The sequence below is a fragment of the Hemitrygon akajei genome, chromosome 32 (assembly GCF_048418815.1).
Source record: "Hemitrygon akajei chromosome 32, sHemAka1.3, whole genome shotgun sequence".
Classification (NCBI taxonomy): domain Eukaryota; kingdom Metazoa; phylum Chordata; class Chondrichthyes; order Myliobatiformes; family Dasyatidae; genus Hemitrygon; species Hemitrygon akajei.
In genome coordinates this window covers 9,210,151-9,498,508 of record NC_133155.1, presented here as the reverse complement: position 1 = coordinate 9,498,508, position 288,358 = coordinate 9,210,151, and the positions used below count along the sequence as shown (strand labels likewise).

The 288,358-nt window shown below is 41.0% G+C and overlaps 5 protein-coding genes across 10 annotated transcripts; 1 reads left to right on the top strand and 4 right to left on the bottom strand.

Moving 5' to 3' along the window:
* Positions 1 to 19,545: 19,545 nt before the first annotated feature.
* On the bottom strand, positions 19,546 to 45,325 carry LOC140719660 (uncharacterized). Its single transcript, XM_073034444.1, has 2 exons — positions 43,854 to 45,325; positions 19,546 to 19,665 (listed from the first exon to the last, which is right to left on the bottom strand). Exons 1-2 carry the CDS (start codon positions 45,231 to 45,233, stop codon positions 19,639 to 19,641), a joined length of 1,407 nt encoding a protein of 468 aa, XP_072890545.1. The 5' UTR covers positions 45,234 to 45,325; the 3' UTR covers positions 19,546 to 19,638.
* A 41,321-nt stretch (positions 45,326 to 86,646) lies between these two features.
* On the bottom strand, positions 86,647 to 142,196 carry yars1 (tyrosyl-tRNA synthetase 1). 2 transcript variants are annotated; one of them, XM_073034443.1, is made up of 14 exons: positions 142,065 to 142,196; positions 132,654 to 132,735; positions 131,852 to 131,998; positions 128,228 to 128,403; positions 127,424 to 127,553; positions 118,472 to 118,552; positions 114,104 to 114,196; positions 113,067 to 113,202; positions 107,751 to 107,836; positions 106,598 to 106,736; positions 101,582 to 101,673; positions 99,807 to 100,000; positions 90,472 to 90,613; positions 86,647 to 86,948 (listed from the first exon to the last, which is right to left on the bottom strand). In XM_073034443.1, the coding sequence occupies exons 2-14, from the start codon at positions 132,708 to 132,710 to the stop codon at positions 86,838 to 86,840; spliced, it is 1,584 nt and encodes a 527-aa protein (XP_072890544.1). In that variant the 5' UTR covers positions 132,711 to 132,735; positions 142,065 to 142,196; the 3' UTR covers positions 86,647 to 86,837. The 2 variants fall into 2 exon arrangements, with proteins under 2 accessions (XP_072890544.1, XP_072890542.1); XM_073034441.1 differs by lacking the exon at positions 142,065 to 142,196 and adding an exon at positions 140,723 to 140,876.
* Positions 142,197 to 151,499: 9,303 nt separating this feature from the next.
* On the bottom strand, positions 151,500 to 160,790 carry LOC140719657 (uncharacterized). The gene is made up of 2 exons (XM_073034437.1): positions 160,537 to 160,790; positions 151,500 to 156,845 (listed from the first exon to the last, which is right to left on the bottom strand). The coding sequence occupies exons 1-2, from the start codon at positions 160,556 to 160,558 to the stop codon at positions 154,924 to 154,926; spliced, it is 1,944 nt and encodes a 647-aa protein (XP_072890538.1). The 5' UTR covers positions 160,559 to 160,790; the 3' UTR covers positions 151,500 to 154,923.
* Positions 156,794 to 274,703, bottom strand: LOC140719661 (tyrosine--tRNA ligase, cytoplasmic-like). 5 transcript variants are annotated; one of them, XR_012096974.1, is made up of 14 exons: positions 274,551 to 274,703; positions 266,513 to 266,594; positions 265,630 to 265,776; positions 262,006 to 262,181; positions 261,203 to 261,332; positions 252,245 to 252,325; positions 247,877 to 247,969; positions 246,840 to 246,975; positions 241,525 to 241,610; positions 240,372 to 240,510; positions 238,397 to 238,491; positions 236,621 to 236,814; positions 232,832 to 232,921; positions 220,340 to 226,992 (listed from the first exon to the last, which is right to left on the bottom strand). XR_012096974.1 is itself a non-coding variant. In XM_073034446.1 (13 exons), exons 2-13 carry the CDS (start codon positions 266,567 to 266,569, stop codon positions 156,809 to 156,811), a joined length of 1,371 nt encoding a protein of 456 aa, XP_072890547.1. In that variant the 5' UTR covers positions 266,570 to 266,594; positions 274,551 to 274,703; the 3' UTR covers positions 156,794 to 156,808. The 5 variants fall into 5 exon arrangements, 4 of the variants coding, with proteins under 4 accessions (XP_072890547.1, XP_072890548.1, XP_072890546.1 ...); XM_073034446.1 differs by lacking the exons at positions 220,340 to 226,992; positions 232,832 to 232,921 and adding an exon at positions 156,794 to 156,845; XM_073034447.1 differs by lacking the exon at positions 232,832 to 232,921.
* On the top strand, positions 164,931 to 225,008 carry LOC140719587 (KICSTOR complex protein SZT2-like). Its single transcript, XM_073034290.1, has 19 exons — positions 164,931 to 164,976; positions 178,795 to 178,908; positions 180,943 to 181,143; positions 181,672 to 181,778; positions 187,445 to 187,580; positions 188,605 to 188,961; positions 189,507 to 189,732; positions 192,547 to 192,674; positions 193,996 to 194,257; positions 195,211 to 195,385; positions 206,491 to 206,583; positions 207,737 to 207,818; positions 208,596 to 208,892; positions 213,821 to 213,956; positions 215,671 to 215,787; positions 216,841 to 216,919; positions 219,820 to 220,005; positions 221,404 to 221,703; positions 224,523 to 225,008. The coding sequence occupies exons 1-19, from the start codon at positions 164,931 to 164,933 to the stop codon at positions 225,006 to 225,008; spliced, it is 3,528 nt and encodes a 1,175-aa protein (XP_072890391.1).
* Positions 274,704 to 288,358: the final 13,655 nt, after the last annotated feature.

Genomic DNA, 288,358 nt, shown 5'->3' with positions numbered 1-288,358 from the left:
TGTAGTAATTTTTGTCTTGCACTGTCACAAAACAACAAATTCCATGGTATATATCAGTTATAATAACCCTCAACCTGAGTTCAACAAAGGTGGACATCAGTGACTAAATTCAGCTGACTAAGGCACAAGATCTCAAAACTGGCCCCAATTCATGGTCACCAAGCACAAATGGTATCTCCCTTCTAAAAATGCTTCGGAGACACAAGTATCTTACCGTAGACACCTCCAAGAACGGAAGAAGCAGCAATAAAGTTGGAACAGGTGAACCGCTGTCACATCTTCTCCCAGTCCAATATCCATGGCATTGAAGATCTGATAACATTCAGACAGTTCGGGAAGGGAAGCCACTTTATGTACATGCCTGACTTCTCATGCAGAGTCTATTCTGAGTTACATTCTAAAATTCTTTCCAAGAGGACAGAGAAGATACTTCAGGCTGGAATCAGTCCCAGGTTGGGATCTGGCCCCTCCCATTGTGCTGCCCTCTGGTGTTCATTTAGTGCTGCCCTCTAGTGTTTCCTTGATGCTGCTCTCCAGTGCTTGCTCGGTGCTGCCCTCTGGTGTTCGCTTGATACTGGTCTCCAGTGTTCACTTAGTGATGCCCTCGAGTGTTTACTCAGTGGAAGAACAAGCTAGACCAGGAATACAGTTATGCCACTCTGGAACTTGGGCTAAATATATATATTTTTTGTGACGGTATGTTTTTCTAAATTTGTAATCATATGTGCTATTTGTGCTACATGCTATGTGCTGTTGGTAATGTATGTTGCACCTTGGTCCCGAAGGAACACTGTTTCATTTGGCAACATTCATGTATGGTTGAATGATAATCAAACTTGAACTTGATTAAACTTGAAAGTTTTTTCATAGCCTTCACAGCAGCTTGTCTGGGAAATTGAGCAAAAACACGTAGATAGTATCCTTTTCGATGCATGTAAGTCCTTGGTTTGTGACTGCCCAAAATGGAGTTGCAGCATCAAGAAAAGTACTGAGAGCTTTGAGTCTCTACGGTGGAGGCCAAAGGCAAAACACAGAAAGAGTGCAAAACTTCCCCTGTGCCCATGAAGCGACCTTTGCCCCACCATCTCTGCCCCAGCAAAGATGGCATGTCAGATCTTCAGCTGTCTGAGAACTCACAGCACTGGAATAAAAGTAAGTCACTCTCAAGTCCTAATGCACTGCCGTGGAAAAAAATATCTTAAAAATGTTTGTTAAAAAAATCAAAAAATCTTTGTTCATAGAATTAAATTCTATTGCAAATGATAACACTGACAATACGATTTTGCTTCCTGACTATTTTTGGGTGTACCTTATGGATTCTGGGCTGCTGATTTTGAAAGTCACCATGAAATTTCCCTATCACACACCATTTTCTGAAATTGCCTATATTTGTTATTTCAATTCATAATTCAAATCAATTAGAATTTTTCCCACAATGTATGCAGAGAAGTTTTCTATCTTGTCCAAACATACCTGGGCATGTTTAGACAGGGCAGATGCTGCATGCAGGCAGGTTTTAGAAAGGCTATAAATTTCCGTGAAGGATTTTGATATTTGAGACAGATGTTTCTCAGAATAACTGATGCCAAAATTAAGGAAAGCATTTTTGTTGGTCCACAAATCAAACAGGTCATCAATGGCAGACAAATCAAAGAAATTCTAGAGGGACTGGAGAAAATCACGTGGATGGCATTCAAGGAAGTCATTCAAAATTTTCTTGGCAATGCAGAGCGCCAAACTATATGCAGCTGGTTGACCACATGCTTCAAGCATGCTTCTACATTGCCATTTAGAGTTCTTCTCTGCAAACCTTGACACTGTCAGTGATGAGCACGGTGAAAGGTTTCGCCAGGACATTGCAATCAATGTCATCAGGCAACTGGAATCCATCAATGCTGGCTGATTATTGTTGGGCACTCAGATACCAAATGCAAATGAAAATCACCAACAGAACATTTTTAGCTTAGTTGAACTATCACAAAGCGTCAGCACCATTGTGCAATCACACACATTATATTCAATAAAAGTTATTTTCTCGTTTCTCCAAATTCCTACATGACACAAGTAGTCTGAAATAAAATGCTGGGGGAACTCAGCAGGCCAGGCAGCATCTATGGAAAGGAGTACAGTCAACGTTTTGGGCTAAGTCCTGCTGAAGGGCCTCTGGCTGAAACATTGATTGTTTACTCCTTTCCATAGAAGCTGCCTGGCCTGCGGAGTTCCTCCAGCATTTTGTGGGTGTTGCTTGGATTTCCAGCATCTGCAGATTTTCTCGTTTGTCCAACTTCATTACTGCTTTACTGTTTAATTATTAATGTTTATTGCAGGCACTTGACTGACAAAAAAATACAGAATTGATGAAAGATCTGAAACATTGATTCTGCTTCTTTACGAGTGCTTCCTGGTCTACTGAATATTTATAGTGAGATCCCCACACTAACCGGCTTGTTGGTTTAGCCTTTACTTCCTGTGGTACAATTGGGCTGGGAAGGTGAACAAATTGCAGACCCTAACCAATGCATGCAAAAATACTACTTGTAAGAATTATTTCTTTTCCTTTTCTCGGCATATTGGACTGCAACTTGTTGTTAATCATTGCTCATCTCAAATATATCCACTATTTAAAACCAAGGTTTGTGACTTTCATTTATGTGTAATCAGAGACAGAAGTTGCAAACTTACTCAGTATTAACAAGTGCCATATTTGTCGAGACACTGTGTGCTGTTGGACTCCCAAATGCCCATGTGTACCATTAAACTGCTGCTTGTTCATCAAACCTGTGAAACCCCCAGATACTTCACTACACTCAAATTACACCAACTATTGCCACGTTTGCTAATTTCAGGATTCATATTATCTTAATCAGAAAGTCCCCATGACTGAATGCTGCTCAGAATTGTAACACCATTGAGGATTAAAGTAATTCTGGTACTAATTTACTAATGTTGCTTGAAATGGTGGAATAAAAATCACATATTGCAAAAATATAAACATCCAGCAAGCTGCACATATGATTTATCGGTTTGGCTCAGCAAGTAAGGTGGCAACATTTAATCTCACAGTGGAAATACTGCTAGTAATGCCATCAAGACCAAAGAACCAGCTGGCAAGACAAGAGTGGGAAAACTCTCTTTAGCAATGGATCACAATAAAGTAATCTCTATTGTAGTGGAAATAAAGGAATCCAAAATCAAAACAATACAATTGCCGCTAGCCTGTGACTGCCATGGGATGTTATACTTGCGGATATCTGTGATAACATATCCTTCTCGCTGATGATCAACACTGGCGCACCTCAAGGGTGTGTGCTTAGCCCACTGCTCTTCTCTCTATATACACATGACTGTGTGGCTAGGCATAGCTCAAATACCATCTATAAATTTGCTGACGATACAACCATTGTTGGTAGAATCTCAGGTGGTGATGAGAGGGTGTACGGGAGTGAGATATGCCAACTAGTGGAGTGGTGTTGCAGCAACAACCTGGCACTCAACGTCAGTAAGACGAAAGAGCTGATTGTGGACTTCAGGAAGGGTAAGATGAAGGAACACGTACCAATCCTCACAGAGGGATCAGATGTGGAGAGAGCGAGCAGCTTCAAGTTCCTGGGTGTCAAGATCTCTGAGGATCTAACCTGGTCCCAACTTATCGATGTAGTTATAAGGAAGGCAGGAAGGGAAGCAGCTATACTTTATGAGGAGTTTGAAGAGATTTGGCATGTCAACAGATACATTCAAAAACTTCTATAGTTGTACCATGGAGAGCATTCTGACAGGCTGCATCACTGTCTGGTATGGAGGGGCTACTGCACAGGACCGAAAGAAGCTGCAGAAGGTTGTAAATCTAGTCAGCTCCATCTTGGGCACTAGCCTACAAAGTACCCAAGACATCTTTAGGGACCGGTGTCTCAGAAAGGCAGCATCCATTATTAAGGATGTCCAGCACCCAGGACATGCCCTTTTCTCATTGTTACCATCAGGTAGGAGGTACAAAAGCCTGAAGGCACACACTCAGTGATTCAGGAACAGCCTCTTCCCCTCTGCCATCTGATTCCTAAATGGACATTGAATCTTTAGATACTACCTCACTTTTTTTAATATACAGTATTTCTGCTTTTGTACATCTTTTTAAAATCTATTCAATGTACATAATTGATTTACTTGTTTATATATTATTATTTTTTAATTTATTATTATTATTTTCTCTGCTAGATTATGTATTGCATTGAACTGCTGCTGCTAAGTTAATAAATTTCACGTCACATGCTAGTGATAATCAAGCTGTCTGATTCTGACTTGCATGATGCACCCTCAGCTCTACTTAAACGATTGTTCCAAAGAGTAAAATTCCTTATTCCAACCCTGTATTAGCAATTAGCAAACATTCAACCTTGAAGTGATGTTAAGTGGTCAGCAAAGATATGACCTCCACCAGTCGCAAGCTACAAACTTCCACAAAATAAGCAAGAATACGAAACTTTTCCTTTCACCACACCCCCACTAGTGACCAGTTACCATAATACACATAGTAAATATACATGACTCCGACACCTATCAATCATGCACATCAAGCAAGCTGAGATTCAGTAACATCATGTGTCGTCACCATCTTTAGCACCTCCACCTTCAATATAGGAGATTTAAATCAGTGATTTTCAGTGTTAATAGTGCCTTAGATTCATCTACTAGTTCGTTTGTTATGTGCCATGTTGTATGACCTGCACCGTCTGATAGATCGCACACCACCTTCTTCCCTGCGTGGCTGAAGACAGGTGCAAAACAAAGCCCACTAGGACCACTCCACTGCTATCGAGCAACTCGCTAGTGGGGTAGACCTGCCATACTCCATGATGCTGATACCCAGCAGTGTCTTGTGATTGTGAAAAAGATGTAAAAGATGACAATATTGGACCCAGAGAGGCTGCTGCATCAGAGCGTGCCGCCATGCTACTGGAGATCCGTTCATCTGCGTCATATGAGAAACTGCTGCGGGTTTGTTCTTGTAGAAACGTGGGTCTGGGACAACATCCAAGCACCATCTATCTACAGGCCATGACATTTTTTTTGTAACTATTTTTCTGCTGTCAAAATTATATGTGGTGTTTGTGCAGTACACTGTGTGTGACTGTTTTGCACCTTTGGTCTCAAACAAATAGTTTTGCTTGCCTGTATTCATGCATATGGTTGAATGACAATAAATTTTGACTTTAAACTTGAACAAAGACATGAGGGCCGTTGTTTTGCGCAGTGTCATATTATGTGGACAATCATGATCTTGGCAAATTTTTCTACAGAAGTGGTTTGCCATTGCCTTCTTCTGGGCAATGTCTTTGCAAGATGGGTGACCCCATCCATTATCAATACTATTCAGTGATTTCCTGCTTGGCCTCAGTTGTCACATAACCAGGACTTGTGATATGCACCAGCTGCTCATACGACCATCCACCACCTGCTCCCATGGATTCATGTGACCCTGATCAGGGGCTAAGCAGGTGCTACACTTTGCCCAAGGGTGACCTGCAGGCTAGCAGAGGGAAGGAGCACCTTACACCTCCTTCACTCCAGCACCCCTTTACATCTAATAAATGCACCAAACAACCAACACAAAATGCTGGAGGAATCCAGCAGGCCAGCCAGCATCCATGGAAAAGAGTGAACAGTTGATGTTTCGGGCTGAGACCCTTCAGCAGGACTGGAGAAAGAAAGATGAGGAGTAGATGTAAAAGGTGGAGGGAGGAAGAGAGAGAGAAACACAAGGTTATCAGCCTTCTGTCCTCTCCTATTAGATTCCCCCTTCTCCAGCCCTGTATCTCTTTCACCAATCTACTTCCCAGCTCTTTACTTCACCCCTCCCCTTCCCAGTTTCACCTATCACCTTGCAAGTCCAACAGCTGAAGACCTAGGTCTACCAGACTGAGAGCCCGCTAGGGAAGTCAGAGGCCTGTTGTTGGCCAGTCCTTGAATCTACCGCAGGCTGCAGGCCCTGTGGTGGGAAGACCATCTGTGCGTGTGAGTACGTGTGTGTGTGGGTTGAGAGTAGGAAAGGTGCTTGATTTATTGTTGTTTAGTTGCTCATTGTGCTCTGTTTTGTTGTGTTCTGTGTGATTCTGCCGACCATTTTGGGCCTGCTATGTTGCCCCCAACACATCCTTTGGCTATATTGTTCGCTAACGCAAATGACTTTATATGTTTAGATGTACTTCTGATAAATAAATGAATCTGAAATGTATGTGTTGGAGCAGTCCTTCAGTAAAAAAGCGTGTTTTATTTTAATTTCTGGCTGTCTTCTTTCCTTTTGTCAGGCAATACGTACCAATCATGCATCTCTGAAACATCTCCCCTTGCCAGGTAATTGAATACCCATCATGCATCTCTGTCACTTTGCTCTCGATATTGCTCTAACAGTTGATTGAAATTCATAATTAATTTCAACCTGACGTTTTCATTACGACAAAAAAAAACAAGACCAGAATGATAGATGACACTTTAATCTCAGAATTAATAATCTCATTACTGCTGCCATGTTTTGTTTAGAAAAAAATTGGAAATAACTGAAAATTAAATTTGACAACTATTTGTAGCTAAGGTTTGTTCTTTCCTGAACCAAATTTTAAGATAAAATTTTATCTGACATGGAAGAAACCTATATTGAAAAAAAACATACTGAGTCAGCAAATTTACATTGTGCTATTTTTAGACCATAAGACTATAAGACATAGAAGTAGGGTGAGGCCATTTGGCCCATCAGGTCTGCTCTCCCATTCCATCATGGCTGATTTATTATCCCTCTCAACCCCATTTTCCTGCCTTCTCCCTGTAACCTTTGATGCTCTTACTAATTAAGAACCTATCAACCTCTACTTTAAATAAACCCAGTGACTTGGCTTCCACAGCCTTCTGTGACATACCATCCTCTGGCTAAAGAAATTTCTTATCACCTCTGTTCTAAAGGGTCATCCCTCTATTCTGACACTTTCATTCCCAGGATTATTCTTATGAACCTTCTCCGTGATTGTAATCATTTCTTAAATTAATCTTCAACTACAACTGTATGGTCAATAATTTTTAAAAAATGCATGCTATTAGTCCTTCCCCATAATTACAAATAGACCACGGGTGATTATAAGTGGACTATTTTGAAATTCATATTTAGTGGTGATGTAGGTGACATATCAGTTCTTGTTCTCTTAGATTTGAGCACAGCATGTGATACCGTAGATCACAGCGGTCTCATAAACTGCCTCAGCCAGTGGGTAGATCTTTCTGGTACTGCCTGAAACTGGTTTCAATCTTATATAGCAGGAAGAAAATTCTTTGTTAGCTGCAGTGATTGTGCATCCAAAATCCATGATATTGTGTTTGGTGTACCACAAGGATCAATTCTTGGCCCATTGTTGTTCTCCCATTAGGTCAGATTATTTCAAAACACAAGGTTAATTACCACAGCTAAGCAGACAACACACAATTGTATTTGTCTACTATGCCTGATGACCCTGAGGTTTTAAACACTCTGGTCTGGTGCCTTTCCAGTACTACAGAATGGACGAGTTTGAACGTCTTTAAACTAAATAAGGGAAAAACAGAAATTTTGGTTATTGGTAGCAATAAAAAAAGTTTGAATTTTAGAAATCAACTTGATCATCTGGCCTTACAAATCAAGCCAGAAATAAAGGATTTAGATGTTATTATTGACTCTGAGCTAAATTTCAAATCACGTATTAACTATGTTATTAAAACTGCATATTTTTGTTTAAGACACATTGCAAGAGATCAACTTCTTATAACAAAGGTAATTGGCTGCATGGCCTCTTTCCAGGCTGGATCATTCTATGAGGCTGTAACAATCTGGAGAATAGCTCCATGTTCCAAAGTTTTGAAAATTGAATGAGTCAGGAAGCAGTGCTTTGGGCTTACCATGCTAGGGTTACAAAAAGATCGTCCATTATCAGAGGAAGAATGAAAGGGTTAAAAGCTCCAATCGGGCGACAGTTTAAACAAAGATTGGACAGGGTCATGTTAACATATTAATGATCTCCTTTCCTCTATCCCCACAAGTTTGTCTTCTTTGATTGAGACTGCCAATTTTTAAAAATCTGAATTGGTTGCATTATTATGCTATGAATTTATCTCCCTATCCTAGGGGTGAAATGTCACTGTGCTAGAGTCCCCCTCCTGAACTTCTTATAATATGATCAGCAAGATAGAACAGCCGTCTCCGAGCACTTCCTGAGTCAGTAATAGCCACAAAACCAACACAAACCTTAGCTTTTAAGCTCGTTTTCTGTCCAACAGACCCAACGTTTCAGCTTACAGAACTGTGATCTTGTGCACTTTGAACTACCATAATCGGTTAGCGTAACACTATTACAGCGCCAGCAAGCTGGGTTCATTTCCGCTGCTGTTTATAAGGAGCTTGTGCGTTCTCTCTGTGACTACATGGGTTTCCTCTGGGTGCTCCAGTTTCCTTTCACATTCCAAAGGCGTACAGGTTAGTTGGTTAATTGGTCACAGGGGTGTAATTGGGCAGCGGGGGCTTGTTAAGGTGGAAGGGCCTGTTACCTTGCTGTATCTCTAAATAAACAAACAAATAACTGCTAGTTTTTCCCTGTGGGAGTATGCTTGGTGCAAACTGACCGTCAGCTGGTGACAGCACTTTAAAAAGCCTCTATATGAAGCTACTTGAGGCATCTTGTAGAGTGAAGTGTACTGTAGAAACAAGTGTCATTTTCTTTTAATTTAAAAATAATAAAAGTAGCTGAGCACTCCCTTGGCATTCCACGAAACTAGGTTTACTGATTATAGTTCCTGGCCGCATTTCAAAATCCTGCAGCAACTGGTTTGACTTCATTCAGTTTGAATAAAATGTTTTACTTCTAACAAATCTAAGTTGTGTGCTGAGAAACTGGAGTACATACCATAAAAAAAATTCAAGTGTTTTCACCCGAATCATGTAGTCATAGAAAAGTACAGGACAGATGCAGGCCCTTCAGCCCATCTAGTCCGTGCTGAACCATATGTTAAACCTTTACGCAAGGACTTCTAGTTGGTGGCTGTCACACTATTTCTGCTGGAAAACAAGGGAAAGTGGCAAAAGCCTGAAATAATCTTACATATTACAGTCGAGAAGGAGATCACCCTACCCATCAATTCCATGCTAGCCCCCCAAGTCACATCATTTCTATGCCCTCTCTTATTTTTTTCTTATATGTCCATCAGGTCCACTTTAACTTTTCTGCCACTTGATTGCATGGGGGGTGGGGTGGGTTGGGGATTTGATGTTATCGTCGCTGTTTTTTGTGGTGGGGGGTTGGGGGTGATGTTATCATCTCTGTTTTTGTGAGGGAGGGGGTTGGGGGATTGATGTTATCGTCGCTGATTTTTTGTGAAGGAGGGGGTTGGGGGGTGATGTTATCACGGTTTTTTGAGAGGGAGGGGGTTGGAGGGTTGACGTTACCATTTCTGATTTTTTTTGTGAAGGAGGGGTTTGAGGTTTGATGTTATCATCGCTGTTTTTTATGAGAGAGGGGGTTGGGGGATTGATATTATCATTGCTGATTTTTTGTGAGGGGGTTGAGGTTTGGTGTTATCATCGCTGTTTTTTGTGAGGGAGGGGGTTGGGGGTTTGATGTTACCGTTTCTGATTTTTTTTGTGAGGGAGGGGTTTGGTGTTATCGCCACTGTTTTTTTGCAAGGAAGGGGGTTGGGGGTTTGGGGTTTTTGATGTCCAGCTGCCGTTTTTCACGTGGGCAATCTGTTAGTTTTATGTGTGAGGGAGGGAGAGGGGGGTTTTGAGGTTTGCGAATTTTATTTCTTTTTCGTGCCAGAAGGGCATTGGAATTGATGTCTTTACTTTCAACAACCCCTGTGGTTTTTCTGTATTTCATGGCTATCTGGAGAAGATGAATATCAAGGGTTTCACTGTAAATGCAGAGTTGTATTGTAAATTGTACATTTTGACAATAAAATGAATCGGTGAAGGGATATTTGACACGTTATTTAACAAACCACAATATCTTTAGGATGTGTGAGGAAAACTGAGTATCTGGGAAAAGTTCCTGTGGTTTCAAACAATTGCTTAACTATATAGTTACACAACTCTTTAGTTGGTTTTCACAAATTCCAAACTACACTCTTATCACCCATTTTTGCTTAACCTGGCAGGGTTCGAGCTTGGCCAGTTCTCCTCCGAGTCTCTAGCTCAGAGTAATCATCTTCAAAGTTCTAAACTTCTAAGTAACTTGATTATCAAAGTACATATATGTCACCATATACAACCGTGAGACTCATTTTCCTGCAGGCATACTCAATAAATCTATAGAATAATAACCCTAACAGAATCAATGAAAGACCACCCAACTTGGGTGTTCAACCAGAGTAGAAATGACAAACTGTATATATACACAAAAATAAGTAATAATAATAATAATAATCATAAATAATGGAGAACATGAAGAGAACTTGAAAGTAAATCATTAATTGTAAAAACATTTCAATGAATGGGCTTCAATGGCTGGAGACACTGCAGTCAGTTACATTTTACATTTCTTTACACACCTTATAGACCTTGCTTAGTTCCTTTATTGCCACTGAATGGGTACAAGTCCCTTCCTTATTCATATGAATATGTGTTTCTTTAAATCCTTCAAATTCCTGCTGGTGCTGTTCCATAATTATCTCACTCGTAGGTTCTTTAATTATCAGAATGTCTGCTTGTGCTTTTGCATTTCAACAGCCTGTCCTTTTCACAAGATGTCAGTTCCTAGAACATCTCCGTGTGCTGGTTTGGTTCTCCAGCTGTCTCACAGCGGGATGCAGAGCTGTTTCAGCTATCTTCTCATGCTGATACTGGCCAGGTGTTGATCATACGACCTTCCTTCACTGTACTTCTATGTTCTTGGATCCCAGCATCTCCTCCTTCCAGCAGAATGTCCTACCGGAGCCAGACAGAATACCTGGCATCTCTCTCTCTGGCTGATACTGTCTCACATCAGTGGTCTCTAGTTACGGTCTTCTCTGCAAGTCATAGAATCATAATCATAGTGCACTACAGCACAGAATTAGTCTCTTCAGACCATCTAGTCCCATTAACCTGCACCTGGACCTTAGGCCCTCCATACCCCTCCCATCCATGTTCGTTTGTTCACTATGTACTGTGCTGTATGACGTGGGCTGTCATGTTCTTTCCGTGACCGTGAATGTTCTTGGCAAATTTTTCCACAGAAATAGTTTGCCGTTGCCTTCTTCTGAGCAGTGTCTTTACAAGAATGGAGACCCCAGCCATTATCAATACCCTTCAGAGATTGTCTGCCTAGTGTCAGAGGTCACATAACCAGAACTTGTAATGTACACCAGCTGCTCATACAACCATCCACCACCTGCTTCCATGGCTTCATGTGACCCTGATCAGACTCGCAGGTGAAGTGTCATCTCACCTGAATGGTAATGAGGGAGGAGCTATAGGGGCAGGTGTAGCGCTTATTCCGCTTGCAAAGATAAGTGCCAGTAGGGAGATCTCCCAGTGGCCAACCATCTTAATTCCACTTCCCATTCCCATTCATGGCCTCCTCCACTGTTGTGATGAGGCCACACCTAGGATGGAGGAACAACACCTTATATTCCGTTTGGATAACCTCCAACCTAATGGCAGGAACATCGATTTCGCAAACTTCCGGTAATGCCCCCTCCTTTACCATTTCCCATCCCCCTTTCCCTCTCCTACCTTATCTCCTTGCCCACCCATTGCCTCCTCCTGGTTCTCCTCCCCTTTCTCATTCTTCCATGGCCTTCTGTCTCATTCACCAATCAACTTGCCAGCTCTTTACTCCATCCCATCTATCACCTTGTGTTTCTCTCTCCCCGCCCCCCTACCTTTTAAATCTACTGCTCGTTTTTTTTTCTCTCCAGTCCTGATGAAGAGTCTTGGCCCAAAACATCAACTGTAACTCTTTTCCATAGATGCTGCCTGGCCTGCTGATTTCCTCCAGCATTTTGTGTGTGTTGCTCGGATTACCAGCATCTGCAGATTTTCTCTTTGGTTTTTTTACCAGGTACAGGTGTATCTGTGCATAAGGTGACTCTGACCAGAATTGATAAAGCAGTAGTGGTGGGGCAGGTTAGTGGATGGAGGTGTTGATCAGCCTTACTGCTTGGGGAAAGAAACTGTTTTTGAGTCTGCTGGTCCTGTCTCGGATACTACCTAGCCTCCTCCCTGATAGGAGTGAGACAAATGGATCATGATCAGGGTGGGCGAGATCCTTCATGATGTTGTTGGCCTTTTTCCCAGCACCTTTCTGTATCTAGGTCCTTGATTGCAGGTAGGCTGGTGCAGGTAATGCACTGGGCAGTTTTAAATACCTGTTGCAGAGCCTTCCTGTTTTCATACCATGCAGCGTTGCAGCTTGTTAGGATGCTATCTACTGTCCATCTATAGAAGGTTGTGAGTAGTGAAGTACAGAAATGCAACAAATATTTGTAGTTATACGTTAAGCTTCCTTGACGATTATTTACCCATTCTGCAAGTTGGACCACATGGGAATTAATGGATTTAGACACACCAAAACTATGGACTGCAAGGATTTAAGGACAAAGCACAGCGCTAAAAGGGAATGAACAATAATGTGTCAGTGTCACCAGTGATGTCTGCACCACTTAAAATGAATGTTTATAGGCCTCCGTTAGTCTCGATAAACCATGGATTTGCACCTTGGAAAGTTTCCAGGGCGCAAGCCTGGGCAAGGTTTTTTTTTTAAATGGAAGACCGGCAGTTGCCCAAGCTGTAAGTCTCCCCTCTCCACGCCACCGATGTTGTCCAAGGGAAGGGCACTAGGACCCATACAGCTTGGCACCGGTGTCATTGCAGAGTAATGTGTGGTTAAGTGCCTTGCTCAAGGACACACACGCAGCTTCAGCCAAGGCTCGAACTAGTGACTTTCATATAACTAGACGAATGCCTTAACCACTTGGCCACACGCCAACACTAAAATAAATGTAGAAAAGTTTACGAATAACTCCATTGGGCTTAATCAGTCACATATCATTCTCTTTACTACTTTTTAAACTATTCATTTAATTCCAACTTTTGTTTTAGTCATCTTACAAGGAAATATATTTTACAAGTAAAATGTAAAGATTATATTAAAAATTAACCATTTCCTTAATCTGCTTGTTCATGCCCTTTGCTCAAACAACCACCCAGTTCCTCTTTGTTCTTTAGTGTACCTTCCTATCAATTTCCCCAAAACACTTAGTGACTCAAATTTTCAAATTCAAGTTCAAAGTTAACTATCATTCAACTATATATTAATATAGCCAAACAAAATAGCATTTGTCTGGAGCCAAGGTGCAAAACACATTACCAGCAACACACAGTACATAGCACAAATAGCGCATACGGCTACGATGTCAGAAAAACATACAGTCACGAGAAACAAAAAAATATATAGCCCAAGTCCCTGAGTGCCATGACTGTAGAAATGATGTTAAGTCCTCCTGGTCCAGTTTGTTCTTCCATCAAGCAAATACTGAAGGACAGCACTGAGTGAACACCAGAGGGCAGCACCAAGCGTGCACATCAGAAGGGGGCAGCCTCCAACCCAAGTACAGACTCCAGCATCCTCACAGGGGGTTTCTGGTTCGGTATCTGCTCTCTTGGTTGGCCCCCTGGCCTCGGCCTAGTCCTCACCACACTGAGGCAACACAGCTTCTGCGCCATCAGTCTCACCAATGAACCAGTTCACCAGACTTAAGAGTATGCAAGTTCTTGGATGACATTGACAGTGGTGAAGCACGTAGTACTGCAGACTCACAGCTCCAGCAGCCTGGGTTCAACCATTACCTCTGCAGCTGACCGTGTGGAGTTTGCACACATCCCCAGTGACCACATGGATTTTCCTCGGAATGCTAGTTTCTGTTGTGTATTTCATATTTCCTTAACATTTGAGTAATTTTAGATTAAGCATTCTTGTTCATTTCAATAATTCATTACAGGTTACACACATAACTATGTGAATTGTATACGTCATCATGCTACCACGTGAAACACATGTGCCTTGCTTACAAGTAAAACACGAAGTTAGACCTGCATTTCAGACTCCTGTGTCTTCCTTTGAATTAGTTCCGTGTTTTGAAGTTGCAAAACACAAGAGTTTCCGCCCCTCCCCCCCCCCCCCCACAACATTGTGAAGCCATTCTGGAGGGATAATTGGTACTAAAATTAAATTCTAGAGTAGATAGATGTTAGGAAAGGCAATGTGAAGCTGATAGGTAGGTGAGAAAGAACAGGTTTTGGGGAAACAGGGAGGGGAAGAGGATTGCTCTGCAGTTGGCATCCATCTTTTTATATATTCTAGTTACAACATTGTACATCAATCGCACATATTTGTTCTCCCATTTTACTAAACTTACTCTCTTTATGGTTTGCATCCCACTTAGAACATAGAATACAGAAGAGTATAGCACAGGAACAAGCCCTTCAGTCTTGGTCTTCAACTGTGCTAGAATTTTTCAATGTTGAAGTATACAATGCTGGGACAAAAATTTTCCAAGACGCTGTATAACACTGCAGAGAACCCTCCCCCTCCCCATGAAGAAAGTCTACATTATGCTGGAGAAGGGGCTCCCAACCTTTTTTATGCCATGAATCAATACCATTAAGCAAGGGGTCCATGGACACCAGGTTTGGAACCCCCATTAGATACTTCTTGGCCTTCTCTTTGCACTATCTATATCTAATGATAGATGACCCTTAATGAATGTTGATTTCAATGCCCTGCACAAAAACCTAATTTTTTAAAATCTACTATCTGCATTTTAGGGGTCACTTTTATTGTTTGTAACTGGAGGCATAGTCAGTTTCTTTCTCAAGTTCTTCATTAACGGATAATCCTATTGTTAAAATTCTTTGTTATTTCTACTCTCCACGGGAAGCTCACTATAAATAGCTCAAGAGAAACATCATCTCAGATAAAGGGTAGCCTTTAAGTTTTAAAGGCCCGTGAGGAAGAGTAAAAGGCCAGTTAAAATAATAGTTCCCAGTGTCATTTGTTGTTGAAGCTCACAGTATGGATTCTGAGATTTAATTATAATTTCCTGAAAAACAGAACATAAAGAACACTGGCCAATCAGGCCACTCCAACAAAGAATCCTTATCCTCAAAGGAGGCATATCCCATGAAGGCCACATAAAGGAAAATCATTGTACTGAGAACAAAGTGGTAGAAATTTATGTCCATAGTACATAGAATAGTACAGCACAGGAGCAGGTCCTTCCGCGCACAATGTTGTGCCAAATCAATTAAATCAGTAGTCAAATGGCCAACTAAATGAATCCCTTCTGCCTACACAATGTCCATATCCTATCTCTCTCATATTCATGTGTCTATCTAAACATCACCGAGGATCTCACATGGTCTCTGCATACCGGAGGTGAGGTGAAAAAGGCACAACAGCGCCTCTTTCACCTCAGACAGTTGAAGAAGTCTGGTGTGGGCCCCCAAATCCTAAGAACTTTCAATAGGGGCACACAATTGAGAGCATCCTGACTGGCTGTGTCACTGCCTGGTATGGGAGCTGTACTTCCCTCGATCGCAGGACTCTGCAGAGAGTGATGGTGAGAACAGCCCAGCGCCTCTGTACATGTGAACTTCCCACTATTCAGGACATTTACAGGGATAGGTATGTAAAAAGGGCTTGAAGGATCATTGGGGATCTGAGTCACCCCAACCACAATCTGTTCCAGCTGCTACCAGCCAGGAAACAGTGCCACAGCATTAAAACCAGAACCAACAGGCTGCGGGACAGCTTCTTCCACCAGACCACCAGACTGCCTAATTCATGCTGATACAACTGTATTTCTATGTTATATTGACCGTCCTGTTATACATACTATTTATTATAAATTACTATAAATTGCACATTGCACATTTAGACAGAGACGTACTTCTCATGTATATGTAAGTAATAAAGTCAATTCACTTCAATTCTCTTAAAAGTCCCTAATGTACAGTATCTGCCTCTACAAGCTAAGAAGTTAGCTTCACAATATCTGTTATTTTTTTCTCACTGAACTTGGTGCTTGTGTCTTTTTAATCAGCAAAGGAAATACTCTGAAAGTAAGAAATTCAAGGTGAAGTGTTGATAAATCACCTGATTTCCTGGACAAGATTTAGCTGTTACCCACACAGTGGGCGGATAGTGTCATTTGATTCAATATCTTTCCCCAATGTGTCTTCCTTCTCTGTCTATAATTGCATGTCAGATTTTATCTTTTGATTGATTTGATTCTTGGCATAATTTTATTTAGTTGTGCAAATGTTCCCATTGTTCTGAAAATATTAATTAGATCCAAATAGGCAATTTACTAACTTTCTAATTAATTCTGGATAAAAATATGAGGTAATTTAGAAAAGAACATATTCTTTCTACAGTGAAGCAACACTGGGTATGTGGAGTAATGAAAGACTTTGTTCAGCTGCTACATAAAATGAATTCATTATCAGCCACGTTTCACTGCAGTATCTGTGACATAGGTGCACACAACCAATTTAGGAAAACAACCTTGAGGTAATGGAGAGATTTTGTTTAAAGCCCTGACTTTCTGTGGTCAGTCATGTGGAATGAATGGGACGTGAAGCAACATGAATTGTTTAATTATAGTCGAATTAAATTCCCAAGGAAGTACTTAACATACACCTCACTCCCCCTCTGTTCTTCTCCCTTCTGGGCTCAGTGCTAGATACCTGTAGCAAGATTACAATTACAATTGTAATTACAATTACAGTACTGTGCAAAAGTCTTAGGCATATACATACAGCTAGGGTGTCTAAGACTTTTGCACGGTACCGTAGTAATTTTACATATTACAAGGAATCAAAAGGTTTTCCACCAGAAAGTAGCCATTAAATATATTACCGAAGTCACATTGTCACCTGTCAACATTATATAGGAAGGCGAACCAAGCCAAGCTGTTAATTTGAGTGTACTCAGCTCATGTGAAATCCATTAAGGTATTAATTATATTAATTAAACTTAACCTGCCTGCTCCCTGTATGATGACTGCATATTGAAATCTAATTATCAAGAAAAGCTGACAAGCCCCAGGTTAGTGTGCATCAGTAGCGATGTGCTGTTGTTGTATCTGCACCGATTCTAGTTGAGTTCACAATATCACAGCTTTAGTATTTTAGCTTTCACAAGCCATAGAGTATCACTGTTATCTTCAACATGAAAATTTATTCCTGCATCAGACTGGTTCCCTAAAATACCAATATGGATAATCTCAACACTGAAATGATTCCACTAACTATGGACTCTCTTTTAATGACAAATACAGATTTATTCATTTATATAATTACAATTACAGTACTGTGCAAAAGTCTTAGGCATATACATACAGCTAGGGTGTCTAAGACTTTTGCACGGTGCCGTAGTAATTTTACATATTATACTGTACAGCTGCACTAAAAAAAAAAGCAAATTTCATGACATATGTGAATGAAGATAAACCTGATTCTGATAAACCGGACCAAGAGTGGGAAGGGAGCAGGGAGAGGGGAATCATGGTTGGGAGAAGGGGAAGGGAGAGGGGTAAGAAGGGGAAGGGAGAGGGGTAAGAAGGGGAAGGGAGAGGGGTAAGAACGGGAAGTACCAGAGAGACATTCTGAAATGATCAATAAACCAATTGTTTATAATCAAATACATTAGCCTGGTGTCTTATTGACTCAAAATGTTAAGACAATCTCTCTCAAAACTCTTGTTGCCTCACCTGCAAAGAATATTCACCATTTTCTGTTCTTATTCCAGAGTTCTGGTAAAGGCAGTTTCTTTGCTTTTTGATTAGCTTAGCAGCAATTTGAGATAGACAATAAACTACATCTCATGAACTAAAAGATATATTGCTGATATTGGCACTCGTATTCCACATCTTGTGAGGAAAGGAAGGAGTCAAGGGATGGGTTGGCAAGTGGTATATTGCGTAGGTTACTGGACTAGTAATCTAGAGGTTTTCTTCTTCTTGGGCCTTTAGCTCCCAGAAGAGCATAGGCCATTGATGGCCTCCTGTCTCCATCGTCCAAAGTTGATGGCATGGTTGGAGTTCATCAATGTTTCTGTAATCCACAGTATCCATTGTACAGGGGATTGGCCTGTACAGCTTCACCAGAGCCCTGTTGGCCAGATTTACCTGTTTCCACCTCTCATGACAGCGACCCCTGAAGCCAGGCAGACAATCTCTGAAGGCTATTGATAATGGCTGGGGTCACCAGTCTTGTAAGGACACTGCCCAGAAGAAGGCAATGCCAAACCACTTCTGTAGAAAAAATTGCCAAGAACAATCATGGTCATGGAAAGAGAATGATTGCCCACGCCATATGACATGGCACAAACAAACAAATAGCAATAACATCACTGGTAAATTAATATCCTTTAAGAGAGCGTATCTGTTGTCTTTATTCTCAACAGGAATTCGACTCTGAATGGCCTTGACAATTCCTCAGTCCAAGGGCAAGTTTAAATGCACACTAACTATTAACCCACCAAGGATCCAGTGAATATATAAATATAATTTAATTTAAATTTTTCCTGGATGAGCAATTGGCTTCAATGTTAACAAAACTGTAATTTGGATCCAAATGTAATTATCATTATTAGAGAAACGCCACACTCAAATAATCCTAACTTACGTTGTTTTACATGAACGTACAAAATTTTAATTATTTCACAATCTCCTAGATACTTCCATAGCCAAAATGGTGAAGCCAAGTTCTGACAGGTTGTAACAATAATATACTAAAATGTATTCTTTATTTTGTTTGATTCACCCCGAGGTATCTGCAAATAATGGAGGCAGAGTGCCTGTGTTAAAAGAGATAAATTACTTTATTAAGAGTTATAAAATGTCACTTGTAATAATGATCAGAGAGGCACAGAGAGAATCTGTATTTACTGACAAGTACCTTTACTGTCTCAATGGAAGAACACGTGAACTTATGCAACCGATACCTGTGTGCACACCAACTAAGTCTTCCTGACCTTCCATAAACAAAGAACAGAAAATATAATACCAGTTAAAAAGGAGTTTCTGCTACCGACCACATGTTCCTCACAGTTCCGTTTTGAATCTCCACGTGTCCATGGGACACCGCACATCCGCAATACTTGGTCTCCTACGGAGTTACCACCACCAGCACACTTGAAGCGTCTGCTTTAATATTCATTTCTTACCGATCCAAATATTTCATTCCAGTGTCATTGACTGTAGGTCATGTGTCTGACCTTTAACACCTTCTTATTGGCTCTGCTTCAGGCCAGCATCCATTTTTGCCCTCTTCCCAGCAAGTGACAATTGGTAATTTATGGTTCTTTGTTCTCAATCAGCAACCAGGTTGAATCATGCAGAGCAGATACAAACTGCAACAGTCAAAAACCTGCATGATATATCCAATCAAAGAACATCTCACTAATAGCTTATTTGGAAATTATCTCTAGTCCAGCAAATTACCTGAAGTCATCATTGTGTCTCCTTTAAAACACTGATCAAGCTAAACAGAATGTCTTCATAAAATGGCAGCCTCCAACTCCAAGGACACATCAAGAGCAAAGACAATTGGTCTACCTGCTTCCATCGTTCTTGATTCATTCAAATTCACTGATTTGTAGACTGTAGCTCTTTCTGACCAACAGAAAGAAAGAAAAATGATTAACAGGGTGACACAGTAGTGTAGTGGTTAGCACAATGCTTCCTGCCACTGCCTGTAGGAGTTTGTACATTCTCCCTGTGACCACATGGGTTTCCTCCAACATTCCAAAGACATATGGGTTGGTAGGTTAACACAAAGTACACTGCAGATGCTGTGGTCAAAGCAACATGTACAACAAGCTGGAGGAACTCAGCAGGTCAGGCAGCATCCGTGGAAATGAACAGTCAACGTTTCGGGCCGAGACCCGTCCTGACGAAAGGTCTCGGCCCGAAACGTTGACTGCTCGTTTCCACGGATGCTGCCCAACCTGCTGAGTTCCTCCAGTGTGTTGAACGTGTTGGGTTGGTAGGTTAATTGGTCATTGTAAATCTTCCCATGAAGAGGCTAGGAATGAATTGGGGGTTGCTGGATGGTGCAGCTGAAAGGACTGAAAGGGCCTGTTCAACACTGTATCTCAATAAAATAAAATAAATTAAAAAGCAGTAAAAGAGAGAAAGTAATAGTTATTAACCCAGCACTTGTCCAGAGAAATCTTTTTTTCACCACTATCTACTTTCAAGGCTGTCAGCTGGGACTCACACTAAGATCTCAAAACATCACTGTGGAATGTAATGTTTTGGAAAAACATTCTCACATCCCAGACTGGCTTTATTTTGTCATGCAGATTTCTATTTTATGTTAAACATTTTAGCATATACGAAGGAGGAATTAAATTTAACTTTTTCCTTACACTAATGAATGTCCAGAACTTTTCTTAAACATATAAAGGAAGCAAAAATAATGGGAAAAATTGCAGGGAAAAAAAGAGTCAATATAGCTCAGACTGTTTAGTCAAAGTCCAAACTGTACCTCGGTCTCACATAACAGGAGAAAGTATCTCAATGAGAATATATAAAGGAATCACACCATTGTAATGCATGGCACAAAGTTGCAGCCTGCGTCAGCCATTGCTAATAGAACAACAATAATAAGCTTATAGCTATGGTAATCACTTCTGATAGGGTGGCGGGGTGGAGATACATTTCTACCAAAGGAGGTGTAAGGTGCTTCTTCCCTCCACTAGCCTGCAGGTCCCCCTTGGGCAAAGTGTAGCACCTGCTCGGCTCCCTTTCCCACCCTGATCAGGGTCATGTGAAGCTGAGGGAGCAGGTGATAGATGGTTGTATGAGCATCTGGAGCACATCACAAATCCTGGTTATGCGACCACTGACACCAGGCAGACAATCTCCGAAGAGCATTGATAGCGGCTGGGGGGGTGGGTCACCCATCTTGTAAAGACACTGTCCAGAAGAGGGCAATGGCAAACCACTTCTGTAGAAAGCTTTGCCAAGAACAATCATGGTCATGGAAAGACCATGATCACCCATGTCATGTGACACGGCACATAATGATGATGATGAAACACTTAGAACAGCAGGGAAGAAATTGAACAATCTTGGCATAATACATAAATTGTATATCAATTGTTGTGTTCTGTCCACAGATGCAGGCTGACCTAAGCATTTTAAATATTTTGCTCTTTTTTCCATTTTCCCTTTATTCACATAATTGTTTTTGTATTACCAAAGACAAATGTCCTACAGAATTTATCAGGATATTTAGAACTACCCAGGTTTTATTACACAGCACGAAAATCTCCAAATTTAGAGAACGTACATCTATCTCAAATTTCCAGTCAGTCACTTCCTGTGTCAGTTTCTAGGTCATAATCTTCTACTAGAAGAAATTGGGGCACTGCTTTATTGAGCACCTCCGCTCCATCTGCAAAAGTAGAAATTCCTGGTGGAAAACTGTTTTAATTGCTATTGCCACTCCCATTCTGACATGTCCATCCATGGCCTCCTCTTCTGCAGCAATGAGGCCACCCCAGGGTGGAGGCGTAACACCTCGTATTCCACGTAAGTAGCCTCCTACTTAACGGCTTGAACATCAACTTTTCTTTCCGGCAATTAGTTTTTCTTCTTTTTCCCCTTCCCTCTTCTTCTATTCCTCACACTGACCTCTTAATTCTTTTTCTCACCTGCCTACCACCTCCCCCGGGTGCCCCCTCTTCCCTTTCTCCCTATCATCTTCTAGTTTGTCCCTTCCCCTCTCCCCACCTTTTTATTCTGGCATCTTCCCCCTTCCTTTCCATCCTGATGAAGGGCTGTGGCCCAAAACATCGACTGTTTATTCACAAGAGTACATACAAAATGCTGGAGGAACTCAGCAGGTCTGGCAGCATCTATAGAAATGAATAAACAGTCGATATTTCAGGTCCAGACCTTTCATAGATGCTGCCAGTTCTGCTGAATTCCTCCAGTGTTCTGTGTGTGTTATAAGAGAAAGAGTTTGGAGTACACCGATTGTTCTGGTCTATCAGTAGAATAACATTCATTCCACTCATGATGACTTGAAGTTACCCAAAATCAAAATTGACTTTAGAATCAAATTAACCTTTATTTTGCTTTGTTGCTTGATTTAAATTTCTGAATAATTCATTTAGTGCAAAGAAAGCTTTACAATTAAAATTAAAGGTCAAAGATCAAAGTAAATTTATTATAAAGTATGTATGTCACCATATAAAATCTTTGTGGGCATACTCAATAAATGCACAAAATAATAACCATAACAGAATCAATGAACGACCACCCAACATGGGGACTCAACCAAGTGCAAACATAAAGAGAAAGAAATAATAATAATAATAAATAATTAAGCAATAAATATCAAGAAAATGAGATGAAGAGTCCTTGAAACTGAATCCAGTTGGGGGAGCAGTTCAGTGATGGGGCAAGTGAAGTTGAGTGAAGTTAACCCTTTTGGTTCAAGAGCCCCATGGTTGAGGGGTAAAATAACTGTTCCTGAACCTGATAGTGAAAGTCCTGAGGGTCCCACATCTTCTTCCTGATGGCAGCAACGAGAAGAGAGCATGTCCTGGGTAGAGGGGGTCCCCGATGATGGATGCTGCTTTCCTGCAACAGCATTTCATGTCGCTGTCCTCAATGGTTGGGAAACTTTACCCTTGACAGACTGGGCCATAGTATCACATACAACAAACAGAATAGCAAAGGAAATAATGTTTTTAATATGTTCATGCCAACTAGTTCAATCCAATACAAAGCAACTAAACATCTACAATTATGTGATATTATTCCTAAGTTTTAATTTTATATAATCATAAAGGATATAACTCAAGAGATCCAATCATAAAATAGATGCCTCAAGATAAAACAATAAATTACTAAAAAGGAAATTCAGAAAGCAAGCTGGCTTAAATATAATGCACAATTACATTTTAAACAGATTATTAAACAATGGTATTCATTAAAATATAGTAGAACAGATTTCAAAGTTCATTATTTACATATATTAAAGTTTAACATTTTGCATATTATTTATTTGTTCTTTTCTAGATACCTTACTTCCAGTTCATCTATGTAAACTGATATGCTAGTAAACACGACTTGGAGTGTATCTGTTTATTTGGAGCAAGCTTATATTAAGCAGCAATAAATCTTAGATAAGACAACAATTTTTTTTTAATCAGCAAAAGATGAAAGAAAAAAAAATGCTAGAAAAACCAACATCAATGTAGAACTAGCCGATTCAGATACAAACTGGAAAGATTGGTTATCCAAAATTGTTGAATTAAATTGCAAAGATTAAGGCAAACGTCACTTCAGAAGATGAGAATTTTCACTCGTGTGCAGAATTTAGAAGTTCTAAAACCCAGTGTGTGAAGAGAAGTGGAAACCATGATGGTTTTTGAAATAAGAATACTTCAGGTTGATATTACTTACTATCTTCATCAATATACTCTGTCATTATCATCCAATTCATCCTCACAAAATCGCAGAAGTTATTTTCCAAATGTGTTGCTACAGATTATATACTGATGGCAATTCTTGCTGCTGCCATCAGGAAGAAGCTATAGGAGCCTCAGGTAACACACCACCAGGTTCAGGAACAGTAATTACCCCTCAGCCATCAGGCTCTTGAACCAGCAGGGTTAACTTCACTCACCCTAACACCGAACTGTTCCCACAACCTTTAGACTCACTTTCAAGGACTCTTTATCTCATATTCTTGATATTTATTGCTTATTTATTATTATTTACTTTTGGATTTGCACAGTTTGTCTTTTACACACTGATCATCCAATTCTATTATGGTTACTGTATTTACTGTGATTGCCCTCAAGAAAACAAATCTTAGAGACGTATATGGCGACATATTTGATAAGAAATTACTTTGAACTGGCTACATCAATCCTATGTCAACATCTGCCACAAAACCTGGCAAATCGAATAACTTCGATCTGGTTTAAATCCAAAGAGATCTGGAAATATAAATAGAAGTGCAGACATATTAATAAACTTCAAGAAGAAAGATGGAAGGATGGCAAAGTAGATAACTCCTAGCAAGAAGACCATATAAAAGTGGGAGAGCAGCTGCAGAATGGTCAAATGTGAGAAAATATATTATCTAATCAAATTTAAAGCTTGTCGATTGGTAACAAGAGAGATGAATAGAAAATGGCTATCCTAGAGTTTGAAGCTTGTGTGTGGGAAGGTGTGAAAGGAGTTTGTTTTGCCCTCATCTTGTTTTGTTCTGTCGATGTTGCTGCCGCTCGTGTTGTAAGTTGTGTTGAACATTGTTTGTGCCAGAATGTGTGGCAACACTCACAGGGTGTCCCCAACACATCCCAGGCTGTGTTGGTTGTTAACGTACAGTGACACATTTCACTGTATGCTTCGATGTACATGTGATAAATAAATGTGAATCTGAAAATCTGTGGTTCAGACTAACGGAAAGGTACCACCTTCATTATACTCGGGAAAGATTCTGAATATATTAAATACAACAGAGTCCAATACTGAAACAGAATGCTGGAAATACCTTGTAAACCAATAGTAGATAAGGAAAAAAAATTTCTCGTATTAAAATCATTTGTTGCCTTCCCCTTTTCCAGATTCAGCCCAGCTTGGAATGCTTCAGTTTGTGTTTAACTCTGATCTGCAGCACTTAAAATTGTTTATCTAATTTTCACAATGGTATCCGGTGTCTCACTAAGGATTTTAGAACAATAATTTATATAGCATCACAATAAACGAAAGCAACACATACAAAATACTGGGGGGGGGGGAGGGCAGGGGAGTTCAGTAGGTCAGGCAGCAGCTATAGAAATGAATACACAGTCAGAGTCGGCAGTTTGGGCCGAGACCCTTCTTCAGGACTGAAATTGAAGGGGAAAGACACCACAATAAAATGGTAGGGGGAGATGGGTAAAAAGGCTAGTTGGGAGGTGATTGGTGAAGCCAGGTGGGTGGGAAAGGTCAAGGGCTGGAGAAGAAGGACTCTGATAGGAGAGGAAAGTGGACCACAGGAGAAAGGGAAGGAGCAGGGGTCATGGTGGGGGTCAGGTATGACAGGCAGGTGAGAAGAGGTAAATGGCCAGAGTGGGGAATTAAGGAAGAGGGATTTTTTAAAACCAGAAATCAAAGAACTGTTGTTTCAAAATATTTCAGGAAATGATTTATCATTGAAGCCCACTTTACAGTGTTGCAACAACTAGATCTCATTCAGGCAGAATCATTGTGACTAAATCACTTGACACTCGATATCTGTGGCAGGGCTTGCATTGCATAACTTCTTACCAGGCGAGATTGGGAGGCAGAAGTGGCAATGACCTGTTATTCCTAGAGGAGTTCTATGTCTTTTAATCAAGATTCAAGATTGTTGGGACGTCATTTCCAGTACACAAGCATAAAGGAGGATGAAATAATTGTTACTCCAGATCCAATGCAGCACCAAAAAAAAACCACAGTAAGATAAAAAAAATCCACAATAATAATTTTAAAAAAACACAAAGCACGTCAATACATAAGATAGCTTATATACATCGATTGCTTGCATGTCTATGATGATGCTAGTCACAGGAGGTCTGTACATAAGCTGACTGGCAGGAAATGATAAAATAGTGGTGAATGGGGGTGGGTTGGTGGGTGGAAGTGTAGCTCTGCCTTGCTGCTTGGGGAAAGTAACTGTTTGTGAGCCTGGTGGCTGTGGCGTGGATGCTACGTGGCCTGCTCCCTGATGAGAGTGGGACAGTCCATGAGCTGGGTTTGTGGGATCCTTCATAACATTACTGTCCCTTTGCCAGCACATTTCTGTATTACTGTATGCCCTTGATGGTGGTAGGCTGCTGCTGATGATGATAAGCTGGGCAGTTTTGACCACCTGTTGTACAGCCTTCCAGTCTGCCGCAGTGCATTTTTCCCATGGTGCAGCTTGTTAGGATGCTCTCTACTATGCATGTGGAATGACATGAATATAGATGCGCATAGCCAGTTAGTCGTGCACGTTTTGATAAGGAGAACTATGATACTCCTGTGAACCCCACAACTCAGGATGACTAATTTCAATCTCTGAACATTATTCATAAGGGTGAATCACGAAAGTCAACTGATCCAACTGTGCACTTGGCCGAGCACTGTGTGGACCAACTAGCTGAGGCGTTCATGGACACCTCTCACTTCCACGGTCAGAGATTCCACACTTACTTTAAGGGTAGGAAACTCTGGGATGGCCTTCTCAGGGTCCAGCATGGAATTTGTAGGCTGAGTGGCCTCTGTGCTGAATCATGTTACAGACTTCAGTGGTGGACCCAGCATCTTCTCTTCCAGGGTAGCCAATTACTTTCAAAGTTTGCCTTGACTTTGATTTCTATTATAAGATGATAAAACAAAATTGAAAATCTCACACACAAAATGTTGGAGGAACTCAGCAGGTCAGACAACATCTATGGAAATGTTTCAGGCTGAGACCCTTCATCAAGAAAGAGGAAGATACCAGAATAAAAGGTGGGGGAAGGAGAAGGAGGACAGCTGGAAGGTGATAGGTGAAGTCAGGTGGGTGGGAAATGTCAAGGGCTGGAGGTGAAGAAATTTGTTAGGAGAGTGGACCATAGGAGAAAGGGAAGGTGGGGGTGTGGGAGAGAATAGGAGGAAGTGATAGGCAAGTGAGAAGAGGTAAGAGGTCTGAGTGGAGAATAGAGAAAGAGAGGTGGGGTGATGAAGGGAAAGGTAAACTTAGGTAGAGGGATAGGTAGATGGGGGAATGGATTAAGGGGTATGATTAGCTTATGATCAATTGTCTTATAGGTACCTCATATTACTGAGCGGTCAGAAAGAAACTCTACCTGGCAACAGGTGACTCACTAGGCATTGTTCTCTAAAACTGCTAAGCATAACTAAATATGGGTATGGTATGCTTGAAGGGGCATCTCAAGGCATAACTAAGAATGGGTCAGAACATTCGAGAGAAGGGGGAAGTGCCAATATGAGGAAGTTAAGTTGTATCCAGGCTGGCCTTGGCAGAAATAATTATAACTAACCAATAATGATTTTACATTTAATTGTATATTAACATGTGATCAAAACCATTCTAAAATTGTCTTAACTCGCGTAATTGTAAGATTTCCTGCAACTAATATTATAAATTAAGTAGAATTCTAAGTCCGGGTGGAAAAAGCCCAGACTATCTCCTTGATTAGTCTGTGATTTCCCCATAGCATGCTATGAATAAAAAGTGAAGTTTGACAAAGTATTGCTTGTTTTATGGTTTTATTGAATTCGTGGTACCTTGCGTTATTGCATTGGGTCGATCCGTCTTTGACAGAGGAGGGAAAAAATTAAAATATTCTTCTATTGCATGTTAAATAAATTAACTTTTGTTTCATTGTCAGCAGGAATTTGAGGAGCAGATGCATCAAGAAATTGCATGAGAATTGTCAGGTAGTGCTGTTGGAATATTTCAGTTTTCTCTGTTATTGACCCAGGCTACGCAGAGACCAAAGGACCTGGATAAGGAAAAATCTGAGGTGCATTCTAGACAGCTTCGACACAATATATAAAGGAACCTACTTTGGCCTCCTCTAAGCAAATAAGGTCAGCTATGTAACTGAAGTGGTATTGGAAGTGCAGTGAACCTGGGCTGATGAGGTGGAGGCCCTGGTTAGGAAAAAGGAAGCCTCCGTTCCTTTTAGGCAACTAGGTACAAATGAATCCCTTGACAAATATAAAAAAAACTTTAAGAGCGAGGTCAACAGGGAACTCAGAAGGACAAAAAGAGGGTTCAAGAAGGATTTGGCAGGCAGGGTTAAAGATGATCAAGAGGGTCTTCAGTTACATTCACAGTAAAAGGGTGACTAGCGAGAAATTCATCATGAGTATGTGCCACATCATATGACGTGTGCAATCACAGTCCTTGACCTTGATAGCTCTTGGCAAATTGTTCTGCAGAAGTGGTTTTCCACTGTCTTCTTCTGGGCAAGACGGCTGACCCCAGCCATTATCAATATTCTTCAGAGATCGGCTGCCTGGCACCAGTGGGTGTATAACCAGGACTTGTGAAATGCACCAGCTGCTCATAACGACCATCTACCACCTGCTCCCATGGCTTCACATTGACCCTGAACTGGAGGCTAAGCAGGTGCTGTACCTTGTCCAAGGATGACCTGCAGGCTAGCAGAGGGAAGGAGCGCCTTACACTTCCTTTGGTAGGGACGTATCTCCTTCCTACCTCCCTAGCCCATAACATTGACTAATCCCAGTGTATCTTCAAAAGATGTACAATTATCTACCTCCACTAGCTTGGGTGTCTAGGCTGCAGAGTATAGTGTTAAACATTAGAGCTAAGTCTTTTGGGAATAACCTAAGAAACACTTCTGCATCCAAAGGATGGTTACAATTTGACATTCTTTTGCTGTGGGTATGAGTAAATAATGAAATTTAAATCTGGGATTGATTAACAAAATCCTATCCAAAGGGATATGGGTGAAAGGCTGTTAAATGGAGTTGGAAAACAACACAGGATCGCCCTGAGTGACAGAAAGGGCTTTAAGGTTATTAAATTTTGTTTTGTATACAAGTACAGTTTTGGTGGATATATATTTTTTTAAAAAAACATTGAAAACAGAAGCGCCTGACAGAGTTGTATAAACCTGAGACATAGCTAGTGTTTTGGTGAGGGTCACGAGCTGGGAAGCTAGTAGGAGTAGTCTTGGGCTGGAACGTCGTGTTGAACTTGAGCAAACGCTGGGTGTTTCCAAAGCAGGAACTGCACCCGTTCTCCTCATGTCCTCTGGCTAGGGTGGTGTCGTTAGGCAGGTTTTTAGCTCCCAGAAGTCGTTCGTTGCTGGCCAGTCAGGAACCTATCCAAGATAGTTGTGTAATCTGGTATGGTCTTGCTAGGTCAGCAGGGGGCTCCCATGCCTTCAGCTCAGTACCTGGGGCTGCGTAGATCTCCTCTTCTGACTCTGATGTCCCATTGCTCATTGTCAGATCCATCATGCTGGGCTGGAGGAGACATCATCTGAGTGCGCAAACCAGTTCTTTTCTTAAATTCCTTTCATTTTCTTGTAGCTCGCCACCCCACCCCTGTCACATCTGTGGTTTCTGGTGAGGGCCGTGTGCCTTTATGAAGGAGTGAACTTTATGGATCAGTAGCTGCACTAGCCCATTTGGTAGAAAGGTGTTTACTGTGTGTGCTAGAGGTTTAAAAAAATAGAAAGTTCAAAAAATGGTAAAAGAAAAAATACCGATATGTGCCATCAGATCATTAGGATGATAGCTCCAAAACATCACACCCCACTCTCTCTCCCTTCCCCACTTACACTAAAATGAACCTTTAAGTAAGGATCTCCTTGCTCTGGGAGAAAAGGGATAGCCCATTCCTTGAGATGTGGGGGGAGGGGGGGAGTTGTTACCATGAGCCTGAAGAATTGCACAAAACACAACTCAGGAATCCACATCCCTCTTCACAATCACAAACGTCCACAAATGCATGCATCGCATGAAGATCACAATGACGTTGCGCAGCAAAGTCAGTCAACAACTAACCACTTTCCAGGAGCCAGCACTCTTCCCCATGCTCCACAATGATCTCTTACACTGAGCCCACACTAAGCATGTGCTACCACAAGGAGGCTTTTTTTTTTAAAGACACCCCACCCATCAGTCGAGTCCCCTCCCTGAAAGGGGAAACAACAACAAACAGGATCCATCAACGAATGCTGGAGTCCTGGAGTGTACAAGTACCAACAAGAGTGTCCATGCTGCGCATAGCCTTGTGTGTGCACCTGATAAGCATAATGTCAGCACAACCAGACAAGGATAATGAGAATTACAGGGTTATTGCAGGGAGGGGGTGGAGAAGGAAGAAATTACTTGTGGCAGACCTGCTCTGTCACAGCTAGTAAGAAACTTTTGCTCATGGCTACTATCTCTAAAACCAGAGGTTGAAGATGAGGAATAAGTTTTTTTTTGCCCACAAGGTGGAATCTATTAGAGAAGGTGATGGAAGCAGCCACTCTCAATACTTGAGATGTATTGGGATGAGCATCTGTGTTGCCAAGCTGTAGTGGACAATGGGCCAACCGCCCATCTGTGGCAGTAAACCCAAACCAAAACAATGGCTGCTGCCCCCATGGGTTTGTTATACGCGTGAGACACGCCCTCACGCCTGTGATGATAGCTCCAACAATCTATGTAGTTGATCCTTTAATAGCAATTGGCAACATACAATCTTGAAGCGATGAAATTCAGCAAAAATTATGACCAAAGGAGGCCCCCAGCTACTACAAACTGCAATGAATGGAGCACACATACGTGACTTCCTCCCTTTGCTTTTACCACATCCCCTCCCACATGACCGACTACCATAATAAGCACACAATGCAGATGGAGAACAGATGTGTGGCTCCTGCAGCATCTTTCTCAGAAGCTTTCATGTTTCATTTTTGAGAAAATTAGTGCTATCATTAGCTCCTTACATTATGGATGTAATAAGTTATTCAGTTGAGGGTTAGCACAGTTGTAAAGATCTGTCTGATGAGGGTGTGCTAGTAAGATGCAGCACCTTTCTCTGTTTGTAATACTTGAGCAAATATTAATACAGCTTCAAACTGTTGCTTTATCTGTGCATACAAATAATATGCAATATTAACTAGTTTTATGGTGGTGCTATAGTGATATAATTTCACAAATAATACCATGAAAAAGCTTGCCATGGCAAGGTGCTCCTACACAAGGCAGCAGAATTGGGCCATTCAGCCCAATGAGTCTGCTCTGACATTTAATCAAGGCTGATTTATTTTCCCTCTCAACCCCATTCTCTTGCCTTCTCCCTATAACCCTTGATGCCCTTGCTAATCAAGAACCTATCTCTTTAAAAATACCCAATGACTTGGCCTCCTCAGCAATGAATTCCATAGATTCACCATCCTCTGGCTAAAGTTGTTTCTCCTCACAAAAACCTTCTGTTCTGAGGCTGTGCCCTCTGGTCCTAGACTCTTCCACTATTGGAAACATCCTCTCTACATCGACCACCTGGGTTAATGTTTATGTCTGTTACGAGATGGGTTATGATATAGCTGTACTCAATGTTGGTGGTCATGGAATACTGTGTGGCCACATCCCTGCCCCCCAGTTAATGGCAAGCTCTCTTTCATAAAAAAGGTTGGGAACCCCTGGCCTAACCAATGAATAAAGCATGCCAAACACTTCACCCCCATCTACTGATGTCACTACTTTATGGGCTAGGTCTCTGTTCTACAACACTTCCTAGGTCCCCGTCATTCATTATGTTCTGTCCTTGTTTGGATTTCTTATTCACACTTATCCAGTTTAAGTTACATCTGCTATTCCTTTGCCCACTTTCCTGGTTCATCTGATTCCTGTTGTAACCTGGGAGAACCTTTCCCATTTTCTACAGTACCACTCATTTTGGTGGCATCTGCAATCTTACCAAATGACAATATGAAAAGCAGTGGCGGACAGACCCTTGCTGCACCCTTCTAGTCATAGGTCATCAATCTGAAAGAGCGCACTCACTTTTTAACCACCAAGCCAATTTTGTATCCAATTGGCTGGCTCTCGCTTGATTCCATGTGATCTAACCTTCTGGGCCAGCCAACAATGTAAGATGTCAAAAGTCTAGAGATAGTTCATAAGGATGTGTACCACCCTGCCCTCTGCCCACTTCTTCAAAGTCATATTCACGAGTCACTGTCCCATGCACAAAGCCATGCCTCAGCCCGAAATGTTAACTGTACTCTTTTCCATAGTTGTTGCTTAGCCTGCTGAATTCCTCCAGCATTTTGGGTGTGTTGTTTGGATTTCCAGCACCTGCAGATTTTCTCTTGTTTGACTAGCCATAACACTGAACAACAAAGATTTTGCTTCCTGAATACTTCTGGGTGAATTTTATGGATTTTGGGCTGCTGATCATGAAAAACACTATGAAATTTCCCTACTAGGCACCAATTTTTTTAAAATCACCTATATTTGTTGTTTCAATTCATAGTTCATCAGAATAACTGATGCCAAGATTAAGGAAGGCATTTTTGTTGGTCCACACATCAAACAGGTCATCAATGACAGGCAATTCAAATGACTACTAATGGGACCAGTGAAAATCACTTGGAAGGCATTCAAGGATACTGTTGAAAATTTTCTTGGCAACTACAAAGCACCAAACTACATGCAGCTGGTTGTTAACACGCTACAAGCATACAAAACTATGAAGTGCAACATGTCACTAAAGTCATTTTCTGCATTCCCATTTAGACTTCTTTCTGCAAATCTTGGGTGTTGTCAGTGACAAGCATGGTGAAGGGTTTCACCCGGACATTGCAGACATGGAGAAATGGCATCAGGGCAACTGGAATCCATCAATTGTTGGACATTTAAGCAAGAAGCCTCAGACACCGAGTATGAATGAAAATCATCAACAGAACATTTTCAGCTTAGTTGAACTATTGCAAAGCATCCGTACTGTTGTGCAATCACCTGCATTATATTCAATAAAAGTTAATTTGCTATTTCTCTACATTCCTAGGTGATACAAAGAGTCTGAAATTATATTTGTGTTCAGCATCAGGCGGTCAATGATAAACAAAAACAAAATTCTGAGGAAGCAACATTTTAGAAAATATTTGTTGTCTAGTATAATCAGTCCGTGCCTTTCCGAATGCAGTTGGATCCTACCTATTAAAATTCCCTCCAGTAATTTCGGCATCATTGCTCCAAAGTTCAGCAGCCTGTAAGTTGACCTTAAATGAAACCATAACATTTGGCACCCTTAGTTTTCCATTACCTCACCAATGACTGACAAAGACACACAAGTCTCAGGCAGAGCCCAGCAATTCCTATCCTTGCTTTCCTCAATGACACACCCAGGGATTTATTCACTTATATCCACCTTTCTTGTAATGTTGATATCACTGCTCCCTTCTCTGCACACACTGGCTTCCATGAGCTTCTCTACAATAAAAGTGTTAGTTTGAAAACTTGCCCACCTCCCTCAACTGCACATATACAGTGGATTGCAAAATTTTAGGCACTCCTGGTAAAAAATTCTGTTACTGTGAATAGCTAAGCAAGTAAAAGTTGACCTGATTTCCAAAAGTCATAAAGTTAAAGATGACACATTTCTTTAATATGTTAAGCAAGATTACTTGTTTCATTTCCACCTTTTACAGTTTCAAAGTAACAGAAATGGAAAAGGGCCCAAATCAAAGGTTTGGTCACCCTGCATGGTCAGTACTTAGTAACACCCCCTTTGGCAAGTATCACAGCTTGTAAACATTTTCTGTAGCCAGCTAAGAGTCTTTCAATTCTTGTTTGGGGGATTTTCGCCCATTCTTCCTTGCAAAAGGCTTCTAGTTCTCTGAGATTCTTGGGCCATCTTGCATGCACTGCTCTTTTGAGGTCTATCCACAGATTTTCAATGATGTTTAAGTCGGGGAACTGTTAGGGCCATGGTAAACCTTCAACTTACGCCTCTTCAGGTGGTCCATTGTGGATTTTGAGTTATGTTTAGGATCATTATCCTGTTGTAGAAGCCATCCTCTTTTCACCTTCATCTTTTTTCCCCCCCACATGGTGTGAAGTTTGCTTCCAGAATTTGCTGGTATTTAATTGAATTCATTCTTCCCTCTACTAGTGAAATGTTCCCTGTGCCACTGGCTGCAACACAAGCCCAAAGCATGATCGATCCACCCCCATGCTTAATAGTTGGAGAGGTGTTCTTTTCATGAAATTCTGCTCCCCTTTTTCTCCAAACATACCTTTGCTCATTGCAGCCAAAAAGTTCTATTTTATCAGTCCACAGGACTGGTTTCCAAAAAGCATCAGGCTTGTTTAGATGTTCCTTTGCAAACTTCTGACGCTGAATTTTGTGGTGAGGATGCAAGAAAGGTTTTCTTCTGATGACTCTTCCATAAAGGTCATATTTGGGCAGGTGTCGCTGCACAGTAGAACAGTGCACCACCACTCCAGAATCTGTTAAATCTTCCTGAAGGTCTTTTGCAGTCAAACGGGGGTTTTGATTTGGCTTTCTAGCAATCCTACGAGCAGTGCCCTCGGAAAGTTTTCTTGGTCTTCCAGACCTCCACCATTCCTGTTAACTGCCATTTCTTAATTACGTTATGAACTGAGGAAACGGCTACCTGAAAATGCTTTCTTATAGCCTTCTACTGCTTTGTAGGCATAGTTTATTCTAATTTTCTGGAGTGTTAGGCAGCTACTTAGAGGAGCCCATGGCCTTTCTGAACAACGACTGTGAACAAGCCATAGCCCTAGCAAACTAATTAAGGTCTAATACCTTGGTAAAAGTTATCTTAGAGCTCAAATCTCTTGGGGGTGCCCAAACTTTTGCATGGTGCTCCTTTCCTTCTTTTCACTCTAAAATTGTACAAAACAAAAATAATACGCTAATCTTGCTTAAAATGTTGGAAATGTTTCAACTTTAAGTTTATGACTTTTGGAGATCAGTTTATCTTCATATTACCTATTCACAGTAACAGAAATTTTTGACCAGGGGTGCCCAAACTTTGGCATGCCACTAAGATGATTGCACTAATTCTTAAGGGGGCCTGCTCTCTCCCTAGTTGTCCTTTTGCTTAAGAAATGGGATTTTCGTGAATTATTCTTTAACTATGTACCAAAATTATCTTGTGTTCCATAAGATATAGAAGTAGGCCATTCAGCCCATTGAGTCTGCTCTGCCATTCAATCATGGGCTGATCCAATTCTTCCAGTCATCCCCACTCTCCTGCCTTCTCCCCATACCCTTTGATGCCCTGGCTAATCAATAATTACTATTTATTTATTGGGATACAGGGCAAAGGTGGCCCTATCATGCCCCACCAGCCAGCAATTTCCCCAATTTAATCCTTGCCTAATGACAGGACAATTTACAATAACCAACCTACCAACTTGTACATCTTTGGACTGCGGGAAGAAACCAGAGCACCCAGAGGAAACTTATGAAGTCATGGTGAGAACATAGAAATTCCTTACAGGCAGCAACAGGAATTAAAGCCGGGTTGCTGGTACTGTAAAGCATTGTGCTAACCACAATGCTACCACATGGTCCTCCTGATTTCCTCAAAGCATGTTCCTTTTACGCAAGGGTTTGAGTTTAGGAGCCGAGAGGTAATGTTGCAGCTATATAGGATCCTGGTCAGACCCCACTTGAAGTACTGTGCTCAGTTCTGGTCGCCTCACTACAGAAAGGATGTAGAAACTATTGAAAAGGTGCAGAGGAGAGTTACAAGGATGTTGCCTGGATTGGGGAGCCTGCCTTATGAGAATAGGTTGAGTGAACTTGGCCTTTTCTCCTTGGAGCGACAGAGGATGAGAGGTGACCTGATAGAGGTGTACAAGATGATGAGAGGCATTGATTGCATGCATAGTCAGAGGTTTTTTTCCCAGGGCTGAAATGGCTAGCAGAGGGCAGAGTTTTAAGGTGCCTGTAAGTAGGTACAAAGGAGATGTCAGGGTTAAGTTTTTTTACGCAGAGAGTGGTGAGTGCGTGGAATGGGCTGCCAGTGACAGTGGTGGAGGCGGATGTAATAGGGTCTTTTATGAGAGTCCTGGATAGGTACATGGAGCTTAGAAAAATAGAGGGCTATGCGTAACCAAGTAATTTCTAAGGACATGCTCAGCACAGCTTTGTGGGCCAAAGGGCCTGCATTGTGCTGTATGTTTTCTATGTTTCTATGAACTTGCTTGATCCAACTGATTATACCTGATACATGCTCCTTTTTCAAGTCCAGAGCCTTAACAATGCTCAATCAGGTTTGCTGATCCCCAGTTTCCTCTCCAACAGGCTACCTAAACTCTCCTTCAACCCACTTTTACAAGCCTCCCAATTATCAGAAGTCCCTTTAATCAGCAGCCACTCAACCTTTTGTAAGTTGCTGTCTAACACCGTCAAAATTAGCCTTGCCCAAATGTATGATTTTAATAGGTGCATCAGTCCCATTTTTCCCCATAACCATTGTAAAACTGAGAATTATAGTCACCAGTCCCAAAGTGTTCCCCCATCAACATACCTGCGCTTGCCCAACCTCTAAAGCATTACTAATCAATATTAGTGAAGTTTTTTTTAAAAAACACCTACAATAGCACCACTCCAATACCTACCTGTTATCTCCTTATACATTTGCCTCTAATTCCTGCTGACCATTGGGAGACTTATACCCAATAGTGATTCCCATTGTGGGTGGTACCAGTGAAGGGGGCATTAGGGGAAATAGAAGTCATCAGGGGACATTCAAGATTCTTTGGGGAGAGGGGAGGGTAAAGCAGCACCCTAACTTGAGGCACTAGACCTGTCCGACCATTAATAGAGCCGGCACTTCCCAAAAAAAAAAAAGAGGCACTAGGATATAGCTCTGCAGGCGGTAAGCATTTGTTGTCACAACACATCTGAATCTTGGCAGTCTCATCTGACCTTGCCAACCAGACATTATTTGGGATGCATAAATTAGCAGGCAGGGTGACCAACAGTTCCCCTTGACTCACAGCACAGGACAAGTTTATGCAATTTAACAGTTGGTAAGTCAAGTACACCCCTCAACTTTGCAGATCTACAGAAAACTGGTCACGCAACGATACAGCACTGGCCAGAACCAAACGGTGAAAAAGAGACAAATCAGTGAACTTGCCAACCCCAGTGATTCCTCTTGAGGTGTTCAAAGCGACCTCAGCTTCATGTGTGGTCAAGAAGTATATTTGGCGATTGGTCAATCATGTTAACTGGAAAGGTATAAAGGCAGCTTGCCCATCACCAGCTCTAACCCAACTAACATTAAGATTCCAATCTGAATCCTTGTCAATGTAATTTCACTGTTGTGATAGTCTTCATCATCGCCTCACCGTTCCTTTGCATGCTGCTACCATCGTTCCAGCTCTGTCAAATTGCAGCTGTCATCAACATCAGATAAGCATTCCCAGTTTGGGTTAATTTTAAAAATTTTAATTTAGCCCCATACCTACGGCACGATCTCTTTGATGGTGAAGCCTTGAATCCTAATCCTAAGAAACAGAAACTACAGAAAGTGTGTAAATACAATGTTACATACCTGGAGTATGGTTTTATTCCATTCCCGTCAGATCAGCAACACCCCATCAGTCTTATTTGTAATACTGTACTGCCTAATGAAGCCATGAAACCATCAAGACTGCAGGAACACTTCCATAAAAGACACCATGGATAGGCTACTTATGGTATTATTCAGTTCCAGATGAAAGAAACATCTGAAGTGCTGCACACTCAAGTCATTTGCCAAGAAAGCTAAAAATGACCTTGATAGTGGTCTCATTTCTTCTAGAAACCATACAGAATTGAAACTGCATGCCAGTCTTCTCTTAGGACACATGTACACCAGTCACAATTTACCACCCACTGCTTTGACAAAAACAAAATCAATATTGCATGCCAATATTCAATATCCCAGGGAAATTATGAAGTAATCATGCACTACACTTCCCTCCTCCAAGCCCATTGAGCGACTATTCATTGTTTAAGTAACCTTCATCTATTCATAGAGCATATTGTTCAGTTTTGGGCAGTAGCCCCCACTGGCATAGACTTCCTCAATTGTAATCATTACAATGGGCCTTCCCGTTTCTGTAACCTCTGCTCCGAAAGCAACCATCTTATTCTAAACAGGTTGTACCGATAGCTATATTGTTAGTTGCCAATCTCTGGGATATGGTAATTCAAATACTTACTTCATAGAAGATAGGTGCAACTAAGTGGCCATGAAATCTTAGTTTCCAACACTCATGAAATTTTAAATTCACTCATTGTAAATTTTCTTCATCATGGACTCAAGCCCAAATTTTGTCCATAGCTCACTACTTCAATTTCTGAAGACTCTTGTCCTCAATTCAATTACCCAGTTTCCTATCTACATAGTTAAAGAATTGTTAACCACTATTTACTGTTAACTTCAAAACTGTTTCTCTAATCTGAATTTTAAACCTTTTAATTCTGAAATTAACCCATATGTTTGAAAGTGGTAGTGTTATAATTTTTGCTTCATGTTTTAATGTTAAATTTTAAATATGTTTTTCCACTGCTTGATATATACTGTACTGTGGGAGATATCCCAAGACCCTTGCACAGTACTGCACTTGTCAACATGGAGCAGAGAGCGAGTTTGTAAATCTGGCAAGAGCAAACTATGTTGGGAATGGCAAAGGTGAAGTGCTACCCCTTGGGGCAGATGGCAAGGGGTGCCAGGGGCAGGGGTTGGTATAGGTACAGATATTCAGCCCAGAAACACCAGGAAGGGTCACTGATTCATAGATCATTACAGAATATGTCTCTAGTGCTTCCAGCTCCCTCCCCTCTCCCTTCCCCTTTTCCCAACCATGATTTCTCTCCCCTTACCCACTTCTACAAGAGAAACCCATATCAGAATCTTGTTTATCACCACTCACATGATGATTTTTTGCAGCAGTACAGTGTAATAAATAAAATTACCAGACTACTGTGCAAAAGTCAAGGGCACCCTAACTGCACACCAGTGCCCAAGACCTTTGCACACCATTGTATCTTCCTCATTTATAGTCATACTGTTTCAGTTCAAGTTCAATAATTGTTTTTTTGGTTCAGAAAAATGGCAGTAATGTTAGCACCAGCTATGTATTTGCACCACTACATTAGTGCAATTGTGAGTTGTTATAGCAACACAAAAAATGTTTGGGGATCTCAGGTCAGGAACCTCCTATGAAGAGAAATGAACTGTCAACATTTAAGGCCGAAACCCTTCATTGGGACTGGAAGGAAGGAGGCAGAAGTCAGAATAAAAAGGGAAGCTAGCAGGTAATAAGTAAGCCCAGGTTAGAGGGATAGGAAAGGGAATGTGAGAAGATGGGAGGTGGTAAGTGGAAGAGGTAAAGGGCTGAAGGAAGAATCTGACAAAAAAAAAGACCATGGAATACATGGAAGGAGGTGAGGAACCAAAGGGAATTAATGGGCAGGAGATAAAAGGAGATTTGGGAGCCACATGACTGAAAGAAAATAAAAGGGAGTGGTTATCGGAAGGTGGAGAAACTGACATCGATGCTGTCAGATTGCAGACCATCAAGACTGATTACAAAGTGTTGCTCCTCCAACCTGCATCTGGCATTAGTGATAGTAGAGGACGTCCTTGTGGAAAGTGAAATTGGAATTAGTAGCCATTGAGATTGTGGCTGTTATTATGTACAGAGCAAAGGTTTTCGGCAAAGTAGTCCCTCAACTTGCATTGGGTCTTACCAATGTAAGTGCAGACCACAAAACCCATCTATTTCCATTCCCATACCAACATCTGAACACGTCACCAGTGCTGCCATGATGAGGCTGAATGTGGGTTGGATGAGCAAAACCTCTTTCTTGGAGGGCCATGGTGCCAGTGCAGGTTGATGGAAGCAGGCAGTTTAAATGGTTTCAGCATGGACAAGATGGGCCAAAGGACCCGCTTCTGTGCTGTACTTCTCTGACTCTCCAATTTAACGACATCAACATCAATATCTCCAGCTTCATGAAACCATGCTCTTATTTTCCCTCATTCCTGTGGCCCTCTCAACCCTTCTCTTCTCCCGCCTCACTCTCACAACCTACTTATAACCTCCCTTTGGTTCCCACCTCCTTCCCTTTATTCCATGGTCTATTGTCTTCTCCCATCGCATTTCTTCAGCCCTTTGCCTCTTCCACTAGCATCTTCTAGTTTTTCCACATTTCTTTTCATCCCTTTCACCTGGACTCATTACCTGCTATATTATGCTCCTCCCCCTACCCTGTTATTCTGGCTTCTGCCCCTCTTCCTTTCCAATCCAGACAAAAGCCTGAAAACATCAACTGTTCAGTTCCCTCCCTTTGTAGAAGCTTCCTAACCCTGAGTTTCTCCAGCACTGTGTTCGATGTTTGTAGATTTTCAGCATCTGCAGAATCTCCTGACCCAATTGTCATTGTATAATTTGCCTACAATTAAGCCATTCAAACTTGTGGCAAGAGATCTCTGGATTACATCAAGATCACTCTGAAAAGCATCTGTACCTTTTATTCCACATTTTACTTCAGGTTCCTTATACTTGCCATTCAATATTCTGAAGCCCAAACCTAACTAAGCACATATTTTAACTTTCACTGTTTTACTTACCAATAGTTTTATCAGCAATAAAGTTAGAGGTACTTTGGCAAATTTTCAGTTGATGCTTTTACCGTACCTTGATTCAAATAGTAACACTCCTGATCTTCCTTGGTGTCATTCCTCCAACAATTTCTTGGGCAACTTCAATTTGTCTCTCCATCACATCTATTCCTAGAACTCAAGCCACTTTGACCCAGTTCAGTTTTGCTTTTCAATCATTTATTTGATCGGGGGTTCCCAAGGTGTGGATCCCAGGTGGGGAATCCTTGGATTTAAAGCAACTTTACTTCTCTCTTTGTAGACAAAGTCAATTGATTGCTACGTCCAAAACAATTATAGGTCAAACTCATGAAAATTTGCCCCCCCCAACCCTTCTCTTCCCCTGCCACTAACAATTCCCACTACTACCTGCAAGGAGTTTGTACATTCTCCTCATAACTGGTGTGTTGTCTCCCACAGTAGGTTAATTGGTCATTGTAAATTGTCCCATGATTAGGTTAGGATTAAACTGGGGGATGGCTGACCAGCATTGCTCAAAGGACCAGAGAACCTATTCTGCACTGCATCTCAATAAATAAACTTAATTCTTACAGGGGGTGATGCAAAATTTCAGAAGCAGGAGGCTGTTTAGAATGGATAATAAAATTTTAACACCCATTTGGTGCCAAATATTAGGAATTTTCCAAGCCCTCTAGCATGGAGGGCTTTTGTTCAGACCAGAGATAACTAGTTTTCTGAGTATTAAGTATTAAGGGGGGGGGGGGAATAGTGCAGGAAATGGTGATGAGGCAAAACAGCAAACAATCTCAATGAACTGCTGAAGCAGGCTTGGTTAGTTAGAAGGCCTATGTTAGCTCCATTTATCAATTTAACCAAAATGTATACAGAACCTACTTAACTGTTGACAGGAGTTTTCCAATGTTGTCATTTTCCATTTATTCATATAAAATCATTTTAAACCCCCCCCCCAAGAGCAGAAATATAGGTAGTATCTTATCTGCAATTGGCATATACCAGAATAAGCAATTACCTTCAGAAGCATATTCACCTGCAACCCGAGAATATAATGGGCAGGATTCTATTCCACAAGGAGCCAACCTACCTATCCAGTCTGTGTACGAGATCAAACAAAATATTGAATGTTGCATTTTCATTCGTTGCACACATTCAAGGAACCCAAATGATGGAATAATTGAAGCAGTCGCTCGTGGCTGAGATTCTGCTCAAAGCAAGAATCTTTCATTATTCACATTGCAAAAAGATTTGTGGACTTCAGTGTGGAATTTCTAGTACAAAAGAACTCCAGTAGAGCTATTCGTCTTAAGATCTGGTGCATTGGGTGCTGATTCACGCACTGCTTTTACCTGACAGGTCCCCAATTCCAACCTTATTTCTTGTGCTCCCTGTAAACTTACTGTATTCCCTGAAAGATTTGTTATTCTGTATAACATCTAAAAAAAATCTAGTGTGTTGGAGTATTAACAATAACAAAATCCAGAAGACCAGAAGATCTGCTAGTCTGATACCATGTGCCAGGTGTGTGAGATTAACAGTTTCATTCTACTCTGCCATGTTTCACAACTGCACTCTTTGGCACAGAGACATAGGGCATCTACAAACACATGAAACATAATGTTCTAATTTGAGCTTTGTGTGAAGGTGCATTAAAATATAACAGTATGAAACTAATTATATGAAAGATTAAAAATATAGATGCAGTTAGAGAAAATTATGAAATCTGCCACATTAGGTCTCTTGTGGAAATGAGACTGCCCACAAAATTATTCCCTCTCCACCACACAGGTCAGCTACTTCTGAAATAAAGCCATTTATTTTACCATTTTTAAAAATTCTAAAGTTTACCATTACCAAATTCACAGCATATGACTGAATGCATTTTTCACTACAGATATCCTGCTACCACAAGTTACTATCAGCACAGCAGCATGCCTTAATAGTCTTGCCAGCTCTGAAGATAGTAGCATAGGTCATTTTCATAGAATGTTAAACCCACCTTAGATGCCTTTCAAGTTTATTGTCGTAGATTGGAGACAGAGGTTAAATAATCCCAGTTTAAAATAAAGATATACCAATATTGAGTGAAATCTCACAATTGCCGGATCAGTGTATGTTGCAGATTTTCCCTAATATTAAACGTGCTATCAAGGCATTTTAATCAAGTATCATTGAGACTTGTTTCATGCTTTTTTGGAACCATAAATCCCATGATTTTCAAAAAACAATGTCTTCTGCCCTGACATTCCTGTCCTCAGTAGAGGATAGCACAGGTAGAGAGGAGATGTCAGGGGTAAGCTTTTTATGCCGAGTGGTGAGTGCATGCAATGGGCTGCCAGCGGCGGTGGTGGAGGCAGAAATGATAGGGTCTTTTAAGAGACTCCTGGACAGGTACATGGGGCTTGGAAAAATAGAGGGCTATGGGTAAGCCTAGGTAGCTCTAAGGTAAGGACATGTTTGGCACAGCTTTGTGGGCCGAAGGGCCTGTATTGTGCTGTAGGTTTTCTACGTTTCTACTATAGTAATCAAGCCCCCAAAAAAGTGTTTATTAAGGCATGTAGGTTTCATTTCCAAACTTTTCTAACAAACTTCAACATTCTGATCACATTGTCTTAAAATGTGCAATATCCATGAAAAAAAATCACACTTCATAGAAGTACAAGCAAAATGATTTCACAGAGATTCAAACTACAATTACATTGGGGGGATCCCATTTGATAATCTGACAAAGCAATTTATTTAAATTGAGAAAACCTGCTACATTTCAATACCCAAATCACATAAATTAAACAAAAATGTTCACATTTGTAAAAACAACTTTATAGCTTGTTTTTCACCCTGAATCTCCAGAAACAAGTTTAAACGATGTTCAAAAGCTTAAGTAAATTATCTAAATTTTCTATAACTCATACATATCTATCTTAAATGTATGCTTTAGATTAACTTCCTTCAGCAGCAACATTGTAAACATTTCAAACCATTCTATCTCGCACTTGCAAAACAATAGGCAAACCCCAATTCTGCCCACACTACACGTCAGGTTTTTGTTAGATATTTAAGGCATTCTAAATATTAACAGATGCGCGTGTCAATTTAAATCCTAGTGGACAGCTTGATCACCTCCCATCACCATCTTCACCAATTTGTGATTCTATGACCTAGCTCACCAGACGGAAATGTGTTGATAACACCTCCTTACATCTCCATTCATGCTTCAGTGCCAGTCCCTTGAGCTTGTAATTGATCAATAATGCCTCCATTAAAGTCAGTTATATACAATGGGTCAATAAGGCTGAGAGCAAACAGGTCCACTGATTCCATCAATTCAACGTACAACTGAATTTAAGAATAACAGTGAAGGTTTGTTCTGATGTCAAAATAACCCAAGTCCACCTACCGACCACCTACAATTCAACAGCCCATTTTACCATTTCTCCTCTAAAGTTCTTGACACTTACTTTTGTTTCTAATAGTACTCCAACCTAATTTAAATAGCGAACCATCTGCCAAACTAATGAAGCGATTTCCAACTAGAGGTGACATTTTCTCTAATACTACTTTGCATTCTTTCAGACCTTGTTGTTTCGACTGAACATCCCTGAAATTGTTTCTCTTTTTTTCCATGGACTCTGGAGGATACGTTTCACTGACAGAATCAAAACACTGTACTTTTGCAAAGGCTGAGACACTTGCACCACGGTTACTTGTTGCTAACGACTGTTTCGGGTTCTTCTCGCAGAAGGCGGTACCGTGAAACTCAGAAGGGCGCTTAACTTCGGCTCCCCTTCCTTGCAAGCTTTGCTTTGGGTGTTTGCACGGTGAAGTTGTCTTAGAGGGCAGTCCACCAACACAGCCATTTCGACGACTCTCGTCCAATACTTTGATCTTCCTCAGAATGACCCTGCACTCTTTCAAACCGACCAGTTGCCAATGAACGTCCGCCAGGAGGTCATCCTGTTGTACCACCGTCTCTTTCTGCAGTGTACAGTCCCATTGAACGGGAATCGTGGGTCCTCCATCCGGCCGGGATTGTTGAGGGGGCAAGTCCCGGGGTGGGACGGCCCCATTAGAGAGTTGGCGTCCGGCCACCCTGGGGGTGCGGTGGGCAAAGCCAGGCCGGCTGCGACCAAGGGCTGGGTGGGCGTTTATCCTCCCCCTTTGCTGTCTCCGCCCCCGGCCGACCTTGGCCACCTTCCGGTCCGGCCAGGGTTCCGAACTCCGGGGCAACTCGATATTCCTGAGCAGCACCCAACACTCCCGCAGGCAGCCCAGGAGCAGCGGTGCTGGCCGCTGGGAGGGGTGGCGGGGCCGAGACTCCCCTAGTGCCTTGGTCTCTTGCATTTTCTCTGAGGTAGGCAAGGCGTTGCCAACTGGCACCATCTTGTAGCGGGTCCCTTTGACGGAGATCACGGGTGGGCTGACAGGTGGATCGTAGGTGACCGGGGATAGTGCAGGGACGTAGATAGGTGCTATGCTCTCCCTGCTGTGGCTGCTTTGCGATCTCGGAGAGGTGGCGGGGGGCGGCTCCCTTTGCCACAGGTTATACCTGCGCTCCTCCAGCTGACGACCCAACCAATTATGCGATCCATCAATTTGCGGGTTGCACACAGACGCGTCTCGCCGCCCCAAATTCCTCCTCCGCCCCCTCCCCGAGGCCATCCTGCCCCGAGTCTTCGCACGGGCTTTGGCCGACCGCGCCTTTGTAGCACCGGCTCGAGTTCTCCTCGCTGCTCGGAATCCTTTGCCCCTGAGCCGTCTCCGAAAATTCGTCTTCTTCGCAATAGTCAGCGACCGAGTTTCTGTGGTCTGCATGAACCAATCGCAAACTTTTCCCATGTTCACTCTCCCCCTGAACAACAGCCTAATCGGCGATATTCCAAGTTTCTTCCAAGGGTTCGGGGCCCGATTTCCACCCCGCCAGCGGCTTGGGGCACTTACTTTGTCCGGGAAGTCTAGTTGTGGCTCTGTACTGACAGGAACCCAACCATTGCAAACAAGCTCGAACCTCCTGTCAAGTAGCGCCTGGAGAGCTTTTTTAGGAGTGGCCATATCCCACCACCTGAGGGAAGCACTCGATAGAAAAAGCCTCTCTCGTGACACCGAGAATCTATGATTATATTTAGATGATTTAGCCTTAGAGCTTTCAGATGACATGATGCCAAGTTAGTTCCCAAATTTCCGCTTGGTAGTTTCCAAAGCCTACGTTCCACCGTGTTTTTTTTTGGGGGGGGGGGGGGGGGGGGGGGGGGGGGAACCTGCCGATTGCGGAATACAAGTCTGGTTTTTGCGCTGTTAGGCAACACCAAGAAGAAGACACGGGGGGAGCATTTTTCTCTTTGATGTTTCTAGTCTGGCTCCTTTCTGGCGATATTTCTTCACGGGTGATGATTGCGAAGACCAGGGTTGGTCCACCGGGCTTGATAAGCACATTTCTTCCGATTACCGTGCCTTGAGAGTGAAAATGAACACTATTAATCTGTGTGTACAAGACATAAACCACCTTGTTGGAGAACTCAAGCATATGCTCCCCCCCCCTTTTTTTTTTTTGCTAATTCCCCTGGGAACCAGTTCTATTAGGCTGCGATAAGTTAGGGCCCGATTAGTGTCAACTGGCCACGATGTTTAACCGCACCATTTGATCGTGTACAGAATCATTACAAGCAGAATTCTTCTTTACATCACAGGAAATAAATTTCCTTTGCACTCGATGCTCTTACTTATCACATTTCAATTACAACAGTCTTCAGAACATCTTCAAATCTCTACATTCTGAAAACCCGAACTGGGATGAAACTCCGGGTAAGTACCCTAACTCACACCCATTTTGAGCACTGGGTCCCGTTCAAATCCTCTCAAATCACTGTATGGTACTTTGCCCCCACCCCAATTTCTCTAACCTCCTCCAGCCCTACATTTCCTCAGAGGACTCTCTGTTACTCTAACTTTTGTGTTCCTATATGTGTGTGTGTGAGAGAGAGAGAGAGGGAGAACTGCATTTTAAACTATCGAGTTCTAACCTCCCTCTTCACTTCTGCCTCTTTTGAGATGTACAATGTCAAAATTTGTAAGTTCTGGTAAATTCCTTGGATTTTTGCAAGCATACATTGTTAAAACCTTGCTGACTTCCACAACAAATTCATAAATATTTTCTATATGGATTCCATATCAACTTCCTCTCTAAATGTGCCTCCTGGTTTTTTTTTAATCCCTACTACAATGAACATACAGTAGCATTGTGCAAAAGTCTCAGGCACATGTCAAAAAATCTGTAAAGCTAAGATACTTTTGAAAATAATGAAAAGTTTCTAAATATCAATAATTTACTATAAAAAGCAGTAAGCATGTTTTTTAAAAAACTAAACCGAATCAATATTTGGTGTGACCACCCTTCGCCTTTGAAAAGGCATCAGTTCTCCTGGATGTGTGTTGTATGGGGCTATGCATTTTGTGTGTGTTGATTTTATGTGGTTTGCTAAGAAGATCAGCTGGTAGGTTGTTCCAAGCACCTTGGAAAACTTGCCACAGTTCTTCTGCACACTTTGGCTGTCCAGCTTGCTTCTTTCTCTTCAGCTAATCCCAGACAACCTCAATGATGTTGAGATCAGGGCTCTATGGAGGCCATACCATCTGAAGCCATATAAAAGCTTAGAGTGCCTAAAACTTTCGTATCTTAAAAAAAAAGAATGCAATAAGTGTTAAGATAAACCAATAACACTCTAACTGGTATAACCCATGCAAATATTCTAGTTTTGTCTTCGTACTTAGTGCCCATTTTGCTGCTGGCATTTAGGGCAGCAATGAAGGTCCTCCATCTCCGCCTGTATAGAAGGATTCTTCATTGCTGCTTCCATAACAATTATTTTTTTGACCAGTCATGGTTGTTAGCCCTGAGTTGAACCCCCAAACCTGGAGGACCAATGGACCACCCTTAGTCTGGCCTCTACCTTTTGACATGTTTGGCATGGGTGACTCTACCAGGATCCAAAGCATAAGGTCCTTCCTGACTCCAGCTAACATAGCTCTCCAGGTCATTGGGATACAACAGCCTCCAAACCATACAACAAGGTTGTGGTCCTCTTGGAGGAGTTTTGTCTTCAGTATGCATTATTTCCCTGAGATATCCACAATCATGGAAGCAATCCAAAATGTACTAGTACAATTATTTACAAGTACCATGACACTGAACTACACAAGAAGCAGAAGACAGTTATGGATGCAGCATTTGAACTAAAGATAAAGAACAGTGGCTGAGAACCTGTAACTTGAGACAAGGGAACTGCCAAATAATCTATTCTTAAGAATGTAAAAAGCAATGTATCTACTGGGGGGGAAATTATGGACCTTCTGTTGTAGTTCCTGTGCCACTTGGTGGACAATTTCAGGATTTTAACCAAAAAGTGTTAATTGATATTAGGATAAGTTAGGATGAACTAATGGACTTGAAGATACCAATGCTGTTTTTGTCCTTGTCAGTGTCACTGAAAATGGAGAAAAGTTGTCCATCTGAGCTTGTTGAGTACATTTGTAGCGAGAACCTGCTTTTGTCATTATGTGTTGGCAACATGGGGATTGATGATAACATCAGACTTGGAACATATCTAAAACTAACCTTTCTTAGGGGTGCTAAGTAGTTTTGAGCTCTTTGGTGTTGTAAGTGAGAAGTTAGGATTCCATCAGGATTTTTTATGAATGGTAAGCACAAAAGGGAAGAGGAAGTGAATTTCATACTGTAAGGTATTTCACTTCCACCCATTTCTTTAACTGCTTGTATTTATGTAGCAGATAAATTCAAATCTCTCTTCTATAGATTCAACAAAGCTGTCACCATTAAGAACAGGACTTCCCATGTTAGATTGTTAGTCCTTACCATTGTGTCATTGAAACTGTTTCTACCATTTGGCAGCCCAAGTCTGAGCGTTGTCTAGGTTCTGCTGCAGGCTACCACGGGCTGCTGCATATTTGGAGGGCTTGATTAGAGCACAATCTACAGCCATGAGATGGAAGGTCAGTAATAAAAGATGTGTAAATGATATTTTCCAGAAAGGCAATTCTTGGAAGCTGTTCAAACTAGAAATGATGTACAAATTTTAGATATGATAATAACCCTGCAGGCAACAGTTGTACAGATAACTTTACCATGACACTTTACAGATCTCTTTACTGCCTGTTTATCATAGATGGTTAAACGTATAAGTGCAGGAGGGGCACAGACAGATCAACATGCATAATCTTCTTCAAAGCAGTGAGGAATCAAGAACTGGAAGAATGGGTTTATGGGATTGGAAGGGAGAGATTTATTAGTAACTTGAGAAACTTTTTCACCCATAGAATGGCAAGTATATGGAATGAGTTGCCAGAGGAAGTGGTTGGAGTAGGCAAATTAGCAACATTTTAAAAGCCACTTGGACTTGTGCATGGATAGGAAAGATTTAGGGATATGGAAAAAATAAAAGCAGTAGTTAGTTACAGTTTTTCAAACTTGATCAACCATTTGGAGAGCTAATTCTCAACAATTCCACCCTGTCAGCCAATCCTCAGTCTCTGAAACTCTTTGAAGTAAAAAATGTTGATATTGTCCTTGAATACATGCAGCTGGGTATCCATAGCCCTCCAAAGTAGAAAATGGTCCAAAAAGTCTGATTGTGAAATATCCCTTCCTTGCAAATCACCTGCTCAGTATCTTAATACAAACCCTTCGTCTTGCCTCGGTTCAAAGCTTTCAGTGTGAGAAACCTCAAGTTTCATGCTGTTAAGTCCTCTCATTCGCAACTACTGTGGCTCCATCCCATTAGTATTTCTTCAACCTGTTCATCTTGCAATGGATCTAATGAACCTTTGCTACAACAACTGTAGGGCAAATACTGTATATTCTTAGGAACAGAGATTAAAACAGTACAAAGTACACAATGTGGTATCATCAAATCTTTATACAAATATAATTAGACTTTGCCCATTAATCATTTGTAAACAGTGTATAAAATGAACATTGGAATGATACAACAGATTACTATTACCAACATCACCTTACCCTTCAGCAACAATTCCTTTATATTGCAACCTAACATACCACTTGACTTCCTATGTAACTGTATCTGCTTGTTGGCAGTGTATTAATGAAAGACAAATAACTCAGAAGTAGGCATTCAATAATCTCTTATTAATGTAAGATAAGTAAATATCAAATAATTGACCTCACTTTCCTCAATATTATACTCCATCTCGCGCCACTGGCATTAAGGGCAGCAATGAAGGTCCTCTGGCAGTATTCAAGGTTCCCTTCATTATGCCAGTAGTTTCCTCTCAGTTTTCACTACTGTCGGTCACCCAAGTCCCAGGTGGAGACGCTGGAATACCATCATACACCGATGTAGAAGGATTCTTCATTGCTGTTTCTAGTAACAGTTTTGTTTGACCAGTCAGGGTTGTTGGCCCTGAGCTGAACCTGGAGGACTGGTGGACCACTCCTCATCTGGCCTCTACCCTTTGATCTGTTTGACATGGGTGACCCTACCAAGAGCCAAAGCATAAAGCCCTCACTCCAACCAACGTAGCCAAGCCTCCAAACCTAACAACGAGATTATGGTCCTTTTGGAGGGTACTATATCTGCCACATGTTATCCACTCTCTTACCTGTTTATACTCTATGCACACTACATCCTTTCTGCTCCAGACTTGCCCACGTAGCTTGGTATCTTCAGCATGCATATAGACTATGCACTTCCTTCATGAAAGCCAATAGTATAGATTGTAACCTATTAAGATCCCTCAGCATTGGTACTTCATTAGAATCAGTCTACCAATATGAAAAAGTCCATAATTCCAGTCTAACTCCATCTAGTTTGTAGATGATTCTACCATTAAAGGGTCTTGGCTCAAATAACGTCAGTCAGAACACAGGAAGGAAACAGAGAGCCTAGTGACGTGCTGACATAATAGTAACCAGTCTGCCATATAAAAGAACTGGTCATTGACTTCAGGAGGTGAGCAGTGTGCATGCTTCTATCTGCATCAACTGTGCTGAGGTGGAGAGGGATAAGAGCTTCGAGTTCCTACGAAAGATCATCACCAATATACTCTTCTGATCCAGCCATGTAGATGCCACGGTCAAGAAAGCTCACCAATGCTTCTACTTACTCATGAGGCTAAAGAGATTTGGCACGTCCCCTTTGACCCTTGCCAATTATCAATGCATGATAGAAAGCATTAAGGCTTGGTAGCTCTGCCTGGTTCCGCAAGAAACAATAGGGAGTTGTGGACACGTTTTAGCACATCACGGAATCCAGTCTCCTCTCCATGTAATCTGTCTGCATTTCTTGCTGCCTCAGTAAAGCACTCAGTATATCAGACCCCACCTCTCCCAGACATTCTCACTCTTCCCCTCTCCCATTGGGCAGAAGATAACAAAAGCCTGAAAGCACACCAGGCTCAAGCTCAGATTCTATCCTGCTGTTATAAGACTAAGTATGATTAAAAAAAACCTCACAATTTACCTCATTTATCCTTGCACCTTATTGTCTACCTGCATTGCACACACTTCGTAACCGTTACACTTTATTCTGCATTCTTTTGTTTTACCTTGTACCATTTCAATGGACTGTTGTAATCAAAAATCTGTATGAACAGCATGGAAGACCAGTTTTTATCACTGTACTTTCATACATATGACATAAACCAGACCAAACTAAAATTTCTGACCTTTTAATTAATCCATAGTCAGTATTAAAATAACCAACTTAGTGTGGCAATTTCCTGAATTTTTTTAGAAAGAAGTCAGCCATAGCTCCTCACCATTACAAATACAGATTTTAAAACCCTGCCATGACCATTTTACCTTTTTGGCCATGTAGAGGTTGTGGTAGCATAGTGGTTAGCATAATGCTTTACAGTAAAGGTGAATTGGCTTCAATTCCTGCCACTGCCTGTAAGGAGTTTGTATGTTCTCCCCGTGACCGCATGGGTTTTCTCCAGGTGCTCAGGTTTCCTCCCGCAGTCCCACAGCAAATTTATACATACAATAGAATGAAGGGGTGTTATTGCATACCTTTGCAGCTATCACTAGACAACAAAGATTTTGCTTCCTGAATACTTTAGGGTGTACTTTTTAAAATCACAGTATTTGTTATTTCAATTCATAATTCAAGTCAATTAAAATGTCGCCCACGATGTAGACTGGAAAAGTTTTCTATTTTGTCCAGGTATGCTTAGGCAAGGCGGATGCTGTGTGACAGGACAGGTTTTAGAAAAGCAGTATATGGAGTCTAGAGGAGGCAGACGAAGATGCCAAGAATCTTCAACACTGATACTGATACAGATTTTGAACCCTTTACATCAAGTCAGCCTCATTCGATAACTCAATCTGATTTAAATGACCTAGTCAGAGTGATATTTAGCTTAGTTTGGAATTGATTTTTCTGATTTTAAACAAACATGGAAGCTCAGTTACTTAGGGAGCATGATAATATCTGACAGAAGGGCTGATGTTGAGATTAGAAGGAGAATTGGGATTGCTAAATGTGCATTTGATCAAGATACTAAAGAATAACATAATTTCTATGGGTACGGAACTCTGAGTGTTGTGGTGCTACGTTCATTCCACACTGACCTATGGAAGCAAATGTTGGATAATATCAAAACAAAATGAAGGAAGACTCGAAGCTGCAGAAATGTGGTTTTTGAGAAGAATGATGAAAATATCATGGAAGGACACAGTAACAAATGAAGTATTGCGAAAAGCGGAATAAGAAGACAGCTGGTATCGTCAATCAGGAAATGACAGCTGGAATTTCTGAGACACAGACTGAGGGAAGAGAAGCTCAAACATCTTGCAGTGACAGTAAAAATTGATGGAAGAGGAAGTCACAGTCGACAGCACATGATATTCATGAATTATATCAAGGGACGAACAAGCAAAAGTTTTGAACAGCTTATTAGAACTTCTCAGATTAAAGACAGATGGAAGATCATGATCGCCCACATCAAACAACACAGCACATAATGACAATGATGAATTATGACATACTTAATCATTCTGTAAGCCGGGCTTTAATGATGCAGAGTTAATTTGAGATATAGCCTTTCATCGAAAGGTTACTATGAATTAGCTTGGGAAAAAAGAAAATTGTAGTTACTGAGAATATAAATGAGGAGAAATTTGATTTTTGTCTATATTTTGTGTGATATAGAAGTATGAGATTTGGCATTGAGGGAAGCCTGCCAGCATTTTCTTTCATGTAGGTTATGTCCACAGTGATATATGATGTAAGCTTCTCTGTTTTCTTTTGTCAGGGTAAGAATAAATTATTCCATAGAGCAGAAATTCCCAACTATGGACCTTGGTTAAGGATAAGGATCCATGTCAAGGTTGGAACCCTTGCCGTAGAGTTGTACCTCATGAAAGCAGGTCCCTCAATGTTAACAGGTCAACGTCAACCACAGCACCTCCCTGCTAGTCACAAATTGCCTGCATTTGATCTGTAACCCTCCATGTCCTTAGATCTGTATGCCCCATAATAACAATTTATAAAACACCTGAGGCAGTACACACTACTGCATGGCCGAAAAATCCTTCAAACACCAATATCCTTAAATCAAGAAAAACTCTGCTGGGCTGGCTGGGGTCCTATTAGTCTCAGCAGGGTGGGGGTGGAGGTTACACGTGCTACAGGTGTGAAGGTTATGGGAAAAAAAAGTGCTGTGACCCATGATGCCTTGAAATTATACTGGGGATTTCAAGTTCTCCCTGTATTAGCTTGATGATAAAGCAGCTAATGAGAGTCTCACAGCTGCAGAGAATTAGGTCTTGCTCCCAAGGCTCAGAAACAAACACCTGGGAGTTGATTCACTATGTTGTGGAGTTAACCCCTGCTAAACCAGAGTTAATTCTTGATTTCGATGTTTGCAAAGGAGTTGGTATGAAGGAGCAGACAGACCAGCTAAAGTGGGAAAACTCATGTCTTCATGAGTCCAGAAGGCCAACCCCACTTCAGGAAATCCACTAAGTGATAAATGCAAATGAAAATCTATTCCACCATTTCACCATTAGACATTGGAGCAAATCCTGCCATTCCATCATGGCTGATTTATTATCCCTCTCAATCCCATTTTCATGCCTTTTCCCCTGCAATGTTTGACACAGACTAACTGAGAACCTATCAACCTCTGCTTTAAATATAATGACTTGGCCTCCACAACCGTCCTTGGCAATGAACTCCATAGATTTACCATGTTCTGGCTAAAGAGATTCCTTCTCATGTCTGTTCAAATGGATGTCCCTCAATTCTGAGGCTGTGCACTCTAGTCCTGGACTTACCCTATATAGGACACATCATCTCCACGTCAATTCTCAATAGGCTTTTCAACATTTCTTAGGTTTCAATGAGATTCCCCCTCATTTTTCTAAAGTCCAGTGAGTACAAGCCTAGAGTAATCAAATGCTCCTTTCTTTCATTCCCAGAATAATTTGGGTGAACCTCCTCTCCAATGATAACACATACTTCCTTAGACAAGGGACACAAAGCTGTTCACAAAACTCCAAGTGAGGCTTCACCAATTCCTTATAAGGTCCCAGCATTACATTCTTGTTTTTATATTCTAATCCCCTCGAAATGAACATTAACAATGAATTTGCCTTCCGTACCACCGAATGAATCTGCAAATTAAACTTTAGGGAATCCTGCACAAGGCCTCCCAAGACTCTCTGCACCTCTAATTTTTTTTTAAATTTTCTCCCCATTTAGAAAATAGTCTATACCTTTATTACTTCTAGCAAAGTGCATAACCATACACTTTCCTAAACTATATTCCAACTGCTGCTACTTTGCCCATTCTTCCAATCTGCACAAGTCCTCCCACGGACTCCCTGCTTCCTCAACACTACCTTTAGTATTATCTGCAAACTTGGCCATAAAGCCATCAATTCCATTACCCAAATCATTGATCTATAACTTGAAAAGAAGCAGTCCCAATACCATCACCTGCAGAACACCATGAGTCATCAGAAGCCAACTAGAAAACACCCCTTTTATTTCCACTCTCTGCCTCCTGCTAGTCAGCCAACTCCTGTCCATGCTAGTACATTTCCTATAATATCATGGGCTCTTGCCTTATTAAGCAGTCTCATGTGCGGCACCTTGTCAAATGCCTTCTGAAAATTCAAGTAAACAACATCCACCGAGTCTTCTTTGTCTATCCTGCCAGTTGTTTCCTCAAAGAATTCTAACTGATTTGTCAGGTAAGATTTTCCCTTAAAGAAACCATACTGACTTTGGCCCAGTTTATCATATGCCTCATCTACCTACTTTATCATGTGCCTGAAACTTCATTCTTGATAATGAACTACAATATCTTCCCAACCACTGAAGTTGGGCTAACTGGCCTATAGTTTCCTTTATTCTGCCTCCCTTCCTTAAGAGTGTAGTGACATTTGTCAATTTTCAGTTCTCCAGAACCATTCCAGAATCAAGTACTTCTTCAAAAGTCACTACTAATGCCTCCATAAATCTCTTCAGCTACCTCTTTCAGATTCCTGGGGTATAGTCCATCTGCTCCAGGTGCCTTGATGACCTTCCAGATTCCCAAGCACCTTCTCCTTTGTAATAGCAGCACTCACTTCTGTCCCCTGACACTCTAAGATTTCAGCATACCATAGTCTTCCACAGTGAAAACTGATGTAAGATACTTAAGTTTGCCTACCATATCTTTGTCCTTCATTACTACCTCTTCTAGTGTCACTTTCAAGTGGTCCAATATCCACTCTCACCTCTTTTACTCTTTATATATCTGGGGGGGGAAAGTTTGGTATTGTTATATATCTAAAAAAAACTTCTGGTATCCACTTTGATAGTGTTAGCTAATAAAAATGAATTTTCATTTCATTTTTCTTGGTTACAAACAAATAACAATAACTCAAACTTGGTAGATAACATAACAGTTGAGTAAGCAATTAATATTCACTAATTTTCAATTTTGGGTTTACAAGTTGAACTTTTTGCCTTTGATACCCATCTTTTACTTTGTATCCATCTCTGTTTAAGGAGGAGCCTGAGTGAATGTTACACTTATCAACCTTACTTCTTCTTCTTGGGCCCTTAGCTCAAAGTGGAACATAGGCCACTGACCTCCTGTCTCCATCGTCCAAAGTCAATGGTATGGTTGGAGTTCATCAATGTTTCTGTAATCCATTGTGTCCACTGTACCAGGGATTGTTCTATACAGCTTCACCAGGATTGGTTTGTGTTCCTTCGTCTTGCCCTTCATGAAGTCCACAATCAGCTCTTTCATCTTACTGGCATTGGATGCAAGGTTGTGGCTGCAACACCACTCCACTAGTTGGTATATCTCACTCCTGTATGCCCTCTCATCTCCATTTACCAACAATGGTTGTATCATCAGCAAATTTAAAGAATAGTATTTGAGCTATGCCTAGCCACACTGTCATGGGTATAGAGAGAGTAGAGCAGTGGGCTAAGCACACACCCCTGAGGTGCACCAGTGTTGATAATCAGCGAGGAGGAGATATTATCAACAATCCCCACAGACTGTGGTCTTCCAGTTAAGAAGTTGAGGATCCAATTGCAAAGGGAGGTACAGAGGCCCAAGTTCTGTAACTTGGGAGGTTTCAACCTTGGTATATTAACAGCATCTCAAATCTAGAAGAGAATCCTTGATGTAATGATCATAGTTGTGTGTTGGTTTGATTTACCTCCTCCTGGTTCTCCTGACATATACAAAAAGACTTCAGAATGGCATTCAAAGAGCAGCTGTAAGTTTTATTCTCATTCCCATATGGTGGTCTAAGTTTTCTTGTGAGAAATTAATGATGGAACTGTGCTTTATTAAGCACATTGCAAAACAAGTTAAATATTACAAGTGTTGGGTTATAGACTGCAGGTTTTGGACTCTAGATCAAAGTCTCTTCAGGGGCTTTTGCTATTGCTTATAATAGTGGGGGGTGGGGATGTTGGTATTTTTGCTGGTGCAAGGAAGGGGAGGGTTGATCCTTCTGCTTCCCCTTGTGCATGGAAGGTAGAAGAGGGGGCTTTGGGGTTCAGATGTTTCTGTCATTCATTCTTTGGGGTTTTGTTTTGTGGACATCTGCAAAGAGTAAGACTTGCAGGTTGTATACTATGTAAATTCTATGATATTACATTGAACTACTTGAGTAAATATATTGCTCAAAGGAGCAGATTATTGTGCCACTTAATCATTTTCATTATACCCCTCCTCTAACCGTAAAGGGATTTGTGGAGATCACTGGCTCCCGCTCTTGGATCTGAATGGCAAATTTTCGCTGGTAAGAGTATCAGGAAATGGAGTCGAGCACTACTGAATGAAGTTTGAGATACAGATCACTAGAATGGCACAGCAGTCCTTAGCGGGTAATCTTTCCTGCTGTTCACGTGTTCCGAAAATTTAAAAAATAAAACTAGTTACAAGATCTGACCTGTTAGTTTTTAAACTTCCTTGGTATAGTTTTCTTTTCAGCATTTAGAATGATCCCAAAACTAATTCCAAATTAACTCGCCTGAATAAGGGACAACGGTGTCATCTATTTAACGCCTGCAGCACAGCAGTATGATTGGAGCTAATAGTACCCATTCTTGTGTTGTGGTAGATTGTAACAAACAAAATTCTAGTTTCATACTGGATTTAAAATCTACAGTGCAATGGCAGAGTAGGCCTCAGTAGGTGACTTGGCTGTGATCTGAAAGCACAGATGTAGCTCCTCATTACACCTGGAGGCCAACCTCTACCCTGCAATTCCCAGACTTGGCAAAGCATTCCCCTGTGATCATTAACCTGTTGTGTACACTTCATTAGTATTATCTTCCTGAAGCTGGCAACCTGCCATCATCTTTCTGTTAGTCTCATGAGGCATGTCCAATGCGTTCAATGCAGGCGCAGCCTTTCTACAGACCCTGTTCTCAACTGACTCGACTGTACTTATGCCATTCTGCTATTCTGGAACATGCTAGAACAGTTTTGCCTCAAAATAAAATTTTTAACCTTTCTGATATATATAGGTAAGTAGTTCACTTAGTAAGGAAATTGAAAGCAAGATACAATAACTTTTGTTAATAAAGCTGTTGAGTAAACCAGAAACACCTTCCTCAGCTAAAATGTGCAAAACAAAATCAGAATTTTAAGTTTTGGCATCAAAGTTCCAAGTAAATTTATCATCAAAGTACATATATCGCCATTTACAACCCTGAGATTCATTTTCTTGCAGACATATTCAATAAATTCATAACAGAATCAATTGGGTGTTCAACCAGTGTGCAAAAGACAACAAACTGTGCAAATACAACAAGAAAGAGATAATAATAATAAGCAATAAATATTAAGAATACGCCATGAAGAGTCCTTGAACATGAGTCCATAGGTTGTGGAACATTTCAATGATGGGGCAAGTGAAATTGTCCCTTTGGTTCAAGAGCAAGATGGTTGAAGGGTAATAACTGTTCCTGAAACTGGTGGTGTGAGACCTGAGGCTCCTATACCACCTTCCTAATGGCAGCAGTGAGAAGAGAGCATGACCTGGATGGCGGGGGTCCCTGATGATGGATGCATCTTTCTTGTGACAAAGCTCCATGTACGTTTGTAGATGTGCTCAATGGTGGGAGGGCTTTGCCCTGGATGGACTGGGCCACTTCCACTACTTTTTGTAGGCATTTCCACTCAAGTGCATTGGTGTTTCCATAACAGGCTGTGATACAGCCAATCAATATATTTTCCACTACCCATCTATAGAAGTTTGTCAAAGTTTTGGATGTCATGCCAAACCTCCGCTGACTCCTAAGGAAGTAGAGGCATTGCTGTGCTTTAAATAGGGTAGTAGTTCGATATTAAAATTGCTTAAGTCAGCTGAGTACTGTTGATGAAATTTCCTTTACTTTGCAATAAACTAAATGACCAGTTATTTGTGGCTTATCAATTTCAACATTATTGCACTTTGATTTATTTTTTATGTGCTAAAGGTCAATAATCAAAAGTTATTGTACAAACCCATTTAGTAGCTGGGACCTGATTGGAGAAACAATGGCAAGGTGATGTTGAGAAGCATGCTGTGGTAGCAGAAAGGATTATTCAGAGAGATTGGCTTGGCTTTGGGTAAGCTTAACAGCACAGGTCTTTGTGCTGCTTCTTATAGGGTACCTGAATATCAGTCCATAAGTTTTTATTCATCTTTCCATAACCATGATTGTTGGCAACTTTTTTCTACAGAAGTGGTTTGCCATTGCCTTCTCTTGGGCAATGTCTTTACAAGACGGGTGACCCTAGCCATTACCAATACTCTTTCATAGATTGTCTGCCTGGCATCAGTGGTCGCATAACCAGGACTTGTGACATGCCCCAGCTGCTCATAGGACCATCCACTACCTGCTCCCATGGTTTCATGTGTCCCTGATTGGAGGGGGGTTAGGGGACAAGCAGGTGCTACACCTTGCACAAGCAGACAGAAGGAGCACTTTACATCTCCTTCAGTAGAGACATATCTCCACCCCACCACTCAGCCTTAAGAGTACACTGACTTTTAAGACTTCAGACTATCTCCTGCTGTTATATGAATATACTTTTTAAACAATATTTGGTAGCTCTATCTTAGATAGTGAGAGACCTGAAAGAGATGTACACAGTTGAGGTGTAGGCAAGGCAGGTATAAGAAATCCTACAAGGTGCAAAGACCTTTGGAATAGCTTCCATGCCCAGTCCTAATCAGTACCTCCTTTAAGAAATGGAGCTTAACTTAGTCAGTACATCAAGTAGACGAGCCACCCATGAAAACAGAACAGATGGTGATTCTGTAAGGTGGTAAACAGCAAGATTAGTGCAATCTGCCTCCTGAAATCAATACCCTGCCCCATTTTGAATGGTCATTATTAGGGCGATTTCTGAAGTTAGGGTATATAACAAATAGTAATTTCAATAGACAATAGGTGCAGGAGTAGGCCATTCGGCCCTTCTAGCCAGCACCGCCATTCAATGTGATCATGGCTGATGATCCACAATCAGTACCCCGTTCCTGCCTTCTCCCCATATCCCTTGACTCCACTATCTTTAAGAGCTCTATCTAACTCTTTCTTGAAAGCATCCAGAGAATTGGCCTCCACTGCCTTCTGCGACAGAGCATTTCATAGATCCACAACTCCCTGGGTGAAAAAGTTTTTCCTGAACTCCGTTCTAAATGGTCTACCCCTTATTCTTAAACTTTGGCCTCTGGTTCTGGACTCCATCAACATCGGGAACATGTTTCCTGCCTCTAGCGTGTCCAATCCCTCAATGATCTTCTATGTTTCAATCAGATCCCCGCTCATCCTTCTAAATTCCAGTGTATACAAGCCCAGTCACTCCAATCTTTCAACATATGACAGTCCCGCCATCCTGGGAATCAACCTTGTGAACCTACGTTGCACTCCCTCAATAGCAAGAATGTCCTTCCTCAAATTTGGAGACCAAACCTGAACACAGTACTCCAGGTGTGGTCTCACCATGGGCCCTGTACAACTGCAGAAGGACCTCTTTGCTCCTATACTCAACTCCCCTTGTTATGAAAGCCAACATTCCATTAGCTTTCTTCACTGCCTGCTGTACCTGCATGCTTACTTTCAGTGACTGATGAACAAGGACACCTAGATCTCGTTGTACTTTCCCTTTTCCTAACTTGACACCATTCAGATAGTAATCTGCCTTCCTGTTTCAACAGCAACCAAATAACAGATCCGAATGTGGATTGTAAATTGAATTTAAAACACAGCTTTGAACAATAGTCTTCCTGGAGCTGCAGACTGGAATTGATTGCAAACCAGACAATGTTGATAAACATTCATGTTGGGTGTTTGGAGTCTGAGTGTGAAGGACTTGTTTGAAAATTGTATGTAATTTAAAGGAAGCATTGTAAATGCATTGCAACTCTAGAATTATCCTGCTGTTACCTTTGACCTTTAGCATATAAAAATGTCATGTAATATTGGGTTGGGAGGTCAGTTCCTCCAAGAGTGTCACAAATGCTGAATAAAACACTTCCATATCCACTAGTGTCTGTGTCTCTCCAGTGACTTTGTTCAGTTACAACAGTCACATGTCAAGTACACACTTTGATCCCAGTACACATTTGCCAGCGCTGCCCAGTTTTGACCCCATGACCTAGTTTATGTTATTCCTTAACATAAATTAAAAATTGACCAATAATAAAAAATAAAAAATATCTGGTTATTGACTTCATTTTTTGTTTGTGAAGCTTCTTTACATAAATTAGCATTGTGTATTCTCAATGTTACACTAGTAACTATTGATCCAAATCTCTGATATCAATTGCTATGGGATATCCTAAGGATGCGAGAGGTGCTATAGAAATGAAGTTCTTCCTTTGTATCCCTCTCCTACTTAAAGCTGAGTTGAAACTAACTCTGAAATAAAGTCAATGAATTTCAGATAGAGAATCTAAATATGATTATGCAGGTTTTGGAATGTATTATTCTGTGATTTAAGGTTGGGGCTATTGAGCAGCATGGTAGCATAGTGGTTAGCACAATGCTTTACGGTACAGGTGACCAGGGTTCAATTCCCACCACTGCCTGTAAGGAGTTTGTACAATCTCCCCGTTTCCTCCCACAGTCTGAAGGTGTACCAGTTGGTAGGTTAATTGGTCTTTGTAAAAATTGTCTCATGATTAGGCTACAGTTAAATCGGGGGTTACTGGCCAGCGTGGCTCAAATAGGCCACTAGAAGGGCCTATTCCATGTTATATCTCAATAAATAAATAGAGCTGCCTTTTGGTAATAAATGAAAAAATTATTTCAGGTTAATTTTATCCTTTCTCGTATCTTTGGCAAGTCAGAGCTAAATCATAATTGCCACAGTTGGTATCCTGAAGGAATAATTCTGTCTTTTTCATCAACACAAAGGAATTTTATAGCATTTAAATGAATTAGTGACCTCAGTACCAAGGATAACTCACCAGAAGTAAACTAGGCATCAGTTTAATAGAATGATATGTGGAAACACCTCACGATGAACAGTTCCTCTAAGATGTTCAGAGTTGTGCTTGTGATGCTGGGGAGTGGTGTTTAGAGGTGGGCTGCCTGTTGGAAAACTGGGACTGAGAATAATACATCCTGATAGACTGGTAGTTCTGTAACACTATAATCTCATGGCTGCAACATAAGATTTCTTCAGGCAATGACAGCACCACCAAGGGAAAGCTGTTGAGAAGGTCAAGGCTTAGCTCTTTAAATGAAGTCTGAATTTAAATGATAAAACCGCAGGCGTTGTCAATACTTCAAGTTCAACAAAATGCCTAACATTGTGAACATGGCATATCACCGCATCTACCTGCCATATTCTCTAGATGTAAGCACACAATCAAACCTCTGCTGCAGGCGATCAAATGCAACCTGTGCCAGGAGGCTGATAATGGAATATACTGAACACCCACCCTGCAATCCCATCCCTTGCTCTAGAAAAGACACCCAGACCAGTATAGGAAGGACGAGAAGGAGAAATCAGATTTATTTATGCTAAGGTTGTAAAGGGTTCAAAGGGGGTTCATGAAAATGATTCCGGGATTGAAAGGATTGTCCTATGAAAAATGTTTGATGGCTCCGGGCCTCTACTCATTGGAATTCAGAAGAATGAGGGGTGACCTCATTGAAACTTATCAAATGTTGAAAGGCCTTGATAGAGTGGATGTGGGAGAGGATGTTTCCTATGGTCAGGGAGTCTAAGACCAGAGAACACGGCCTCAGAATAGAGGAATGTCCTTTTAGAACAGAGGTGGAATTTCTTTAGCCAGTGAGTAGTGAATCTGGAATTCATTGCCACAGACAACTATGGAGGCCAAGTCATTGGGTATATTTAAGGCAGAGATTGATAGATTCTTGATTAGTCAGGGCACGAAGGGATACAGGGAGAAGGTAGGAGATTGGGGCTGAAAGGAAATGGATTGGCCATGATGAAATGGCAGAGTGGTTCAATAGAACCATGTTTTATTATCACTGACTTATGATGTGAAACTTGTTGCTTTGCAGCAGCAATACAGTACAAAGATACAAAATTACATAAACACTAAAGGTTCTCAGCCTGAAATGTCGACTGTTTATTCCTGTCCGTTGAGACTGCTGCCTGACATGAGTTCCTCAAGCATTCTGTGCATCTTGCTATAAGATCACAAATTACTAAAAATAACTAGTGCAAAAGAAGAATAATAGAAGAGACAGCATGCAGAGTTTTTCTCAATGTTGTCATACCACCATCCGCCACCTTCTCCCATGGCTTCATGTGACTCTATTCAGGTAGCTAGTTAGGTGCTACACTTTGTCCAAAAGTAACTTGCAGGCTAGCGGAGGGAAGGACCACCTTACACCTCCTTTGGTGAAGACAGATCTCCACCATGTCACAATATAATTTTATATATGGTTAAATAAGCAGTGCAAATAGAGGGGAAGAATAGGTAGTGTTCATGGGTTCAATGTTCATTCAGAAATCTGATGGCAGTGGGGAAGAAGCTATTCCTGAAACATTGAGTGTGTGCCTTCAGGATCCTGTACCTCCTCCCTGATGCTAGTAATGAGAAGAGGGCATGTCCTGGGTGAACGGGGTCCTTAACGTTGGCAGGATGGAGATACATCTCTACCAAAGGTCGGCAAGGTGTGGCACCTTAGCACACCCCCCCCCCCCCCAAGCAAGGTTTCATGAAGTCATGGGAACAGGTGGTGGATGGCAGTATGAGCAGCAAATGCATATCAGAAGTCTCCGGCTTATTTTGATCCTGTGCAGTGATACTCCCCCTCCCCCTCCCCCATACCAGATGGTGAAGCAGCCAGTTAGAATACTCAACACAGAAGATCGGCAGAAATTTGCGAGTGTCTGGTGACACACCAAATCTCCTCAAACGCCTAATGAAATGCAGTCAATGATATGGATCAAACACTGGCAAGTAGGACTAGTTTAGATGAATACCTTGACTGACATGCACCAGTTGGGCCAAATGGCCTGCTTCCTTGCTATATGATGCTCTTGTCATCTCAGTCATTGAAAGATGTAGGATCCATGCATCTATCTTCTGTCCATTGGAGCTATGTATCTATTTTGTCTGTACAGTCAACTCTCTGTATCCGCGGATTCAACCAACCGCGGATCAAAAATATTCAAAAAAAATTCCAGCAAGTTCCAAAAAGCAAAACTTGAATTTACCGCGCACCAAGCACTATGCTAAATCCACGCGAATGAAGTGATGTGTAGGCATACCCTGCTGTAGCCTCCCATCATTTCACAATTCCTCAGACTCTCTCCAGCACTCGTTGTTTGAGCATTGTTCATCTCTCGTCTTGTTCGTTCGCTACTTGCATTGTGGGCGAGAGGAAGGAGCTTAACGCTAGTAAGGGATAGCTGGCTAAAGTGCTACAGCCTCAAGAACTTAAAGATCATGAGAGAATCGGCATCAGCTGATGCCGAGGCAGCATCAGTGTTCCCAGAAGAGCTACAATGGTTGCGTCTGTACTGAACATGTACAGACTTTTTTTTCTTGTCATTATTCCCAATACAGTATAACTATTTACATAGCATTTACATAGTATTAGGTATTATAAGTAATCTAGAGATAATTTAAAGTATACAGGAGGATGTGCGTAGGTTATAAGCAAATACTACGCCCCTTTATATAAGGGACTTGAGCATCCACGGATTTTGGTATCCACCAGGGGTCCTGGAACCAATCCCTGCGGATACCGAGGGACGACTGTATTGTATTTTTGTGGTGTGTTTATTATGGAAATCTGCCATGTGGTTTGGGGTGTGATAGAAGCAAATGAGTTAGCTTAATCTAGTTGAAAGGGGTAAGCCATGGGATGACTTTTTTTTTGTTGACACTCTAACTTATTTCAACCACTTACTATGGTAACGCTTACATTAATTGGAACATTATTGGACCACTTAAATACGCTGGAAATAACTCGGAAAATGTGTAGGTCGGTGGTTGATGGTTGGGTTGAGTTCTCTGATCTTGGCAATCATTTGAAAATGTTTTGTCACCATTGAAAACTAACTCTGAGGTCACTAATTATAACACTTAGTTATGCTGATTTGAACACTAAGATCACTATATCACTGATTTAGTTTTGACAGGTTTTTTTTAAATCACTATAAGATCGTTCGTCTTTGCTGGTTTCATAATAAAGGATTGGATGTGCTTCAACTTTAGAACTTCGTTACTTGGAAGCACATCATAGTGTCGATCTCCTGGCTTGGTCTCTCGGTGGTTCTGGTTTGTTTTAAAGTAACAGCTACAGAAGGATTAGTTCATTACAGACAGTAAATTCATGGAACAAGCATCACTCCCAACCACCAACTCTGCGCTATTCTACAACATTTCAGTTTATGAGGTGTAGATCAAGCAGAAAAGGTTCAGGGTTCATGCCCTAGGTTGGGTCAGCTTGGGTTCCTCATGGGTGTTTCACAGCATTGGCCAATAGTGACCATTGCTTCCCACCAACGAGTCTGTAATTGATGAATAGGTAGGAACTAAGCCAACACATTACCCAGGACTGCTGACACAAATAGAGTCAAGTACAGACATGTTCAAAGTGCTACTCCCCTGGCAGCAAACAGGACACCCAGAAGTTAACCAGCGGCCCAAAAGGGTGAACACAACATAATTGTATGTGTAGGAGCCATGTGTTTATTTTCTGTCTGTACTGTATTTTGTGTTGCGTTTTTTATTACGTATTATGGTGATCTGTCATGTGGGTCGGGGTGTAGTAGAAGCAAATCAGTATAGTCACGGATTCCTGCTTTGTCCTCATTAGTTTGGGGGGAATGAGCCAGGGAATTGATTTTTTTTTGTTGAACGCTAATTTGGTTACACTATCCTCATTTTGCTAATTCTGATATTGCTAAATTTTACCGTTCGTCTTTGGTTTCGTAGTAAAGGATCGAACATACTTTTTTTGACAGAGAACTCAGTTATTTGGAAGCACATCACACAGTGTTAATTCACTCAGCCAGTCAGCCTCTCAGTGTTTCTTTCTGTTCGTTTTTCAAACAGCCGCTTAAGTATGTAATGCAATGACCTCCTCGAATAGCAATGATGAAAGCTCCAGCCTACCTGTTAGCACCAGGTGATGTTCAGCCCAGCCAACCAGACACCAAGACAAACTAGAATCAGAGTCCTAATTTGTAATCCGCCACAATCTACAGCAGCCCCATTGAATATGAAGGAGAGTGGGCATCTAGATCTTGTATCTTATAGAAACCTATAAAATTATGAAAGGCATAGATAAGATAGAGGCAGGAAAGTTGTTTCCACTGGTAAGTGAGACTAGAACTAGGGGACATAGCCTCAAGATTCGGGGGAGTAGATTTAGGACAGGGATGAGGAGGAACTGTTTTTCCCAGGGAGTGGTGAACCTGTGGAATTCTCTGCCTAATGAGCAGTGGAGGCTACTTCAGTAAATCTATTTAAGACAAGGTTCGATAGATTTTTGTATTGTAGGGGAAATAAGGGTTATGGGGAAAAGGCAGGTAGGTGGAGGTGGGTCCACAGCCAGATCAGCCATGATCTTATTAAACAGCAGATCAGGCTTCCTGCTCCTATTTCTTATGTTCTTACAACAGAAGAAGAAAAAAAGTCTTAATACCCCAATGTATTAAACATGGATTCGGCGAAACAAGAGAGCAGTATTTTTATCTAGTTTCTCCTTGCAGTGAACAAATTTCTTCCCCCCCTCTTATTCCCCACCCTGATCTTTTACTTCTCAGCTGCCCCTCCTTATTTTCTTCATTCTAGCCTCCTTCCTCTCCTCACCTGCCTGTCACCTCCCCCGTTCCCCCTCCTCCTCCGCTTTCTCCTATGATCCATACTCCTATCAGATTCCTTCTTCAGCTCTTGACCTTTCCAGCTAGCCTTCCCCCCCACCCCCTCACCCACCACCATCTTTTTATTCTGGCATCTTCCCCCTTTCTTCTCAGTCCTGTAGAAGGGCCTCGGCCTGAAACATCAGCTGTTTATTCATTTCCATTTATGCTTGACCTGCTGAGTTCCTCCAGCATTTTGTGTGTTGCTTTGGATCCCCAGCATGTGCAGACTCTGTCATGTTTACATTTTTATCTAACAATCTTGTTTCCTCACAATGTTAGTAAGCTGAGGGGGATTCATTCCACTGAATTCAACTCACAGCTGGTATGCTAACCAGCTTTAACACTTCACCCAACAATTTTCCTCATTGTCTGAGAATACAATAATCTCCTTTTCACTCCTATCTCTGTATCCAATAAATAATAAAAATCTATCTACCCTTGGAGAACAAAGGACATATTTCAAAAATATGTTGGCATCTGATGTAAAATGCTTATTAACTACTCAGGGTTTTTGAATAATGAGCAGTGTTTATCATAGCACAATTATTTTCCCTACAAAAGCACAGCTGGTGATTGACAGAAAGTACAAACATATTTTGCAATGCACTGAGGGAACTCTCTCTGTAGCGATGGTGCTTAATGATGGGGCACAATTCCGTGTTGAAACAGGTGATCTATTGTTCTGCTGCTCCTGCAGGTACTGACAGTGAGATCTTTAACATCAATTCCCCTCTGGATTCATCTGCAGCACTGTTGGCTCTGGGGATGCCAGCCTCCATTACATCTCTTGTGGTTTGACTGCACTTTGTCAAACGTCCTGACAATATTTTGCACTTCTCTTTGACAATTTGTTTACTTGTTCAATTGTTCTGCAGTCTCATCCCATTGATTGGGAACATTCCATTATCCCACTTTAACCCCTTTATTCATTAAACCAGTGCCTTGTTCCTAATGGTGTTATTTAAAGTGCATATTGGTAAAGCTCTTTCAAACTGCCTGGTCCTATCCCAAGGGGCTGGATGCTAGTTGTCTTTTAAAGACACAATTGCTAAGATTTAAGACTTCTGAAAATGAGAATCCACATCAAATTAATCTGAACAGAAGTATTCAAGATTGTAATTGTAACACCCTGAGAAAGGTTTCACTGCTGATTTAATTTTCTGTAGAAGCAGTGTTTGTTTGGGTTGAGTTTAGATAACGGGTGCTTTGGAATGAGGGCCATCCAATGAGGGGAGTGTGTTTTCGTGCTGTGTGCCTGACACCGAGGTAATCTGGGTCTTGGTGTTCGGCGGAAGATGGAGAGAGAAGATGCCAGAAAGGAGAGGTTGTAGACACCAGAAAGGAGTGGACTTGGGAGTGGGGCCAGGAGTCGATGAAGCCTGGGGAAATCGATGGAGGACCAGCGGAAGGGAAACTGTGAGCTCCAACTTGTGCACGTTAGACTGTTTCATTGAAATGGCCTATTTTCCTTTTGTTTTTCTTTACTAACCCTTTAGCCAAATTAAGGATTATAAAGCTAAATCGTTTAATTGCATGTGGTGTACTGTCTGTTATTTCATGGTACTGATTTGTAACAAGAACAAATCACGCAGCACCCACACAAAGAGGTTTTGCACCTCAAATTTCTCATGTTTGCCGGGGCCAGAGATCGTCTTCCCTAGACTTACGCCGCTGACCGTACCGGAGGGTTATATAATGAACACACAAAATGCTGCAGGAACTCAGCAGGCCAGGCAGCTTCTATGGAGAAAAGTACAGTCAATGTTTCCGACCGAGACCTTACAAATTCCTCCAGCATTTTGTGTGTGTCTGCAGATTTTCTCTTGTTTGGGACAAGATTGTAATGAGCTCAGTCCACTATAGGAACTGTTTAATACATTATCTCACTCAAAACTGCCATGCAGCAATTTAACAGTTTTTACTGTTAAGACTTTTAACCATCCTTACTCTTGCTTCCCAGACCTGATGAAGGGACTCGGGGGGGGGGGGGGGGGGGGGCGGGGTGTGTGTGTGTGTGTGTTGCTTTGGATTTCCAGCATCTACAGATTTTCTTGTGTTTCTAGCATAACAGTTCAGTCTAGTGTAGTTCTAACATAGAATAGAAACATAGAAATCTACAGCACATTACAGGCCCTTCAGCCCACAATGTTGTGCCAACCATGTAACCTGCTCTAGAAGCAACCTAGAATTTCCCTACTGCATAGCCCTCTATTTTTCTAAACTCCATGTACCTATCTAAGAGTCTCTTAAAAGACCCTATTGTATCCACCTCTACTACCTCTGCTGGCAGTGTCACGCACCCACCACTCCGTGTGAAAAACTTGTCTCTGTCATCCCCCTTGTACCTGCTTCCAACCCCCTTCAAATTACGCCCCTTCGCCTTAGCCATTTCAACCCCAGGAAAAAGCCTCTGACTATCCACATGATCAATGCCTCTCATCATCTTATACAGCTCTATCAGGTCACCTCTCATCCTTCATCACTCCAAGAAGAAAAGGCCAAGTTCACTCAACCTATTCTCATAAAGCATGCTCTTCAATCCAGGCAACATCCTTGTAAATCTCCTCTGCACTCTCTCTATAGCATCCACATCTTCCTGTAATGAGGTGACTAAAACTGAACACAGTACTCCAAGTGGAGTCTAAGGTCTTATATAGCTGTAACATTACCTCATGGCTCCTGAACTCAATCCCACGGTCGATGAATGCCAACACCCCATACGCCTTCTTAACAACACTGTCAACCTACACAGCAGCTTTGAGTGTCCTATAGACATGGACCCCAAGATCTTGCTGATCCTCCACACTGCCAAGAGTCTTAACATTAATATTATATTCTGTCTTCAAATTTGACCTACCGAAATGAACCACTTCACACTAACCTGGGTTGAACTCCATCTGCCACTTCTCAGCCCAGTTCTGCATCCTATCGATGTCCCGCTGTAACTTCTGACAATCCTCCAGACTACCCACAACACCCCCGACTTTTGTATCATCAGCAAACTTAATAACCCACCCTTCTACTTCCTCATCCAGGTCATTTATAAAAAATCACAAAGAGGAGAGGTCCCAGAACAGATTCCTGCGGAACACCACCGGTCAGTGTCCTCCATGTAGAATTGGAACCGTTCACAACCACCCTTTGCCTTTTGTGGTCAAGCCTATTCTGTATCCACAAATCAAGGTTCCCTTGGATCCATGCCTCATTACTTTCTGAATGAGCCTTGCATAAGGAACCTTATCAATTGCCTTACTGAAATCCATACACACTATACCCAATGCTCTACCTTCATCAATGTGTTTTGTTATATCCTCAAAGAATCCAATCAGGTTCGTAAGACATCACCTACCCTCAACAAAGCCCTGCTGACTATCCCTAATCAGATTATGTCTCTCCAAATACTCATAAATCCTGCCTCTCAGGATCTTCTCCAACAACTTGCCCATCACTGAAGTAAGACTCATTGGTCTATAACTTCCTGGGTTATCTCTACTCCCTTCTTTGAACGAGGGAACAACGTATGCAACCTTCCAATCCTCTGGTACTTCTCCCGTCCCTATTGATGCAAAGATCATCACCAGAGGCTCAGCAATCTCCTCCCTCACTTCCCACAGTAGTCTGGGGTATATCTCGTCTGGTCCCTGCGACTGATCTAATGTAATACCTTTCAAAAGCTCCAGTGCATCTTCTTAATGTCTACATACTCAAGCATTTCAGTCCACTTTAGGTCATCCCCACAGTTGCCAAGATCCTTTTCACTAGTGAATACTTTACGGAAGCAAAGTATTCATTAAGTACCTCCACTACTTCCTTCAGCTCCATGCATATGTTTCCACTCTTACTCCTGATTGGTTCTATTCTCACATGGCTCACCCTCTTGCCTTTCACATACTTGTAGAATGCCTTGGTATATTCCCTAATCCTGCTCGCCAAGGCCTTTTCATGGCCCCTTCTAAGCTCTCCTGGCACCCTTGTAATTTCCTAGAGCTTTAACAGTACCTACTTTCTTGAACCTTTCACAAGCTTTTCTTTCTTCTTAACTAGATTTTCTACATCCTTTGTACACTGCTTCTATATTATATTTGTAACCCCCGAGGAGAGGTTTCACTGCTAACATAATGGTCTTTCTGTAGAAGTAGTGTTTGGGTTACGGTTAGAGATAATGGGTGCTTTGGAATGTGAGCTGGGTCCTATGTTTGGCAGGAGATAAAGAGGGAAGACACGAGAGAGACCCGGTCACAGGATTTGACCCGGTGGGGAACTGTGATTCAATGGAGCAAGGTGCTGTAGTCAACTGAGGATTTGACTGTTTAATTATAATGAGCACTTTTTGTTTTTTTTTTCTTTCTTTTCTTTATTAACCCTTTAGTTAAGATTCATAAATATAATTCCTTTAATCAAATGCAGTATGCTGTCTGTTATTTCTTGGGACTGAGTTGTAACAGGGTAGCAAATTACACAGCATCCACACAAACCAGGGTCTGGGGTGGGAGAACTGTCTCAATCTTGTGGGTTTGGTGGGACCGGAGTGTGTATTCCCTAGACTTGCGCAGCCAAGGAAACTAGCGGGGTTTCACATTTTTCCACAATCTAAAATAGAATGATTCAAATAGATGAGTTGGCAGATGGAATGTAATCCCAAGAAGCACAAGGTAATGCATTTTAGTGAGTCAAATAGTGGTAGGACATGTATGGTAAATAGTAGGGCACATTGGAAAGCTGATAACCAGAGATCTTGGGGTAGCAACAAGGTAAATGGGGTGGTGAAGAAGGTGTATATCATGAATATAAAAGTTGGATTTTCCATAAAACACTGGTTAACCTGTATTTGTGGAGTATCATGTGCCGTTGTATTCACCACACTGTAAAAATGGTTGTGTCAGAAAGAGTGCAGAGGAGGTTCCTCAGATAGTTGCCTGGAATTCAGTCATGGGTAGAAATTGGATAGGCTGGTTTTGTTTTCCCTACAGTAAAGAAGATCAGGAGTGACTTGACAGAGGTGTATAAAGTTGTGGGATAGACAATCAAATCAAAAGCAAGAGTGCATATATCTAAGATCAACTGTGTCATGGACAGCCTGAAGCTCGACTGCACGAGGCTAGCAACTCCATCCTGTAAAAACCCAGTGCTACAGAAATGCCAACATAAGCACCAAAGTGCTCATCCCTGAGAGAGGAAGGATACACCAAGAAGATGGTCTACACCTGGAGATAATGTGAAAGACTGGCCCAGGACAGAGGACTCTGGCAAGTTGCAGTCGGTGGCCTCTGCTCCAGTATGGGTGATGAGCTGAAGAAGAATATATTGAAGATAAGAGGAGGAGCTTTAAAGAAGATTTGCAAGGAAATTTGCTTCTACGTAGTTACCTTTAACTCTCTGCTACAGGAGATGGTGTCAGGTACAATTACTGCATTTAAACAGGCACTGAAATAGAGAAGACATAGACAGACATAGACCTAGTGTGGACTGTAACAGATGGAATTAGTATAGAATGGGCCCATTTCTGTGTGTATAACTCTAAATTTATATCACTCACTGTCATGGCCTTTGTGTTGTTGTAAAATACACTTAAAATTCTATTCTCACTTTATAAATGCATTTTTGTTCTGGGTGATGATTATTTTGCTGAGTTTAGAAGATATAGCAGAATAGTTCTATGTACGGTACTATGCAAAACTCTTAGGCACATTTGCAGTATATAGCTAAGACTTTTACACAGTACTGTAGTAATTTTATATATTGCACCCTACTGCTGACATATGTGAGTGATGATAAACCTGATTCTGATATGGGTCTCTATTGTAGACTGAGAGTGGGAAGGGAGCAGGGAGAGGGGAAACATGGTTTGGAAAAGGGGAAGGGGGAGAGGGAAGGGAGCAGGAAGAACCAGAGAGGCATTCTGTAATGGTCAATAAACCAATTGTTTGGAATCAAATGACCTTGCCTGGTGTCTCAGGGCTGGGTGTGTCTGCACCTGTGCCATACCCCCCACCCCCCCCTTCGCCTCTGGCTCTCCTTCTCTGCAACCTGTCTCACACCCCTCCTGCAGAACTGCAGCCTCGCCATTCCCAATGTCCTTTGCTCCCACCAGATTTATAAACTCGCTCTCTGGTCCATGTTGGCAAATGCTGTACTGTGCAAAAGTCTTGGGCACCCTAGCTACATATATATAAACCTAAGACTTTTGCATAGTACTGGAACTAGAGAATAGTGTATTTCATTGCCTATGTTTGCTGCTTGAAAATTTTGTACAGCAGCTATTTCTTGAATATTGTTGTTTAAAGCTGACGAAGAGGGCTAATCAACAGCTACAGTCAGGGGAGAAGCAGAGGCAAAGATTCTTCATATTCCTGAAGAAAACAATTCAAATATTACCTTCCTCTAGTCAGTTCTTATGTGATATTTGTTGGAAATTTTACATATGCTTGTGAAATATTACTGTTTTTCTACAGCTAGAGGCACTCTACCCTGTGGATAGCTGCATCTGTAACTACTGGAAACATGAAACAGAATGTTTCCTTTTTTTCAAGTAGGAATTTCCCCAATGAATTTCTGAACACGGCCTTGTCTGTTGCTCTTCTGTTTATAAACAGGGTTTGAAAACCCTATTTCTGAGAAATACTCTGAGGAAAACAGAAAAATCAAGTTTTTATCAATTGTGAATGGGATTTCATACTCTGCTGTTACTTTTGGCAATGTTAAGTAATAAGTGTTTAAGAGAAGTTTCAATAGGTACATGGATGGTAGGGGTATGGTCCTGGTGCAGGTTGATAGGAGTAGGCAGTTTAAATGTTTCAGCACAGACTAGATGGGACAAAGGGCCTGTTTCTTTGCTGTTCTTTTCTATGACTCTATTAAAAGAAAAGAATACTGACGCTTTCCAATATTGGTACAGTGGTGCTGAAGATAAGTTTCAGCACTGATTCTCAATTTGGCATTTAACTCAGGCTGGTAGTTAAGAACTTCTACTAGTGAATATTGAATTGTTCACAAATCCAAAGGACGAAGTGAACTAATATCAGAAATTGATAAGTAATTGCCAAGGACAGATTTAATTAAATCTGTTACAACAGAAGAACAAAACTCTGAAAGTTTTCAAAAAAAGTTAGAGGAAGCACAGATGATAAATCTCTACCATGCTGCAGGCGATTACAAAGACACTTCATGATGCAGTTGACTGCTCTTGACACTGGCAGTTCCAGTTCTGTACCCTTCTGATCCTGAGGCATGTGACACTGTTCTGCACATGACCTTATGTTGTCTCAGATGTAGAAGATTACTTTGTCACCATCAGTCAGGGAAATTAAGTGATGCTTTTAACCAGTTACTAACATCTTGACATATTCAACTAAACAACTTGATTGTTGCCCCAGATTTGCATTCCTTCATGTGACTCCATATAAAGCAGAGTTTAGTATTATTGGGAAGTCTACAAAGACCAGCTGTTGGTTAGAACTTGTATGCCCTTGAATGGAAAATCCTACAAAAAGGAGTGGATACGGCCCAGTTCATCACAGGTAAAGCCCTCCCCACCATTGAGTACATCTAAATGAAATGCAGTTGCATCATCAGGGATCCCCCCCCCCCCCTCCACCCGATCACCCTGGACAAACTCTCTTCTCGCTGCTTCCATCAGGAAGAAGGTACAAGTCCCTCACAGCTCTCACCGCCATGTTCTGGAACAGTTACTACCCCTCAGCCATCAGGCTCTTCAACCAAAGGTTCAACCTCACCATCCCAATCATTGAAATGTTCCCACAGTCAATAGACTCACTTTCAAGGACCCTTCCTCTCATGTTCTTGATATTTATTGCTTATTTATTTATTATTTCTTCTTTTTGTATTTGCACAGTTTGTTGTCTTCTATAGTTTGGTGCTGTTCTTCATGGATTCTGTTATGATTATTATTTTATAGATTTATTGAGTATGCCTGCAAGAAAAAGAATCTCAGGGTTGTGTGTGGTGACTTTGTGTATTGGCTGTTGGCTTGCTATGTCTCTAGAGATGATCAGGTTCTAAGACCCATTACCTGCATGTCCTGGTATTAGTTGGTAAGCATTGCTCTCTGTGTGATTTGACTCACTCCCCACCATCCCTTCCCCCAACCCCTTCCTCACCTCATAGGACCTGATCATCTTCCAGGCATCAAAAACAGGCATTGTTGCTGATGTCAGTAATGATCAGTGGGAAATTAAAATGATCCATGCAGAGATTCAGGAGAGAAAAATAAAGTTACCTCCAAATTGTTGTGTCCAGGGGTTCCTAACCCTGGGGTTAACAGACCCCTCAGTTAATGGTAGGGGTCCATGGCACAAAAAAGGTTGGGAACCCCCCAGCCTAGTCCTTGTCTTCTTTTCTTTCCCTTTATCCCCCACTGCCCTCGGCCCATCAGATATCGTGGGCACATTTCAACCCAACAGATCACGCCCCCACCCCCCTCACATGCAGTGAGGGCTAAGCTGTACAGGAGGGAGCGAGTGAGTAATTGAACTGATGTACAGATTTACATTTATTTGTCACATGTACTTCACATTTATCACATGTATAGGAAGGACATTGCTGAGGCCTAATTTGGGATATTGTGTGCGGTTTTGGTCACCTACCTACAGGAAAGATGTAAATCAGGTTGAAAGAGTACAGAGAAAGTTTACAAGGATGTTGCCGGGTTGGGACGACCTGTGCTATAAGGAGAGATTGAATAGGTTAGGACTTCATTCCTTGAAACATAGAAGATTGAGAGGATATTTGATAGAGGTATACAAAATTAGGGGTACAGATTGGGTAAATACAAGCAAGCCTTTTCTACTGAGGTTGAGTGGGACTAGAGGTAATAAGTTAAGGGTGAAAGATGAGAAGTTTAAGAGGAAGATGAGGGGAAACTTCCACTTAGAGGATAGTGAGATGTGGAATGAGCTGCAAGAACAAGTGGTGCATGCAAGCTGGATTTCAACATTTAAGCAAAATTTGGATAGGTACATGGATGGTAGGGGTATGGAGGGCTATGGTCCCGGTGCAGGTCAATGGGAGTAGGCAGGTTACATAGTTTTGGTATCGACTAGATGGGCTGAAGGGTCTGTCTCTGTGCTATACTTCTCTGATGACTACTTCTGTAACAAAGTTAAATTAAGTATTCAAAACGAGGTATAACCAAAGTCTTTGATCAAGTATCTTGAAATACCACCAATTAACAAGTTTAATCATTTATGCTAACATTAAAGGAACTTATGTTAAATTACTTAATTACGTAAGTCACACTGCACCTGCCAAACTCTAAACAGGATTTAAATTGCAGCTTCAGGAGAAGTAGACATCAATGAGCAAGCTTCACAGAAGGTTGGGTCTCACACAGTGAAAGGTAGGGCACTGAGGAGTGTGGTAGAACAAAGGGATCTGGGAATAGAGGTCCATAATTCATTGAAAGTGGTGTCACAGGTAGTTGGGGTCATAAAGAAAGCTTTTGGCACTTTGGCCTTCACAGTTCAATGTACTGAGTACAGGAGATGTGATGTTATATTGAAGTTGTACAAGACATTGGTGAGGCATAATTTGGAGTATTGTGTGCAGTTTTGGTCACCTCCCAACAGGAAAGATGTAAACAAAGTTGAAAAGAATACAGAAAAAAATTACAAGGATGTTACGGGGGACCTGAGTTATAAGGAAAGACTGAATAGGGTAGGACTGTATTCCTTAGATCATAGAAGACTGAGAGGAGATTTGATTAAGGTGTACAAAATTATGACAGCATAGATAGGGTTAATGCAAGCAGGCTGTTCTCCACTGAGGTTGGACGGGACGACAACTAAAAGTCATGTTTTAAGGGTGAAAGATGAAAAGTTTAAGGGGAACATGAGGGGAAACGTCTTCACTCTGAGAATGTGGAATGAGCTGCCAGCACAAGTGGTGAATGTGAGCTCGATTTCGACGTTCAAGAGAAGTTTGGTTAGGTACATGGATCATAAAGGTAAGGAGGGCAATGGTCAATGGGCGAGGGCAGTTTACATAGGTAGGTACTGACAGGATGGGCCAAGGGGCCTGTTTCTGAGCTGTACTGTTCTATAAGTCTAAATGAGGTACACCAGTCTCCTGATCGTACTTAATAGGAAATTTTATACTTATGAACACCCAGTTCCCAAGTAGCCCAAACCTGAGCTTATTTTGTTTCCCATATTTGTTAAACTAAATGCCAGTTTACCTGCATTGAATCACAGCAATACTGAAAGGCTCGCCCAGATGTTTACGGCTAACGGGCCCGGTTTTCTCTCTTCTGGCCTGCCTCGTTGGAGAGCAAAAGTTTCCCTGCCTGCTGCTGTTTTTTTTTTAAAACATTTATTTGTGCAAGACTCGTTCGCAGGACTTGCTATCACACTTGTATCACAAGGTCAGACATTTGTTATTCGTCCTTGTGTCTGGGCCATACTGCATGCCCCTTGTTAGCACAGTTCTGAGGGGAAAATCGCACCTTGTTTCCCCTGACCCTTCTTCATGGGGGATTTTCACCATCGGCCACTAAAACTTCCACACATTTGAAGCTGCAAGATGACCAACACACCAACTCTTGCAAGTTCCCGCCAGCCGGCCGTATGGATCAGCGCAATGGACGCGAGCAATGAATCCCCTCGGCTTAGCAGCGTGAGGAATCAAGACTATTCGATTAAAAGCACTGGTTTTTCATTTCACTGAAGTCAAGTTTAACACACAGGGGCTTTATGATTTCCCCCCTTCTGTTGTAGCCTAGAAATTCACTGGGATCGAGGGTATTTCTGAACTAAATGTGCACCTAATGGCTCAGTGTGGCCGCCACATTCAAGACAAAAGCCCACTCTCCTTGGATTTTTTTCCTTGGAACTCCTTGGAAGTTTTTGCAGCCCGCAGACCCGAGCCTGCAAGCGGCGGTGCAGGGGAAGGGCTGAGAGGAGTTAAATCGTAGATGGGTGAAATGGTTGGGGGAAGAAACCCACCAGGACCAGGGAGTTCCCTCCCTTCGTCACCCCAGTAAGGCGGATCTGTCTCCATGGAGGCTCGCTTTTTGATTACTAAACGGACTGTTTTAATCTCTTTTTGCGATTCCAAGCTCCGTTACCCCGACGGGGATTGAAGCACGCCAGTAGTTTTCCCACCACGGTACACTGCTTCGTCCCGACTTCATTCCGCATTATGCAACAGAAGGGATTGAATGGCTGGACCGGGATGTTGGCAGGGAGGGGGCATGATTGGTGCAAATGGATGATATTTGGGTGTATTCTGTGGAGAGGAGATGGAGACTGTGTGATGGGGCGGCGGGGGGGGGGGGGGGACAAAAGAATGAAGTGGAAAAAGCAGGCTGCGAATGAGAGGAAAGGAACGCGTGAGGGGAAAACGAAACACGAGGGAGGAAATGACCGAAGGATAGGGCGGGGTGAACGATGAAAGAAAAATGCCTCTTGCCGAGTGAGAATTTCCGAGACAACATCGAGTATAAACACTCACAGTTCGGCTTTCACCGCGCGCTTCTCCTTGTGGGAAAGCGCGCCGGTTCCCGCGAGACGCCGCTCCGCCGTGACAGAGCCCGCCAAGCCGTCTCGCCCATCGTGCTCTCCCCTCCCTTCAGTCCTCATGGGCCCCGAGGCTTGCCAAACGCCCACGAGTCACGAAAACCTTGTGGGCTACCCGCTGGCAGACAAAGGCGGCTTTGTGATATCACTGAGAGCTTCCACGTTGACCTTCCCGTTGAAACTGATGGGGGTTTTTTGTTTGAGGCGATTACTGGTGCAGTCGAGGGCAAACATCGTTATGTCTCCTGCTGAGATACTTAGGTGTTGAAATGGGTGGAGTGCCATGTCTTTTTGTATTTTTTCTCTCTCCCTAGTGAGCAGGGTGCTGCTTAAGTTTTGTCAAGGACCTTCTAGAAATTAGCCTTCTCAACTCCTTTTGTTCTGACCGTTCACTGGGGTATTAAAGACCAAATAACAGCAACCAAACACGAGGAGATCTGCACCCAGATATCTTTTTTCTTCCATTTGCAATTGTCAGAGAATAGCACCTCAATGCCAGGAATATTAAAATATTATAAATTGGAATCACAAACGGACCATGGTTATACAGCTCTTCAGAAGAAGACATATGTGTGATAAACTTGTGTTTTGAAGGAATTTTCAACTGAGATATTAACGTATAATGTACAATTATATTAATTCCTAGTGTTAAAATGAATAATTGTCTTGTACTTTTTGATGGCAAGACTGTTGTCTTCAACTGCACTTACGGATAATGTATTCATCACTTTGGTTCAGCTTGGTGATTATATTTTGTTGGATCAATTGTTTAAATTTAATTGACCTAAACATGCACTTTGAAGCTCTAGGATGAGTTAATTCTAGGCTTGAAGTTTTAGAATGATCGAACTTTCAGTGATTCAAAACATGCTGTTTTATCTCAGTCAAGCTCTCCCTCAAAAGGAGTGAGGTGTTCTTAACTCTATACACTCTGTGATAAACTCCATAAATGGATAATTATTTCAACATTTATCTTCAGGTTTCTGAGGATAGGCCTAAAACAAAAAAAATTCAGAACAAATGGAACAGTAATCCAAAAGCAAAATACTACAGACGGTAGAAATCTGAAATCAAATCAGCAAGTACTTGAGAAATAATTTACAGGAAAAGACAATGTTTTGGGTCAACGATTTGTCAATAACCTAAAATATTATCTCTGATGTGCTCTGTTGAAGATTGACACCGATGACGATCAGGAGGCGTGCCACCCACACCCTAGTAAGATGCAGGCATTCACCTGAATTGTTAACTTTATTTCTTCCTCCACAACTGCTGCCTGTAGAGTTACAGAATACTTTTCTGACACGATGTTCATGCAAATTGTATGAAGAACTTGATAACATCTGTCTTGTTAATCAGCACCATCGGCACAGGTGCATCACTGTATGCTTAGTCCCTTGCTCTGCTTGCTTTATACTTGTGACTGTGGCTAGGCACAGTTCCAATGCTATATTTAAATTTGCTGATGACACCACTATCATTGGCCCAATCAAAGGAGTTGAAGAGGAGTGAGATTGAAAACCTGGCTGAGTGGTGCCACAACAACAATCTGTCTCAATGTCAACAAGACCAAGGAGCTGATTATTGACTTCGGGAGGAGGAAACCAGAGGACCATGAGCCAGTCCTCATCAGGATATCGGAGGTGGAGAGGGTCGAATTAACATTTCACAGGGCTTATTGTAGGTCCAGCATGCAAGTGCCATTGCAAAGAAAGCCTGGCAGCACCTCTACTTCCTTAGAAGTTTGCAAAAGTTCAGCATGTCACCTAAAACTCTGACCAAGTTCTATAGATGTGTGGTGGATGGGTCACATTGTAGCCTTGTATGGAAACACCAATGCCCTAGAACAGAAAAACCTACAAGTAGTGGATATGGCTCAGTCCATCAAAGATTCACCTTTATGGACTCTTCATCTCATGTTCTCAATATTTACTTATTATTATTTACTTTTTTTCTTTTTGTATTTGCACAGTTTGTTGTCTTTTGCACACTGGCTGTCCGCCCCGTTGGTGCAGTCTTTCATTAATTGTATTATGGTTATTGGATTTATTGTGTATGCCTAAAAGAAAATGAATCTTAGGGTTGTATATGATGACATTTATGTTCTTTGATAAATCTACTTTGAACTTTGATCAATTAAAATCAATCTAATTATTCGATAGACAATAGGTGCAGGAGAAGGCCATTCGGCCCTTCTAGCCAGCACCGCCATTCACTGTGATCATGGCTGATCATACACAATCGGTACCCCGTTCTTGCCCTCTCCCCATATCCCTTGACCCCGCTATCTATAAGAGCTCTATCTAACTCTCTCTTGAATGCATCCAGAGACTTGGCCTCCACTGCCTTCTGGGGCAGAGCATTCCACATATCCGCCACTCTCTGGGTGAAAAAGTTTTTCCGCATCTCTGTTCTAAATTGCCTACCCCTTATTCTTAAACTGTGGCCTCTAGTTCTGGACTCACCCATCAGTGGGAACATGCTTCCTGCCTCCAGCGTGTCCAATCCCTTAATAATCTTCACTTTTGATTAACTTCATCCATTGGTCAAAGATAAAAAGTCTCCAGGTAGTAAGACAATGGAAACAGAACATGAAGATAAGTTCAAAAAAGAAAATTCTGGAGTCTGTTTTAATAAAGAAAATGTCAAGCGTGTGTATTTATTTCTTTTAAGTAGTTACTGTGAATGTAAAGGATAGTTGCCATCCTTTGATCTATTTTACCAGCTGATATGTCATATTGGAATATCTACACCCCATCACAAAGTCATGAACTTCAAGTGAAATTTAATACAATGTCTTGATTACCTGATCATTAAACATTTCTTGAGAGCCTCAGTTACGAATTGGATTTGTATGAAACATGGTGTGAGGACTTTATATCTGCTCAGATATAAATCTAGGAGCAACAAATGAATAATTTATTCACCAATTACAATTAAAATCTATCTCTCAGAGGAAGATTGAAATCATCAAGGCAGGTGATTTCAATCCTCCAGCTCACTGCTGCAGGAGGAGGCATCTGTATATGGTGGTCTCTCACTTGCTGCTCCCGGGGAGAAGTCCTTGCATTCAAGTGATCGTTCTTTCCCTCGATGCTGTCAGCAGATGGCCCCAGAACAAGGTTTAATCGGCATGATTTGTAGATTTGGACTCTAATTCAGGTTTATGATGTTCTAGTTTCTAGTTGTAGTCCTGGTTGCTACTTTTTTGTTATTACTTTTGGGCAACTTTTGAATCGGGGTAGCTTCCAGATAGTGAAACACTGGGCCAAACTGTACTGAAATACGTCTTTTGATTTTGTGCTTTATGTTGTTTTCTCCCATATATTTTGTTGCCGTTTGAACAATTTTTTTTTTGCACAGGGTAGTGGGGTGGGTTTGATGTTTGTTTTTAAACAGGTTCAAAGAAACATGGTTCTTCTTTGTTTCATGATTGTGAGGAAGATGAATTTCAGGGCTATGTGCTGCATATATACTTTGATAATGAATGTACTTAGAATCTTAAGTTGGAGGATGTTAGTTTTTCAAAGAGACATTGAGAACATGAGGAAAACAGTTCCTGTATCCTGGAAATCTCATGCTAGATCATGAGTATATGTTCTGTGTGGCCAAACATACAGTATGTGACATGACTGGCCTATCACAGACTTGCCAACCAAGATGCAGCTGCATCCTGCAAATGGATTTGGAGGATTTGTAAACATATAGCACAGAAATGGAGCAGTAAGATGCCCATCCAGGCTAGTCCCATTTGCCTTTGTTTTACAGAAATAGCCCTGAGAATTAATCATGGAGAATGCGGCAGGCAGCTACTGCTGAAAGGAGCACCTTGCAAAATCTCCTCAGTCAAGATTTTGACCTTGATAGGATTGTCCTTAACGTCATCCTACACCACACCATCTGCTACAGTATCACCATTACCCCACCCTGGTAAGAAGTTGATAAGATAACTTGACAAGTGAAAACCATAAGGGGATCGAAGCACACCAAACTCCTGCTGAAGTATAAAAGTACTTCAGGCAGAAATTCATAACCTTATTTCCTCCAGCAAGAGAATGACAAGGCAAGGGGACCTTGCACACGCCATTGTTGTGATCACCTGGAGAATGGAGATTAGAGGAGCCTTACTTCTCTCTGTCACAGGGAACAGTTATTGCCAGGATTACCTCAAATACCTTGTGGCAGTTGTAGAACATCTTCTCTCAAAGGTGAAATGGAGATTCCTTCCCTAAGACTGTATAACAGACATGATCTTCGCTATATGTGGTGTTGGAACAGGGCACCTGGTCTCACTGTGTGTTCCCTTTTCCCAATCTCTCACCACTCAGATAAGAACCAAAATGAAAAATTTCATTTTTATCCATGAGGGTGCAGAAGGCGATCGAGTGGTTAGCGCTGACTGCCAGCTGAAGGTGTCTGTGCATGGTGGTCTCACACTTTTTGCTCCCAAGGGAACATTCTTGCATTTGAGTGACCTCTCTCTCTCCCTCCCTCTCAATGCTGTCAGCAGATGTTGCCAAAGCAAGGTTTAATTGAAGCGGATTGTAGATTTGGACTCTAATTCAGGTTTATATCTAGTTCTGACTAATCAAGAATCTATCAACCTCTGCCTCAAATATACCCAATGACTTGGCCTCTCTCCACAGCCGCCTGTGGCAACAAATTCCACACTCACCACTCTCTGGCTAAAGAATTTTCTCCTCATTTCTGTTCTAAAAGGACACCCCTCTATGCTGAAGCTGGCCTCCTCTGGTCTTAGACTCCCCCACTACAAGGAAACATCCTCTCCAAATCTACTCTATCAAGGCCTTTCAACATTCAAAAGGTTTCAAAGAGCACCCCCCACCCCTTCTGCATTCTAGTGAGTACAGGCCCAGGTCCATCACTCATCTGAAAAGCCATTCAATCCTGGACATTTTCACGAACCTCCTTTGAGCCCTCTCCAACGTCAGCACATCCTTTCTTAGAAAAGGATCCATAACTGCTCATAACACTCCAAGTGAGGCCTCACAGTGCTTTATAAAGCCTCAACAATACATCCCCACTTTTATATTCTAGTCATTAAAATCCAAAACAAGAGATTCTGGAAATCCAGAGTAAAGCACAAAAAATACTGGAGAAACTCAACAGGTCAGGCAGCATCCACAGAGGGGAATAAAGAACCAAGGTTTTGGCCAGAATTAGAACTAAAAAAAAGTCCATTTTAGTGATAAGTAATTATAGTTGCTAAACTATAGTGATCAAGGTTTTGCCAGTTGTTTCAAGAACCAAATAGTTGAAGGGAAGCAGCTGTTCTTGAACCTGTTATTTCTTGCTATTTGTGGGACATTGTTATTGGCACATTTGTCTAAAGTAGCCATGGTATTTCAGAATTATTTGTCTGATGTACTTTTAAGGCCATTTAAAGCGATGAGCTGTAATAAAAATACAAAGACCAATTTTATTTTGTAGTACTTTCTGAATGAAAACCAATGCCTAGAATTTGAAATGAAAATTTCAGTGTTGTAATTTGTGGTCAGATTATAACTAAGGAAATCAAAAAGCAACTTCTGAACATTTAAATGCAGAAATCCAGAAACTCCTGAAGAAGGGTCTCAGCTCAAAAAGCCGACTCTTCATCCCTCCCCATAGCTGCTGCCTGACCTGGAAGCTTCATTTGGCTTACGTCTATCATTACCTGGTTATCTATGGGAGATGTGATAAACTAATGACTTAATAAAACTAAGTTGTACTCCTTCACCCAGGACATGCCCTCTTTCATTGCTATCATCGGAGAAGAGGTACAGAAGCCTGAAGGCGCACATGCAATGATTCAGGAACAGCTTCTTCCTCTCTGCCATGAGATTTCTGAATGAACATTGAACCCATGAACACTACCTCACTATTTTTTGTTTCTTTTGGCACTACTTATTTAAAATATATATAGTTTAGGTTCTTTATTATGTATTGCATAAAGTTTGTCACATAATGACATTTCATGGCACATGCAGATGATATTAAATGTGATTTTGATATATTTAAATTCAGAAACAGACCCTTCCATAAGCAATTTCAATATACAACATGCACACAACTCTAAATTTGAACAAAGCATCATACATATGCTGGCTTTCTGAAAGAACTCTCCAACTAATTACACTCCCCTGGCTTTTCTTGGGACACTGAGTATTGGTCCTATCTAAAGTTTGCCAGAAAGTTTACTTGTAAGTCCGAAAATGGAAAGGTGGTAAATGTATTAAATTCAAATGCCTACTTGAAAGACCAATACCCACAACCAATTAGTTTTCATTAAAATGCAAACTATGTGAGTGAGTGCTCCATCCATGTTTTACACGTATTCACATCTGAATTTGTGCATGCTCTCTGATTTGTGTATAATTCCTGCTGATTTGTTTTAATGTGTGCAACTGGTCTTTGGGTTTTCTATAACCAACACCCTTTGTGTTTTAATTCTAAAGGCAACATGTATAGGTTATGGTTCAATTATTATCAGTTACACTCAACTAACAGGCCATTTGAAGTAAACAATAACATTATCCCTAGTGGGGTGGCTTTCGAGCAAATCTTAAGTAGAAACATAGCATCTGTTGCATGTGTATAAGAACTAGTCATTCAAGTGGGGGTGTGGTAGAAGTGAAGGCTATAAGTTATGCATTTGTGTTTTGTTCTGGGGACCGCCGGATATCACATCTTTTTTGACCACTTAGTTATGCTTAACTGCATCACTTCATGACTGTTTGGTTTGCTAGTTGTAATAAAGGATCTAATATATTTCTTCAACTCTGTGGAACATCACTACTGGAGTGATTGCAGGGCGCATCACACAAGGGTAACAACCCGTGCTAGGCCGCCAGCAGGAGCAATTGGTTTATTAGAATTGGTCTTTGCACCTTACATATGAACAATATTCATCAAAAAGTAAAGAGCGCATAACTAAATGGAGAGCTGTTACAAAGCCAAACCACCTACACATGCATAAAATAGAGCATCATGATTCCCAAGTTACACTTGCAATAGGTCTTGGAGGTCAACTAACTAAATTAATTAAAAAAAATAAAAATTATACTGATTGTTTTTAATTGAAACATATCAATCACCTCCAATTAGTTTCCAACAGAGTTCATAGTTTAAAAAAGAGGCTGATTATTTTGTTCTTTCTCAAAATAATTTAAAAACTCCCTATTTCTTCAATACACAAAACAGAAATTGCAGACATTTAAATATTAAAGAAATTGTTTTCACTTATGATCAGCATATCTAAGTTACAAGTGCATTGATACATTCTGTCCCAACTAGAGCTTGAGGCAACTTAGATTTAGAGAAGTAAAGCAAAGAATTTCTGGGTCCCAATCAATTCTTAGGAAAAACAATTTCCGTTGCTTAATTTTTAAAAGATTATTTTATCATTTATATAACATAAAATTTAAGACGTCTCAAATCATTTAAATGTCAGAATAAACTGAAAGTTTAACATAGGTCTTGGCAGCTGGTGATATCTCTGATGCAATGACAAATTCCTTGCTAGAACATGCAATGTCTTACTGCTGCAAACTCAGACGTGCATTCTATGGATCACAAGTACACAATGAAATCTGGTTATAGTCCATTTTCTTGCACATTACGTCTTATAAGAATTAGCATCTGGCCCTTCAAGTTTGCTCTGCCTTTCAAGTTCATGGCAGCTCTTTTACCTCATTTCAATTTTAATCTCAGCCCTAAATGACTTTCCCCTTTTTCGCTATTCGCTCACTCGCTCTCTCATTTAAAGGAACAATCCACTTTAGAATAATCCTTCCGATTTCGTCAGTCACAACAACAACCTCACACTCAACACGAGCAAAACCAAGGAACCCTGGTTTGAGACACCATAACGAGGGAAAAAAATCTCCTCTGCACTAACTCCTGTGAATTTTTAAAAATCTCAGCGAGATTACCTCTAATTCTTCTCGATGGTAGAGAATTCAAAACTTACCTACTCGATGTCTGTTCATACAGCAAGCCTGCTTTCCCAGGAACCAGCTTGGTGAATCATCATTCTCTGTGACATGTACATCCAATTTGATGGAAGCCAACCCAAAACTGTTCTCAACACAGTGTAGTCCCACCCAATATAATTGTGACATGAATCACAATCAGTAAAGTCACACAGCATGGAAAGACACCCTCCAGCCCCAGAACCTGCCCAGCTGGTAAGCATGCATTTATATTAATACCATGTTATTCTCCCTACATTCCCTTCAACTCCTCCACAGTCCACCACACCTACTGTACACTTGTGGAGCAATTTACAATAGCCAATTAACCATCCCACTTTTTTTTTTGGAATGTGGGAAGAAACTAGAGCACAGTCTCAGGGAGAATGCACAAAAACCCCAGACAGCACCAGAGGTCAAGATTTAAACCGGGTTACTGACACCTCCCCCCCCCCCCCCCCCATTAACAAAAGTCACAGAAGATAAATATCAAAGCAGGCTCTGAGGCTGCATGAACTTAATTACTCATTTACCTTAAGGAATGAAGGCAAGTTACAGACGTTTACAGATAGTCTACGTATATTCAATTTAAGCTAGGGAGTACTACGAGGCCAAAGAAACCAAAAGTCATTCCGATGAAATTTAGAGGTATAGTCAAATTAATACCACTAGTTATGTGGGCTTTAATGAATATAAACATTCTTCCTGAGGAATTCCTCAAGATAAAAGTCAAATTCTGCTCCTGTTTGTGGGTTTACAAGTGGCTAATGATGGCACCATGGGAAGCACAGACTTTTTCCCAGCTACAGGGCAGAAGATGCCTGTTGGTGTGCTAGGAGGAGGTTAGTTTATGAGATGCTGTATTCCTTCTGCTGTTTGGACTTTATCAGGGCTATATACCAACTATGATATTTATAATTAGCAGATAGTGGACTTTTACTATCTAATTACTTGAGTGTCTAGTGAGCCAACTATCAAACATCTCAACTTAGACACAAGGTACATGCCGATGAAATGACTGATGCACTGCAAGGATGTCACCTTAGCAATAAATGCATTCTGACACATTGATAATTGGTATATTAGATACTATTAATGAGAATGTGATTATTCCAAGATTAATAACCTTTATTTAATTCCTTGATATTTCATTATTTCATGATTTCACCACTAGAAGTCAACATAGTATGTGTTTCAGCTGAGAGACTGCAATAATGTCCTCAACTGTACAGGGCTGGAGCTGAAGCCTTAAAGCCAGACAAAAAGCAATCTTTGTACTTTCAAGTAGGATGTATTAATTAACTTATACTTCCTCCTTTTAGCGATTTACATGTAATGGCACCAAGTTTTGTCATGAAGTTCTTCCCCTGCCACTGGGCAATGCAGTCATCCGAAATCCTGAAATCTACCTGTAAAATAAATAAGCATTGATTTTAGAAAATTATCTTTGTGCAACATTTAACAGCAGTAATGGAATGTGCAAAAGAGATAAATGTTTCTTCAAGGATTAGTTTTGGATTGTTCCAACAGAGCGAAGAAATAGCAGAGTCCATATTGTCCTCTTTTGTGCTACACAAAATTCTACGTTAGGAGTTATTAATGTTAATGTCTGGACTATACCAGATTAAATCTACAAGTGATGTATTTGAACTAAAGTTTTCCTCGCAAAGGTTTGGACATTATTCCAAAATTATCTTAATAATTCCAAAATTATGATGCAGAATTGGTGGCATATCTTTTAGGGAATTGTCCTGACATTGTCACCTTGCATGTCAAACTTAGAAAATTCTACCTGAGACTGAATAGGATCATGACCACTAATTTACTGTGTGCAAAGGAACGGCGATTGTCAACTACCTCAGCCTCTAGAGGTTGCTACTAGTCCCACATCTGATCTGACAGAGCTCTCTCAAGGGAACTTACTGTTTCCATGATCAGCAGTGAGGGTCCTTTATCAGTCAAGTAATTCTCACCAATACATTTTGTTTTTTATAAAAGGTAATTATTTTGTTAAAGGAGAGCAAGACTACAAAAAAATCTTTTGCAACTTCAGGGCCAAAGAGGTTTATTAGTTGCACGATCACTAATAATTCCTGTAAAAACTCACTTAACCCCCACCTGCATGATATAGTAATACTCATGAATTTTTATTTATGAAAATTCTTAAGTTTACAACTTGCAGTGAGTTTGTTCTTGTTTTACAAAGGCTACAAAACTATTTATGGAGAAACAAGACAGCATCGAGTCATGGTTCAATACAGCACAAGTACAGGCTCTTCAGCCCAACACTTAACATCCCACTGAACCATGCCTACTATACTTCTACATTCCTATAAAGGTCATCCGTTATGTTTCAAGCAATGGGGACCAAGCCTGTCCATAACTCAGACCTGCTGATCCTGGCCACTTCCTGCACTATTTCCAGATTAACCCCACCTTTCCTCTGACACTGTGACCAAAACCGCAATTTCAGTTGCAGTACAAGGTTCAAAGGAATTTCCTGGCTTCTGATGAACTGTGCATATGCAGATATCAGAAGACACAGTTAGATTCACAGTGAATGCCATAACATTGCCAAGATTAAAGTAGTACAGGTAGGGCCATCCTCTCCTATGAACGTGAATAATTTTATTCCAGGTAGAAAATTAAGGCAGAGCTTTGAAGTAAACTGCACAAATACAAATTATCAGTTAAGGATGCCAGGCTCAGGAAGTGAAGTCAACTGTCACTAACAAATCTGATCAGTTAAAAGGCCAATACTGCCCACTAGAGGTAAAATGGAAAATAAACAACCAACCCATGAACACACATTTAAGTCTTACCATATAACAATTACAGCACGGAAACAGGCCATCTTGGCCCTTCTAGTCCGTGCCAAATGCTTACTCTCACCTAGTCCCACTGACCCACACTCAGCCCATAACCCTCCATTCCTTTCCTGTCCATATACCTATCCAATTTTACTTTAAATGACAATACCAAACCTGCCTCTACCACTTCTACTGGAAGCTCGTTCCACACAGCTACCACTGAGTAAAGAAATTCCCCCTCGTGTTACCCCTAAACTTTTGCCCCCTAACTCTCAACTCATGTCCTCTTGTTTGAATCTCCCCTACTCTCAATGGAAAAAGCCTATCCATGTCAACTCTATCTATCCCCCTCATAATTTTAAATACCTCTATCAAGTCCCCCCTCAACCTTCTACGCTGCAAAGAATAAAGACCTAACTTGTTCAACCTTCCTCTGCAACTTAGCTGCTGAAACCCAGGTAACATTCTAGTAAATCTTGTCTGTACCCTCTCTATTTTGTTGACATCCTTCCTATGATTCAGTGACCAGTGACAATACTCCAAATTCAGCCTTACCAATAACTTGTACAATTTTAACATTACATCCCGACTCCTATACTCAATGCTCTGATTTATAAAGGCCAGCATACCAAAAGCTTTCTTCACCACCCTAACCACATGAGATTCCACCTTCAGGGAACTATGCACCATTATTCCTAGATCACTCTGTTCTACTGCATTACCTTAATGAATTCTACTGAGAACAAAAACAAAACATACATTCATTTAAAAAAAATCAGAAAACAGCAATCAAAATTCTTTGGACACATCATGCGAAGAGAGACGTTGGAACATTTAGTTACAACTGGAAAGCTGGAAGGAAAAAGAAGCACAGGCAGACAGAGAAGGAAATTGATAGACAAGATTAACATCATGGTTAGAAACAGGGGAGGCAACAACTACAATTCGGAGGGTCAGGACAGTGATGAATGGAGAGATATGCCCGCCTACGCCAAACGGCAAGGCACCTGAACCTTAATGAATTTATTACTTGGTAACAACTTCCTCAACCCATACAAATCCTAAAGCTACTCTGTACATCAGGCTAGACAATTACATTTATTTGCTTTCACAATTCCAATTTTTCTATATTTTCACAAATAAATTCAGAACATACACATAACTGGGCTGCCTAAGACTTCTGCACAGTACTGTATTCATCAACATGGAGCAGTGGTGAGGGTGGAGCGCAGCAGGAAGGGTATAGGACAGGTGGTAGAGGAGTGCCAGGGCGGTATGTGGCCCAGGTGCAGACACACCCAGTCTGAGTCACCAGCCAAGGTCATATGATTTCAAACAATCGGTTAACTGACTGTTACAGAATGTCTCCCTCCCTCCCCCTTTTCCCAACCTTAATTCCCCTCTCCCTGCCTTTTTCCCACTCTCCAGTCCACAACAGAGACCCATATCAGAACCAGGTTAATCATCACTCACATGTCATGAAATTTATCTTTGTGGCAGCAGTACAGTGCAATATATAAAATTATTATGGTACAGTGCACAGTACTGTATTTTATTAAAAAGAGAACAGCAATGGTTCAAGACAATGATTCCAGGAATGACAGAGTTAATATATGAGAAGGGTTTGATGGCTCTGGGCCTGTACTTGCTGAAATTTAGAGGAATGAGGGGCATCTCACTGAAAAATTTCTAATGTTAAAAGGTCTAGAGATGATGCGGAGAGGATGCTTTCTATAGCTGGTGAGTCTTAGACCAGAGGGCACAGCCTCAGAATAGAGAGACTTCTATTTAGAACAGGGATGAGAAGGAATTTCTTTCACCAGACGATGGTGAATCTGTGAAATTCATTGCCACTAAGGCCAAGTCATTAAGTGTATTTAAAGCAGAGGTTGACAGGTTCTTGATTACTGAGGGTTTCAAAGGTAAGGGGCAGGAGAACAATAAATCAGCCATAATTTAATGGCGGAGCAGACTCAATGGGCCAAGTGGGCTAATTCTGCTCCAATGTCTCATTGTCTTATATTAAAACTGCTCAATTTCTTAATTCTTGTTATCACAAGACATGCTTATTGCTCACTTCCTGCAAGGGTATATTCTGGAGGCTTTCTGGCACAAATATTACCTGCAACTTCTCAAATACTTTTTTCTTTGGTTTCAGTTCTTCATCTGCTGTACCATTTTCAAATCCCTCCACAAACACCCGCTCTCCTGGTTCAGAGCCTTCTGGAGGATTTAATAGTTCCACTTTACGCTTTTCTCCATCTCTGTAATGACAAGGACAAACTTGCTTTAACAACATTGTCTAAATGAAGATCTTCAGGCAGCAACTAACAAAGTATCTACTTTGAAAGTTGCTCTATTTTTTCATACCTCAGCATCTAGAATCTAGCTTTAAATTTTATTTTATCAACCAGAGAAAATCTTAGCTTGTTAGAATAATGTAATTTTCACTCAATTCTACTGTTTCTAGATATGACATGGCTCTCAAAGCTGAAATGCAACTATTGCATTATGGAGTCAGAGTAATACTCCACAGGCCTTTGGCTCCATGCTGACCACAGTGCGCACCCCAATCTAATCCAAATTTTCTGCATTTGGCTCATATTCCAAGATTGTCAACAAATTGCACATGGAAGTTTATTTTATAAGGTAATAAATTTTAAAAATCTCCATTATAATTTAATGGTTTAAGTAACCTGCAGGGCCCATCATACAGATTTATCAAAAGATAGTAACACTCAGATATAATGCCAAGAGTGTTCTTTCTTTAAGTACAAGCTACCTACACTAACTTCAGTACCCAAGTGGTTAGCTCTTCAGATAAGAACACAGATGGTAGGTATCAACAAACTAATCAGAGATATCATCTGATGCTGGTATCAATGTTTCAGTGGACAGATTTCAGTATTGGGAGCCAATCTAATCTGCTGCCCCTCTCACTTCCAAATAAATAATAAGCCATATTTATCACTAATTATTCATTCAAACAGTTCAGGTTTAGTGGTAGATTTTCCTTTTTCTCTCATTAGTGGAACGCTCCATTTTCAGATGCACATCAAAAGGAAAAGCATGAAATATTCAGAGATTTAAAGTGTATTTATCATCAAAAAATGTATAAATTATACAACCTTGAGATTTGTTTAACAGTTGCAAAACGAGGAACCCGAAAGAAACCAATTAGGGGGAAAAAAAAGACCAACCCTAGTGCCCACAGAGAAAGAGAAAAGAAACAAAACAAATCATACAAACAACAGAAGCAAGAACAGCAGCAGCATTCCAAATCAAATTGAGTCCTTAGATCCAAATCCCCGGAACAGCTTGGAGTAGGCCTAAAGCCTCGGTATGCAGTTCATCATATCAGCGGAACAAGTTGCTGCAAAGTTCGCAGGCATGAAGCACAGCAGCTGGGGCAATCTTACAGCTTTAGCGTCACGGAGACAGAAGCCCCCAGACTATCTGGGTTGGTATTTAAATCCATCCGAACCTCCCACTAGGAACCAGGCCCCGCCATGGGGAATCACTCCAGGCCTAGACTTTGCTGCCAGAGAAGCCATTCTCAACCTCTCCAAATCAGCTTGGCGTTTAGAACTATCCATCCTCGCCAGACTCTTGACACCCTGCCTTTTCTGTCTGTCTGGGCCAGCATTTAGATTATCCAAATAGCGTATTGTACCTCGCACTAGGGCCTGGGCCTCGCTTGGCAAATCCTCCCAAATCGGCTCAGTGCTTAGAGTGACCCACTCTTACACCTGGGTAAGTTGGATTGGCATCAGAACTCCCCCGACCCATCTTCGCCCCTCCAACTCATCCACTCCAGCTTCAAGATGAGCGGGAAACCGGAGGACTGGGAAGCTTTTAAAGAGCAACAGAAGATAACAAAAAAGACAATATGCCAAGAAAAAATGAGGTACGAAGGTAAACTAGCCAAGAATATAAAGGATAGTAAAAGCTTCTTTAGGTATGTGAATAGCAAAAAAATAGTTAAGACCAAAATTGGGCCATTGAAGACAGAAACGGGTGAATTTATTATGGGTAACAAGGAAATGGCAGACGAGTTGAATAGGTACTTTGGATCTGTCTTCACTAGGGAAGACACAAACAATCTACCAGATGTAATAGTGGCCAAAGGAACTAGGGTAAAGGATGAACTGAAGGAAATTTATATTAGGTAAAAAACAGCGTTGGATAGACTGTTGAGTCTGAAGGCTGATAAGTCCCCGGGACCTGATGGTCTGCATCCCAGGGTACTTAAAGAGGTAACTCTAGAAATTGTGGACGCATTGGTAATCATTTTCCAATGTTCTATAGATTCAGGAACAGTTCCTGCTGACTGGAGGGTGGCTAATGTTGTCCCACTTTTCAAGAAAGGAGGGAGAGAGAAAACAGGGAATTATAGACCAGTTAGCCTGACGTCAGTGGTAGGAAAGATGCTGGAGTCAATTATAAAAGAGGAAATTACAACACATTTGGATAGCGGTAGAAGGATCAGTCCGAGTCAGCATGGATTTATGAAGGGAAAATCATGCTTGACTAATCTGCTGGAGTTTTTTGAGGATGTAACTATGAAAATGGACAAGGGAGAGCCAGTGGATGTACTGTACCTGGACTTCCAGAAAGCTTTTGATAAAGTCCCACATAGGAGATTAGTGGGCAAAATTAGGGCACATAGTATTGGGGGCAGAGTACTGACACGGATTGAAAATTGGCTGGCTGACAAGAAACAAAGAGTAGTAATTAACGGGTCCCTTTCGGAATGGCAGGCTGTGACCAGTGGGGTACCGCAAGGTTCGGTGTTGGGACCGCAGCTGTTTACAATATACATTAATGATTTAGATGAAGGGATTAAAAGTAACATTAGCAAATTTGCCGATGACACAAAGCTGGGTGGCAGTGTGAAATGTCAGGAGGATGTTATGAGAATGCAGGGTGACTTGGACAGGTTGGGTGAGAGGGCAAATGTATGGCAGATGCAGTTTAATGTGGATAAATGTGAAGTTATCCACTTTGGTGGCAAGAACAGGAAGGCAGATTACTATCTAAATGAAGTCAAGTTAGGAAAAGGGGAAGTACAACAAGATCTAGGTGTTCTTGTATATCAGTCAATGAAAGCAAGCATGCAGGTACAGCAGGCAGTGAAGAAAGCTAATGGCATGCTGGCCTTTAAAACAAGAGGAATTGAGTATAGGAGTAAAGAGGTCCTTCTGCAGCTGTACAGGGCCCTGGTGAGACCCCACCTGGAGTATTGTGTGCAGTTTTGGTCTCCAAATTTGAGGAAGGACATTCTTGCTATTGAGGGAGTGCAGCGTAGGTTCACAAGGTTAATTCCCGGAATGGCGGGACTGTCATATGTTGAAAGATTGGAGCGACTGGGCTTGTACACACTGGAATTTAGAAGGATGAGAGGGGATCTGATCGAAACATATAAGATTATTAAGGGATTGGATACGCTGGAGGCAGGAAGCATGTTCCCGCTGATGGGTGAGTCCAGAACTAGAGGCCACAGTTTAAGAATAAGGGGTAGGCCATTTAGAACAGAGATACGGAAAAACTTTTTCACCCAGAGAGTGGTGGATATATGGAATGCTCTGCCCCAGAAGGCAGTGGAGGCCAAGTCTCTGGATGCATTCAAGAGAGAGTTGGATAGAGCTCTTATAGACAGTGGGGTCAAGGGATATGGGGAGAGGGCAGGAACGGGGTACTGATTGTGTATGATCAGCCATGATCACAGTGAATGGCGGTGCTGGCTAGAAGGGCCGAATGGCCAACTCCTGCACCTACTGTCTATTGTCTATTCAAGTGCGCCAGTTTTGCAGTGCATCAGCAGGATGCATCTCTCATGTTTGCTTTGCCCTCACTCGCCTCATTGTTTGTGGTGATAGTTTACCATAATTTACTCAAAAAAAGTGTTATTAATAGCATTTTTAATGTAACTCCTTTGCTTTCAAACCACAAGTAAACTGTCATACGTCTTCAGTAGCGCCATCTTAACCAGTTTGCATGAGATCAGATCTCCATGACTTACAGTTCTCAGGGAATCCTTGATTCCCACCATTCGTAAACCCCTTTACCCCTGCAGAAGGCGACCCAGTAGTGTAGTGGGTAGCCCAACACTTTGCAGTGCAGGTGACCCAGGTCCAATTCCTGCTGCTTCATGCGAGGAGTCTGTCTGCCCTTCATGTGATCCCGCGGGTTTCTTCCCACAGTCCAAAGACGAATTGGTTAGTAGAATAATTGGTCATTGTAAATTTTCCTGTGATAAGGGTAGGGTTAAATCCGGGATTGCTAGGCAGCACTGTATCTCAATAAATAAACAGAATTCATTTTTCTAAACCCTGTACAAGCTAGGAGTTTAAGGGAGCTGAACATTTTATATTCTTGTGCATACTGTAATGAGACAGAGGGAGTCTAACTTTGAGCTGCATCCAGCCGAAGCAAGAAAGAATAGATATGCTTAGATCCCGTAAATAGAAGCAGATTAAGAGCAAGCAGACTCCACTTTGGCAGCAGTATATGAACAACTTGCATCAGACCCAGTGAGCTAGGCAAGTAGAGAATAGTGCGATGCAAAGGCCCAAATATTTCCCGCCAATTTTGGATTCACATTTCATAGCCATGGGTAGAGTATGATCTGTGACATTTAATAACTGCGAAGGAGAAAAGGAAGACTGCACAAAATTGAAATAGCTCTTGCATGGAACTCATTGTCTGTAATTTCCTATTAATCCTTATTGACCTGGAGGGTCATGTACTTGGGCTTGCAGACTAAGCTGTTATTCTGGTCTGTTAACTTCCAGATGCAGTAATAAGGTCACTACAATTAACTTCAGTTCTCAGAACTCAAGGGTAAAACATTAGCAGCAATTCATGCTATTTTTTTATTGTAATCAATACACCTTAGAGTATCCTGTCTGGGTTCATCACAGCTTAATATGGCAACTCAGCTCAACACACTCAACAACTCAGGAACAGCCTCTTCCCCTCTGCCATCAGACTTCTGAATGGACAATGAACAGTAATTCATTTTTATTTCTATATTCACGTATGCCGGTGATATTAAACCAGATTCTGATTCTGAACTGCTCCAGCTGTGACTAGAAGAATCTGCAAAGAGTTGTGGACACAGCTCAGCACATTATGGAAACCAGCCTCCCCTCCATGGACTCTGTCTATACTTCTTGCTACCCTGCCCTTTATCTCTTTCCAATCAACTTCCTAGCTCTTTACTTCACCTCACCCACCACCTTGTACTTCTTCCTCCTTTCCCCCACCTTCTTGCTGTGACTGCTCACCTTTTTTCCCCAGTCCTGATGAAGGCTCTCGGCCCACAACGTCAACTGTTTACTCTTTATCACAGAAGCTGCCCAGCTGCTGAGTTCCTTCAGCATTTTGTGTGTGTTACTCACACTGGATGCTCTTTCTCCTTCCCTCTCCCACTGGGCAGAAGATACAACCTGATTCCTATTAGATTCCCTCTTCTCCAGCCCTTGACCTTTCCCACCCCCCGGCTTCACCCATCACCATCCAGCTAGCCTCCTTCCCCTCCTTTTTATTCTGGCATCTTTCTTCTTCCTTCTCAGTCCTGCTGAAGGGCCTCAGCCCAAAACGTCAACTGTTTATTCATTTCCATAGATGCTGCCTAACCTGCTGAGTTCCTCCAGCATTTTGCGTGTGTTGCTTGGATTTCCAGCACCTGCAGACTTCCTTGTGTTTAGAAGATAAGACAGTCTGAAAGCACATGCCACCACGCAAAATAATAGATGCCACCTGTTACAAAACTACTAAATGGTTCCTAGTAAAATAAAATGGACTCTTGACCTATCAGTCTATCTCTTTATGATCTTGCACCGTATTGTCTTATCTGTACTTCTATGTAATGACTTCTATGTAGTCATTACTTTTATTCTGCATTACCTCAACGTAATGATTTAATCTGTATAAACAGTATGCAAGATACGCTTTTCAGTACATGACAATAATAATGCAACTCGAATTCTCGGAATTGTACTGAATATGCATTTACAACTTCTGATAATCAGAATGATGACAGCGCTTCTCCCTATAGATGCTGCCTAGCCTGCTGTGTTCTACCAGCATTTTGTGTGTGAGGTCTGATGATGACAGTTTACCGCAGAAGATCTCAAATGAGGTGGGCAGCTCTATATTTATAAGTGTAGCTGAAGTGCACTTCAGTGGAACAAGCAAGGCCCAGCCCCAAGGGAAAATAAATACTCTAAAAACACGGTAGTATAATGGTTAACACAACACTTTATAGCACAGGCAACCTGGGTTCAATTCCCACTGCTATCCTGTAAGGAGTTAGTACGTTCTCCCCGTGACCACATGGGTTTCCTCCGGGTGCTCCAGTTTCCTCCCACAGTCCAAAGATGTACCAGCTGGTAGGTTAATTGGTCATTGTAGATTGTCCCCTGATTTGACTAGGGTTAAATAGGTGGGTTGCTCAAAGGGCAGGATGGGCCTACTCCACATTGCATCTCAATAAAAATAAAATCTTGAAGATAGAGCAAAATATTTGTATAGTTGAGTTTCAAGACGCTGTTTTTACAGATTCAAGGTGGTCAATTTGGGAAAGAATTAAACTCGAGAGGGCCATTGTATTCTGTTTAACTCATCATACAGGATTGCTCAGATCTGTCTTTGTCTGTGTTTCCATTTGTTGGAGTAGATTTTCTACTTTATGAAGATACTGTCATCAAGAAGTTCAATGATAAGACACTCTCTACAAACAAAAAGTTGATGCAGGCTAGAAGATGCATGACAGTGCATTCTGCCAGTAAGATACTGATTGGATTTTCAACTCTATATACAGTAATGCATCAAAGCTACAAGAACATGAAATATGCTTCACCTTCAAAGTACAGCATATTCCAAAAATCAATTTCCAGTGAAATTGCTTGGCAAAATTTCACTTTGGAACGGACATTCTTCAAAACAGCATTAGAACATTGTTAAACTGACAAAAATTGCAAAATATATTGTTAAATATAAAGCAGCGCCAACTGAATCAGATGGTTCTAGAAGTAAAGAGGAAAATAAGAAATTAGCCAAAACTATTGAAGGTGCACCCTGTATTTGTGAATGTCAGTACACACACCTTCATTTCCAGGAACTATTTCAGGTTTTCTGTACACAGTGAGATCACAAACTGTCAAATAAGGAAACTAAAGTTCTCTCCTCCAATTTCAAATTAACAATTATATTGCTACTGATAATCAAGTAAAAAAAAGAGAAAATATGAAGTCCTTTTATGTACTGGTCTTGACAAATAATTTGTGATGAGCTCTTTAGAGGAAAAGGCTAAACATGTACTAGTTTGTTGGTCTTCAAGAGATGAAATTGGTGCAAAATACTGATCCTGAAGCAGACTCCCTCCTAATAATGCAAAGGCAGCCCGAGTCCAGTAAACACAAGACCTGGACATCTTGGTAAAACAAGAACGACAAATTTAGAAAGTAACTGTGAGGAAGGAAACCTAGACAGACAGACATACTTTATTGATCCCGAGGGAAATTGAGTTTTGTTACAGCCGCACCATCCAAGAATAGTGAAGAAATATAGCAATATAAAACCATAAATAATTAATTAATAAGTTAATCATGCCAAGTGGAAATAAGTCCAGGACCAGCCTATTGGCTCAGGGTGTCTGACACTCCAAGGGAGGAGTTGTAAAGTTTGATGGCCACAGGCAGGAATGACTTCCTATGACGCTCAGTGTTACATCTCGGTGGAATGAGTCTCTGGCTGAATGTACTCCTGTGCCTAACCAGTACATTATGGAGTGGATGGGAGTCATTGTCCAAGATGGCATGCCACTTGGACAGCATCTTCTTTTCAGACACCACCGTCAGAGAGTCCAGTTCCACCCCCACAACATCACTGGCCTTACGAATGAGTCTGTTGATTCTGTTGGTGTCTGCTACCCTCAGCCTGCTGCCCCAGCACACAACAGCAAACATGATAGCACTAGTCACCACAGCGTCGTAGAACATCCTCAGCATCGTCCGGCAGATGTTAAAGGACCTCAGCCTCCTCAGGAAATAGAGACGGCTCTGACCCTTCTTGTAGACAGCCTCAGTGTTCTTTGACCAATCCAGTTTATTGTCCATTCATATCCCCAGGTATTTGTAATTCTCCACGATGTCCACACTGACCCCTTGGATGGAAATAGGGGTGACCGGTGCCTTAGCCCTCCTCAGGTCCACCACCAGCTCCTTAGTCTTTTTCACATTAAGCTGCAGATGATTCTGCTCGCACCATGTGAGAAAGTTTCTCACCGTAGCCCTGTACTCAGCTTCATCTCCCTTGCTGATGCATCCAACTATGGCAGAGCCATCAGAAAACTTCTAACAGAAATCACAATAATTTTTTTAAAAACTTGTTGATATAGAATAGACAAAAGCAAATTATTATCCTCAATAAATGTTAAAATTGCACAAAAAGCTTTTTTTATTTTGAAAACATTTTTGGGATCTTTATTGAATTGAAAAGTTGTTAATAAACCTACTAAAATAAAAAAGCTCCTATTATTAAACTGCCATAAAGCTGTTCAATAATCAAAACAGAGAAGCACAGAAATACGTTAAGTTAAAATGAAGCTAATGCAAAACAAAATGCATAACTGAATTAATTCCATAGATTAAAAAGCACACATGTAAAATGAATGAATTAATACTAACAGTCTAATTTAGCTAAAAATAATGGGGGGGGGAAGCTTTTTGAACAGTTATTACTTTATAAAAATATCTGTAATGATAGATAAGGTATGAAAAGCTGAACAGAAGCAATGGAAGTATCTTTCACATAGAATGAAAGATATAGATTCCATAGATGGATTTATTTGAATATGTATTTAAAATTCAAGTTCAAAGTAAATTTATTATCAGAGTTCATATATGACCCATTACAACCCAGAAATTCATTTCTTTGTGGGCATACCCAATAAATCTATACAACAATAACCAAAACAGAATCAAAGAAAGACCACCCAACAAGGGCATTCAACCAGAGTGCAAAAATCAACAAATTGTGCAAATACAAAATAAAATAATAAATAAATAAGCAAGCAAGCAGTAAATATCAAGAACATGAGACGAAGAGCCCTTGACAGCGAATCCATTGTCTGTGCAAACATTTCAGTGATTGGGACAAGTGAAGTTGAGCGAACTTATCGCCATTGGTTCAAGAGCCTGATGGCTGAGGTAGTAACTGTTCCTGAACCTTGCCGTGTTAATTTAATATTGTACATTCTGAAATTCTGATTATAAAACTAACAGCTGGTGAAGTATAAAGCAGCAGCAAAACATTAATGATACCAGCTAACTACACATTTTATTATTTGGCAGTCAGTCCGTTCTTTATCAAAAATGTATAATGTAGCCGTCAAGCTAGGGTTTATAATGCTTTTAAACTTTAATTATTGGGAAAAAAAATCCTACTCACATGGACGCACAAAGCAACATGGCTTGAGATTCAATTCCTCGCATCTTCTGTGGCTTCAGATTACATAGCAATACCACGCCTCGATTCTGGAGCTCCTCAGCAGAAATGTACTGCACTAACCCACTAACAACCGTCCGTGGCTCTGCTTCTCCAATGTCCACTTTCTCCACGTACAGACTCTCTGCATCAGGATGCTAGGGTAAACAAAATACAATTGATAATAAACAATTTCTTCGACAACCTTAAGGTTTTTAAAAGATCATACCAGGAATCATGCATTAGGCTAGTTTATTATGATATACAATTGAAAATTAATACAGTAAGGGAATTAACAGTGTATCTAGAGGCAAGGCCATATTAAGAAATTCTTAGTGCCAAATTTAGAGCCTCTAAAGTAAACTGCCTAAAAATAAGCTCAAAGTACATAATGTAGGATATCATGAGAAGGAATATTATCAAGCCTTCTTGATAAATGAAGTGTGAAAACAGTCACAGCTAGGAGATAACATTTGATATTAGGCAATAATAGTATGTAATGCTGAAAGTACCTCAGAAAGGTCATTGATATTTGCGGTGAAAGGGGGAAAGAATAATCTTTCATTAAAGAATGGATGGCACTGAGTATTTTTTTCAGTAAACAGCGAAGTGGAATTGTTAGCTTTCCTTGAGAAAGGAAAAGATATCCAAGAAAAATGAAGATTAATGTATTCTACAGAAGCTGGAATGTCAGCAAAGCTGACAGTCAGAAGAATTAAAATAGTCAAAAGGTCAGGGAAGTATTGCAGTTTCTCTAAGTTAGAATTGGTTTTAAGAAAGAAGATTATCACAAGTCAAAAGAACCCAAGCAATGAAAAGAAAAAATTAAAACTATAAAGAAAAAGGAGGGAAAAGTAATTTAAACTACACTTCTAGACAATCAGGGAAAGTGAGTCAACTAGCAGCACTAAACCATGCAAACCTTTCATGGGTCTGCCAACATTGATTCACTAGTGAGTTCTGTTCCAATTCAGACTGCCGAGGCTTTCATGTGTCAGAACACTGTAAAGTGGGCAGACTAGAATAAACCCTAGTATACGAAGCAGCATAACCATGCCCACAAGCTTTACTAACTATCACAGCTGTCTAGAACTTTGTTTGTACAGGTCAGACCAGACCTGGGAAAGTAAGCCCATTTATTTGAAAGTTAAGGAGATGAACTTGCAGGGTTTCCAGAAGCCTTCAGCTTTGGAGCATAGCCTGCCAAGCAATGAAACTCAACCAGCAAATTTTGGACTTGTGTGTTTGTGTTCTGAACTTCCAGGCAGTTATTTCAGGTGAGGAACAGGGTATAAATGCCTATTTTACTAAGTGGATATGCATATATTTCTGTATAACTGTATTCTTAGCAAATTGAAAAACAATGGAACTGCTTCCTTTCAAAAACCTTCCAGACCCGAGACAAAATGACAGGAAAAAAAAACTGGCTGAATCGAAAGTTTGCTACATTTGCAGTATTTTCTGGATCTATATTCTCAACTTAAAAGCTTAACTATGCTTGAAAGTAAGAACTTTTCATTTTTGTATACAGGATACGTCCAGGAATCCGTATCAGATATAACATGGACAAAGTATACTTCTTGTACCTAACACTTCATAACCACAATACTGATCTAATATAGCAGTCACTTGTTTGTCCCAGCAACCAATTATTAAAGGCAGTGCCATATACCTGATAGAAAGGTAAAGAAGGGGCACATTTCAGTGATAGCTAGAAGTCCTCTGTGCTTCTAACTTACCTTCTCCACACTGATAATCCTTCCAACTCGAATATCAAGCCTAGAAGGCCTAATGTCATCATCAACAACAGCTGGTCCTTTGGGAGCTCCCTCTGGAAGTTGAATTGGAGAAAGGCAACTTGAAAATACACACCTTTTGTTAAGATTTGTTCAAAGTTATGCTCCTTCAAAAATAATACTGGCAGAAAATCATTTCTATAAATAGAGAACAGGAAAAAACTGCTGGAAGACCTCCGTGGGTTGAGGAGCATCTGTGGACGCAGAGGGATAGCTGGTGCTTCAGGTCAAACTTCTGTGTCAGGACGAAGAGTGGCAGTCGGTATAAAGAGGCGAAAGGGAGGGGTGAAACAGACTCATCCACCTAGCACTGCCCAACCCAGCAAGATCCTCCAGTAGCTTGTTATTTGCTCTGAATTCCAACAATTAAAGTCTCTTGTGTCTTCAAACTCATGCCTATGTTCCGAATCAGGAAGGGCTGCTCGCAGCGCCAATTGTTATGGACAGAAAATTATCCGACCAAGCAGGAACGTGGTATCAGAGAAAATGTACCCGCGACAAGAATGAGACTAGACCACGGATCACAGTATTACACTTGTTTATTGGTAAGGTAAAATATTAGCATAAATGACACTTCATTGCGGAAAGCGGCTTAGCTTAACTACCCACGGCTGTGCAACTGCCCTTTTCCCAATACAAGCAATACTTATCAACGTGTGGTTAATCCCACTCCCACACGACTCATACGGGGCCAGGAACAGGTGTGATGAAGCACCCACGCCAGCGAACGCGGTCTTCACCTGGGATGTTTCGTCCCCACCTGGGGTTCCTTCTGGTCTTGCTAGTTGTTGTCCTTCTCCACGGACTGCATATCGTCCTCTCCCTGTCGTCCTGCACCTCACAGCCCCTGGCCCCTTTATATATCCCCTTAGAACAATAGATATCTTCTTAGAACAATGACATCCTGTACAATGCCTCTACATGCCTACACGGACAAGGATATCCTGTACAATGCCTCTACATGCCTACACGGACAAGGATATCCTGTACAATGCCTCTACATGCCTACACGGACAAGGATATCCTGTACAATGCCTCTACATGCCTACATGGTACAGTTACCACAGGACAATATAGAACGCGTTGCGGTTGACGAGCTGGGACCGATTGCATTGTCCCATTTCCTGGCCCGACGCCATCCATTCTGCTACATTAACAACCCACTACCCCACCAAATACCACCTGCTCAGTGGGACAAGTCCCACAGTCTTTTCCTACAATACAAGGTCAAACTTCTGCGTCAGGACGAAGAGTGGCAGTCGGTATAAAGAGGCGAAAGGGAGGGGTGAAACAGACTCATCCACCTAGCACTGCCCAACCCAGCAAGATCCTCCAGTAGCTTGTTATTTGCTCTGAATTCCAACAATTAAAGTCTCTTGTGTCTTCAAACTCATGCCTATGTTCCGAATCAGGAAGGGCTCAAGACAAAAATGCTTTCACTTTTATTCTTCAGCTTTGACTTGCAGAAATGCTCCAATGAATCCATTACATTCTAGGCATATTAGTTGAAATTAATCATAAGGCTGAGATATAATGAGGCTGACATTGGTCTCTTGTGATGGTACCAAATGAACATTAGGAATTCACATGCACTTTTACACCCCCCCCCCCCCCCCCCCCCCCCCCCAACCAATTTCTCCTCAAATCATTTACTCACCTGATTCTGGGTCTGCAGGCTCCTTCTTCTATTATACCAGGTGTTATTATTCTGTGTTTAAATTCTAACAGCTTTCAATCAATCCCTTCCTCTGCCACCAATTAATCACCTCTCCTGCCTATCCCCTCCCCCACCCCTTGATCTTTCCTCTGATTGGTTTTCCACCCTCCCCCCCACCTTCTTTATGGGGCCCCTGCCCCCTCCTTCTGCAGTCCTGACAAAGGGTCTCGGCCCAAAACATTGACTGCTCATTTCAACGGATGCTGCCCGATCTGCTGAGTTCATCCAGCTTGTTTGTATGTGTTACAATTAACTTGTTTCCTTCCTGTTAAACAAGGCAAAGAAAATTATCCGACCAAGCAGGAACGTGGTATCAGAGAAAATGTACCCGCGACAAGAATGAGACTAGACCACGGATCACAGTATTACACTTGTTTATTGGTAAGGTAAAATATCAGCATAAATGACACTTCATTGCGGAAAGCGGCTTAGCTTAACTACCCACGGCTGTGCAACTGCCCTTTTCCCAATACAAGCAATACTTATCAACGTGTGGTTAATCCCACTCCCACACGACTCATACGGGGCCAGGAACAGGTGTGATGAAGCACCCACGCCAGCGAACGCAGTCTTCACCTGGGATGTTTCGTCCCCACCTGGGGTTCCTTCTGGTCTTGCTAGTTGTTGTCCTTCTCCACGGACTGCATATCGTCCTCTCCCTGTCGTCCTGCACCTCACAGACCCTGGCCCCTTTATATATCCCCTTAGAACAATGAGAACAATAGATATCTTCTTAGAACAATGACATCCTGTACAATGCCTCTACATGCCTACACGGACAAGGATATCCTGTACAATGCCTCTACATGCCTACATGGTACAGTTACCACAGGACAATATAGAACGCGTTGCGGTTAACGAGCTGGGACCGATTGCATTGTCCCATTTCCTGGCCCGACGCCATCCATTCTGCTACATTAACAACCCACTACCCCGCCAAATACCACCTGCTCAGTGGGACAAGTCCCACAGTCTTTTCCTACAATACAAGGTCAAACTTCTGCGTCAGGACGAAGAGTGGCAGTCGGTATAAAGAGGCGAAAGGGAGGGGTGAAACAGACTCATCCACCTAGCACTGCCCAACCCAGCAAGATCCTCCAGTAGCTTGTTATTTGCTCTGAATTCCAACAATTAAAGTCTCTTGTGTCTTCAAACTCATGCCTATGTTCCGAATCAGGAAGGGCTCAAGACAAAAATGCTTTCACTTTTATTCTTCAGCTTTGACTTGCAGAAATGCTCCAATGAATCCATTACATTCTAGGCATATTAGTTGAAATTAATCATAAGGCTGAGATATAATGAGGCTGACATTGGTCTCTTGTGATGGTACTAAATGAACATTAGGAATTCACATGCACTTTTACCCCCCCCCCCCCCAACCAATTTCTCCTCAAATCATTTACTCACCCGATTCTGGGTCTGCAGGCTCCTTCTTCTATTATACCAGGTGTTATTATTCTGTGTTTAAATTCTAACAGCTTTCAATCAATCCCTTCCTCTGCCACCAATTAATCACCTCTCCTGCCTATCCCCTCCCCCACCCCTTGATCTTTCCTCTGATTGGTTTTCCACCCTCCCCCCCACCTTCTTTATGGGGCCCCTGCCCCCTCCTTCTGCAGTCCTGACAAAGGGTCTCGGCCCAAAACATTGACTGCTCATTTCAACGGATGCTGCCCGATCTGCTGAGTTCATCCAGCTTGTTTGTATGTGTTACAATTAACTTGTTTCCTTCCTGTTAAACAAGGCAAAGAAAATTATCCGACCAAGCAGGAACGTGGTATCAGAGAAAATGTACCCGCGACAAGAATGAGACTAGACCACGGATCACAGTATTACACTTGTTTATTGGTAAGGTAAAATATCAGCATAAATGACACTTCATTGCGGAAAGCGGCTTAGCTTAACTACCCACGGCTGTGCAACTGCCCTTTTCCCAATACAAGCAATACTTATCAACGTGTGGTTAATCCCACTCCCACACGACTCATACGGGGCCAGGAACAGGTGTGATGAAGCACCCACGCCAGCGAACGCAGTCTTCACCTGGGATGTTTCGTCCCCACCTGGGGTTCCTTCTGGTCTTGCTAGTTGTTGTCCTTCTCCACGGACTGCATATCGTCCTCTCCCTGTCGTCCTGCACCTCACAGCCCCTGGCCCCTTTATATATCCCCTTAGAACAATGAGAACAATAGATATCTTCTTAGAACAATGACATCCTGTACAATGCCTCTACATGCCTACACGGACAAGGATATCCTGTACAATGCCTCTACATGCCTACATGGTACAGTTACCACAGGACAATATAGAACGCGTTGCGGTTAACGAGCTGGGACCGATTGCATTGTCCCATTTCCTGGCCCGACGCCATCCATTCTGCTACATTAACAACCCACTACCCCGCCAAATACCACCTGCTCAGTGGGACAAGTCCCACAGTCTTTTCCTACAATACAAGGTCAAACTTCTGCGTCAGGACGAAGAGTGGCAGTCGGTATAAAGAGGCGAAAGGGAGGGGTGAAACAGACTCATCCACCTAGCACTGCCCAACCCAGCAAGATCCTCCAGTAGCTTGTTATTTGCTCTGAATTCCAACAATTAAAGTCTCTTGTGTCTTCAAACTCATGCCTATGTTCCGAATCAGGAAGGGCTCAAGACAAAAATGCTTTCACTTTTATTCTTCAGCTTTGACTTGCAGAAATGCTCCAATGAATCCATTACATTCTAGGCATATTAGTTGAAATTAATCATAAGGCTGAGATATAATGAGGCTGACATTGGTCTCTTGTGATGGTACTAAATGAACATTAGGAATTCACATGCACTTTTACCCCCCCCCCCCCAACCAATTTCTCCTCAAATCATTTACTCACCCGATTCTGGGTCTGCAGGCTCCTTCTTCTATTATACCAGGTGTTATTATTCTGTGTTTAAATTCTAACAGCTTTCAATCAATCCCTTCCTCTGCCACCAATTAATCACCTCTCCTGCCTATCCCCTCCCCCACCCCTTGATCTTTCCTCTGATTGGTTTTCCACCCTCCCCCCCACCTTCTTTATGGGGCCCCTGCCCCCTCCTTCTGCAGTCCTGACAAAGGGTCTCGGCCCAAAACATTGACTGCTCATTTCAACGGATGCTGCCCGATCTGCTGAGTTCATCCAGCTTGTTTGTATGTGTTACAATTAACTTGTTTCCTTCCTGTTAAACAAGGCAAAGAATCAATTTGACTAAAATCTACTCACTTGGTTGCTTCTTAGGCACAGGATAAGCTTCTTGGATTAGTTGTTGCATCTCTGGAGTCTGAAACTTCTTCCTGATTGGGTCCAACAGCTTATTTAACATGACTTCCACAGAATCCTTCAGGTCCCCAGGATGGATAGTCTGAGGAGAAAATGTTTTAATCTATTAATACACATAAATACTAACTAAAAGTGGTTATTCATGCAAGTAACACTGCACCTGCCAAACTCTAAACAGGAATTAAATTGCAGCTTCAGGAGCAGTAGACATCAATGAGCAAGCTTCACAGAAGGTTGGGTCTCACACAGTGAATGGTAGGGCACTGAGGAGTGTGGTAGAACTAAGGGATCTGGGAATACAGGTCCATAATTCATTGAAAGCGGTGTCACAGGTAGATAGGTCATAAAGAAAGCTTTTGGCACTTTGGTCTTCATAAATCAAAGTATTGAGTACAGGAGATGGGATGTTATGGTGAAGTTGTATAAGATGTTGGTGAGGCCTAATTTGGAATATTGTGTGCAGTTTTGGTCACTAACCTACAGAAAAGATGTAAACAAGTTTGAAAGAGTACAGAGAAAATTTACAAGGATGTTGCTGGGTCTGGAGGACCTGAGTTATAAGGAAAGATTGAATAGGTTAGGACTGTAATCCTTAGAATGTAGAAGATTGAGAGGAGATTTGACAAAGGTACAGAAAATTATGTGGGGTATAAATAGAGTTAATATAAGCAGGTGTCTGAGGTTAGGTGGGTCTACAACCAGGGTTAAAGGTGAAAGATGAAAAGTTTAAGGAGAACATTAGGAGAAACTTCTTCACTCAGAGGGTCGTGAGAGTGTGGAATGAGCTGCCAGCACAAGCGGTGCATGCAAGCTCAATTTCAATGTTTAATAGAAGTTTGGATAGGTACATGGATGGTAGGGGCATGAAGGGCTATGGTCCTGGTGCAGGTGATGGGAGTAGACAGGTTACATGGTTTTGGCATGGACTAGATGGGCTGAAGGGCCCCTCTGTGCTATACTTCTCTGTTGTCTCCTTCTATAACAAGCATAAATTAAGTATTCAAAACAAGATATATCCAAAGTTATATCTTGAAATACCACAAAGTAACAAGTTTAATAATCTTTGTTAATATTACAGGAATTAATGTTAAATTACTTGATCACGGAAGTCACTTTCAAGTTGATCATATTTTACATAGGTCTTCTTGCCACCCCACTTTTCATCTCTCAAAACTACAAATTCTGAAAGGGAGCAGAAAAAAATACATTTTATTGCAGTTGAACAGAAATAAAACTAGTGTTTAAAAATAAATAACGTATACATCAACTATCCTCTAAGTCAGGGGTTCCTGACCTGGGTCCACAGAACCCTTGATTAATGGTATTGGTCAATGGCACAAAAAAAGACACTTGCTCTAAGTTTTGACTGACATACAATATTGCAATAGTAAATCCCTTTAGTCATTCAAAATTAAACTTCCCGTTCCTCCAGTCACAGGTGCAATACAAAGCATATAAAAAGCACAATAGGAAAAGTGGGCCTCCATTCAATATGAAATTGGCTGAGCTACCTTTGATTGTAACTCCTTTTCTGTACCAGTTTCCCATAGCTCTCAATTCCTTGATCTTTCAAATATCTACAGACAGCTTAATACATCCAATAATATGGCCTCCGCCACCCTCTGGTGCTAGGAATTCCAGTAATTTGTTACCTCCCGAGAGAAGAAATGTATGTGCATCTAATTTTCTCCCTTATTTTTGCTGCCATAACCCCTTGTTTGTGACTCTTCCACCATGAAGTCATCTCAATATCCACCCTGTTAATTCCATTCCGGATATTGTATGTGAATAAGGTCATCTCTTCTTCTGAATTACAAATCCAAACAGTCTAGCCTTTCTGGCTAGGATAAAATAACTGAAGCGCAATGGCAACTTTCTGAATTCTGTGAAAGACTTGGTAAGCGACATAGTAGTCCAGATTTCATGAGGAAATGTTGAGAACATTATCAAGAATTGATTAATATTATCTTGTGTAACTGACACCTACATCAGTGTTTCTGTAAATGTGAATGTGGCAATCAAGGTGTTGGTGTAGATGGAGCCTTGATGGACAGTGTGCCGAAGCTGTAGTTCATTGGAGCAATGACTCCTCTTTGGGTAGGGAAACTGTCCAAGGATCCTGCGCTGCGTGGGAGTAGGCATAGCAAAAACTCTAGAGGAAAACAATTCCAATGAATTTTGGGAAAATGATCTAAATTTTTTAAAACATCAGTGCACCAGATGCATTTAATTTTCTAAAAAACTAATGACAACATTTTAATAATTTGTAATGGTTTTGTGGGAGCAGGTGGTGGATGATTGTATGAGCAATTGGTACGCGTCACAAATCCTGACTGGGTGACCACTGAAGTCAAGCAGACAATCTCTGAAGAGAATTGGTAATGGCTGGGGTCTCCTGTCTTGTAAAAAAAGGAGGAAATGGCAAACCAATTCTGCCAAGAACAACATGATCATGGAAAGACCATAATCACCCACGTTATATGACACATCACATAACAACGAATGAATAGTTTTTAGAAGTCTGAAGCATTCAGTTAAACTTCCAGCTGAATTGAAGAGTAAGAATGTTTCTGTGAATGGAAGTTTTTTTTTTAATGAAAGTAGCTCACTTTGATTGCACTGTATGAACTTCTTCTACATCTAACTAGGACCCTGCCATGCAATATCAGAATAGGGTCCCACCCACCAACCTTCAAGCCAAGATTTTATCAGGCAAGTTTGTAAATCTTTCTGGCAAGTTGCAAATTCTACCCTATTGCAATGCAAGTACAGGAAAGTGCACAGAGTGGAGGAGCAAAAAAAAAGTACTTGAAAGATAAGAAAAGGAAAAATTAGAAATTTATTTCTGGAGTTAGAGGAAGCACTTGGAGATATGTTGCATCTTAGATCACCGCCAACCACTTGAACAATGCTTTCTGTACATTGGAGATTTACTGCTCCCTGGCTATTCTTCAAATTGATACTCATGTCCCAAAAGGAGTAGTGTCAAATGTTTTTGGAAATTAAATAATGGCTGATCACTATATCAAATGCACTTATCAATGTTTGAACCTGCTGTCCCATCTCACTACATTTTACATCAGTCTTTATTGTGAAAGATACTAGCAGTATGCCAGAAATTCGACTGTGTCAGAGAGGCAGAAGTGAGTGTAGTTGCCGTTACTAAGGAGATCACTTGGACCAGATGGACAATACCCCAGGGTTCTGAAAGACATAGCTGAAGAGATTGTGGGTGCATTAGTAATGATCTTTCAAGTATCATGAGATTCTGGAATGGTTCCAGAGGACTGGAAAACTGCAAATGTCACTCCACTCTTTGAAAGGGAGGGCGGGAGGCAGAAGAAAATAAATTATAGGCAAGATAGCCTGACTTCAATGGTTAGGAAGAAGTGGGAATCCATTAAGAATGAAGTTTCGTACTACTTGGAGGTACATGATAAAGTAGGCCAAAGTCAGCATGGTTTCCTTAAGGGAAAATCTTGTCTGACAAACAGAGGAAATAACATGCAGTATATATAGACAGAGTCAGTGGATGTTGTTTACTTAGATTTTCAGAAGGTCTCTGACATGGTACCACACACGAAGCTACTTAATAAGATAAAATTACAGGAAAGATACGAGCATCAACAGAAGATTGGCAAAAGCCAAGAGATGGAAAAAAGGGGACCTATTTTGAACATACCAGATTCAGCAATCAAACCTGAAGGCTTCACCAATTCACAACTTGGACTGAACTGCAGATTCAGAAAAGGCAAAAGATAGGAGTGTGTCTTTCATGATAAACTCGCTGTGGTGCTCGTACCACAGGGGGATGTGTCATACTCTAGTTCCTCCAACCTGAAACATCTCATAATTAAGTGCCAACTGTTCTATTTAACAAGGAAGTTCTCCCTGATCGTTACCGCAAATGGCCGACTGTAATCAGACATGAATGCATCTTGCCATCAACAAACAAAAAATAGTCCACCCTGACACATTTCAAATCATAGTCAAGGGACTTAAATCAGGCTTGTTTGAAGAAATCTCTGCCCAATAACTATCAGCATATAATCTACACCACCAGACATCCCAACACACAAGACCACTGCTATACTACGATAAGGAATACCCAACGTTCCATGCCCAGACCACATCTTGGGAAATCTGATCACTTGGCTGCCCTTCTCCTACCTGCACGCAGATAGAGGCTAAAGACAAGGCTCTTTAGCTCTAAGAACAACAAAGAGGTCTTTGTGGGAGGCAGTGACAGGATTGCTTCAAGTCAGTGAACCGGAAAGAACACACCACGGGCATCATGGACTTCATAAGAACAATCGTGAACTAGTGTATCGCCCACTAAATCATTCAGGCTTCCCCATCCAGAAGCCCTGGATGAACCATGAAATCTGCAATCTGCTGAGGGCCAGATCAGTGGCACTCAGGTCTGGTGACCAAGATACAAGAGGTCATGTATGATATCCAGAAAGCCATCTCACAGGTAGAGTGGCAATTCCAGACTAAACTTCAATCATTGAAGGATGCTCAATAGCTGTGGCTGGGCTTGAATGCTATCACCTCTTACAAAGTGAAACCAAGCGATATAGGTAACAAGGTTTCGCTTTCAGATGAGTTCAATGCCTCTTATGCTCACTTTGACCATAAAAACATGGAGGAATCTCCATGAACTCCCACAACCCTTCAGTGACCCTGTGATTTCGGTCTGAAGCCGACATGAGAACATCCTCCAGGATGGTGAACCCACAGAAATTATTCTGCCCAGATGACGGACCTGTCCAAGTACAAAAGACCTATACTAATCAACTGGCTGGAATGTTCACCGATATCTTTAACCTCTCACTTCAGCAGTCTGAGATACTCACCTGCTTCAAGCAGGCTTCAATTTTACCAGTGCCTAAGAAGAACATGGTAACCAGCCTCAATAACTATTGTCCACTGTTATGTTTTGAGAGGTTGGTAATGAAACCTTTTAACTCCTGAATGAGATGTGACTTGGATCCACTCCAATTTGCTAACCACCACAACAGGTCCACAGCAGATGCCATTTCATTGGCTTTCCAATCACCCCTGGAAAGCAAAGATATTAGGATGCTCTTTATCAACTACAGTTCAACATTCAATGCTATCATCCCCTCAAAACTAAACAATAAGCTTCAAGACCTTGGCTTCAATACCAGCTTGTGCAATTGGATCACTTGCAGACCCCAACTGGTTCGGATAGGCAGTAACATCTTCACCATGATCTGCATCAGCACAGGTATGCTTAGTCTCCTGCTCTGCTTGCTTTACAGTTATGACTGTGTGGCTAAGTGCAGCACCAATGCTATATTCAAGTTTGCTAACGGCAACTACTGCCATAGGCCAAATCAGCATATAAGAGGGAGACTAAAAATCTGGCTGCCAGAGAGAGCTGTGGAGGCCAAGTCATCGAGTGTATTTAAAGCAGAGGTTGATAGGTTCTTGGTTAGTCAGAGCATCAAAGGTTACAGGGCAAAGGCAAGAGAATGTAGTTGAGAGGGATAGTAAATCAACCATGATAAAATGGCAGAGCAGACTCGATGGGCCAATTGGCCTAATTCTGCCCTTGTGCCATAAGGTCTTATACACTCCACACATTTGAATCTTTTCCAGAAAAACTACATAGAATATTTAATGCTGCCAACATCATTACTCTTCACAATTTCACCTCCCTCTGCATGCCCCATAGCCCGTACAATACTTTCTCAAATTTCCTTCATTGGTTACTCTTACATTTAATTTCTCCTCATGACTTCCCAGTTAAATATTTTGCTTCCTAAAGCTCTCAGGTGGCATGGTTGCATAGCTGTTAGCACAACCCATTCCAGTGCCCTTGACTGGGGTTCAATTCCCAATGCTGGCTGTATGAAGTTTATACGTTCAATGTGGGTTCCCTCCAGGTGCTCCCATTCCTCCCACATTCCAAAGACATACAAGTTAGGGTTAGTAAGATATTGGCATGCCATTTTGGCACCGGAAGCATGGTGACAATTGCTGCTTGCCCTCAGACTGTTCTGGTTGTTGACACAAATGACACATTTCACTGTATGTTTCGATCTTTAAAATCTTTAATCCTTAATCTCAACCCTCAATCCTACTCTAATCAACATTTTAAACCTTTTGATCTTTTAATTGATATATTTTCTTTGGAAATGTTTGGCAAATGGCTTGACTCAATTTGTTGTACAAGGCTGGCATTTGCTAGGTAACGCCAATGGCATTCTGCATGGCAAATTCACTGCCCATGCAAAGTGGAAATGGCACAATCTCTATTATCGTTCAATCTGGACCAATCCTTAACCAATCAGATAAAGTGACTGTGAAAATAGCATTCAGTTCTGCAAGTACAGGGCAGTGATCATCTTTGGCCAGAAACAGAAGTATAATTTATTCTCACCTCCATACAATGGAAACAAGACATGACTCACAAAGGACAAAACACCATTGTTCTCCACATTGCCAGGTTCACAGAACGCCTTTTTTAACTTCTTTTTTACATCTTCCCTGTTGTCAAGCAGATCAATTTTGGATTCCTAAAAGCAACATTTACTGCATTATCAAAGAGACTACCAAAGCAATTACATTCAGTATTTTGTGTCTTTTGCTTTACTTTTCGTATACAAATATGATAACACCACTATCTTCTTCTAAAATTTCTGTTACATTTCTGACTTGTTACAGAATCAAATTCTGGCTTAACAGTATATAGACTGATTACCCATTCAATGGTTTCTATCTTGTGAGATCCTAGGAATTTTTTTCTAAGAATCAAGACATTAGCAGATATTCATACCACAACATCCATTTTCTAAGCATTAAGGGCAATTTGAGTGGCATGGTAGCATAGTGGTTAGCACAACGGTTTACAGTACAAGTGACCTGGGTTCAATTCCTGCCACTGCCTGTAAGGAGTTTGTTTGTTCTCCTTGTGACTGCCTGGGTTTGCTCCTGATGCTCCGGTTTCTTCCACGGCCCAAAGGCCTACTGGTTGGTAGGTTAATTGGTCACTGTAATTGACCTGTAATTAAGCTAGGGTTAAATCGGGGGTTGCTGGGCGGCATGGCTTGTAGGGCCAATTCCATGTTGTATTTTAATAAATAAATAAAGTTAAACATCACTGTCTTTCCTACTCTCTCCTGACATAGATGGAAGCCATTGAATCCTTCAGGCTTATGATGCAGTTTGGAGTGAACACATTAATCCCATTCCCCAAACACATCAGGGTGACACCTAGAGAACATGATCCCCATTAGATACGATATCATTAGCCTGTATCACCTCGGAGCCATTACTTTCCCTTTCTTGTTGAATTTTATTCTTATTTTTGGATGACGATCAAGTTATGATTTATAACAAGCCATGGGCATTTACAATTTTGTTTCTCAATTAGTAAAATTATCCAGAACAATAGAAATTGAAATCAAGAGTCAATACCTCTTCTGAGGAGCTCATTTTCCCTCCAGTCAGACCTGGGACCATAGGGTTCATTAAATGAATACGCTTGGAATACCCAAGAGCTGGAAGGTACTGAAGAAAGAACAATTAAGAGTTAAATACATCCAGACACTGCTTGAAGATTTTAGCATTCTGCAACCAAAAGTTGGTGTCCACCTGAACTGAGAGGAGGACTGATAATCTTAAAAAACATTTGCATCATCCTGACAACATTGTTTAGAAAGCTTTATCGTCACAGTATCTCTGAAGATTACTAATAGATTACTTACGAGTTATGTTTAATCCTGTTAAATTTTATAAAGTGGTAACTCTAGATTTAGATGATCAATGAAGTTATGTAATCTAAAGAGTTGTCATTCAGATCTAGCAAGATATCAACATTAATAGCATAGGGTATCATATAGTAATTCCATGTTTAACAATGTGATCAAAAACTAAGCCAATGGATAGTCTCAAAAGTACAAGGAAAATGCAAAGAGAAAGAAGTTGTTACATTTTAGACATTACATTCTATAAATCAACAACTACTGTGCATTGAATTAAGTTATTTAAATTTTACATTTTTATCATCATTTGCTTGGTCTTTGAAGCAACTGAAGCAGCAGCATCTTGAAACAATAACATAGGGAGGGAATATTCAGTGTTTTAAATGAATCTTTAAAATTGCATTTTCCAAGAAGATATTAATATTTCTAAAGATTTAAAATATATGCAATTAATAACCTATCCAGACATCTCCAGCTGCATTACTCATAACATTGAATGCTAGTTCTGGCAAGACCAACAGACACTTGGTCTCATAAAGCACAGAGCATTACAAATTACTTTAGATCAAGTAAAATAACTGAGGTATTATGCTTGTAACATTGGAAACACAGTCATCAGTTTACATATATCAAGTTTCCAAAAAACAGCAATATTATGTTAGTTGGAGTTTATTGAGGACAAAGCTTTATCAGGGCACCAAGAATCACCCATTGTTTTTAGGTTTTATTGTGGGATCCTGGTTTAACATCCTATACGAGAGATGCCAGCTGCAGATGGTGCAGCAAATCCCATCCCTCTAAATCTTGAACTAGAGAAATAACCTAGATTATAAATTCAGATTTCTATGACAAGGTATTCTTAATGTAACTGAACAAAAAAATGCATACTTTTCCAATAAAGTAGATACAAAAATTTCCTGTTGAACTCAGCTGAAAATCAACAGTACTGCAACACAAAATTTGCAATGCTCCTGTGAAAGGACACCCCCCAAATATCATTCTGTAAATAATTCTAACTTTTAAAGTGGAAGTTGAATTCTGGGATGTGCTTTTGCAACCTAATATTTACAGAGTTGTTCTGGCGCAAGAGGACATTCTCGTCTTTGCCAGTTCTAAGTAGATCATTGGATCTGCTCTTACACCTTTGCAAACCAAATTATTCTCCAAGAAAGAGATGCTGAACTTTTCTTCTGCCGGCTCCATCTCCGAGCTTACTTCTTTGACAAGGACTCTCCTACCCCCACTGATGACCCTTTCTCCCGTCTTCAACCCTCCTCCTCTTCATGGACACCCCGCTCTGGTCTTCTGCCTGCTCTGGATCTCTTTATTGCTAATTGCCAACGGGACATCAACCGTCTTGACTTCACCACACCCTGTTCCAATTCCAACCTCACTCCTTCCAAACGCTCTGCTCTCCGCTCCCTCCGCACCAATCCCAACCTCACTATAAAACCTGCTGATAAGGGGGGAGCTGTTGTTGTCTGGCGTACTGACCTCTACCTGGCCGAGGCACAGCGACAACTCTCTGATACCTCCTCTTATTTACCCCTTGATCATGACCCCACTAAGGAGCACCAGGCCATTGTCTCCTATACCATCACCAACCTTATCAGCTCTGGGGATCTCCCATCCACTGCCACCAACCTCATAGTTCCCACACCCCGCATTTCCCGTTTCTACCTCCTACCCAAGATCCACAAACCTGCCTGTCCAGGTAGACCTATTGTCTCAGCTTGCTCCTGCCCCACTGAACTCATTTCTGCATACCTTGACACTGTCTTATCCCCCCTTGTTCAATCTCTTCCCACCTATGTTCGTGACACTTCTCATGCTTTGAATTTTTTAATGATTTTAAGCTCCCTGGCCCCCACCGTCTTATTTTCACCATGGACGTCCAGTCCCTATATACCTCCATCCCCCACCGAGATGGTCTCGAAGCTCTTCACTTTTTTTTGGATTCCAGACCTAACCAATTCCCCTCTACCACCACTCTCCTCTGTCTAGCGGAATTAGTTCTTACTCTCAATAATTTCTCCTTTGGCTCCTCCCACTTCCTCCAAACCAAGGGTGTAGCCATGGGCACCCGTATGGGTCCCAGTTATGCCTGCCTTTTTGTTGGCTTTGTGGAACAGTCCATGTTCCAAGTCTATACCGGTATCCCATCCCCCTCTTTTCCTTCGCTACATCGACGACTGCATTGGCGCTGCCTCTTGCACGCATGCTGAGCTCGTCGACTTCATTAACTTTGCCTCCAACTTTCACCCTGCCCTCAAATTTACCTGGTCCATTTCCGACACCTCCCTCCCCTTTCTTGATCTTTCTGTCTCCATCTCTGGAGACGGCCTATCTACTGATATTTACTATAAGCCTACAGACTCTCACAGCTACCTGGACTATTCCTCTTCCCACCCTGTCTCTTGCAAAAATGCTATCCCCTTCTCACAATTCCTCCGTCTCCGCCGCATCTGCTCTCAGGATGAGGCTTTTCATTCCAGGACGAAGGAGATGTCTTCCTTTTTTAAACAAAAGGTCTTCCCTTCGTCCACCATCAACTCTGCTCTCAAACGCATCTCTCCCATTTCCCGCACATCTGCCCTCACCCCATCCACCCACCACGCCACTCGGGATAGGGTTCCCCTTGTCCTTACCTACCACCCCACCAGCCTCCAGGTCCAACGTATAATTCTCCGTAACTTCCACCACCTCCAACGGGATCCCACTACCAAACACATTTTTCCCTCTCCCCCTCTTTCTGCTTTTCACAGGGATCGCTCCCTATGCGACTCCCTTGTCCACTCGTCCCCTCCGTCCCTTCCCACTGATCTCCCTCCTGGCACCTATCCTTGTAAACGGAACAAGTGCTACACCTGCCCTTACACTTCCTCCCTCACCACCATTCAGGGCCCCAGACAGTCCTTCCAGGTGAGGCGACACTTCACCTGTGAGTCGGCTGGTGTGGTATACTGCGTCCGGTGCTCCCGGTGTGGCCTCTTACATATTGGTGAGACCCAACGCAGACTGGGAGACCGTTTCACTGAACACCTACACTCGGTCCGCTAGAAAAAGCAGGATCTCCCAGTGGCCACACATTTTAATTCCACGTCCCATTCCCGTTCTGATATGTCTATCCACGGCCTCCTCTATTGTCAAGGTGAATCCAAACTCAGGTTGGAGGAACAACACCTCATATACCAGCTGGGTAGCCTCCAACCTGATGGCATGAACATTGACTTCTCTAACTTCCGTTAATGCCCCTCCTCCCCTTCTTACCCCATCCCTGACATATTTAGTTGTTTGCCTGTTCTCCATCTCCCTCTGGTGCTCCCCCCTCCCCCTTTCTTTCTCCCTAGGCCTCCCGTCCCATGATCCTTTCCCTTCTCCAGCTCTGTATCACTTTCACCAATCACCTTTCCAGCTCTTAGCTTCATCCCACCCCCTCTGGTCTTCTCCTATCATTTCGCATTTCCCCCTCCCCCCACTACTTTCAAATCTCTTACTATCTTTCCTTTCGGTTAGTCCTGACGAAGGGTCTCGGCCCGAAACGTTGACAGTGCTTCTCCTTATAGATGCTGCCTGGCATGCTGTGTTCCACCAGCATTTTGTGTGTGTTGTTTGAATTTCCAGCATCTACAGATTTTGTGTATTATCCAAGTTATTTATTGAGATACAGCGCAGAGTAAGGAGTTTGTACGTTCTCCCTGTGGTTTCTGTGGTAAGCTCTTCCAGCCACAGCAGCCAGCAACCCTGGATTTAATCCTAGCCTAATCACAGGACAATTTGCAATGACCAACTAATCTACCAACCAGTACATCTTTGGCCTGTGTGAGGAAATCTAAGCACCTGGAGGAAACCCACACAGTCATGGGAAGAACGTACAGGCCGTGGGTGGGAATTGAACCCAGGTTGCTGGTATTGTAAAGTAACCACTACACTAATGTGCCTTAATAAATTTCACATCCAACCTACTCGCTCAACCTTTCCTCATAAGACATGACAACAATATGACAAGCACAGTTAGACATTCAATACTCCAACTGCTTAATATTTCAAATAACTGTAAATATTTTGATAACAGAAGTACCTTTTCTGCAAAGGTGAATATTTTCCTCTGATCAATCCCACCAAACTGTGCATCAACCTTCAAATACTCTTCATCTAGGGCCTAAAAGGAGTGAGAAAATATTTTTAAAAAAACAATGTTAACACTTGGGATTAAAATAAAATAAAACTTTTAAAGTTTTCAATTAATGAAAATATTGAAGCTTTGAAAACAAAGAAAGCTGTTAATAAAATGAATTACTTGCCACACAAGATCATTTCAACATTTGAACAGGGCTGGCATCACAGGTTTATTTTAACCTAGGGCCCTATGGGTTTTTTTTTGTAATTTTTTTTTTATTGAAGTTCATCATCAAACATTTCCATAAGATGTATTTCAGACATTGTACACATATATCATATATATCACAAATCTCCACATAGTATTTATCTGAGGTATACACATAGAAAAGAGTGGAAAGAAAAAACAAGCAAAAGGAAAGAACTATGTACAAGTAGAGAGTGATTTTTTTTTTAAACAACAGACTCATTGATTTGTGAGAATAAAATCAGGCAAATGAGGCATTATGTAGTTAAACCATTTTTCCCCAGTATGAATAAAATTGTTCCAGCTTATGATTAACAGATGCTGTTATCTTCTCCATTTTGTAAATGTCCATTGTAATTTCCATCCATGCATTTAAAGTTGGGCTCTCCTGTGATATCCATTTCCTGGTAAGAGTCTTTTTACCAGCCACCAACAGAATATTCATTAAATATTTATCTCTTTTCAACCATTCTTGAGGTATATATCCAAAATATATGGTCTTACTCTCTAAGGGTATTTCACATTTAAAGATGTCTTGTAAGGCATTGTGTATCCCCCTCCAATAGTCTTTGATAACAGGGCAGTCCCAAAAAATATGATATGATTTGCATTTTGATTTCCACAATTTCTCCAGCAAACAGGGAGGTTACTATCATAATGGGATTTCTGAGAGGGTGTAATAAAATATCTTATTAAATTTTTCCATCCAAATTCCCTCCATTTCTGTGAACTGGTACACTTCCATTGATATCTCCATATTGTTGTCCATTCTTCCTCAGATATAATTATCCCTCCTTCCTTCTCCCATTTTACTTTAATGTATGAAGTCCAATGAGTTTTAAGATTTGACAACTCCTTATACATGCTTGAAATGATTCTACTACCGTTATCTGAATTATATGCTTTTATAAATAGCTCTATCAAGCATGTACTTGCCTTTGTTACAATAAGCGTCTTATTAACATATTGTCACATCTGTATATACCGATAAAAACCTTGTTTTTCTAGTAAGTGTTTCTCTTTAAGCATTTCAAAACTGAACAGTGTTCCTTCTTTCATTATGTTGCAAAGAACTGTTATTCCTTTAGCTGTCCAGTCCTTAAACCTAGCATCCAATTTATTTGGTGTAAAATCCGAGTCATATCTCCCTCTAGATTATATTCTTTTATAGTTGTTTTCCATATTTTAAGAGTCAATTTCACCCATGGGTTATCAATAGTATTGATGTACCTTTGCAGGTTGTTATCAGCCAAAATTGCTTGTATGGGGATGGGAAGTACCCGCTTGTCAATGTTTTTAAGCTGTGCTGCAAAATAATAATCACTAAGAGAAGGTAGGCCCCATCCCCCCTTTTCCTTTGCTAATTGCAAAGTTTTGAGACAAACTCTAGGCCTTTTACCCTGCCAAATATACCTCGATAACATCTTGTTCCATTCATTGAATTGATTTTGATTAATCTCTATTGGTAGGGTCTGAAAGAGATATAACAGTCTGGGCAGTATATTCATTTTAATAGACTCAATCCTTGAGCTGAGACTGAAAAAAGGAATCATGTTCCATCTTGCCATATCTTCCTTATTTTTTTTATATAAAAAAAAATCTAAAAACCTTAGGAACACCACTGGGATTGTGAAACGAGCCCAGCAGAGATTGCACTTTCTGAGGAAGCTTAAACAAGCATCACTCCCCACTAACATCTTAACTACATTTTACATTTTACAGAGGAGTGGTTGAGAGTGTGCTGACCTTTTGCATCACAACCTGGTACTCCAGCTGCAGTGCTGCCGACAAAAAAGCCTTGCAGAGGGTGGTTAGGGGAGCAGAGAAGGTTATTGGGGTCTCCCTACCTGCTGTCCAAGACCTCTTTCAGAGTCGATGCCTCCAGAAGACACGGTACATCTTTAAAGACCCCTCACACCCTCTCCATGAACTGTTTGTTCTTCTGCCATCAGGCAAACATTACAGGAGCATCAAAACTAAAACCACAAGGCTACTAAACAGCTTCCTCCCACAGGTAGTCAGACTGCTAAATAGTTGCTCTACCTGACTCTGCTTTGGACACTTTTAACTTGCACTGGACACTTATAACTTGTTTTTAACTGACATGTGGCTGTTGTGTTTGTTATGTTTATTATTTACTGTTGCATTTGTTATGTTATGATTGCACTGCTCCTGGGAAACGCTGTCTCATTCAGCCCTGTAGAGCTGATGTATGGTTAGAATGACAATAAAGTTTTTGAATCTTGAATAAAGGCTGATAATTACATTCTGATAATTTTGCCAAATCTTTTGGCATAATGATGCCCAAATATTTGAAAGACTGTTTGCCACTCCCAGGGATATCTACTTTCAGTTTCTCTTGGTGGGTTATAGTAATATGAAAGTAATTGGGTTTTATCTATGTTGATCTTGTATCCTGATAATTGACCATATTGTTCAAAGGATTGCATCAACTTAGGTAAAGAGTATGTTGGTTGCCCTAGATAGATCAAAATGTCATCTGCACAACAAGCCAATTTATGCTCTGTCCCTTTAATAGTAATTCCCCTGATATCTACATTTTGTCTGATGTATTGAGCTAATGGTTCCAGACATAATGCAAAGAGTAGCGGTGACCATTGTTATGATCCCAGCCCCCTCCATTGTGAGAATCACCAGAGCCCTAGTGAAGGGGGGGGGGGGGGTCAATGACCCAAGAGAAGAGAGAGATACGTGCGGTGTCCCTCGTTTCACGGCGAGGCCAAGCTGGCGCTGGTGGTCATTGTCTCGTGGAGACACCTTTGTGAATTGGGACCTGTACTACGTGTATACCCTCAGGGCAACGTGGGTGGAGAGATGGAGAGAGATTGCATCATCCCAACCTGATTGACATCTGAGACCCCGTGAGTTCAGATAAAAGAGGGGTTGTAAAGACGGCCCCCCAGACACACCAGAAGACACGCTAGAAATTCTGCGACAGCGTTTTAATAGCGACAGCCGGTGGTGGGGTTCGTGTGCGTCTTTTCCTTGCCTGGGATTGGCGACCTCACCACGAGAGAACGGCTTAGCTACAGGGGAGGCCACCAGCGAGCATCCATTCCCCAACGAGACAGAAGACGGAATCGAACTCCTAAAGGTTGGAAAAACCCGGCGGGTAACTGTTTCATTCAATCTCTCTCTCTCTCTTTCTAACAAAAGTGCACCAACGCGACACCACCAAAGATGGCAGCTGGTGAAACTGCAGTGACCGCAAGAGACTTTCAGATATACAGCGGACAATATATACATTACCCCTAGACAACGATAGAGTTTACTTCTTATTGGTTATTACTATACCTGCGCTTTAGATTGAGTATTGACGACTTATGGCATCTGAATGTTTGTATTAACCTTACTTTTGTGCCCCTTTATAAATAAAAACGTTTGAAAATGGTACCATCAGACTTCAGCGGACCTCTCTATCTTTGCTGGTAAGTGATCCAGTTACGGGATACTTAACACCATGCATAACCCTGTCTTGTGCCCCTTTCTAGGGTAAGACTATTTGATAAATATCCATTGATTTTAATCCTAGCAGTAGGGTTGTCATATAGTATCTGGATAATTTTAATAATTGTGTCTTGGAAACCAAATCTATGTAAAACTTTGTAAAGAAAATTCCAATTAACCGACTCAAATGTCTTTTCAACATCCACGTTTATCATTATTGCTTTGATTTTATTTTTTTGTATATGATCCATAATGTGAAGCGTCCTTCGTATATTGTCTTGTGTTTGGCATTGTCGTATAAAACCTGTCTGATCGTTACATATCAGTATGGGTAGAAACTCCTTTAATCGTTTGGCCATGATGGAGGTAAATAACCTATAATCTACATTAAGAACAGATATTGGTTTAAATGACCCGCATTCCATTTTATCCTTGCCTTCTTTCGGTATAGCTGAGATTATCACTTCCTTCCAACTGGGTGGCATTTGTGCTTTTTTTTTTAAGAGCCCAGTTCAGTGTGGGGAGTAAAACAGGAATTAACTCATTTTTAAATTCTGCCATATACCCATCTGATCCTGATGACTTGCTTAATTTAAGCCTACTGTTATGAGTGATGGACAGACCTGATGGACAATGGGGTGCAGAGTTAACCATTTCCACCCCCCCCCCCCGAGAACTACGAACTATTGCTGCTATTGAGAGAGAGAGAGAGAGAGAGATAAATTGTCATTTAAGGTAAAATTGGATAGGTATATGGACAGGAAAGGAGTGGAGGGTTATGGGCTGCGTGCGGGTAGGTGGGACTAGGTGAGATTAAGTGTTCGGCACGGACTAGGAGGGCCGAGATGGCCTGTTTCCGTGCTGTGATTGTTATATGGTTATTGTTATATGGTTATTGTTATATGGTTATAAAGCCCAGGCAAGAACATCTGCTACAGATAAGAGGGGGAGAGAGACTGTTGATTTACTGTATTATGACTCTTCCTGGATTATTTACCTTCTACTACTTTGCTCATTAACATTCCTCAGGAGACAGCAGGAGTGGCCTGATTTGATGGACACGGTCATTCAGAGTTGATGGATAGCTGAGACCCCGTGAGTGGGGATAAAAGACAGGTCTGGAGAGACACCCTTCAGACACACTAGTGGACACTGGTTGAGTGTTGGGAACCCACAGAAAGGTGGGGGACTTCGGAGACCGAACCAGGAGATCGGTCAGTAAAACTCAGTGTTACAGCAGGGCCGGTGGGGACTTGTGTGTCCACTCATGCCAGAGTGATGAGTCCACCACAGAAGAACGGTCTAGCTGAAGACCAGAGGGGTCATAACTGAATGACCACAACGACGTGACGGATTAAGAAAGCAACAAAAGGTTTGCCTGCCGCAGCAGTTGCTGTTACATCTCGCTCGCTCTCTCTCTCTCCAACGATTTCAATACGACAACCATAACTACTTCAGCATTTATGAACTGAACTCTATACTTTCCTATGACAATTCATTTACCCCTAGACATCAATAGAGCTTGTTTATTATTATTATTCCTACACTTTTAGGTTTATTACTGCTAACTTGTTTTATATGTATATTTGCATTTTTGATATTGTATTGTGTAGTTTACCAATCAACACCTTTAGATTGGTACCACCAGACTCCAATGGATTCTTCTTTCTCTGCTGGTCAGACACCCAGTTACAGGGTACATAACACTACTAATTGCAGCTTTTAACTCAATTTCAGTTATGTCAGCAGTCATCATTCTATTTTGTTCTTCACTTAAAGTGGGTAACTCTAGAGAATTCAAGAAGGTGGTAATTTGGGTTATGCTTCCCCCTGGAACTTTGGAATATAGAGTTTTATAAAACACTTCAAAAGCTTCTTGAATTTCACTTAGCTTATTTTTTATCATTTTCGTTCTTGGGTCCCTAATTCTATGAATTGTATTTTCTGCTATCTCTTTTTTTCAGTTTCCACACCAGTATTTTCATAGACTTTGATCCACTTTCATAATGTCTGTTTCAGAAACATTAAATTTTTCCTGATTTCTTGTATAGCCAAACTATTAATTTCATTCCTAATTCTTTAAATTTCCCCTAATGTATCCTGTACCAAATTCAATTTGTGTTTTTTCTCTAGTTCCTTCAGCCTATTTTGTAATTCCTCTAATGTTTTATTCCTTATTTTTTTCTTGTATGAAGATATTGTTATAATTTTCCCTCTTAAGACAGCCTTCAGAGTATCCCATAAAATGGGAGGTGAAACCTCTCCATTATCATTAAATTCTGAGTAGAGGCCAATTTCTTTTTTAATTTGTTCCTTAAAGTACAGATCATTGAGTAGACTTGAATTTAGTTTCCAAATAGTATTCTTTGGATACTATTCAACAGATAAATATATAGGTGCATGGTCACTTACATCTATTGTCCCAATTCCACAGGTGTTTATTTTGTCTTTGTCTTTTCCAAATGTTATGAAATAGTCTATTCTTGCATATACAGAATGGGGAGCAGAATAATGTGTAATCCCTTCTGTCGGGGAAAAGGTCCCTCCATATATCAATTAGACCAACATCCTCAAAAAGTGTATTAACTTTCTTATGTAAGGATTTTGTTTCATAGGTTTTTCTATTGGAAGAGTCTAAGTTTGGTTGTAACTGTAAATTTAAGTCTCCCCCACATATCAGGAGACCTTCTGTTTCCACTACCATAATATCAGTAATTTTCTGAAAGAAACCAATATCACTTCCTGGGGGTGCATATATATTCAATAGAGTAACTGAATTTCCATCTATATTCCCCCTTACCAGAATGTATCTGCCCTCTTTATCTCCCATTTTGAATGCTTTTTCAAAATTTAGCTTACTTGAGATAAGAATAGCAACTCCTCTCCTATGTCCTGATTTATATGAGGAGAAAAACAAATTAGTGAAGCCCATTCTCTTTAGTTCTCTATGCTCATTATCACAAGCCCTCCGCTCCTTCGGGAACGTTGTAAATTCTGTTATTTTTCCACCATATTCTTCCCTCCAGGTCAAGCAGTTTATCTTCTTGTTGATTTAATATTTTTATTGTCTTACTTAGTATCTGTTCCACGTTTTGAACTCAATCTTCCACCTTCACAATTCGAGTCTCTGCCACCGCTATTTTTTGATTGATGTTGGTGAGCTCTGACTTAATATCATGTAGCTGCTGTTTTATATCTTTCTGGAACTCCCTTATCTCTTTCAAAATTTCGATCATATTTGCCACTTCGCCTGAACAAGGCCCAGTGTCCGTCTCGCTAGCACGCGTTCGGGTAGGAGAGCCGCTCGCTGCACTCCTCTCAGCTGCAGGCTCCAGTGTCGCTTTTTTTATTTCCATTCTTTTTCCCCATTCTTACCCCTCTTATCAGTTCAAATACTTTTGAAAAATTCTATATTTGATGGGTTAACGGGGCTTAATACGCGTTTTTCCGGAGGAGCTAGTGACTTAAACTGCCATTCTCGATGATGATGTCACCGAAACCCAGCCCTATGGTTTTGAACAGGCTACAAAAGGTTGTGATTTTATTAAAATATAAATGAATGACTGAAAAAAAATCAAAAATGAATAAGTAATATTTCAGACATCATTTGAACACCTGGTTAATTACCCACGAATTTACATATGAGAAATGGAAATTCCTGTCAATCTATTGACAACAAAGATTTAAGAGAAAAGATATCCCTTACTTTAATAAATTTCAGCTGTGATATGGATAGGAATTTAAATTTGACTGCTATGATGGGGCTCACTAAAATAATACATATATCGTGCATGCAAGCATGCATTCTCAATCTGCTTCATGCTCAAAGAATATAGAACAGTACAGGCCCTTTGGCCACAATGTTCTGCCAACCTTTATTTATTCATTGAGATGCAGTGTGGAATAGGCCCTTTGAGCCATGACACTCAGCAATCCCCCAATTTAATCCTAGCCTAATCACAGAACAATTTACAACGACTAATTAACCTACCAACCGGTATGCCTTTGAACTGTGGGTGGAAAACTAAAATCCATAAATATCACATCCATCACTCTACCTTCATTGATTTGTTCTGTCACTTTCTGGAAAAATCAATCAGGCTCATGAGGATCAACTAGTCCCTCGCAAAACCATACTTTCTGCCTCTAATCAGACTAAGCTTCTCCAAATGCTCAACAGTCCTGTCCAATTGTTTGCCCACCACTGATATAAGATTCAGTGGTCTATAATTCTCAGGATTATCCCTATTACCTTTCCTGAACAAAGGAATTACATGTGACACCCTCCATTTTCTACTACGACTTCCGTGGCCAGTGAGGATACAAAAATCAATGCCAACTGCGTAGCGATCTCTTCCCTTGATAACCTGGGGTATACCCATCCAGCCCAAGGAGTTATCTAGCCTAATGTTGTTCCAAAGTTCCAACACATCCTTTTCCTTAACCTCGACAGGTTCCAGCACTTTAGTTTTTTCTATGCTTACTGCGCATACATCCCCAGTATCTCCCCAGTTCCTGCCCAATAGAATCCTAATTTGCCCTTCCCCAATTAAAGACTATTCTATACTGTCTGCTCCTTTCCTTGTCCAAATATTACGGAGTTGTAGTCACGGTCTCCGAAATGCTCACCAAGAGATCTGTCACTTGACCAGGTTCATTGCCTAGTAGCAGATCCAGAATGGCTTCTCGTCTATCCAGCATAAACCTTTCCTTTATTCTCCGTTCTGACCTTTCCCTTCTTGTCAACAGCCTATTACTTTCCCCCAGGTGCCCTCCTCCTTCCCTTTCTGCCATTGTCCACTCTCCTCTCTTATCAGATTACTTCTTCACCAGCCCTTACCTTTCCCACCTACCTGGCTTCACCTATCACCTTCCAGTCAGCCTCTCCACCCACCACCAACTTCTTATTCTGGCAACTTCCCTCTTCCTTCTCAGTTCTGAAGAAGGTTCTTGGCCCAAAACGGCAACTGTTTATTCTTTTCTGTAGGTGCTGCCTGACCTGCTGAATTGTTCCAGCACTTTGTGTGTGTTGCTTTGGATTTCCAGCATCTGTAGACTTTGTGTTTGTGATTGACCTCTCTTCTAGTCAGCAGGTCCACATATCGTGTCAGGAATCCTTCTTGGACATCATCACAGGTGTCAGAGCCCCTTTTCCTCACCATGTACATTCCCTTTGTTATCAGTCTTTCCCCTTCCTACCTGTAACCCAGGATACAGGAGACCACTGAGGAGAGGATGTTCCACTTGTTTAACTACTTCCGCACCAGCTTTTTTGGCATCATGTTGGGTCACTACAGAAGACAACTTGTAGACATCCAAAGTGTATTCCCTGAAAACACAGACACGTGCTGAAGTTAGAGAAACTGTTCAAAGTTCAAAGTAAATTTATCATCGAAGTACACACAAGTCACCATATACAACACTGAGATTCGTTTTCTTATGGGTAAACTCAATAATCCATTACAGAACAATAACCATCATAAACTCAATGAAAGACTGCACCAATCTGGGCATTCAACCAATGTACAAAAGGTTCAATGGTTCAGTTTATTGTCAAAGTATGCATGTACAATACAACTCTTGATATTTGTCTTCTCCAGATAACCGTGAAATACAAAAAATCATGGGGGGTGTTGAAAGAAAAAAAATCATCATCCACTCCCCACATGAAAAAGAAACAAAACTTGCTAACCCAAAACACCCCCACCCCCTCCCTCACACAAAAAAACTAACAGATCGTCCACATGGAAATCGGCAGTTGTAACATCAAACCCCAAAACCCCAACCCAAAAGACAACAAGGTGCAAACACAAAAAAAAAGCAATAAATATTGAGAACTTCAGATGAAGAGCCCTTGAAAGAGAGTCCATAGGTTGTGGGAACTTTTCAATGATGGGGCAAGTGAAGTTGAGGGAAGTTAACTTGTTACAGCCAAACAAAATAAAGACTTTCAATCTATGAAATGAAAATAATCTTTTCCCCATTTAGATATTGATACCTTACCTGCTTAACTGAAAATCGGTCCCTTTCACAAATTTGAGTTTTTCTGTTGGTACACCTATACTTTCCAGCATGGCTTTTATAATATGTTCGTAGTACCTCGTTCTCAGTTGAAGCAGCTCCCAAGGAGCTTTCATGTTGTCCAAATAAGCATGCAAATCAGCAAATAAAACAGTTACCTGAAGCAGAAGGGGAAAACAGAGATTTTAATTGTTTGTAAGAATTTTTTTATTGCAATTTCTGCTATTTCTGGAATGTGCTATGGCTTTCCTAGAAGATTTTCACACATTTTGAGATCCTGCACAATGCTTCAGAAGGCTAACTCATGACATTTCCAGATTTTTAAACTCTTTCCACATGTTCACTACTATGATGTGACACTTTGCAAGTCCCACATCCAGAAAAGAACAACAGAAATTTTCTCCATTTAGGCATCATGAAGACCACTGCCACCATCTTTGCAAAAATGTGCTCCATAGTCCAACAAGTTTTATTCTCAGGATGTTTGTAAGCTTGATATAATACAACTAAGTAAGTCGCAAGTCAGAGTTTTTCCTCAATTAAAAATATTCGGTACTCACAATGTATATTGATAAAAGAATTTTAGATTTTTACTTTCAGCTAATCCTTAAACTCAAGAACTCCCTCTGTTAAACTCTCCACTGGCCTTTATGAAGGTCATTAAAATTATTGTTAGCAAAATTTTGATTATCTGTCCTAAGATCCACTCACTTGATTGGAGTAATACACAAAATGCTGGAGGAACTCAACAGGTCAGGCAACATCTATGGAGAGGAATAAAGATCACTGAGATCCATCATCAGAATTTCAAGCATCTGCAGGATCTCGTGCATATTATTTTATCGGAATCGTTTATTTTCTTGCATACTACTCACTGATCCATTCTGTTTAAGGTGCTGTATTGTGAAAGACTGTTCCTTAAGATTGTTATAGCCGGGGATGGTAATAAGGATAAGCTTCTACTACCTATTAAATGCTTGCAACAGCGCACACTTCAAATAGACTCTGACCAACCAAGTCCAACTCCTGCCCTTCACGTGTGGCTTAGCTACTAAGCCTGGCGGAACTGTTTCTACTCTCAGGAGAAGCGGCAAAGGTGGGTTGCTGGCACCTTAAAACTTGTCCCTTCGGGCAGATGGGGCTCATCATCCATGGTTGGCAGCTCATCTAGGAGAAGGAAAATTCCAGTCTCAAACCTTCACTGCCTTGCAGTTCTTCCCACTCGTGGAGAAGGCTTCCGGAGTAAACTCCGAGGGAAAAATCCAGAGCTGGAATCCCCAAAGGCAGTGCTATATTGAGTTCAACTCTGACTGGCAACTCCTCCAACACTGCAGGTGCCAAACAGTATTGGTCTCTGTCACTTTTTGGGTTATCAGATGTGTGGATGGAGAGTGTGACACATGGTAAAAGCTTGTTCTCCATACTGTACTGCCCTGGCTTGCATATCCTGTAGACAGCTAAGACTCAACACCCATGGTCAACCCTGACTAATGGAAGCCCTAGATTATGAAAGGTGCTATTGCTATCAACAATGACAGAGTATAATGGAATTTTTTAAAAAGCAGAATTATCAGGGATTCTTCTTCAAATCTGAGGAATTAGCCACTGGTGTACTTGGCCAGGTATTGAAAATCTTTGTTGAATAACTGGCTGGAGTGTTCAAAATCATCTCCAGACTCTCACTACTACAATCAGAGGTTCACACCTGCTTCAAAAGGGTATCATTCATCCCAGTGCCCAAGAAGAGCACGATGGGCTACCAGATACTATTACAGCTCAGGACATCAAGAATTCAAAGTTCAATTCCAACATCATCTGTATGGAGTCTGTATGTCTTCCCCGTGGAATGTGTGGGTTTTCTCTGGGTCCTCCAGTTTCCTCCCACATTCTAAATAAATACTGGTTATTATGTTAATGGGGTTATAATAAATTGTCCTGTGATTAGGCTAGGGTTAACTATGGAGGGATGGGCCTGAAAGGCCTATTCTAATTAACAGTATCTCTAACTAACTAACATTCCTAACTGTGATGAAATGTTTTGAGAACTTGGTTATGGCTAGAATTAACTCCTGCCTGAGCAAGGACCTGGACCCAGTGCAATTTGCCATCTCACTGGCTCTCCACTCAGTTTCGGAAAATCTGGACAACAGCAATACACGACCTCAGTCTGCTGTTTATCGATTACATCTCAGTGTTCAACATCATCATTCCTCACTAATAATCAACAAGCTTCAAAACTGGGGACTCTGTACCTCCTTCTGCAACTGGTTCCTTGTCTTCCTCATCGGAAGACCACACTCAGCGCAGAGCAATAATAATGTATTGCTTTCACTGACAATCAACACCTCCAAGGTAATGCTGACCCGGGCTACTTGTGTGTCTGGACACAGCTGAAGAGACATCTCTAATTTTGATCACTTTACTGTTCTTGACTGAATCTCAGATGGCAACAAGGAGGTATACAGGAATAAGATAGATCAGCTAGTTGAGTGGTGTCAGATAGACAGACAGACATACTTTGTTGATCCCGAGGGAAATTGGGTTTCGTTACAGTCGCACCAACCAAGAATAGTGTAGAAATATAGCAATATAAAACCATAAATAATTAAATAATAATAAGTAAATTATGCCAAGTGGAAATAAGTCCAGGATCAGCCTATTGGCTCAGGGTGTCTGACACTCCGAGGGAGGAGTTGTAAAGTTTGATGGCCACAGGCAGGAATGACTTCCTATGACGCTCAGTGTTGCATCTTGGTGGAATGAGTCTCTGGATGAATGTACTCCTGTGCCTAACCAGTACATTATGGAGTGGATGGGAGACATTGTCCAAGATGGCATGCAACTTGTCATAACAACAACCTCGCACCCAGCGTCAACAAGACCAAGGAACTGGTCATGAACTTTAGGAAGGGAGAACACACAGCAATCCTCATTGAAGCGATGTAGTGGAAAAGGTGAGCAGCTTCAAGTTCCTGGACACCAACATTTCAGAGGATCTATCCCAGGCTCAACATTTTGATACAATTACAACAGCGGCTCCACTTCATTGGGATCTTGAGGAGATCTGGCATACTACCAAAGGCTTAAAAATTTCTGCAAATGTACGGTGGAGTGCATTCCGACGGGACGCATCATGGCTTGGTTACGGAGGCTCCAACGTGCGGCATCGAAAGAGGCTGCAGAGGGTTGTAGTCTGAGCCAGCTCCAACGAAACCACCCCCACTCTTGAGTCATCTTCAAGGGCCAGTGCCCCAAGAAGGCAGCATCCATCAACAAGACCCTCACCATCCAGGACAATTCCTCTTCCCATTACTACCATTGGGGAGGAGGTACAAGAGCATGAAGACCTACTCTCAACATTTTAGAAACAGATTCTTCCCTTCCACCATCAAATTTCTGAACGGTCCACGAACCTATCAATACTACGGTATTTTCCCTCTTTTGCACTACATTTTTGTAACTTACAGGAATTTTTATGTCTCACACTGTACTGCTGCTGCAAAACGCCAATGATAATAAACCTGACTCTGATTTATGCTGCCAGCTTTCAACAAAATCATCCATGGAGAAAAAATCTGCACATTTCCTATTTGCCTATCTTCTCACCTCACAGCCAGCTTTCAAGAAGTCAGCGATCTTTGACATCGGCACAAAGTATGCTACATGGGGTTTTCCAGTTGTGGCTGTTCCCCAGTAAACATTCAGGTCTCGCTCTTGCAGAATGGAATGCAACTTATCCTCACCCAAGACCTCCTAGAAAAAAAATTGTTGAACTATTTAAGTATATATTAAGCATAAAAATACATTCTTAAACTGATTTTTTTGCTGAAAATGCAAAATATATAATAAGATTAAATGACTGCAGTTCAAGAACGTATAGACATAAAAGTGAATTGATCCTCAAAATGTAATCAATTATCCACCAACTTATTTACCAGTTATACTGTTCTGTGCTTTTTTACCAAAATATTATATCACTTTTTATCTTTTCGCCATATATTTACTTTCAGTGACAAAATTACATGGTTTGCAGTTTGCACATTATTCAGGGTGAGAAGTTTTAATAGATTTATATTTACAAGCTCAAGATAATGAGAAGAAGGTTAGGGTTTCAACATATTTCAACATTCAACTCATTTAAAGTTCCAGTTAACTTTGCATTCACCAGCATTCCCGGTAATCAAATCTATGTATTCAAACAGAAAGAAAAATATTTATTTCTTATCAATGATATTTGCATTCACCAGTATTCCCGGTAATCAAATTGATGTATTCAAACAGAAAGAAAAATATTTATTTCTTATCAATGATATTTGCATTCACCAGTATTCCCGGTAATCAAATTGATGTATTCAAACAGAAAGAAAAATATTTATTTCTTATCAATGATATTTGCATAATGTCACACCTGCAAGTTTCGTCTGATAAGACTGATCTTCTCCTCAACATTTCTGCTTTCCCCCATGATGCTGAATGCTTCCAATGGCGATCTGCGAGAAACCGAGAAGTCAGTTTTACTATAACATTACTGCCAAGTGCTTAATTTTGTTCACAAACAATGCCAGTAAACATGAACTTCTCCTGCCCACTATAATTGCATAGATGATAACACTTGCAGGCTGTCCCCAGTACATCCTTAAGTTGTGTCAGTGGTTAATGCAAACAACACATTTCGCTGTATATTTTGATGTACATGTGAAAAATAAATGAATCTGAAGAACTGTCTAATATTTCTAGATTTCTGCATGTACAACTGTACAAGAGTAAAGGTTGCCTTTAGTGTAAGACGAGGTCTCTTGAGAAAGCTTTTACACAAATCAGTAGGAGGTGGGTTACCAATTCAAAGATTCAAGGACTAGAAGCAAAACTGAGCAACTGGTACAGTACTGTACTTTTACATTAACATTAGAGAATAACTGAGGAGAAATAAATTGGGGACTCATCTGCCATCTCAGTGGATGCAAAAAAAATCCTTTGGTACCATTTTGAAAAGGATGGAGAAGCTGGCTCTGATGTACTGTATAATGCTATAATGCTTACTTCTAAAGCAAAAATACAAATATTGTCCTCTTTTTAAAAAAATATTTAATGAGTGTGGAATAGGCCCTTCCAAGCCTTTGAGCCATGTTGCCCAACAATCCCCCAATTTAATCCGAGCCTAATCACGGGACAATTTACAATGGCCAATTAACCTAACAGCCGGTACATCTTTCGACTGTGGGAGGAAACTGGAGCACCCAGAGGAAACTCACATGGTCACAGGAATAATGTACAAAGTCCTTACAGGCAGCGGCAGCAATTGAACCCAGGTTGTTTGTACTGTAAAATGCTGTGCTAATCACTGTGCTACCCTGGCCCCTTGCTGGATAAAGATTACCTACCATGCTTATTACAAACATGACTATAATTCAAAAGTGCTTTCTTGGTATGGCAATACTAACAATACTTTACCGAAACTGTCTATAAATATGTTAGAAGGAAGAAAGCCCTTTAATGTAATGAAATTCTTATTTTCACACTGTACACACCCATCACTGGGTGGTACGTGGCAATTTCAGAACAAATCTACCAGCTTAAAACAATGCATTTGCAGGACAAAGTGGACAATCAAGATCAGAATTGTATTTTGCCACCGTCCGTAACTTCAAGTATGGCAAGATTTATTGAAACATATGGTGAAATGTATTGTTTGCATCTCGGGGTTAGACCACAATTGTCGTCACACATTTCAGTGTCAAGATAAGAACATAGGCAACAGGAGTAGGAGTTGGCCATCTGGTCCGTCAAGCCTGCTCTTTCCCTCCCATAACCCTTAATTCCCCTACTGCGCAAAAATCTATCCAACCTTATCTTAAATATATTTACTGAGGTAGCCTCCACTGCTTCATTGGGCAGAGAATTCCACAGATTCACCACTCTTTGGGAAAAGCAGTTCCTCCTCATCTCCATCCTAAATCTATTCCCCCTAATCTTGAGGCTAAGTCCCCTTGTTCTAGTCTCACCTACCAGTGGAAACAACTTTCCTGCCTCTGTCTTATCGATCCCTTTCATAACTGTATATGTTTCTATAAGATCTCCTCTCATCCTTCTGAAATCCAGTGATTACAGTCCCAGGCAACTCATTCTCTCATAGTCTAACCCCCTCACCTCTGGAATCAAGCTGGTGAAACTCCTCTGTACCATTTCCAAAACCAGTATATCCTTCCTCAAGGTAAGGAGACCAGAATTACCCAAAGTACTCCAGATGCAGCCTCACCAAAACCCTATACAGTTGCAGCATTACCACCCAGCCCTTAAATTCAATCCCTCTAATAATAGCCAACATTCCATTTGCCTTCTTGATAGTCTGCTGCACCTGCAAACCAAGCTTTTGTGATTCATACACAAGCACTCCCAAGTCCTTCTGCACAGCAGCATGCTGCAATCTTTTACTATTTAAATAATAATCTGATTTTCCATTTTCCTTCCTAAGTGGATGACCTCACATTTATCAACATTGTACTCCATCTGGCAGACCCCGCCCACTCACTGAACCTATCTATATCTCTGCAGACTCTCCATATCCTCTGCATAATTTGCTTTTCCACTCAATTTAATGTCATCATCAAACTTAAGATACACTACACTCAGTCTCCTCTTCAAAGATCGTTAATGTATGTAACACAGAGTAAGGTTTCACTGCTAATGTAATGGCTTCTCTGTAATGTTCCACTGCTGAGGTAATGGTTTCTCTGTAGCAGCAATGTTTGGATTATGACTAAAGATAATGGGGCATGTTAACCAATGAGCAGGATGTTGTTCTTTCTTGTGTGTCTGGGAGCCAGGAATTTGCGGTCTTTTGCTGGGAAGAGATGAGGAGAGAAGATGCGAATGGAGAGAGTTGGTAGACAGCCGGACGGAGTGGACTTGGACCAAGGGTCCGAAGGTCAGCGACGATCGATGGAGGTCGATGGTGGACAAACGGCCTCATCTGTGAGCTCCAACATTGCGCGTTAGACTGTTTCATGAGAATGGACCCCTTTCTGGTGTTTTTTTTGCAATTAACGATTCAGCTTTATAATTCTTAATTTGACTATATGGTTAGTAAGAATATCATGAAGAGTTGTGGGCTCGGCACCACTCACCACTGACTGTCAACCAGAGAAACACCCACATATCCCACCTCTCTGCTTTCTATTGATTAACCAATCCTCTATCCATGTAATACATCACCCCCAACTCTATGCATCTTTATCTTATGGATGTCTTTTATGTGCTGGCACCTTATCGAATACCTTCTGGAAATCCAAGTAAATAACATTCATCTCTCCCCCTCTATCCATTGGGCTCATTATATCCTCTAAGAACTCCAGTAAGTTTGTCAAACAGGACCTGCCTTTGCTGAAACTATGCTGTGTCTGCATGATGGATCCATTTCTTTCTAGATGCCTCGCTATTTCTTCTTTCATGATAGCTTCAAGCACTTTCCCAACTACAGATGTCAACAGAGCAAGCCCACAATGCTCCACACAACAGCAAAGTAAGTCCCGTTCCTCACCCCCATGCACACACACAGTCCTCTAAGCTCGTCAGCCCGTATTCTTCAGCCTCCAGCACACCCAGATTCGGATGTGGACACACAGGCATTGGGTATTCGACTACCCCAGCAGACCCACGAATCCGGCCAATGGGCCTCAACCTTTTAGTCTTCCAATTGGAGCCTCGGGCCTCAATTCTCAGACTCACCTCCAACTCCATCCTCCCTGATGAAAGGACTCTGAACGCTAGGCCTTGGAACTCTGGTCTCACCATTCATGAACGCACGGCAGTCATTGGACCTTGTTCCTTCTGTCTGAACCGAACTCTGACTCTGGAAGCTGCTGACAACTTGACCCTAAAATGAGCCAACATCCATCGTCTGTCAGCCAGACATTCCAGCCGGGTTCACAGGGATGCCCCATATCCTTCATTGCTGCGTCACTCTCCTTTGAATACGATGAGGACACTTAAGCCTGACCTCCAATTCCCCAACATCTTTGTCCCTAAAACTCCAAGCTGACCCCTGACAAACCTCTCTGTCCCCAAAACCATCCCTACAAACCCAAACAAAACACTAAAAATATTCACTGGGGGGGGGGGGGGGGGAAACAACTAAAACTTGGTTACAACTTCAACAGAGGTCACAGTTCTGTGCCATCTTGAGACTGTAACCTTTTGACACCACTTGTCCCCAAAACCTGCTTCAATGAATAGTGTACAAGAATTTGCCACACATGGCATTAGGCATGTATAAAAATGAGGTAACAATCTGGTAAGGTTAAGAACACAAAATGCTGGAGGAACTCAGACGGTCAGGCAGCATCTACGGAAATGAATTGATAGTCAATGTTTTGGGCTGAGACCCTTCTTCAGGACTGAGAAGGAAGGAAGGAAGGAAGATGCCAGAATTAAGGGCGGAAGGGAGGGGAAAGAGGCTAGCTGGAAGGTGATAGGTGAAGCCAGGTGGATGGGAAAAGTCAAAGGCTGGAATGGAAGAAATCTGATCAGAGAGAAGAGGGTACCACAGGAGAAAGGGGACCCAGGGGAAATAACAGGCAGGTAAAAGGTAAAAGGTCAGAGTGGGGAAATGAGCAAGTTGGGAGAGGGAACCCGTTGAAGATGTAACAGGTGTGCTAATTAACAAGAGCATACAGCAAACAGAATCTCACAGTCCAAATTAGATGTGATCAAAACTCTGCAGTTCTGCCACATCCGGCTATGAAAGCAATTAAACACTTACAGGAAGACAATTCCTAAAACTCTTCACCTGGTACAAGTGCCAAAGACAAGGATGCACCTTCTGTAACCATCTACTATCAGAAGTTCTGAGTGGAGGATCCATCAGTTCCCCAAAATCACAGAAGACCAGGTACGCCACTGTTATTTTAGAATCCCAGATGACGATGAGGAGCAAAACAGATCGGCTAGATGAGTGGTGTTGCAGCAACAAACTCGCACTCAATGATTGTGTATGTAAAGTAGGGAGAACATTCACTGGTCCTCATTGGGGAAGACAGTGGTGGAAAGGGTGGGCAGCCTTAAGTAACTTGGGTTTCAACATCTCAGATGATCTGTCCAGGGCCCCACACATCAATGCAATCATGAAGACTACTTCGTTAGAAGTTTGAGGGGATTTGGTATGTTTTTATAAATTGCAAATTTCTAAAGGCAACACGGCCTGGAGTGAGCCCTCCAGTTTACAAGATCGGATGAGGCTGCAGAGGGTTATAGACTCAGCCAATACAATCACAACTCTCCCCACCACCTTCAAGTGTTCAATTTGTATGCTGTTATGTTGCAGTTGGGTGGCAGGGTGGAAATACAATTCTACCAAAGCTGGTAATAAGGCCCTCCTTCACCCCATTGGCCCCCAGGTCACCCTTGGATAAGGTGTAGTACCTGCCTAGCCCCTCGATCAGGGTCACATTTCTTCACCACCTGCCATGGGAGCAGCGGATGCATATCACAAGTCCTGTTTATATGACCACTGATGCCAGGTAGACAATCTCTGAACAATATTGATAATGGCTGGGGTCACCCATCTTGTAAAGACACTTCCCAGAAGAAAGCAATGGCAAACCACTTCAGTAGAAAAATTTGCCAAGAACAATCATGGTCACAGAAAGACCATGATTGCCCATGGCACATAACAATGATATTTTGCAGAACTAACACAGTTTAAGAGGGCAAATTTTATTATTCTGGTGCAATAATAAAATTTATTATTGAGCAATGCAAGGACTGACAATTTTCTGAAGTGAGAGGGGCAGCCACTGCATTTGATATACAAATAATAAACTATTTCTAGACTCTGCAAGCCACAGATGTTGAAAATCTGAAACAAAAATCAAAGATCCCAAAAATACTGAGCAAGTCAGGCAACACCTATGGAGAGAGATTCAGAATCAAAATCAAAATGTTTAAACATCTATGGAGGATAATGAACAGTTGATATTTCAGGCCAGAAATGATGACTACCTATTCCTGTCCAAAGATGTTGACTGACTTGCTGAGTTCCTCCACCATTTTGTGTGTGTTACTCAAGATTTCTATACCTGTAGAATCGTCTGTGCTTCTGTTATCTAGTTTCTGTTATCTGTTTCCTGGTATCTGTTTCTTTGGTACCGCTGGTATCAGTCTTAGATAGGCTATTGAGCAACCCAGTGGCTTTAAGAAACCAGAGACTACCATTCAAATGCTACTCTGGTAGCAGTGGAGCTTAAATTTATAAAGCCAGTAATGAGTAATTACCATAAAATTAACAGACTGTTGTAAAAATCCATCTGGCTTACGACTGACCTTGAAGGAATGAAAGATATCATTATACCTGGTCTGGCCCAAACCCACAATAAAAAAAAACAGATTTATTAGGAGCTCCTCTTCTGTTTTCGCTCTCCAGAATAGGTAGACAAGCTCTTAACCCTATTGTTAAACATACTTTGAAAATTTGGTTTCAATTTCATAGATTTTTTTAATTAAATGATTTTCTACTTTCTAGTAATATTTATTCTAATTTCTTTTTTAAACCATCAACTTTGGATAAGGCTTTTTTAACATGGAAAATTAAGGGAATAAAAACTTTTTTAGATTTGTTTTTACAAAATTGTTTAATGTCTTTTTCACAGTTAATGGATAAATATGATATCGCTAATACACATTTTTTCAGTTATTTACAGGTTAGGAATTTTTTACCAAATTACCCCTTGGCCTGCTCTTTAAATTTGGCTTATGTTATTTTTCAGTTTAAACCTTTTCAAAAACAATTAATAGCTATCACTTATAAACAGTTAATGAATGCTTGCATATCACCTAATGATAGGGTTCAACGCACCTGGGAAGTAGAACTTCAACATTCACTTTCAAATAATCAATGGAGTAAAATTTATTATTTAGTCAATAATTAACCTATCTGGGGAGGGGGGAAGGGTCACATACTTTTTTTTTCTACACTTGTAATCATTTAAAAATGCAATTACCGGTAAATAAAATTTAAAAAAAAAATAATTAACCTATCTGTGCACGCCATATCTTAATTCAGTTTAAGATAGTACACAGGGCCCATATGTCCAAAGATAAATTGGTGCATATCTTTCCTAACATAAGCCCTATTTGTGACAGATGTAACGCAGAAGTGGCTACTCTAACTCATGTGTTTTGGTCCTGTGTAAGTTTAAATAATTTTTGGAGGGATGTGTTTGGAATATTATCTAAAGTTATAGATATGGATGTTCAACCTAATCCATTTACAGCAATTTCTGGGATTATTCCAGAGGAAGCAAGCAAAGTGTCTGCTTCCGCCCAACATGTGATAGCTTTTTCAACTTTACTGGCTAGGAGAGCTATTTTGCTACACTGGAAAGAATCTAACCCACCTACTGTTTTCTATTGGCTCTCCTCCATTATCTCATGTCTAAGCTTGGAGAAATTTAGAAGCCGGACATTTGATACATCCTTATTTTGAACAAGTCTGGCGACCCTTTATTCAATATTTTCATATGATTTAATTTATTTTTATTTATTTATTTTTCTTTATTCTCTTTGGGGAAAATCCTTATCCATGAAGGTTTGGAGATGACTGGAAGGATGTGTTTTTTTTCTCTCTCTTTTTTTTCTAATTTTATCCTCAAATGGATTGCCCGATCTTTCTTTTTTCTTGTTTCAGTTTAGTTAGTGGGCTTATTTCCAATCTTTTTATATGATTGCTATGAGGAGTTGTAGTTTTTTTTGACCATTGTATATATAACAGCATAATATTTTACCTATTTGATTTTGACATTATATACTTTGTTTTTATTATTGCTGTTAATATGACTTTTATATTATCTACTTGCTAAACTCCTCTTCCGATTTGTATATTCTTTATTTGAAAATCAATAAAAAAGATTGAAAAATGAAAAAAAACAGAAAATGGTGGAAACATTTAGGAAGTGAAGTACCATCAGCGAAGAAGAAGAAGAAGAAGAAGAAGAAGCAGAAACAGAACTAAAAGCTTTTGGTCTTGTAGGAATCTGAAACTTAAAACATGAAGTATGTTTCGCTTTCTACAGACGTTGCCTGGCCTGAGTGCTTCTAGCATTTTCTACTTCGGGTTTCCGGCATCTGCAGACTTCCTTTTATTGCCAGACCTTGCATTATGTTTTACTATTAAATATCCTCCGACCAGCCTGCTGTGTCACCCAGCTCCAGAACAATTTTGGATGAACAATAAATGCTGTATCCTTGCCCGCGATCCTCAACCCGAAAAATAAATAGGCAAAAGCAAGTCAGATGTCACCGCACCCACGAATGCTCCATATAAACCAACGCTGGTGGAACGCAGCAGGCCAGGTAGCACCTATAGGAAGAAGCAAAGCCCAGGCCGGCTACAGTTCTTACAGGACCCCAGCCCACGTGAATCTGACCAACACACAACTCCAAGCCCTGCATCCTCCGGCACCAAATCCTACCAGATATCCTTACCGTGTGCAGATCAGCTTAGGGAGCCAACGATGAATGACCGTCTACCTGTACCGCCAACACCTCACGTTGTTCAATTGCATCAGCTACCTCCGGTTACCAGCCAGCATGGGCATGCGCAGACCGCTAAGGTCTCGCCAATCGCACGTTACTGCGTCTGCGCAGACCGACCAGAGCCGGTTTGGTCCATTGTGCTTCACTGCACCTGCGCAGAGCACTTGTCGCTGCATCATAACATAAGGAATAGGAGCAGGAGTAGGCCAATCGGCCCCTCAAACCTGCCCCGCCATTCAATAAGATCATGGCTGATCCAATCTTAACTCTAGTTTTCACCGAATCCCACAAGGAAACAGTGCCAACCAACAGGGCACCATGCCGCCCATTTTATTTTATTATTCATCCCACCCAAACCCATGTGATCACCCGGGGGGGGGGGGGGACGAGTTGCCAATTGAGGAGAAAAAATCTGGAAAATTCCTCTCCGACCCATCCAGGCTATCGAAAACTGGTCCAGGAGATCACATGGCTGATCTAAACCTAGCCTCATGTCCACTTACCTGCTCGCTCACCGTATCCCCTAATGCCATTTTTATCCAGGAAAATGTCTATCTCCGTTTTGAATTTATTGAGTGTAGTAGCTTCCACAGCTCTCTGGGGCAGTAAATTCCACATTATATTAACAGTATATTATCTACTTGCTAAACTCCTCTTCCGATTTGTATATTCTTTATTTGAAAATCAATATTGAAAATCAATAAAAAAGATTGAAAAATGAAAAAAAAAACAGAAAACGGTGGAAACATTTAGGAAGTGAAGTACCATCAGCGAAGAAGAAGAAGAAGAAGAAGAAGAAGAAGAAGAAACAGAACTAAAAGCTTTTGGTCTTGTAGGAATCTGAAACTTAAAACATGAAGTATGTTTCGCTTTCTACAGACGTTGCCTGGCCTGAGTGCTCCTAGCATTTTCTACTTCGGGTTTCCGGCATCTGCAGACTTCCTTTTATTGCCAGACCTTGCATTATGTTTTACTATTAAATATCCTCCGACCAGCCTGCTGTGTCACCCAGCTCCAGAACAATTTTGGATGAACAATAAATGCTGTATCCTTGCCCGCGATCCTCAACCCGAAAAATAAATAGGCAAAGGCAAGTCAGATGTCACCGCACCCACGAATGCTCCATATAAACCAATGCTGGTGGAACGCAGCAGGCCAGGTAGCACCTATAGGAAGAAGCAAAGCCCAGGCCGGCTACAGTTCTTACAGGACCCCAGCCCACGTGAATCTGACCAACACACAACTCCAAGCCCTGCATCCTCCGGCACCAAATCCTACCAGATATCCTTACCGTGTGCAGATCAGCTTAGGGCGCCAACGATGAATGACCGTCTACCTGTACCGCCAACACCTCACGTTGTTCAATTGCATCAGCTACCTCCGGTTACCAGCCAGCATGGGCATGCGCAGACCGCTAAGGTCTCACCAATCGCACTTCACTGCGTCTGCGCAAACTGACCAGAGCCGGTCTCGTCGATCGCACGTTACTGCATCTGCGCAGAGCACTTGTCGCTGCATCATAAGAACATAAGGAATAGGAGCAGGAGTAGGCCAATCGGCCCATCAAGCCTGCCCCGCCATTCAATAAGATCATGGCTGATCTGTCCATAAACTCAGCTCCATCTACCTGCCTTTTCCCCATAACCTTTAATTCCCTTACTATGTAAAAATCTATCCAACTGTATCTTAAATATATTTAGTGAAGAAGCCTCAACTGCTTCCCTGGGCAGAGAATTCCACAGATTCACCACTCTCTGGGAAAAACAGTTTCTCCTCATCTCCGTCCTAAATCTTCTCCCCTGAATCTTGAGGGAATGTCCCCTAGTTCTAGTTTCACCTAATAATGGAAACAGCTTTTCTACTATCTCATCTATCCCTTTCAAAATTTTGTATGTTTCTATAAGACCCCCTCTCATTCTTCTGAATTCCAGAGAGTATAGTCCCAGGCAACTCAATCGCTCCTCATAGGTTAACCTCTTCATCTCTGGAATCAACCTGGTGAACCTCATCTGCACTGCCTTGAAAGCCAGTATATCCTTCCTCAAGTATGGAGACCAGATCTGCACACAGTACTCCAGGTGCGACCTCACCAGTACCCTGTATAGTTGCAGCATGACCTCCCTGCTCTTGAATTCAATCCCTCTAGCAATAAAGGCCAACATTCCATTTGCCTTCCTAATAACCTGTTGTACTTGCAAGCCAACTTTCAGCGATTCATGAACAAGCACTCCCAAGTCCCTCTGCACAACAGCATGCCGCAATCTTTCACTATTTAAATAATAATCTGCTCTTCTATTATTCCTTCCAAAGTGGATGATCTCGCATTTACCAACGTTGTATTCCATCTGCCAGACCTTGGCCCACTCATTTAACCTATCTATATCCCTCTGCAGACTCTCCACATCCTCTGTACAATTTGCTTTTCCACTCAGTTTAGTGTCATCAGCAAATTTTGCTATGCTACACTCAGTCCCCTCTTCCAAATCGTCAATGTAAATGGTAAACAGCTTCGGGCCCAGCACCAACCCCTGCGGCACCACCAACTGCCAACTGGAGAAACACCCATTTATACCAACTACCTGCCTTCTATTGGTTAACTAATCCACTATCCATGCCAATACACTTCCTCCAATTCCTTGCATCCGTATCTTATTTATAAGTCTTTTGTGCGGCACCTTATCGAATGCCTTCTGGAAATCCAAGTAGATGACATCCACCTGTTCCCCTCCATCCACTGCACCCATTATGTCTTCAAAGAACTCCAGTAAGTTTGTCAAACAGGACCTGCCCTTTCTGAATCCATGCTGCATCTGTCTAATGGAACCACTCCTTTCTAAATGTTTCACTATTTCTTCCTTAATGACAGCTTCAAGCATCTTCCCGACTACAGATGTTAAGCTAACTGGCTTATAGTTGCTCGTCTTTTGCCTACATTCTTTTTTAAAAAGTGGCGTGACATTTGCTGTCTTCCAATCCGCCGGGGCCTGCCCAGAGTCTAGAGAGTTTTGATAAATGATTACAAGCACATCTACTATAACCTCCGCCAATTCTCTCAGCACCCTGGGATGCATCCCACCAGGACCAGGGGACTTATCTACCTGCAGGCCCTCTAGTTTGCTCATCACTATCTCTTTAGTGACAGTGATTTTATCGAGGTCCTCACCTCCCATTTCGTCCATAACGTCATTCTGTGGCATATTAGACATGTCCTCCACCGTGAAGACCAACACAAAATAGTCCTTCAATGCCTCAGCCATTTCCTTATCACCCAATATCAATTTCCCCTTCTTGTCTTCCAAGGGACCTACGTTGACTTTAGCCACCCTCTACCGCTTTATATATTTATAAAAACTTTTGCTATCTGTTTTTTATATTTTGTGCTAAGTTACTTTCGTACTCTGTCTTCCCTTTCCTTACTTCTTGTTTAGTTGTTCTTTGTTGCTTTTTAAAGTTTTCCCAATCCTCCAGCCTCCCACTACTCTTTGCAACTTTGTACACATGAGCTTTTAATTTGATACTATCTTTTAGTTATCCATGGTATTAGACAAGCAAATATTATTTACAGTGATTAGAAAGCCATAAGGTAAAGTTTAAAGTTAATTTTATTATCAACGTACACACATAATCACCATATACAACACTAAGATTCATTTTCCTGCAGGCATACTCATCAATTCTATAGAATAGTACTACAACAGGATCAATGAAAGATCAACCAGAGTGCAGAAGACAACAAACTGTGTAAATACAAATATAAATAAATAACAAGAACGGGAGATAATGAGCTAAAGAATCTTTAAAGTGAGATCATTAGTTGTGGGAACTTCCCAATGGAAGGACAAGTGAGTGCAGTTATCTACTTTGGTTTAAGAGCCTGATGGTTGTGGGGTAGTAACTGTTCTTGAACCTGGCGGTGCCCATCCTGAGGATCCTGTACCTTCTACCTGATGGTAGCAGTGACAAAGGAGCATGTCCTGGACTGTGGTGATGTATGCTGCTTTCCTGCAAGAGCATTTCACAGAGCAACACACAGATTGTTAAGGGAGGGGATTGGAGTAAAGAATATAGTTTTTATAAACTTATGATGTACGCAATTTGTTAGCAAAGTCACCATTTATTTCCTGTCCCAAATTGTCCTCAGTGGTTGCTAGGCAATCACCTTCCAGGTTTGAGGTCTATGTATCTGAGCTAGACAATGAGTGATAGGAACACAAGGGAGGTGAAAGCGGTGAGAGAAGATAGAGGAAAGTAACGTCTTCAGACAAATTCCTCAAACTGTGCTCCACTTGTCAGGTGGTTCAAGTTCAGTTTATTGTTATTCAGCTGTACACTTGTATACCGCCAAACAAAACAATGCTCCTCCAGATCAAGGTGCACAACAGAAAAAGTTCCCTCCCTCTCCCCTCATCTTCTATTCCCCACTCTAGCCTCTTACCTCTTCTCACCTGTCTTTCAACTCCTGCTGGGTCCCATCCTCCTTCTCTTTCTCCTATGGTCCACTCTCCTCTCCTATCAGATTCCTTCTTCTCTAAGTCCTTTACCTTTCCCACCCCCTGGTTTCACCCGTCACCTTCTAGCTATCCTCCTTTCCCTCCCCTCACCTTTTTATTCTGGCATCTTCCCCCTTCCAGTCCCAAGGAAGGGTTTCAGCCTGAAACATCAACTTTTTATTGATTTCCATAAATTCTGCCTGATCTGCTGAATTCCTCTGGCATTTTGTGTGTGTTTCTTTGGATTTCCAGCATCTGCAGACTTCCTCATGAGTATAATGTCAGTGACACTTTATACCTGGGTGGTCAGGGAGTTCGGTAGTCTCGTGGCCTGGGGGAAAAAGCTGTTTGCCATCCTAACAGTTCTTGTCCTAATGCTGCGGTACCTCCTGCCTGATGGTGGTTGGGGGGGGGGGGTGCAAAGAGATTGTTAGACAGATGGGGAGGGGTTCATTGACATTGCTAAGGGTCTTGTGTATGCAGCACTCCTGAAAATACCTCAGATGGGTGTCAATGTCTGAATTGCGTATTAAATTCATGCATGCAGTGAATTATTAGCCTCTGACAAAATGCAGCACAGAAATAAAATGCAAGGAGCCGAAACATCTTGTGTGGCTTATTCATAGGCTCTTTATGTGCACCATGGAGAATTTTACACTTGTTAAATTCATAAATAGTCTCGTGAAAAGGGGTGAGAACCATGAGGTAGTGTTCATTGTTCGCAACCAATATTCATTTAGTACACAATATCATTCCATAATTAACATTATCTACAAATGTTTGTAATTAATTCGCTAGTATTAGGAAGTCAACAGACCTAAGAAAAAATGAATTTAAAACCTCAGTTAAGACAAATTTATGACCAAAAATTGTTATTTGCTTGTCAATAGTGAGACCGTGAAACTTTGAAAAAATTAGCAAGCCATGAGGTATCTCACATGGTTTCATTCACCATAAGCCCCGTTGAAGGTGATACAGAAGACACATTGCAGCTGCAGTGTCCGATAATCAGCCTTAAAGTGAATAAGCGATATCTCAATAGCAGTTTGCTTTTACATACTGTTTTCTAGTGTCAAAATATGTCCCATGGAATTTTCAGAAGGGCAAAATGATTTACCTACACTTGAATGAAGATGTGTAATATTTTGGAAAGCAAATGTAAATGAGGTCTGGTTCATACTTGGTTTTTGAACTTGTTCCTACTTGAAATAACTTTCTTGATTTAACTTCATCATCGTTATTCTGTGCCATGTCGTATAACGTGGGCGATCAAGATCCCGTGACTATAACTGTTGTTTGCAAATTTTTCTACAGAAGTGGTTTGCCATTGCCTTTCTTCTGGGCAGTGTTTTCACGAGACGGGTGACCCCAGCCATTATCAATACCCTTCAGAGACTGCCTGTCTGGTGTCAGTGGTCAATCCTCTCCACATCCACACTAAATAGGCATTTCAATATTCGATAGGTTTCAATGAGACTCCCCCCCCGCCCCCATTCTTCTAAACTCCAGCAAGTATAGGCCCAGAGCCATCAAAACCTCCTCATATGTTAAGCCTTCATTGTTGGGATAATTCTTGAGAACCTTCTTAGAACTCTCTCCACTGCCAGCAAGTTAACCATTAGGGAATCCTGCACAAGGGCTGCCAAGTCACTTTGCACCTCTGATTTTTGAATTTTCTCCCCATTTATGAAATAGCCCACATCTTTATTCCTTCTACCAAAGTGTATGACCACGCACTTCCCTACACCGTATTCCATCTGCCACTTCTTTGCCCATTCTCCCAATCTCTCAAAGTTCTTCTGCAGACATCCTGCTTCCTAAACACTACCCGCCCCTCCACCTTTCTAAGTAGCATCGACAAATTTGGCCACAAAGCCATCAGTTCCTTCGTCCAAAGTATTTTCATAACGTGAATACCGACCCCTGCTGCACACCACCAGTCGCTGGCAGCCAACCAGAAAAGGCCCCCTTTATTCCCACTCTTTGATCCCTGCCGGTCAGCCAATGCTCTACCCATGTTGATACCTTTGCTGTAATACCATGGACTGTTACCTTGTTAAGCAGCCTCACGTTCAGCAGCTTGTCAAAGGCTGTCTGAAAATCCAGATAAACAACATTCACTTACTTGATCCTACCTGTTATTTTCTCAAAGAATTCCAACAGATTTTTCAGGCAACAATTTCCCCTTAAGGAAACCATGCCGACTTTGGCCTGTTTTATCATGTGTCTCCTAGTACCCAAAACCCTGCCCTTAATAATAGACTCCAACATCTTTCCAACCACTGGAGTCAGGCTAACTGGTCTATAATTTCCTTTCTTCTGTTTCCCTCCATTCTTAAAGAATGGAGTGATATTTGCAATTTTCCAGTCCTCCAGAACCATTCTAGAATCTAGTGATTGTTGAAAGGTCATTACCAATGCCTCCACAATTTCTTTGGCTATTTCTTTCTGAACCCTGGGGTGTAGTCCATCAGGTCCAGGTGCCCTACCTACCTTTAAATTTTCAGCTTCCCAATCACCTTCTCCTTAGTAATAGTAACAGCACTCACTTCTGCCCCCTGACTGTGTTGCATTTCTGCCATTCAGCTAATGTTTTCCACCATGAAGACTGATGCAAAATACTTACTAAGTTCATCCACCATTCCTTTGTCCCCCATTACCACCTTTCAGTGGCATTTTCTGATGGTCCAGTACCCACTCTGGTCTCTCTTTTACTTGTTATATACCTGAAAAACATTTGGTGTCCTCTTTTATATTATTAGCTAGCTTACCTTCATACTTCATCTTTTGTCTCTTTAGGCTTTTTAGTTGCCTTCTGTTGGCTTTTAAAAAGCTTCCCAATCCTCTACCTTCCCATTAATTTTTGCTATATTAAATGCCTTCTCTTTTGCTTTTAGGTTGTCTTTGATTTCCCTTGTTGGCCACATTTGCCTCATCCCCAATTTAGAATTCTACTTAATTTTTGGGATATATCTTCCCTGCACTTTTCTGAACTGCTCACAGAAACTCAAACCATTGCTATTCTGCTGTCATTCTGGCTATGGTCCCCTTCCAATCAACTTTGGCCAGCTTCTCTCTCATGCCTCTGTAATTCCCTTTACTCCACTGGAGTACTGATTTTAGCTTCTTCTGAAACTACTGGGTGAATTCTATCATATTATGACCACTGTCTTCTAAGGGTTCCTTTACCTTAAGCTCCCTAATCAAATCTGGGTCATTGCATAACACCCAATCCAGAACTGCTGTTCCCCTAGTGGACTCAACCACAAGACAAGGAAGTTTGGACTATTTTGTAGCACCTTAACTTTGATTTGGCCATTGCCACCCAAGAAGAAAAGGAGCCAGCTAAATACTCTATCTATACCTCTTATCATCTTGTATAGCTCTATCAAGTCTGCTCTCATCCTTCTTCTCTCCAAAGAGAAATGCTCTAACTCACACAGCCTGTCTTCATAAGATATACTCTCTAATCCAGGCAGAATCCTGGTAAATGTCCTCTGCAACCTCACCAAACCTTCCATTTCCTTCTTGTAATGAGGTAGCCAAAGCTGAACCCATTTGCTGCTGGACGTTCTCCACATTGAAAGTACTCTTGCACAGAGTGCTATATCACTAGTCACAAAAGATTCTGGGCCTTTTTTCATTGACCAGCTTTTAAAACATTGTACAAAGTATCTTACTTTGCTTAGGGGAAAAAAATGAAATTAAGGGCAAAGAAGAAGTATAATAAAAGTTAAATTTTCTTTTTAAATATGCAAGGATCTTTGAAATCATTAGCTGGAGGAATGGCAACACACATGCTCGTAGGTCAGAGTAGTTTTTAAGATACTACCAAGAAGTTAAGATTCCTTAAGGTTGTTATAGCGGGGATGGTAGTGGAGATAAGCTTCCACTACCTACTAAATGCTCCCAATGGCGTGCATCCTCAAGTAGCCTCTGACAACCAAGTCCAGCTCCTGGCCTTCACGTGTGGCTTAGCTACTAAGCCTGGCAGAACAGTTTCTACTAACAGGAGAAGGGACAAAGGCGGGTTACTGACGCCTTAAAACCAGTGGTTTCGAGCAGATAGGGCTTATCAGCTGTAGTTGGCAGCTTATCTAGAAGGAAAACTCTGATCTCAAACCCCTGCTGCCTTGTAGCTATACTCACTCATGGAAAAGGCTTCGGGAGTAAACCCGGAGTGAAAAATCCAGGGCTGAAGTCCCTAAGGCAGTTTTACACTGAGTTCAATGCCGACTGGCATTGCTGTGACACTTCTGGTACCGAACTGTGTCAGTCTCTGCTGCTCCTTTGGATTCATCAGGTCTGCGGAGAGGGGGAGCTTGCTACACGGGCAACAGCTTGCTCTCCGTATCATACTGCCCAGGCTTGCATATCTTGACAGCTAGGACACAACATCCATGGTCAACTCTGGCCTCAACTCAACCAAAAAGTTACACAACTCAACAATAAGTACATCCTTTCAGGGTTCCTGTCACTTCCTTACTATCATCAGATTGTTAAAGATAAAATAACATTCTCTGTGGCGAAGAAGGGAATTCATGACAGAAACATGATTTTCTTGAACAGTTGTTTGTGTGCATTCTTTGCAAGCTGCTGTCATATTTTTCCCACTGTAACAATGACAACTGATAGTCTCACTGTTATTTCTCTCTTTTCAAACAGTCTGAAACTTTCATATCGCTTTAAACCAAGGGTTCTTAAACTTTTTTATGCCATGGACCCCTACCATTAACCAAGAGGTCCGTAGATCCAAGGTTTGGGAACCCCTGCTCTAAACTAAACTATGCTAATTTATTTAAGCTATTACAGTTGTGCTTTTATAATTTTATACTCTGTCAGTCAGTATTGAGGCCGACGGTGGCCTGTCTCCCAAACCATCCAGTTGCAGTAAGCCGGCAGCTCGCTCGCGCCGTTAGAGTCCAAAAGTCCTTATGAGCAGGGCTATGAATGCTGTGTGTTTGCCGTCCTCCGGGGGCGACTGTATGAACTCCTCAACCTGGGCGGCTGTCTCCTGGTCGAGGGAGCTCACCACGTAGTAGTAACGTGTAGAATCTGCGGTTATCTGCCGAATGTGGAATTGGGCTTCGGCTTGCTGGAACCATAGGTGAGGTCGCAGCGTCCAGAAGCTTGTCAGTTTTAACGAAACTGCATGAACAGATGCGGCGTCGTTCATCCCCGGCCCAAATATCGTTTGGGCCGTCGGGGTCACCAATTGTAGCGGTGTGCTACACGCCGCGCTGAGATAACGACACGCAGTCGCTTTAAAGCCTTCCTGTTCCCGTCCTCCCCGGGCGGGCATGCTGTAGGGGGCGCGTATTCACAGTCCCGTCCCGCTTGCTGGTGAAGAAAGCCTGGCGCCCTTTTTGGGGCCGGCCTCAATGCCGGTGTGCGCCACTTTGTGAGCCGGAAAGTGGGTCACCACAGTATATCATATATTATTTCTAAAATCTGAGTGGATTTTTCAGTCCCTTCTTCACAATCTTGTGTTGAATCAATTAAGAATGTGTGAGTTGTTTATAAATGCCCTAAGCTGCTGTGTGATATAAATGTGTTTGTGTTTTTAATAGTGACCTGCTATCAGTTAATTATACTGATATGTAATGTATTTACTGTATATAGTAGAATATCCAAGCGTTTTATTTGTAGCTGGTTGTTGGAACAGTACTAATAGTTAAAAACACGAAATGCCTGCAGAACTCAGCAGGCCAGACAGCATCTATGGGAGGAGGTAGTGACGACGTTTCCGGCCGAAACCCTTCATCAGGAGTTGTTGGTTTTGAATTTCCAATATGAGCCTGTATGGTAATATAAAGGTGAAATTTTAAATAGTATTAAAATCATCTATTTGTTTTCTTTTTATATCTAATAATGCAAAATGAATTGTCATGCTGCCAATTTAGACAAGAAAAATTGTATAAGCTTTGACACTGAAAGGTGTCTTTTTCTCAGGACATTTCAGGTAGGAATAAAAAAGGGAAATACTTTATTAGAAGTACACAAAATAGACCAAAAGTCATTTTTCTTTATACCAGGAAACCCTTTATTGATGTTCTGTCAATACAATCAAGTAGTTTAGTTTTCAAAGAAGAGTCTGGCTTTCAATTCCGATAAGAGTGCATTTTACCAGTTGCTATTACAGTGCAGATAAGTATTTACAAAAGAAAACTTATCCTTCTACATCAGAAAAAGATGACTACAGAAGGTGAAGATCTCCTCTTAACAAAATGAGGGAGAATTAGTCTCTTTCTTCACGAGTAATAATTCATTAACATAATCACCCAGACTCAAAATGTGATTTATCAAAAAGCAGTTGATGTGGAAACAACAGCTTATTAAAATACTTATAATCTAAAGTTGCATAGTGTGAAATATTGAAATGCAATCCCTTCATGCTGGAATTGTTATGCTGGCTGGCATTGGATATAACAATAGATTAATAAAGTGTAATGTATAAGTGAATTTCAGATGACAATTCTGTTGACGTTAGTACAGAGAATGAAAGTATCAATTTGTAATCCACTGATGCTCTATCAGAAAATTCATATGGTAACGTTAACAAATCCATGCCTGTTAATCTTTCCAAGTGATTGATTTAAGCCTTTGTTTCAAACAATGGACATTTCATATAATATCCTTTGCACATTATGATATTTCAGAGGTTCACATTGCGATTTATTGCAACAGCTGTCGTTATTACATTTTCTTGTGAAAGACATCTTCATTTGGTGGTGTTAATTTTGTTACAAAATAAATTATTTTACAGCCCAGTGCTTATAATTGAAATCTGAGAGAAATTATCAATTCATATTATAATCTCCATGTTTTGAACATTTTTTATGACTTTTGCTCTGAAATTTCTATCCTAATAAACTGAGACAATTATCAACTCATTCCTTCAAACCCAGTCTCTGCTGTGCATTTTTCAGTTCAGTTGATTTTAATTCTGTTACATAAAAGGGTAATATGCCAATAAATATGCATAATTGCACAAAAACAATTGGAAGATCCTGTAAACAGAATTCTTATTGGCGTAATTTCATCATAAGCCAAATTGCTTTGCATATCAGTTTGATTCTGTAAATACAATTATTCAACTAAAAAGTTAAAAAGTAGTTTGAATTGATTTACTTTTAACTATTCTATGGAGCAAGGTAACTTATAATTCAGTCAGAATGTCTGGAAAGAACTGGGAGATCATAAAACAGTTTTAATGATCATTGTTGACTCATAAGTAGTCAAATTACTTGTTAAATATATTTCATCATTTTTATCAGCCATAACATTTTTGCTATCCATTCTGAATTTCTTTATTAATTGATTGTTTCAGTAGAATGCATTCCTTCTACTTACCGCATCAGAATATTTAAAATATCTGTATTACCTTTTTAAATCTAATTGGATGTGTACATTATAGGTTTGGATTACAGCTTGCAACATTGGTTTGTTGTGTCAATAGAAGTGTTAGCAGGCCAGATAGAGAAGAGGCAGGGGGAAAAATTCAGAGACAAGGCATTTACAAATGAACCAGTGCAAGTAAATTATATTGCATTTTTTTTTGTTAACTAAGTTTTACTTGCAGAGAATTTACCAATAAGTTTCTCGAGCAACAAAAATAATTTGGCCTCTTATGATTAGAAAAGATTGCTTCTCTCCTGGCTAGACATTTAATCCTCCTTAGATGGAGAGATGTTGCTCCGCCCACGCATGCTCAATAGCTTAATGATATTATGTCCTGCTTAGACCTTGAAAAAATTCATTATTCAGTTCTTAATTCGGATATAAAGTTCCATAAAGTCTGGGGACCTTTTATTGAGTACTTTCATAACCTTCCTCTTAACTAAGGTTTTTTTTCCGGTCCCTTGCTTTCAGCTCTTTTTTTTGGTAGTAGGCATTATTATCTTCTGTTTTGGGGGTTTGAATGTCCTGATTTATATTCTCTATATTGTGTTGTGGTTGGTCTGGAGTTTTTTTTTGTTGCGGGGCTTGGGGAGGATACTAATTTTACATGTCTTCAATTTGGGTGCTTTCTCAATTATCTTTTTTGCATTATATTATTAGTGTATGTTTATTTTTGCACTGTATTAATTTTCTTCATTTTGATTTGGGTTTTTTTTCTATCTGTAGTGATATAGAACATGCATAAAAAACTAATAAAAAATTTTTAAAAAGAAAAGAAACAGCGCCTAGAGGTTTATAATAGTCAATCTGCACGTATCCTCTTTTTGAAAATTTAACATCTACTGTTGTGTACATGCCTCAGCTCAGAAGCACAGACCCTACAACATAATCTGAAACAGCATGTGTAATGTATTGCTTTTATGAAGCATTATCCACAATGGGAATAATTTGACATAGTGAATCTCAGCAATGTATAAACCATTGAAGGATCCACTATAATAGCAATCCAATGGCCCTTTGCTCCAAGTGCTTTTCCCTCTGGGCTCTGGAATGATTTAACTATGGGTTCTCATCAAGGCTGTTGTGTGATGTGCTTTAAAAGACTAAACATTTCACAGTCTTTGCTAGTTTGAAAAATAGTGGCATATGTACGTGCAGCACTCTAGCTGCCAGCAAACTGAATTAAATTACCGAGTAACTACACTACATCTGTCCCAGAGACGTCTTCAATATGTTAAAATCATAACAATTTATGATCTAGAAAGAGGTCATTCATTGCATGTAACTATTCTGAGATCACATCAGCTGGGATCATTTAGTATCTCATTAGAGGGAATGACAGATAATGGATGAATTCCTGCATGGTCTCATCAGTTGGTGAAATGTTGGGGTACACCACATTCTGATTTGGGCATTAGCCAATGGACAGCACTCTCTGAGTCAGAACATTTTGATTCAAATCCCAATCCTGGGACTTGAGCACAAAATAGTTCCTGTACAGTTCAACGTTTCTTACCCTTGAATCCAACTCAATTAACGTTTGTGAATATCTCAGGGTATTAAGATAATTCAAAATACATAAAACCTAACCAGTACAAAAGAGACATTTACTTGCACTACATCATTTATCCTTCAGCCTTCTTCTAGTCAGCATAACATTACTACAAATTAAATTGAAATTTAAAATTCAAGCAAGTTGCAGTGGCGATTATACCATTCCTCTAAGTTTTAATTCTCAGTAAGTATACAGTGTACACAGTTGTCAGAATTCACAATGGAACACCACTAATCATGTATTGCACTTAAAAGATACGATTATAATAATTAATATACAACTGTGTAATATTGATAGATTGTTTCTGTCAATGGTATAAATGTGAAAAAAGAACAAGAAATGCTTCCTTACACAGAACATTACTCAAAAGTAGCACAGGGAATACAAGTGTCACGTACATCATATCAACTTTCATTGACAAAACTTTTGCCTCTAACTGATCATTAAAAAAAAACAGTTCCACATTTAGTCCCTTATAGCGTAAGCTGAAAATGTGCAGTCATTAGGGAAAACGTCTGATGTTTGTGGTTGTTATACTATGCCGATTTTCATCCAGAGGCTTTTCTTTTATACTGGAAAATGGTAGCAACATATAGCACTTGTGTGTGTGTGTGTTTGTGTGTGTGTTTTTTTTTTCCAGTGTCCCTCTTGATACAGTTAATTACTACACAATATATAAATCCGCTAATTCAAGTTGATCATCGTTATGTCGGGCAAAGTAGGAATCCTGAGAATGAGGAGTGGATGTAATCGGTGGAATATAAACCATTGGCTTGGTTTGACGGCATCTGGATCCACACCTGATCATGCTCTCTGAGTTCCAGAACTGCACTTCCTGATGCTTGATCAAGGTATCCTTTCTTATATTCATCATACGTGTACATTGCAGGCACATTATTCTTGTACAGTGCCACCCAGATACTGGTTCCCTTTACATGCACGTGATAAGCAAAGTAGTAGACACCGGGAACTTGACACGTGAATAGCCCGGTTGCTGGATTGTAACCATGTTGTCCATTATACAAAATCCTATCAAACTTAATAGGAACCCCTGAAGGTGGAAATGACTTGGTAAGGATTGCAGTGAAAGCTGGAGCTACACGTGCAGAAATTTCTCCTTTTTCATATTTGGGCTTTCCGTTTCCTGGTATTGAGGCACCATCCACACCACCGTTTACTTGCAGGCTAGCAATACCTGTTGTTTCCCCATTAACGATGATCCCGGGTGGGCCCGGTGGACCTGGAGGTCCAGGTGGGCCTTGAGCTCCCATCCTACCTGGTATGCCAGGGTGTCCCATTGGGCCCATTGGTCCTGTAGTTCCTGGTAATCCTAATTTTCCTTCTCCTGGTAAGCCTGGAGGCCCTGATTCTCCTCTGGGACCAGGTAAACCCATTGGTCCTCTAGGTCCTGTAGCCCCCTGCATACCTGGAATTCCTGAAGAGCCTCTGGGTCCTGGTTGTCCACTTTGCCCTGGTTCACCTTTGGGTCCTATAGGACCTGCTAATCCTGGTATCCCAGGAGCCCCTGTATGTCCAAAGTCTCCTTTCGGACCAATTTTACCTGGTGCTCCTGGAAGTCCTGGTAAACCCCTTTCCCCAGGTATACCAGATTCTCCAGGTACACCACTATATCCCTGATCCCCTTGTCTTCCTTTTGGCCCTGGAGGCCCAGTAAACCCAATTTTACCTTCAGGTCCTGGTAGACCATGCTTCCCCATTAAACCCTTGGATCCCATTGGCCCTGGATAACCTTGTTCACCCTTAGGACCTGGTTCACCACGTAAACCATTTACACCTGGTTCACCCTTGGGTCCTGGAGCACCTGGTGCACCAGGAGGCCCTCGCTGGCCTTTTATTCCATTCATTCCTGGTTTTGCATACCCTGGAACTCCAGGCAAACCCCTTGCACCTGGTGGTCCAGGCTCACCTTTATACCCTGCAGCTCCTGGCTTACCTGTTAATCCATCTTGACCTGGTTTTCCTATGCCATCCAATCCTGGCTTCCCTGCAGGACCCTGAGGACCAGGAGGCCCTGGTGGGCCAATTTCTCCCCTTGGTCCTGATTCACCTTTTTCACCAGGTACACCTGGTAAGCCATTAATTCCTGGTTTTCCAATACCAGGTAGACCTGGGGGTCCAGGTTTTCCTGGAATCCCTTCCTTACCTCTTGGACCTGGAATACCTGGTTTTCCATATCCAACCTCACCTTTGGGGCCACGTTCCCCAGGAGCTCCAGGTTCTCCTTTCTCACCAGGTTCTGCTCTAGGCCCTGGAGCACCAGCAACCCCCGGGGGCCCTTGCTTCCCAGAGACAGAAAGCCCCACAGGCCCAGGTAACCCTGGAATCCCAGCTGGGCCTCGTGGACCTAGATCTCCTCTGGGTCCTATGTCGCCCTTAGGTCCAGGAAGTCCTATTATTCCTGGCTTACCAGGTGTTCCTGGCCTTCCTGGTTTTCCAAAGCTCGAAAATCCTGGGGCCCCTGGAGGGCCGGTTCGGCCTGGTTCACCCGGTTTGCCATATCCTGGTTTGCCTGGCATCCCTGGCGGCCCAGGAGGTCCTCTTGGTCCAGGTTTTCCAGGAGCACCTTTATCACCCTTGAGATCCGAAGGTAGAATCACTGGAATTTCTGTCACAATAAAATAAATATAAAACCAAGTCAAATTATGAATCTACAGATTTATTTTGGCATAGAAGGTGACCAACCATCCCATCAGGTCTATACCAACATCTTATAACTCTCAATATAACCGCCACCTCCTGCCTCCCCACCCCCCCCCCCCACCCACCTACCACCTTTCCTCTTGAACTCAAATTAATCTCATACCTGTCCAATTCTCTTTTGAATGGACTGACAGAGGGCTTCCACAGGGCTTACAGGCAATACACTTCTTGTTCTAAGTACTCTCTAGAATTAAAAAAAACTTTCCCTCTTGGATCCTATGCCTAAAATTTTAATCTTCCTGTGGCATTGAACTAATGAGATCAATTTTTAAATCTTGTGGACCTCTATCAAATCTCCTCTTATCTGTCTTCCTTATGAAGAGGACCACCCTATATTTTCCATTCTAACCATATAGCAATCAAGTTCAACGTACTTTTACTATGTTTCTAACCTGTGCCCCAGTGAATCCTAGAATCCCATATACTTCAACAACCACTCCCCCAGCATGTCTTTCCCCATTGAATAAACCATTAAACATGATTTTGTTTAGACCCTAGTGCCATGAAATATGCTGATAACACTATTTTGTAAAGTTATTTTTATATTCATTTTAACAGAACTTCAAAATTCATTTATGGTTTCATTGCCCACTACAAAATGCTGCCTTTGTTAATGCTTAATTCCTGATTTTAGCACAAGGTGTTTATAAATATATAGAACAGATATGAAGACAACATGGGACTTTCATTAATCCCATTGATATACTAACTTGCTGTTGCAAAACGTTTCACAAGTTTCCTGCCAGAATAGTATAGATATAATTTTACGTGCAAACAAACTCAATGAACCTGCCTTTGACCTTAAAATTTTTAAAGGAATCGTAAGATGTACTAACTGTGGTAACTTCTATCCTCGTCGCCAAAAATATGTGGTAACTTCTACTTTACAAAAGGACCACTCGATAATTTTATGGCCAAAAGAACATCTTTATCTGGGACGGCAAATGATATTTATAATACAGAGGCTTCCAGGTACCTCGTGCGGCATGGGTGGTGGAACTACACACAATGCACACCGGGAGTGAAAACCCTGCTGACCCCAGAACCTGCCTCCTGTTACCAACAGCTTCCTGATTGGTATTAACTTACTTTTAATAATACTCACATTACAACACTAACAAAATCTAACAATTTAAGAATCAAAGATTCAATGTACATTTATTATCAAGGTATGTATACAGAATACAAGTTTGAGATTTGTCCTCCCGCGGGCAGCCATGAAACAAAGAAACACCATGGAAACCCGTTCAAGAACATACCAAACAGCCAATGCTCAAAAAAAGAGAACAAATGGCAAACGCCAAGAAGCAAGCGGACAACAGGTAGAGTATCAAACATTCAACTAGGAGTCCAGCAGTATTCAGTTTAGTTCAGTTCTGCCCCCTACCGCTAGCTAATGCAGGTGGCAGGACCATTGTTCACCGAACCACCCCAGTCCGCATCGATTATCCCGATCAAACCACTCAAAAATAACCCAAAAAAAAGTAATTAGAATCCAGTAACACATGCAATATGAACCTCAAAGTCCCCCAGAGTAGGTCCATTGACTTGCCACAATGTGGACCAGTCCTGGCAGTGTGGATCCCAAGACTCCTACACGTTCCTCCAACAGCAGCTGGTGAGAGGGAGAGGAAGGCTGGTCAAAAGCAGGCAGATGGAAACAGTCAAACGTGCACAAATTGGAGCTCATCTTGAACTTCTCTGTCACTCATGCACTGGGCCCTCGGTCAACATGGAAGCACAAACGACCTTCCGAACGTCGCTTGCAACCCATCTCGAACAAACGGGTCTCCCACTGGATCGTATGCTACGACCAGTCCTCCCCAGTGTCTTCTCTTTTCATCTCCTCTCGAACAAAAGCTCCAAGCTCAGCCTTAGAGTCCCTCACCAGAGAAACCTCCCCTTAACCAGACCATCCTAACTGGATGGCACACATTTCTCCTCGCTCTTATCTTCAGCATTAACCTGAACATAAGCTGCAAACAAGCAGCCCGCACAGAACAGCACAAAATGAAATACATACAGCATAACAGTAAAAACTATGAACCAGGGCATTACACAATATAGCTCAAAGATAATTTGTTGCTAACAAAGAACTTTGTACAGGGGCCCAAAAATTTGACCTAAAGACTGGAAAGCAATGCTTGAAAAGTTGAACATCAGTAAAAGAAGAACTAAATTAAGTAGTTTAAGTGCAATACCAGTTGAAATTAAATATGAAAAGTAACCCCTATAACTTTCTGAAACTAGCTTGCAGTGATCCATTGATTGCAATTCCAGTATCTGCCACAATGGGGCAGAGCTCAATTGCACAAAGCTCTTCAGCCACTGAAGAAATAAAGGGAAATTTCTGTCAAATCGCAGGAGTACAAATTTTATTGCGTTAAATTATGTTCAAATTAGAGTGAAAACCCTACATTGATAAAGTGCCTTTCCCATCCTCAATATTTCATTTTTATTTATTTATTTCGAGAAACAGTGTGGAATAGGCACTTCCGGCCCTTCGAACTGTCCAGCCCAGTAATCACCCGATTTAACCCTAGCCTAATCATGGGGCAATTTACAATGACCAATTAACCTACCAACCAGTATACCTTTGGAACGTGGAAGGTAACTGGAGTATGCGATCACAGGGAGAACGTACAAACTCCTTATAAGCAGCGAAGGGAAATGAACTCAGATTGTTGGTAGTGTAAAGTGTTGTGCTAACCACTACATGCTGCCCAAATAAACAAAGTATGTGTGGAATAGAATAGAAACATAGAAAATAGGTGCAGGAGTAGGCCATTCATCCCTTCGAGCCTGCACCGCCATTCAGTATGATCATGGCTGATCATCCAACTCAGAACCCTGTACCTGCTTTCTCTCCATACCCCCTGATCCCTTTAGCCACAAGGGCCATATCTAACTTCCTCTTAAATATAGCCAATGAACCGGCCTCAACTGTTTCCTGTGGCAGAGAATTCCACAGATTCACCACTCTCTGTGTGAAGAAGTTTCTCCTCATCTCAGTCCTAAAAGGCTTCCCCTTTATCCTTAAACTGTGACCCCTCGTTCTGGACTCTCCCAACATCGGAAACAATCTTCCTGCATCTAGCCTGTCCAATCTCTTTAGAATTTTATACGTTTCAATAAGATCCCCCCTCAATCTTCCAAATTCCAGTGAGTATAAGCCTAGTCGATCCAGTCTTTCTTCATATGAAAGTCCTGCCATCCCAGGAATCAATCTGGTGAACCTTCTCTGTACTCCCTCTATGGCAAGAATGTCTTTCCTCAGATTAGGGGACCACAACTGCACACAATATTCTAGGTGCGGTCTCACCAAGGCCTTGTACAACTGCAGTAGAACCTCCCTGCTCCTGTACTCAAATCCTTTTGCTATGAATGCCAAATGAAAGGTTAAATAGATACCACTGCACCAGAATTTTATATTGAATGTGATCATAGTTTTAAGTTAAGGTGTTACAAATCAGAACAATTAAAATGGCAATAATTCAGCCAAAAAACTTTATGATTAGTAATTCATTTTATTCTTAAAACACTTCATTTCAGTTTCAGCATTACTGAATAAACAGTTTTGAAATTTGAAACTTAACTCTGCAAGTGCTCCAAAGACATCTGGTTTGCTTGTTCAGGTGCACTTGTACTCTGTGAATGTCTGCCAACACCAATCAGTCACTCAGCCATCCCAACTTGATAATTTTGAACTGTCAGTACTTTATGTGCTTTTGAATGGCTGTGTTAAATTGGCCCATTATTTAACCAGGTATAAATTAATCCCAAAGCCCTAGATAAGAACTAAAGAAGACTTTACAAATGCAGATTTAGAAATGCAGGAACAGACTCTTCCAAGTTCCAGTAACTTCTGACATGCTATTTTATAAATCAGTTCCATGCGGGTAAATGAGTAATGTGGGTTAAAATGTGACAGGTCCTGAACAAACAACAGTGTGATTTGGCAAGTAGCCAGCATGTATTGCAACCCAGCTACCATGTTTTTGTGAGTTAGATAGAGAAGGATGTATCTCCAACACCCTTCCCCCACCAAGCATAACACCAGGAAAGATCTGATGATCTTTTCACAGTTCATCACTATTAAAGGTCTTGTATCATTATTTTAAATGTCTCTACTATCCAGAAACATTACAGACATTTCAAAAAGATCTAAATGGTTCTAGAAGTTATTAAGTACTTTAAATTAATTAATTGAAACATTATAATAAAGTCAGCTGGGTGGCGTGTAGATACATCTCTAACAAAGGAAGTGTAAGGTGCTCCTTCCCTCCGCTAGCCTACAGGACACCTACTGGACAAAGTGTAGCACTGGTTTAGCCCCCCCCCTCCCCCCCAGATCAGTGTCTCATGAAGCCATGGGAGCAGGTGGTGTTTATGAGCAGCTGGTGCAGATCACAAGTCCTGGTGATGCGACCACTGACACCAGGCAGGCAATCTCTGAAGAGTATTGATAATGGCTGGGGTCACCTGTTATTATGACACTGCCCAGGAGAAGGCAACGGCAAAGCACTTCTGCAAAAAATTTGCCAAGAACAGTCATGGTCATGGAAGCACTACGATCACCTACCTCATATGATAGCACATAACAAACGTGTGAACTGTTGAGGAGATTAAGGTGCATTGGGGAGTTGGGTGGTGGGGACAGGGCACTGTTAGTGATCAGCTGGGGCTGTTCTTGTCTGAATGATATTTGCCTAACAATTCATGTCATAGATCTTATCGTTCATTTCAAAGGGTTCCATTTTAATATCAGAGAATGTATACAGTATACAGCCTGAAATTCTTACTCTTCACAGACATCCTCGAATATCAGAGAATGTATACAGGATACAACCTGAAGTTCTTACTCTTCACAGACATCCACAAAAACAGCAGAGAACCCCAAAGAATGAACGACAGAAAAAGGTTCGAACCCCAAAGCCCCACTTTGCCCTCCCACACACAAGCAGCAGCAAAGTGTCAACCACCTCCCCCACCCATTTCAGAAAACATCAGCGCCCACCACCCACCAGGCAACAGCAAAGCCCCCAAAGAGGTTCCACAATAGTGTAGAATAATTTGTAAAACTGATCACTGATAAGCCAGTCATGAATAGCTTTACTCAGCCTTTGTTGATAGCGGAATAGTTGGTGCTGACCAAAGAACTTTGGATGAAGTTAACTTGAGTGTTGATGGACATTTTCTGATGGCACTAATATGGATTCCTTTCATTTGATGATAATTGTCTGGGCTGTACTTGTGCCATAATCAGATTTGGTAAGTTTTCCAAATCATCATGCTTTATAGAGCGGTGGGTAGTTGGAACCCGCTGCCAGGCGTGCTGGTGGAGGCAGGTACTTTATAAACATTTGAGAGAGTCTTAGATACGCACATGGATGATCGTAAGATAGAGGGCTGTGTGGGAGGGAAGGGTTAGATTGATCTGAGAGTAGGTTAAAAAGTCATGATGTTGATGGTAATAAACTAAAATTTAATAAAAAGCAAACAAGTTTCCTACAGGTACATTTTAAATAAGGAGTGGTAACTTCACTCGAAGACTGGGATTGCACTAACACTGACATAGAGCTGGCAAGCACCCAGCCGCTCAGCTTGGAACATCGTTGCTCTGCTGCTGAACCCAGTGATGGGGCCTGCAGCAAAGCATCAGGTTAGACACATGTGGCGTTTTATCTTCAGCTTGTCTCAGACTTCAGAAAGCCAGAAGTCCGAGACAAGCTGACTGCTGTATTGCAGTTTGCCAGAGGCTTTCTGCAGAACTGATGGCTGGTGATTAGGGCAATTTACCAAATTACTTTGTACTGCTTTCAATGCCGTGAGTGAGTATTAATATTATTGTATTATACTCCAGTCAGAAGTCAGACAGGTCCTGTTCAGAAATGAGCCTTTATCTAAAGCAGTGCTTTCCAACCTGACCCCTCAGTTAATGGTAGGGGTCCATGGCATAAAAAAAGTTGGGAACCTCAGATTAAAAGTATCTATTTTGTGTATGTTGACAAGTTAAGATGTTTATTTGTTTGTTTGTTCATTTATTTTCTTGCTTATAGACTAACAAACAGTGTGGAATAGGCCCTTCTAGGCCTTTGTGCCACGCCGCCCAGTAATCCCCCAATTTAACCCAAGCCTAATCACGGGACAATTTACGATAGCCAATTAACCTAGCAACCAGTACATCCTTGGACTGTGAGAGAAAACTGGAGCACCCAGAGGAAATCCATGCGATCATGGGGAGAACATACAAACTCCTTACAGGCAGCAATGGAAATTGAGTCTGGGTGGCCAGTACCATAAAGCATTGTGCTAACCTCCATGCTACTGTGTACCCTTATCCATGATAATGAGCAGAATTTAACAAGACGGAGTCTCCCAACATTCTAAGACAACTGAAATTTGTTTTGCAGTCCTCATCTATAGTAAACTCTGAATAACATTTAACATCTAAAAACCATCCAATGGAAATAGTAAATCCAATAAATACTATTTTTATCTAACGTTGGAGTGGGCATTATATGGCAGCTATGTAACTTTTATGTAATAACTGGTACATTTGGCCATCCTATACCTGCCACTGCTTTGAGTAATGACTACCTGTTGGTCCAACATCAAGTCAACATGAGTTGGCGCGTAGCCTAGTGGATAAGGCATTGGTGATCTGAAGGTCGCTGCTTCGAACCTCAGCTGAGGCAGCATGTTGTGTCCTTAAGCAAGGCACTTAAAACAACACATCACTCTGCGACGTCACCAGTGCCAGCTGCTTGGGTCCTAGTGCCCTTCCCTTGGACAACATCGGTGGCGTGGAGAGGGGAAGGCTTGCAGCTTGGGCAACTGCCAGTCTCCCATACAACGCTGCCCAGGCCTGCGCCCTGGAAACCTTCCAAGGCACAAATCCATGGTCTCATGAGACTAACGGATGCCTAAAAAAAGTCAACATGAACTACCCTCATACTCCAGCTTCTGTGCTCTTCGGCATTTGCTTAGCAAGTGACAACAAATGAAGCAGTTGAGTGATTCTACAATTTTATGAATTCAGCAGGTGATGCTGGGAATGAGAATCTGGGTGAATACAATCCCTGAATTGAAATGGTTGAGTGATTTTCCAATTTTATGAATTCAGCAGGTGATGCTGGGAATGAGAACCTGGGCGAGTTAAAAGCCAAAGTCAGAACCAGCTTTATGTTAGCCCCAGTGCGAGCCACTCGTTGAATTAGGTCACCAACCTTTATTAAAAAAATGTACATGTAGGTGACCTGTTTGTCCAGTAGGAGTGGTCGAGGCAGGTTCGGTATTGTCATTTAAAGTAAAATTGGATAGGTATATGGACAGGAAAGGAATGGAGGGTTATGGGCTGAGTGCGGGTCGGTGGGACTAGGTAAGAGTAAGCGTTCGGCACGGGCTAGAAGGGCCGAGATGGCCTGTTTCTGTGCTGTAATTGTTATATGGTTATAACTTTATTAACATTTTAATATCATTCAGTTTTAATGAAACTCACTTTTGTTCTAAATGCTGTTTGCTTACTTTTAATGTTTGCACAATTTGTTTTTTTCCCCTCAAACTGCACATTGGGTGTTTGTCTGGGTTTTCTTTTACGGGTTATTTTGGGTTCTTTGTTTCATGGCTGCCTGTAAGGAGACCGGTCTCAAGGCATACAGTGCATACTTTGAGGAGACCTTTCATGAGTCCTGACGAAGAGTCTCGGCCCGAAACGTCGACTGTACTTCTTCCTATAGATGCTGCCTGGCCTGCTGCGTTCCACCAGCATTTTGTGTGTGTTGCTTGAATTTCCGGCATCTGCAGATTTCCTCATGTTTGCTTATCACAAGTCCTGGTTATGCGACCACTGACACCAGCAGACAATCTCTAAAGAGCATTGATCGTGGTTGGGGTCTTGTAAAGACACGGCCCAAAAGAAGGCAATGGCAAAACACTTCCGTAGAAAAATTTGCCAAGAACAATCATGGCCACGAGACCATAATCGCCTATGGCATACAACACAGCACTTAATGATGATGAAGAATGTCGTCTAGGTATCTAGGCTTATTGCCTGCATTGGTGCAGAGGCTTTACCTGAAAATGTGGGTGAACATTGGCAAATGAATGGGTGACCTCCTAAATGCCAGAAGAAGTTCCACTGGCTCTGAGGAAGCCATTCACCTTTCTCTCCTGTGGCTCGACACGTTGGTTATAATTGGAATTCGCAGGAAAACTTTCTGCCGCATCAACTATGATCCAAATGAGTTCATAGCTTCTGGTGATCAATTTTTGCAGCAAAGTTAAATAAAAGAATTGATGGTATGGTGCTGGAAACTGACTAGTACTAATTATAGCGAAAGACATCTGTAAACAACATCTATCTTGAAGCTACATGAATAAATTTACAGACATCTTTTGAAACTACTAGATAGTAGTTTACTCCACACAATTCAATGTGAGAACTACTTCCTGAATCTGATTTTGTGCCTACTGTAATATATTTTTTGATACAAATTTAATTTCTACATATGGGAATAGGTTATTTTTTTGATAGAAATTGGTTATAAAGTTTTTAATTCTATATCCAGGATAAAATATTTAGTTACATAGGTTCTGTACTGCTTGGAATTATTATCACTTGGAACTATTCAAGCTAGATGCCAGAAAACGCCAACTCCATGAGAACACAGCAACTGAAATAGGAAGCATAGTTACGGTTCAGAGAATTATTTATTTTATTTGACCTACAGTTACAGTGTGGATTAGGCCCTACCAACCCTCCAGCCGCACCTCACAACCCTGATTTAACCCCAACCTAATCACAGGGCAATGTACGATGTACAACTACCTGGTATGCGTTTGGACTGTGGGAGGAAATCGGAGCACCCGGAGAGGATCTATACATTCCACGGGGAAGACGTACAGAGACACCTTACAGGGTTTGAACTCTGAACTCCAAACACTAACGCCCAGGGTGGTAATAGCATCGTGCTAACCACCACGCGACTGTAATGTGATCTTAATTCTCAGAGAGCGCGTCATAGAAACATAGAAAATAGGTGCAGGAGTAGGCCATTCATCCCTTCGAGCCTGCACCGCCGTTCAGTATGATCATGGCTGATCATCCAACTCAGAACCCTGTACCTGCTTTCTCTCCATACCCCCTGATCCCCTTAGCCACAAGGGCCATATCTAACTTCCTCTTAAATATAGCCAATGAACCGGCCTCAACTGTTTCCTGTGGCAGAGAATTCCACAGATTCACCGCTCTCTGTGTGAAGAAGTTTCTCCTCATCTTGGTCCTAAAAAGCTTCCCCTTTATCCTTAAACTGTGACCCCCTCGTTCTGGACTTCCCCAACATCGGAAACAATCTTCCTGCATCTAGCCTGTCCAATCCCTTTAGAATTTTATACGTTTCAATAAGATCCCCCCTCAATCTTCCAAATTCCAGTGAGTATAAGCCTAGTCGATCCAGTCTTTCTTCATATGAAAGTCCTGCCATCCCAGGAATCAATCTGGTGAACCTTCTCTGTACTCCCTCTATGGCAAGAATGCCTTTCCTCAGATTAGGGGACCAAAACTGCACACAATATTCTAGGTGCCGTCTCACCAAGGCCTTGCACAACTGCAGTAGAACCTCCCTGCTCCTGTACTCAAATCCTTTTGCTATGAATGCCAACATACCATTTACCTTTTTCACCGCCTGCTGTACCTGCATGCCCACCTTCAATGACTGGTGTACAATGACACCCAGGTCTCGTTGCATCTCCCCTTTTCCTAATCGGCCACCGTTCAGATAATAATCTGTTCTCCTGTTCTTGCAACCAAAGTGGATTACCTCACATTTATCCACATTAAATTACATCTACCATGAATTTGCCCACTCACCTAACCTATCCAAGTCACCCTGCATCCTCTTAGCATCCTCCTCACAGCTAACACCGCCGCCCAGCTTCATGTCTTCCGCAAACTTGGAGATGCTGCATTTAATTCCCTCGTCTAAATCATTAATATATATTGTAAACAACTGGGGTCCCAGCACTGAGCCTTGCGGTACCCCACTAGTCACTGCCTGCCATTCTGAAAAGGTCCCGTTTACTCCCACTCTTTGCTTCCTGTCTGCCAGCCAATTCTCTATCCACATCAGTACCATACCCCCAATACTGTGTGCTTTAAGTTTGCACACTAATCTCCTGTGTGGGACCTTGTCAAAAGCCTTTTGAAAATCTAAATATACCACATCCACTGGCTCTCCCCTACCCACTCTACTAGTTACATCTTCAAAAAATTCTATAAGATTCGTCAGACATGATTTTCCTTTCACAAATCCATGCTGACTTTGTCCGATGATTTCACCTCTTTCCAAATGTGCTGTTATCACATCTTTGATAACCGACTCTAGAATTTTCCCCACCACCGATGTCAGACTAACCGGTCTATAATTCCCCGGTTTCTCTCTCCCTCCTTTTTTAAAAAGTGGGGTTACATTAGCCACCAATAATCCTCAGGAACTAATCCAGAATCTAAGGAGTTTTGAAAAATTATCACCAATGCATCCACTATTTCTTGGGCTACTTCCTTAAGCACTCTGGGATGCAGACCATCTGGCCCTGGGGATTTATCTGCCTTTAATCCCTTCAATTTACTGAACACCACTTCCCTACTAACATGTATTTCACTCAGTTCCTCCATCTCACTAGACCCTCGGTCCCTTACTATTTCTGGAAGATTATTTATGTCCTCCTTAGTGAAGACAGAACCAAAGTAGTTATTCAATTGGTCTGCCATGTCTTTGTTCCCTATGATCAATTCTCCTGTTTCTGACTGTAAAGGACCTACATTTGTCTTGACCAATCTTTTTCTTTTCATGTATCTATAAAAGCTTTTACAGTCAGTTTTTTTGTTCCCTGCCAGCTTTCTCTCAGAATCTTTTTTCCCTTTCCTAATTAAGCCCTTTGTCCTCCTCTGCTGGTCTCTGAATTTCTCCCAGTCCTCAGGTGTGCCGCTTTTTTTTGCTAATTTATATGTTTCTTCTTTGGACTTGATGCTATCCCTAATTTCCCTTGTCAGCCATGGGTGCACTACCTTCCCTGGTTTATTCTTTTGCCAAACTGGGATGAACAATTGTCAGTTCACCAGCAGTCTCTGAGCGTGCCCTTACCACAGGAAAGAAGGGAAAGTAAATTTTATTACTTTGTTTTATTCTTGCTGTAAAATGTTTAAAGATTTATGTATGACAAACTCTGTATTACCAGCTAGTAGAAAATTGAGTCAAAAGTGTAGGTGATTAACAATTGGAAAACATTGGAGGTTGCTATGGACGTTCGTTATTTATGAGCCATCTTTAGCCGTCTGAGACATGTTTGAGGCTTTGGCTTTGTACAAAGGAAGAAACATAAATGAGATTTGTTGCCAATATGTCTGACCTTCCTAAAAATCTGGAGAGCAATGTCAGAGAAGGAATGGTTCTCAGATTTGAATGCTGCTTGCATTTTTATTTAAAATACCGTAGTGAAATTTGGTTCCGAATAATTCCACTTTAATTGTGTCCTGAATACATATGGCACCAGCTGACTCAGCCGTACACAACCTTAACTCATAAATGATGAACAGGTTTATGGTCGTTCAAGTGCCTTTTTTTCTGAGTTTTTATTTATTTAGCTTTTCATGAAATCTGCCTCCACCAATCCAGAAATGCCACAGCTGGAGACCGATCACATCCTCGGCCCAGATCGCCAGCAGGCTTGCTCACCACGGCGTCTGACTGGCAACTGAAAATCGAACTTAACAAGCAATTAAAATTCCCTGACTTCATTGCATCATCATTATCCCTGAGGCCTGACACGGTTGTTCTGTCAGAAACCTCGGAGCAGGTGGTCATGGTAGAACTGACAGTTCCCTGGGAAGACCGGATTGAGGAGGTGTTTGAGCATAATACCAGGAGCTGGCAGAGCAGTGTCAGAGAGAGGGGTGGAGGGCACGATGCGAGCCTATAGAGGTGGGGTGTAGAGGTTTCGCTGGCTGCTCACTCTGCAGAACCTACTCTCTCCTCGGCATTTCCGGGGGCTGCAAAGAAAAGAGCCATCAGGACCGTCACAGAGGCTGCTGAGCGAGCCTCCAGGTGGCTGTGAATCAAGAGGTGTGACCCGTGAACCAGCGCTACTGGGGGACGCAAGCCAAGGCCTGATCAACCCTGGCTGGGTTGCCTGGACGAGCGTGTCTGATGTTGAAACACCCGATGACCCCAGGATACATCGCTGATGCTGTGTCCCAGCACATCCTAGGATGTGCCTCAGCATCACGATCTCGCTCCAGTACTAATTGAAATTATAGTTTAAAATAATGCAGGGATTTGAAAGTAATTTAGGGAAGCCGGTAATTGTTCAGTAGATGCTGAGATTTCATGCTACTGAGGCCTATTTAAGTAACCTGAAAAATCATAGAATCTCATCACTTAAACATACAATGAACTGTAAACCTGGGTTTTGTGCACTTTTGGAATTGCTGGAAAAACTTGAAAGCTATTTGAAATGAAACGTGATTGCTGAGAACTCGTATCCTTACTCCAAAATGTCCCATGAGTGAAGAAACCATACTGCCAAATGGGATGGACGCCTCTCAGTTATGGTCCAAGTGGAATGCATTATTTATCTGTTGGTTCAATATTGATATAATTTTGGAACTTGAAGTGGGTTCCCTCATCTAGGAGATCTCAGTGCTGGGAGAATGAGACAGTTCAACTACAAGGTTATTCCATTCCTTAACAGAATTTTTCGGACATTAATGAATACAAAATTTCCCCATCACTCACTTTTAAAAGTAAGTCCAATATTTCATGTTTCTATTTACATGTATTTTTTGGTGGTGTAGCTATGTCTCTACCAAAAGTAGTGTAAGACTTTCCTTCCCTCATCTACCCCACAGGTTACCCTTGGGCAAGGTGTAGCACCTGCTTATCCCCCCAATCAGGGTCATGTGAAGCCATGGGAGCAGGTGGTGGATGGTCGTATGAGCAGCCGGTGCACATCACAAGTTCTGGTTATGTGACCACTGACGCCAGGCAGACAATCTCTGAAGAGTATTGGTAATGGCTGAGGTCACCCATCTTGTAAAGACACCGCCCAGAAGAAGGCAATGGCAAACCACTTCTTTAGTAAACTACTTCTGAAGAACAGTCATGGTCAATTCCATGATCACCCATGTCATACGATACGGCACATAATGAATGAATGAGCCTTTATATGAAAAGAAACATGCTAAGAGTTTCCAAATGATCTAAAGCAGAATAATATTCCAGATACCGATGATGACTTCATCATTTAAGAACATTCTTAAACTCAGTTATACGAGGGGTGATAGATAAGTTCGTGGCCTAAGGTAGAAGGAGTCAATTTTAGAAAACCCAGCTCATTTATTTTTCAACATAGTCCCCTCCTACATTTACACACTTAGTCCAGCGGTCGTGGAGCATACGGATCCCTTCTTTGTAGAAGTGGTCCACAGCAGGGGTGATTGATAAGTTTGTGGCCTAGGGTAGAAGGAGATGAGTTTTACAGCTCTCGTTACATGCACGTGCAGTTCAACTCTTTGAGTGAAAACGCAGAAAGTTTGAAGTTAATAACTCATCTTCTTCTACCTTAGGCCACAAACTTATCAATCACCCCTGCTGTGGACCACTTCTGGAGGTCCAAGACACTGACTTCCACAAAGAAGGGATCTGTATGTTCCACGACAGCTGGACTAAGTGTGTAAATGTAGGAAAAATAAATGTGCTAGGTTTTCTAAAATTGACTCCTTCTACCTTATCAATCACCCCTTGTATGATCAAATTTTTGTTTAGTCCTTTTAATCTTTTCATTTTTCTGTATTGATTTGGTTTCTCTGTGAAATGGATAGGGATAATTTTATGTTAATAGCGATCCAGGAATACTGCGTTTCACTCTCCATTTGTGAAACTATCTTCATTTGAGGTAAAAAGATAACATGAGAATTGATTTCTGAACGGCAAATTCCGTATCTAGGTATGTCAAGATATATGTACGGTGGATGTATGTCTCGATATCACACTTGGGTAGTTAATGGTTTGTGAGAATTGTTCGCTTTCCGCATTGAACTGAGACTCTTCTGCTTTGTTCACAACCGGAGTCAAAGAACCTCAGCGATAACCCAACTGTAACTTTTACACCATTTCCCACACCTTGTCCACAAAAATGTTAATTTTAACCATAAGAACATTGCATGAAACTTTTAAAAGAGTTACCTACAGAGGAATTAATGGAAGATCTGCACAGACATTTGTTGTTTCTCTCTAAACTTTATTTATCATGTCGAAGATGGATTAACACAAGCAGGTTTGAATTTTGAGGAATTTTGAAGGGCCTCAGCCTGAAATATTGACTGTTCATTCCCCTCCATAGATGCTGCCTGACCTTCTGAGTTCCTCCAGTATTTTGTGTGTATGTTGCTCAAGATTTCCAGCATCTGCGGAATCATCTCTAAAATGCCATTGGGAGTCCCGATAAATTGCCTCAATCCAAAACATTAATTCCCCTCCATAGATGGTGCCTGACCTGCTGAGTTCCTCCAGCAGTTTGTGTGTGTTACTTTGGACTTCCAGCCTCTACAGAATCTCTTGTGTTTATGAATTTTGTGGATTTAATTAACTTGCCTATAGATTTGACCTACTTTGCATTTTATTCCGATGGGAGGTGAACATTCCAAATATAATTTGTCAGGATTCATACTAAAGCAATATTACCAAATAGATCAGAAACGTTAGAAACAAGAACCTCTGGAGTATTCATTAAACAGACTTTGAATTTTTATTTCTGCTGCTGTCTTGAAAGGCAGCAAAAATATCAAGGAGCTGCTTACTTCAGAAACACATGAACATAGTTTAGCAATGAGCAGCGCATATCTTGTCTCCAATCTTCATCAAACATTACAACATTATTGATAGCTCAGGAACTTCAATTTAATGGGAGAAATCCATTTTTCCCATTCCTTTCAACGGAACACAAATTGCTGTCAGGGTTGGCCCAATTGAATCCCAGGAGTGAAGTGAATTCAATTGTTGACAGGGAAAATATCCAAGAATGAAACATTCTATGAAATGTCTCCCTGGGTAGTAATCCAGCATTGAAGACCATGTTATTTAAAAGTGACCACTTGCATTCCACAGATTTCTTCCCCATGTGTCAAATTCAATGTAACCGTAAGGCATTTTATTATCTACCCATGGTTGCCCTGGCGACCTTTAATTCTGTTCTCAATCACATTTCATCTCAATCCCTATTAAGGGCCAAGTAAACACTTTCAAGAAGCAGCTATTTCTCATATATATTGTTCTATAGAAGATGTCTCTCCCAGTCTTCATGCTTTGATTTTGAGATGGTTTTTGTCTGGATTGTCTCCTGTGATGCAAGATGTAATTTCAGTAGGAAGCAGTCAGCTAAGGACCGGTCTGGGAATGCCAGATCATCTGCTGCCTTGTGCACAGAAAATAGGCCAACCACTGTAAAATTGTAATGATGCTAACTTTGGTTTGAACACTAAGTACCAGCATAGATATTTATCTAAGGTATTTTGTGATGTCTCGGACCAACTATAATGATGCCAACATTTATTTGAGCTCCAAGTACCAACACGGATATATATCCAAGGTATTTTGTGATGTCTCTGACAACCCTTTGTCTTGTATGCTAGACATATTATTCATGTGGAAAAACTTAGTCCAATCAACACTTTCATGGCTCGGTAAAATGGCAGCTCTGGTCCATGTCAAGAAATATAATTTAACCTATTATAAATTAAACGCTGATCTGGTACTGTGTGGTCTGATCTGGTTTCCAAAAAGAAAAAAAAACCATCTCAATTTACTCGGCAGCTGTGCCACCTCCAAAAGAATTAATTCAGGTTTCGAATCTTGCTTTACACAGAAACTCTCATTTATGCCTTTGATATTCACATTTGGCTTCTATGTCCGTGACCAGTTCCAGCACACTGCCCAGCTTGAGATGAATTATTTGTGCTTTCAGTGTAGTATTAGTGGATGCTGCATTTCCTGACATGTTTTCTTTAGGATTAAAGCTTAAACTAAGACCCATGTACCTTTCATAGATAATATAAGATCCTGTATGCATGATTCGAATACCATGGTAAGGATGATTTCTCTAGGTGTTCTCACCAACAGTTATACTTAAGCTGATACTAAGACAGATGCACTGGCACATTGCTAATTATAAGAAAATGCCGAGTGCAAAATTGGATGTTGTGTTACATACATTTAAGAATCAGAATCTGGTTTAGTATTCCTGACTGTCACTTGGGGGTTGGCTTCCTAGCGGGTCGAAAGCCACTTCCGCCATGTAGGTCATTGATTGGTTTGTTTAAAAGCTGCGGCAGCCCTTTCCCATTGGTTGTTTTGTGCGCCACAGCACCAGTGCCCAGTTTCAAGCACCTCAGAGGTATAATGCAGGAGGCTCGGACTCCTTCCATCGTCCCCAGGGCACGGTGACCAGGTACGCACTCTTAGCTAAGTATCGACTTGTTGAATACTTAGTTTTGTGGTTTGTGTAACTTGGGGAACTCAGATGTTGGGTCAAATCTTTTACTGTTTGTAAATAAATGTTAAATATGCTTATTCATAATTAGTGTCTTCTGTCTCGCTCAGCAAATCCGTTCCACATTACAGTGACATACATTGTGAAATGTGTTGTTTTGCGGCAGCAGTACAGTGCAATACATAAAAATATACTGTAAATTACAATAAGGAATATATATATACAGTACTGTGCAAGCGCCTTAGGCACATGTAAAAAAATTCAGTAAAGTGAAGATGCATTCAAATATGATGAAATGAAAAGTTTCTAAATATCAAAGAATTACTAAGAAGAGCAGAAAACTGAAAGGATCTATATTATATCAATATTTGCTTTTCAAACATCATCAGTTCTCTTAGGTACATTGTCATGCAACTTTCTGAAATGGACTATAGAATACCAAGTCAAAGTTTAGTTGTTATTCAATCATAGATGAATACTCCTGAACACAGCCAAACGAAACAGCGTTACTCCGAGCCAAGGTGCAAAACACAGTACCAACAGTCATACACAGCACAGAGCACGTATAACACATACAAGATATAAGTAAAATACAGTTACACAAAAAACATAGTCTAATACCCTGAGTCCATGAATGCTGCAGCCAGCCGTCTGCAGTCGAACACAATACCGCTTGTCATCTGCTGAGTGAACACCAGGGGGCAGCACCAACACCAGCTTGGATGCCACGCCTCACCATCTCTGGTGGAGGGCACTGACTCCAATGCCTCTCTCCTGGGCTGCTGTAATCAGCTGACACTGCAACGTGAGACCTAGTCCTTACTACGACCGAGGCCATGCAGCTCCCCTGCCGCCTGCCCCAGCCGCCCGCCAACAAATCGGTGGAAAGGACTGGCACCACTCCACATTAGAAGTGGCCAAAGGGTGTTGTGATCACAAGAAAAGCGACTAAGATGGTCACTTGCTATTAAACTGCACACTGTCTTCACGCATCGACTCCACTGGCACAGGCAGCAGCACGATCCGCACCTTCAGCTTCTCCGTCAACGAGCAACTCACTGATGGGGTAAGACCTGCAGTACTTTAAGTTCTTAATGTCCAGAATGGTCTTACAATTGTAAAAAAATACATTTATAAAGGACAGTAGAAGCATAGAAGCCGCTGCAAGATAACACATCGGCATCTTACCGACTCCTTGTACCTAGCAATAGAGAAAACTCTTAATCCTTTATTTTGCTGTCAGCTTGTTTGAAATTCCAGTCAAGCTAGCCAGACAAATTACAAAGCTCTCTGTGGCTACCTGGATCATGTCATGTAAACATTACCCAACTCTGTTCTGCAATGGCTAGGCAAAAAAAAAGTGTCAAACTTTTAGGCTGGAGAACTCTTTCAATGTTACAACAATATCACCAATGTTTTTCCATTAAATCAGATTATAACACAAATATTGCCTACTGAAGTAATCCTTCAATCCTATACCACTTCTGTGAAGGCAACACTTTTGCCTACAGGGTCTACCAGATCAGTAAGTGAGCTGGGCCTCAGAACCCATTGCTCTTATAAAAATAGGTTTCATTCACTCTCTCTCTGCAGATCCCCACCACCCAGGTCATACTCTCAACCATCAGGCTCTTGAACCAAAGGGGAGAACTTCACTCAACTTCACTTGCCCCATTATTGAAATGTTCCCACAATCTATGGACTCAAGTTCAGGGACTTTTCATCTCAAGTTCTCAATACTTATTGCTAATTATTTATATTTGCATTTCTACAGTTTATTGTCTTCTGCACTCTGGTTGAATGCCCTAGTTGGGAAGTCTTTCATTGGTACTGTTATAGTTACTAATCTATAGATTTGTTGAGTATGCCCACATGAAAATGAATCTCAAGGTTGTATATGGTGACATATATGTACTTTAATAATAAAACTTACTTTAAACTTTTTATGAAGAGTTCAATGCCTGTGTATCCTGAATATAATTTCTCACCTTGGGTATGTTGTTAGAAGAACATTTCCATCCCTTCAATGTGGGCAGCAGTAAATGACTCACATGCTTGATGAACAGCTCAAGCCAGACAGAACAGCTGCCTTTATTATTATTTTTCCTGATAAACCATAAAACTTCTGCACTATCTCATGTAATACTCCTGAAGTCAAGTCTTTTAGAGTCTTAGAACACTACAGCACAGAAACTTGCCCTTCGGCCCATCTAGTCCATGCCGAACCATTTAAACTGCATAGGCCCATTGAACTGTACCTGGACCACTACCCTCCATACCCCTCCCAACCACATAGCTATCCAAATTTCTCTCAAATGTTGAAGTTGACCCTGCATTCACCACTGGGCTGGCAGCTCATTCCATACTCTCACTGCCCTCTGAGTGAAGAAGTTCCCCCTATGCTGCCCTTAACCTTTCCCCCTTAACCCATGACCTCTAGTTCTAGTATCACCCAACCTCAGTGGAAAAAGCCTGCTTTGCATTTACCCTGTCTATACTCCTCGTAATTTTGTATAACTCTATCAAATCTCCCCTCTATCTTCTATGTTCCAGGGAATAAAGTCCTAACCTATTCAAACTTCCCATATAACTCAGGTCTTCAAGTGCCAGCAATCCTTGTAAATTTTCTCTGTACACTTTCAACATTAGTAAATCTTTCCTGTAGGTAGGTGACCAAAACTGCACACAATACTGCAAATTAGGCCTCACCAATGTCTTGTACAACTGCAACGTAACATCCCATCTCCTGTACTCAATACATTGATTTACAAAGGCCAATGTACCAAAAGCTTTCTTTACAACCATATCTACCTGTGACACCACTTTCAAGGAATTCGGGATCTATAGTCCCAGATTGCTCCGTTCTACCAGACTCCCCAGTGCCCTATTGCTCACCGTGTAAGTCCTACCCTGGATGATCCTCCCAAAGTGCCACACCTCACACTTGTCTGCGTTAAATACTGTCTGCCAGTTTCTCAGCCCATTTCACCAGCTAGTCCAGATCGCATCGCAAGCTTTGATAGTCTTCCTCGCTGTCCACTACATCCCCAATCTTGGTGTCGTCCAAAAATTTGCTGATCCAATTAACCACACTGAATCCAGATCGTTGATATAGATGACAAATGACAACATACCCAGCACTGATCCCTGCAGCTCACCACTAGTCACAGGTCTCCAGTCAGAGAGGCAACCATCAAGTACCACTCTCTGGCTTTTCCCTCAAAGACAAAGTCTAATTCAATTTACTACCTCATCTTGAATGCCAGGGGACTAAATCTTCCTGACCAGTCTTCATGTGGGACCTTGCCAAATGCCTTGTTCAAGTTCATGTAGACAACATCCACTTCCTTACTCTTCATCAACTTTCCTGGTAACTTCTTTGATAAAATCATTAAGATTGGTTAAACATGACCTACCATCCACAAAACCATGTTGACTATCCCTAATCAGTCCCTCTCTATCCAATGGCTTATATATCCGTTTCCTTAGAATACCTTACAATAACTTCCCCACGACCGATGTCAGGCTCACTGGCCTATAATCTCTTGGGTTTTTTTCTTAGAGCCTTTCTTAAACAACATAACAACATTAGCTGTTCTCCAATCCCCCAGCACCTCACCTGTGGCTAAGGATGTTTTAAATATCTCTGCTGGGGACCCTGCAATTTCTGCATTAGCTTCCCACAGGGTCAAAGGGAACATATTGCCAGATCTTGGGATTTGTCCACCTTAATTTGCCTCAAGGCAGCGAACTCCTCCTCCTCTGTAATCTGTTTAGGGTCTATGACCTTGCTACTGCAAGGCATAACGTCTATAGACTCTGTGTACATCTCCCAAGTAAATACAGATGCCCCATCTCTTTCAACTCCACATCTAGTTACCACTCAGACTTCCAGAGGACCAATTTTGTCCCTTTCTACACTTTTGCTCTTAACATATCTGTAGAAGCCCTTTGGATTCTCCTTCACCTTGTCTGCCAGAGCAACATCATGCCTTTTTCTCACCCCCAATTTCCTTCTTAAGTATCCTTTTGCATTTCTTATAATTTGTTCCTGCCTGCCTATATCTGCTCTGCACCTCCTCCTTTCTCTTAACCAGGACTTCAATATCCCTGGAAAACTTTCTCCATGCAAAAGCCAAAGCAGAAGTCTTTTGTCACTGACATATTTTTCAACACAATATATCGTGGAAATTTTAAACACCATTATCTTAGAATCACAAGGTCCGAAGATTAATCAGTAGTGCTTAGTACAACCTGAATTTTAACATTCTCATCCTTGTGTTCATCCTACTTTACTCACTTTATGTTTGCAGGGCTAGGAATTAGCTGCTTCGGCTCTCTGTTCCAGAATTCATTTCTCAAATGACTCACTCTAGCCTCCTCCAAAATCCCATATAAACATTATTTTCCACCCTAATCTCCTAAATTTGCTCAGAATAAAATTTTGGTTGCTACAACTGCTATGCAGCAGCACTGTTAGGGGTGATATGCAGCCACTCATTTAAGAGATCCCACGTCAACAACTGAAACATGCGGTTTCTTGTGAAACCAATAATATTCATTAGTTATAAAGTAAATTAGTCTGTAATAATCCACTACCTCTGTTATATTACATATAATATTCACAATAATTTTCTGGTTCTAAAACATTAAGTAATAAATAACTACTAGATTAAGTCTATGTATGTGCAGCCATTACAACTGTAACAATAAAGATGAATTCCCTGCTATCCATAACCTTGAAGATTGCCAAGAGTCTTCAGGTCACAGTAAATTGTTGAACCCCTTATTCATAAATGCCTGGGAGACTGTTCATCCCTTGAAGAATACTCATACACATATCCTCCGGCCTTTTGCCAATTAGACTCAGAAGACACCAAAGTTGCAGAAACAGCAACAACCAAATATGAAGATCAAACACATTTCTAAACAAACTTCAATTTTACATAAAGGAAATTTAAGAATCTGACCAAGAGATTCTGAACTTCAAAATATCCTAACAAATTACTTGTTGCATAATTGCATTATGTTCCTTCTAGCTGTCTTATTTTTCTCTTATTCACTATGAACTTTGACTGCATTGCTTTATAATTATTCCCATTACTCTGCTTCAGGGTCTGTGCTTTAATTTCCTTATGTATGTTTCTTTATTCTTATAATAACCATGTGATATACCTTCTTTTAATCAAAAGTGATGTCTATAATGTTCTGAGTGTGTTACATGAACTATACTTTTTTTCCCACTTGAACCCTCTCTCCATTCCATAATCCAGCTAAAATGACTATCCTTTTCTTGTTTTCTAATACAGGTGAGAATGACGGGGAGAATGACTTCATCCAAACAATACCATTTCAGTTTCATCTGATGAAACTTTTGCCAAAGTGCCAACAAATAGAGTTACTTTTTCACACCTTGACTAAAGGTAAGGTATCACAGTCATGCTTTTCTGGAATAGGGAAAGCCGTAAGCCTGCGTTCAGTGAAGATGCACCCATAGCGATATCATGTTAGGTGGTTCCACTTGTGCTTGAGGCACGCACCCTTGCTTCATCACCTGCTTGTTACCCTAAAGTTACAAGTAATGTAAGGACAAACAAGAGAAAATCTGCAGATGCTGGAAATCCAAGCAACACGCAAAAAATGCTGGAGGAACTCAGCAGGCCAGGCAGCATCTATGGAAAAGAGTACAACCGATGTTTCAGTCCGTGACCCTTCAACAGGACTGGAGAAAAAACAAGAGTCAGAGTAAGAAGGTGGGGGGAGGGGAGAAGTACTGCAAGGTGATAGGTGAAACATGGAGGGGATGAGTGAAGTAAGGAGCTGGCAAGTAACTAGAGGCTGGTGATGACCTGATGAAAGGAAATAAGATAATCAGAAATGTAGATAGTGTGGGAAGCCAGAATCTGTTTGTCAGGGTAGAAATGCTAGAGGGGCAAAGCAAAACTTTAAGGAGATCTATAAGGCAAGTTTCTCCATGCGGCGTGGTACGTCTGTAATGTGCTGCTAGGAGTAGTGGTGTCATAGCAGTCTTTAGGGGGCACATGAAGAAAAGGAATGGATGGATGTGGGCATGTGCAGGCAGATGGAGTTAGTTTAGGTTGGCATAATAGTTGACACAGACATTGTGAGACAAAGTGCTGTACTGTCCTATGTTCCAAGGACAAAGCAGCTTACTTGATTGGTAGCCTAGCAAATGTTACTACTGCACTCTGCAGTTGGACTCTGCATAGAGTTTAATAACAGAACATTTCCTTGCTGGAATTCCCTGTGCCTAAGCCAGGGAATCTGCTTGTTTGACCTGGTACAGAATCTGCAAACCTGTTCATATGACTGGAGCTACTGCAGCAGAGAGGAAGTAAGACAAGAACGATATAATGTTACTTTGTTTTTAAAATTATTTGTTTATAATAGTATTTTAATGATTTAAAAGTTTCTCTGACTTTATTTGAAAGCTTGTATTGTTTATATTTCAAATTTATTTTTAATATTTATAACTTTTTTGGAGCCTCAGGAGCCATCAGAAAATCTAATTTTTTTGTCTTTGCAGCATAGTAGGAGACCATATAATCTATGAAGTCTGAGTAAGCCCTTCAGTCACACCCTCCTCCTAACCCATTTCTCCCTCATGTGCCATTAATCCCAGTCTGATTCTTCTATCACTCAACTACATCTGGGATAATGTACAGTCGTTTGTTCATTACGTGCTGTGTCATATGACATGAGCAATCATGATGTTTCCATGACTGTTGATGTTCTTGACAATATTTTCTACACAAGTGTTTTGCCATTGTCTCCTTCTGGGCAGTGTCTTTACAAGGTGGGTGACCCCAACCATTATCGATATTCTTCAGAGATAATCTGCCTGGCATCAGTAGTTGATTAACCAGGACTTGTTATATGCACCAGCTGCTCATATGACCATAATTTCCAGTTCCTATGGCTTCACATGACCCTGATCAGGGGGGTGGGGGGTGCTAAGCAGGTGCTGCTGCTCACCCAAGGGTTACCTGCAGATATATCTTTGGACTTTCAGAGGAAATCAAATCATGCAAGGCACAGAAAGAACATGCAAATTCTATGCAGACAGAACCAAAGGTTAGCGTTGAAGCCAGGTCTCTGGACCTGTGAGGTACAGCATTACAGATGCATTGCTCATAATGACAAAGCCTACAACATGTTTTGCGATGCATCAAAGCTTTTTTTCCTGCTTTGTAGTTTGGGTTTGTTTTGAGAAGTCCATGTCACCAATGGCGTTACACAGAGTCCTGATGCAACTCTGCTCCACACCAGTCAGGTCCAAGAGACTTCACTGCCCATTGTCTCCTCCTCGTAGACTATTTACAAATAGGACGCTATGTGTCTGTATGATGCTGTTTTGTATGATCCCAAGATCTGTTTAAAGCTTGAGTTCTATTGTATATTTGGAGGATTATCATCTGTTGTGCCTTTTCTCTCAGGGGAAGATGATGGAAGTGCAAAGGAAACCACTTCTTTGCCCAATGAGATTCTCTTGAGTCTTTTTCATAATTGTTTGCAAGAGACCCTCAGTGACCGGGAATTGCCTTTGGCTGACTCTGATCATGCAACTTTTATGCAGCAAATTATGCAGCGGGATCGAAATGGGCATTCCATTCCCTTCACTCTACCACCTGTAAAAGGTAAAATAATGCAGATAGTTTTCACTTGCTTGTATCAACCTTTGGTCTTAATAAGCTACAAGACTTAATGGTTTTTTTTCCATATTAGTTCAGGATCTATGTACAACATAGAACAGCTATAGAACAGTCCTTTTGACCTACAATGTTGTGCCAAGACAATTAAATGAGTAATCCTCAACTAGACCAATCCTCTCTGTTTACACAATGCCCATATCCTCAGATTCATGTGCTTACCTAAATATCTCTTAAATGCCTCAATCTTTCTGCCTCTACCACCACCCAGGTGTTTCAAAGAGAGATTGTCCTTCTTTGCTCTGTGGCTCATCACATTTTAGCACATGAGGAGCTAGTTTAAGGAAAAGGTTTCTGCTTCTATTAAAATTTCTGTCAATCCCAACTAAAAACAAATGAAGCTTCTGTCATTTGAGTTCTATGTTTTCAGGACATTGCAATATCTTTATAAATCTAGTTCAATCAGAATAAAATGCTTGCAGCATGTTTAATTGTTATATCCTGTTTCTTCACTAGAAGAACCACTGAAAGTGTTCAAAAAATTGGAGAGGCAAGACACTATGATGTCATTGCATGCCCTGGGGAATAACAGAGAGGTCATGGGTTCAACCAGCACGTTACAGGTGAGTTTGGGAAGTCTGTAGCAGTATATTGTTGTGTGACATGCACTGGACCACTAAACTCATCCAAAATCTTTTTAATATCCCTTGGGAATCCCACTCAAATGAGAGTCCTGGTTAACAAAGATTCAAAGTACATTCATTATCAAAGTATGTACAGTCGGCCCTCCTTATCCGCGGGGGATTGGTTCCGAGACCCCCCCCCCCCCCCGTGGATACCAAAAATCGTGGATGCTCAAGTCCCTTATTTAACCTGTCTCAGTGCGGTGGTCTTTAGGACCTGGCGGTGCAGCTCTGAATCCGCTTAACTAAGAAAAACGTTTGACTAACTGACGCTAAATAATACCGGATGTACCTGTTCTGACTTCAAATCCGAATTAAAGACAGACTCAGGAATGGAACTCGTTCATAACCCGGGGACTGCCTGTACTTTTAAGTCATTTCTAGATTACTTATAATACCTAATACGATGTAAATGCTGTGTAAATAGTTGTTATACTGTATTGTTTAGGGAATAATGACAAGAAAAAATAGTTTGTACATGCTCAAATAACGAGTGCTGGAGAGAGAACTAACGGGTTTTCCCGATCCGCGGTTGATGGAATCCGCGGATAAGGAGGGCCGATTGTATGTAATATACAACCCTGCGACTTATCTTCCCGCAGACAGCTATAAAAACAAAGAAAGAAAACCGTGGAACCCATTCAAAGAAAACATCAAACCTCCAACACAAAAAACAAGCAAAAACATAGGATGTTAAGCACCAAATCACAAATCGTTGCACCATTCCAGATATATTCATTTCAACTCAGTTCAGTTCAATCTAGCTCTATGTTTCAGGTCACAGAGCCTGTCCACCCTAATCAAAATCACACAAAATAGCAACAAAAAGGGGCTGACCAGAAACCAGAAACATTTTTAACGTGGACTATGGAATAAAGCCCACAACCCATAAGCCACAGTGAAATTACAGTACTTCAAGATTTTGTTAGTGTTGAGAATTTAGAGTTTCTGCCAATTCCAAAGAGGGTAGCATTAAAATGTTTCAAATTTAACAAACTTTCTTCTAACTATGTAGCAGATAAAAACGATGAAAGAAATTGATATCTGAAGATGGTAAATTGCTTGGGCTAAGGCTGGGTTATTACACATTGCTTCCACCAGCAGCAAACTGGATAAATATCACATTCTTGGCACTTAATTTAAGGCTCGCATGTGATAGGTATCACTATGACTATGTCATATGATATGATATATGATTACATCATATGTGATATGACTGTGTTTCAACTACTAACAAATTATTGTTTAGTTACAAGTTGTTTCCAATGATAATCTTATGTATTTGATTAATTTGTTTATAACTGAATTAAGTTTGAGAGTAGCTTTACATTTTGTCCTATTCATTTGTGATTAATTTGGACTCTGAGCTAATATTTAATGCAGTAAAGGGTTGTGTGCAGTGAACTTAGTCACTCGTGATAATGCTCAGTACAAGTGAAGAATGGATTCTCCCATGTGATCATATCCCTGGATTTAACTTGTAACTTCAATTCGTTGCCAATAGTAATAAAATATTTTATTTATATAGCATTACTAAACTTAGGTTATATTTTATTATGATTACATATTTCTGCCTGCAGGAGTTGTGCAATTGTTTTAATAGTACTAATTCAAGCCTGTTCCCTTGTGATACAACATCTTAGCACAATTCATTCCCTATACTTAGAGTATATGGACACATTATATTGAAATAGTAATTTTACAGTTTGAAAGGAGCGCTTGCTTGAGATTGTGTTTCATCCTTGCATTATTAAGTATAATTATAGTGATGTCAAGGATCAGTCAGTGGGAATATCTGATGATTTATTACCTGTTTGAAGAATATAAAAATTAACATAATATTTACTGTTAGGAGAAGTATGTTGAATAAGGAAGTCCTGTTGGAGAGATGTAATTGAAGATTATCTTCTCAAGAGAAATTACGAATCGACAATAATTGCTGGTCTTACACCAGAAGACACAGGAGGAAAACTAGGCTACTCAGCCAATGGAGACTGCTTTATTATTTATTATCTCCCTCAATCCTATTCTGCCTTCTCCCCTTAATGTTTGATGCCCCGACTAATCAAAAACTTATCAACCTCTACTTTAAATATACTCCACAGCTGCCTGTGGCAATCAATTCCACACATTTGCTACCCTCTGGCTAAAGGAATTCCTCGTCACCTTTGTTCTAAATGGACGTCTCGCTATTCCGAGGCTGTGCCCCCTAGTCCTAGATTCACCACTGTAAGAAACATCCTCTCCACATCCATTCTATGAAGACCTTTTAATATTCAGTAGGTTTCAATGAGATTCCCCCTCATTGTTGTTATCTCCAGCGGGTACAGGCCCAAAGCCATTAAAAGCTCCGTATTCGTTCACCTTTTCATTCCAGGAACCATTCTTGTATAGTAAACCTCCTCTGGGCCCTCTCAGTGCCAGCAAATCTTTTCTTGGATATGAAGCCCAAAATTTCTCATAATACTCTTAAGTGTTGCCTGACCAATGCCTTATAAAGTTTCAGCATTACATCCTTGCTCTTATGTTATAGTCAAAGTTTAAAGTAAATTTATTATCAAAGTACATGGTGTATATGTCACCATACACAACTCTAAGATTCCTTTTTCAAAGGTACAATTTAACGTGAGAGAAAGGTATACAATATACATCCTGAAATGCTATTTCTTTGCAACCATCCACGAAAACAGAGGAGTGCCCCAAAGAATGATCACTGTAAATACAAGAAACACAATAGAATCAATGTAAAACCCACACCCATCAGGGTAGATAACAACCAGTGTGGGGAAAAGGAAACAAACTCTGCAAAATACAAAAAGAAAGAGAAAAGAAGATAATAATAATTAATAAATACACAATAAATATCAAGAATATGAGATGACAAGTCCTTGAAAGTGTGTCCATAGGTTTAGGGAACATTTCAATGATTGGGCAAGTGAAGTTGAGTGAAGTTATCCCTTCTGGTTGAAGAGCCTAGTGGTTGAGGGGGTAATAACTGTTTCTGAACCTGGTGGTGTGGGTCCTGAGATTCCTGCACCACCTTCCTGATGGTAACAGCAAGAAGAAAGCATGGCCTGGATGGTGATGATTCAAGCTGCTTTCCAGTAACAGTTCTCCATGTACATGTGCTCAGTGGTGAAAAGGGCTTTACCTCTGATGGATTGGGCCGTATCCACTACTTTGTTTGTAGCTTTTCCGTATATGGGCAATAGTATTTCCATACCAGGCCGAGATGCAATCAGTGTATACTCTGCACTGTGCATCTATGGAAGCTTGTCAAAGTTTTAGATGACATGCTGAATCTTCTCAAGCTTCTAATAAAGTAGAGGCGCTGCCTTGCTTTCTTTGTAAAGGCACTTGAGTACTGGACCCAGGACAGATCTTCTGAAAGGATAACATCAAGGAATTTAAAGCTGCTGACCCTCTCCACTTCTAATTCCCCTAATGAGGACTGTCGCATCGACCTCCAGTTTTGTCCTCCTGTAATGATCTCCTTGTTCTAGCTAACATTGAGGGAGGGCCAGCTTTTCAACGTCCCTCCTATATGCTGATAAGTCACTATCTTTGAATTGACCAATAACAATGGTATCATCAGCAAACTTAAGTATAGCACTGGAGTTGTACTTAATCTCAGAGTCAAGTATAAAGTGAGTAGAATGGGGGTTAAGCATGTGGTCCTGTGGTGCAGGAAGATTGTGGGTCTGCAAGTGAAGAAATCTAGGATTGTGTTGCACAAGGAGGGTATTGAAGCCTAGGTCTTTAAGCTTATTGATTAGTTTTGAGGGGATAATAATATTGAATGCTGAGTTGTAATCAATTAGGAGCATCCTGATGTATGTACCCTCGCTTTCCAGATGTTCCAGGATTGAGTGAAATCGTATTTGCCATTTGTTGTGCCAGTAGACAAATTGGGATGGATCCAAGTTGCTTATCTGGCAGGAGTTAATATGTTTTATCAGCAACCTCTCAAAGCACTTCATCGTAGTGATTGTATGTTCTACTGGATAATAGTCACTGAGGCAGGTTACCACATTCTTCTTAGGCACTAGTAGAATTGAAACCTGTTTGAAGCAAGAGGGTATCTCAGACTGCCACAGCGAGAGGTTAAAGATACCGGTGAACACTCCCAGCCAATTGATCATCAGCACAAATGTACTCGGGCGGGTGACCTGTCTGGGCTGGATGCTTTCTCTGGGTTTGCCCTTCTAAAGGATGCTGTCACGTTGGCCTCAGGGACTAAAATCACGGGCAGCGGAGGCAGTGGGAGTGTGAAGGTGCCTCAATGTTTTTTGATGGTTAAAGTGAGCATAAATGGCATTGAGCTCATTCTGGGAGTGAAGCTTTTTTAACCCAAGTCCCTTTGCACCTCTGATTTTTGAATTTCTCCCTGTTTAGGAAGTAGTATACATCTTTATTCCTTCTACCAAATTGCACAAACATACACTTCTACACAACATTCCATCTGCCACTTATTTGCCCATTCTACGAATCTGCCCAACTCCTTCTGCAGACTCCCTTCTTCCTCAGCACTACCCGTTCCTCTTCCTATCCTTGTATTGTGTGTAAACGTGGCCATTAAGCCATCAATTTCATCATGATATATAACAAGAAAAGCGGTTCCAATAACGAGCCCTGCAGACCATCAGTAGTCAGTGGCAGCCAGCCAGAGTGGGCCTCCTTTATTCTCGCAGGGAGCCAATCTTGTATGCATCTTTCCTGCAATACCATGTGCTCTTACCTTGTTAACCATCCTGGATTGTCGTGTGGCCGCAGAATATGCTGCTGTCCCCCTAGTTGTCGAAGCCCCTATCACTATCGCTTTGCCACTAGCTTAGCTGCTTCTGAACTGCCCTGTTAGGTTGCCCCAGGAGTATCTAAAGGGGTATATTTATTTGCTGAGTGGAATGGGCATTGGGAAACCCTGCACTGACTATGTACTCCCCTTATTTCTCTTGGTGCTCACCTGTCTACTATCTGGAGCCTGCACTCTGGGTGACCACATCTGTAAATGTCTTATTTATGAGGTTTTCAGCCTCCTGGATGGTCTTGAGGTCATCCAGCTCCAGTTCCTTGACCTTGTCAGTCAGGAGCCGATGTACTCATCAGGGAGTCAGTTAGGTGACTTGAAATCCCACATCTCACAGGAGGAGCTGAACTACTATTCTGCCTGCACTGGTTATACCTGTAATTTCTTAATCTTAAGATTAAGCCTATACCTGTCCTTGCCCAAGCTTGTTGAGCCAAAGCCTGACCACTCTAACATTGGCCCACTCCTACAACGGCTACTCTGCTTAAACCTCATTTCTTTTTATTGTCCCCTGCCGTGTTCCTAAAAGGATTGTGGTAATTGTCACCCACCAGAAAGTTCTAAAAGGCTCCTGAATCTTTTTAAGCTCTGCGCAGCTTTACCAGTGAATGACCTTTTGTGATTATTGTAGCTCGCTGAAAAGTTCCAAAAGTCTTACTAATGGCTATACTTCCTGATAATGAGCAAAATATGTGGCAGTTCTTGTAATAAAGTGCATTTTCAGAAAGCTTATTCCAGAATGAAATATTTGAAATTTTTACTTAATGCTTTGCATTAAAAATATACTTCTCTTGATTAGAGTGTTGGGAATGCTGATATGACTGAGGACAATGTAGTTTCAGTTGAAAATGAGACCATTCCTCAGTGGAGATGTTACACCAGATTTGTGAATGCACAACAGATCCTACTCATCTTTTTGCCAGCCACCTTTTCTGGTAAGTTTTATCAAAGTATCTTTATTTTTTGGCACAAGTGTTGCTTGAAGAGGCAAGTTAACTTCCTCTTTCTTGTTAGAATTCATTTCTTGCGTTCCGTTCCGTCAGTTATACATAATGGCTTTCAAAGCTGTAGTTCCTTTGTGGTGTGTTAGAAGGTTCATTGTAAGCTGATAGTGTGATTATTCATTTGCTTTTTGTTTCCAACTATTAGATTTTTATCTTAAAGAATGTGAATGTTATCTGTTGAAAGTGTTCATTATAAATATCCTGTTCCCTAAGTGAAAAGCAAATTTAAGAAGGCGAAATATTGTCATAGAATGTGGGAGCATGTGAATTTACTGCTCTGTGGCAAGGAGGTAAGATGTCCCATGAGAGGCCACCCTAGGAACTGCACAAAATAACTTGTGTAAAGTTTAAGATACAACTTTTATTTAAAAGTCCTGTCTATAAAAACCTGAATTAACTGCAGCTGATGGAAGCTTTTTGTTTGGATTTGCCTGGAGCCGAACATAATGTCATGCTGCAGGTGGATCTTTAACTAGAGGCACTGAGCTCTATCTGAAGTGGTTTGTTACCATTCTTTGTCAGCATCTTGTAGCACAGTTGCCAGAGATGAACACAGCAGACTGGTTCCTTCATGTCAGGCATCATGCCCAGACATTCTCAGGACTTTTCCCTGAGTTTTAGTAAGCAGGGCGGACGTATTCGTCTGGAAACTATGATGGCAAAGTGAATCAAAACAATAATTTAAGAAGACCAGATATAAAGAAAATATTTCTGATGCTGAATTTGCTCAAAATGAAAATTGTAAAGATCAAACGACTTGAAAATGAAATTCAGTCAGTTTGGTCATAAGCACAATTGTTGGGCTTTTCCTGGCATAAATACCTCTATTAACACTGAAGTTGAAAATAATATTTATTATATTAATCATTAACTAGTGACGGAATAAGGGAGTTAATATTTTTTGTGACTTTTTAAAAAAATGTGTATTCTTTCTGTGCTCTCTTTTTCTATGAAGATATGCAACAACTGATGGCCCCTGAGATTGATGAGAGTACAAAGAGTGCTGGTGTAGGAAATGAAGAACTGCTACAAGTTGAAATGAGGGAGTCCTCTTTGAGTGAGCACTTGAAAGGATTTAGTGCCTCCTTGGCAATAAAAAAGCCTGAAGTGGGCCGTTTTGGTGGACTTGATAGTGAAGCTGACCAAATAGCAATGAGTATTTCAAAGAATAATAGTGTCAAGATAGACTCTATATCCCCAGGACAAGAAAACCAGTCCACTCAGCCTCCATCACTCCCTTCTCTGATTCCGGCAACAGGGAATGAAATGTCATTATTTGATTCAGAGAAGGAGAAAGTACAACCTGATACAGGTAAGGGTTGCTCTCTGCAATGATCGCTGCTTTGTTTTCTTAGAAGTGGTGTTATGACTTTTCCTCTTGGTCTGAAAGCTGTTATTTTAAGTTTAAATTGAATATTTTTGAGACTTGAGCTCTGAGATTCTCGGCCACTTTCTGCAGCAGTACTGAGTGAATAGTACATCTTGGAAGTGCCATCAATCGTTTGGGTGACATAATACACAGCTGGACCACAAAAGATCTCAATAAATCAGGAGCGATGCCATTCACCCTGCCAATTCATAGTCCTCCGTTTTAATTTGGGGGGAAAAAAGCAGATTATCTAGTTTTTATCACATGGTTGGGAATTTGTACAAAAAACAGTGACCCTTTTTTCTAGATTTTAACAATATCTCCCTTCAAAGTACTTTGAAATGTACTTTCAATGTTGCTACATAAATACAAATTTACTTTTTTTTCTTGCACTTATTCTAATACGCTCTGCCAGCTAGTCAGTATTTTTTTGTCTTTTTGTGTTGCTTAATGTATTCCACACCACCGTCCTCCATCGCCTTCCTCAGATACTGACTCTGCATCTTCAGAAACAATAAAGGAACGAGTGGAGCTCAGTTTGCCTCCAAAGAAAGACTTCCACATCACATTTAGTAGACAGTCCTCGCGGGTTGACGCCAACGATCCAGACCGCCTTCGATGCCCGATCTACGTGTACAACTGCTCACTGGATTCATTGAAAGAGCAACTTGTGAATTCTTGCATAGAGCGGCCAAACCGGGACATTTATATCAGGTGGGGATTTTTTTTTCTTTCTGGCCAGAATGAATCATGTAAGTACATGCGGATCTGAGTGTATCATGGGAGCAACAGCTTGACATTTCCACTAATCTGATTTTTGAGTATGTTCTCTGGTGCAGGTTGTAAGACCATAAAACATGGGAGCAGATATTAGGCCATTCAGCTCATCAAGTGCTTTGCCAATCCATCATAGTTGATTTATTATCCCACTCAACCCCATTCTTCTTTCTAATGCCCTTTCTAATCAAGAACCTATCAACCTCCACTTGACATGTACCCAATAACTTGGCCTCCACAGCTATCTGTGGCAATAAATTCCACAAGTTCACCACCCTCTGGCTAAAGAAATTCCTCCTCGTCTCTGTTCTAAATGGACGTCCTTCTGTTCTGAGGCTGTGCCTTCTGGAAGCAGCTGACACTAACTTAGTGAAACCATGGCCAATTGTCATTTCTGAGTTTCAATTCTTAATAAATAAACAAAAGCACAACTGCTTTAGCAAATAAAGGACACAATTATAGGCCAGTTAGTCTGACATCAGTAGTTGGGAAGATGTTGGAGTCACATTCATTTCAAGAAGACTAGAATATGAGAACAGCAATGTAATATGTTCAAGCTTTATAAAGCACTTTATAAAGCACTGCTCACTTGGAGTATTGTGAGCAGTTTTGGGCTCCTTATCCAAGAAAACATGTGCTGACGTTGGAGAAGGTTCAAAAGAGGTTCACAAAAGTGATTCCAAGATTGAATGGCCTGTCAATCTTATGAAGAGTGCTTAAGGGCTCTGGTCCTGTATTCACTGGAATTCAGAAGAATGAGGGGTGACCTAATTGAAACCTATTGAATGGTGAAAGGCCTCAATAGAGTGGATATGGAGTGGATGTGTCCTATGGTGGGAGAGTCTAAGATCAGAGGACACAGCCTCAGAAGAGAGGGGCATCCTTTTAGATTGGAGGTGAGGAGAAATTTCTTTAGTGGGGATTCTGTGGAATTTGTTGCCACAGGCAGCTGTGGAGGCCAAGTCATTGGGTATATTTCAATCAGAGGTTGATAAATTCTTGATTAGTCAGGGCATGAAGGGATACGGGGAGGAGTCAGGAGATTGGGGCTGAGAGGGAAAATGGATCAGCCATGCTGAAGAGGTGGAGCAGACTCGATGGGCCAAATGGCCTAATTCTGCTCCAATATCTTATGATCTTAACATCTACCAAGAACTTCTGTGATAGGAGACATGAGACTGTAGATGCTGGAATCTGAAGGAAAAAGCAAACTGCTGTTGAAACAGCACCCAGCTGCTGAGCAACATCAGCAGAAGGATACACATTTTCATCCAGTTCCCTCCAGCTGCTGTGATGGATTGAAAGTGACTTACACTGAGGCATGTTTGTGACTTGATTGGTTTTGGCACTGTTTTTATTGCACCCATATTATTGTTGCAATTAGAAGAAATAAGTAGTTTGTATGCAGTCTGTATAGGTAGATGTTAGATACATTATTGATCCCAAAGGAAATTACAGTGTCACAGCAGCATTACAAAGTTCATAGATATACAAATGTACAAATATTAGAAGATGTAAATATTAGAAAATGTAAAGGATGGGAAGATGTTTGAATATTTATGGATACCTGTGGGCTCAATTGTGTTCTGATCAGGGTTAATTATTTCTAATACAGTAAATAGAGCCCTTGCAACCTCTGGTATTGAGATTATATGAACTGATCATCTTAATTAGTTATGTGGTCATGTCTGAGGAAATTTAATGAGCAGAAAATGGTATTTTAGTAGCAGAGTGAAATTTAATGATAGGCTAAAAAAGTCCAAATGAAAGCCAGAATTCTTGTTTCATTGGAGCACATTTAGCCACAGGGGATTTGATGTGCCGGAGTCAATGCCAGCCTCCAGGCTTTGAAAATCTCATTTATGATGATAATTGGATGCAATGAGGGCCTTATGACAGATGATTAGGTTTAGAAGCTATCTTTCCTCCATGAGTTTCTTGGGGTGCAAGAAATTGCTGAGTAAAAAGAAGGCAAAGACGTCAACAATGACAATCTCCCAGTGGAGTCAGTCCTTTCCCCCCCCACCCCAACCTCTTTATCCCTCCCTCCCCCAACAGTAATGAGCCCAGCAAGGTCACATGACCCCCTTACATATAACAGGATGTTTTACAACTCTCAGGCAATCATCAAATTTCTTTTATTATAGAATGGAAATAAAACATTCCTTGCTTTGAGTTTTGGCACGTTTTATGAACACAACAAAATGTTTTATAAGCTGCATTAAGAAGTTAATGTGTATCATGCGACTCTAAAGTATTAAACCCAATAACTTGTCTTATCCTGATGTCTTAATGTTCTCAAATTCTTTTAAATCAGTTTTTGTTCCAGAAATGTTTCAATAGTAGCTCCTTTTTTTTCTTGTTGATGACTTAAATCTACACAATCTTTCATGGGATATGACAGCATCGTTTTAGTCCCGACTTTGCTAAATATGTTTATTTCTGTACACAGCACTGCAAGACCTGCTTAATTAAGATCCCAAAAGAGTATTATAGAATAATTAATCCAACAAATAAAAATGAGGACAATACAGTGGCTGTCCTAATGAGAGAGCAAACCTATCTTTTCAGCCATTAGAACCATACAGGTCAGACAGCATCTGTCAAGAGAGAAACATTTAAGTCAATGACCTTTCATTAGAAATGGTTTATTATATTGCTTTGATCATATGCCCAGCATTAAATCCACATCTTATTGGACAGATATATACAGTTTTTAATTGCTAACAATTGTTTTAACATTGGTTTAAGGTCGTTGTCACAGGAGAAGTCAACAGGCTCATCGTTAACAGATCCAGTATTCCAATTCCACAGGAACAAAGAGCTCTCCAACTATTGCAACTTATTGCAAGAGCACTATCATCAATGTTATGTAAAAGGTAAAATCAATCACTATGGTTTCTGAAAGAGGAATTATTCCCTAATAATCCCATAATTCACATCAACATTTGATGTGCTGAGTAGCCTATTTCTTTAATATTGCTCCTGTAATGAATATTGGCAGCCATCACCGATCAACATATCCAGTGGATTCTTGAAAGTTTTCTAGATTTGTGATTAGGTGCCTGGTTACTTTAGAAATATGGCAAAATCCCTCCCCCTTCCCACCCATTACTCCTCATTAAAAGTGTTACTGTTTCTGTTACTATTTATATAAAAGTCATTGCTGGCTGCTTCTGAAAAATTAAACACTGTAAGTTGATTGAGATATTGCAAATGTTATCCAAACTTGATGGATAATATTCCTGTTTTGTGCCCAACTTCAAAAAAATTTATTCTCAATAGATTTAATTTTAGAGAAAGAAAATGCATCAAAGCAGCAGTTAAAAGTGGTTTGGACAATTAATATCCTCTCTTATTTTAGTTAACTACTGTTTTAAACATTGCTGAATGCACTTAATGAAATCATTTGTCAGATAGAAAAATGCAAAAAACAATTAATTTTCCATTATGCTTCCTCTCATTGAAATTATAAATAAACTTAATTTGCTCTTGGCATTCCCTCTATTTACTACTTTAATGATGGCCAACAAGCTACTTCATCATTGAGAGATTTAAAGCAGAACTACACATCTATTATCCAAACAGCATAACTTCATTGAATAACAGTTTTATAAGAAAGCACAGCCAGTGAATACGTAGGCAGTTTTGAGTAAAACAATTAGCTGAGAAAAATATCTAATGGTAATGTAACATTTTGCACGTCAATAAAATTAGATATTTAGAAGTAAATATTGGCAATGGTGAAGACGTATGGAATTTACTTCAATGAACATGTGGGATTAAGTTATTTTCTCATTTAGAACTATTTTTAAATTATCTCTGGTTTGAATTTTTCCATCCTTTATGGTGTATTTAATTCCATGCTTTGTTGGAAAAAAACAATCTCATCATTGGTTTCAAGTATGTCTATAGTTTGCCCCTTCCCAGCTCTATATTCTGTCTATTTGTCCAACACAGTACATGCTTTATGTACTATGGATTCACATGGAGTTGTTGAGTAATGATAAGAAAGCTGATGGAATTTAAATTGTGATATAACTGTTACAGGATTAATTGTTTAAAAGAAGAGAAAGAGATCCATTCACAAAATTGAGGTTTACTCTTTAATGTACATTGTATTTCCCTTTAGCCTGCATGAAATTCTTTGCTTTGAAAATACCTTCATCATTAAGGTGTATTTTCTTTTTTGTCTTAAAGCTGTATTTAGGAGTTTACAACAATCCTATTACATCAGCTCTCAGGATCTACTTACGGCTACAGATTATTGTGAGGAGCTGCTGCAGGAAATTGATATCACCACTTTTCTGCAGACACTCTGCGGACACATCCGAGCATTCCGTGAAAGTCACGACATGCAGCTTTGGAGAGATCATGAATCTATCCCTACAAAGTTTGTGATTGGAAGAAATAATGTTGAGGATGAGAGGGTGCAGAGGGGCGTTCTAGCTTCCACGTCAAGGTAAGATGTTTTGTGCTATCACCTGGCCTTGTATTTTAAGTTCAATCCATAATACCATCAAGGTATTATTACTTATGGATAGGATTATACATATGTATTCCACATCACAAGTAGTAACGACAGATTTGTAATATCATGTTCTTTTATCATCATACCATTTGCATTTTAACCAGTAATGCAACAAAATAATTTGTCTTCATTCATTATATCCAAGCCATCTTACTGTTTTTTTCTTATTTGAGTTCTGGTGTTTCAAGGTAGTTATTGATCTAGCATTTCAATGACTGATTGATAAAGCAACAATTGAAAATTTTCATCCAATATTAAGAAAATGATAATGTCATTGGAGTTTTATTTTGATCTTGATTAATCAAGAGGTCCCGAAAGCTTTAGTTATGACCAAGACTTATAAAAGAGAATTTGTGATTTTCTTAGAACAAGAAACATTTACACAACATCTTGTATTTACTGTATATTTGTTACACTGCTCTGTCCAGTAGGCATCAGTTTAACATCACTTTAAAAAAAAACAGAGTAACTTGCAGAAGGAAAATCCAAAATCTTTATCCAAAGAAAAGGTAACTATATGTGAAAGGAAAATGTTAAATGCACAGAGAAACAGGAAGAATGGGATTTAATGGTTTCCTTTCAGAACAATTGGAGCTCTAGTTGGCTGCATCTCCTTTCTTAGTGGTATCAAACAATATAGTTTTGGAAGTTCCCGAGCAAGGTCAATGAAATTGCCATTGGAAGTGGTATGAGGTGAGGGGGAAGATTTTAAAGTCAGTATATACTACCATTACCTCTCTGCTAATATTGGAAATTACCTATATACTTAGTTCTGACTACAATTGTATCTAAACTCTGTCGAGAAACATCAAAGCAGAAGTGATCATAATATTGTTAAATTACATTTCTTTGGGTCACTTGATTGTTTTCTGTTTTTCTATCAGCATAGAAACAGAAGATCTTGGTGAACAGGATTTGAGGAGTGTACAGTCCAATGCTGCATCTCCTTCTCCACGAGAGGAAGTAAAAATGAAGAAGGTCCACTCAGAATTCTCCCTCTCCCTTCTTCAATCCAGCCAGCCGTGTGAGGTCTACCCCAACTTGCACAAAATCATCCAGGTAATCCATTGAGAGTTAACAGCAACTTCAATAGTTTTAAAAGGCATGGGTATGAAGAAATGTGGGGGTCAGGGCAACCAGTCTTAAGGACAAGGAGACCGTAAGAGAATTTTGATGATAAAAGAAAGGAGGATGGTAGTATGATTAAAGAAATGCATACTGTATGTCATGGCTAAGACATGAGATCATAAATGAAAGCGTGAATAGGCTATTCAGCTTTTCACGACCACTCCTCCATTCATCAAGTTCATGTCTGATCTTTTACCTTGGTGCCAGTTTCCTGTTTGGTTCTCTTAATAGCTAAAAATATAGGATGTCCCTACGTAATGAACAGGTTCCATTTTCACATACATCCATAAATCAATTTTGTCTGTAAATCAAGATGCAGAAAAATCACTTGATGTGGTAACTGTATCTCCATAGTCTTGTAATGAATAGCATCAGAAGCTAATAAAGCTGATAAGAAAGGACAATTACTAAAAGTGGACAGAGGGGAAGTCTTATCTATTTCTTATATATAGTGGATTTTGGTTAATTGGGACACATCAGGACCAATGCATTTTGGCCCAATCAAACAGCTGCCCCAATTAGCCAAAGTTTCAAGGAAATAGTTAAAAAGATAGTAGTTTTCCGTTGTGTCTGATGATGACAGGAGACCTGTGCACGAGAGTCTTAAAGTCGAAAAGCTTTAAAGTTCCACTCTGTCGACCTCAGAAATCCAATTCAAGTGGTACAAATAAGTGCCACAAAGTGGGATCTTCCTTGGTACCAGTGAATGACCATGATGTCTTCTGTGCCTTGTCATGTCCTTTGCTCTTCACGAAGCATTGCAGAACTGCCTTCCTGGCCATTGGATCTCACTGTAGATCTCAGCTGTCCAGTTAACCAGAGCTGACTTTGCATGCTAAGACAGGCGTGTTCCTATCTCATTGGCGTATGAGACCCACTGGCTACCCTTACCTGGTGTAGCCTTCCTGTCAAAGTGGTGTCCTGGGTTGTGGCTGCTGTTGAATGCAAACAGCTGCTTGGAACCACAGGTGAGAGCTGAGTATCCAGTGTGGACCAAAGGTGAGTGAGCTGCCCTGGAACTGTGCAGCTTTTTATAAAAAGTTATAAAAAAGACAAACTACTATTTAACTGAGTAACAAATTATGTAGTTAAATGAAATACAGAACAAGTTAGAACACTATCAATACTATGACAGTATTATAAAACTGCGTATTAGTTCCTAATAGATAGATAATTTATCAATCCCAAAGGAGATTACAGTGTCACAGTAACATTACAAATGTACAGATATACAAATACAAGAGAGGTAAAAAAGAATTAAAAAATAAGTTGCCTCAAATAGTCTAAGAGGATATCGTCACTTCTTCGTCTATAGGTTGACTCATTATAGAGCCTCATGGCCAAAGGTAAGAATGACCTCATGCAGCACTCTCTGGAGCGGTGCGGTTGTCTTAGTCTATTACTAGAAGTGTCCCTCTGTTCAGCTAAGGTGGCATGCGGAGGGTGAGAAATATTGTCTAGAATTGCCAGGACTTTCTGTAGAGTCCTTTGTTCTATCACAGCCTCCACAGTCGATAATAGTTATTGACAAAGGAATTCGTCCAAAAGTACCCTGCAGTGTTGTTCTGTTTGACTGTAAATGAACAAAATCAGTGCAGACACCTAGTGCAGATAATGGACTGGCTTTATATAATGTTTTTAACAATTGCATCCGCCAAATCATTTTCATTGCAACATTCAAAATGATTGTAAATACCTTCAAATTCTTTGTCATTCCTAACTTGTTGAAGTAGGGAAATTGTTTTATTTTCACTCTCAACCATTTCTGGCATCTCCAAGCCTGAATGTTTGAAACTGCAGTGAGTAGAACAGTTCTGGATTGTCTTGCTGCTTATTTCTTGCCAACTATCAGTGACAAAAATCACTGGTTTTTGAACACAAACACATGTGAATGGTGCTATTTAAAAGCTTTTTGCTCTAAGCACAGTGTAGTGTCTAACGGCCGCATACAAGTGCACACCACTGTCGCTAGTTAGAAACTGTTCAGCAACAGAGTCCTGTCCCAATTAAGTGGCATCGTGTCCCAAATAAATATAACCATATAACAATTACAGCACAGAAACAGGCCATCTCGGCTCTTCTAGTCCATGCCGAACGCTTACTCTCACCTAGTCCCACCTACCTGCACTCAGCCCATAACTCTCCATTCCTTTCCTGTCCATATACCTATCCAATTTTTTTTTTAAATGACAAAATCGAACCTGCCTCTGCCACATTTACTGGAAGCTCGTTCCACACAGCTACCACTCTCTGAGTAAAGAAGTTCTCCCTCGTGTTACCCCTAAACTTTCGCCCCTTAACTCTCAACTCATGTCCTCTTGTTTGAATCTCCCCTACTCTCAATGGAAAAAGCCTATCTGTGTCAACTCTGTCTATCCCCCTCATAATTTTAAATACCTCTATCAAGTCCCCCCCTCAATCTTCTACGCTCCAAAGAATAAAGACCTAACTTGTTGAACCTTTCTCTGTAACTTAGATGCTGAAACCCAGGTAACATTCTCGTAAATCTCCTCTGTACTCTCTCTATTTTGTTATTTAAATGAAGGGAATCCTGGCAATTTTCTCACTTAGTATTTGTTCTTTAAGATATGTGCCAAATGACTGTCCCAATTAACCAATGGCCCAATTAACTGGAATCCACTGCACTGTAAAATACTTAATAATATTAAGTTAGTAAGAATTGATTGGGGAAAAGCACTGACAGGGATGACGGTACAGCAGCAATGGCTGGAATTTCAGGAAGCAATTCAGAAGGCACAGGATATATAGATCCCAAAGAAGAAGAAATATTTTAAAGACAAAATGACACAACCATGACTAAAACGAGAAGTCAAAGCCTACATAAAAGCCAAAACCAATGTAGCAAAATTTAGTGGGAAGCTAGAGGATTGGGAAGCTTTCAATACCAACAGAAGGCAACTAAAAAGTCATTAAGAAGGTAAAGATGGAATACAAATGTAATCTAGCAAAAATATTAAAAAGGATACCAGAAATTTCTTCAGATACATAAAGTGTAAAAGAGAGGAGAGAGTGGATATCAGACTGCTGGTAAACGATGCTGGTGAGGAAGTAATGGGGGACAAGGAAATGGCAGATGAACTAAATAGCTATTTTGTATCAGTCTTCACTGTGAAAGACAATAGCAGTATGGAACAAGTTCCAGGGGTCATAAAGTGTATGAAGTTACCACTACTAGGGAGAGGGTTCTTGGGAATCTGAAAGGCCTGAATGAAGGTAGATAAGCCGCCTGGACTAGATGATATACACCCCATGGTTTTGAAAGAGATGACTGACGAGATTGTGGAGGCATTAGTAATGATCCTTAAAGAATCACTAGATTCTGAAATGGTTCCAGAAGACTGGAAAATTGCAAATGTCACTGCACTCTTCAAGAAGGGAGAGAGACAGAAAAAAGGAAATTATAGGCCAGTTGTCTGACCTCAGTAGTTGGGAAGATGTTGGAATCGATTGTTAAGGATGTGGTTTTGGGGTACTTGGAGGCACATGATAATATAGGCTGTAGTTAGCATGGTTTCCTCAAGGGAAAATCTTGCCTGACTAATCTGTTGGAATTCTTTGAAGAAATAACAAGTAGGATAGACAAGGAGAATTGGCTGATGTTGTGTACTTGTATTTTCAGAAGGCCTTTGACAAGGTGCCACATATGAGGCTACTTAACAAGCTACGAGCCCATGGTATTACAGGGAAGATTCCAGCATGGATAAAGCAGTGGCTAACTCATAGGAGGCAACGAGTGCAATTAAAAGGAGCCTTTACTAGTTGGCTGCCAGTGACCAGTGGTGTTGGGACCGATTCTTTTTTATGTTACATGTCAATGATTTGAATGCTGGAATTGATGGCTTTGTTGCAAAGTTTGCAGATGATGTGCAGGTAGGTGGAGGGGCAGGTAGTTTTGAGGAAGTAGAGAGGCTACAGAAGGACTGATACAGATTAGGAGAATGGGAAAAGAAATGGCAGATGGAATGCAGTGTCAGGAAACGTATGGTCATGCACTTTGGTAAAAGAAATGAAAGGGTTGACTGTTTTCTAAATGGAGAAAAAATACAAAAAACTGAGTAGCAAAGGGACTTGGGAGTTCTTGTGTAGGATTCCCTAAAGGTTAACTTGCAGGTTGTGTCTGTGTTGAGGAAGGCAAATGCAATGTTAGCATTCATTTCAAGAGGACTAGAATAGAGAAGAAAGGATGTAAAGTTAAGACTTAATAAAGCACTGGTGAGGCCTCACTTGAAGTATTGTGAGCTATTTTGAGCCCTTTAAAAAGGATGCGCTAAAACTGGAAAGGGTTCAAAGGAGGTTCAGGAAAATGATTCCAGGTTTGAATGACTTGTCATAGGAAGAGTGTTTGATCGCTCTGGGCCTGTATTCACTGGAATTCAGAAGAATAAGGAGTGACCTCATTGAAACCTATTGAATGGTGTAAGGCCTTGATAGAGTGGATGTGGAGAAGATACTTCCTGTGTTGGGGGAGTCTTAAGAGCAGAGGACATATGCTCAGAATAGAGGGGTGTCCTTTTAGAACGGAGATGAGGAATTTTTTTAGGCAGAAAGTAGTGAATCTGTGGAACTTGTTGCCACGGGCAGCTACAGAGGTCAAGTCTGTAAGTATATTTAAGACAGAGGTTGATAGTCTTGTATGGTCAGAGCATGAAGTGATATGGGGAGAAGGCAGGAGATTGGGGGTTAAGAGGAAAATTGGAATAGCCATGATGAATTGACAGAGTAGATTCGATGGGCCAAATGGCCTAATTCTGCTCCTATATTTATTCACTAATATATATGGTTGACCTTTAGGTGTTTGTAACCTCGGATCAGTCTGTATAGCAATCTCTTGATTGAGTTTATTCTGTGACTGAGCCTTCACAGGTATCTTACATAAGAACATAAGAGATAGGAGCAGGAGTAGGCCAATCGGCCCCTCAAGCCTGCTCCGCCATTCAACAAGATCATGGCTGATTCAATCTTAACTCTAGTTTTCACCAAATTCCACAAGGCAACAGTGCCAACCAACAGGGCACCATGCCGCCCATTTTATTTTATTATTCATCCCGCCCAAACCCATGTGATCACCTGGGGGAAAAAAACCAAGTTGCCAGTTGAGGAGAAAAATCTGGAAAATTCCTCTCCGACCCATCCAGGCTATCGAAAACTGGTCCAGGAGATCACATGGCTGATCTAAACCTAGCCTCAGGTCCACTTACCTGCTCGCTCACCGTATCCCCTAATGCCATTTTTATCCGGAAAATGTCTATCTCCGTTTTGAATTTATTGAGTGTAGTAGCTTCCACAGCTCTCTGGGGCAGTAAATTCCACAGCCCCACTACCCTCTGAGTGAAGAAATTTCTCCGCATCTCAGTCCTGGAACGGCATCCCCTTATTTTAAGATTATGCCCCCTAGTCCTAGTTTCACCCATCATCGGAAACATTCTCCCCGCATCCACCCGATCAAGCCCCTTCACAATCTTATATGTTTCAATAAGATCGCCTCTCATTCTTCGGAACTCCAATGAGTAGAGTCCCAATCTACTCAACCTCTCATCATACATCAACCCACCCATCCCCAGAATTAACCTAGTGAACCTTCTCTGCACTGCCTCGAGAGCCAGTATGTCCTTTCTTAAATATGGACACCAGAATTGCACGCAGTACTCCAGGTGTGGTCTCACCAAAACCCGGTACAACTGCAGTAAGACCTCCCTGTTCTTATACTCCATCCCCCTAGCAATAAAAGCCAGCATTCCATTGGCCTTCTTGACCACCTGCTGCACTTACATACTAACTTTTTGTGTTTCCTGCACCAGGACCCCCAGATCCCTTTGCACAGAAGCACTTTCCAGTTTCTCTCCATTTAGATAATAACTTGCTCTATTATTTTTCCTGCCAAAGTGCAAGACCTCACACTTGTCAGTATTATATTTCATCTGCCAAATGTCTGCCCAATCACTCAGCCTATCTATGTCCCCCTGCAGGGTTTCAATGTCCTCCGCACTCATTACACTCCCTCCCATCTTTGTGTCATCAGCAAACTTCGATACGTTACACTTAGTCCCTTTCTCCAAATCATTAATATAGATTGTAAAGAGTTGGGATCCCAACACCGACCCCTGCGGAACACCACTAGTCACCAACTGCCAGTCTGAGAATAAACCATTTATCCCAACTCTCTGTTTTCTGTTAGAAAGCCAATCCTCCACCCATGCCAGAATATTATCCCCAATCCCATGATTTTTTACTTTAAGTAATAATCTTTGGTGTGGCACCTTGTCAAATGCCTTTTGGAAGTCCAAATACACCACATCCACTGGTTCCCCTTTATCTACCCTATATGTTATGTCCTCAAAGAACTCCAACAAATTTGTCAAACATGACTTCCCTTTTGTAAAGCCATGCTGACTTTGTCCTATTAAGCTATGTTTATCCAAATGCCCTGATACTGTTTCCTTAATTATCGATTCCAACATTTTGCCAACCACAGACGTTAGGCTAACTGGCCTATAATTCCCAGCCTTCTGTCTACTGCCCTTTTTAAATAAAGGAGTTACATTAGCATTTTTCCAATCTGCCGGGACCATTGCCGAGTCCAGCGAGTTTTGAAAAGTTATCACTAATGCATCCACAATCCCGACCGCCACTTCCCTTAGGACCCTAGGATGCAAGCCATCCGGTCCAGGGGATTTATCCACCTTCAATCCCATTAATTTATCAAGTACCATTTCCTTGGTGATTTGAATCGTAGTTAGCTTCTCTCCCCCTAGAGCCCCCTGTTTATCCAGTGTTGGGATATTTTGAGTGTCCTCTACTGTAAAAACTGATACAAAATATTTGTTCAGCATTTCTGCCATCTCCATGTCCCCTACCATTAATTTCCCGGTCTCATCTTCTAGGGGACCAACATTTACTTTAGCCACCCTTTTTCTTTTTATGTAACTATAAAAACTCTTACCATCTGCTTTTATGTTTTTCGCCAATTTACTTTCATAATCTATCTTCCCCTTCTTAATCAATCTTTTTGTTATTTGCTGCTGATCTTTAAAAGCTTCTCGATCTTCAATCTTCCCACTAGATTTAGCTACCTTATATAACTTTCTTTTTAGTCGTATACTTTGCTTTATTTCTTTACTTAGCCACGGATAACTATTTTTTCTTTTACACCCTTTTTTCTTCAGTGGAATATATTTTTCTTGATAGTTGTAAAATAACTCCTTAAATATACACCACTGATCAAGTACCGATCTACCCTTTAATCTATTTTCCCAATCCATCTTAAGCAATTCCGCTCTCATACCATCATAGTCTCCTTTATTTAAGCTCAGTACGCTTGTTTGAGATCCAACCCTCTCATCCTCTAATTGAATATGGAATTCGACCATGTTATGGTCACTCATTCCAAGGGGATCCTTTACTAGGACATTTTTTATTAGTCCTGTCTCATTACGCAGGACCAGATCTAAGACTGCTTGCACCCTTGTCGGCTCAGTAACGTATTGTTCAAGGAACCCATCCCGAATACACTCAATAAACTCTTCTTCAAGGCTGCCGTGTCCGACTTGATTAGTCCAGTCAATATGAAAGTTAAAATCCCCCATAATTACAGCTGTTCCCTTATTATAAGCCCCAACTATTTCCTGATTTATGCTCCGACCAACTGAGTTACAGCTGTTTGGAGGCCTATAGACTACTCCCACCACTGCTTTCTTCCCTTTACTATTTCTTATTTCTACCCAAATTGTTTCATTATCCTGATCCTTTGAGCCAATATCATTTCGCTTTATTGCAGTGACTTCTTGCTTTATTAACATAGCCACCCCACCTCCTTCTCCTTCTTGCCTGTCTCTCCTAATTGTCGAATACCCTTGTATGTTTAATTCCCAGTCCTGGTCACCCTGCAGCCATGTTTCCGTAATTGCCACAATATCATAACCATACGTAATTATTTGTACCGTCAACTCATCAATTTTATTCCTAATACTACGTGCATTCAAATAAAGGACTTTCAAATATGTTTGACACTTATTTCCTACCTTTTCCTTTTGTACAACTTTACACTTATTTCCGTACATTCTTTCCCCTCCTGACAAACTCTGTCTTTTTATTCCTCCACTTTTACCTACATCCATTACCTTCTCCATTGTCTTTTTAATTATTTGCTCTCTAGAATCCTCCCCCCCACTAGTTAGTTTAAAGACCTCTCTGCAACCCTAGTTATATGATTCGCCAGGACACTAACCCCAGTCTGGTTCAGGTGAAGCCCGTCCCTCTGGAACAGTTCTCTCCTGTCCCAGTACTGGTGCCATTGTCCCAAGAAGCAAAACCCACTTCTCCCACACCAGTCTTTGAGCCACGCGTTTAACTCCCTAATTTTATTTAACCTAGCCAAATTTGCTTGTGGCTCAGGTAATAATCCAGAGATTATTACCCTTGAGGTTCTGTTTTTTAATTTGACCCCTAGCTGCTCATATTCCTGTAACAGAACCTTCTTCCTTGTCCTATCTATGTCATTAGTACCGACGTGTACTAAGACAACTGGATCCTCCCCCTCCCACTGCAAGTTTCTCTCCTGCCCAGAAGAGATGTCCTTAACCCTGGCACCAGGCAGGCAACGTAGCCTTCGGGACTCTCGCTCTCGGTTGCAGAGAACCCTATCTATCCCCCTGATGATACTGTCCCCTATTACTACAACATTTCAATTGACTCCCCCCTCTGGAATGGCCCCCCACTGCACGGTGCTATGGGCAGGTTGCTCATCCTCCCCACAGTCCCCGCTCCTGCCCTCACAGGAAGTTAAAGCCTCGAATCTGTTGGACAAGAGCAAGGCCTGGATCTCCTCCAGTCCTACCTCCTGGATTCCCCTACTTGCCTCACTCATAGCCACACCATCCTGTGCTTGACTGCAATCTACATTAGTTAATCTATTAGGTGTGGCTATCTCCTGGTACACAGAGTCCAGGTAACTCTCCCGCTCCCTGATGTGTCGCAGTGTCTGAAGCTCGGACTGCAGTTCATCAATATGAAGCTGGAGTTCCTCGAGCAACAAACACTTGCTGCAAATGTAGTCGCCGTGTCCCTCAATGGGGTCTACCGGTTTCCACATCTCGCAGCAGTAACACATCACCTGCTCCATGCTATATAGTTAATTTAATGTACTAGTATTAGTTATGCAAGAACGCTTTGCCCCAATACAGCTAACTATCACACTATTTAACAATACTTTTAAAGTTTTAAGTGTAAAAGGAAGCAGGACTACTTACCAATAGTGAATTTTAAAGGCTCATTGCCTACTTGTAAAGCAATTTATTAATTTATTCTTGTCCCATACTTTTGAGGTTGATTCCGGCTCTTGATAACCTACCAACAGTAAAATGTCATCCCTGTATTAAACCTTTTAAGTATTCTGCACATATCAGTGAAATCACCTCTTGCTCCGTTTTTTTTTATTAAACAAAATATACTTTATTCAAAAATAAATTATATACAATAAACCAATCGATGACTTTCAATCCTTTACAACTGTTTCCACTGCTGTCTTTACATTTTCACACTTTTCGCCACCCACGTGGCACTCTGTTATTCCATATTTACGTACACTTGTTTAGGGGTATATACCCCGCCCCCTCTACCCCTCAACTCCCGCGGGAGAAGGACCCTAGACTGTGGTCCTTCCCCACCGGGCCCCTGCGGTGGCTGCACCGAGTTTGAGTGCGTCCCTCAGCATGTACTCCTGCAGCTGAGAATGTGCCAGTCGGCAGCATTCTCCCACAGACGTCTCCTTGTGCTGGTACACCATCAGGTTTCGGGCCGACCAAAGAGCGTCTTTCGCCGAGTTGATGATCTGCCAGCAGCACCGGATGTTGGTCTCCATGTGCGTTCCCGGGAACAGCCCGTAGATCAGAGAGTCTTCTGTTATGCAGCTGCTGGGGATGAATCTCGACACTGTCCCTTCCATCCTCCTCCACACCTTCTCCGCGAACCCACAGTGTGCAAAGAGGTGGGTCACCGACTCCTCCTCACTACAGTCCTCCCGTGGGCAGAGGGGTGTGGAGACGATGTTTTAGGTGTACAGGAGGGATCGGAGTGGGAGGGCCCCTCTCACTGCCAGCCAGGCGAGGTCTTGGTGCCTGTTAGTGAGGTCTGGCGATGAGGCATTTTGTCAGATGAACTGGACGGTCTGCTCAGGGAACCACCCCACTGTGTCCATCATGTCCTTCTCCTGCAGTGCACTGCAGGCACCTCTTGCTCTGTTAAATAAATACAGGCCTAGCATGGTTAATCTTGCCACATTCGCTAAACTCACCCTTCTAAGAATCAATCACAAGCGTGTCCTTTCTTAGTTGGGGAGACGAGATTTGTTTTTCATTTGTGATCACAGCAGGTCATACCTAGTTGCAACAAGTCATTGTTACTCAAATCCTTTTGTGTTAAAGGCCAATCTACCATTTGCCTTTCTGTATATTTGTTGTACCTACATGTTAATTTTCAGTGATTCCTGTACAATGTTACATAGGTCTTCTGAACAACACTATCTTTGACTCCCACCATTTATAGAATACTTGGCCTTCCTAATTTTTCTGCAGCTTGCCCTTTCAAATCCCCTTGTTGTAAAACTAACTTCAGTTAATCTTTACTTATATGCACCATTCTCCTTTAATGTTTTTTATTAGACTGCTCATGTATGCTGCTTTCTCTTTCCTTACTGGTACTCCATTATGTTCTGGAACTTTCACAAACCTCATGTTTGCATCTTTTTTTGGTAATTATTACAACCTTTTAACATATGACCTCATTCAGCAAATCTGGAGTAACTAATCTGGAGTGCTAGGCTACAGTGACATGACAAACATGTAGCTCATTAGTTTTTACTTTAATTTATTTCTGACATGGCTCATTTGATGGTTTTTCACAATGTGAAACTAGTTTTAAAATGTAGATTTCAAAACTAAAAACTGCCAAGATAAGTTCATATTTTTCATTTAAATCTCCAGCATGTGGCAATACCTTATTTTAAATTTTTGTCTTTGCAGGACAAGTTCCTTGAGATTGGACGGCAGCATTTCAAGACAGTGCCTTCAAACCCTTATTACTTCTTTTACTGTTCTCCCACAACAAAGAAAGAGGCAAGTCTGTGGTGACCTGGCGCATGCACAATAATAGGGCATTGGTTTGGAGATTTTGAAAAAATTGTGCTAAGCTCCATATCATGATACTAACAGCAGATTAACACCGCAGTTAGTAAATTGTATTATATGGTTCCTACTACAGCCATCAGAATGAGACATGAAAGAGGCTGCGTTGTTGAGAACAAGTAGGTTCACACTGGCAGTGCTCAATGATCATAAGTTAACCAAGACTTCAATGGAAGCATTTTATTTTTACTAATAGGATTAACCTCTTAAAATAGAAGCTATTATACTGTTTTGCTTTAACTTATCCTGGAGTTTGTTTCATGGGCATGGTAATTACACTGTACTTATCCCACATGGTTATGTGTAAATTAACATCATGACTCATCCATTGGAAAGCAACACTACCTCGCAAGTCCAACATTCTTAACAACCATTTGTGTTCTTTAGAGCCTTGGATTTTAAATAGTAAAGGAGAAAGGGAAAATAACCTTCTCTAAATTTTCTGAACAACCTTGAGATATTTTACATTTAGATTAATTCTCTTCAGAGATCTAAATAGTTGTATATATGTATTGTTTATTTTTAGAAGTACTTTATACATTGTGATATTAAGTTGTTTTGGAATTTAAAAAAGGCAAACAGCACTTATTTGCATTCTTCCTCATTTATGACGTTTTCAAGAAGCTTAAATTTTGATGTCTGCTTTGCAATTGCTTTAACCCTCAGTAAAATACCCATCGTGAACAGAGGACCTTCAGAAGCATGACTGTGATGACTCCAAACAAAGGCACTGTGGTGCAGCAGTTAATACTATAAAAATATCATTCTCTATGACATCTTCAACATTCTGCAATAGGTCTCTGTGGAGAAATTTCTGTTTAGCACCTAGTTCAGTAGCTTAGCAGGGTTGGTGAACTTGGCTGTAAGGTTAAAGTGTCTTCAGGATTGGAATGCCAACTGAGCAAGTAGAAGTAATGATCCTATGGTTCTAAATCAAATAGATAGTCAGGATAGTGGCTTTAATTCAATAGCCATATATCTTCTGTGTATAGAAGTGGATATCTATGACTGATTTGACAAGAACTGTAACTGTGACTCCTGTAAAGGAGTTTTTCTAAAATGCACTTTGTCCTGAAATTTATAGGAAGAGAATTATCAGGATGAAAGACAACGAAAACAGAGTGAGGATAATGATCTTTCGGAGCTGGAGATGGCAGGGGGGGAAGGTGAGATGTTCTGAATTTTTTAATGTGTTATGGTTTCATTGCCTGTTATAAGCATCAATTTAGTTGTTTGTTTCTCACTAAGTATATTATTGAACTTGGGAATTAAGCTTATTCCAGATACTGCACACATTGTTGGTATCTATCATTTCCAGGTTGGATAAAGTATGGGTTGGATGCAAAGTGATCTGGGAGTCTCTGGTAATTCAGTGTCTATATTTGATCAATGAATTTTCATGTTCTCAAAATCGATAACCACATATATTGCATGGATTTGCAAATTCAGTGCTTGTTTGTGAGATGGGTACAGCATGCTGTTTATATATAAAGAGTGTCCTTTCAAGAAGATAAGTGAATTTGTGGTCTTGCAATTCTGTGGATCAAACTATATCTACAATTTAACTTCAGTTGAAGTTGTAAACATTTTCTATTGTGCCATGATGTTTTGTATTCCTGTGGCAGCTATCCTTGTAGGTTGGCAGGGTGAGACTTATTTGAATGTTTTGTGAGAGGGACTGGCTGAAAATTACTCATAATTGAGATAAAGTTTTTCAAGATCATCAAAAAAAAATGTTATCCATTAAAATAGTTAAGTTATAATTCATATCCAACCTGAGATTATGGTGATAAATTTTAATTCCTTGTGCCAGACTTTCTCTAAAAATATGATTTTAATACACAATTCCTGAGCTTGGTACTTAAAAACAAGCAATTGCCAATACTTATTTCAAGTAAGAACTGCTATCTAGCTTTAAAATGTTAAATATTATGTCTTTGCAGGGAGTACATCAGGATGCTGTGTAGTGACAGACAGCGATCCAGATTTAGAGGTCGAATATAGGGAAAAATCTGACAGAGAATTGCAGGATGCTGATTCGCTCTCGGATACCAATACAGTAAATAGAGATGATGATTCGTTCAGTGTTCTTGGGGGCGATTCTTTAAATGAGCAAGACTTTCCTGATCAGGAGATGCCACCATTATTTGTTCATCTTACTTGTTCCCTCAGTGGAAAAAAATGCCATGGGCCATTTTCAGTGGAGTCCATACCAGTGGAATCACTGCCCACTTGCCTTGGTAAGTAAAGAACTCAAGGTTGGAAGGAAAGTTTAAATAATAATGTCAGAAGTCATACAGCATAGAAGCCTGCCCCTTCAGTACATACCTATAGTAAGTTTATGTACCAGTTCTTGGTCTTTCTTTGCCCTGATAAGTCGTGTTCCTCTAGATAAATGCTGGTCTGTGCTTCCATCATTTTTCATGCAATGATTTGTAAATCCCAACGACCACCTTTGTTATATCCCTTCTAAACTTTTAACTCCTTAAGCATGCCTTCTGGTTATAGATGTCCCTACTAGGGAGAGAAGGTTACTACCATCTACCCTACCCTATCTATAACTTTGCACCATTTCTACTCCAAAGAAAGCAAAGCTAGCTTAACCAATCTCTCCTAACTGAGATACTCCATCCCAGGCAACATCCTAGTGAATCTCTTAGAGTGGCGCAGCTGGTGGAGGCACTGCCTCTTAGAGCCAGTAGCCTGAGTTCAACCATTGGTGCTGTCTGGGTGGTGTTTGTGTGTTCTCTAAATGGCCACATGGGTTTCCTCTAGATGTTCCAGTTTCCTTCCACATCCCAAAGATGTGTAGGTCAGTAAGTTTATAAATAGTAGGCATCTGTAAATTCCCCCACCGTGCAAGTTAATTGTGAATGATAGAATTGGGCATGAGCTGATAGAATGTAGGGAGATTAGAGTTAGTGTAAATGGGTCTTTGATTGTCAGTATGGATTTGATGGGCCGAGAGGCCTGTTTCCAAGCTTCATCTTTCTATGACTTCTCTGAACCTCCTTTAAAGAAATCACACCCTTTCCAAACTCTGGCAACCAAAAGTGCGCACAATCTCGAAATATGGTCTGACCTAATATTTCATAAGCTATACCATAACATATCTGCTCTTATACTTTATGCCACAGCTAATGAAGCCCTGCATTCCATATGTTGACTTTAGCACCTCATCTATCAGTGTTAGCACCTTCAGGCATCTTTGGATTTGTACAGTTCATTCCTTATACAACTATCTTTTATTATGTAGATCCACTCTTACTTGACCTCTCAAAGTGCATCACTACACACTTATCAAGAGTTAATTCCATACATTTTTGCTCTAGCCAATTTACCAGCTGATCTATATCTGAAACTATTCACTCTCAGTGACATTGCAGGATTTTGTGTCCTTTTGCAAATTTACTCATGACATATACAGTCATGAGGAGCATAAATAGGGTCAACATATGCAGTTATTTTTCTAGAGTTCAGAAATAGAGAACTACAGGGCATAGATTTAAGATAAGGTAGGTGGAATTAATAGGAACTTGAGCAACCTTTTCACGCTGTAGACGATGAGTACCGTAGATTCCGGATTTTAAGCCGCTACTTTTTTCCCACATTTTGAACAGCTTTGAACTTTGCGGCCTTTAAAACGGAGCGGCTAATACATGATTTTTTTCATGCCGCCTCGTAAACATTTTGCCTCATAACAGTAGACCAATAAAATTGATGAGTAGTTCACAGAGGTCCAATGAAATTGTACGATAAATCAAGTGCACTTTCACAATTAAATTATTGTAAATCAGTCATTTGTACTTACCCTCATCAACATGGAAAACACTCGAAGAAAAGCATTGTGCTGCCTTTATGGCAGTTACTTAGTTTATAATATTTTCGCTTAGTAATTCATTTTCTAGTTAAAGTTAGAAGAGTTTTAACTATATTTGTTTTCTGTACTACATCGCGGGATGCTATGACGTCACACCCGGTTTCGCCGCGTCTTGTGGGAAAAATGCCGTTTGCGATAAACGGAAAGGAGGGGGGCGAGCGGCATTAGATCTGAGCGAAACGCTGCTTTTAAATGCCGTTTGCGATAAACGGGACGGCGGAGCGAAAACGCTGCTTTTAAGTTAAAGGCGATCAATAACTTTTCCTGGTAGGCTGCAGTATATATATTTTTTACCAGTCGTTAGGAGATATTGGAATGTTGTTCAGTAAAGAAGTATACGCAACGTATATTTAAAAGTAGCTGCGTTACGGGCACGGTTCGAAAAAAAGCATTTGCGATATGTATTTGTTTTTGTTACCATATGGATTTAATTAAAAGTTAAAAAATCCTCACGTGTAATATCTTTCTGTGTAAATATCTCATATTACAACGTGGGACACCTGCAGCCTAAAATCCGGTGCAGCCTTTACAATTAAAAAATTGATTTTATTTCTAAAATTAGAGCCAGCGGCTTTTAATCAGGTGCGCTCTGTAGTCCGGAATCTACGGTATATGGAATGGGCTGCCAGAGGAGGTGTTTGAGGCAGGTACATTTAACGACATTTGGAAGGTTCTTGGACAGGTACATGGATAAAAAAAAGATTGAGGCGTATATGCTGAAAGCAGGTAGTTGGGACTTGCTTAGATGGGAATCTTACTTGGCATAGATCAGTTGTGCTTTAAGGCCTGTTTCTGTGCTGTATGATTCTTTATCTCCTGCATTCAAAGTTCAAAGTAAATTTATTATCAAAGTACATATATATCACCATATACAACCCATCAGTTTATTTTGTTATGGGAATATTCAGTGTATCTATAGAATAATAGCAATAACAGAATCAATGGAAGGCCCGCACCATCTTGGGGGTTTGGCCAGTGTGCAAAAGACAGCAAACTGTTCAAATATAAAAAGAAATAATAATAAATAAATAAGCAATAAATATTGAGAACATGAGATGAAGAGTCCGTGAAAGTGAGTCCATGGGTTGTAGGAACGCTTCAATGCTGGGGCATGAAGTTGATTTAAGTTAATCACTTTGGTTCAAGAGCCTGATGTTTGAGGGTAATAATTGTTCCTGAACCTAGTGGTTTGAATTCTGAAGCTCCTGTACAAACTTCCTGATGACAACAGTGAGAAGAGAGCTTGTCCTGGGTGGTGGGGGACCCTGACGATGAACGTTGCTTTCCTACAACAGCGTTTCATGTAGAAGTGCTCGGTGGTGGGGATGGGCTGGGCCATATCATTACTTTTAGTAGGATTTTCAGTTCAAGGGCATTGGTGTTTCCATACCAAGCTGTGATGTAGCCAGTCAATATACTCTCCACTACACATCTGTAGAAGTTTGTCAAAGTTTTAGCTGTCATGTTTAATCTCCTCAAACTCCCAAGAAAGTAGAGGAACTGCCTTGCTTTCTTCATAATTGAAAAGTTCTTAATGTATGCTACAAACCTTAAATATCCCAGTGTCAATCCCTGTGATACGCCAGTGATCACAGGTTTCCAATCACAAAAGTAACCCTCTACTGTCACAGTGCCTACTATTACTAAGCCAGTTTTGAATCTAATTTGCTTTTGATCTCAGTGGTTCTAGACTTGCATGCAGGACCTCATCAAATACCATACTAAATTCCATCAATCACATTGCTTTCATCTATATAGTAGCATCCTTGAAAAATTTGAGTAGTCCGATAGGATGTCACAACAAAGCCACCTTGATGATGTGACTCTGATCATGTCCCTCAAAACCTTTAGTACTGGCCTCTCTACCAGTAAGATTCACTGCCTTGTAGCTACCTGGCTTATCAATGCTGTTCTTCTTGACTAAAGAAACTACATTTGCTGTCCTCCAGTCAATGATGATTTAAAAGTCTGTCAGCATCCCAGCTATCTCCTCCTGTAGTAGCCTGGGATACATCTCTTCAAACCCCAGAGATTTATCCATTTTTATGCATAATGGAATTCCACCTTCTGCCTCACTTGGCTACACCTATCACCTGCCAGCTTCTACTCCTTCCCATCCTCCCCTCCTTCATATTCTGACCCCTCCTTTCCAGTCAGGGTCTTGCCCTGATATGTTGACTGTTTATTCCCCTTCATAAATGTTGCCTGACCTGCTGAGTTCCTCCAGCACTTTGTGTGTTACTCTTGATTTCCAGTTTCTGCAGAATCTCTTGTGCTTATCCATCTTTATGCCTAAGACATTTAATATCTCCTCTTTAATCGTAATATGCTCTAGAATATCATCATCTCCCTCCCTGTGTGACTTGCTTATTTCTTAATTTGTGCTTCACTTCTTGAACACCAAGCATTCCATTTTCCTGACAGCCTTCAGTCAAGGTGGTCTATGTTACCGTTATTCTAATCGCCATCCTCTTTATTTCATCCTTTCACTTTTCTCCCTATCTGTCATTTCTTCAGGATAACGTGATGCCAATGAACAGAGCTCTGACTGGAAGTCTAGATTGTCATTTGGCATAGTAATTGTGGCTCCAAGTGCTGTACAATCAGGCTATCTTGGTTGATAACTGGCCAATTCACATCATTGATTGCTTCAATGTCATATGAACAGCTGGTATAACTGTATTAGCCATTTGGTTTAATGCAAGGTTTCTTCTATTGTCCCATCTTGCAACTTAAGTATCTGATGGAAGCTGGTTGATGACAGATGAATCTCATTACTGTTATCTTGGTAAATAAAGTGGATGGTAAAAATCTGTTCTGCCGTGGGGGGGTTAGGTGGTCAGTCCAAAACTAGATTTGCAGTGAGAGGGAAAAGAGTTAGAGGACCTAAGGGTCAACTCTTTCATGCAGAGATTGGTGAGTTAATGGGACGAGCTACCAAAGGAAGTGGTTGAGGCTGTTACAATAGTATAATTTCAGAAGCACATGGAGGGGGCAGGTTTACAGAGCTATGGGGCAAGTGCAGGAAATTCAGACTAGCCGTGTGGGCACCATATTTGGCATGGACTCATTGGACTGAGGACATCTATCTGTGCTGCGTTGCCCTATGAATCTTTTTTTTTAAAAGCTGTTCACTAAGAGGAAAATGGCTGCTTTATTCTGGGGATAATGTTCAACTCCTGTTTAACCTGAAAGAATAGTTCTTGCAATTCCTTTATTTCCTCACAGTCTCTTTTTCGTTTACATTGAACAGAAAATATTTTCACTTGTTTAATTTTCTTCATTTAGGTGAAATTATCAGCTGCCTGGAGAACTTCCCAGTCAAATTGATTGATCTAGATGACCTTGTCGTCACTTTGGATATTTTTGTCTTGACTCTTCCTTTAGAGATTGAGATTATGCCCGTTGACGTGAACCACCACAGGTAAGTTGAGAGGCAAGTAGCATTTTTACCATGTTTAGTTGAAGAGTGCACAGTGAAACGAGTTGGTGAGTTCTCTGAGTATTTGTGAGGGCAGTTGGAATGTCCGCTTAATGTTCCAATCAAAGTGTTCATTTGTAATTGTAAACAATGGTTTCTAGAGGACTTCCATTTCCATGGATTTGGCTAACACTAAACAAACAACAATCTCTTTGACCCCCCCCCCCCCCCAAATCATCAGGCAGGGGGTACTGAGGCATTAGGACAAACACTGTAAAGGTGGGAAACAGCTATTTTGCTCTTCTTCCCCCCTCCCCAATCATAAGACTACTGAACTCCCTGCCTGAACCCAGGTCTCAGCATGTCTGAAGTGCTAGTAGCATTATGCGGTTGACTTTTTAACTTGTATATGCACCTTATTAGTACTTGTGGTGATATTTCTTCATGTTATGTATGTGAGTTATATATACAGTGTTGTGCACCTTGCTCTCATTTAGCAATATATATGTGCATGGTTGAATGAGGCCAAACTTGAACAATTGAATAAAAATTTTAAAATGCAGATGCCAGAAATTTAAAACAAAAAAAAAAGAAAATGTGGGAAAACCGAATACTCAGCAGGTTAGGTTGCATCTGTGGGGAAAGAAACAGGTGACATTTCAGGTTGGAGAATGTTCTGATGAAGGGTCTTTAACATGAAATGTTTACTTAGCAATACTTAGCACTAATGTTACCAACTATCGCTTGTGGGGTGGCATGGTAGCAGTTAGTGTAACGCTCTTACAGTACCAGCAACTTGGGTTCAATTCCAGCTGCTGCCAGGAGTTTATATGTTCTCCACAAGAGTCCTGCGGATGCCCCACTTTTGTCCCAAGTTCCAAAGACACTTCGGGTTAGTAGATTACTTGGTCTCATGAGTGTGTTCGGGCAGTGCAGGCTCATTGGGTTGGAAGGGCCAGTTGCTGTGCTGTATCTCTAGATAAGTAATTTTTTTAAAAAAGCCCTGAGCAAACATACAGGGTGCTTTAACACAGATTTAAACAAATTAGAATGCAATGGCAAGAGTGCCCTAAACAGTGAATATTCTGCAAAACATCTTTATGGTGACTATACCCAACTTCAGTGCTCCTCAGCACATAGTCTTATGCCTTTGAGTTTACCAGTTTGCTGCACTTGGTCAAAGACTTGTGGCCTCCCTGAAAATCTATTTCCAGTCTGTTGCTGGTCCCTGTGTAATGTGCATTTTGTTCAAGATTTCTTCAGATAGGAATTCATAGACAAGATTCAGTGAATTTCTGAAAAATACTTTTACTGTCTAACTTGTCATTTTAAAAAGTACTTTTGTGTAACATTTATTTTTTCAAATTTGCTATTACCTTTAATTTGTATATTTTAGCTAATATTTGTCTAAGCAGGAAAAGACCCCCGAGTTACATAAGTTACATCTATTTCGAGGCCACTCTAACCAGAAGCTAACAAAACAATTGTGCCATCTGTATAGATTGTGTTCTTGGGCGTGTTGAAATAAGTGGAAATCCATTTTTTAGCCAAACAAGACATGGTTGAATATGGAGTTATTTGAGACATGAACAGATGTCTGTCTGCGATGTTCAATTTCAGGCTACGTTGACTTCCTTGTACTTTTCCCAAGGACAGCTGTGCTATTGCAGATTAATTTGTGTATGTAATTCTTTGTAAATATATTCACTTTCCCTAGGTACACATCGGAAAGCAGCAGTTCCATGAACCGATCTCCAGGACAACCATCATCTTATCGATCTGATGAAGAGTTAATGCAAAATATAGACCGACTTGCCTCTACCACAGATGAGAGGTGCAGTCTTCTGAGAAATTAATTAAAATAAGTTAATCTAATGTATTTGCTTCTAATATATAATCAGAGTTTACATCATTTATTTTAATTTTGAATGATCAAAAACAATTTCAAAAATAATTATCTTAAATCAATGTACTCAAAAACTAAACTAAACTGCAATATGAAACTTATTTATGAAAATCCTTTGCTTGTGTTGTATCCTGATCAGGCTGAAAGAATTTCAATTCAAATTACTGCAAATGCAGAAAGTCTGAAATAAAAATACGAAGTACTGTAAATACTTAACAGGTCAGGTGTTAGTTGAAGAAGTAATGTTGAAAGGACCTGAAAATTAACTCTTTTTCCTTCCGCATAGATTGTGCCTGACCAGTTGAGCAGTTCCAGCGATTTCTGTTTTTGCTTTGTGCTTCCAGATCAATAAGAAGCTTCATATAAATACACATTCTTAAAGTATCAGTTCTTTCAGCAGCCAATCTTGACATTTAGTACTAGAACGTTATTAGAATCTCCAATGTTTCCAAGATTCAAAGTACATTTATTATCAAAGCGAGGAACCTGAAAGAACCCAATTTTAAAAAAAAGACCAACCCCAATGCGCACAGAGATAGAAAAAAATCGAAACAAATCATGCAAGCAATAGAAGCAAGCAACAACGGCATTCCGAACCAAACTGAGCCCATAAATCCAAATCGTTGGATCAGCCTAGGGTAGGCCCAAAGCCTCAGTATTTGGTTCATCATATTAGCAGGGAAATCACCGCCTTATTTCATAAAACCATTTATTCGGCCTTCATTGCCTCTAAACCAAAACCATGAAGCTTTGAACTTGCTGAACCAGCCTTTGTTTTTATTTCAAATTTTCATCATCTGCAGTTTTTGCTTTTTGAGACTATGGACTTTTGAGTGCTTGAACAGGGGATCTTCACCTGCATTTAAAGGATTTATTTTAAATGATTTCTGTCCACACAGAATGGACACTATATATTTATCTTATTTCTGAGATTAGGTGAATTGTCTCTGTCTCTTTGTGCTGTATGTTGCTATATTTCAGGATTACAGAGGCTTTATGTGATCCACTTTCCAAGCTGCCACCTTTGCACAAACAAGCTGTCCTTGCTACAATGGATGAGGTAATGTCATAGAGATCAATGTATTGGAAACAACATTTTTTTAGCATTTTTTAGAAGGTAGAATGGCTACTTTAATTTTTTCTACTGCCACTGCATAGACAATGTTTGATTTCAAAGCAATGATTTTCAAATAAGTTAGCAAAATTTCTGTGAAACATTCTCCATCCAATTGCTTTAACTGTATGGCATTGATTGAAGGAGTTCTAGTGTTTTCCATCTTGTCTAGGCAAACCAATATAAAAAGAAAAAAATATAGATGAACTAGAAAACAACAAGGATGTAAAGGAGACACAGATTATGCAGTTGATGGGAATCTTGAGCAATACTCACAAAATGCTGGAGGAACTTAGTGGGTCAGGCGACATCTATTGAGGGAAATGACCCTTCAATAGGACTGGAAAGGAAGAGGCTAATTCTGCCCCCTGTCCTTTCCAATCCTGATGAGGGGTCTCGGCCCAAAGCATCAAATAGTCATAACCTTCCCTAGATGCTGCCCAATCTGCTGAGTTCCTTCAGCATTCTGTATGGGGCTCGTGGATGTGAAAGAGGCAGTTTGTCCCACTGAGTCATAGCCTCTGCTGTAAAATAATATCCTTGCTTATTAATCTTGCCATTGTGCATTTGTAACAATTAATACTTTCAATAGAGGGAATATTCCCTAACCTTACTTACAACACACACAAAATGCTGGAGAAACTCAGCAGGCCAGGCAGCTTCTATGGAAAAAAAGTACAGTTGACGTTTTTGGCCGAAACCCTTCTGCAGGATGGACCTCACTAAACCTCCTAACCTCACTTAAGCAAAATTGTAAATTGCATTGAGCTGAAGGAACTTTAAAGTGGGGTAGCTTAAGGCTTAGTTGAAGAATTTAATATTAGAACATTTACATTAGAACAGGACAAATGGTTAAGATGAAGGTTACATTACTGAACAACCCTGGTCTGCCCATTAAGCAAAATAATTTCTTAGCTTCAGGTTGACTTCATTTCCTGCTTTTTCCTATATCTGGTAATTTTATCTACTGAATAATCATAGATAATAGAGTTTTGAAAACAGTTATTGAATAAGAACTCATAGTCTTTGTAGATGGAAAATATCTCAGCCCTAAATGGCTGAATCTTTATCTTGAGGCTAGTGAAAACAGTTTTTCAACAAGCTGTCTTGCTGTGCCTTGAAAATAATTCCATGATTCTCATTTTACTAAAAGGTAGAAAATTTCAGTAAAATATTATTGGCTAGCTTACCATCATATTTTATCTTTTCTCTCCTTGTTTATTTTTTTACTTTCCTTCTGTTGGTTTTTCAAACCTTCCCAATCCTCAAACTTCCCACTAATTTTTGCTATATTTTATGCCCTCTCTTTTGCTTTTTAGGTATCTTTAACTTCCTGTGTCAGCCACGGTTTTCTCATCCTCCCTTTAAAATACTACTTAGCCTTTGGGATGTGTCTTTTCTGCATCTTCTGAATTGCTCCCTGAAAATCCAGCCATTGCTATTCCTTGTCACCCCTGCTAGTATCCCCTTCTAATCAACTTTGGCCAGCTCCTCTCTCATGTCTCTGTAGTTCCCTTTGCTGCACTGCCATACTGATACATCTGATTTTATCCTCGCCCTTTTAAACTGCAGGGTGAATTCTAGCATATTTATGAAATGTGCCTCCTAAGGATTTCTTTACTTTAAACCTCCAAACAGAGCTGGTTCACCCAATCTAGGATTGCCTTTTCCCTATTGGGTTCAACCACAAGCTGCTCTAAAAAGCTATCTTGTAGCTATTCTACAAATTCCCTCCCTTGGGATCGTAGCACCAATATTATTTTCTCAAACTACCTGCATATTGAAATCCTACATGACAATCATAACCTTGCCTTTTTGACATGCCTTTTCTGTCTCCCATTGTCATGTGTTATCCTACCTCCTGGCTGCTGTTCAGAGAGCTTTAGATAGCTCTCATCAGGGTCTTTTTACTTAACTTTATTGACAAGGATGGTATATCTTCCTGTACTCTAAGGGTTTGATTCATTTTTTACCAACAGAGCCACCCCATCCCCGCTGCCTACCTACATCCTTTCAGTACAAGGTATATCTTTTAATGTTAAATTCCCAAATATAATCTTCTTTCAGCTGTGGCTCACTGATGCCCACAATGCCATACCTGCCAATCTCTAGCTGTGCTACAAGATCATCGACCTTATTCCACATACGCCATGCATTCAAATATAACACTTTCAGTGTCATATTCATCACCCTTTTAAATTTTGCCCCCACGTTACACTTATCCCACTGTCTGCAATTTTGCCCTATCATCTGCCTATTCTTCCTCACAGTGTCACCACACACACTTGTATACCAACTGCCCCATCCTAATTTGGCAGGTGGATGTGTGCGGTATATGGATTTTAAATTAGTTTAACACTCTCCAGCAGCTCAGGTAAACATGCCTGCAGGGCTATTAGTTACTCTGTAGTTCAGGTGCAACCCATTCTTTTCGTATAGGTTGTGCCTTCCTCAGAACAGATCTTAATGATTCCCCACAATTTCTAGTACATATTTTTTCTCTTCTGCTGTGAAGATGGAAATAAAATATTTCTTTATTTATTCCTGCCATTTCGTATTTCCCAGTACAATTTTTCATAGGGAACCAAATTTACCTTGAAAGTTTTATTTTTATAATTATTAAGAAATGAAATAGGTTTTGCTGTATCTAGCCAGCTATTTTGAAGTATATTATTTGTGAATTTATGACTTCAGTTACGTATCAACTTCATTTTTTCATTAAAGATAAAGTGTGACAGATTGCTTTCTGGCTTTATATTTATATAGTCTTAAGAGTTAAAGTACATGGATTTCATAAAGTTTGTTTATTGTTCTCTTACTTATTCTAAAATCCATCTCTTCTTTAGATTCATTGGCTCCTGGAAGATGAAATAGTATCAGCACTGCGCCATTCAACAAATATTACCTTAGCTATCCTACAGAAAGTATCGGATCATGTGTCCAGGTCAAAGGGCAGGCCACGATGTCATAGTGAAGTTGTTCCTTTACAATTTGTTTTTGGTCCGGAGCAATCACTGGAGAAGTTCAAAGAGGTGTGCAGAATTGTTAGGATAAGATGTCAAGTAGTTTGTTAATTTTAAAGAGAATTGACCAAAAGAAACCTAGTCCAAGTATTACTAATGTTCTACATACACACTTGCCAAAGAGTGGGAAATTGAGTTAGTGAGACACAATTTACACATTTTCAGACAGCTTAGGGTTAGCAGAAATTTTAAAACCCGTAAGTTAAAAAAATCTGGTTAATAATTAGCTGTTACGTGCACACCCTTCCTCAGAATAGCTCTTAAAATCGCCCATGAGGAAAATTCTCTTGTTGTAGCGGTGTGCTACGCGCAGCGCTGAAATTACGACACGGAGTCGGTAAACTGCAACCACGGAATCAGTTTATTTCACCTACACAGTCTTGCTTAAAAGCCTGTCTCCCCCCACTCGAAACTTGGAGAGGCACGTAACTGAAACTCCCTGAGGCTATGTATCTTTGTCTCTGGCTCTGGCTAATTGTCAGCCGGTTCGAGTGTGCTAGTAATTGGGTCGCCACATTGTATTAATAACAAACAGGCAGTTACAGTGTCATTAAGTTGTACAGCACAGAAGTGGATGTTTTGACCCATTAGGTTCATGCTGTCCATCAAATACCAAGTTTCACTAGTTCCATTTTGTTCTCCTCACATTCTCATCAAGTCCTTTCCAGATTTTATCACCAACCTACATTGGACTGACCAGTTAACCTACTTGCTATTCTACACATCTTTGGGATATCTGAGTGAAATAGAACACCAGGAGGAAGCAGACTAGACATAGTAAGAAAGTGATAGAGACTGCAAAGGATGTTCAGACGGATCTGGAGTTTGAAGCATTAACTCCAATAACTGGCTCACAGTGTCACCCCTTCCAATTGAAGTCTTTCTTGATGAAAACAGAATTCATACTAAAACATTGCCTGCATTTATTTTAATTGTCCTATGCAGAAATTCATCTTCCCCTTTAAAAAAAACTACGAGTCTTTTACACAATCACAAAGAAGTAAGCAGGAAGAAATCCTTGCTATTCCTGCCTTGTCAAGATCTATCCAGAGTCTTGACTTCATTCCACCTTTCTTTCTTGATTTTTAGTGACTACCATTCAATTATTTCTGTACTAATCGTATGTAATGTAATATTCTGTGCAACACACAGTAAAAGGGCAGACAATTCCAATATGCTTGTGGACAAAACTATTAATTAAAATAACAGTTAAAAAGGTAAAAATTATTGTTTGTATTCAAATCACAATTTATTGTAAATTTTCAGGATTAGAAGCAAGATAATATGAGTAAATAGCCTAATTATCGGACATGGTACTGGAGGAGATGAAAATAGGCAGACAGGACTTGATAATTTACCTTTGTTATGCCTTTGTTTTAACTGTTCTTTCTGTGTTTTCATTTTCAGGAATTTAAGCGCATGAATCTTTCAGGGTATCTCCTCAATGAGGAAGCAAACAACTTTTACTATTTATCCGTGAGTCGTCTGCGTGCACAGAGGGTGGGCATCGGACGAAAACTTTCCCCAGAACCCCAACAGCAAAGTCTAGAGAGTGAGTGCACGGCTGTGACAATGACATGTGATGAGAGTATCGATGCCGAGGTAGCCTTGATCTGCCATCAACCCCAGGAAGGTTGGACTAAACAAATGGAAGTAGCCAGAGCATCGTCTGTGACTGAGGGAGAAAAGACTGAAGAGAAGTCACAGGTAATATTTGAGATGGTTTCCTGGTTGAGAGTTTAGTTTATCAAAATAATGATCATCAGTAATATTTTTCTGTCTACTTGATCACTGTAGAAGTGAACTTCTGCAGCGATGAAGTTTTGTAACTGCTGTCGTAATTAGATTCATGTCCGATTAGATTTCAGATATAATTGTAATGTCTTAGGAATGAAATGAACAGCATGTTTTCATCTTTAAAAAATGTTCTTTATTTAAAGCTCGTTTTCAATTTGCTTTCAAAGTGCACAGTGTGCAGTGGTGTCAAAGGTGATAATGTATATTAGTGATAAACAGGGATTTGTGCCTGGTATGCAAGAATATTTCAAGACCAGAACATAGAACAAATGAGTCGTCCGACCATATATTTGAAATATTTCGGAATGGCAGCCCGATTGCCCCAAGAACATAGAATTTCGGTCAAGCCAACATTGAAGAAAGTACTCTACAGACCTAAAGAACAAACCAAGCTATTGGACAAGTCCAGTGTGGTCTGTAAAATCTAACTTCGGGACTGCAGCAAATATTAACGTTGGCCAAACAGGGAGAAAACTATCCACAAGGATCCATGAACATCAACTGGCTATTAAGCGGCATGACCAACTTTCCCTAGTCTCTACCCGTGAAATTCAAGAGGGGCACACATTCAACTGGGCATCAGTGAAAGTCATGGCAGCGTGCAGGAGAATTCCTAGAATCGTAGTTTTCCACAAACAATTCCATAATCAGACATGTAGTCTTTGATCCCATTTATAGGCCAATGTAGGCAAAATTCCAGACAACGCACAGAGTTCACCTTTTAACTAATCAGTGACGAGACCCCCCTTCCTACATCACAATTGTGTTTCGCTAATGATGACCAGTCAACAGATTGATAAGTATATAAAGGCCAAGCATTCAGAGGGCATACCACAAGTGAACAGCACACTGAGGTTGCCCCCTTATATGGTAATGAAACGTTTGCAAATGGATTGCCAAGATCAGAGAACAACTCCAACTCAACCCAACCATATAACAATACAACACAGGAACCGACCCTATGGCACTACTACATCTATGCTAAACACAAAGACAAAATAAACTAATCCCATATGACCGGAAATAAACTAATTCCTTCCATTCCTGTTTGTTCATGTACCTGTCAAAATGCCTCTTAAATGCTGCTGTCATATCTGTTTCCACCACCTCTCATGACAAGCATTTGATGCACCGGCCTCTCACTGTGTAAATAATACAAAACTTGCCTCATAAATGTGCTTTTAATTTCCCACTCTCATTTTTTAAACTTGTACCTCTAGTATTTTACCTGAGTAAAAGATTGATCATCTACCCTATTTATGCCTCTCATAATTTTATGTATGTGTATCTGGTCACCCTTCAGCCTCCAGTGTTCCAGAGAAAACAATCCCAAGTTTGTTCAAGCTCTCCTTATAGATAATCTATTAATCCAAATAACATCCTGGTGAACCTCTTCTGCAGCCTCTCCAAGGTTCACATCCTTGCTGCAATGTAGTGACCAGAATAGCACACACGATGCGACTTCACCAAAGTTTTTATAGAGCTACAGCTTGACATGCCAGCTTTCCTAACTCTGTGTCCCAACTGATGAAGGCAAATTTGCCATATGCCTTCTTTACCATCCTAACTACTTATTTTGCCACTTTCAGGGAGTTTTGGCCAAGCAGTGCTTCTGAGGGTCCTTGCCATTTATTATATAATTTCATCTGACATTTGACCTCTGAAATTAAATTCCATCTAATATTTCTCTGACTATATTCCCAATTGATATCTATCATGCTGAATCTTTGATAACTTTACTCATTACCCACAACTCCAATTTTTGTGTTGTCTTCAAACTTGTCAATCAGTTCAACTATATTTTCATTAAAATCATTTATATTGCAAACAGTAAAGATACCAAAACTATTTTGCAGTGATCAGTACTGAGACCTTTGTTGTTTGTGATATATTACTTTCCTCCAAGTCTACTCTCTGATTTCTTTGTCAAATTTAGTAAAAGTCCATCATCAATCTTTCTCACCACCTTAAAAAAACCTTGATCAAGTTTGTAATACCTGACTTCCCTTGCACAAAGCTGTGCTGATTATCCTTGTAATTCTATACTTTGCCAAATGGTAGATTTCAGCAGTTTTTTTCCCGGAGTGAGTAGGCAAAATTTGGGGAAAAAGTTATGGTTTTGGCCAGTACGTATGAGTTTATAAACTTTTAAAATGGTTATGGATGAGTATCAGATATTATCCCCCTTTTTTTGGTATATTGAAATAAGAAATCTCATGGTCATTAACATGAGTAAGTCTGCAGTTGCTGGAAATCCAAAGCCACACACACAAAATCATAGATGAACTCAGCAGGTCAGGCAGCATCTATGGATATCAATAGATTTGGGCTAAGACCTTTCTTCAGGACTGTGAAGGAAGGGGGATGGTGCCTGGATAAAAAGGTGGGGGGAAGGGGAAGAGGCTATCTGGGAAGTGATACGTGAAGCCAAGTGACCTCACGATCATTATTCTTCTGGGACTCATTTTGGCTGAGAGCTGGGAAGGAACTTCCTGGATTCCTTATCCTTAAAATGGCCTGGGATACTTCCGTTCTCTCCATATGTTTGGTTGTTCTAGCAAATTTAGATGGCTGCTGCTGGGTAAAAGGTTTTATGATGTATAGTTGAACCGTAACTGTACAGGGCAAGTTTGATGGGCGCGATGATCCTTTCAATTCTGTCAGTTCCGGTTGCTAATGGATGGTACCTTGGCTTAATCATGGTTCTTGCCTTGTGGTCTCTTCTACAGATCTTAGCAGAGGAAAGCAAACTAATAGCTGAGAGAATAGTAGTACCAACAGCAACTGACGGAGCATGTCTCGCATCATCTGAACTACCGGAGGAAAACATGGATGGAAAAGCCTGTCTCTCTGTCACACAACCTGACCAACAGGATCAAGCATTTACAGTGATCAAACCTGAGGGAATCCTCAGCAGCATGCCCCTCCTACAGTCAAGCCCAATGCCTGAGAAAATTCAACTCTCAAATCCACCATCGCAGATGTCTTCTGCTGTGAATCTCGTTGAGTCTGTGCAGTCCATAATACCTGGTAGCGCAGGTATGTCATTCTTTTCACCTAGCTCCTTGTGTAAACTTGGTAGGCATAATACAAGAATGTTAAGTTGCAATGGAGGCTGTTACAGATCGAATCGCGGTGTTGACTTACTCTCAGTCAGCGAGATGAACACCCAGATTTGGCATTGGTCTCTTATTGTCACGTGTACCAAGATATAGTGAAAATCTTGTCTTGCATTCTGTTACACAGTGCATTATAAATTATTATGCATTATTATTAAATTATTATATAATTAAATTATTATTAAAGAAAGTGCAGTGCAGGTAAATAACAGAGAGTAAGATCATAACGAGGTAGAATGTGAAGTCAAGAGACAATTTCATCGTACTAGGGAACTACTTAATAGTCTTATAATAACAGGGTAGAATCTGTATTTATGCCTGGTGTCATGTGCTTGCAGGCTTGTGTATCTTCTGCCCAATGAAAGAGAGAAGAGAGAATGATTGGAATGTGTGGTGCTCCTTGATTACACTAGATGCTTCACTAAGGTAGTGAGAAGCAGACAGAGTCCATGGAGGGGAGACTGGTTTCTGTGAAGTGTCCACAGCTCTAGGCCATACCAAGCCATTATGCCTCCAGAAATGTGCATTGATAAAAATTGGCAAGGGTTGATGGGGAGATGCCAGGTTTCATTCTGAGGATGTTGGTGAGGTCTCTTGACTGAGGGATCTATTGAGGAAAAGCCTTGTTACTAGTGACACATGGAAGAGGAAGCTTGAATGTCTCATCATGAGCATTATTATGTACTGTCCCGTATGACATGGGCAATCATGGCCCATGATTGTTCTTGAGAAAGTTTTCTACAGAAGTGGTTTGCCAGTGCCTTCTTCTGGGCAGTGTCTTTACAAGACAGATTACCCCAGCCATTATCAATGCTGTTCAGAGATGGTCTGCCTGGCGTCAGTGCTCGCGTAACCAGGACTTGCAATATGCACCAGCTGCTCGTACGATTATCCACCATCTGCTTCCATGGCTTCAAGTGACCATGATCAGGTGTGCTAAGCAGATGCTGCACCCTACCCAAGGGTGCCCTGCATGTTAGGGGAGGGAAGGAGCGCCTTACATCTCCTTTGGTTCAGACGTATCTCCACCCCGCCGCCTACTGAGTGTCGGTGTTTCCATTATCACCGACTTGAGCTCATATTCTGGAGCATAGGAGGTGAGGATGACCTTATGGAGGTATATAAAACCATGAGTAGCTCAGTCTTTTTTCCAGGGTAGGGGAATCTAAAATGAGAGGGCATAGATTCAAGATGAGCGAAAAGTTTTAATGAGCAGCTGAGGGGCAAGTTCTCCACAGAAGGTGGTAGGTCTATAGAAGAAGCTGCCAGTGGAAGTGGTAGAGGTGGGAATAATTACAGCATGTAAAAGAGATACAGCTACATGGATAGGAAAGATTTAGAGGGATTTGGACAAACGCAGGCAAATGTGACCAGCTCAGGTAGACATCTTGGTCAGTGTGGATGAATGTAGCCTAAGGGCTTGTTTCTGTGCTCTATAACTCTATTATCTGTGAGTTTTGTGGGATTTCGGACTAATGTCACAAAAACATTTAATATTCTACTGTCAAGATGAATCCACACTCAGGTTGGAGGAACACCACCTTATATACTGGCTGGGTAGCCTCCAACCTGATGGCATGAACATTGACTTCTCTAACTTCCGTTAATGCCCCTCCTCCCCTTCTTACCCCATCCCTGACATATTGTTTTTTTTCTCTCTCTCTGCCCATCACCCTGCCTGTTCTCCATCTCCCTCTGGTGCTGCCCCCCCCCCCTTTCTTTCTCCTGAGGCCTCCCGTCCTATGATCCTTTCCCTTCTCCAGCTCTGTATCACTTTTGCCAATCACCTTTCCAGCTCTTAGCTTCATCCCATCCCCTCCGGTCTTCTCCTATCATTTTGCATTTCCCCCTCCCCCCACTACTTTCAAATCTCTTAGTATCTCTCCTTTCAGTTAGTCCTGACGAAGGGTCTCGGCCCGAAACGTTGACAGTGCTTCTCCTTATAGATGCTGCCTGGCCTGCTGTGTTCCACCAGCATTTTGTGTGTGTTGTTTGAATTTCCAGCATCTGCAGATTTCCTCGTGTTTTTTCATTGATATTCCATTGGCTCCTGAGTATTTGAGTAGTAGATATCCATTATCTGGAAAAATTAAGTAACAATGTTGTTGCAGGGTTTTGAAGGTGGGAATTCAGGAGGTAGCTTTTATTTTAAAGTAACTCTCGCTTCGGCTAATGGCTTAATATAGAGGATGATAGTCCCCTGGCCCGGCTAAACTGAAGGAATCTCATTTGGGTGGATGCTGCATGATGTGTCCCCTGTTACAAATCAGTACACAATATGTGATTAAATGATTGAGTTTTATAATTCTTAATTTGATTAAATGGTTAGTAAAGAAAACAACAAAAGAAAAAGGGCCCATTCTAAAAACAGTCTAACGCACAATGTTGAAGCTCACTGATAAGCCGTTCATCTACTATTGACCTTCTCCGATTGTCACTGACTTTCAGACCCTGGCTCCAAGTCCACTCAGTCCGGCGGTCCACCAACTCTCTCCATTCGCGTCTTCTCTGCTCATCTCTCCCCAACAAAAGACTACGAATTCCCAGCTCCCAGACACATAAGAAAGAACAACATCCGCTCATTGGCTAACATGCTCCGTTATCCCTAGTCATAACCCAAACATTGCTGCTACAGAGAAACCATTACCTTAGCAGTGGAACATTACAGAGAGCCCATAACATTAGCAGTGAAACTTTACAGCATGTTACATTAAAATGACTTTTTTTCTTAAAATGCGGAAATGCGTTTGCTGGACATCTACCTTGGTTAGGTAATGTATAAATAAACTTTTCATAATCCAGCGTTGTATCAGATAAATGCCATGTACTAATTTTCAGGATTTGCTGCAGTCCCTTTTATTCTAGTGGATAATTGCTATTTCTTGTGTGGTTGATATTATTGTTCTCCATCCCTGGCTAGCAACAGCTGTCTGTCACTTGAACTTCTGCTCTTTGCTGAGAGAGTTTTGGGAATTTGTGAGCAATTATATTTATGAACTGTCAGCCAGAGGAAAACATGATGTGGAATTATCCTTCTCCGACTTCTGCCCTTCCAAATTTTGTTTACTTTTCCCTTTATAGAATCCTTGACCCTGTCTTTTATCTCTACTCATAGGTTATTGCAAGCACAGACCAAGCAGAGTACAGAGTGTGGTCTCCAGTCAGGGCAGCTTGGATTCAGATCTTTTAGGTGAGAAACATTTTTCTGACACCCTTACTTTTAAACCACAAATATTCTGTTTCATTACAACCTGTGCATAGTGGAAGATGATGGTAAATATTGATGCTACACTACAGATAGTGATACTTCTTATTAACTTGCATTATCTCCATCTTGGGGTAATAGATTGATGGATTTGTAAATTGGTTTGTTATTGTCATATGTACTGGGGTTTGGGGGAAAAACCATTTATGCAGATCAATTCATTACAGCTGTACACTGAGGAAGTATGAGGTATAACAGAGTATAGGATGAAGTGTTACCATTACAGAAGAAGTGCAGGGCAAGGAGACGGTAAGGTGCAAGGCCACAACGAGTTAGATTGTGAGGTTGAGAGTATATTTTATGTTAGGGAGCCATTCAGTAATCATATAACAGCAGGATAGAAACTGTCCTTGAGCCTGGTGTCATATGCTTTCAATCTTTTGTATCTCCTGCTTGACAGGAGAGAAGAGAGAATGTCTGGGGGTGGGTGGTGTATTTGATTATGGTGAGAAATACAGACAAGAGTCCTTGGAGGGGAGGCTGGTTTCTGTAATGTGCTGAGGTATTAGCAGAGTACCAAGCCATGATGCATTTGAACAGGATGCTTTCTGTAGGGCATCAATTAAAAATTGGTAAGGGTAAATGGGGACACGTCAAGTTTCTGTAGACACTTGAAGAAATAGAGCTCTTGGTCAGCTTTCCAGGCTGTGGCATCAATGTGGTTGGACCAGAACAGGCTACTGGTGATGTTCTTTTCAAAAAACCTGAAGCTCTCAACCCTCTCTACATCAGTACTATTGATGTAAAGCGGAGCATGCGCACCTCCCCATTCCTGAAGTCAACGAGCAGCTCTTTAGTGTTGCTAACATCGAGGGAAAAGTTAAGGTCATGACACCGTACCACTAGGCTTTCTGTCTCCGTCCTGTACTCTAACAAATCATTGTTTGAGATATAGTCCACTGTGGTGGTATCATCTGTATCTTGTAAATGGAGCTGGAGCAGATTTAGCCTGGCAGTCATGAGTGTACTGATTACGGTCTCTTGGTCATGAAGTCAATGATCCATTTGTAAAGGGAGGTATTGAGTCCCAGGAGTTAGGAGATGAGTTTGCTTGGAATGACAGTATTGAAGGTGGAGCTGTAATCAGTAAAAAGTAATCGGTGTCCACATGCTCTAGAACTGCTGTAGAGCGAGGGAGATGGCATCTGCCATAGGCCTGTTTTGTCAGTAGGTTGAATTACAAAGTTGTCTGAGAGGGTGGAGTTTATACATGCCACATCTAGTCTTTTGAAACACTTCAGAATGGTAGATGTCAGAGACACTGGTTGCTAGTTATTAAAGTCAAAGTCAAATTTCTTATCAAAATACATATATCAAAACACATTGAAAATGTTGCAGGAATTCAGCAGGTCAGGTAGCATCTATGGAAGGGTAACAACATTCAATGTTTCAAACCAATGTGTGAGATATTAATTCATTCTGAATTTATATCCTGCCTGCAGAGAATTCAGGCATGCAGTTTTCCCCTATGTTTTGTTTTATTGTATAATCAGCACAGACAATGGCCCTTTCTGCCTTCTGTCATTTCTGTTGAATGGATCCTGTGACCAATTTGAGCTTCAGATGAGGCCTCCAACGTAGGCCCAAATTGGGAATTAGTCTTATGTCCTTTTTACTTTCTCAGGTCCATCGAGCATTATCCTGTTCATCCAGGTTTCTAGAGAATGGACTTCCCTTAATTTCTAGTTTGTAAGGTTAAGCTTGATACTTTACTGACATAGAGGTTATTAGGTAATGATACTCTTATTTATCCATTTAATCAGTGATGTCCGTTCCTATGGTCATGGCTGTTAATTCGGTTTTATGGGCCCTTACAGGTTATGATGGCGGTAGCAGTGACTCTGAGTGTGAAGGTGCCATGATGAATGAACAGGAACCCAGATGCCCACTGATGCCTGATTTTTGGCTGATCATCCAAATTCATCAAGATAGAGTTGAAGTTTACTCTCATACACGGTGAGAATAAGATGCCATTTCAATAATGGGATATTCCTCCTCACTGTCTAGGTGATTGAAAGTACTGGGAAAATTTGTATCTTAATCTCTGAAGAAATAATGTCTGTTGATACCTTGTGTAGCCTGTCTATTAGGTAAGTTAAATGATTCATCGTTATGTCATTTACTTTCCAACATTTGAGCTCGGCAAATTTGAAATTTTCCAATACAATATAATTTAATTAAATTTAATGTCAAGCTTTTAATTAATTTGTTAACCCATCTCCTTTATGATTTTTTTCAAATGAAAATGCGCCAACTCCACACAGTTTTAAAAAAAATTGATATATTTTTCTAGAAACCTTATTGGGATGAAGGATGAATCTACAGCTGAAAAAGAGGAAGAACTGGAGTATTTGCACTTGCATCGAACAGTAGTTAAAAAAATTGGCGAGATTTGTCGTGTAGTCAATCAGGTAATTGATGAATGTGAGGTAGAAAATTGTTTTGCGTTTTCAAAATCAAAGTTACATTTATTGTTATATGCACAAGTACTTGTGTGTACAGATGCAATGTAAAGCTTCCTTGTAGCAGCACTGCATGCACATAGCATTATATAAACAATATTCACAAGGAAAAACATGCTAAACAAAGAAGTCTATTGTATTGCAAGGTGAACAAAGTAGTTGTAGTGATACTAAACTCTAGTGATTAGGGTTAAGGCTGATTTATACTCTGTGTAGCAGCCTAGGCCGTAGCCTTCGTAAGTGGCCTATGCCATTGTGAGTATACCTGTGCGTTGGTGTGTCTACGTTGCTTTGCAATTCACCGCCAAAACACTAGTTGGCGGTGGGGTTTCTCTGCCATTGTGTAGAGTTTATTCGTGTACTTCAAACAATGGTGACTGACCTGGAGCTAATAAATGTTGAACAAGGGTAACTTTTATTGAAATTACTGCAATGCAGAAAAGAGAGAAGATGTCGGAGGAGATGGTATGTACGACCATTGAACGGATTGAGGCAGAAGGAGGGTGAATACTCTGTGCTTGTCCGGCCACTGCGAGACATGGACAAGGAAATGCATTTCAAATATTTTCCTATGTTGGCAGGTAGATTTGACAATTTGGTTCATCGTCTGCAACCATTTATTTCGCATCAGTGTACTCACAATATGCCTATAGATAGGAGAAAATGCGATGCTACCAAGTGGACCAATCATAGTTGTTGCGTTCTGCGTTGCCGCGACGCGCAGTTACATTTTTGGAGAGGTGCGCATCCGGCTATGGCGTAGGGTACAGCATAGGTTACGCGGCTACGCTGTACCTAACAGCATTAATTTGACGCAGAAGTATAAATCAGCTTTTATGCTGGTAGATCCAAGAATTGAATAGTTGAAGGGAAGTACTTTGATCGTGGTGATGTGGGACTGGAGGCTTCTGCACCTCCTGTTCAGCAGTAGCTGCGAGAAGATAACATGGCTTGGACTGGTGGGATCTTTGATAATGCTTTCTGGAAGTAGCACCTGCTGTAATACCAGTAGTGTAGAGGCATGTGACCATGATTTATTTAGCTGAATCCATTACTCCCTGCAACTTCTTGTGTTCCTGTGCATTTGAATTGTCATAGTAGACCATGATGTAAGCAGCGATTCCTTTGGTGATAACAAGAATCAACCTGTGTGTCAGTCATTCAAGGGAACCATGTCTGAGAAATGACCAGCCAAGCTTTGTTGCCTTAGGCACTGTAGGAAAAGATTTAATAAGCTAATTGGGTATGAAGTGCAAGTCCATTTGTTAATTCACCTTGTTTCCCCATGTTTGAAGCTACTTTCCCACTGCCTTGCCAAACTGAATCCCATCGTATAGCTGCTCACAGTCATTCAACAACCAGCAATCCTCATCCTTTTCCTGCACTCTTGTTTATACCTCTCCATTTATTCATCCACTGTTTGTACTTCCTCCAGCACTGCAGGAGTGTGATTCATCTATCCCGTGGTTATAAGTGTACCACCACATTGATTGGTGAATATTTAACTTCTTACTTGAACGTGTGACTGTTCTATCCTCTCTTGAGAGAAAAGAGAATGCAATTCAGAGCAGAAGGTCAAAGCTAGAAGTAGATCTATAAATAGACTAGCACGAAGGTGAAGAGGGCTTGGTTTGCATGAAGGAAAGTAAGATTTCTTTAACAAAAAAGTACTTACGCTGAAGAGGTTGTGGCCACAATTTCAGAATGCCTTTGGTGAGATATAACATGGGGACATCTGGAGAACAGAGTGATACAGAGTAGCACAGAGGAAAAATTTGCTTAAAAACTGACATGGAGAAACTAAGTTGGGGATATTTAACAATATAGGAAAGAGTTGCATTTGCACATTACATTTCATAAACAGTGTCAGATCATTCAGAATGCAGTCTGTTTGGGAGATCAGCCCTGGCAAGTGAAACATTTATCATTATTCTTATATGTTTTTATACGACCCTCAGGATGTCTGTACCAGTGTGCTGGTTGTAATTGAAAGCAAGAGTAATGGAAGAGACTGTGACTTTCTCAGCCACTGACGGTAATTATGTCCGTCTGCCAGGTACTGCAGGCTTTCTTCCAGGAATTTGCTGATGTCTGTTGCATTTAGATGTGAAAAGAGCCTGCAGGAGTACCACCTAGAAATCTGACATAAGTCTGCTTTCCGTGATTGCAATCTTTCATTACCCATCTCCCACCTTTGCACTCTGTCAGTACTGCAACAATCTTCCTCTTCTGGCTTGCTGTTCCGTCAACTTGAAAATGCTCTTGCAACACAAGACCTCTCCCTTGGATAGAGCACGAGCACCATCAGTAATCAATAAGCTTCATATTTGGACATAACAATCACCAATAACAGTACACATCTGAACTGTAGCTTAACTGATCAGACAAATGAAAACAAAGTTGAAGTCCTACAAACCTGAAGAGTGACATTAAATTTAGATGTTTAATTTTAGAACATGTCATTCAGGAGGTTAATTGCTGTGATGACTACTTGTCTGCCTATAGTAATTAAAACCCCAACTTTGACCATTGTATCCAAGAGAATGCAGACCACAGAGCAGCTATAATTGAAAAATCATTTTCTTTTTGAGGCCAACAAACTTCCCCCTTCTGTCATCAGTAATCATCAATTCTAGAGGTTTAAACATTCCCCATTTAGTTTGAAATACTATCATTACTTTAGTGATTGACATTTCTATTGGAACAAAAGGTATCAAAGGTGATAATTGTGATTCTCAAATTTATGACATAATTAAATCAACATGTACAAAAGAGCACAGCATCTGCAGTGTACTTTGTGTTTATTATGCCATAGTTATTTGGTCATAAGTGCCATTGAAGTTTCTGTATCATTTTTTAAAAGCAATCATTTTGTCCTACAAATATTATTGTTATTGATGTGTACATATAGCAAGAATCTGAGATTCCAAAGCATAAAACTTTGATTGTGGGCTCAGCACTGACCTGTTCTATTATCCCCATGTTAACATTTCCCTTTGTCTGTCAAAAATGTTTATTAATACTTTTAACCAAAATATACACATCGCATTAACTGACACTCTTATGCTGAGTTTCATATTCTTACTGATGCTGTCTTGTGACTTTATTATGACATCAGTAACTTGATGTGTCTCCTGTTTTAGTTTAATTGGCAAGACTGAAGAAACATACTAATGGGAGAAATAATGAAAAATTGAGTATTTATTTATTTAGAGATCCTCCACCGAACAGGCACTTCTGGGCCACTGAGCTGCACCATGCTGCAACCCATCTATCTAACTCTCACCTTTTCACAGGACCATTTCCAGTGACCAATTAACCTACTAACCAGTACATCTTTGGACTGGCGGCGAAAACTGGAGTACCTAGAGAAAACCCATGTGCTCATGGGGAAAATGTACAAACTTCTTATAGAGGATGATGAAATTGAACTCTGATCTCTGGGACGCCCTGTACTGTAGTAGCATCATGCCAACCATTGTCCTACTATGGTGCCCCAATGTGAGATATTGGTGGAATTCGAATATCGGGTTCATGGGATATTAAAAGTAGTAGGCTAGATCATCTAAGTAAATAAACACGTTCATCCCTCCCCACTGATCTCCCTCCTGGCACTTATCCTTGCAAGCGGAACAAGTGCTACACCTCCTCCCTCGCTACCATTCAGGGCCCTAAACAGTCCTTCCGGTGAGGTGACACTTCACCTGTGAGTCTGCTGGGGTTATGTACCGTGTCCAGTGCTCCCAGTGTGGCTGCCTGTATATTGGTGAGATGCAGCGTAGATTGGGAGACTGCTCCACTGACTACCTACGCTCTGTCCGCCAGAAAAAGCGAGATCTCCCAGTGGCCACCCATTTTAATTCCATTGCCCATTTCCATTCCAATATGTCTATCCATGGCCTCCTCCAATGTCATGATGAGGCCACCCTGAAGTTGGAGGAACAACACCTTTGTATTCCATTTGGATAGCCTGATGGCATGTACATTGATTTCTGGGACTTCCAGTAATGCCCCCCACACCCCCCTTCACCATTTCCCATCCTATTTTCCCTCCCTCACCTTACCTCCTTGCCAGTCCATCGCCTCCCTCTGATGCTTCCCCCCCCCTTCTTTCTTCCATGCATGGACTTCTGTCGCTTTCACTAGTTTACTTACCAGCTTTTTACTTCATCCCTCCCATGTCAGGTTTCACCTATCACCTTGTGTTTCTCTCTCTCTCTTCCCTCCCCCCACCTTTTAAATCTCCTACCCAGCGTTTTTTCTCCAGTCCTGCCAAAGGTTTTTGGTCCAGTACTCTTTTCCTAGCTGCTGCCTGGCCTGCTGAGTTCCTTCAGCATTTTGTGTGCGTTAATACAAAAGCAAATTAATTTTGTTATCCAAAGAGATCAGACTGAGTTCCACAACAAGGTCCTAAGGAACACCATTATCAATTTCCTTCCATCTGAGATCTTTTTAATTTCAACTCTTGGCAGCCCTCTTATCAGTTTTTAATTCAATTTCTCCTATGCCCCTATTTTAGTAACATTAAATATTCTTCAGGTGTCCACTGTGTTAAATCCACCAAAGGCTTTCTGGAAATGTTGCTAAACTCTGTGAACATAAATGTTATTTTATCAAAGAACTCTTATTTTCACTTATGTATACCAACTTGGCAGCATTTAATTACTTTCTCTTCTGCAGGATATTTTGTAATTAAACTTTTAATTAAAGATTACAAAATTGACCCAACCATTGCTGTTAAGTAAGTTCAATTATAATGGTCTAGGCTAGCTTCATGTTGTTTGCAATAGTTATAATATTGGCCACTTACAAATCTTAATGGAACTCTAAATATAATTTCTCTTTTAGCTCTTGTGCATTTATTTCAGAATCCTTTTTAATTTTCAGCCACTTTGTTCTACTTCAGGTTAAATCGATTCTCCAATCCTCTTTTCATTAACTAAATAATCTCTCTCAAATTGCTTTTGACTGTATTAGAATTTACTTCCACCCAAGTATTCCATCACTTCGTGAGTAGTAGAGCAAAATATGTGTAAAGTAGCGAGAATACTGGTGGATTCCTGCTTATCCTTTAGCAGGTCTCTGTGCACTGATATCCAAGAGTGAATCAAAGTGAGATTGGTACAGACCAAATCCTAGTGCAGTACCGAATGAATGAGGATCAGTTTCTTATTATTCATTGTCACCTAGTATCCACTGTGACATTGCCAACCTAGCAGTTACTGTAGTCTTGACTAAACATTTTATAAGCATAAACATTTTTTCTGGCCTCAGACCATGATGATAATGATGATATCTGGCCTGCAAGGTGGTGGCGAACACTGGGCATTCATTTTTGTTTTTTTTTGTGTACTTTCTCTGTTTCTCATAGCGCTAACTGCTTCAGGATCTACATGACAGTCATGTATGTAATTCATTACTTGTGGCTGAGAGTGAAGAAGATATTTGGAAGAATGAAACCCCCTATACTTCATATCGACCACGGATTATTGCCAGTGATGGTATGCAACTACTTTCCTAATCTGTGCCCTTTATATATACAGTATGTTTGTTTTAATGGTCTGCTTTGGTCCATCTTTCAGTTATGTAGAAGTACAGGCAAATCTGTAGAACCAATCCAAGATATTTTAAGAATCTTTTCCAAATATTCTTGTAACTTAATCCTTTATATCGTTTTTTGATTGGGACAAGTGAAGTTGAGCGAACTTATCGCCATTGGTTCAAGAGCCTGATGGCTGAGGTAGTAACTGTTCCTGAACCTTGCCGTGTTAATTTAATATTGTACATTCTGAAATTCTGATTATAAAACTAACAGCTGGTGAAGTATAAAGCAGCAGCAAAACATTAATGATACCAGCTAACTACACATTTTATTATTTGGCAGTCAGTCCGTTCTTTATCAAAAATGTATAATGTAGCCGTCAAGCTAGGGTTTATAATGCTTTTAAACTTTAATTATTGGGAAAAAAAATCCTACTCACATGGACGCACAAAGCAACATGGCTTGAGATTCAATTCCTCGCATCTTCTGTGGCTTCAGATTACATAGCAATACCACGCCTCGATTCTGGAGCTCCTCAGCAGAAATGTACTGCACTAACCCACTAACAACCGTCCGTGGCTCTGCTTCTCCAATGTCCACTTTCTCCACATACAGACTCTCTGCATCAGGATGCTAGGGTAAACAAAATACAATTGATAATAAACAATTTCTTCGACAACCTTAAGGTTTTTAAAAGATCATACCAGGAATCATGCATTAGGCTAGTTTATTATGATATACAATTGAAAATTAATACAGTAAGGGAATTAACAGTGTATCTAGAGGCAAGGCCATATTAAGAAATTCTTAGTGCCAAATTTAGAGCCTCTAAAGTAAACTGCCTAAAAATAAGCTCAAAGTACATAATGTAGGATATCATGAGAAGGAATATTATCAAGCCTTCTTGATAAATGAAGTGTGAAAACAGTCACAGCTAGGAGATAACATTTGATATTAGGCAATAATAGTATGTAATGCTGAAAGTACCTCAGAAAGGTCATTGATATTTGCGGTGAAAGGGGGAAAGAATAATCTTTCATTAAAGAATGGATGGCACTGAGTATTTTTTTCCAGTAAACAGCGAAGTGGAATTGTTAGCTTTCCTTGAGAAAGGAAAAGATATCCAAGAAAAATGAAGATTAATGTATTCTACAGAAGCTGGAATGTCAGCAAAGCTGACAGTCAGAAGAATTAAAATAGTCAAAAGGTCAGGGAAGTATTGCAGTTTCTCTAAGTTAGAATTGGTTTTAAGAAAGAAGATTATCACAAGTCAAAAGAACCCAAGCAATGAAAAGAAAAAATTAAAACTATAAAGAAAAAGGAGGGAAAAGTAATTTAAACTACACTTCTAGACAATCAGGGAAAGTGAGTCAACTAGCAGCACTAAACCATGCAAACCTTTCATGGGTCTGCCAACATTGATTCACTAGTGAGTTCTGTTCCAATTCAGACTGCCGAGGCTTTCATGTGTCAGAACACTGTAAAGTGGGCAGACTAGAATAAACCCTAGTATACGAAGCAGCATAACCATGCCCACAAGCTTTACTAACTATCACAGCTGTCTAGAACTTTGTTTGTACAGGTCAGACCAGACCTGGGAAAGTAAGCCCATTTATTTGAAAGTTAAGGAGATGAACTTGCAGGGTTTCCAGAAGCCTTCAGCTTTGGAGCATAGCCTGCCAAGCAATGAAACTCAACCAGCAAATTTTGGACTTGTGTGTTTGTGTTCTGAACTTCCAGGCAGTTATTTCAGGTGAGGAACAGGGTATAAATGCCTATTTTACTAAGTGGATATGCATATATTTCTGTATAACTGTATTCTTAGCAAATTGAAAAACAATGGAACTGCTTCCTTTCAAAAACCTTCCAGACCCGAGACAAAATGACAGGAAAAAAAAACTGGCTGAATCGAAAGTTTGCTACATTTGCAGTATTTTCTGGATCTATGTTCTCAACTTAAAAGCTTAACTATGCTTGAAAGTAAGAACTTTTCATTTTTGTATACAGGATACGTCCAGGAATCCGTATCAGATATAACATGGACAAAGTATACTTCTTGTACCTAACACTTCACAACCACAATACTGATCTAATATAGCAGTCACTTGTTTGTCCCAGCAACCAATTATTAAAGGCAGTGCCATATACCTGATAGAAAGGTAAAGAAGGGGCACATTTCAGTGATAGCTAGAAGTCCTCTGTGCTTCTAACTTACCTTCTCCACACTGATAATCCTTCCAACTCGAATATCAAGCCTAGAAGGCCTAATGTCATCATCATCATCAACAGCTGGTCCTTTGGGAGCTCCCTCTGGAAGTTGTATTGGAGAAAGGCAACTTGAAAATACACACCTTTTGTTAAGATTTGTTCAAAGTTATGCTCCTTCAAAAATAATACTGGCAGAAAATCATTTCTATAAATAGAGAACAGGAAAAAACTGCTGGAAGACCTCCGTGGGTTGAGGAGCATCTGTGGACGCAGAGGGATAGCTGGTGCTTCAGGTCAAACTTCTGCGTCAGGACGAAGAGTGGCAGTCGGTATAAAGAGGCGAAAGGGAGGGGTGAAACAGACTCATCCACCTAGCACTGCCCAACCCAGCAAGATCCTCCAGTAGCTTGTTATTTGCTCTGAATTCCAACAATTAAAGTCTCTTGTGTCTTCAAACTCATGCCTATGTTCCGAATCAGGAAGGGCTGCTCGCAGCGCCAATTGTTATGGACGGAAAATTATCCGACCAAGCAGGAACGTGGTATCAGAGAAAATGTACCCGCGACAAGAATGAGACTAGACCACGGATCACAGTATTACACTTGTTTATTGGTAAGGTAAAATATTAGCATAAATGACACTTCATTGCGGAAAGCGGCTTAGCTTAACTACCCACGGCTGTGCAACTGCCCTTTTCCCAATACAAGCAATACTTATCAACGTGTGGTTAATCCCACTCCCACACGACTCATACGAGGCCAGGAACAGGTGTGATGAAGCACCCACGCCAGCGAACGCGGTCTTCACCTGGGATGTTTCGTCCCCACCTGGGGTTCCTTCTGGTCTTGCTAGTTGTTGTCCTCTCCCTGTCGTCCTGCACCTCACAGCCCCTGGCCCCTTTATATATCCCCTTAGAACAATGAGAACAATAGATATCTTCTTAGAACAATGACATCCTGTACAATGCCTCTACATGCCTACACGGACAAGGATATCCTGTACAATGCCTCTACATGCCTACATGGTACAGTTACCACAGGACAATATAGAACGCGTTGCGGTTGACGAGCTGGGACCGATTGCATTGTCCCATTTCCTGGCCCGACGCCATCCATTCTGCTACATTAACAACCCACTACCCCACCAAATACCACCTGCTCAGTGGGACAAGTCCCACAGTCTTTTCCTACAATACAAGGTCAAACTTCTGCGTCAGGACGAAGAGTGGCAGTCGGTATAAAGAGGCGAAAGGGAGGGGTGAAACAGACTCATCCACCTAGCACTGCCCAACCCAGCAAGATCCTCCAGTAGCTTGTTATTTGCTCTGAATTCCAACAATTAAAGTCTCTTGTGTCTTCAAACTCATGCTTATGTTCCGAATCAGGAAGGGCTCAAGACAAAAATGCTTTCACTTTTATTCTTCAGCTTTGACTTGCAGAAATGCTCCAATGAATCCATTACATTCTAGGCATATTAGTTGAAATTAATCATAAGGCTGAGATATAATGAGGCTGACATTGGTCTCTTGTGATGGTACTAAATGAACATTAGGAATTCACATTCACTTTTACCCCCCCCCCCCCAACCAATTTCTCCTCAAATCATTTACTCACCCGATTCTGGGTCTGCAGGCTCCTTCTTCTATTATACCAGGTGTTATTATTCTGTGTTTAAATTCTAACAGCTTTCAATCAATCCCTTCCTCTGCCACCAATTAATCACCTCTCCTGCCTATCCCCTCCCCCACCCCTTGATCTTTCCTCTGATTGGTTTTCCACCCTCCCCCCCACCTTCTTTATGGGGCCCCTGCCCCCTCCTTCTGCAGTCCTGACAAAGGGTCTCGGCCCAAAACATTGACTGCTCATTTCAACGGACGCTGCCCGATCTGCTGAGTTCATCCAGCTTGTTTGTATGTGTTACAATTAACTTGTTTCCTTCCTGTTAAACAAGGCAAAGAATCAATTTGACTAAAATCTACTCACTTGGTTGCTTCTTAGGCACAGGATAAGCTTCTTGGATTAGTTGTTGCATCTCTGGAGTCTGAAACTTCTTCCTGATTGGGTCCAACAGCTTATTTAACATGACTTCCACAGAATCCTTCAGGTCCCCAGGATGGATAGTCTGAGGAGAAAATGTTTTAATCTATTAATACACATAAATACTAACTAAAAGTGGTTATTCATGCAAGTAACACTGCACCTGCCAAACTCTAAACAGGAATTAAATTGCAGCTTCAGGAGCAGTAGACATCAATGAGCAAGCTTCACAGAAGGTTGGGTCTCACACAGTGAATGGTAGGGCACTGAGGAGTGTGGTAGAACTAAGGGATCTGGGAATACAGGTCCATAATTCATTGAAAGCGGTGTCACAGGTAGATAGGTCATAAAGAAAGCTTTTGGCACTTTGGTCTTCATAAATCAAAGTATTGAGTACAGGAGATGGGATGTTATGGTGAAGTTGTATAAGATGTTGGTGAGGCCTATTTTGGAATATTGTGTGCAGTTTTGGTCACTAACCTACAGAAAAGATGTAAACAAGTTTGAAAGAGTACAGAGAAAATTTACAAGGATGTTGCTGGGTCTGGAGGACCTGAGTTATAAGGAAAGATTGAATAGGTTAGGACTGTAATCCTTAGAATGTAGAAGATTGAGAGGAGATTTGACAAAGGTACAGAAAATTATGTGGGGTATAAATAGAGTTAATATAAGCAGGTGTCTGAGGTTAGGTGGGTCTACAACCAGGGTTAAAGGTGAAAGATGAAAAGTTTAAGGAGAACATTAGGAGAAACTTCTTCACTCAGAGGGTCGTGAGAGTGTGGAATGAGCTGCCAGCACAAGCGGTGCATGCAAGCTCAATTTCAATGTTTAATAGAAGTTTGGATAGGTACATGGATGGTAGGGGCATGGAGGGCTATGGTCCTGGTGCAGGTGATGGGAGTAGACAGGTTACATGGTTTTGGCATGGACTAGATGGGCTGAAGGGCCCCTCTGTGCTATACTTCTCTGTTGTCTCCTTCTATAACAAGCATAAATTAAGTATTCAAAACAAGATATATCCAAAGTTATATCTTGAAATACCACAAAGTAACAAGTTTAATAATCTTTGTTAATATTACAGGAATTAATGTTAAATTACTTGATCACGGAAGTCACTTTCAAGTTGATCATATTTTACATAGGTCTTCTTGCCACCCCACTTTTCATCTCTCAAAACTACAAATTCTGAAAGGGAGCAGAAAAAAATACATTTTATTGCAGTTGAACAGAAATAAAACTAGTGTTTAAAAATAAATAACGTATACATCAACTATCCTCTAAGTCAGGGGTTCCTGACCTGGGTCCACAGAACCCTTGATTAATGGTATTGGTCAATGGCACAAAAAAAGACACTTGCTCTAAGTTTTGACTGACATACAATATTGCAATAGTAAATCCCTTTAGTCATTCAAAATTAAACTTCCCGTTCCTCCAGTCACAGGTGCAATACAAAGCATATAAAAAGCACAATAGGAAAAGTGGGCCTCCATTCAATATGAAATTGGCTGAGCTACCTTTGATTGTAACTCCTTTTCTGTACCAGTTTCCCATAGCTCTCAATTCCTTGATCTTTCAAATATCTACAGACAGCTTAATACATCCAATAATATGGCCTCCGCCACCCTCTGGTGCTAGGAATTCCAGTAATTTGTTACCTCCCGAGAGAAGAAATGTATGTGCATCTAATTTTCTCCCTTATTTTTGCTGCCATAACCCCTTGTTTGTGACTCTTCCACCATGAAGTCATCTCAATATCCACCCTGTTAATTCCATTCCGGATATTGTATGTGAATAAGGTCATCTCTTCTTCTGAATTACAAATCCAAACAGTCTAGCCTTTCTGGCTAGGATAAAATAACTGAAGCGCAATGGCAACTTTCTGAATTCTGTGAAAGACTTGGTAAGCGACATAGTAGTCCAGATTTCATGAGGAAATGTTGAGAACATTATCAAGAATTGATTAATATTATCTTGTGTAACTGACACCTACATCAGTGTTTCTGTAAATGTGAATGTGGCAATCAAGGTGTTGGTGTAGATGGAGCCTTGATGGACAGTGTGCCGAAGCTGTAGTTCATTGGAGCAATGACTCCTCTTTGGGTAGGGAAACTGTCCAAGGATCCTGCGCTGCGTGGGAGTAGGCATAGCAAAAACTCTAGAGGAAAACAATTCCAATGAATTTTGGGAAAATGATCTAAATTTTTTAAAACATCAGTGCACCAGATGCATTTAATTTTCTAAAAAACTAATGACAACATTTTAATAATTTGTAATGGTTTTGTGGGAGCAGGTGGTGGATGATTGTATGAGCAATTGGTACGCGTCACAAATCCTGACTGGGTGACCACTGAAGTCAAGCAGACAATCTCTGAAGAGAATTGGTAATGGCTGGGGTCTCCTGTCTTGTAAAAAAAGGAGGAAATGGCAAACCAATTCTGCCAAGAACAACATGATCATGGAAAGACCATAATCACCCACGTTATATGACACATCACATAACAACGAATGAATAGTTTTTAGAAGTCTGAAGCATTCAGTTACACTTCCAGCTGAATTGAAGAGTAAGAATGTTTCTGTGAATGGAAGTTTTTTTTTTAATGAAAGTAGCTCACTTTGATTGCACTGTATGAACTTCTTCTACATCTAACTAGGACCCTGCCATGCAATATCAGAATAGGGTCCCACCCACCAACCTTCAAGCCAAGATTTTATCAGGCAAGTTTGTAAATCTTTCTGGCAAGTTGCAAATTCTACCCTATTGCAATGCAAGTACAGGAAAGTGCACAGAGTGGAGGAGCAAAAAAAAAGTACTTGAAAGATAAGAAAAGGAAAAATTAGAAATTTATTTCTGGAGTTAGAGGAAGCACTTGGAGATATGTTGCATCTTAGATCACCGCCAACCACTTGAACAATGCTTTCTGTACATTGGAGATTTACTGCTCCCTGGCTATTCTTCAAATTGATACTCATGTCCCAAAAGGAGTAGTGTCAAATGTTTTTGGAAATTAAATAATGGCTGATCACTATATCAAATGCACTTATCAATGTTTGAACCTGCTGTCCCATCTCACTACATTTTACATCAGTCTTTATTGTGAAAGATACTAGCAGTATGCCAGAAATTCGACTGTGTCAGAGAGGCAGAAGTGAGTGTAGTTGCCGTTACTAAGGAGATCACTTGGACCAGATGGACAATACCCCAGGGTTCTGAAAGACATAGCTGAAGAGATTGTGGGTGCATTAGTAATGATCTTTCAAGTATCATGAGATTCTGGAATGGTTCCAGAGGACTGGAAAACTGCAAATGTCACTCCACTCTTTGAAAGGGAGTGCGGGAGGCAGAAGAAAATAAATTATAGGCAAGATAGCCTGACTTCAATGGTTAGGAAGAAGTGGGAATCCATTAAGAATGAAGTTTCGTGCTACTTGGAGGTACATGATAAAGTAGGCCAAAGTCAGCATGGTTTCCTTAAGGGAAAATCTTGTCTGACAAACAGAGGAAATAACATGCAGTATATATAGACAGAGTCAGTGGATGTTGTTTACTTAGATTTTCAGAAGGTCTCTGACATGGTACCACACACGAAGCTACTTAATAAGATAAAATTACAGGAAAGATACGAGCATCAACAGAAGATTGGCAAAAGCCAAGAGATGGAAAAAAGGGGACCTATTTTGAACATACCAGATTCAGCAATCAAACCTGAAGGCTTCACCAATTCACAACTTGGACTGAACTGCAGATTCAGAAAAGGCAAAAGATAGGAGTGTGTCTTTCATGATAAACTCGCTGTGGTGCTCGTACCACAGGGGGATGTGTCATACTCTAGTTCCTCCAACCTGAAACATCTCATAATTAAGTGCCAACTGTTCTATTTAACAAGGAAGTTCTCCCTGATCGTTACCGCAAATGGCCGACTGTAATCAGACATGAATGCATCTTGCCATCAACAAACAAAAAATAGTCCACCCTGACACATTTCAAATCATAGTCAAGGGACTTAAATCAGGCTTGTTTGAAGAAATCTCTGCCCAATAACTATCAGCATATAATCTACACCACCAGACATCCCAACACACAAGACCACTGCTATACTACGATAAGGAATACCCAACGTTCCATGCCCAGACCACATCTTGGGAAATCTGATCACTTGGCTGCCCTTCTCCTACCTGCACGCAGATAGAGGCTAAAGACAAGGCTCTTTAGCTCTAAGAACAACAAAGAGGTCTTTGTGGGAGGCAGTGACAGGATTGCTTCAAGTCAGTGAACCGGAAAGAACACACCACGGGCATCATGGACTTCATAAGAACAATCGTGAACTAGTGTATCGCCCACTAAATCATTCAGGCTTCCCCATTCAGAAGCCCTGGATGAACCATGAAATCTGCAATCTGCTGAGGGCCAGATCAGTGGCACTCAGGTCTGGTGACCAAGATACAAGAGGTCATGTATGATATCCAGAAAGCCATCTCACAGGTAGAGTGGCAATTCCAGACTAAACTTCAATCATTGAAGGATGCTCAATAGCTGTGGCTGGGCTTGAATGCTATCACCTCTTACAAAGTGAAACCAAGCGATATAGGTAACAAGGTTTCGCTTTCAGATGAGTTCAATGCCTCTTATGCTCACTTTGACCATAAAAACATGGAGGAATCTCCATGAACTCCCACAACCCTTCAGTGACCCTGTGATTTCGGTCTGAAGCCGACATGAGAACATCCTCCAGGATGGTGAACCCACAGAAATTATTCTGCCCAGATGACGGACCTGTCCAAGTACAAAAGACCTATACTAATCAACTGGCTGGAATGTTCACCGATATCTTTAACCTCTCACTTCAGCAGTCTGAGATACTCACCTGCTTCAAGCAGGCTTCAATTTTACCAGTGCCTAAGAAGAACATGGTAACCAGCCTCAATAACTATTGTCCACTGTTATGTTTTGAGAGGTTGGTAATGAAACCTTTTAACTCCTGAATGAGATGTGACTTGGATCCACTCCAATTTGCTAACCACCACAACAGGTCCACAGCAGATGCCATTTCATTGGCTTTCCAATCACCCCTGGAAAGCAAAGATATTAGGATGCTCTTTATCAACTACAGTTCAACATTCAATGCTATCATCCCCTCAAAACTAAACAATAAGCTTCAAGACCTTGGCTTCAATACCAGCTTGTGCAATTGGATCACTTGCAGACCCCAACTGGTTCGGATAGGCAGTAACATCTTCACCATGATCTGCATCAGCACAGGTATGCTTAGTCTCCTGCTCTGCTTGCTTTACAGTTATGACTGTGTGGCTAAGTGCAGCACCAATGCTATATTCAAGTTTGCTAACGGCACTACTGCCATAGGCCAAATCAGCATATAAGAGGGAGACTAAAAATCTGGCTGCCAGAGAGAGCTGTGGAGGCCAAGTCATCGAGTGTATTTAAAGCAGAGGTTGATAGGTTCTTGGTTAGTCAGAGCATCAAAGGTCACAGGGCAAAGGCAAGAGAATGTAGTTGAGAGGGATAGTAAATCAACCATGATAAAATGGCAGAGCAGACTCGATGGGCCAATTGGCCTAATTCTGCCCTTGTGCCATAAGGTCTTATACACTCCACACATTTGAATCTTTTCCAGAAAAACTACATAGAATATTTAATGCTGCCAACATCATTACTCTTCACAATTTCACCTCCCTCTGCATGCCCCATAGCCCGTACAATACTTTCTCAAATTTCCTTCATTGGTTACTCTTACATTTAATTTCTCCTCATGACTTCCCAGTTAAATATTTTGCTTCCTAAAGCTCTCAGGTGGCATGGTTGCATAGCTGTTAGCACAACCCATTCCAGTGCCCTTGACTGGGGTTCAATTCCCAATGCTGGCTGTATGAAGTTTATACGTTCAATGTGGGTTCCCTCCAGGCGCTCCCATTCCTCCCACATTCCAAAGACATACAAGTTAGGGTTAGTAAGATATTGGCATGCCATTTTGGCACCGGAAGCATGGTGACAATTGCTGCTTGCCCTCAGACTGTTCTGGTTGTTGACACAAATGACACATTTCACTGTATGTTTCGATCTTTAAAATCTTTAATCCTTAATCTCAACCCTCAATCCTACTCTAATCAACATTTTAAACCTTTTGATCTTTTAATTGATATATTTTCTTTGGAAATGTTTGGCAAATGGCTTGACTCAATTTGTTGTACAAGGCTGGCATTTGCTAGGTAACGCCAATGGCATTCTGCATGGCAAATTCACTGCCCATGCAAAGTGGAAATGGCACAATCTCTATTATCGTTCAATCTGGACCAATCCTTAACCAATCAGATAAAGTGACTGTGAAAATAGCATTCAGTTCTGCAAGTACAGGGCAGTGATCATCTTTGGCCAGAAACAGAAGTATAACTTATTCTCACCTCCATACAATGGAAACAAGACATGACTCACAAAGGACAAAACACCATTGTTCTCCACATTGCCAGGTTCACAGAACGCCTTTTTTAACTTCTTTTTTACATCTTCCCTGTTGTCAAGCAGATCAATTTTGGATTCCTAAAAGCAACATTTACTGCATTATCAAAGAGACTACCAAAGCAATTACATTCAGTATTTTGTGTCTTTTGCTTTACTTTTCGTATACAAATATGATAACACCACTATCTTCTTCTAAAATTTCTGTTACATTTCAGACTTGTTACAGAATCAAATTCTGGCTTAACAGTATATAGACTGATTACCCATTCAATGGTTTCTATCTTGTGAGATCCTAGGAATTTTTTTCTAAGAATCAAGACATTAGCAGATATTCATACCACAACATCCATTTTCTAAGCATTAAGGGCAATTTGAGTGGCATGGTAGCATAGTGGTTAGCACAACGGTTTACAGTACAAGTGACCTGGGTTCAATTCCTGCCACTGCCTGTAAGGAGTTTGTTTGTTCTCCTTGTGACTGCCTGGGTTTGCTCCTGATGCTCCGGTTTCTTCCACGGCCCAAAGGCCTACTGGTTGGTAGGTTAATTGGTCACTGTAATTGACCTGTAATTAAGCTAGGGTTAAATCGGGGGTTGCTGGGCGGCATGGCTTGTAGGGCCAATTCCATGTTGTATTTTAATAAATAAATAAAGTTAAACATCACTGTCTTTCCTACTCTCTCCTGACATAGATGGAAGCCATTGAATCCTTCAGGCTTATGATGCAGTTTGGAGTGAACACATTAATCCCATTCCCCAAACACATCAGGGTGACACCTAGAGAACATGATCCCCATTAGATACGATATCATTAGTCTGTATCACCTCGGAGCCATTACTTTCCCTTTCTTGTTGAATTTTATTCTTATTTTTGGATGACGATCAAGTTATGATTTATAACAAGCCATGGGCATTTACAATTTTGTTTCTCAATTAGTAAAATTATCCAGAACAATAGAAAGTGAAATCAAGAGTCAATACCTCTTCTGAGGAGCTCATTTTCCCTCCAGTCAGACCTGGGACCATAGGGTTCATTAAATGAATACGCTTGGAATACCCAAGAGCTGGAAGGTACTGAAGAAAGAACAATTAAGAGTTAAATACATCCAGACACTGCTTGAAGATTTTAGCATTCTGCAACCAAAAGTTGGTGTCCACCTGAACTGAGAGGAGGACTGATAATCTTAAAAAACATTTGCATCATCCTGACAACATTGTTTAGAAAGCTTTATCGTCACAGTATCTCTAAAGATTACTAATAGATTACTTACGAGTTATGTTTAATCCTGTTAAATTTTATAAAGTGGTAACTCTAGATTTAGATGATCAATGAAGTTATGTAATCTAAAGAGTTGTCATTCAGATCTAGCAAGATATCAACATTAATAGCATAGGGTATCATATAGTAATTCCATGTTTAACAATGTGATCAAAAACTAAGCCAATGGATAGTCTCAAAAGTACAAGGAAAATGCAAAGAGAAAGAAGTTGTTACATTTTAGACATTACATTCTATAAATCAACAACTACTGTGCATTGAATTAAGTTATTTAAATTTTACATTTTTATCATCATTTGCTTGGTCTTTGAAGCAACTGAAGCAGCAGCATCTTGAAACAATAACATAGGGAGGGAATATTCAGTGTTTTAAATGAATCTTTAAAATTGCATTTTCCAAGAAGATATTAATATTTCTAAAGATTTAAAATATATGCAATTAATAACCTATCCAGACATCTCCAGCTGCATTACTCATAACATTGAATGCTAGTTCTGGCAAGACCAACAGACACTTGGTCTCATAAAGCACAGAGCATTACAAATTACTTTAGATCAAGTAAAATAACTGAGGTATTATGCTTGTAACATTGGAAACACAGTCATCAGTTTACATATATCAAGTTTCCAAAAAACAGCAATATTATGTTAGTTGGAGTTTATTGAGGACAAAGCTTTATCAGGGCACCAAGAATCACCCATTGTTTTTAGGTTTTATTGTGGGATCCTGGTTTAACATCCTATACGAGAGATGCCAGCTGCAGATGGTGCAGCAAATCCCATCCCTCTAAATCTTGAACTAGAGAAATAACCTAGATTATAAATTCAGATTTCTATGACAAGGTATTCTTAATGTAACTGAACAAAAAAATGCATACTTTTCCAATAAAGTAGATACAAAAATTTCCTGTTGAACTCAGCTGAAAATCAACAGTACTGCAACACAAAATTTGCAATGCTCCTGTGAAAGGACACCCCCCAAATATCATTCTGTAAATAATTCTAACTTTTAAAGTGGAAGTTGAATTCTGGGATGTGCTTTTGCAACCTAATATTTACAGAGTTGTTCTGGCGCAAGAGGACATTCTCGTCTTTGCCAGTTCTAAGTAGATCATTGGATCTGCTCTTACACCTTTGCAAACCAAATTATTCTCCAAGAAAGAGATGCTGAACTTTTCTTCTGCCGGCTCCATCTCCGAGCTTACTTCTTTGACAAGGACTCTCCTACCCCCACCGATGACCCTTTCTCCCGTCTTCAACCCTCCTCCTCTTCATGGACACCCCGCTCTGGTCTTCTGCCTGCTCTGGATCTCTTTATTGCTAATTGCCAACGGGACATCAACCGTCTTGACTTCACCACACCCTGTTCCAATTCCAACCTCACTCCTTCCGAACGCTCTGCTCTCCGCTCCCTCCGCACCAATCCCAACCTCACTATAAAACCTGCTGATAAGGGGGGAGCTGTTGTTGTCTGGCGTACTGACCTCTACCTGGCCGAGGCACAGCGACAACTCTCTGATACCTCCTCTTATTTACCCCTTGATCATGACCCCACTAAGGAGCACCAGGCCATTGTCTCCTATACCATCACCAACCTTATCAGCTCTGGGGATCTCCCATCCACTGCCACCAACCTCATAGTTCCCACACCCCGCATTTCCCGTTTCTACCTCCTACCCAAGATCCACAAACCTGCCTGTCCAGGTAGACCTATTGTCTCAGCTTGCTCCTGCCCCACTGAACTCATTTCTGCATACCTTGACACTGTCTTATCCCCCCTTGTTCAATCTCTTCCCACCTATGTTCGTGACACTTCTCATGCTTTGAATTTTTTAATGATTTTAAGCTCCCTGGCCCCCACCGTCTTATTTTCACCATGGACGTCCAGTCCCTATATACCTCCATCCCCCACCGAGATGGTCTCGAAGCTCTTCACTTTTTTTTGGATTCCAGACCTAACCAATTCCCCTCTACCACCACTCTCCTCTGTCTAGCGGAATTAGTTCTTACTCTCAATAATTTCTCCTTTGGCTCCTCCCACTTCCTCCAAACCAAGGGTGTAGCCATGGGCACCCGTATGGGTCCCAGTTATGCCTGCCTTTTTGTTGGCTTTGTGGAACAGTCCATGTTCCAAGTCTATACCGGTATCCCATCCCCCTCTTTTCCTTCGCTACATCGACGACTGCATTGGCGCTGCCTCTTGCACGCATGCTGAGCTCGTCGACTTCATTAACTTTTCCTCCAACTTTCACCCTGCCCTCAAATTTACCTGGTCCATTTCCGACACCTCCCTCCCCTTTCTTGATCTTTCTGTCTCCATCTCTGGAGACGGTCTATCTACTGATATTTACTATAAGCCTACAGACTCTCACAGCTACCTGGACTATTCCTCTTCCCACCCTGTCTCTTGCAAAAATGCTATCCCCTTCTCACAATTCCTCCGTCTCCGCCGCATCTGCTCTCAGGATGAGGCTTTTCATTCCAGGACGAAGGAGATGTCTTCCTTTTTTAAACAAAAGGTCTTCCCTTCGTCCACCATCAACTCTGCTCTCAAACGCATCTCTCCCATTTCCCGCACATCTGCCCTCACCCCATCCACCCACCACCCCACTCGGGATAGGGTTCCCCTTGTCCTTACCTACCACCCCACCAGCCTCCAGGTCCAACGTATAATTCTCCGTAACTTCCACCACCTCCAACGGGATCCCACTACCAAACACATTTTTCCCTCTCCCCCTCTTTCTGCTTTTCACAGGGATCGCTCCCTATGCGACTCCCTTGTCCACTCGTCCCCTCCGTCCCTTCCCACTGATCTCCCTCCTGGCACCTATCCTTGTAAACGGAACAAGTGCTACACCTGCCCTTACACTTCCTCCCTCACCACCATTCAGGGCCCCAGACAGTCCTTCCAGGTGAGGCGACACTTCACCTGTGAGTCGGCTGGTGTGGTATACTGCGTCCGGTGCTCCCGGTGTGGCCTCTTACATATTGGTGAGACCCAACGCAGACTGGGAGACCGTTTCACTGAACACCTACACTCGGTCCGCTAGAAAAAGCAGGATCTCCCAGTGGCCACACATTTTAATTCCACGTTCCATTCCCGTTCTGATATGTCTATCCACGGCCTCCTCTATTGTCAAGGTGAATCCAAACTCAGGTTGGAGGAACAACACCTCATATACCAGCTGGGTAGCCTCCAACCTGATGGCATGAACATTGACTTCTCTAACTTCCGTTAATGCCCCTCCTCCCCTTCTTACCCCATCCCTGACATATTTAGCTGTTTGCCTGTTCTCCATCTCCCTCTGGTGCTCCCCCCTCCCCCTTTCTTTCTCCCTAGGCCTCCCGTCCCATGATCCTTTCCCTTCTCCAGCTCTGTATCACTTTCACCAATCACCTTTCCAGCTCTTAGCTTCATCCCACCCCCTCTGGTCTTCTCCTATCATTTCGCATTTCCCCCTCCCCCCACTACTTTCAAATCTCTTACTATCTTTCCTTTCGGTTAGTCCTGACGAAGGGTCTCGGCCCGAAACGTTGACAGTGCTTCTCCTTATAGATGCTGCCTGGCATGCTGTGTTCCACCAGCATTTTGTGTGTGTTGTTTGAATTTCCAGCATCTACAGATTTTGTGTATTATCCAAGTTATTTATTGAGATACAGCGCAGAGTAAGGAGTTTGTACGTTCTCCCTGTGGTTTCTGTGGTAAGCTCTTCCAGCCACAGCAGCCAGCAACCCTGGATTTAATCCTAGCCTAATCACAGGACAATTTGCAATGACCAACTAATCTACCAACCAGTACATCTTTGGCCTGTGTGAGGAAATCTAAGCACCTGGAGGAAACCCACACAGTCATGGGAAGAACGTACAGGCCGTGGGTGGGAATTGAACCCAGGTTGCTGGTATTGTAAAGTAACCACTACACTAATGTGCCTTAATAAATTTCACATCCAACCTACTCGCTCAACCTTTCCTCATAAGACATGACAACAATATGACAAGCACAGTTAGACATTCAATACTCCAACTGCTTAATATTTCAAATAACTGTAAATATTTTGATAACAGAAGTACCTTTTCTGCAAAGGTGAATATTTTCCTCTGATCAATCCCACCAAACTGTGCATCAACCTTCAAATACTCTTCATCTAGGGCCTAAAAGGAGTGAGAAAATATTTTTAAAAAAACAATGTTAACACTTGGGATTAAAATAAAATAAAACTTTTAAAGTTTTCAATTAATGAAAATATTGAAGCTTTGAAAACAAAGAAAGCTGTTAATAAAATGAATTACTTGCCACACAAGATCATTTCAACATTTGAACAGGGCTGGCATCACAGGTTTATTTTAACCTAGGGCCCTATGGGTTTTTTTTTGTAATTTTTTTTTATTGAAGTTCATCATCAAACATTTCCATAAGATGTATTTCAGACATTGTACACATATATCATATATATCACAAATCTCCACATAGTATTTATCTGAGGTATACACATAGAAAAGAGTGGAAAGAAAAAACAAGCAAAAGGAAAGAACTATGTACAAGTAGGGAGTGATTTTTTTTTAAACAACAGACTCATTGATTTGTGAGAATAAAATCAGGCATATGAGGCATTATGTAGTTAAACCATTTTTCCCCAGTATGGATAAAATTGTTCCAGCTTATGATTAACAGATGCTGTTATCTTCTCCATTTTGTAAATGTCCATTGTAATTTCCATCCATGCATTTAAAGTTGGGCTCTCCTGTGATATCCATTTCCTGGTAAGAGTCTTTTTACCAGCCACCAACAGAATATTCATTAAATATTTATCTCTTTTCAACCATTCTTGAGGTATATATCCAAAATATATGGTCTTACTCTCTAAGGGTATTTCACATTTAAAGATGTCTTGTAAGGCATTGTGTATCCCCCTCCAATAGCCTTTGATAACAGGGCAGTCCCAAAAAATATGATATGATTTGCATTTTGATTTCCACAATTTCTCCAGCAAACAGGGAGGTTACTATCATAATGGGATTTCTGAGAGGGTGTAATAAAATATCTTATTAAATTTTTCCATCCAAATTCCCTCCATTTCTGTGAACTGGTACACTTCCATTGATACCTCCATATTATTATCCATTCTTCCTCAGATATAATTATCCCTCCTTCCTTCTCCCATTTTACTTTAATGTATGAAGTCCAATGAGTTTTAAGATTTGACAACTCCTTATACATGCTTGAAATGATTCTACTACCGTTATCTGAATTATATGCTTTTATAAATAGCTCTATCAAGCATGTACTTGCCTTTGTTACAATAAGCGTCTTATTAACATATTGTCACATCTGTATATACCAATAAAAACCTTGTTTTTCTAGTAAGTGTTTCTCTTTAAGCATTTCAAAACTGAACAGTGTTCCTTCTTTCATTATGTTGCAAAGAACTGTTATTCCTTTAGCTGTCTAGTCCTTAAACCTAGCATCCAATTTATTTGGTGTAAAATCCGAGTCATATCTCCCTCTAGATTATATTCTTTTATAGTTGTTTTCCATATTTTAAGAGTCAATTTCACCCATGGGTTATCAATAGTATTGATGTACCTTTGCAGGCTGTTATCAGCCAAAATTGCTTGTTTGGGGATGGGAAGTACCCGCTTGTCAATGTTTTTAAGCTGTGCTGCAAAATAATAATCTCTAAGAGAAGGTAGGCCCCATCCCCCCTTTTCCTTTGCTAATTGCAAAGTTTTGAGACAAACTCTAGGCCTTTTACCCTGCCAAATATACCTTGATAACATCTTGTTCCATTCATTGAATTGATTTTGATTAATCTCTATTGGTAGGGTCTGAAAGAGATATAACAGTCTGGGCAGTATATTCATTTTAATAGACTCAATCCTTGAGCCGGAGACTGAAAAAAGGAATCATGTTCCATCTTGCCATATCTTCCTTATTTTTTTATATAAAAAAAAAATCTAAAAACCTTAGGAACACCACTGGGATTGTGAAACGAGCCCAGCAGAGATTGCACTTTCTGAGGAAGCTTAAACAGGCATCACTCCCCACTAACATCTTAACTACATTCTACAGAGGAGTGGTTAAGAGTGTGCTGACCTTTTGCATCACAACCTGGTACTCCAGTGCAGTGCTGCCGACAAAAAAGCCTTGCAGAGGGTGGTTAGGGGAGCAGAGAAGGTTATTGGGGTCTCCCTACCTACTGTCCAAGACCTCTTTCAGAGTCGATGCCTCCAGAAGACACGGTACATCATTAAAGACCCCTCACACCCTCTCCATGAACTGTTTGTTCTTCTGCCATCAGGCAAACATTACAGGAGCATCAAAACTAAAACCACAAGGCTACTAAACAGCTTCCTCCCACAGGCAGTCATACTGCTAAATAGTTGCTCTACCTGACTCTGCTTTGGACACTTTTAACTTGCACTGGACACTTATAACTTGTTTTTAACTGACATGTGGCTGTTGTGTTTGTTATGTTTATTATTTACTGTTGCATTTGTTATGTTATGATTGCACTGCTCCTGGGAAACGCTGTCTCATTCAGCCCTGTAGAGCTGATGTATGGTTAGAATGACAATAAAGTTTTTGAATCTTGAATAAAGGCTGATAATTACATTCTGATAATTTTGCCAAATCTTTTGGCATAATGATGCCCAAATATTTGAAAGACTGTTTGCCACTCCCAGGGATATCTACTTTCAGTTTCTCTTGGTGGGTTATAGTAATATGAAAGTAATTGGGTTTTATCTATGTTGATCTTGTATCCTGATAATTGACCATATTGTTCAAAGGATTGCATCAACTTAGGTAAAGAGTATGTTGGTTGCCCTAGATAGATCAAAATGTCATCTGCACAACAAGCCAATTTATGCTCTGTCCCTTTAATAGTAATTCCCCTGATATCTACATTTTGTCTGATGTATTGAGCTAATGGTTCCAGACATAATGCAAAGAGTAGCGGTGACCATTGTTATGATCCCAGCCCCCTCCATTGTGAGAATCACCAGAGCCGTAGTGAAGGGGGGGGGGGGGGGGGGTCAATGACCCAAGAGAAGAGAGAGATACGTGCGGTGTCCCTCGTTTCACGGCGAGGCCAAGCTGGCGCTGGTGGTCATTGTCTCGTGGAGACACCTTTGTGAATTGGGACCTGTACTACGTGTATACCCTCAGGGCAACGTGGGTGGAGAGATGGAGAGAGATTGCATCATCCCAACCTGATTGACATCTGAGACCCCGTGAGTTCAGATAAAAGAGGGGTTGTAAAGACGGCCCCCCAGACACACCAGAAGACACGCTAGAAATTCTGCGACAGAGTTTTAATAGCGACAGCCGGTGGTGGGGTTCGTGTGCGTCTTTTCCTTGCCTGGGATTGGCGACCTCACCACGAGAGAACGGCTTAGCTACAGGGGAGGCCCCCAGCGAGCGTCCATTCCCCAACGAGACAGAAGACGGAATCGAACTCCTAAAGGTTGGAAAAACCCGGCGGGTAACTGTTTCATTCAATCTCTCTCTCTCTCTTTCTAACAAAAGTGCACCAACGCGACACCACCAAAGATGGCAGCTGGTGAAACTGCAGTGACCGCAAGAGACTTTCAGATATACAGCGGACAATATATACATTACCCCTAGACAACGATAGAGTTTACTTCTTATTGGTTATTACTATACCTGCGCTTTAGATTGAGTATTGACGACTTATGGCATCTGAATGTTTGTATTAACCTTACTTTTGTGCCCCTTTATAAATAAAAACGTTTGAAAATGGTACCATCAGACTTCAGCGGACCTCTCTATCTTTGCTGGTAAGTGATCCAGTTACGGGATACTTAACACCATGCATAACCCTGTCTTGTGCCCCTTTCTAGGGTAAGACTATTTGATAAATATCCATTGATTTTAATCCTAGCAGTAGGGTTGTCATATAGTATCTGGATAATTTTAATAATTGTGTCTTGGAAACCAAATCTATGTAAAACTTTGTAAAGAAAATTCCAATTAACCGACTCAAATGTCTTTTCACATCCACGTTTATCATTATTGCTTTGATTTTATTTTTTTGTATATGATCCATAATGTGAAGCGTCCTTCGTATATTGTCTTGTGTTTGGCATTGTCGTATAAAACCTGTCTGATCGTTACATATCAGTATGGGTAGAAACTCCTTTAATCGTTTGGCCATGATGGAGGTAAATAACCTATAATCTACATTAAGAACAGATATTGGTTTAAATGACCCGCATTCCATTTTATCCTTGCCTTCTTTCGGTATAGCTGAGATTATCACTTCCTTCCAACTGGGTGGCATTTGTGCTTTTTTTTTTTAAGAGCCCAGTTCAGTGTGGGGAGTAAAACAGGAATTAACTCATTTTTAAATTCTTTGTACCACTCTGCCATATACCCATCTGATCCTGATGACTTGCTTAATTTAAGCCTACTGTTATGAGTGATGGACAGACCTGATGGACAATGGGGTGCAGAGTTAACCATTTCCACCCCCCCCCCGAGAACTACGAACTATTGCTGCTATTGAGAGAGAGAGAGAGAGAGAGATAAATTGTCATTTAAGGTAAAATTGGATAGGTATATGGACAGGAAAGGAGTGGAGGGTTATGGGCTGCATGCGGGTAGGTGGGACTAGGTGAGATTAAGTGTTCGGCACGGACTAGGAGGGCCGAGATGGCCTGTTTCCGTGCTGTGATTGTTATATGGTTATTGTTATATGGTTATTGTTATATGGTTATAAAGCCCAGGCAAGAACATCTGCTACAGATAAGAGGGGGAGAGAGACTGTTGATTTACTGTATTATGACTCTTCCTGGATTATTTACCTTCTACTACTTTGCTCATTAACATTCCTCAGGAGACAGCAGGAGTGGCCTGATTTGATGGACACGGTCATTCAGAGTTGATGGATAGCTGAGACCCCGTGAGTGGGGATAAAAGACAGGTCTGGAGAGACACCCTTCAGACACACTAGTGGACACTGGCTGAGTGTTGGGAACCCACAGAAAGGTGGGGGGCTTCGGAGACCGAACCAGGAGATCGGTCAGTAAAACTCAGTGTTACAGCAGGGCCGGTGGGGACTTGTGTGTCCACTCATGCCAGAGTGATGAGTCCACCACAGAAGAACGGTCTAGCTGAAGACCAGAGGGGTCATAACTGAATGACCACAACGACATGACGGATTAAGAAAGCAACAAAAGGTTTGCCTGCCGCAGCAGTTGCTGTTACATCTCGCTCGCTCTCTCTCTCTCCAACGATTTCAATACGACAACCATAACTACTTCAGCATTTATGAACTGAACTCTATACTTTCCTATGACAATTCATTTACCCCTAGACATCAATAGAGCTTGTTTATTATTATTATTCCTACACTTTTAGGTTTATTACTGCTAACTTGTTTTATATGTATATTTGCATTTTTGATATTGTATTGTGTAGTTTACCAATCAACACCTTTAGATTGGTACCACCAGACTCCAATGGATTCTTCTTTCTCTGCTGGTCAGACACCCAGTTACAGGGTACATAACACTACTAATTGCAGCTTTTAACTCAATTTCAGTTATGTCAGCAGTCATCATTCTATTTTGTTCTTCACTTAAAGTGGGTAACTCTAGAGAATTCAAGAAGGTGGTAATTTGGGTTATGCTTCCCCCTGGAACTTTGGAATATAGAGTTTTATAAAACACTTCAAAAGCTTCTTGAATTTCACTTAGCTTATTTTTTATCATTTTCGTTCTTGGGTCCCTAATTCTATGAATTGTATTTTCTGCTATCTCTTTTTTTCAGTTTCCACACCAGTATTTTCATAGACTTTGATCCACTTTCATAATGTCTGTTTCAGAAACATTAAATTTTTCCTGATTTCTTGTATAGCCAAACTATTAATTTCATTCCTAATTCTTTAAATTTCCCCTAATGTATCCTGTGCCAAATTCAATTTGTGTTTTTTCTCTAGTTCCTTCAGCCTATTTTGTAATTCCTCTAATGTTTTATTCCTTATTTTTTTCTTGTATGAAGATATTGTTATAATTTTCCCTCTTAAGACAGCCTTCAGAGTATCCCATAAAATGGGAGGTGAAACCTCTCCATTATCATTAAATTCTGAGTAGAGGCCAATTTCTTTTTTAATTTGTTCCTTAAAGTACGGATCATTGAGTAGACTTGAATTTAGTTTCCAAATAGTATTCTTTGGATACTATTCAACAGATAAATATATAGGTGCATGGTCACTTACATCTATTGTCCCAATTCCACAGGTGTTTATTTTGTCTTTGTCTTTTCCAAATGTTATGAAATAGTCTATTCTTGCATATACAGAATGGGGAGCAGAATAATGTGTAATCCCTTCTGTCGGGGAAAAGGTCCCTCCATATATCAATTAGACCAACATCCTCAAAAAGTGTATTAACTTTCTTATGTAAGGATTTTGTTTCATAGGTTTTTCTATTGGAAGAGTCTAAGTTTGGTTGTAACTGTAAATTTAAGTCTCCCCCACATATCAGGAGACCTTCTGTTTCCACTACCATAATATCAGTAATTTTCTGAAAGAAACCAATATCACTTCCTGGGGGTGCATATATATTCAATAGAGTAACTGAATTTCCATCTATATTTCCCCTTACCAGAATGTATCTGCCCTCTTTATCTCCCATTTTGAATGCTTTTTCAAAATTTAGCTTACTTGAGATAAGAATAGCAACTCCTCTCCTATGTCCTGATTTATATGAGGAGAAAAACAAATTAGTGAAGCCCATTCTCTTTAGTTCTCTATGCTCATTATCACAAGCCCTCCGCTCCTTCGGGAACGTTGTAAATTCTGTTATTTTTCCACCATATTCTTCCCTCCAGGTCAAGCAGTTTATCTTCTTGTTGATTTAATATTTTTATTGTCTTACTTAGTATCTGTTCCACGTTTTGAACTCGATCTTCCACCTTCACAATTCGAGTCTCTGCCACCGCTATTTTTTGATTGATGTTGGTGAGCTCTGACTTAATATCATGTAGCTGCTGTTTTATATCTTTCTGGAACTCCCTTATCTCTTTCAAAATTTCGATCATATTTGCCACTTCGCCTGAACAAGGCCCAGTGTCCGTCTCGCTAGCACGCGTTCGGGTAGGAGAGCCGCTCGCTGCACTCCTCTCAGCTGCAGGCTCCAGTGTCGCTTTTTTTATTTCCATTCTTTTTCCCCATTCTTGCCCCTCTTATCAGTTCAAATACTTTTGAAAAATACTATATTTGATGGGTTAACGGGGCTTAATACGCGTTTTTCCGGAGGAGCTAGTGACTTAAACTGCCATTCTCGATGATGATGTCACCGAAACCCAGCCCTATGGTTTTGAACAGGCTACAAAAGGTTGTGATTTTATTAAAATATAAATGAATGACTGAAAAAAAATCAAAAATGAATAAGTAATATTTCAGACATCATTTGAACACCTGGTTAATTACCCACGAATTTACATATGAGAAATGGAAATTCCTGTCAATCTATTGACAACAAAGATTTAAGAGAAAAGATATCCCTTACTTTAATAAATTTCAGCTGTGATATGGATAGGAATTTAAATTTGACTGCTATGATGGGGCTCACTAAAATAATACATATATCGTGCATGCAAGCATGCATTCTCAATCTGCTTCATGCTCAAAGAATATAGAACAGTACAGGCCCTTTGGCCACAATGTTCTGCCAACCTTTATTTATTCATTGAGATGCAGTGTGGAATAGGCCCTTTGAGCCATGACACTCAGCAATCCCCCAATTTAATCCTAGCCTAATCACAGAACAATTTACAACGACTAATTAACCTACCAACCCGGTATGCCTTAGAACTGTGGGTGGAAAACTAAAATCCATAAATATCACATCCATCACTCTACCTTCATTGATTTGTTCTGTCACTTTCTGGAAAAATCAATCAGGCTCATGAGGATCAACTAGTCCCTCGCAAAACCATACTTTCTGCCTCTAATCAGACTAAGCTTCTCCAAATGCTCAACAGTCCTGTCCAATTGTTTGCCCACCACTGATATAAGATTCAGTGGTCTATAATTCTCAGGATTATCCCTATTACCTTTCCTGAACAAAGGAATTACATGTGACACCCTCCATTTTCTACTACGACTTCCGTGGCCAGTGAGGATACAAAAATCAATGCCAACTGCGTAGCGATCTCTTCCCTTGATAACCTGGGGTATACCCATCCAGCCCAAGGAGTTATCTAGCCTAATGTTGTTCCAAAGTTCCAACACATCCTTTTCCTTAACCTCGACAGGTTCCAGCACTTTAGTTTTTTCTATGCTTACTGCGCATACATCCCCAGTATCTCCCCAGTTCCTGCCCAATAGAATCCTAATTTGCCCTTCCCCAATTAAAGACTATTCTATACTGTCTGCTCCTTTCCTTGTCCAAATATTACGGAGTTGTAGTCACGGTCTCCGAAATGCTCACCAAGAGATCTGTCACTTGACCAGGTTCATCGCCTAGTAGCAGATCCAGAATGGCTTCTCGTCTATCCAGCATAAACCTTTCCTTTATTCTCCGTTCTGACCTTTCCCTTCTTGTCAACAGCCTATTACTTTCCCCCAGGTGCCCTCCTCCTTCCCTTTCTGCCATTGTCCACTCTCCTCTCTTATCAGATTACTTCTTCACCAGCCCTTACCTTTCCCACCTACCTGGCTTCACCTATCACCTTCCAGTCAGCCTCTCCACCCACCACCAACTTCTTATTCTGGCAACTTCCCTCTTCCTTCTCAGTTCTGAAGAAGGTTCTTGGCCCAAAATGGCAACTGTTTATTCTTTTCTGTAGGTGCTGCCTGACCTGCTGAATTGTTCCAGCACTTTGTGTGTGTTGCTTTGGATTTCCAGCATCTGTAGACTTTGTGTTTGTGATTGACCTCTCTTCTAGTCAGCAGGTCCACATATCGTGTCAGGAATCCTTCTTGGACATCATCACAGGTGTCAGAGCCCCTTTTCCTCACCATGTACATTCCCTTTGTTATCAGTCTTTCCCCTTCCTACCTGTAACCCAGGATACAGGAGACCACTGAGGAGAGGATGTTCCACTTGTTTAACTACTTCCGCACCAGCTTTTTTGGCATCATGTTGGGTCACTACAGAAGACAACTTGTAGACATCCAAAGTGTATTCCCTGAAAACACAGACACGTGCTGGTTAGAGAAACTGTTCAAAGTTCAAAGTAAATTTATCATCGAAGTACACACAAGTCACCATATACAACACTGAGATTCGTTTTCTTATGGGTAAACTCAATAATCCATTACAGAACAATAACCATCATAAACTCAATGAAAGACTGCACCAATCTGGGCATTCAACCAATGTACAAAAGGTTCAATGGTTCAGTTTATTGTCAAAGTATGCATGTACAATACAACTCTTGATATTTGTCTTCTCCAGATAACCGTGAAATACAAAAAATCATGGGGGGTGTTGAAAGAAAAAAAATCATCATCCACTCCCCACATGAAAAAGAAACAAAACTTGCTAACCCAAAACACCCCCACCCCCTCCCTCACACAAAAAAACTAACAGATCGTCCACATGGAAATCGGCAGTTGTAACATCAAACCCCAAAACCCCAACCCAAAAGACAACAAGGTGCAAACACAAAAAAAAAAGCAATAAATATTGAGAACTTCAGATGAAGAGCCCTTGAAAGAGAGTCCATAGGTTGTGGGAACTTTTCAATGATGGGGCAAGTGAAGTTGAGGGAAGTTAACTTGTTACAGCCAAACAAAATAAAGACTTTCAATCTATGAAATGAAAATAATCTTTTCCCCATTTAGATATTGATACCTTACCTGCTTAACTGAAAATCGGTCCCTTTCACAAATTTGAGTTTTTCTGTTGGTACACCTATACTTTCCAGCATGGCTTTTATAATATGTTCGTAGTACCTCGTTCTCAGTTGAAGCAGCTCCCAAGGAGCTTTCATGTTGTCCAAATAAGCATGCAAATCAGCAAATAAAATAGTTACCTGAAGCAGAAGGGGAAAACAGAGATTTTAATTGTTTGTAAGAATTTTTTTATTGCAATTTCTGCTATTTCTGGAATGTGCTATGGCTTTCCTAGAAGATATTCACACATTTTGAGATCCTGCACAATGCTTCAGAAGGCTAACTCATGACATTTCCAGATTTTTAAACTCTTTCCACATGTTCACTACTATGATGTGACACTTTGCAAGTCCCACATCCAGAAAAGAACAACAGAAATTTTCTCCATTTAGGCATCATGAAGACCACTGCCACCATCTTTGCAAAAATGTGCTCCATAGTCCAACAAGTTTTATTCTCAGGATGTTTGTAAGCTTGATATAATACAACTAAGTAAGTCGCAAGTCAGAGTTTTTCCTCAATTAAAAATATTCGGTACTCACAATGTATATTGATAAAAGAATTTTAGATTTTTACTTTCAGCTAATCCTTAAACTCAAGAACTCCCTCTGTTAAACTCTCCACTGGCCTTTATGAAGGTCATTAAAATTATTGTTAGCAAAATTTTGATTATCTGTCCTAAGATCCACTCACTTGATTGGAGTAATACACAAAATGCTGGAGGAACTCAACAGGTCAGGCAACATCTATGGAGAGGAATAAAGATCACTGAGATCCATCATCAGAATTTCAAGCATCTGCAGGATCTCGTGCATATTATTTTATCGGAATCGTTTATTTTCTTGCATACTACTCACTGATCCATTCTGTTTAAGGTGCTGTATTGTGAAAGACTGTTCCTTAAGATTGTTATAGCCGGGGATGGTAATAAGGATAAGCTTCTACTACCTATTAAATGCTCGCAACAGCGCACACTTCAAATAGACTCTGACCAACCAAGTCCAACTCCTGCCCTTCACGTGTGGCTTAGCTACTAAGCCTGGCGGAACTGTTTCTACTCTCAGGAGAAGCGGCAAAGGTGGGTTGCTGGCACCTTAAAACTTGTCCCTTCGGGCAGATGGGGCTCATCATCCATGGTTGGCAGCTCATCTAGGAGAAGGAAAATTCCAGTCTCAAACCTTCACTGCCTTGCAGTTCTTCCCACTCGTGGAGAAGGCTTCCGGAGTAAACTCCGAGGGAAAAATCCAGAGCTGGAATCCCCAAAGGCAGTGCTATATTGAGTTCAACTCTGACTGGCAACTCCTCCAACACTGCAGGTGCCAAACAGTATTGGTCTCTGTCACTTTTTGGGTTATCAGATGTGTGGATGGAGAGTGTGACACATGGTAAAAGCTTGTTCTCCATACTGTACTGCCCTGGCTTGCATATCCTGTAGACAGCTAAGACTCAACACCCATGGTCAACCCTGACTAATGGAAGCCCTAGATTATGAAAGGTGCTATTGCTATCAACAATGACAGAGTATAATGGAATTTTTTAAAAAGCAGAATTATCAGGGATTCTTCTTCAAATCTGAGGAATTAGCCACTGGTGTACTTGGCCAGGTATTGAAAATCTTTGTTGAACAACTGGCTGGAGTGTTCAAAATCATCTCCAGACTCTCACTACTACAATCAGAGGTTCACACCTGCTTCAAAAGGGTATCATTCATCCCAGTGCCCAAGAAGAGCACGATGGGCTACCAGATACTATTACAGCTCAGGACATCAAGAATTCAAAGTTCAATTCCAACATCATCTGTATGGAGTCTGTATGTCTTCCCCGTGGAATGTGTGGGTTTTCTCTGGGTCCTCCAGTTTCCTCCCACATTCTAAATAAATACTGGTTATTATGTTAATGGGGTTATAATAAATTGTCCTGTGATTAGGCTAGGGTTAACTATGGAGGGATGGGCCTGAAAGGCCTATTCTAATTAACAGTATCTCTAACTAACTAACATTCCTAACTGTGATGAAATGTTTTGAGAACTTGGTTATGGCTAGAATTAACTCCTGCCTGAGCAAGGACCTGGACCCAGTGCGATTTGCCATCTCACTGGCTCTCCACTCAGTTTCGGAAAATCTGGACAACAGCAATACACGACCTCAGTCTGCTGTTTATCGATTACATCTCAGTGTTCAACATCATCATTCCTCACTAATAATCAACAAGCTTCAAAACTGGGGACTCTGTACCTCCTTCTGCAACTGGTTCCTTGTCTTCCTCATCGGAAGACCACACTCAGCGCAGAGCAATAATAATGTATTGCTTTCACTGACAATCAACACCTCCAAGGTAATGCTGACCCGGGCTACTTGTGTGTCTGGACACAGCTGAAGAGACATCTCTAATTTTGATCACTTTACTGTTCTTGACTGAATCTCAGATGGCAACAAGGAGGTATACAGGAATGAGATAGATCAGCTAGTTGAGTGGTGTCAGATAGACAGACAGACATACTTTGTTGATCCCGAGGGAAATTGGGTTTCGTTACAGTCGCACCAACCAAGAATAGTGTAGAAATATAGCAATATAAAACCATAAATAATTAAATAATAATAAGTAAATTATGCCAAGTGGAAATAAGTCCAGGATCAGCCTATTGGCTCAGGGTGTCTGACACTCCGAGGGAGGAGTTGTAAAGTTTGATGGCCACAGGCAGGAATGACTTCCTATGACGCTCAGTGTTGCATCTTGGTGGAATGAGTCTCTGGATGAATGTACTCCTGTGCCTAACCAGTACATTATGGAGTGGATGGGAGACATTGTCCAAGATGGCATGCAACTTGTCATAACAACAACCTCGCACCCAGCGTCAACAAGACCAAGGAACTGGTCATGAACTTTAGGAAGGGAGAACACACAGCGATCCTCATTGAAGCGATGTAGTGGAAAAGGTGAGCAGCTTCAAGTTCCTGGACACCAACATTTCAGAGGATCTATCCCAGGCTCAACATTTTGATACAATTACAACAGCGGCTCCACTTCATTGGGATCTTGAGGAGATCTGGCATACTACCAAAGGCTTAAAAATTTCTGCAAATGTACGGTGGAGTGCATTCCGACGGGACGCATCATGGCTTGGTTACGGAGGCTCCAACGTGCGGCATCGAAAGAGGCTGCAGAGGGTTGTAGTCTGAGCCAGCTCCAACGAAACCACCCCCACTCTTGAGTCATCTTCAAGGGCCAGTGCCCCAAGAAGGCAGCATCCATCAACAAGACCCTCACCATCCAGGACAATTCCTCTTCCCATTACTACCATTGGGGAGGAGGTACAAGAGCATGAAGACCTACTCTCAACATTTTAGAAACAGATTCTTCCCTTCCACCATCAAATTTCTGAACGGTCCACGAACCTATCAATACTACGGTATTTTCCCTCTTTTGCACTACATTTTTGTAACTTACAGGAATTTTTATGTCTCACACTGTGCTGCTGCTGCAAAACGCCAATGATAATAAACCTGACTCTGATTTATGCTGCCAGCTTTCAACAAAATCATCCATGGAGAAAAAATCTGCACATTTCCTATTTGCCTATCTTCTCACCTCACAGCCAGCTTTCAAGAAGTCAGCGATCTTTGACATTGGCACAAAGTATGCTACATGGGGTTTTCCAGTTGTGGCTGTTCCCCAGTAAACATTCAGGTCTCGCTCTTGCAGAATGGAATGCAACTTATCCTCACCCAAGACCTCCTAGAAAAAAAAATTTGTTGAACTATTTAAGTATATATTAAGCATAAAAATACATTCTTAAACTGATTTTTTTGCTGAAAATGCAAAATATATAATAAGATTAAATGACTGCAGTTCAAGAACGTATAGACATAAAAGTGAATTGATCCTCAAAATGTAATCAATTATCCACCAACTTATTTACCAGTTATACTGTTCTGTGATTGTTTACCAAAATATTATATCACTTTTTATCTTTTCGCCATATATTTACTTTCAGTGACAAAATTACATGGTTTGCAGTTTGCACATTATTCAGGGTGAGAAGTTTTAATAGATTTATATTTACAAGCTCAAGATAATGAGAAGAAGGTTAGGGTTTCAACATATTTCAACATTCAACTCATTTAAAGTTCCAGTTAACTTTGCATTCACCAGCATTCCCGGTAATCAAATCTATGTATTCAAACAGAAAGAAAAATATTTATTTCTTATCAATGATATTTGCATTCACCAGTATTCCCGGTAATCAAATTGATGTATTCAAACAGAAAGAAAAATATTTATTTCTTATCAATGATATTTGCATTCACCAGTATTCCCGGTAATCAAATTGATGTATTCAAACAGAAAGAAAAATATTTATTTCTTATCAATGATATTTGCATTCACCAGTATTCCCGGTAATCAAATTGATGTATTCAAACAGAAAGAAAAATATTTATTTCTTATCAATGATATTTGCATAATGTCACACCTGCAAGTTTCGTCTGATAAGACTGATCTTCTCCTCAACATTTCTGCTTTCCCCCATGATGCTGAATGCTTCCAATGGCGATCTGCGAGAAACCGAGAAGTCAGTTTTACTATAACATTACTGCCAAGTGCTTAATTTTGTTCACAAACAATGCCAGTAAACATGAACTTCTCCTGCCCACTATAATTGCATAGATGATAACACTTGCAGGCTGTCCCCAGTACATCCTTAAGTTGTGTCAGTGGTTAATGCAAACAACACATTTCGCTGTATATTTTGATGTACATGTGAAAAATAAATGAATCTGAAGAACTGTCTAATATTTCTAGATTTCTGCATGTACAACTGTACAAGAGTAAAGGTTGCCTTTAGTGTAAGACGAGGTCTCTTGAGAAAGCTTTTACACAAATCAGTAGGAGGTGGGTTACCAATTCAAAGATTCAAGGACTAGAAGCAAAACTGAGCAACTGGTACAGTACTGTACTTTTACATTAACATTAGAGAATAACTGAGGAGAAATAAATTGGGGACTCATCTGCCATCTCAGTGGATGCAAAAAAAATCCTTTGGTACCATTTTGAAAAGGATGGAGAAGCTGGCTCTGATGTACTGTATAATGCTATAATGCTTACTTCTAAAGCAAAAATACAAATATTGTCCTCTTTTTAAAAAAATATTTAATGAGTGTGGAATAGGCCCTTCCAAGCCTTTGAGCCATGTTGCCCAACAATCCCCCAATTTAATCCGAGCCTAATCACGGGACAATTTACAATGGCCAATTAACCTAACAGCCGGTACATCTTTCGACTGTGGGAGGAAACTGGAGCACCCAGAGGAAACTCACATGGTCACAGGAATAATGTACAAAGTCCTTACAGGCAGCGGCAGCAATTGAACCCAGGTTGTTTGTACTGTAAAATGCTGTGCTAATCACTGTGCTACCCTGGCCCCTTGCTGGATAAAGATTACCTACCATGCTTATTACAAACATGACTATAATTCAAAAGTGCTTTCTTGGTATGGCAATACTAACAATACTTTACCGAAACTGTCTATAAATATGTTAGAAGGAAGAAAGCCCTTTAATGTAATGAAATTCTTATTTTCACACTGTACACACCCATCACTGGGTGGTACGTGGCAATTTCAGAACAAATCTACCAGCTTAAAACAATGCATTTGCAAGACAAAGTGGACAATCAAGATCAGAATTGTATTTTGCCACCGTCCGTAACTTCAAGTATGGCAAGATTTATTGAAACATATGGTGAAATGTATTGTTTGCATCTCGGGGTTAGACCACAATTGTCGTCACACATTTCAGTGTCAAGATAAGAACATAGGCAACAGGAGTAGGAGTTGGCCATCTGGTCCGTCAAGCCTGCTCTTTCCCTCCCATAACCCTTAATTCCCCTACTGCGCAAAAATCTATCCAACCTTATCTTAAATATATTTACTGAGGTAGCCTCCACTGCTTCATTGGGCAGAGAATTCCACAGATTCACCACTCTTTGGGAAAAGCAGTTCCTCCTCATCTCCATCCTAAATCTATTCCCCCGAATCTTGAGGCTAAGTCCCCTTGTTCTAGTCTCACCTACCAGTGGAAACAACTTTCCTGCCTCTGTCTTATCGATCCCTTTCATAACTGTATATGTTTCTATAAGATCTCCTCTCATCCTTCTGAAATCCAGTGATTACAGTCCCAGGCAACTCATTCTCTCATAGTCTAACCCCCTCACCTCTGGAATCAAGCTGGTGAAACTCCTCTGTACCATTTCCAAAACCAGTATATCCTTCCTCAAGGTAAGGAGACCAGAATTACCCAAAGTACTCCAGATGCAGCCTCACCAAAACCCTATACAGTTGCAGCATTACCACCCAGCCCTTAAATTCAATCCCTCTAATAATAGCCAACATTCCATTTGCCTTCTTGATAGTCTGCTGCACCTGCAAACCAAGCTTTTGTGATTCATACACAAGCACTCCCAAGTCCTTCTGCACAGCAGCATGCTGCAATCTTTTACTATTTAAATAATAATCTGATTTTCCATTTTCCTTCCTAAGTGGATGACCTCACATTTATCAACATTGTACTCCATCTGGCAGACCCCGCCCACTCACTGAACCTATCTATATCTCTGCAGACTCTCCATATCCTCTGCATAATTTGCTTTTCCACTCAATTTAATGTCATCATCAAACTTAAGATACACTACACTCAGTCTCCTCTTCAAAGATCGTTAATGTATGTAACACAGAGTAAGGTTTCACTGCTAATGTAATGGCTTCTCTGTAATGTTCCACTGCTGAGGTAATGGTTTCTCTGTAGCAGCAATGTTTGGATTATGACTAAAGATAATGGGGCATGTTAACCAATGAGCAGGATGTTGTTCTTTCTTGTGTGTCTGGGAGCCAGGAATTTGCGGTCTTTTGCTGGGAAGAGATGAGGAGAGAAGATGCGAATGGAGAGAGTTGGTAGACAGCCGGACGGAGTGGACTTGGACCAAGGGTCCGAAGGTCAGCGACGATCGATGGAGGTCGATGGTGGACAAACGGCCTCATCTGTGAGCTCCAACATTGCGCGTTAGACTGTTTCATGAGAATGGACCCCTTTCTGGTTTTTTTTTTGCAATTAACGATTCAGCTTTATAATTCTTAATTTGACTATATGGTTAGTAAGAATATCATGAAGAGTTGTGGGCTCGGCACCACTCACCACTGATTGTCAACCAGAGAAACACCCACATATCCCACCTCTCTGCTTTCTATTGATTAACCAATCCTCTATCCATGTAATACATCACCCCCAACTCTATGCATCCTTATCTTATGGATGTCTTTTATGTGCTGGCACCTTATCGAATACCTTCTGGAAATCCAAGTAAATAACATTCATCTCTCCCCCTCTATCCATTGGGCTCATTATATCCTCTAAGAACTCCAGTAAGTTTGTCAAACAGGACCTGCCTTTGCTGAAACTATGCTGTGTCTGCATGATGGATCCATTTCTTTCTAGATGCCTCGCTATTTCTTCTTTCATGATAGCTTCAAGCACTTTCCCAACTACAGATGTCAACAGAGCAAGCCCACAATGCTCCACACAACAGCAAAGTAAGTCCCGTTCCTCACCCCCATGCACACACACAGTCCTCTAAGCTCGTCAGCCCGTATTCTTCAGCCTCCAGCACACCCAGATTCGGATGTGGACACACAGGCATTGGGTATTCGACTACCCCAGCAGACCCACGAATCCGGCCAATGGGCCTCAACCTTTTAGTCTTCCAATTGGAGCCTCGGGCCTCAATTCTCAGACTCACCTCCAACTCCATCCTCCCTGATGACAGGACTCTGAACGCTAGGCCTTGGAACTCTGGTCTCACCATTCATGAACGCACGGCAGTCATTGGACCTTGTTCCTTCTGTCTGAACCGAACTCTGACTCTGGAAGCTGCTGACAACTTGACCCTAAAATGAGCCAACATCCATCGTCTGTCAGCCAGACATTCCAGCCGGGTTCACAGGGATGCCCCATATCCTTCATTGCTGCGTCACTCTCCTTTGAATACGATGAGGACACTTAAGCCTGACCTCCAATTCCCCAACATCTTTGTCCCTAAAACTCCAAGCTGACCCCTGACAAACCTCTCTGTCCCCAAAACCATCCCTACAAACCCAAACAAAACACTAAAAATATTCACTGGGGGGGGGGGGGGGAAACAACTAAAACTTGGTTACAACTTCAACAGAGGTCACAGTTCTGTGCCATCTTGAGACTGTAACCTTTTGACACCACTTGTCCCCAAAACCTGCTTCAATGAATAGTGTACAAGAATTTGCCACACATGGCATTAGGCATGTATAAAAATGAGGTAACAATCTGGTGAGGTTAAGAACACAAAATGCTGGAGGAACTCAGACGGTCAGGCAGCATCTACGGAAATGAATTGATAGTCAATGTTTTGGGCTGAGACCCTTCTTCAGGACTGAGAAGGAAGGAAGGAAGGAAGATGCCAGAATTAAGGGCGGAAGGGAGGGGAAAGAGGCTAGCTGGAAGGTGATAGGTGAAGCCAGGTGGATGGGAAAGGTCAAAGGCTGGAATGGAAGAAATCTGATCAGAGAGAAGAGGGTACCACAGGAGAAAGGGGACCCAGGGGAAATAACAGGCAGGTAAAAGGTCAGAGTGGGGAAATGAGCAAGTTGGGAGAGGGAACCCGTTGAAGATGTAACAGGTGTGTTAATTAACAAGAGCATACAGCAAACAGAATCTCACAGTCCAAATTAGATGTGATCAAAACTCTGCAGTTCTGCCACATCCGGCTATGAATAGCAATTAAACACTTACAGGAAGACAATTCCTAAAACTCTTCACCTGGTACAAGTGCCAAAGACAAGGATGCACCTTCTGTAACCATCTACTATCAGAAGTTCTGAGTGGAGGATCCATCAGTTCCCCAAAATCACAGAAGACCAGGTACGCCACTGTTATTTTAGAATCCCAGATGACGATGAGGAGCAAAACAGATCGGCTAGATGAGTGGTGTTGCAGCAACAAACTCGCACTCAATGATTGTGTATGTAAAGTAGGGAGAACATTCACTGGTCCTCATTGGGGAAGACAGTGGTGGAAAGGGTGGGCAGCCTTAAGTAACTTGGGTTTCAACATCTCAGATGATCTGTCCAGGGCCCCACACATCAATGCAATCATGAAGACTACTTCGTTAGAAGTTTGAGGGGATTTGGTATGTTTTTATAAATTGCAAATTTCTAAAGGCAACACGGCCTGGAGTGAGCCCTCCAGTTTACAAGATCGGATGAGGCTGCAGAGGGTTATAGACTCAGCCAATACAATCACAACTCTCCCCACCACCTTCAAGTGTTCAATTTGTATGCTGTTATGTTGCAGTTGGGTGGCAGGGTGGAAATACAATTCTACCAAAGCTGGTAATAAGGCCCTCCTTCACCCCATTGGCCCCCAGGTCACCCTTGGATAAGGTGTAGTACCTGCCTAGCCCCTCGATCAGGGTCACATTTCTTCACCACCTGCCATGGGAGCAGCAGATGCATATCACAAGTCCTGTTTATACGACCACTGATGCCAGGTAGACAATCTCTGAACAATATTGATAATGGCTGGGGTCACCCATCTTGTAAAGACACTTCCCAGAAGAAAGCAATGGCAAACCACTTCAGTAGAAAAATTTGCCAAGAACAATCATGGTCACAGAAAGACCATGATTGCCCATGGCACATAACAATGATATTTTGCAAAACTAACACAGTTTAAGAGGGCAAATTTTATTATTCTGGTGCAATAATAAAATTTATTATTGAGCAATGCAAGGACTGACAATTTTCTGAAGTGAGAGGGGCAGCCACTGCATTTGATATACAAATAATAAACTATTTCTAGACTCTGCAAGCCACAGATGTTGAAAATCTGAAACAAAAATCAAAGATCCCAAAAATACTGAGCAAGTCAGGCAACACCTAAGGAGAGAGATTCAGAATCAAAATCAAAATGTTTAAACATCTATGGAGGATAATGAACAGTTGATATTTCAGGCCAGAAATGATGACTACCTATTCCTGTCCAAAGATGTTGACTGACTTGCTGAGTTCCTCCACCATTTTGTGTGTGTTACTCAAGATTTCTACACCTGTAGAATCGTCTGTGCTTCTGTTATCTAGTTTCTGTTATCTGTTTCCTGGTATCTGTTTCTTTGGTACCGCTGGTATCAGTCTTAGATAGGCTATTGAGCAACCCAGTGGCTTTAAGAAACCAGAGACTACCATTCAAATGCTACTCTGGTAGCAGTGGAGCTTAAATTTATAAAGCCAGTAATGAGTAATTACCATAAAATTAACAGACTGTTGTAAAAATCCATCTGGCTTACGACTGACCTTGAAGGAATGAAAGATATCATTATACCTGGTCTGGCCCAAACCCACAATAAAAAAAAACAGATTTATTAGGAGCTCCTCTTCTGTTTTCGCTCTCCAGAATAGGTAGACAAGCTCTTAACCCTATTGTTAAACATACTTTAAAAATTTGGTTTCAATTTCATAGATTTTTTGAATTAAATGATTTTCTACTTTCTAGTAATATTTATTCTAATTTCTTTTTTAAACCATCAACTTTGGATAAGGCTTTTTTAACATGGAAAATTAAGGGAATAAAAACTTTTTTAGATTTGTTTTTACAAAATTGTTTAATGTCTTTTTCACAGTTAATGGATAAATATGATATCGCTAATACACATTTTTTCCAGTTATTTACAGGTTAGGAATTTTTTACCAAATTACCCCTTGGCCTGCTCTTTAAATTTGGCTTATGTTATTTTTCAGTTTAAACCTTTTCAAAAACAATTAATAGCTATCACTTATAAACAGTTAATGAATGCTTGCATATCACCTAATGATAGGGTTCAACGCACCTGGGAAGTAGAACTTCAACATTCACTTTCAAATAATCAATGGAGTAAAATTTATTATTTAGTCAATAATTAACCTATCTGGGGAGGGGGGAAGGGTCACATACTTTTTTTTCTACACTTGTAATCATTTAAAAATGCAATTAAATAAAATTTAAAAAAAAAATAATTAACCTATCTGCGCACGCCATATCTTAATTCAGTTTAAGATAGTACACAGGGCCCATATGTCCAAAGATAAATTGGTGCATATCTTTCCTAACATAAGCCCTATTTGTGACAGATGTAACGCAGAACTGGCTACTCTAACTCATGTGTTTTGGTCCTGTGTAAGTTTAAATAATTTTTGGAGGGATGTGTTTGGAATATTATCTAAAGTTATAGATATGGATGTTCAACCTAATCCATTTACAGCAATTTCTGGGATTATTCCAGAGGAAGCAAGCAAAGTGTCTGCTTCCGCCCAACATGTGATAGCTTTTTCAACTTTACTGGCTAGGAGAGCTATTTTGCTACACTGGAAAGAATCTAACCCACCTACTGTTTTCTATTGGCTCTCCTCCATTATCTCATGTCTAAGCTTGGAGAAATTTAGAAGCCGGACATTTGATACATCCTTATTTTGAACAAGTCTGGCGACCCTTTATTCAATATTTTCATATGATTTAATTTATTTTTATTTATTTATTTTTCTTTATTCTCTTTGGGGAAAATCCTTATCCATGAAGGTTTGGAGATGACTGGAAGGATGTGTTTTTTTTCTCTCTCTTTTTTTTCTAATTTTATCCTCAAATGGATTGCCCGATCTTTCTTTTTTCTTGTTTCAGTTTAGTTAGTGGGCTTATTTCCAATCTTTTTTTATGATTGCTATGAGGAGTTGTAGTTTTTTTTGACCATTGTATATATAACAGCATAATATTTTACCTATTTGATTTTGACATTATATACTTTGTTTTTATTATTGCTGTTAATATGACTTTTATATTATCTACTTGCTAAACTCCTCTTCTGATTTGTATATTCTTTATTTGAAAATCAATAAAAAAGATTGAAAAATGAAAAAAAAACAGAAAATGGTGGAAACATTTAGGAAGTGAAGTACCATCAGCGAAGAAGAAGAAGAAACAGAACTAAAAGCTTTTGGTCTTGTAGGAATCTGAAACTTAAAACATGAAGTATGTTTCGCTTTCTACAGACGTTGCCTGGCCTGAGTGCTCCTAGCATTTTCTACTTCGGGTTTCCGGCATCTGCACACTTCCTTTTATTGCCAGACCTTGCATTATGTTTTACTATTAAATATCCTCCGACCAGCCTGCTGTGTCACCCAGCTCCAGAACAATTTTGGATGAACAATAAATGCTGTATCCTTGCCCGCGATCCTCAACCCGAAAAATAAATAGGCAAAAGCAAGTCAGATGTCACCGCACCCACGAATGCTCCATATAAACCAACGCTGGTGGAACGCAGCAGGCCAGGTAGCACCTATAGGAAGAAGCAAAGCCCAGGCCGGCTACAGTTCTTACAGGACCCCAGCCCACGTGAATCTGACCAACACACAACTCCAAGCCCTGCATCCGCCGGCACCAAAGCCTACCAGATATCCTTACCGTGTGCAGATCAGCTTAGGGAGCCAACGATGAATGACCGTCTACCTGTACCGCCAACACCTCACGTTGTTCAATTGCATCAGCTACCTCCGGTTACCAGCCAGCATGGGCATGCGCAGACCGCTAAGGGCTCACCAATCGCACTTCACTACGTCTGCGCAAACTGACCAGAGCCGGTTTGGTCCATTGTGCTTCACTGCACCTGCGCAGAGCACTTGTCGCTGTATCATAAGAACATAAGGAATAGGAGCAGGAGTAGGCCAATCGGCCCCTCAAGCCTGCCCCGCCATTCAATAAGATCATGGCTGATCCAATCTTAACTCTAGTTTTCACCGAATCCCACAAGGAAACAGTGCCAACCAACAGGGCACCATGCCGCCCATTTTATTTTATTATTCATCCCACCCAAACCCATGTGATCACCCGGGGGGGGGGAGAGTGAAAAACGAGTTGCCAATTGAGGAGAAAAAATCTGGAAAATTCCTCTCCGACCCATCCAGGTTATCGAAAACTGGTCCAGGAGATCACATGGCTGATCTAAACCTAGCCTCATGTCCACTTACCTGCTCGCTCACCGTATCCCCTAATGCCATTTTTATCCAGGAAAATGTCTATCTCCGTTTTGAATTTATTGAGTGTAGTAGCTTCCACAGCTCTCTGGGGCAGTAAATTCCACATTATATTAACAGTATATTATCTACTTGCTAAACTCCTCTTCCGATTTGTATATTCTTTATTTGAAAATCAATATTGAAAATCAATAAAAAAGATTGAAAAATGAAAAAAAAACAGAAAACGGTGGAAACATTTAGGAAGTGAAGTACCTAAATCAGCGAAGAAGAAGAAGAAGAAGAAGAAACAGAACTAAAAGCTTTTGGTCTTGTAGGAATCTGAAACTTAAAACATTAAGTATGTTTCGCTTTCTACAGACGTTGCCTGGCCTGAGTGCTCCTAGCATTTTCTACTTCGGGTTTCCGGCATCTGCACACTTCCTTTTATTGCCAGACCTTGCATTATGTTTTACTATTAAATATCCTCCGACCAGCCTGCTGTGTCACCCAGCTCCAGAACAATTTTGGATGAACAATAAATGCTGTATCCTTGCCCGCGATCCTCAACCCGAAAAATAAATAGGCAAAAGCAAGTCAGATGTCACCGCACCCACGAATGCTCCATATAAACCAATGCTGGTGGAACGCAGCAGGCCAGGTAGCACCTATAGGAAGAAGCAAAGCCCAGGCCGGCTACAGTTCTTACAGGACCCCAGCCCACGTGAATCTGACCAACACACAACTCCAAGCCCTGCATCCTCCGGCACCAAATCCTACCAGATATCCTTACCGTGTGCAGATCAGCTTAGGGCGCCAACGATGAATGACCGTCTACCTGTACCGCCAACACCTCACGTTGTTCAATTGCATCAGCTACCTCCGGTTACCAGCTAGCATGGGCATGCGCAGACCGCTAAGGTCTCGCCAATCGCACGTTACTGCGTCTGCGCAGACCGACCAGAGCCGGTTTGGTCCATTGTGCTTCACTGCACCTGCGCAGAGCACTTGTCGCTGCATCATAAGAACATAAGGAATAGGAGCAGGAGTAGGCCAATCGGCCCCTCAAGCCTGCCCCGCCATTCAATAAGATCATGGCTGATCCAATCTTAACTCTAGTTTTCACCGAATCCCACAAGGAAACAGTGCCAACCAACAGGGCACCATGCCGCCCATTTTATTTTATTATTCATCCCACCCAAACCCATGTGATCACCCGGGGGGGGGGGGGGACGAGTTGCCAATTGAGGAGAAAAAATCTGGAAAATTCCTCTCCGACCCATCCAGGCTATCGAAAACTGGTCCAGGAGATCACATGGCTGATCTAAACCTAGCCTCATGTCCACTTACCTGCTCGCTCACCGTATCCCCTAATGCCATTTTTATCCAGGAAAATGTCTATCTCCGTTTTTAATTTATTGAGTGTAGTAGCTTCCACAGCTCTCTGGGGCAGTAAATTCCACATTATATTAACAGTATATTATCTACTTGCTAAACTCCTCTTCCGATTTGTATATTCTTTATTTGAAAATCAATATTGAAAATCAATAAAAAAGATTGAAAAATGAAAAAAAAACAGAAAACGGTGGAAACATTTAGGAAGTGAAGTACCATCAGCGAAGAAGAAGAAGAAGAAGAAGAAGAAGAAACAGAACTAAAAGCTTTTGGTCTTGTAGGAATCTGAAACTTAAAACATGAAGTATGTTTCGCTTTCTACAGACGTTGCCTGGCCTGAGTGCTCCTAGCATTTTCTACTTCGGGTTTCCGGCATCTGCACACTTCCTTTTATTGCCAGACCTTGCATTATGTTTTACTATTAAATATCCTCCGACCAGCCTGCTGTGTCACCCAGCTCCAGAACAATTTTGGATGAACAATAAATGCTGTATCCTTGCCCGCGATCCTCAACCCGAAAAATAAATAGGCAAAGGCAAGTCAGATGTCACCGCACCCACGAATGCTCCATATAAACCAACGCTGGTGGAACGCAGCAGGCCAGGTAGCACCTATAGGAAGAAGCAAAGCCCAGGCCGGCTACAGTTCTTACAGGACCCCAGCCCACGTGAATCTGACCAACACACAACTCCAAGCCCTGCATCCTCCGGCACCAAATCCTACCAGATATCCTTACCGTGTGCAGATCAGCTTAGGGAGCCAACGATGAATGACCGTCTACCTGTACCGCCAACACCTCACGTTGTTCAATTGCATCAGCTACCTCCGGTTACCAGCCAGCATGGGCATGCGCAGACCGCTAAGGTCGCACCAATCGCACTTCACTGCGTCTGCGCAAACTGACCAGAGCCGGTCTCGTCGATCGCACGTTACTGCGTCTGCGCAGACCGACCAGAGCCGGTTTGGTCCATTGTGCTTCACTGCACCTGCGCAGAGCACTTGTCGCTGCATCATAAGAACATAAGGAATAGGAGCAGGAGTAGGCCAATCGGCCCCTCAAGCCTGCCCCGCCATTCAATAAGATCATGGCTGATCTGTCCATAAACTCAGCTCCATCTACCTGCCTTTTCCCCATAACCTTTAATTCCCTTACTATGTAAAAATCTATCCAACTGTATCTTAAATATATTTAGTGAAGAAGCCTCAACTGCTTCCCTGGGCAGAGAATTCCACAGATTCACCACTCTCTGGGAAAAACAGTTTCTCCTCATCTCCGTCCTAAATCTTCTCCCCTGAATCTTGAGGGAATGTCCCCTAGTTCTAGTTTCACCTAATAATGGAAACAGCTTTTCTACTATCTCATCTATCCCTTTCAAAATTTTGTATGTTTCTATAAGACCCCCTCTCATTCTTCTGAATTCCAGAGAGTATAGTCCCAGGCAACTCAATCGCTCCTCATAGGTTAACCTCTTCATCTCTGGAATCAACCTGGTGAACCTCATCTGCACTGCCTCCAAAGCCAGTATATCCTTCCTCAAGTATGGAGACCAGATCTGCACACAGTACTCCAGGTGCGACCTCACCAGTACCCTGTATAGTTGCAGCATGACCTCCCTGCTCTTGAATTCAATCCCTCTAGCAATAAAGGCCAACATTCCATTTGCCTTCCTAATAACCTGTTGTACTTGCAAGCCAACTTTCAGCGATTCATGAACAAGCACTCCCAAGACCCACTGCACAACAGCATGCTGCAATCTTTCACTATTTAAATAATAATCTGCTCTTCTATTATTCCTTCCAAAGTGGATGATCTCGCATTTACCAACGTTGTATTCCATCTGCCAGACCTTGGCCCACTCATTTAACCTATCTATATCCCTCTGCAGACTCTCCACATCCTCTGTACAATTTGCTTTTCCACTCAGTTTAGTGTCATCAGCAAATTTTGCTATGCTACACTCAGTCCCCTCTTCCAAATCGTCAATGTAAATGGTAAACAGCTTCGGGCCCAGCACCAACCCCTGCGGCACCACCGACTGCCAACTGGAGAAACACCCATTTATACCAACTACCTGCCTTCTATTGGTTAACTAATCCACTATCCATGCCAATACACTTCCTCCAATTCCTTGCATCCGTATCTTATTTATAAGTCTTTTGTGCGGCACCTTATCGAATGCCTTCTGGAAATCCAAATAGATGACATCCACCTGTTCCCCTCCATCCACTGCACCCATTATGTCTTCAAAGAACTCCAGTAAGTTTGTCAAACAGGACCTGCCCTTTCTGAATCCATGCTGCATCTGTCTAATGGAACCACTCCTTTCTAAATGTTTCACTATTTCTTCCTTAATGACAGCTTCAAGCATCTTCCCGACTACAGATGTTAAGCTAACTGGCTTATAGTTGCCCGTCTTTTGCCTACATTCTTTTTTAAAAAGTGGCGTGACATTTGCTGTCTTCCAATCCGCCGGTGCCTGCCCAGAGTCTAGAGAGTTTTGATAAATGATTACAAGCACATCTACTATAACCTCCGCCAATTCTCTCAGCACCCTGGGATGCATCCCACCAGGACCAGGGGACTTATCTACCTGCAGGCCCTCTAGTTTGCTCATCACTATCTCTTTAGTGACAGTGATTTTATCAAGGTCCTCACCTCCCATTTCGTCCATAACGTCATTCTGTGGCATATTAGACATGTCCTCCACCGTGAAGACCAACACAAAATAGTCCTTCAATGCCTCAGCCATTTCCTTATCACCCAATATCAATTTCCCCTTCTTGTCTTCCAAGGGACCTACGTTGACTTTAGCCACCCTCTACCGCTTTATATATTTATAAAAACTTTTGCTATCTGTTTTTTATATTTTGTGCTAAGTTACTTTCGTACTCTGTCTTCCCTTTCCTTACTTCTTGTTTAGTTGTTCTTTGTTGCTTTTTAAAGTTTTCCCAATCCTCCAGCCTCCCACTACTCTTTGCAACTTTGTACACATGAGCTTTTAATTTGATACTATCTTTTATTTCCTTAGTTATCCATGGTATTAGACAAGCAAATATTATTTACAGTGATTAGAAAGCCATAAGGTAAAGTTTAAAGTTAATTTTATTATCAACGTACACACATAATCACCATATACAACACTAAGATTCATTTTCCTGCAGGCATACTCATCAATTCTATAGAATAGTACTACAACAGGATCAATGAAAGATCAACCAGAGTGCAGAAGACAACAAACTGTGTAAATACAAATATAAATAAATAACAAGAACGGGAGATAATGAGCTAAAGAATCTTTAAAGTGAGATCATTAGTTGTGGGAACTTCCCAATGGAAGGACAAGTGAGTGCAGTTATCTACTTTGGTTTAAGAGCCTGATGGTTGTGGGGTAGTAACTGTTCTTGAACCTGGCGGTGCCCATCCTGAGGATCCTGTACCTTCTACCTGATGGTAGCAGTGACAAAGGAGCATGTCCTGGACTGTGGTGATGAATGCTGCTTTCCTGCAAGAGCATTTCACAGAGCAACACACAGATTGTTAAGGGAGGGGATTGGAGTAAAGAATATAGTTTTTATAAACTTATGATGTACGCAATTTGTTAGCAAAGTCACCATTTATTTCCTGTCCCAAATTGTCCTCAGTGGTTGCTAGGCAATCACCTTCCAGGTTTGAGGTCTATGTATCTGAGCTAGACAATGAGTGATAGGAACACAAGGGAGGTGAAAGCGGTGAGAGAAGATAGAGGAAAGTAACGTCTTCAGACAAATTCCTCAAACTGTGCTCCACTTGTCAGGTGGTTCAAGTTCAGTTTATTGTTATTCAGCTGTACACTTGTATACCGCCAAACAAAACAATGCTCCTCCAGATCAAGGTGCACAACAGAAAAAGTTCCCTCCCTCTCCCCTCATCTTCTATTCCCCACTCTAGCCTCTTACCTCTTCTCACCTGTCTTTCAACTCCTGCTGGGTCCCATCCTCCTTCGCTTTCTCCTATGGTCCACTCTCCTCTCCTATCAGATTCCTTCTTCTCTAAGTCCTTTACCTTTCCCACCCCCTGGTTTCACCCGTCACCTTCTAGCTATCCTCCTTTCCCTCCCCTCACCTTTTTATTCTGGCATCTTCCCCCTTCCAGTCCCAAGGAAGGGTTTCAGCCCGAAACATCAACTTTTTATTGATTTCCATAAATTCTGCCTGATCTGCTGAATTCCTCTGGCATTTTGTGTGTGTTTCTTTGGATTTCCAGCATCTGCAGACTTCCTCATGAGTATAATGTCAGTGACACTTTATACCTGGGTGGTCAGGGAGTTCGGTAGTCTCGTGGCCTGGGGGAAAAAGCTGTTTGCCATCCTAACAGTTCTTGTCCTAATGCTGCGGTACCTCCTGCCTGATGGTGGTTGGGGGGGGGGGGGGTGCAAAGAGATTGTTAGACAGATGGGGGGGGGGGTTCATTGACATTGCTAAGGGTCTTGTGTATGCAGCACTCCTGAAAATACCTCAGATGGGTGTCAATGTCTGAATTGCGTATTAAATTCATGCATGCAGTGAATTATTAGCCTCTGACAAAATGCAGCACAGAAATAAAATGCAAGGAGCCGAAACATCTTGTGTGGCTTATTCATAGGCTCTTTATGTGCACCATGGAGAATTTTACACTTGTTAAATTCATAAATAGTCTCGTGAAAAGGGGTGAGAACCATGAGGTAGTGTTCATTGTTCGCAACCAATATTCATTTAGTACACAATATCATTCCATAATTAACATTATCTACAAATGTTTGTAATTAATTCGCTAGTATTAGGAAGTCAACAGACCTAAGAAAAAATGAATTTAAAACCTCAGTTAAGACAAATTTATGACCAAAAATTGTTATTTGCTTGTCAATAGTGAGACCGTGAAACTTTGAAAAAATTAGCAAGCCATGAGGTATCTCACATGGTTTCATTCACCATAAGCCCCGTTGAAGGTGATACAGAAGACACATTGCAGCTGCAGTGTCCGATAATCAGCCTTAAAGTGAATAAGCGATATCTCAATAGCAGTTTGCTTTTACATACTGTTTTCTAGTGTCAAAATATGTCCCATGGAATTTTCAGAAGGGCAAAATGATTTACCTACACTTGAATGAAGATGTGTAATATTTTGGAAAGCAAATGTAAATGAGGTCTGGTTCATACTTGGTTTTTGAACTTGTTCCTACTTGAAATAACTTTCTTGATTTAACTTCATCATCGTTATTCTGTGCCATGTCGTATAACGTGGGCGATCAAGATCCCGTGACTATAACTGTTGTTTGCAAATTTTTCTACAGAAGTGGTTTGCCATTGCCTTTCTTCTGGGCAGTGTTTTCACGAGACGGGTGACCCCAGCCATTATCAATACCCTTCAGAGACTGCCTGTCTGGTGTCAGTGGTCAATCCTCTCCACATCCACACTAAATAGGCATTTCAATATTCGATAGGTTTCAATGAGACTCCCCCCCCGCCCCCATTCTTCTAAACTCCAGCAAGTATAGGCCCAGAGCCATCAAAACCTCCTCATATGTTAAGCCTTCATTGTTGGGATAATTCTTGAGAACCTTCTTAGAACTCTCTCCACTGCCAGCAAGTTAACCATTAGGGAATCCTGCACAAGGGCTGCCAAGTCACTTTGCACCTCTGATTTTTGAATTTTCTCCCCATTTATGAAATAGCCCACATCTTTATTCCTTCTACCAAAGTGTATGACCACGCACTTCCCTACACCGTATTCCATCTGCCACTTCTTTGCCCATTCTCCCAATCTCTCAAAGTTCTTCTGCAGACATCCTGCTTCCTAAACACTACCCGCCCCTCCACCTTTCTAAGTAGCATCGACAAATTTGGCCACAAAGCCATCAGTTCCTTCGTCCAAAGTATTTTCATAACGTGAAACAAAGCAATCCGAATACCGACCCCTGCTGCACACCACCAGTCGCTGGCAGCCAACCAGAAAAGGCCCCCTTTATTCCCACTCTTTGATCCCTGCCGGTCAGCCAATGCTCTACCCATGTTGATACCTTTGCTGTAATACCATGGACTGTTACCTTGTTAAGCAGCCTCACGTTCAGCAGCTTGTCAAAGGCTGTCTGAAAATCCAGATAAACAACATTCACTTACTTGATCCTACCTGTTATTTTCTCAAAGAATTCCAACAGATTTTTCAGGCAACAATTTCCCCTTAAGGAAACCATGCCGACTTTGGCCTGTTTTATCATGTGTCTCCTAGTACCCAAAACCCTGCCCTTAATAATAGACTCCAACATCTTTCCAACCACTGGAGTCAGGCTAACTGGTCTATAATTTCCTTTCTTCTGTTTCCCTCCATTCTTAAAGAATGGAGTGATATTTGCAATTTTCCAGTCCTCCAGAACCATTCTAGAATCTAGTGATTGTTGAAAGGTCATTACCAATGCCTCCACAATTTCTTTGGCTATTTCTTTCTGAACCCTGGGGTGTAGTCCATCAGGTCCAGGTGCCCTACCTACCTTTAAATTTTCAGCTTCCCAATCACCTTCTCCTTAGTAATAGTAACAGCACTCACTTCTGCCCCCTGACTGTGTTGCATTTCTGCCATTCAGCTAATGTTTTCCACCATGAAGACTGATGCAAAATACTTACTAAGTTCATCCACCATTCCTTTGTCCCCCATTACCACCTTTCAGTGGCATTTTCTGATGGTCCAGTACCCACTCTGGTCTCTCTTTTACTTGTTATATACCTGAAAAACATTTGGTGTCCTCTTTTATATTATTAGCTAGCTTACCTTCATACTTCATCTTTTGTCTCTTTAGGCTTTTTAGTTGCCTTCTGTTGGCTTTTAAAAAGCTTCCCAATCCTCTACCTTCCCATTAATTTTTGCTATATTAAATGCCTTCTCTTTTGCTTTTAGGTTGTCTTTGATTTCCCTTGTTGGCCACATTTGCCTCATCCCCAATTTAGAATTCTACTTAATTTTTGGGATATATCTTCCCTGCACTTTTCTGAACTGCTCACAGAAACTCAAACCATTGCTATTCTGCTGTCATTCTGGCTATGGTCCCCTTCCAATCAACTTTGGCCAGCTTCTCTCTCATGCCTCTGTAATTCCCTTTACTCCACTGGAGTACTGATTTTAGCTTCTTCTGAAACTACTGGGTGAATTCTATCATATTATGACCACTGTCTTCTAAGGGTTCCTTTACCTTAAGCTCCCTAATCAAATCTGGGTCATTGCATAACACCCAATCCAGAACTGCTGTTCCCCTAGTGGACTCAACCACAAGACAAGGAAGTTTGGACTATTTTGTAGCACCTTAACTTTGATTTGGCCATTGCCACCCAAGAAGAAAAGGAGCCAGCTAAATACTCTATCTATACCTCTTATCATCTTGTATAGCTCTATCAAGTCTGCTCTCATCCTTCTTCTCTCCAAAGAGAAATGCTCTAACTCACACAGCCTGTCTTCATAAGATATACTCTCTAATCCAGGCAGAATCCTGGTAAATGTCCTCTGCAACCTCACCAAACCTTCCATTTCCTTCTTGTAATGAGGTAGCCAAAGCTGAACCCATTTGCTGCTGGACGTTCTCCACATTGAAAGTACTCTTGCACAGAGTGCTATATCACTAGTCACAAAAGATTCTGGGCCTTTTTTCATTGACCAGCTTTTAAAACATTGTACAAAGTATCTTACTTTGCTTAGGGGAAAAAAATGAAATTAAGGGCAAAGAAGAAGTATAATAAAAGTTAAATTTTCTTTTTAAATATGCAAGGATCTTTGAAATCATTAGCTGGAGGAATGGCAACACACATGCTCGTAGGTCAGAGTAGTTTTTAAGATACTACCAAGAAGTTAAGATTCCTTAAGGTTGTTATAGCGGGGATGGTAGTGGAGATAAGCTTCCACTACCTATTAAATGCTCCCAATGGCGTGCATCCTCAAGTAGCCTCTGACAACCAAGTCCAGCTCCTGGCCTTCACGTGTGGCTTAGCTACTAAGCCTGGCAGAACAGTTTCTACTAACAGGAGAAGGGACAAAGGCGGGTTACTGGCGCCTTAAAACCAGTGGTTTCGAGCAGATAGGGCTTATCAGCTGTAGTTGGCAGCTTATCTAGAAGGAAAACTCTGATCTCAAACCCCTGCTGCCTTGTAGCTATACTCACTCGTGGAAAAGGCTTCGGGAGTAAACCCGGAGTGAAAAATCCAGGGCTGAAGTCCCTAAGGCAGTTTTACACTGAGTTCAATGCCGACTGGCATTGCTGTGACACTTCTGGTACCGAACTGTGTCAGTCTCTGCTGCTCCTTTGGATTCATCAGGTCTGCGGAGAGGGGGAGCTTGCTACACGGGCAACAGCTTGCTCTCCGTATCATACTGCCCAGGCTTGCATATCTTGACAGCTGGGACACAACATTCATGGTCAACTCTGGCCTCAACTCAACCAAAAAGTTACACAACTCAACAATAAGTACATCCTTTCAGGGTTCCTGTCACTTCCTTACTATCATCAGATTGTTAAAGATAAAATAACATTCTCCGTGGCGAAGAAGGGAATTCATGACAGAAACATGATTTTCTTGAACAGTTGTTTGTGTGCATTCTTTGCAAGCTGCTGTCATATTTTTCCCACTGTAACAATGACAACTGATAGTCTCACTGTTATTTCTCTCTTTTCAAACAGTCTGAAACTTTCATATCGCTTTAAACCAAGGGTTCTTAAACTTTTTTATGCCATGGACCCCTACCATTAACCAAGAGGTCCGTAGATCCAAGGTTTGGGAACCCCTGCTCTAAACTAAACTATGTTAATTTATTTAAGCTATTACAGTTGTGCTTTTATAATTTTATACTCTGTCAGTCAGTATTGACGCCGACGGTGGCCTGTCTCCCAAACCATCCAGTTGCAGTAAGCCGGCAGCTCGCTCGCGCCGTTAGAGTCCAAAAGTCCTTATGAGCAGGGCTATGAATGCTGTGTGTTTGCCGTCCTCCGGGGGCGACTGTATGAACTCCTCAACCTGGGCGGCTGTCTCCTGGTCGAGGGAGCTCACCACGTAGTAGTAACGTGTAGAATCTGCGGTTATCTGCCGAATGTGGAATTGGGCTTCGGCTTGCTGGAACCATAGGTGAGGTCGCAGCGTCCAGAAGCTTGTCAGTTTTAACGAAACTGCATGAACAGATGCGGCGTCGTTCATCCCCGGCACAAATATCGTTTGGGCCGTCGGGGTCACCAATTGTAGCGGTGTGCTACACGCCGCGCTGAGATAACGACACGCAGTCGCTTTAAAGCCTTCCTGTTCCCGTCCTCCCCGGGCGGGCATGCTGTAGGGGGCGCGTATTCACAGTCCCGTCCCGCTTGCTGGTGAAGAAAGCCTGGCGCCCTTTTTGGGGCCGGCCTCAATGCCGGTGTGCGCCACTTTGTGAGCCGGAAAAGTGGGTCACCACAGTATATCATATATTATTTCTAAAATCTGAGTGGATTTTTCAGTCCCTTCTTCACAATCTTGTGTTGAATCAATTAAGAATGTGTCAGTTGTTTATAAATGCCCTAAGCTGCTGTGTGATATAAATGTGTTTGTGTTTTTAATAGTGACCTGCTATCAGTTAATTATACTGATATGTAATGTATTTACTGTATATAGTAGAATATCCAAGCGTTTTATTTGTAGCTGGTTGTTGGAACAGTACTAATAGTTAAAAACACAAAATGCTGGCAGAACTCAGCAGGCCAGACAGCATCTATGGGAGGAGGTAGTGACGACGTTTCCGGCCGAAACCCTTCATCAGGAGTTGTTGGTTTTGAATTTCCAATATGAGCCTGTATGGTAATATAAAGGTGAAATTTTAAATAGTATTAAAATCATCTATTTGTTTTCTTTTTATATCTAATAATGCAAAATGAATTGTCATGCTGCCAATTTAGACAAGAAAAATTGTATAAGCTTTGACACTGAAAGGTGTCTTTTTCTCAGGACATTTCAGGTAGGAATAAAAAAGGGAAATACTTTATTAGAAGTACACAAAATAGACCAAAAGTCATTTTTCTTTATACCAGGAAACCCTTTATTGATGTTCTGTCAATACAATCAAGTAGTTTAGTTTTCAAAGAAGAGTCTGGCTTTCAATTCCGATAAGAGTGCATTTTACCAGTTGCTATTACAGTGCAGATAAGTATTTACAAAAGAAAACTTATCCTTCTACATCAGAAAAAGATGACTACAGAAGGTGAAGATCTCCTCTTAACAAAAAGAGGGAGAATTAGTCTCTTTCTTCACGAGTAATAATTCATTAACATAATCACCCAGACTCAAAATGTGATTTATCAAAAAGCAGTTGATGTGGAAACAACAGCTTATTAAAATACTTATAATCTAAAGTTGCATAGTGTGAAATATTGAAATGCAATCCCTTCATGCTGGAATTGTTATGCTGGCTGGCATTGGATATAACAATAGATTAATAAAGTGTAATGTATAAGTGAATTTCAGATGACAATTCTGTTGACGTTAGTACAGAGAATGAAAGTATCAATTTGTAATCCACTGATGCTCTATCAGAAAATTCATATGGTAACGTTAACAAATCCATGCCTGTTAATCTTTCCAAGTGATTGATTTAAGCCTTTGTTTCAAACAATGGACATTTCATATAATATCCTTTGCACATTATGATATTTCAGAGGTTCACATTGCGATTTATTGCAACAGCTGTCGTTATTACATTTTCTTGTGAAAGACATCTTCATTTGGTGGTGTTAATTTTGTTACAAAATAAATTATTTTACAGCCCAGTGCTTATAATTGAAATCTGAGAGAAATGATCAATTCATATTATAATCTCCATGTTTTGAACATTTTTTATGACTTTTGCTCTGAAATTTCTATCCTAATAAACTGAGACAATTATCAACTCATTCCTTCAAACCCAGTCTCTGCTGTGCATTTTTCAGTTCAGTTGATTTTAATTCTGTTACATAAAAGGGTAATATGCCAATAAATATGCATAATTGCACAAAAACAATTGGAAGATCCTGTAAACAGAATTCTTATTGGCGTAATTTCATCATAAGCCAAATTGCTTTGCATATCAGTTTGATTCTGTAAATACAATTATTCAACTAAAAAGTTAAAAAGTAGTTTGAATTGATTTACTTTTAACTATTCTATGGAGCAAGGTAACTATTATAATTCAGTCAGAATGTCTGGAAAGAACTGGGAGATCATAAAACAGTTTTAATGATCATTGTTGACTCATAAGTAGTCAAATTACTTGTTAAATATATTTCATCATTTTTATCAGCCACAACATTTTTGCTATCCATTCTGAATTTCTTTATTAATTGATTGTTTCAGTAGAATGCATTCCTTCTACTTACCGCATCAGAATATTTAAAATATCTGTATTACCTTTTTAAATCTAATTGGATGTGTACATTATAGGTTTGGATTACAGCTTGCAACATTGGTTTGTTGTGTCAATAGAAGTGTTAGCAGGCCAGATAGAGAAGAGGCAGGGGGAAAAATTCAGAGACAAGGCATTTACAAATGAACCAGTGCAAGTAAATTATATTGCATTTTTTTTTGTTAACTAAGTTTTACTTGCAGAGAATTTACCAATAAGTTTCTCGAGCAACAAAAATAATTTGGCCTCTTATGATTAGAAAAGATTGCTTCTCTCCTGGCTAGACATTTAATCCTCCTTAGATGGAGAGATGTTGCCCCGCCCACGCATGCTCAATAGCTTAATGATATTATGTCCTGCTTAGACCTTGAAAAAATTCATTATTCAGTTCTTAATTCGGATATAAAGTTCCATAAAGTCTGGGGACCTTTTATTGAGTACTTTCATAACCTTCCTCTTAACTAAGGTTTTTT

Excerpts from the sequence above, each read along its gene's own strand:
- LOC140719660 (XM_073034444.1), bottom strand. The coding sequence starts at position 45,233 with ATGGCCACTCCTAAAAAAGCTCTCCAGGCGCTACTTGACAGGAGGTTC. Across the intron at positions 19,666-43,853 it reads GTGTCTCAGCCTTTGCAAAA|AAAGAGCTACAGTCTACAAA; the intron begins GTACAGTGTTTT and ends TCTGTTGGTCAG.
- yars1 (XM_073034443.1), bottom strand. The coding sequence starts at position 132,710 with ATGGGGGAAAGCAGAAATGTTGAGGAGAAGATCAGTCTTATCAGACGA. Across the intron at positions 127,554-128,227 it reads ACCGATTTTCAGTTAAGCAG|GGAATACACTTTGGATGTCT; the intron begins GTAAGGTATCAA and ends CTGTGTTTTCAG. Across the intron at positions 86,949-90,471 it reads AAGTATTTGAGAAGTTGCAG|GTAGATTTCAGGATTTCGGA; the intron begins GTAATATTTGTG and ends TTTATTTTACAG.
- LOC140719657 (XM_073034437.1), bottom strand. The coding sequence starts at position 160,558 with ATGTCTTTGGAGCACTTGCAGA. Across the intron at positions 156,846-160,536 it reads GTCTTTGGAGCACTTGCAGA|AAATTCCAGTGATTCTACCT; the intron begins GTTAAGTTTCAA and ends TTATTGTGACAG.
- LOC140719661 (XM_073034446.1), bottom strand. The coding sequence starts at position 266,569 with ATGGGGGAAAGCAGAAATGTTGAGGAGAAGATCAGTCTTATCAGACGA. Across the intron at positions 247,970-252,244 it reads TATTCACCTTTGCAGAAAAG|TACCTTCCAGCTCTTGGGTA; the intron begins GTACTTCTGTTA and ends TTCTTTCTTCAG. Across the intron at positions 238,492-240,371 it reads TGTGCCTAAGAAGCAACCAA|AGGGAGCTCCCAAAGGACCA; the intron begins GTGAGTAGATTT and ends TACAACTTCCAG.
- LOC140719587 (XM_073034290.1), top strand. The coding sequence starts at position 164,931 with ATGGCATACAACACAGCACTTAATGATGATGAAGAATGTCGTCTAG. Across the intron at positions 189,733-192,546 it reads AACCGGGACATTTATATCAG|GTCGTTGTCACAGGAGAAGT; the intron begins GTGGGGATTTTT and ends CATTGGTTTAAG. Across the intron at positions 208,893-213,820 it reads ATCACTGCCCACTTGCCTTG|GTGAAATTATCAGCTGCCTG; the intron begins GTAAGTAAAGAA and ends TTCTTCATTTAG.